Source organism: Phasianus colchicus, chromosome 3, assembly GCF_987193195.1.
Source record: "Phasianus colchicus chromosome 3, bPhaCol1.hap1.1, whole genome shotgun sequence".
Lineage (NCBI taxonomy): Eukaryota > Metazoa > Chordata > Aves > Galliformes > Phasianidae > Phasianus > Phasianus colchicus.
The window spans coordinates 18,566,039-18,854,396 of record NC_143438.1 but is presented as its reverse complement, the minus strand read 5'-3'; positions in this window follow the sequence as shown (position 1 = coordinate 18,854,396).

Here is a 288,358-nt window from a genome sequence, read left to right as displayed (position 1 = left end):
ATTCTTCAGGACCATGGCTAAAGTTTCTTCAAGAAGAGTTAACAGGCAGTTGGTCACTGATAAGATATATTTGCATCACCCTTGTTATATGTATTAAAATGTCTGAAGTCTTAATATGAGTTAAACACTTCAACATAAACTGAAGTCCTGTTGATTGTAATACAAAATGTACAAGTTAATTAGAACACAGAAACAAATATAGAATTTGATAAGATTTAGCATGTGCTTTAGTGCTTTTGTAAACAGAAAGAAAATATTCAGTGTCAAAAGTTTACGGGCTGGTTGGGCCCAGTTCCGTGACCAGCAGGGCGGAGGGATCCACAGATCCGCGCCTCCGGAAAAGGGAAACAGGGGACCCAAAATAATTGAAAACAGCAGCAATGATCTGAGGTGAAAAAAACTAATTTACAAAATATAATATCAGCAAAATATAATGAGAGAGAGGGAGCGTGTGCAAAAGGTGGATAGGTCTCACCACAACGATGAGATGAGAAGTGCAGTCCAGTTGAGCCGATGAAGAAAAGCAGACGGAGAAGAACAGATGGAGAAGTGCAGGCGAAGAAGAGCAGGCAAAGAAGAGAACATCAAGTGACCTTGCCAGGAGTTACATCTCCTTGCTGACTGCAAAGCCCCCTGGGGAATGTAGTTGTTCTTCTCCTCCAGACAGGCACCCAAAACTTGAGCATCCACAGTCAAACCCCCAGTGCATTACATGATGTTATGATGTGGAATACTAATAACCAAAAATCATAAAACCATGACATTCAGCAAGTTTGCTAATATACTTTAAAGACCTGCTGCAGCCTTACTGCTATTTTAAAGATGAAAATATTTGTTTTAGTGGGCCCCAGAATAGAACAAATCATTACATCAAAGAGAAGGAAGTGTATGAATATCAGTAATGAAAATTAAATGGCTAAGTAATTTGAAGTACTTATCAAACTAAAAATATATTCAGTTAGTTTGTGGATGTATGAGTTCATGTCAGCTGTTTTCTATTGAACAGAAAATTCACACAAAGAAATATTTTTCTTTTACTATCATCTGAAACAAAATGAAGCAATGACACGAAGATTATTAAACAAAAGCCCTAGAAAATAGAAGACATACATACAGGGATTCAGTGCTTGACTCTGAAGCACTATGACATCAATGCTCCCCTCACTGTCACTCCTCCATCCCTGGCTTTAAAGATTCTGGACTCAAGGAAGCGTAATTTTTTAAAAATAATAATATTGAAAGCTGCACAACAAGCAAATACAATTGGAGTATGACTGATCATCAATCAGCAGTGACTGAGTGAACCCTAAGGAGAAAAGAAAGTGCAGAGCTAACAAACAGTACAAATTGAAAGAATATACCCCTTTTCTCCTCATGGTAGTCGCTGATGTAATGGTGTGCTCTGAATATTGCAAATGAAGCTAGATCAAACCTTTTAAGACTGCTAGCTAAGCCATAAACCATGATTGCAATTCAGTGGTTGGGAACCAATTAAATGTATTGCACTTAAGGCAAAGAATGAAAGAATAAGTTACTACCAAATTTCAATGCATAAAACAGCCTCACAGATCAGCACATTTGCCTTCCAATCTTCCTTACTTCCAAGTAAAACATACAAAAGACAATTAAAAATATTCTGAATGCAACCAGGTGTATATACACTTGAATTCAATTACTGAAGGAAATTATTGTATATTAGCAGAAGTATGAAAGTCATGTAATCTGGGTGATATAATCAACTTCTAGGTCTTCTTGGTGCTAATAAAGTTTAAAGCTGAGTGCCTTTCTCAAAGAAAAAACTTTAGAAATCAAGATCCGATCCTGACAACTTAAACGTACACAAATATTTGGGCAACTACTCCTTGTCCATTTGATCTTTAAAAATTACTGTTAATTACTGTAGTTTAAATGAACTCTATTATAAAACAAGTTATGTGGTACAAAAAAATATAATAATAATAATTATTATAAGATCAGTTTATCTCAAAAGACTCTAGCCAGGAAAACTGAAGAAATGAGAAAATCTGTTAACTATCTGGTAACTATAAAAACAAATTTTATTCTTTGGTAATACGTGAAAGTACTGATCATAGAATAGAATAATAGAATCATAGAATGGCTGAGGGTGCACTCGATTCCATCGTCTATGTCACTGACGAAGATGTTGAACAGAACCAGACCCAAGACCGACTCCTGAGGGACACCGCTTGTGACTGGCCTCCACCCTGACACAGAACCACTGATCACAACTCTTTGGCTGCATCCAGCCAACCAATTCCTAATCCATTGAACAATCCATCCTTCAAATCCACACCTCTCCAATTTAGAGAGAAGGATGTGGTGAGGGACCATGTCAAAGGCTTTGCAGAAGTCCAGGTAGATGACATCCACCACCCTTCCCCCGTCCACCAAAGCCGTTGCTCCATCATAGAAGGCCACCAGATTGGTCAGGCACGATCTGCCCTTGGTGAAGCCATGCTGACTGTTTCGAATCACGTCTTTATCTCATGTGTGTCTTAACATACCTTCTAGGAGGATCTGCTCCATGATCTTCCCAGGCACAGTGGTGAGGCTCACCAGCCTGTAGTTCCCCAGGTCTTCCTTTCTTCTTTTCTTAAAAATGGGAGTAACATTTCCCTGATGCTGCTTATATGCTCAGTAATTGTAATTTTTATTAGAGGTATTGATAGTGATTATAATGTCACTAAAGAAATGGCTTTTTTGTTGCCATTATCAGACACAATCAAATCTCTCGATTTATATGAAGCAGTAACAATTATACTAAAGAAATTTCTTCAACCTTTGTCAACATATCCAGTATAGCTACTGGCATCCAGGTGACGGTTAATAAAAAAGGACTTAAGAAATTAATACAAGATGATGCACATTTGATGAAATCAAAAGTGTATTGTACATCAAGAAAAGCAAAACTTTAAAAATTAATAATGTTATGTACATCACCATCAAAGCTGTGATGAAAGGTGGCCCACATTTGCATTTTTGGTGGATTCAACAGCTCACATAAATTAGATAAATAAATGTCTTCAAGGTGAAAACAAAATCCTGCTGTTTGAAACCATAACAGGAAGCTAAATTTGTGGCATATTATATTATATAATTTGATACATTGGCTTAAATATAGTGCTGTGAGAAGAAATAAATATGTAGCCTTACGTCCCATTTTGATAAAGGAATTTGAGAATAGGTTTCAAGATCGCAGAAAACATCATCAATTTTTCAGTATATTAGTGACAACATTTTCAGGCAACATAAATACTTAACCTGTGAATTTTCAAATTGAATGTGAGTTGAGATTAGATATTCAACTAAAAACTTTGATTATGTCTCTTTATCAGTCTTTTAGAAGAACTTCCTTACCAGAGAAAGATGTCCTTTATTTCACAATCAAGTCTTATACATGCCATCGCTTTTTAGTGGTATGTACACTTTTAAAAAATACATTTTTGAGAATAAAGCACAAGAAAAGTAGAATTTCATCAAAAATCTTTGACAAACTCCTTGAAAAGTCATTAAGAATTGTCTCTTTTTCACCAGACCAGACATTGATACATTAGTTTCACTTATACAATCTCAAATATCCAACTAGTTTTATGTTTTTTCACTCTTTTTTTTTTTTAATGTTTTATATATATATATATATATATATATATATATATATATATATACACACAAATATGAAGATTTGTTAATAGTACACATTAAATGTATTACTCATATTTTATATACAACGCAAGACAATTCCTCGTCATTCTATGGGGCACCGGAAAGGCAAAAGTTTGGACACCCATGTACTAGGCTATGAAGCTGGTTCAAACCATCTTCTTATCTAAAACTCTTGTTTGATACAAAATGAATTCTGTTGTCTAAAATATCTACCTGAAACCCTTAAACAAATCAGTACACTTCCCATTTTCCTCTTCATTTGGGCTATGACAGGATTATTTCTTATCAGCATGAGAATGAACACCCTAGTAGAGAGAGTGCAGTACATCTCGTGTTCTTTTGCATAGTTTTGTTATTTTTCTTCCCTTTCTCCATTATGATTTTTTTTTTTTTTTAAATAAATACTTGTTTAGCACTTCCTAAATAGTTTCCAATCACCCAGTAACTGGATAGCTTCATCTTGTTCTTGCACTTGACAGGTACAAGTTAAAATCTTTACTTAAATCATGAAAGCCGTGTCTGCATCATTAATCCCAAGGTTTCACATACAAATAGGGTAGTTTTTTTTTATTTGTATTTTCTTCTTAAGTTTCAAGTTTATCTTGATATCAGTGAGAACTTAAAATATGTTTTCTTACCATATCACACACACACAAAAGAAAAAAAAGAAAAAAAAGCACCCTAAACACCATAGCGGCAGCCTGAATCCAGGAGTTCTGGCTCAGCTGAAGAAAACGAAAAAGCGTAAACTATTGCGAGGGATAAAATCAAGGGAGCAGGCAATAGTGAATTTTTCAAACGTTATAGGAGATGTTTTGTGAACATGTAATTTAGACCTAAATAGGTACTAAGCATCTGCTAATGACTTCTCAGATTTGAGGCATGCTGGAGGCATTTCAAAGAATATTCAAGCACAGCTTGAGAGAACAGACAGTACAAAGGGAAGGCTTCACATAGATCTAGTTCTCTGTATTTTGTATAAAGCATCAAGAAAAGCTTTAACATTTCTCGACAGAAAACTTCTGATGTATATAAGAGAAAGTGCAAGTGTAGGAGGCTGTTTCATGCTTAAACTACTGCTAAGTGGAAATGTAGCATATAAAGAAGCTTATTTCTTCAAACAGGAATAGGATTACATTCTAGGGCAGAAATTGTGTATTATGGTAATTGTGCCTATATAATTACATGTGTGCTGTATTCTTGTATGTACCACTTCACATTTTGGTCTCAATAAACATTAAGCAAGCATCAATGAATGTCAGTGTGTGCCATTATTTCCACATGGAGAAATTCAATGGCACACCTTTGCTTCATATGCACTTCCATGTCAGATGCCATTCTGTCTAAACTGCCCCTCTGCTGTCATCTGCCACTCAGCAACAAAATGACACGGAATATCAGTGGGAAGCTTCAACCACTACTATTAAATGTTGATCTGTCTCTGATGTTGTGAGCCAACATAATAAAATAGGAGGCATTACTTTCAGGGCAGCCCTCATGCACGTGTATTTATAATAAATATATAAGCTTATTTTATATGTATATATATTTTATATATTATAATAATATATCTATTTATATATTTTAAAAAAGTAGGAGTAGAGATATAGACAGGAAGTTTACTTATCTACAACTGTGTTTTTCAGATGTTTAATATTAGTGCAAAGGAATTATTTCTTCATTTCAATATTTATTGTATGGTCAGCTTTGAATTGTTTGGTAATTGCTAACCTTGTACTGTACACACTTTTTTTTTTTTTTTTTTTTTTTTGTTTTGTTTTGTTTGTTTGTTTGTTTTTTTTTTTTTCTTTCCTAAATCCACTGCTAATCAATAATTGTATTAAAAATGAAAAGATGGTGGGTGAATATGTTCTTTACCCTGCCAGAACCACTGTTCAATCCCTCACTCATTACTATCAAATAAAATCTAATTCTAAGAAAGATATATTTAAATACCTTCTAACTAGATAAACAGAAACAAAGGGAGATGTCTTAGATGTGATCCATTCTGTTCCCGTGTACTTTAATTCTTTCTGCTCTGTATCTGCCACTGTTAAATTGAGTTCGGTTTAGATGTATTGAGTCATGAAGTTTTCAGCCAATTTGTTTTGTTTTTTCTCTATATCTCAAAGTCTTTTATTATATTTTCTACTATGTACATTTTTCAGCAGTCTTAGCAAATCAAATAATAAATAATGATTCTTGTATAGGAAGAATTGACTGAGAATTTGAAACATTTTATAATTTTTAACAGTTTATGACAATTCAATCTTGATTTAAGTCCATATAACTATTTCACCTTACTGTGCTATGATTGTACCTGGTTGGAAAATGTAAGTTTTGTATACTGTTGCTTGATGACTGAAAATGGAAGGTGTGAAACTGAAATGCAATCAGGCAGGAAGGATTAATTACAAAAACTTGCTCACTCAAATAGTTTTCAAAAATCATGAGACTTTTATTGCTTCTGCGACATGAATACTAAATAATGGTGGTTGCAATATTGCAATTTTATACTATTATATTTTGTAAAAGAAACACAAAATAAGAGGTTTATCTAGCATCCTGCTTTCTTTGAATTTGAGCTGAATACTTTTACATTTCTTTTTATTTTCATTTTTAGGTGTAGTAAGAAAAATAACAGTTAATTAAAAATATACAACATCTCTACAAAGGGAGTTGCCCTTGGAAGACAAATTCAGGATGAACATCCCATATATATATGTACATACACACACTCACCTCCAGTTTGCTCTGAAAGTAATGTCTCATATTTATTTCCATGGACTATACAACACATATAAAGAGCACAATAACACTACTTGACAGAGTGAATTATCAATTACAAAATACTGTTTTTCAATACATTCACCATGATTAGCCAATCTGCAAGTGAGATGATGGAAATGCTCTTAATTTCATTTTGTAAGAACTGTGCATGGTCATCTGGAACAGCTTGTCCAAGGAGGTTGTGGATGCCCCATCCCTGGAGGCGTTCAAGGCCAGGCTGGATGTGGCTCTAGTCTGATGGTTGGCAACCCTGCACATAGCAGGGGGGTTGAAACTTGATCATTATGGTCCTTTTCAACCCAGGCCATTCTGTAATTCATTCTATAACTCTACAACTCTTGGTACCACTGAAACATACCACTCACCATCTCAATGTGCTCAAATCCACTGTTTGGTCTCCATGAACATTCAGCAAATACTAAAGAATATCAGTGCGTGCAATTTCTTCTGCACAGAGGAATTCACTTCCATACCTTTGCTTCATAGACACTTTCCTGTCGGATGCCGTATTGTCAGACTACTCCTCCGCTACCATCAGTTGCATGGCTATTAACATGGATATTAGCTGTTTTTATATGAATACACAGGAAGACTGTGAAAGAACCTCTGCATAAATGCCTTATAAACTTTTCAAAAGTACCAACTACAGTTGCAAATTCTGGTAATATCTACAGAACAGTCCAAATTCTCTATAGAGAAGGAGGAGATTATACTACACCCCAGTGTGTATTTTCTAAGTCAGTATCAGGTGGACAGGGATTTTTGGAGAAAACTGTGCCCCAATGAAAAAAAAAAAAAAAAAAAAAAAGACCTCCCATCTTCATGTTCATATCTTTTTGTAAGTCTTCATAATGATGTTTCTTTCCTATTCTGATCTATCCTACTCTTCCTATAGTTCTCTGAACTTTGTGCCAGACAGCATTTATAGAGTGTCCCAACTGTGTCCATCAAGGCTGGCAAGTTTAATTGTGAAATGTGAAGATTCTGTCTCCTGTGGTATGGAGTATTGCTTTAGTAGCAGTAATGTATTTTGTCAACATCAGTGATTTTTTTCTTCCTTTTCATATATACAGATTAAGACATTCAATCATGATCAGTAAATCATTCACTTATGCCAGTTTCTATACAGAAGATCACTGCAATTTGATGTTTCTCTTGTTTTTACTGCTTATCCTCTGTTAACTGAACAAAATTGAACATCATGCTAGGCCTGTTTTGACTCTCAGAGATGAAGTATATAAATTATTTCAGCTAATCTGCCATTCAGTCATTCCAAAAAGTAAGTGAAGCAAGGACTCATTTGTTGATTTTAATATCAAATAGCACCATTTGCTTGATTAGATGTATGGCACAAATGACAATTAGAATTTCCTTTTTATCTATTTACACTACAGAAATTTACGTAGCTCTTTATCAGTTCTTTTCTCCCTGCTTTATGTTTGCAGAGTGGGTGGGTGAAAGGAGTATTCTTTCTTAGCTTCAGTGTATCATGGAAACTAACACCAAGTATCATTTTCTGCTTGAGTAAAGACACGTAGAATTAATTAAATCATGGAAGCATATCGTTATCATCTGCAGAAAACCTTATTGCTCCTCCTTCAGTGCAATGATGACTTTGTGTTTCGGAGCTGCTATCAACTAGAGAAAACCGATGATAGACAATCAAATTCATATTCTGCCAAGAATTTTTTATCAAAGTTATAATTACATGAAAACTCTTGCAGATGTAAACAAAGGTTGGGTATAAACAGAGTGATGACAAATCTAAGGCTAAAGTAACATAGATTATTACTGCAACTGAACACTACGCTGGAGCATATGCAAATTGATTCACTGGCAGCAGTAGATGTCAATGCCATTAAACCCTCCCCAACACTTATCTATAATGCTGACACAAAAGACACAGTTTTGGAAGACCTGATGAAGATGTTGGTTCTTCTGTAGTGAAAAACTGACTATCTAAGTAACGAGAAAAGACATTAAGAAATCTTCCCTGACCTGCACAAGTGGAAGTATATTGGGAACATCTGAAAATTTATTTTTGTCCATCTTGCAAAGTAGTACAGAACAAAAGTGTAGGGCAATAATAATTTGCTCTAATTTGGACTTCAGCAGCAAAATGGCACAACAGATGTGCAGCATCAATGAAACTGAAATACATTTAAGATTTTAACCACACTACCTACTACTGTTACAATGGCACAAAACAACAGAAATTTAGTAAAAATCAAAGGCTTGCTACTGGAAAAAGTACCATTTGTGATAATTACATTGTCAGAATCAGTATAGCTTGAAGTAATGACGCTGCAAAGAATAATGATGAATAACCACTTGAACTTGATCTTCTAAATATATGTAGTGTCTGAGATAAGTCATTCTTTGTTATCTAAGCAGACTATCAACAATTCCTACAGATGCTAGTTTCTCACACTAGGAATGTATGATGTTTAAAAATCTGTACTTTAAATTTAGAAAGCTGAAAGTGGCAAATAAGCTGTAAAAATGATGAAATGAACATCTCACTAAAAGAAAGCATGACATTCTAGTTTACTAAAGAGAAAGTAAAATTGGATTTTATCATGTTTTACAAATGTAGAAATATGAAAGATTTCTGATGATGAAGTATCTTATTTCCAGTTAGATGTAATTTTGATGTAATGAATAATTCAGGGATTATGCTGTAATTAAATGTTGTCTAATGACTCCATGTAGAAGCAATCTTGAAAGAATCAAAAACATAGCTAAGAAAAGAGGTGAATCTTCTTTTAAACTGAGAAGGGAAAAACCAACATAGAGATGAAGGACTAGCAAGCAGATATACAGACGACCACGGTATTCCCCCTTCTTGAGTTATACATGACACACGTTCAGTTTTCCCTTTTGGGATACTGATATGTACAGTATGAAAATGTGCCATTTACTCAACTATTCACTTAAATTCTAAACAGCTTGGCAATGTTTGAGGTGGATAATGAACAATAACGGGTATAGCTGCAAGAGCAAGGCCTCAGTGCGGCTTATTAGCAGAGCTGCATCCTCAGTAGGCTTGCAAAGATTTAGAGAGAATGACAACTGGCGAGTGAAGCCTTCTTGTGGAATGAGCAGTCACTGTAATGAATCCAGAAAGGCTATACTTAGCACTGCCTCTAGTGTGGCTCACGTTGATTGAATTGTAAATTGAGCTGGTGCAAAACTGCAGCACACACATGCAATGTATGCTTTTTATTTAATGCTTTCTGAACAACCACAACAGAAATCTCTACATATACTTCTATTATTAAATACTGGATCTATTGACACCTTACACCCCCTCCCCCCCCTTCCCCCCACCCAGATTTGTTGGAATCTTAAGTCATTGCAGTTGATTTTTAAATATCTTCTTTTGTTTTAATTTAAATTATCAATACCAGAATGATTTTTATTGAAACATTTTAAAGATACCTGAGTTACAGTAGTTTCAAAAATCACAAGCTGATTTATGAAACGTCTCCAGTGAGTTACCTGAATGAGCAAATTCTGGGTATGTAAACGTATTTAGGCTTCTAACTCTCACTGACTTTAAACTAGCAATCTAAAATTGAAAGATGAGACTGCTCCTTCTTGTGCACAGGTGAATTTCATGAATTCTTCATGTATTGTGAAAGCGAAAGAGTCCTTACCTTAGGCTGTAGAAGAATAGCAGAATGAGGTCTGATCTTAGAGTAGTCACTGCAGTAACTCCTCTTTCAGGATAGAAGATAAAAACTCTATGTTTTGCAAAGTTGTTGCAATTCACAACTGACTCTGATCTTCATTTACTAACGTATCACCTTATCTTGCAACAATGTTAACCTGGGAGAAACATTTCCTCCATTCTCCTTTCTTCCTTTCTTGTTTTCTTACTTTTTATGGATAATTCTTCAGCACTATACTACAAATTACTCCATTAAAAAGAATCAGAAAATTTAACCATGTGTGGTCTTTCAATGCTGGGCTGTATAAAAGGCTATTCAGTTACAATCTAATTAGAATTATCATCAAAGTAAGGAGAATAGGAAAGATACAAATGCAAAGGGAATTTTCTTTCAATGTATTCACATGATATTGTTATTTTGAAAATTCACCTATAGTAAGAACTACTTAAAAAGACAAAATCAGTTTTAGCATCCATTAAACGATTTCCTGAATGTAACATACACTTGTACTTATCCTTTTTTAGGAATGTATGAAACTGAAATATTATTTCTCTAATGACTATGTATCCACCCAATTCTTTCACTAGAACTAACTTTTCTGTTCTCTCATCACTCTATCACTCTCATCTGTCTTTCCAACTTCCATAAACATACTGTTTTGCTGTTGCTGCTTGTTTGTCTGTTTGTTGCTTTTTGATTGAAAGGAACCCCAAAGATGATCAAGATCCAACCTCTAGATCAAGTACTAGATCAGATTGCCGAAGGGCCCCATTCAAACTGGCTTTAAACATTACCAGGGACAAGGCATCCACCACTTGTCTGGGCAACCTATTTAGCATCTCATCACTCTCTCTCAGAAAAAAAACTTCCCCCATATATCTAGTCCAAATCTCCCCTTCTTTAGTTTAAAACCATTTCCCCTTGTTCTATCACTACCTGTCTGTGTAAAAAAGTTGATTTCCCTCATCTTTATTAACTCTATTTAAATACTGAATGATTGTAATGAGGTCTCACAACCTTCTCTTTTCCAGGCAGAGCAAGCTCAGTTTCTTCAGTGTATCTACACAGGAGAAGTACTCCAGCCCTTGGACCACAGTCCTGCTCTGGACTCTCTTCAAAAGCTCTTCATCTTTCCTGTGTTGGAGGCCCCAGATTTGGATGCAGTACTCCAGATGTGGCTTCATGAAGGCAGTCTAGAGTGGGACAATCGCCTCCCTCATTCTGCCAACCACTCCTCTTCTGATGGAACACAGGATATCATTGGTATTCCAGGCTGCAAGCTCACACTGCTGGCTCATATTAAGTTTTTCATCAATTAGGACTCCTAAGTTCTTTTGCAGTGTCTTGCAAGTTGGGAGGCTAGGGGACAAAAAATCAACTCTCCTACATTTGCTCTGGACAAAAAGAGTCCCAGTGTTTTAGCCAGAACTGAAACTTTGCACAGATAATAAACCAGTACATATCAACTTATGTATAGTAGCCACGGTGAGCAGACTCAACATCAGTACTTCAGATTACCTAATACATTGTCACTTATTCATTTGGGAAGCCCCATAGGAACCTGAGAGAGTTTGTAGAACCAAATATTCATCTGGGTTTTTGGTAATATCAGCTGAGATTTTGCAGTGTATCTTTCAACTTTTAGTAGATGTAGAGCAGGACTTTAAATTTTGTAATGATGTAAGGAAAAAAAAAAAAAAATCAACTTTGATGGCACCAAATAGGTACCAATATTACTGTGAAAATGGTAACATCTAAATGACACTGTCTCAGTACCTAAGTACAACATGGAAATCATTGTCTTACAAATAAAAAGAGAAATTCATAATTCTCAGTTATATTTTGATTTAAACAAGATATACTAATGAGTTTAATTCCTGTGGTGTAACTTAAAATAACTTAGCATTTTAAAATCTATACAGCAGAACACTATGTAAATCAGTGCAAAACCCTATGGTTGAAAAATAGAGGCAGCTATGTTCAATTATTCATTAATTTAAAAAAAAATAATAATTGTGACATATTAATACATAAAATGCATACATTATACCAAATAATTTAAGACTTATATTTCATAATGAAATTAGAGATCTAATCTTTGGATTTAAAAATAAAAAATAAAAATCCTTCAGCAAAGGTCTGAACTGGTGGTAGTGATAATTAGTATCAGTTGCATCCATGTTCTTTTACCTCAGAATATGATAGTATTAGAGGGACCAGGAAAACTTCATATAATACATTTTAGAAGCTGGAGAGTTAGAAGTGACTAATAGCTAGCCAAAGATCAATAGTTGATATTTTAAATTTAATAAACTGTATTAACATGCTGATGCTTTAAGGTTTCAGATTGAGGGTCTCTTGTAGTCATTTAGCTTAGTCCTAACATTAAATAACCACTATGTGAAGTCTAGTTATCATTCAAAAAAGAAATCTTGTCTTGGTAGATTCTTGACAATCTCAAATCTTTCTCACGAGAATGATGAAGGTCTGCTGGAGGACTCTGTAACTCACATACATCTTATTTTTACTTGCTCTTATTAAACTGCTATTGTTATCCAATTTCATTCATGTAACTGTCAGATTATCTTTCAGGTATCAGCTCAAAACTTCACAGAGATATCTCTAAGCTTTCAGTGGTTTTTGACAAGTCAGTAAACATCATGAGTTGCTGTAAGAAGAATTATACTAAGCAATATATTTTGAGGGAATTATTTAAAAAATAACACTTTACTGGGGAAGTACTTTATACATGGTTTGAGTGTCCTGCAACATTTTGTCTAAAGCAGTTGATTTTATGTGGATGACATTTTTATGATAAGTAGAATGTAATAAGAAGTTGCAGAACTGTAGTATTTATGCCACTGTTGATGTAGACTAATTATATAAAACACAAAAACAGCAGTGTATTTTACTTAATTAATCTTATTATAATTGCCATATTTGAAGGTCTTAACATTTTAAAATTTGATGTGGATTTGTAAATGGTGACAGATGGACTTTCACTATATTTCTTATATACATACTAAAATTTATTGTTTCTCAAATGATAAAGTTAAATTCTTCAAAATATTGTAATGTTCTATATATTATTTGGATGCAGTCTCTATTTTCTTTGGAAAAGTAAATTGAGTTAGGTCTGTTATTAGTTATGTTATTTTGGATCTGCATCATTCTGAATCATGATCAGAAAAAAAAAATAATAATAAAAATAAAAATAAAAAAATCAGAACTTCTGATTTCTTTTCCTGAAATACGAAATCTCTCTATGACCTTATAGAAGTTAAGTTAGTGGGAATTGTAGTCCAAACCCTGCTTGATTCCTTTCTGAAGGAAATTCTCAGCTGGAGTTGTTTCAAGGATGAAGTAAACCTCTTAAGGCACTGAATGATTTTTCATGGTCAGGTAAAGATCACTGTGAATCATAGAATGCACATTTTTCGGTCAGTAAATAGAATTTTTTAAGTTCAAGAATAGCAAAAAAAATGTGTGAAAAAAAAATCTGTACAAAAATCTTATGCATTTATAGCTGTATCTCAATCAATGTTAAATTCAGAAATGTCTATATTTTTATTTTCTTTACAGATTTATGGCATAAGCAAATATAAAACTGTAATCCATTGTGAGATGGAAGATCTAGGTTTGTCTTTCAGCTAGCATTACTCTTAATATTCTGAATTGCTTTCCTACATCTTTTAATCTGTTGAAAGGCTATCAGCACTACTTACTATTTGGAAACTATGCTTTTTTTTTTTTTTTTTTTTTTTTAGCCTCTTCATTTTTACTTCCACAATTGACTAACATAATTTTTATTTTTATCTTTTGCCTTCTGGGAGGGACACTATTTCAGCTGATGAAAATTCATTTTAGCCCACTGATGGAATGGATCAAAGTTAATTTGAAAAATACTGCCCCAAGTAGCTAGGAGATAAATATAGTCTAAATGCAAAACTACAGGAACAGTATAGTAGGGGCATGCAATTTTGCCCACAATATTACAACAATGTTTAAACTGTGGTGTTTCAATATTTGTTAATTCTGCAAAAGAACTTAGATATACATTTCTCTGAAATAAGCTGCTCTAGCTAAACTACAAATTGCAGTATTTTCCCTGACAATACTAGAAATCAAACAGAAATAGTATTGAAAAACAGCTCTTCTGCTTATGAACTTATGTTCTCTGGGAGACTTCTGAATGGAATACTAAAAGCAACAAGAACTACTTCTAGAAAAGATTTTTTTTTTTTTTTTTTTTTTTTCCTGGTAATACAACACCTATTAAAGTAGATTTTTTTGACCAAGTAATTTTCTTTTTTACACTGCTGGATGAGGAAAAACAAAAATGTACATCCAACTCTTATATGTTCCCAGTTCAACATAGCACAATTGGTTAAAAATACAATGCTTCATGTTTTTCAAGTGCTCTGGTAAAAATATAACTTCATGTTGTGCAATACGTCAGGCAAGAGAGAAGGACTTGTTACTGTAATTAAATATTCCCTGCACTAAAATGACTACATATGCTAAGACAGGGAAGATATCTGTTGCACTGTTCCTCTACACTGTTCTACTGCTTCCTGTAGCAAGTTTTGTAAGAGTCAAAATTTGGACCTACTGGTTCTTGTTTTTTGTTGTTTTTGTTTTTGTTTTCCCATTCTTTCTCTTCACTGGACCCAGTGGTACTATCACCCTAACAGACAAAAAGCAAAACTGTGGTAAATGTCTTGAATACACTGTTCTCCTGCTTCCTGTAGCAAGTTTTGTAAGAGTCAAAATTTGGACCTACTGGTTCTTGGTTTGTTTTTTTGTTTTGTTTTGTTTTGTTTTTTGTTTGTTTTTTGTTTTTTTTTTTCCCCATTCTTTCTCTTCACTGGACCTAGTGGTACTATCACCCTAACAGACAAAAAGCAAAACTGTGGCAAATGTCTTGAATATACTTTCTTTCAGAAATTTGCTCTGGTAATGTCATAATCATGTTCTGATATGGAATATACACTGTGATGGATTCATTTAGACCAGATATTAAGAAGAAACTCTTTACTGTGAGGGTGGTGAGGCGCTGGAACAGGTTGCCCAGTAATGTTATGAATGCCCCCACCCCAGAAACATTCAAGGCCAGGCTGGATGGGGCTTTGAGTAACCTGGTCTAGAGAGAGGAGTCCCTGCCTATAGCAGGGGGTTGGAGTTATATGATCCTAAAGATCCCTCCCGACCCAAACCATTCTATGATTCTGAGATCCTATGCTCTTGCAAAAAATTGCTCTTTTTTTTCAGTACAAATACATCTTAATGCTTTTTTGTTTTCCTCAGGTTGAGCAAAACTGTTGCAAATAAGTACACTGCTTGACACTTGAGTTTCTACCTGCAGTTTTATTTTATATATAGAAAGTGAAAGAAAGTAGCTGAAAAATCTGACATATTGATTTAAAAATAATAATAATAATAATAATTTCAGCTACATTTTTCTGAACATATGATGTGTATTACATAGCAAAAATAAATGCTGAAAAAGAGATATCAATATCATCTCCTACTAACTTCACCACTTTCTTGACAGAATTTTTTTCTGTCACTATTTTAATTTCAACTAGGCTGAATAAGAAGAACTAAAAAGAAATGATTTTTTATTGACCATCTAGGAACTGCATCTGAAATTTGGTCTATAAATATTATGCATTATATTTTCTTTCACATAAAGTTCTCAGGTCATGATAAAATGATTAACTCATTCCAGTTTTTATGTTTCTAATTGTTTCTACTATGTTTCTCTATGTTTCTTTATTCTGGAACTTTAAGGAAAAAGTGTGAAGAAATCAAATGTCTTGCTATATAACCCATAGACATGCCTTCTGAGATGAACAAAGCAATACAGATTTGTCCTTAGTTATGTGCAGCAAAGATGAAGGGGAGGTCTGCATTGATTTTTTCTTCAGTATGAGATACATTTCAATACTGAGAACAATATTTAGATCTTAACACTTACGTCATCTTAACATTTACGTCACAGTTGTCTTTTTACTACAGTGTGTCTGGATACAAAAAGGAATGTATGATGGATCAATAAATTAGCATAAACTATGAAAATAGCTTTCCCATGAAGAGACTTGGCTGAAGCATTTGCAAGCAAAGAGAGATGTAGCATTACCAAAGAATATGGGAGCACAGGGAGGTCACCTTTTTCAGACTTCTGCCAGGATGTCAGTGTATGAACATCTGACAGGTGTTGATACTTTCAGTCACTTGGCTAGCACATATAATGAATGTAAGAGGCATTGCTTCTATTTCTCTGTGCTTGCATGACAATTAGGCTGCATGAAATAGGGGAAACGCTCTATGTTGGAAACATTAAAGCATTGTCCTCTTCTTTGTAGATCCCTATGAGAGTGATTCTAAATGGCAATTAGCGCACTAAAGGTTCTGGCTACTTCATTTTGACTTCTCAAATTCATTTTATCCTGGGAATATATGATTTTAAATTAAAGTTTCTTGAACTGCAGAAAATAAGATACCTGATGAGTATTGGCACTGGATTAGCCAGCATTATCACATAGTCTGCCTGATATTTATTGTCAGCATTGTAGCGAGTGATTTTTGTGATGGCTGGAAAAGAATTTCACCACTCTTTAGGTCCACTCTTTATCTCTCCCTATCAGAAGTTTTTCAGGAGTCTGGAAATCCTATCTTTTGTTTATTTGTAAAAAAAAACTAGGGCTTACAGATCTAATTACACATTTGTTGATTCAGAGTCATTTTGAAATGGCCAGGAAGTAGAGTCCACACACAAAGGCTTTGAAACCTTTGTTTTTCAGCTAAGAATATGTCTTTATAGCACCTTCACTGAGATACCATATCAGTCCTAAGAAGCTACTGAAAAGCCTATTTGGTCTTTTTTTTTTAGAGATAGTTCAGGTATTTAATCACTGAAAAATATACTGAATTCCTCTCTGATATGATCTATTCCTGACAAATTCTTCTCTCCCCACATTTTGATATCTGAGATCATTTGCATTTTTTGTACAGCAAATTTTTGTCAAGGTCTTTGAGAAGGAAGATTTGAGGACTATTCGGAAGCTTTGTGTGTATGTGCATGTTAGTCTCATTGTTCCCTTGCTATCCACATGAGTTGAAAACAGCTTTGATTTCTAATTGACATTCAATGACTATTCTTGAGATACTATCTTTGTGGTACATCATCTATAATTAAATCTGCTAATACAGTAGGTGCAAGTGTCTATCTTTCATTAAAGAGAAATTAAAAAAGAAAAAGAGAATCTTTCAAGTATTCCTTAAGCAGTTATACATTTGTTCTGAAATAAGTCACAGATATTTTAGCATTGAGTTATGTGACCCAAAGAGGTTGGAAATCTTCAGAGACCCTCAATAGAGAAATGATGCTTAAAAAAAATAATAATAAAAAATTGGAGAGAAGCTTGACTTGATTAAAGTTTCTCAATATCCTCCAGAGAGTGTAATCAAAGGAACTCTGTCCCTGTCCAAGTAGATGACTTCAGTAGTCTATCTTAAAGTTTTTTTCAGGTTTTAGTGGCACTGCTGACGGCATCAAGGACAGCACTAATCATAGAAACACTCTTTACCAACATGTTTTTCCTGTGCAGCTTTGATGAAATGAATGTAAGATCACAAAATTAGAGAATATTCATAGTATTTAACTTAGATCACATGCCATGGAAGAATTTGTCTACATTAAATTCACTGCCTGAGAGAAATATAGACCAATATTAAAATTCTGCATCTTTACTGTGTGGGTAGCTAAATGAGTTGATAGAATGTGTGAAAAGAGCTACTAAACCAAAATGATAGCATGCAGAATTCAGTATAGTACAATTGTTTAAAGGCAAATCATAGTGTCATATGATTCAGCTTCTTTAGATTTTTTTATTATTATTATTATTATTTTTAACATATATGACATTTAATGTATTCGGATACTGTTACATAGAAAATATAACTTCTGGAAAAAAGCACTTGTTATATTTGTGGAGAGATGTATATATATGCTTAGTAGCAGTAACAGAAATATTAAAAAAAAAAAAAAAAAAAACTATTTAGAAGTGCACACAAATATTGCTTAATTTAAGCTGGGTTTTTTTGTTTGTTTGTTTTTTTTTTTTCCCATTAATGGAGTATGTTTGTTCTATACTTGAATCTTGAACTTGACTAATACTGAGCAACCCAACATCTCACTCAAGGTTGTAAGACCAGAATGTAAACAATCCTCACCATTCTGCTGAATATTTTTTAGAAATACTAGACTGTGCTCAACAGCCTATGACTAACACTAATAGCAAACTTAAAACATTAAATTTGAAATAGGTTATTATGGATTTTTCAGTAAGCATCTTTATAAATTCCAGAATCTCTCTCACCAAACTGAGGTGATGTTTCTCTTTCAATTCTGGCAGTATTGCATACCTATATTTTACCTTTAGCTCTAACTGCTATCCAAAACAAGACTGTACTAATTCTGTTCATTATTTATAATATGTTCTTAGAACATTCATTTTTGAACCCAGGTAGCTTTACAAATGAGGTTTTTTTATCTCATCCATAATGAACACAGAATACTTTAAGAATAAATAAACACAAAGTATGAAGTCCTTTCATATATTCATCAAGCCAGAGATTAAGAAGGATCTACTATTTGAACATATAGACAGTCAAGGAGAATGATGATTTTGTTTTTTCTACCATTCTAATGGATGATAAGAGTGGGGGGGAGAAGGGGAAGTATTGTTGCTAGTAATTGCAACAATATTGATTAAGAAAAACATTATAAAATAAGACACATTAAATATCTTCAAACAGAATGTAATTACGTTAGAATATACAAACATGAAAACGAACTTGCCAGATACAGCACTGAAATAGCAATTGTCTTCGTCAAAGAGGTCATAAGATGTCTTGAAAATGAACCCTCCCTTTTTTTATGAGATTACTAGAATTATATATGTACTTCTTTTACCACCTGACTGTTAGATTTGAATTACTTTCATGACACTTTAAGTGAAGGAAAATTCTGTGTTTGAACAGATAAGAGTGACAGAGCTTTTTTAAATAGATGAAGCCTGCTACTAGTTTTGGATGTACTAACAGAATTTGTTTCTGATTTACCAGTGTAATTAGTGTTTGATGCATCTGCCTATAGGGTGAGAGCAGTCATATCCCACATTATGCTCACAGGAGAGGAAAAAAACAATTACCTTTGCTTCAAGGACACTAAGCAAAGCAGAAAGCTTCTATGTAAAACTGAATAGGAGCATAACCATTATCTTCAGAGTTTGCAAGTTTCATCAGTATTTGTGTGGATGGAGTTTCACGTTTCTAACAGATTTTCTTCCTCTCCTATCATATCTTTGGACTACAGTTAGTTTTTCCATTTCTAGCTATCAAGAAAATGCAGAGGTGGATTCCTCTGTTATCTGCCCACACCTGTTATCAAGCACAGGAATTTCTTCATTAGTTGATTATGGAGATGGCTTATCAAGATTAACTTTATCATTTAAACACCAGCAGCTCTCATATTTTGAAGAATAAGAAAATATGCAGCAGTTTTACCAAGAATGAAAGTTAAACATGTGGCCCCAGTAATATCCTCAATAATATTTTTTGCATCTTCAGACTAACAGTTATTGAATTAAGTTGCTAGTAAATGCACTTCTCTTGTTAATGCTGTGTCCCCAGCTACGTAGTTAAACTTAGCTCAGGTATTTCTGGTCATTTAAATCCAATCTAAGTAATACACTAAGCCTAAAGGAAAGTTAACTATTTACATCCCTGAGACCTCAGACAAGAATCTGTGAAAGTATGGTGGCAAGATGTCAGCATAGGACAATTCTTGTTAAGAAAATTTTGTTTCAGTAGTTCAATTTCTAAAGGTCATTTGCTATTCTAATGATTAATTTCTCATATAGATCCATTGTTTCAAAGATATTTGTGACAGCTGAGCAACACTTGTGTAACTACAAGTTTTACTCAGGTAGTACAGTATAAGTATAGTACAGTACTGTTTATGTATAAGCATCTATACAATACCTTGTTTCTGTATCTTTAGAAGTAGAATCGTGTATAGAAATGTCGCTTCATCCAGCTAGTAGTTTAATGCACAGTATTCTGCATTCTGAACTTCATATTACTAACAAGGTTTAATTTTTTTTTTTTTTTTACTGCTAGGATTCTAATTTTGCAGAGTAGTAGTCAGTCCTTGAGACAGAGGTATATAATAGATGATTCAGCAAAAACTTTTGACCTTGTTATCTATTGCTTATCGCTTTTTTTGCTGCTAACCTCTATTAGTAATTCATCCTGATTCCTTTAAGTCAATGCAAAGAAATACTGTATTTCTTCTGATATGTCAAGTTACCTTCCTTCCATTAACAACAACAGTCCTCTGACTTAACCTTGCTGGCAAAAGATGTGGTGATTCCTTCAATATATTTGAGAGAGAGAAATTATCCAACAGGACTGGGTAGATATAATCTCTGAAATTGGTGTATTAGAAAAAAACTTTTCATCTTAGACTTTATAACTGCACTTTAAATGCATCTTCCAAACCTTTATTTTGATGTCTTAGTATAGAATATAGTAATATTTAACATAGCATCTCTTGATCATTACCAGTACTTTTATAAAAACATGACATGAAAATCCACTTACAATAAATCACAGAATCACACAGAACCACAGAATTATAGGGGATGGAAGGGACCTCCAAAGATCATCAAGTCCAACTTCCCTATCAAAGCTCGCTTTTTACAGGAGGTTGCACAGATTGACATTCAAGCAAGTCTGGAATGTTTCCAGAGAAGGAGACCCCACAACCTCACTGGACAGCATACTCCAGGGCTCCATCACCTTTACTGTGAAGTTCTTATGTACATTTATGCAGAACTTCATCTGCTTTACCGTTGTCCTATCACCACACACAGCTGAGAAGAGTATGGCTTTGTCCCTTTATGTCCTACACCTTAGATATTTATAGACATTGATCAGACACCTTCTGAGTCGTCTTTTCTCAAGGATAAACAGACCCCAGTCTCTTTTCCTCTAAGAGAGGTGCTCCAGGACCTTTATCAATTTTGTGGTCCCCTGCTGGACTCTTTCCAGGAGATCCCTGACTTTTTTTGTACAAGGAAGCCCAGAACTGAACACATTACTCCAGGTGAGGCCTCACAAGGGCAGAGTGGTGGTGGAGGATCACCTACCTTGACCTGCTGGCCACATTTTTTTTAATGCATCCCAGGGTGCCATTGACCTTGGCCACCAGGGCACATTGCAGGCTCCTGGCCAACCTGTTCTCCACCAGAAACCCAGGTATCTCTCCGCAGAGCTCCTCTCCAGAAGATCATCACCCAATCTGTACTGGTACATGTGGTTATTGCTCCTTAGACTCTACAATTGCTCTTGTTAAACCTCATCTGTCTCCTCTCTGCCTAGCTTTCCATCCTGTCCAGGTCTTGATGAATAGCAGCACAGCCTTGTGGTGTGTCAACCATTCCTCCCAGCTTTGTGCTGAGAGTGGATCCCCTCATCAAGATCACTGGTGAAGATATTGAATGAGACCAGACCCAGCACTGACCCCTGAGGAACACCGCTGTGTTTCCAAATGCAGTGAAGAACTTAGGTATCCTTTGAAATTAACTTATTCCACAAACGCTTTCCTCTTGAAATTTATAGATAGAAATTATGTTGATTTTCTGTGCAGTGGTGCCAGTTTCAGTCAAGTTGATGTTGGCTTAGAAGAGTTTTCTTTTATATTTGTAAAATTTCAGCTTTTAAAAAGTTTTAACATGAAATTAAATACTACAAAAAGTACTCATTTAAATTCATGATCATTGTCAGTACACATTTTAAAATTAAGTTGCCTAACCACAGAAAGCATTATATTGTTTCTGAAAGTATTTATTTCTAAATATAGATTTCCAGTATCTTGCGGTTATCTGAACATATGCTGCTACTTAAAGCAAGCAGTTTATAGATAGTACAGAACACTAACAGCTCGCTAAAGCAAATTTTTCAGAGTCAAACTTGTTCTATGTTAGTTCCTGAGCACAGTGCTGAAGTGTGAAAACTAATATTTTTGCAGTGTTGAAGAAATTATGTTTTCACATCTTTACTAATTGCAATAACCTGGAGAAGTTTTTTGCAGATATTTCCATTTTCTCCTGGATTGACACATTGTGGTTTTGGCTTTATTTGTGATTTTACTTGGTGATCACTGTTTTTACCTTGTGAACTTTCTGTCTGAACTTGATTTTCAGGACTGCTGAAATGTACCAGGAGTCAAAGTATAGTATAGTATTAGTATGCTTCCAGAAGAATATTTTAAATTTTTGCTATGGGGATCTCGTGATAGACTACTGTAAGTTAACCCTGATGTAAACAAGTATGTATTTTCTTCAGTTAGGATTTATTTATTTATTTGTTTGTTCATTTATTTATTTATTTGTGTTTGGTCAGTTGCAGAAATTGTATTGTCCTGATGACTGCAGGTGGTTCCTGAATGACTTTCTTTGTATTTTCTTTGTTTTGTTTATCTTTGCTAACTGAACTACTAGACATAGACATTCCCAGTTATATTTACCATGGCATGAAAGATTAAGGCTTGCTTTGTTTGGATAAGCTTTTTCATGATCAGGTAAATTTAAATACTTAGTTTAATACATCTTATAACATAAAACCAGCTTGGAACTGACATTTTTTTACTTAACTGAGAGGCTTTCCTCTGCCCTTCAGTACATCTGATCAAATGCTGAAAATAAAGCATAAGCACAATGATAAAAACAAAATGAACAGAAGATTTTATTAAGGGTGATTCACTAGAGCATAGAATTATTGTAAGCTTTTCCAAACCTGAATGTCCTCACTGTCAACATGAACAAAGTTATGAACAGAGAAGAAATCTGGCTTTTGTTGCCCAAGCTGCAAATGAATTGACTTAATTTTTTAGAAACATCTGCAGACCTTCCGTGTGAGCTGAGGCCACACCTGGATTTAGTTTGCTATATTGCAGTGTTTACATTATTCACATTAAAACATTATTATTCTTAAACATTTCTTATCTATTAAATGTTGGTGTAAATCTGATCTTCTAACAGTTGTCTAATTTAATTAAACCTAAAGCTTCAGATCTCTGCTTAGAGAATCCACTTACACTACAGATAGGGGTGTTCTAGGTGGAACAGAGGCAGAATTCATCTGTTTTAGAATTTCAAAGGGAAAAATCTATAGCAACAAAGGACAAGAAAGTGACAGTTCTTTTCATACATTTTTCCAGTTATTCTTTATTAAATCAGGTGAATGTTTGTTTTCCATATATGTTAGTTTTAGAACATCAGTTTCAGATATAGGGATGTGTCCATACGACTATTCAGTAAACATTTCATTAGGTGCTTCAATTAAAAAGTTGTACGCATTTTTTCTAAGGTTTTTGTTTATGTTGTTCACTTTGGTCCAGAACATCTCTGGAAGAAAATGTAAGGTTTATCTTTAGACCATACAGAATAACTGATGATGCAGAAACATTGCATGATCTTTGTTTATATAGAAAAATGTTTCAACCATACTTGACAATGTCTCACGTTAAACTTTTAGTTCCTATCTATATGTTCTGAATCGAACTGGAGTTGTTGATCAAAGGGAGAAAAAGGTTCTGCAGCTCAAAGGCATAATATTTCTCCCGTTAACCATAAACAATGGGAATAATGAATCCCAAGGACATCCAGGGAATTCCAGGCTGCAAATATAAATAAATAAATAAATAAATAAATAAATAAATAGATAGATAGATAGATAGATAGATAGATAGATAGATAGATAAATGTGGTAAGTGAGTTAGCAAGCTGTTGTGATAGAGTCATGTCCAATGTCATGTATTTTTATGAATAACCTATGGGATATGCTGCCAGCAGCTGAAACTACTTGTAGGCTACTGCTAGCAACTAGTCCACTGTGTCAACACAGACTGTTGAAAGATTGATGTTTCCAAATGTGAGAGAAGCTATAATGACTTGAGGATTCATTTTTCAAATTCTGAGACCAGGTGACACTCCAGCAACAACAGGCATCCTGTCAAATGCTATTTGCTTTGGTTTGGTAGAGGTTATCAATATCTGACAGCTACAGATCAATCAGAAATCCCACACCTGAAATTTCTTCTTTGGTTATATATTCTCAGAGTCAAAGCTGTACAGAAAGAAAAGTTTTCCTATTAAGACAGCTTAAAAAGCAGATCCTCTATCACTGCTGGTCTTTTTCTTCTGCTTCTCTAGCACTTGAGGAATGACACATCCTAGCACATATGGATCAACTGGGTGCCCTATGAGATTATTGCCATCTGACTTCTGGTAACCACCTGTTCCCTTTGGTCAGAAAGAGAATGGTAATGTCTTCCTGGCACTTTGGTACTCTAATCTCGCATCTGGGAGATGACATCCCAGAATAGAGTGATGAGAACACCTGCTATCCAATATGTGCCTCCATAAGAGAAATATAGGATAGCTGTAAGAAGGCAAAGCTGTTCTGTTTCCTTGCAAATCCATCCACTCATTCCTATGAACCCAGGTGCTGTACAAGTTGTGGTGTTTTCTCTGTGCATATTATATTGCTCAGCAAATGTTTTCAGTTGAAATCCTGCTGGATTTCAAACTTTTAGGACTGTGAAAAGTGTTCCTCAGTGAATCAGTAAAAGCAATCTTTCTGGTATTTTTTGTCCTTAGCAATTTCTAAACCACACCTGCACCAGGGGAAGGCAAACCTGTGGGAATTGAAATGTAGAATTTTCCAGCTTTGGAAAAATCTATCCAAAGAAACCACTTTATAACTATGTTCTTGGATTGACAACATATTCAAAAACAATTATTGTTTGAAATATCCCAATGAAAACACATGTAAAATACTAGGAGAGGGTGGAAAGTCTACTTGTATTTATGAACTAGCTTAGGAAAAATAATGTGAATACTAATTTCTCTTCCTGAATGTGCTGTTTATTTGGTGACAAGTCTTTTGATATTCTGTTGATTGCCAAGAAGTCTTTCATACCAAGAGGCTGAACATCCCCAGCTCCTCAGTAGGAGTCTATTAGATCAAACTGTTCTCAAGCATAGTTATCTAGCAGAATATAGCATCCATAGTTATATTCCAAAATTGCCTCTCCAGTTCTAAACCCAGGCATAGAAAACAGCGAACACTCTGACTGCAAACACAGTGTTACAGCCTGTGCTGGTCTGCCTTAGGCAGCAGGTCTCTGCCTTGTATTTATGTTTAATTCATGACATCACTGTAAAGGAGCAGAAAGTTCATGAATTGATTTGTCATTACATAGGCAATCTGCTCCTATTCACTATAGGTACCAAGAGGGAAGGATGTGTTTTTAATTTTCTACGAGGGAAAAAGCACATAGATAAATGAACCTGTTCTGCCAGGCATGCAGAATAGTGTTTCCTGCCTTTATTCAAAATGTTTGCTAGCAGCTCAGCATTAATAAGTGCTAGAAAATATGTCTACAAACTCCAGATGATAGAAGGTCTGTTGTGGGAAGAAGTGGCCAGGAATGGGGCAGTCAGAAAAGGCACTGGAACAATTCTCCTCCTTCTGCTGGCTGTTACTGACAGAAGTGTATGGATGGATGTCAGGTAGGATCAGAGAGGAAGGAAGCAAGATTCATCACCTAAGTGCTAAAGCAGTCTCCCCAAGCAGATAGCAGTAATGCAGAATCACTTAGTGAAATAAATTGGTTTTCATGTGTTACATACACCAAGCATACCTATCTGGGATGAATTCTGTTTTTTTTTGTTTTTTTTTTTTTTTCCCCTGGGGAGAATTACAAGAAGACTGCACAGAATTTGATGGGCCTCACTGTCTGCCTGTGTATAATTCAAGCAAAAAATCCAAAACAAAACAACAAAAGTTCCTTCTTATTCAACTGCCATATACTATACAGAATAGGAAATAACATTAATTTCCACACTGGAGTTTGTCCTCTACCTCCTCTGGCTAGATGCCTTTCAGTAGGATATGTTGTGAACAATACCTTAGGGACCACCTGACTTTCACAGGCTTCATCTGACTTGCTTCTTCATCTTTCTCCATGGAAACACTTCAACACTGTTTTTCTCTACTCTAATGAAACCTGACCCTTTGTAAGATGAGGTCACATCTTCTCAAACTTCTGTTATTGAGGTGTATTACAAGTATTTCTCTTCAACAGGGAATGATAGACCAAGATCTGTGATGGATGCTTCAGCTGCAAATGATGAATGTTGCATGTTTCCAGCTTGTGTAAATACTGTGTGTTGTACACTGCAGTTGAAAAAGGTGTGGTAATACAAAGAGAAGTATCTGCTGTGTTCCCATCTTAGCTTTGGTATTTAAGGTTGAATAGCATTTCACTGTTCCCACAGAACAGTTGGTTGCATTCAGCCTTCAGACCTTCACAAACTAGTTTCTGTAATGAGCAAGCAGAATGAAGTTGCTGGCTAAGAGGACACCTTTTGTCAGCATCCAGGTGAGATTCATAGTCTGATGTAAGGGGCTGATGCAAAATTTGTCGTACTGTAAAGGAAGGCTTATGGGCATGACCTGCCAGAATACAGTAAGACTTTTTTCTTTTCCATATTTTAACTCCTCATACAGGAAATCTGGTTATCTGTGTAGAATGGATATCATTGTATACCTTTATAATTCTGCTATTTTGAAAACCTAATTTTAATGGTCATCAGTATTTTGCAGCTTTGGTATGTTCCTGGAGAAAAGTGAGGAAATACTATCTCCATTGTTAGGCTTCAACTAAAATTCATATTTCATGTGTTCTCTATACTCATGAGTAAGACAGATCTTTCAGTTTAGTCATCCTTCTCTTGTGAAGAACAGCGGACTCCATGCATGAACAAAATTTGCTAAAATGATCGACATCCTTGCTCTTTGGATTCCCAAAGTGTTCAGACACTTAACAAGCCACAGAAATATTGATTCCTTTATATACATTCTTAGAGATCATAGATTTCCTTCTATATTTTTCTCTGCAAAAGTGAAAGCTTAACGTAGGAAAAAATAGATGAAGACAACTCTTTCCAGAGCTTATCTTAATAAATTGAGAGTTACACATTTTTTATTCTGCACTGTAAATTTTGGAAGGGATTCAAAATAAAACTGGGAAAATGACCTTTACTTTCATGCTTTATATTTTTTATTTCTTTTCTTTACTTGTTCTTCCTTTAAGTGCTAGCTTGGATCATGATTTCCTGCACTGATTATAATCCTTATTTTTTATGGGAAATCTGACCTATACAGAATTTGGATGTGGACAGAATGCCAATGTATAATTAGATTATTATTATTATTACTATTTTAACTGATTTGAAGCAATAGGGAAGAAAAATAAACAGATTTAAAAAAAAAAAAGAAACCTCAGGAAATGAACACAAGTTATGCAGCTAATATACATCACGCTGACCAGAAATAAGTATGGAAACAAACTATGACATGACTGTTTTTTTGAATTTTTGTTATAGGATGAAAGAGGAAAAATGCAACTCCAAAGGCAAGAACTGATGTTTCAATGACAATTCCTTATGCAGACCCCTTACATGGTAAAGACTAGTGTACTAATGTCCACTTTCACCAATTAAAAATGAAAACATTTCAAGGTTGAAAATGTGATTTTATATTGTCATAAAGTCTCATGTCCCCCAGTTGGCCAACAGAATGCTTAACACAGTGTTTACCTTCCCTCACCCGAAAAAACATTCAATGTATCAGTTTATAAAACACACATTAGTATACTGAAAAGGACCAGGTTTCACACTGCAGTGAGTATGCCTTGTGATATCCCTATGATAGCCTTTCCAAGGACTGCCTCTAATATTCAGTTTTGGTCTTCTTCTATCTTTATCTAAGTCGCTTTTTTACTTCCCTGATCTGTTGAGATTGGTTGAACTAAATGATAGTAATTTGTTTTGAAATGCAACTTTTAATTATCAGATAGGTTTGATTTGAATCTTATTATCAGCTTCTTTATACAGTCAGTCATCTTATTAGTGCCCTGGAAGGGCTCAGTCTTCCTGCCTGTATTAAAATTTATGCAGAAGTGCATCAAATATGACTTAACAAATATTTGCATATCCAGAAATTATTTTTCTCCAGCCAGTGTGCCTAAGACTGTCCTGTACCATCATATCATGATCAGAATTTGATTTTTGAAAGAGCAGCTTTCAAATATGTAGTTCATATACAATTTGCCTCTTTCTCCATTTGAAAATAGTAGAGAAATTTGCATCCATTTACTATCACTACTGTAAGACTCTTAATACTTTCTTTCATTTTTCATCAAATATGCAGTAGTGTGGCTTCATAAGTGACAGTTTCAGTTGATGAGCCAGTTACTAGGAAGTTCTTTTAATTCAGAGTTATGTTTTAAATGTTCTAAGTACTGAAGTTCTTTGAAACTCTAAAAATATGCGTAATTTATATAACACGATGCATATTCAAAGCACTGTGTAGGCATCACGACATAGGCATTCTCTGTCCCAAAAACAGCAGTGGGAAAATGTTAAGCATATTTTACAGAAGTAAAATCCTGAGGCTCAAAGGTGAAAAAAAACTCAGGCAAGATCACAAGATGAATAACTGGTAGAGACAGTTAGCAACAAGGCTTGGTTAATTTTGGATTTCAGTTCACTTCTCTAAATTATGCAGCTTCTCAAGAATGCTGCTCCTTGACTAGCACCTATATAGCACTGCAACTGTTCTTTTCAACATGTAGTAAGTAAAGTAAAACAGAAGGAGAGTAAATACAGCAGTAATCAGCTGTAAAAAACAGAGAGACAAAAAAAAAAAAAAAAAAAAGGCAAATTACACTTATCCTATTAAGGCTCTGATAATTAAAGAAATGACAAAAATTATTTTTTACTTTTTGAATGAAGAGCCAAACATGTGGGGTGGAAAACAAACAAACAAACAAACAAATAACTAAGGCTACTCTTGCTACTAGGTGTAGTTACTTATAAAGGAAGTTCAGCAAAATATTCAGATGGTTAAGTTTTGAAGAATTTAGTCAAACTATAATTCATTACAATTCATTTTGTTTCTTTGTTTTGAGGGAGGGATGCTTTTAAAATGCAGTTCCCCCTCCATTGTTTCTTTAGAAATATAGAGAGGCACTGGTTCTTTTCCAATGTTACTCGGCATGCTATCTAAGAGAAAATATAGTTCTTTCTAATGTTCAGTAAAACTGGTTATTTTCTGAACAGTGTTGCCTTAGCAGTTTGATTGAAGAGTGGACAAAACATGTTTCTTAGCATGGAAATATTTGATAGTTCTGAAGGAGACTTTGCTTAAAGAATCAAGTAGAACATATAGTATCTGTTTTATTCATAAAATTAGGCAAGGACATAGAACTTCCGAAATACTTTTCTTCAATCCTTTTCTATACTATTGATTCAAAATTATGTAAATAAGTAATTACAGTTTTTCTTTCATTTTGTTTCTAGTGGCAAATAAATGTGTCTGTAGTCATAGGGGCTGCCTAAAATTTTGTGTTCCCTAATACTGTTGCATCCATAAACAAGCATTTTAAAGTAAATGGATAAAAAGTATTGTTACTGCTTTTACTCTGAGAAGACACTCACCAGCATGCTTCTCTCTGTGCTGTCATACAAGAATGAAATAGTTCACGATTCTAAAAGGGTGGTTTTTTTTGTTTGTTTGCTTGTTTGTTTTTCCTATTTTATGATGGCTGCTCCCAAAACAGTGTCTCCTTTTTTATTATATTGGCCCATGACATAAGAGGTGAATGCTGGTGGTATGGCAGCAGATGTTGAAACTTCCCACCAATATTCTATTATGTTTTATTGCCATGTGACAGGGAGCAGCAGAGGGGCAGTCTGACAGGGTGACATCTGACATGGGAATGAGTATGAAGCAAAAGTGTGTCACTGAACTTATCCATGTGGAAAAAATTGTATCCACTGACATTCATCAACACTTGCTGAAGTTTTATGGAGATCAAACAGTGGATGTGAGCATAGTGAGGCAGTGGTGGTACATTTCAGCAATGGTGACAGAGACAGTGAGTTACCTCCAATGATGCAGATTTTAAATGAGTGCACGATGCAGGTTCTTGTTCATCACTGTTGAAAATGCATAGCTAATGGTAGTGACTATTTTGAAAAATAGTATTTTGTAGCTGAGAATTTACTCTATCAAAAAGCATTATTTTACTCTTTGTATCTATTGTAGTTCCCATGGTAATAAATGGAAGGCATTACCTTCAGAGAGATCTACATATGCGATTCTGGGTAAACTATCGCATCCTACTGGAGCAGGAAAGTAGGACAGAGGTTCCTTCAAACTTTCACAGTTATGTGGTTATTTTCCTAGTGCCTAGAAATGCTGTCTGGAATTACCAACAGCCAAGTTCATGTTTCCATGAAATTAAGTGAGCTCAAACAATCCTTTTATTTTTCTTTTCATTCATGGTTTAATTCTTTTAACAATAAGTAATTCTTCCCTCACAATGACAAAAATTTCTTAAATATTTTTGTGATCTGAACTCTGGCAGTTTCCCTTTCATTGTCTCTAATATACCGTTAAATTCACTTAAATTATTGTGTACTCTAAAAATGCAATTACTGTGGACTCAGTAATAAACACAGAAAGATCCTACTGATGAAATGTTGACCTTGAATCTCGAGGACCTTTAAGAGTTCTTGTTTTCAGGAATCTTGAGGGTTTCTATGATGCTAGGTCAGATACTGTGAGAGAAAGTAAGGTACATAGTACACTAGTGTACACCTCTGAAAAAACACAAGAAATTTGTTTGTTGCCCTATGCTACATTTTGATGAGAAAGGAAGCCAGGAATAGACTTTGATGCTGAAGTTGATAACTGTGATCCAAATGCGCTTCACATATCCTGAGTTATCCTTGAAGTGATTCAACTGAAATGAATAAGTTTGAACTTTTCCATTCATTTTCTTCCCTAAAGGACCAATAGAGCTCCTTATTTTCTAAAAGATTCATTAAATTTGGTTTCTACAGTATTTGACAAATCAAGTTGTGCATAATAGCATTCTCCTGTTTTGTTTATTATGAAATGCATCAACAACCTTCTCAAACATAAGGATTTTTTTTCACTGAGTGATTTTACCAGGTCCTAGAACAGTGAAACAAAATTCATTTTCTTCCAGGCTGCTAACAAATGGACTTTGATCACTTTGTTATAAAATGGAATGCCTTCAACCCGTGAATAAAAACATGGAAGGGAAACAGAATTAACTGTATGAATCCACTGATCTCTTTTTGTAGTAACAAACTTGTTTTGTATCATGGCATGTACAATCTTTTTTAATTTAGGAAAGCACCAAAATACTCATGAAACTTTTAACACCACAGGAAGATTGATAGCACTATTAAAAATCTTATGAAGCTCTGTATTGTTCGGCTATGTGGTTGATATCTTCAAAAAGACATAATTGACAGTGATTGTTTAATTGTCAAGAGACATTAAAAAATCGTAGAAACACAGAATCATAAAATGGCTGGGGTTGAAAGGGACCTCAAAGATCATTTAGTTCCATCCCTCTAGACAGCATCCCTTCCTTCTATTGTGTCAAATGAACCACTCAGCTTGTTATCTTCTGCAAATTTCCTGTGGGTGCACTTGATCCCATTGTCCGTGCCACTTATAAATATATTAAGGAGCATTAGTCTCAAAATGTAACCCTGGGGAACACCACTCATGACTCACCTTTACGTGGACATAAAGATCATACTGATCATAATTCTCTGGCGGTGACCATCCAACCCATTCCTTATGTACTAAATAGTCCTTCCTTACAATTTACCTCTCCAGTATAGACATAAGGATGTAATATAGGACCGTGTGAAAGTTCATACAGAATTCCAGGTAGTTTTCATTGTTTTGTTTTCTGTTGTCAGTTGCTGTCACTCTGCTATAGAAGGCTGGGAGACTAGTCAGGCACACTCTGTCCTTGATGAATCTATTCTGGCATTTTGGATCATCTTCTTGTCTTCCATGTGCTTTGATAAGCAGGATCTGTGCCACGATCTTCCAAGGTACAAATGTGAGGCTCACTGGTCTGTAGTTCCGCAGGTCTTCCTTTCTACTCTTCTCAAAAATGGGAGTTATGTTTGCCTTTTAGCAATTACCAGTGACTTTGCCAGATAACTATCAGTTTATGGCTCCCACTGTATTCCTATGCAAAGCAGTGATAGGAAGGCTGATTCATGGCACCATCCTCTATAAATATATGACATATTTCTGCTTAAGAGATTCAAGCAATATTAATGTATAGGAATAAGACACTCTGGATATCTTATATAGTTTACATGGTGTCATTTTGTTACAGGCTTAGGTAAGAAGACTTTTGCCAGCAATGTGTCCTAACACACACAAAGTTATCTGGGGTCTTTTGAGATTAGCTTTATGTTCTCCTCCTTTATGAGAAAGAACGACATGAGTGCCCACAGGTACTGTGTCTTGTCTGCCAGTTTAAGTGGACACTTGAAGTCTCAGAAGATATGTGTGGACAAATACATTTCTCATGAAGGACAGTGTGGCAACCCTGCTGACTTTTCTTCTTGTAAGAGAGAATCTGTCCTGCTGAATGCTAAGAACAAGTGCTTGAATTCAGGTGTATTAAATATGTGTATTTTATGGTCAAGCCATATAAATATCATTCCATTTAGGATGAGTGTTAATGACCTTGTGTCTAATGGTCTGAGGTGGTTTATTACCCCAATCTGAATGCTCACCACCTGTATGCCATGCTGTTTAGTGGATCCCAGATGGTTATATGTGATGGAGCAGCTATAGAAGTAACCCGGAGGTGATGGGTAAAACTGTGACAGAAAATCCCTGCTAGATAAGGATATGAAAAAAAATGTGTCTATCTGTCTGTCTGTCTGAAAACTGAACCTGGGCACCATGCTGAAGGGCTGTGCAGTTGGCCTACAAATTTAAACACTGACTAAACAGCTTCCAGCCATACTTATACTGAAGAATGTCTTGTTAGAAGATGGTACATGTGAAATCTTATTAAACATGAAAAATATCATTTTCTAAAAATAAGAGCTTCAGCATTAATTCTTCTAACGTGCACCTTTTCCAGACTACATTTTCATTTTCATTTTCATTTACTTGAAATGTAGGTATATCTAGTGAAGAAAAATTCAGAGCTTTTATCCTTTAGAACTACCCTGAGACACTTAAGAAACCATTCACACTCCTTTTTTGTATCATGAGATAATTTATGTACTGGATGTTTTAAGTCCTGAGAGATGGTAATTTCTTGGGCTCCTTTTTGCTATTATCCCAGGCCTGCCTACTGAGAGTTGCCTGTACCATTCCTACTGAAAGTACTGCTCAAGGACATTTCACCTGGATTGTCCTTCCATAACACGCAGTTAGTACACAGTTATTACATGTCTACCTGATTTCAGTTCACTCATAATATACATAATACTGTTTCTTCACACAGAGAATTTATAAAGAAAAGACAAAATAGGAATATTTTCGAAGCATAATAATCACTAATAGAAATACACAGAAAAACTGAAACAAAAGCAAATTTCCTTTTGCATAATCTCTGGATCTTGATCTTCTGCCACTGTTCATCTATTTTGAGAACTCTACAGAACAATGAAGATTTTGCAAGTATTCATACATAGAGGATTTTAAAAACTTTTTACTAAAATGTATAAAGAGGATAGGACTTTGTCTTTAATTAATTTTTATTCAGAATGAGCTGAGTAGTTTCATGTATTTATATGTCTTGCTATCAGAACACAAATGAATGGATTATTTGAGGATGGGAGTTGGGAGCAACAGGTAACTGACCTGAAAGGAGATAATTTCTGGATTACTGCGTAGAATCAAATAATTTGAGATATCTGTCTGAAAATGAAAAAGCCAATAATCAAAGAAAATAGGCTTACAAAAATATTACAAATTATATACTCTACAAATATATTTGTTTTGAAGTTATATATTTTGTGAATAAAATCAGAGCTGCTAAGTTATCTTTACGATTTTCTTATGTATAGTAGTTACATAAACAACTACAGTAGGCAAATATACACTTTTGAAATCTTCAGTGAGAGCTCGGGACCTAAAAGCGTCATAGAAATAAGGATGAGCTTCAATAAAATGTGTTCAGGGACACTCAATTCCCAACTCATTCACTGATGTAATAATATCTGAATATTCTCAAATAGCAATTAGGATTATATCTACCTTAGATAGATAGATGGATAGACAGACAGATAGATTGATAGAATATCTGTTGACCTTTTCAACAATGTCTTTTTATATGTAAATTTCAGATTTGCTTGTAGGTCTCCCAAAAGCAATATATTAATAACTGTCAAGATTCTCTTTTCTAAACTAAAGCAACAGTTTGTATGTTGTTTAATAACAATAACAAAACACCTGGGTATGAGCAAATCAAAGCAAAGTAAAAGAAAACAACATCAATAAAAAAGCATATTTGAAAGGTAACATTTTATTTTCATTATAAATGTATACACTGAAGTTACCCAGGTAGACTTTGTCTCTCTTTCATTACAGTGTGTATGAGTAGACCCTAACCAAATTTTTGCATTAAATTTCCTTCACATGTGGAACTCCCCCCCTAATCTCATTATGTCTTAGAGCAGCTTGCCCCATCGTGTTGATTTAGTAGATTAAGCAGGTACCTAGAGTGCTGCAAAAATAATCTGTGAGGACTCATGTTCTTTCCAGTGTATTGTGTCAATCTTTACCTGAATACAGAAATATTTACCCTGAAGATTTTTCAGTAACATTTCTGACTAGAACAAGCATTCTACTCTGTATTATGAGAGGCAGTCATGAATGGAGTTGAAATTCCTGAGCATCCAGGCATTTGAAAAGAGCTGTGAATTTCTTAGGTGATCTCAACATTAATTTTCTGTGCTAAAAATGTAGTTCTCATTTCAGTCACACTTTTAACTTCTATATACATAGTTCCTTAAGCCACTTCTTCATCTGCAAGTGATACCTGCTTCCCAACTCTCTTTGGAAACTACAGCAATAGTTGTGATAAAGTGATGTACTTTCCTTTTTGCCGTTTCAGATACCACTCATCTCTCTCAAAAATGAGCCTGTTTTGCAACCACATTTTTCCTTACTGATTTTCCTCCCTATTCATTTCTTTACAAAATCTAAATTTAATAAAATATACCTCATTTTGAATGAACTTTTTTTAATATAATTTCCCCCTACATCATTTTCCCACCATTGTAGATTTCTTTTCAGTGTAAAAATTGCAACATATCACTTATCCATGAAAAACACACGTCAATCATGAGTAGAGTATATTTGTAAAAACTGGAATAAGTAAAACAGAGTTGAGAGCTGTAACTTTGGGATGCAAATTCTTGTTTTCTAATTCTGTTATCACATGTTATGTTACTACAAAATTCAGATCCAGTTCTGAATCATTCCCCAATATTCAGCTATTTAAATGTTTAAATCAGTTCGTAACTTCTGTACCTTACGTCAGTGCTAACTTAATTATTTTGAAGATTACTGCTTGAAACATTTTCATTCTTGAACACAGAGCATTCTGAAAGTGGAATTACTGATATCTTCTAACCCATTACATAGGGGTTATTCAGATGAGATATGCCTTTCTTCTGAGTATAGCCAAGCTAAACCTATTCTTTGCCTTTCACTACTGAACTGGACTGTTGGAAATAATGTTGCTCTTGAAGACATCTATTCAGATACCTTGCTTAGCCATCTGCACTGTAATGTGTTCTAAAGATTGATTTTCTGGTTTTCTTTATCATTACTTGCATAATAATTGTTGAAGCATTTCACATAGCAGTAAACATTATTTTGTGCAGCTTTTGTGGTTATGAGCCCAGGTGACTTTATTGCCTCTCACATGTTCCACAAATAAGGAGGTTATAGTTTAATTAACCCTGATAATGTCAAAAGGAAATGCATAAATGTCAAGCTATTTCCAAGAACTTTTTATGAGTGAGCCTGAAGAACAAGTAATAGTAAATATTAAGGTGGTGCATGCTGGGAGAAAAAAAAACAAACAAGCGAAAAAACAAACAAAAAAACACCCACAAAATAAAGCCAACTACCAAGACCTCTTTTAATGTGTCTAAAATGTCTTTTTGTTTTGTTTTTATTTTTATTTATTTATTTATTTATTTTGTCTAAACAATCACAGGAAGATAAATTTCATTCAGCATGGCTGAGAACTTGAAAAATGTGAATAATGAAAAAGAAAGAAGCCATATAGACCTAGAATTTGCTTCCAAATTATATTTGTATTTACTTAATTTAAACCACTCAGTCCTGCTATAATGCACTATTCTAGTAATCTAGGGAAAAGGGAGTAATCTAAAGCTATGATGGGTGTTAGCAAAACATAATTTTTACTAAAAATGTTTTAAAATAAGATGTTCGTAACATATATATACATATACGCAACCAGGCATAGCTTCCTAGTTTTCTTAATAAGATCATTAAACTGTTATTTAGATTCCATTGCACTCACCACAGCCACTATTTAGCATGAGAAGTATTTTACTATCTAGCTCTTAATGACAGTGATGGAGCCAACATTAACACATAAAAAGAAACTAACTGTCACCACCTCCTCAGTGTTTCTTGAAACTCCCTACTTTTCTTATTTGCTGAGGTGGCAAATCACGCAGTGGCAATTATAAACATATCAATTTGTTATGTCCATCATTTCCAGGAATGAGACATGCTGTGAAGTAAGTTAAGCTATTTTAGGTCCGGAGACTTATCATAGAGTTTACGTTTTTTTGTTTGTTTGTTTGTTTGTTTTTCATTTCAATAACAAATGTATTAAAATTTTACCTTAAATATTGTAAATTATGTTTTTAAGAAAATAAGATAATATTACATGTGCAGGTACCATTTTATTCTCTGCAGGAACATATCCTTTTTTATATTCCTATGAAGGGGACATGGACAGATTTGGTAGGATTTTGAAATTTCTCATGTGATGTATTAGAACAGTTACCAAAGTCAAATAGTCACCTCTGTGTGAGGGAATGTAAATATAAATACAGTGGAATGTTGCATTAAAACAAAACAAAACAAAACAAAAAACAAAAACAAAAATAATAAAAAACAACAACAACAACAAAAGAACTGCTATGAATTTAGCTTTTCCCTGACTATGTCAAGCTGAGAAATCCTGATCTACAAAACTAAAATTTTCTGAGAATTTTTCATTCCTTTAATACTCTAAGTGACATCATTTTTGTGGTGAAATAGAAAAGTTAGGCCTTCTTCTCCTTCAGATATCATTTTATTTTGAGCTGATTTTCATAGGACATTTATTTATTACCCATATAAGGATAAACAATACAACACATCTTGAATTAATCCATTTTTTGTTTCATCAAGATTTTTGAAAAGAAACCAATGCAAAGCCAAGTGGTTAAAAACCTTTCTTATTTTGGTGAGTGGTAGCTCTTTTGAAATAATCTTTTGGCATAAAAAGTCATGTAAAAATTCAATAATCCTTGTGGATCCATTCCAATCTGGAATATTCTATGATTTTATGATTCAGTGTCAGTAAGTCATTACCAGCTAATTAAGAAAGATAAAAATAACCAGCAAAGGATTTCACTTTTTCTGTAAGCATGTTAGCAAATGTGATTATGTAGATTCTGCCATAGGATTTTTTGTTTAACATTTTCCACATATATTTTTGTGAAGAACATTTAGTACACGAATGCTCTAACCAAAACTCTCAGCATACCAAGTAAAATTACTACTGCACTCTTAGCTGAAAAAATAGCTGAAATTTAGCTGAAATTTCATGATATATGTCAATCTAATCTACCTAGAGCACAGAAACATATCACATGTAATAAATGTCTGATCAAACCAGGTTACTGTCAACATATTCTGTATGATGTACCAGTCAAACAAAGTTAAAAAACATATGTATATACTCTTCAAGTACTGAAAGGCACAAGGCAGGAGAAAAAAAATCTCTCTCCAATTATTTCTCCATTTATGTGTAGACTTATTCCTGCTTTTGTGAGAAGTGATTTTTGAGTGAGACTATGATAAATATTTTGCAGTACACTGTGCTAAATTAAATATCTAGTCTTTAAACTGAAAAAGTTAAAGCTTTTGTTCTTTAAGTTTTAAAACCTTTATTTAAAGTGTACTATTCCATCCTCATCTCAAAACACTAGCGGGAAGTTCTTCTCTTGCACACTGTTCTTCTTCACAGTAATTTACTACAAGATCATTCCAACAAAATATTGCTTTTCTGAAAATCTTCTTTTTTATCTTACCCATACATGTTCCAGGTATATCTAAAGACATGGAAAATGTTACTATTGTTTCTTTCTTTCCCATTCCTCCTATAAAAAACACACACTGCACTCCTGGATATATTTCAAGCATTTGTCCTGCTTTCGCAGCATAGCTTTGAACAAAAAGAGGAATAAATAGCAATTTCAAATGTGAGCACTAGACCAACAAATATTTCTGTTTTGATTTCCTTCTCCTCAGCTCCTAGCTCTTACAAATAAACCTGATTTTCACAGATGATGTCGTGACTGCCTATGTATGTGTTCACATATCACGATGTCATTTATATTTTGATTGTAGTTGCCAGAGGAAAAAAAAAAAAATGAGGCTAGAAGTTCAGCCTGCATTCTGTTGCTCGAAAAACATGAAAGTCAATGCTCTCACATACGTGCCTATAATTAGGTGGCAATCAGTATGACTTCTGTAAATATTGGCACTCGTTCATTTCAGAGGAAGAAAAACTGTTTAAGACCTGTAAAAAAGAGGCCACTGTGTTTTAGATCTGGTCTACGTGATGGGGTTTTGTTTGTTTGCTTCTGTAAAGCCCTGCCTTTGTACATAAAGTGATCCTGTTGATACTTTCATTATATGATTTTAAAAATATATTAATTTGTGGTAAGTCAGTTCTCAAGAGATTGCTTCTAAACTCGTAAGTAATGCTGTAATTCTTGCCCTCTACCTTTACTCAAAACATATTACAAATTATATATGTCTATCAAATATATATCTAAAAGTTTTTATTATATTTCCAAGTAATTGGCTGAGAAGTTAGTATTTTTAAAGAAAATATTATAATATTTATTGCAATGTGAAATTATTTTACACTTTTTTTTTTTTTTATATATGAAAGTACAGCACTTCCTACACTTATTCATAATTTTTTTATAACAGATCAGAGAAAGCTAGAGGTTGATGCAATTGCTTATAATTATGCATGTCATAAGACAAAGGTCCTTTCACTTTGCCATCTTATTCTGTGTAGGGAATTTTGATGTATTACAGCCATGTTTTTTTTTTTTTTTTTTTTCTACTGGGGAAATATTAAGCATCATTTGTAAGACTAATTTATGTAAAATTGAAGAGCTATGTTTTCTAGTTTCTGAGACCTAAGAATGAAATTGAGATATACAAATAAACTTTTTACATCTTTAAAATACTTCTTCATTTTTATGACTGTAATCTCATTATGTAGTAAAGAGTAAAACCATATGCTAAGAACCTTGATTAAAATTTTTACTTCTAAGATGTGTAGGAAGCTGTGAAGGAAACTGCAACACCTACAGTAATGCAAATCATTTAACTAATTCTTCCAAGGATGTTTATAAAAATTAGATTGTATAGACAAAAAAAGAGATCTTTAGAAAGGTGCACTGTCAGTTCATAAGGAAAATCTAGCTTTGTGGTTTAATTGTTGACAGAGTTATCAGTTAAATAAGAGAGGGGGTACAAATAGGAGTTAATTCAAGAAATAATTAAGATATAAAGTGAGAAATAAGCTTGCATATATTTTCCCTGGCTACTTATATATTAAGTTTATCATTATCTATTGCTCTGTTATGGTATTATCTGTATTATATCCTCCTTACTTTCTGCTACTGTAGATTTATAGTAAAATTTGAAATAGTTTACCTCACTCAAATTCAGTGTTTGATTTTCCAGAGTGAAACTGCAGGATCACCAGTGGCTTTTGGGTATAGTGGGGTGCATGTCTCATGAATAGTTCTGCTTCAGCTCAGAACTAGAAAACACAGCTGGTCTAAACAGCCAGGAGCTCGCAGGACTGGACAAAAAACTTTAAGGGAGCTACATGAAGTACAATATTTTTCTTTTCCCAGTGAATATGAAAATTACAATTATTTTCCTCTAGTTTTACTTTTGCAGAGCAGATTTCAGCTTTTAAATCTGGCCTGTCACACTTTTTTTTTAGTTAATATTTTCTTCCCAATAGGATGTAGAATCAGGCGGAATCACAGAATCACAGAATCACAGAAGGGCCAGGCTTGGAAGGGACCTCAAGGATCATGAATCTCCAACTGTCTTGCCACATGCAGGGCCACCAACCTCCACAATTAATACTAGACCAGGCTGCCCAGGGCCCCATCCAATCTGGCCTTGAACACTTCCAGGGATGGGGCATCCACAGTCTCTCTGGGCAGCCTGTTCCAGCACCTCACCACTCTCTCTGTAAAGAATTTCCTCCTGACATCCAACCTAAATCTCCCCTCCTTCAACTTAAAATCATTTCCACTTGTTCTGGCATTATCAACCCTTTCAAAGAGTTGATTCCCTTTCTGTTTGTAGGCTCCCTTTAGGTATTGAAATGCTGCAATGAGGTCACCCTGCAGCCTTCTTTTCTCCAGGCTGAACAAGCCCATCTCCCTCAGCCTTTCCTCATAGGGGAGGTGCTCCAGTCCCCTGATCATCTTCGTGGCCCTCCTCTGGACCCTCTCCAACAGCTCCCTGTCTTTCTTGTATTGGGGGCTCCAGACCTGGATACAGTACTCCAGATGGGGCCTCACAAGAGCAGAATAGAGGGGGACAATCACCTCCCTGTCCCTGCCGGCCACCCCCTGAAGGACAGCCTTCAATTATACAGAAGGATTTCATGCTTAAATTAAAAGCAGTATCAGACATAAAAATCACAGCACCACAATCTGCTTTTGTTGGAAAAAACAACAAAGATTTGGAAAAAAAAAAAAAAAAAGTATATATAGATATATATATTTAATGGCAATGGGCCTATGGTTTAACAAGTGCCTGACAGTTTTACTAATGCTTGATTGCTTGGATGTTAGAAGTAATAGCTGTGCCAGAAAAGCCTAGAGAAGAAACCAAAGCCAACATTAAAGCTTGCTTGTTCTTCCCAGAAAGAATTGCTGTTATTATTAAATGATATAGCAATTACAGCGACCTGAGAGCTTAAATTTTAAGGACGTTTAATGTCTTTCAAAATCAACTAACTAGAAAACTAGTTAGTTGATTATTCTTGCAAATTAACTTTTAAACTTATTAAACAGTTGAGGAGATAAATAATAGCCTGCTAAACAAAAAATAGAACAAAGCGAATACAGTGGAAAATATAGCTGCAAATTTTACAAAGAACTAAAGAAAATGTTTGAGATTTGAAGGTATCTCTGGAGATGAACTCTAGCAGATTGCGTAGTGAAATGTTAAATATCTTCAAGGATGGACTCTATACAGCTTCACTGGGCAACTTGATCCAGTTTAACAATCCACTTGTTAAAAGTGTTTCCTTATAGGTGAATTGAAGGTCATCTTTCAGTTTATCCCCATTGCCTCTTGTTCTGTCACTGCACATCTCTTAGAAGATCTTATACTCATTTTCTTTCCTCATTTCCATCAGATTTATACATTGATAAGATTGATAAGATCATCCACGGCCTTTTCTTTTGCAGGCTTACAATCCCAGCTGTCTCAAATTCTCCTCATAAGACAGATGCTCCATTCACTTTGCTGAATGTCCTCTAGTATGTCTGTAGCTCTTGTACTGGAGAAGCCTAGTCCTGGACACAAAATTCTGGAGGCATCTCCCTCCCTTGACCCGATGTTAGGGCTCTGCCATTGGCATTCTTTGCCACAAAGGCACAACCTGTCTACCAGAAGTCCCAGATATGTCTCTGACAAGTTGTTTACATCTGACCATCTTGTGTATACAGGTGCCTGGGGGTATTCCTCTGCGGGGTGATGACTTGGCATTTCCTTTGTTGAACTTGATGCCCTTTTCATCATCCTCTGAATGGCAACACACATCTGGTATATCAACCACCATTACTCGCTGTGTATTATTGGCAAACTTTCAGAAGGTCCACTTTGTTCCATTTCCAGGACATCAATGAAGACATCAAAAAGTACAAGCCTCAGTATTGGCCACTGGAGTATTCCACAAGTGACATGCCACCAGCTGGACTTGGTGCACTGGTCAGTTTCAGTTCACTGGCTTCTCTGTTAATTTAGCCCTAGTTTCATTATTTTGTCTATTGTGAGGCTACTGGACAGTGTCAAAAGCGTTACCAAAGTCAAGATAAATAACATACATTGACCTTCCCTCATCCACTAGTCAAATCAGTGTAGCCGACTGTTAGGTTGATTAAACTGTTATATTGTATTACTAGTAACAATCAGTATTTCTCTGAAAGATTTTACATCTGTACATTGTATTTGAGAAAATAACTTCCCTTTAAAGGAAAAAGATGAAATCATGGTAGAGCAGCTCAGGGTAGAATGGGCAAAAAAAAAAAAAGAGGAAAAAAAGATCTAAAATCAAATAACAGAGGGATACAGGCAGTGCACATAAGTACAAATAAGGTAAAAAGAGAAAACACTGAAGAATTATACAAGAGCTATAAATTAATTCAAAGCTTGAAAAATATGAAATGAGGATCCTGAACATGACATACCCTGTGTAGAGTGCTGGAGATATAAGAAAGAGCCAAATCTGATCAAAACAGAAGTCAGAAAGTGACTTTGCTAGTAGCATTTTTAATGGCTTGAAAGAAGGGAAGATGTGTATCAGGGAGTTCGACTAGGAAGAGACTGTAGTGATCAGGAGTAAAAAGATAAGAAGTGCTTGGACAGATTTTTGGCTTTGGAGTGGATGAACAAGCAGCTTATGGGGATATCGAAGGAAAAAAGACAAGTTCTAACAAATGGTGGTGAGCTGGGAGGAAGAAAAGAAGATGAAAGCGACAGGAAGGACTGCATGGCTGAAAAGCTTTGTGAGGCTGAAGGTAATGACAGATTTGAAGGCAGAGGAATGCATCATTCTAGTTGTAAAAAACTGATTGCATACAGACATCTTTCAGGAATAATCCATAGAAATAACTAATACATTTACTGTAACATTTTCTTTCAGTTTATAAGCATTCTAAGGCTAACTCCTGATAATTTTTACTTCACAATGCACGCATCATTGTCCAGTTATTACTTTCAAACTGTTGCTTTTCTGTCCGGTATTGCAATATTTAATATTTTCCCTAGACCAAATTAGAAATTATTCTATTTTATCATTTAAAACCTAATAAACACCAAACTGTCTCACATATTATTCAAATAAGCTTTGCAACAGCTATTATATATAATGTCAACTTGTTTTCTAAATTCAACATATTGCTTGTTAAATAGCTTGTGATGTGATTCATGACGCATTTTCATCTCTGGAAATTTTAGAACAAGACCATTTCCTAAATTCAATTTATAAATTCAGATTTGGGAGACAACTAGTGTTTTATAAAGTGTAATGAAATCCCCCCATACTGTTATTATTCCAGATTATATATGTCTGGTAAAATAGAGATAAACAACAGCTCACGAAAAAATAATAAAGATTCTCTGAATGTACATCTTACAGGTATTACAGTGAATGTGCTTTTTGAGTGATTATGCTTTCTGGGTAATGTTAACATTTAAAACTGTTAGTTTTTATTATATTTGGAAGCGATGTCATACTTGTCTTAACAGCTATCATTCTTCTGATGATAACACATTATTGGATATATGTACTTTTCATTTCATATATACTTAATATGTACACATAGAGAAAGAAATTCATGTTCACCTGTCAAAATGTTGTCATGATGAGATAAACCAGAGGCAGTGAACATTTTCCAGCAAATTTGTTTGTGATCTCTGGAAGACAGAGAAAAAGTGGATTGTGATAATACAAGTTTCTTTAGACCTTTCTCATTTAGACTTCTGTACAGATAATTGGATAGAAGGCTGATATTACTGAGGTGAAAATTGACCAGGTTTCTAACTTCAGGAATCTTACTTTGGTATATAAATGACACAAGACAATACATACAGTTAACTTAAAAAAAATATTTCAGTGTTTGTTTCTAAGAGAGATATTCTGACATAACTTGTAGTAACAAGTAGTAACAAGGGCTTTGCTTTTTCCTAAGGTGTTTCTTACTATCATTTTGCTCCTTACTTGGAATGCAATTTTTTTCTTTTACTGAAAAGAGTATTTCCTGAGAACTACTGAAAAACCAAACCAAACCAAACCAAACCAAACCAAAACCCAAATCCTTAATGATGTCCTAACTACTTAGCTATGTACGCTATACCTAGTAGTAGTGTGTACATTTGGTATACACTGCACACATACACTAATGTACTACAGATTTATCTACTAACTGCACCCTCATAATCAAGTAAACAGAATGAATTCCAAATGCTTCTGTGAACTCAGGATATTTTGATTTTGGTAAGTATATTAATGTACATTTTGGCAACTTGTAGAGAATGACGAGTTAAACCACTTTGTTCCTTCATCAGATAGAATTTTTTTTTTTTTTTTTATAACAAGATTTTATAGGGAGCATACACTTGGCTTTGCTAACTATTCTTTGACCAATCTATTTAAAATATGCACAGTGACAAAAAATATTTTTTAAAAATACCAAGAAGTTTATGATCTGATAATAATTTTCATACTTATGAAACAAGTATACACATATCTTTTCTGATGAGTTATGAAAATATGTCACAAAGCAGAAAAAAACATTTTGAAAGCATTCATTTATGTATGCATTCATATGTATAGATATCTCATTTGAAAAACAAGAAAAAATAATAAAGCATTTTCATAGAAAAAATCTTGCTATAAAGTTGGTTAAAATGATTGTTAATTGTTGAATTATTTCAATTTCCAAAATAAAAATGAAAACAAAACCAAAACAATTATGATTTAATGAAAAGGAAGAAACAATATTTTCAAATTTTAATAGAAACTTTTGTCAAAAATATTTTACTGAAAAAGTGATAGAATTTTAGCAAAATGCCTGAGACAATTCAAATGAAAAAAGGAATTATAGTGGATTCGAAAAAGTTTCTAATAGGCATATCAGAGTCATGCCTCTAAGACATTAGATAAAAAAAAAAAATGGAGTCTATACAAAATAGTACTGTGCATTTACAGATGAAAAAAATGAAAGGAAAAAAAAAAAAAAAAGAGGAAACAATTTCTTAAATAAGTGGGAATCATTATAGAGAATTCTTTCCATCAACAGGAGTAGAACTGTATACAGGAATGAATTACAGTATGCTGTAGTAGTCAAATAAGAGAAATGGAAAGAAATTTTTTTTTTCAGTTTTGTTGCTTATGTAAGAATATAATGATTGCCTAGACTGTATCTGAGATGAGGCTATGTCTACATAAACTTTAAAAAGAGCATTATTTTTGATCACCTGAGAAAAATGCTGATGTTGTCGTCTTTCATGTTGCACAGAAGGAAGAAAGAGGCAATGCTTGTTTCTATTGCAGCATGAGGAGACATAAAAGGGGAATGCTTATTGATGGAGTACAATAAGTATGAAAACAGGGCAAACATGATTTTACAAGGAACTGAGGAAACAGTGCAATGAAGGATATTAGCAGTGTTATCATAAGAATGACATCAGTGATTAAGATATTTAGGAGATATGAAAAGACAGGAGTTAGAGAGTCATGGGAACAACCGTAGAAATAGGGCTTTTTAAAGGATATTCATTTTGCTAAGTGTGTGACAATGAATGAAAGACAATGAAATGAAATCACAACATATTTTTCTCTCTGAGGAGGCAATGTAAAACATATCTCATAGATCAATAAAGTCATATAATCTAAAGAATGCTATTAGATTGCATTTGTCAATATTCTGTAGTGGTCTATACAAATATTTACTACTCCCAAATGAGTAGTTACTGCTTATTTTCTTATACAGTATTCATACATGTCTACATTCACATTACTACAAATAACCATCTAGACTTCCTTAGAGCAGCACTGGTTTACAGTCATTTCATGAGTGGTACTGGGGTGAGTTCCGACAAAAATATATTAATATAATCATTATCAGTTTGGAAACATTTTCTGAAAATATTTCTAGAAGGTATGTCCTTATCCTTTTCTTTACTCAGTCTGATGTAAAGATGACACTTCTTTTGTGGGCAGAGGGAGAATTTGTGTGTGAGAAACACTGGGGAGGAAAGAGTTGCAGGTAGATGGAGGTGGGTATTTTCTGTTTTCAAAGTCTCAATTGATATAGGTTGCAGGGACTCTTCTGACTTTGGACATTGGTCATTGCTTAATGAAGTTTTAATTTTATAATGAATGTAAACAGCAATAGACTCAACATTTGAAAAGACAGTAATCAAAAGACAGATCATTCGTTTTATTTACCAGATCCAGAATCACTGACGTTTGGAAATACACTAGGCTGCCAGTTGGTAAAGTCTAGCTTCCTATTAGAAAAGAGCCAAACTTCTTTACCAATACTATGAAAAAGGAGTAAGTGAAGCTCTCCATTTTTCCAGTTTTCCTGTGAGAGTTTACTCTCTATACAGTCTTCCTATCAGATTCTGATTTCCCATGTAGTGGTGTTAAATTCAGTGAAGTTACCTCCAGTGTATGTCAGTACAGGCAAAATCTTGAAGTTGCTCTTTCCTGCATTTCAAGTTTTTTTAGCCTCTTATGTATATCACATTATCAAATATATTTGAAAAAGATTTTTTCTTCAGTATAATGCAGATTTTATGCATATTTCTGAAACAAAATTCAAAATAATTTGAATTAAAATTGCTATCTTGAGAAATGTCTTGCCACATAGTTTTCAGAAAGTGAAAAATGGACAATTATAATCCAAAAAGTTTTAGAACACAATGAAAAAGAATAATTCTTTTAACTGTGAGTAATGTACACAAGTTTTATTTTTTATTTTATTTCAGTTTCATTACTTCAAATAATATGGATTATTTACTAATAATAGAGGATTTGCAACATCCTAGGTTTCTAGATATTTTGAAATTTACCTTTTTATAGAATCTCCATGATTTGGGGACAAATAAAAATAACAGGTGATGTCATGGCTTTATGGCTTTTTCCAATTAATATGCTGAAAAGAAATACTAAAACTTATGACTAGAATCTGACTAAAAAGCATGTATGTTGATCAGCATTCAACAGAAATTATAAAAATGAAATCTACCAAGAATTTAAAAAAGAGAGCACACATCTTCCAAACATAAAAAAATGAAGATAGAAAAATAATTTCAATTTATTTCTTTAAGCTGTGCCTTGTATATCCTTTGAAGCATTATATGAAGGCTTATTACATGTCCAGGTTAGTGGACAGAGTATTATTTACAAACTGTGAAGGCCTACAAATGTGTTTATATTTCTTGTTCTTTTTCTTGTTCAAAACAAGCTGTCAGTGTTCTATAAATAAAATATAATCTGGCATTGTTTTGCTTTTTAATACACCTTCATAGAATTTTGCTTGATAGACACACTAGTGTTGATATTTCTAAGATTGATAGACTGACTAGATTCAAGCAATAGTTACTCTCCCCTAGGGCTATTTAACTTCTGTTGAGGGCTCTCTATTCTCACTTTAAATATTTTATGTGCAGACTGTTTAATGAATACAATTTAAGTGATATGTTGTGTTTCATGTTAAAGCACTGAATACCATGAGGAAAAACAGTCAGTCATACTGATCTATTACACTGGTAGTTTTAAAAATATACATCTTTCTCTGAGTGTATCTTAAGAATTTTACAGTGAAAGCAAGGAAGCCATTACATAAAATAAGAAGTGTATAATGAGTGAGAAAGAAAAAGAAAAAAGAAAAAAAAAAAAAAGAGGAACTTTATGCCTTGGTAGTGACAGTATACTAAATTAACTTGTACTCAATTAAAAACAACAAACAAAAGAAACATATATTTTCTTTACAAACAACCAATCTCCTTTATCAAATAATTAGATATGATATAGTAAATTATATACTATAATACTACAGTAACTAGAAGACATCAGTTTATTATAAGGGGCTATGGTTTTATAGATCCTAGAATTTCTTGGGTAAAATAATTGTACGAATTTTACTTTAGATCACAGTGCATTTTCTTATTTATACACGGAAACCCAGTATTGAAAAGCACACAAATATAAAGTCTGTAAACCTAAGCTTTGCTAATAACAGTTCATATATGGAGTTTGTTGTACAACAGAAATGTGAAAGGATAGAAGCCTATTCATAAACACCAGAGGCACATTCACTAATAAACCCTTAATAAACTGAATATCATGTCAGCTTGCTTGAGCTGGGCAATGAAAACTGCAGTAACGACTTTTCTCTAATTAACCTATGCAAATGAACAGTGAAGTTATATTAATATTCTAGCACAGTCACAGCAAGAATGGACTGATGTTTTTATCCAAACCTCTGACTGGGTAGAATCTGCATACTGTGATTGGGTAAATGTTTATAATCCTCTTAAGAATATTGCAGAAGGTCTTGGACAAACTGCCTGTAAGAAGAATGTAAATCCCTAGGTAATGTTTGCTTCATTCAAGGGGTCTGAGAAAATCCTTTTTATTTTTAAATCCATTATAAGATTTTACATTATGTGAGTCTATAAAGAATGGACAATTTATTTATAAAATAATTTAGATAAATATTAATTTAGAAGTCTTTCTTTTTAAGTAGAACAAGTTAAGTAATTTTATACAATATCCTGATAATACTTGTTATTAAAACTAGGATCTTCTAAGGCAGGCTTTACCACATGATTCTTGAGTTCCTTGATTTATGAAAGAAATGGGACAAAAATTTGATGAGCCAGGAAAAGGTGGTTTATCAAGGGGCTATATCTAACCAAATCACCATGTGTTTTCATAAGTTAATCCTGCGTTATGAACGGGAATCTGGTTCAGTTAAGGTGTTGTCATTAAACATAAACTGATGGAAATGTTTTTCATAAAAAGATGCTTAAAAACAGGTAAAATAAGTATTTGTTGTTGACTACATTAAATAGACATTTGTAAATGAACAGCTTTATTAAGTGAGAATATTAAAGTATGTAATCTCTCAGATATTAGAACATAAAACAGAGAAGAAAATTCAGCTCTTATCTTGATGTTCCTAAGTACAGGTAGTAGGGAACCTCAAATCTGACTATCTTTCTTTGTTAAGAAATACAAAAATACTCAGGGAGCATTTCAAATGCTGTTTGGACAAGACAGTGCTAAAATGTCATAATGATTTCGTAATTATAATTGAGCTTCAAACTTTGAAACTATTTTTTATTAGAAAGGTTAAGTTACCTTATATAGGTGTGTTTCATATCAAAAGGCTTGTAGTCAATATTAGAAATGTCATTCTGTTGTAACTATTCTGTATTAGCCTTCTCATTTCATATACTCTAAATTAGTGATATTGCTAGCAACCAAATAGAAGTATCTACCATTGTATTATAGGACAACACTTTCCAAAAGCCAAGTAAATTCTCCAGTGTGATTAAAATGTAGGCTAATTCTTCCCTTCATAATTTCATACCTTGATTTTCGTAATAATGCTTTAACTAATTAACATACTAGAAATACTCTCATTGCACAGGTAAGACATTGTCTGGACATAATTAGTAGTATAGTACTGACAGTAATACCATTTACAATCATAATAATATTTTAGAAGTTTGATTTTCTCCATTATGCAGTAGAATAATTGCATTTGTAGTCTTAGCAAGTTTGTTTAAAAATCATATTGTGACAAGATATTTAATAGTAGCAAAGATTCACTTAACATATGCTAACTTGTATTTATTCATATCTTGCGCATATTTGCTAAAGGACATGAACTATTTTTTTTCTTCAGTACAGTTAGTTGTTTTCTAAATGTTTTTGGTGTGTATTTAAATATGTTATATGTACGTGATACTCTACTAAGCTGCAGTTTATACATATATATATTTTCCAAAGCCTTGTCAAGCACACTTAAATCAGCCTAATTGCTCAATGAACACAATCTTTTATCCTCATTCATTTTAATGCACTTTTAATAAAGACAGACATTTTATTAAAAAAGAAAAACAAACAACCTCATGGAATATATAATTTGACAGTCTATATGAAATTTTCAGTATAAATACACACACATTTGCAAAAATTGCGTTAGCATCTGTGGGTTCTCAAAATATTAGTTTTGTCATTAAAATGAATTAGAAAATGAGAAAGATGACTGGCAACGTTCCAATGTGACCTATATTTGTATAGTACCATAAATTATAACAGCAGTTCAAGGTCTTTAGTTAAGTCAGTTGCCTACTATTAAAGAGAATGCAACAAATATAGTTTTGAAAAATCTTTTATAACTTTTTAATTTTTATTTATTTATTTATCTAGGAGAGGTCAGACATATTACTCATACATTTCATTATTTCCATTATCTGTTGTTATTTCACTTAATCTTACCAAATTTCTGTGTCTTCGTCAGCAACAAGTGCACCATGTCAAGGCATGTAATCTTCTACACCACCAGGAACAGGATAGGAGGGAAGTGTTTGTTTAGAAAGCTGGGATTCTTACCATGCCAACATTTTAAGTAATACAATAAGGGCTGTGAAGCTACTGAAGAAAAGAATCTTATTTAGGAAATCTATTTAGTAAACAGTTCAAAGGAGTTTATCTTTAAGACTGAAATTATTGATGACAACTTTAACAAATAGACTTTCTATTTCAACTGATCCAATAAAATGAATTGAAAACAGAATATCTAATTATGGCCATATAAGAGTACTCTTGTTCAGTCATAACACTAATGATATAATGACATCTGTAGAAGTCATATGAATTTTGAGTTCTGACAATCATATTCTAATTCAATTTTTATTCCTTTTTATGTATCTCTGTATAAATTGCATGGAATGTGATACTGATTTAAAATGTTAAAAAAAAAAATATTCAGTTGTTTTAAAACTATAAAATGTTATAAATCCCACAATTTTAGCATGTATTCATCATTTGAAACAATGAAAATAAATTAAGAGACTGGGTAAGCAGAAACAAAAGAGAATACTTCAAATATAAGTATTACTCTTAAAAGTTTTTGATTGTTCTCCTTTATGGAAATTATTATAAATAACCTGATGAAAAGGTTTTCACAACATAACAGATCTTCCTTATTCCTAAACAAGGAAATAAAAGACATTAGTTATGAGAGCTCCAATGGTTTAAATGAATTATGAATCATCCCCCTTAAGAGTGTTTTGAGTGTATTGACAATCTTGACAGAGACAGTTAATTAACGAAGTAACAAAATGAAAGAAAATCACCTAAATAATATTTAAAGGGAAGGAATTTAAGACAAAGTAAAAATAATAAATTTTAAGGCACAGTCAGAAAATTTCCGGTACTCTATAAAAAAAAAAGAAAGAAAAGCATAAAAACAGATATGAAGTTTCCTATGTCTTCTCTATTTTTCAGATAAAATGCAAATATGTAAATAAGATCATTGTACTATAGCAATTAAAAGCATCTTTTTTTTTCCATGTTTTTTTAATCTTCTTTCTGTTTTTGTAAAGTTGTAATGAGCATACTTTTTTCCCTCATGGTAAATAACAACTTAAAGTATTGTTCTTTCATATTTGATAGATCTTTCTTGATTTTCACTTTGAAATTAAGCAATTTCATTTCAATGTTTTCAATGAAATGTAGCTGTGGAGGTGGGAGTTTGTTCATCAGATCAAAATGAAGGAGAGATGAGGTCAACAATACCACTACTGAGATAAAGAGGTGACTTTTCTCCAGAGTCAGCTGTGATTACTTGGAGGAGCTCAATATTCTTAAGAAAGTCAGAGTGTTGCAATGTGGTGTAAGACCTGGTGAAGAACTAAAAAAAGGTAGTTATCGTGCTGTATTTGAATATGCAGTGGGACTTCATCAGACAGTTACACGTATTTCAAATTTGTTCTGAATTAAAATGTACCTTGTAGTTCTATCCTAGTATTTGCAACTTCATCCAGATTCCTTTAAGCTTCCCACAAGAGCCTTTAATGGAAACAGGATAGGGCCCTAATAGTAATTCCTAAATTGTAATTCCTAAATAGTAATTCCTAAATTGGAATTACTATAAAGCTGTATACTATGTAAATCAGGTTGCCACTTAGTTTAAAAAAGTCAGAGATAATACTAGCATACTCTTTCCTGAGGCAACAGTATCTGATTTAATATGGTAATGCTCTCAGATCCACCACAGTAGCAGATCTTCATACTTGCATTTCTTGCTTATAAAAAGATTGTTCTGAGGTTATCTTGACTTGCTATTAATTTGTTCGTATATTAAAATAGAAATGCCAATATTGTTCTTAGGCAGGATTTCATTGCTGTTCTTAATAGCATCTTCATCATAAATTTATTTCCAGTAGACATTTTGGAGCTCTTTGTATATAGAAGCTTTTGTGTTAAAAGATTTTCATCATTAATTTACAATAAAGCTTAAAAATTGTCATTTTCACCCTGACTAACCCATGAAATCAGTTGTCTGACTGATTTACTGGGAGCTTCTTTTTTTTTTTTTTTTTTTTTTTTTTTTTTTTTTTAAAGGATAGAGAAAAAAAGGACTTCTGAGAAAAGACTTTCCTCTTCACAGATATAAAATGTCTCATAACAAATCAATTCTGTCATGAAAATTACAAGCGCAAAGCGTACTGTAGATCATAGGATTTTGTCTGAGTGTTTGTAGACTGAATATTTTGCTTTCATTAAATCTTAGCTGAGCAGAAAAGGTCATTTTTATTTATTGATGGTTTTGGTCATGTGGGAGAAAAGTGGTTACTTCGAAGGAAGTACAAGATGAACTTTCTACATCTCAAAGAATATTAAATCATTATGCCAAGTGTATCACAGATGTGGAATGCCTCCTATTTTAGCAACAGAAGATGAAATAATTGAGAGAGATCAAAAAGCCTACAATAAAAGAGAACAAAGAATAAAATATAAGACTAATCATGCATGATCTTTGAGAAATAAAACAATGTCAGAAAAAGCATACAAAGCAGTTGGCAAGATATGGGACTAAAGACTTCTCAGATTTACTCCTACTTATAGTATTTTTTGACAAATATATTTATAAAAATAATCTTGTATTTTTTAAAGCATATTTTTTTTTTAGTGAATGAAAGTAATATTGATATCACAAGGAAAAAATCTAGTTCAAATTTTCATTAGGAAAAAGAAACTCATTAAAAACATGGGAAGAGTACTTCAAGGAGCTCTAAGCAAACAATATGGACATCTAGGTTACTTTCAATATTAAAGATAATTTAAAGGATATATATAATATAACTTCATATAATGTATTCTAATTAATAAAAGTCTAGCTGCACATTTGGTATAAATTCTGTCAGATTTAATTATTGAACAATTTTGTATGAGAGAAATATATTTCTCTAATGATACAGTCTCTTTCTGATTAACTTATTTAAATATATATTTGAGTCCTATCAAGACCTCTGGATTTCAGCACAGAAGTTACATATCTTTCAAGGAACAGTACAGTTTCATTTTACAATGCTACCTAGATAATTCAAATCTCAAATAAGATTTCAGGGACTGCCACTTTCCCAATTCCCCAGTTTTCAAAACTTCACTAACTTGCTTTATCATTATTTCTTGCAACTTTTCTGTAACACAGCTGCATCATCTCCTCAGCTTTCTCAGGCATGGAATAACCTGCTATCTGACTGGTTGAATCTGGCACTCACACCTCTGTCCTTTCTGAAAGAAAAAAAAAATATTTTCAAAGAACACATTTATTTCTTTTGTTCCAGACTTAAGATGAACTTTACTCTCATATTTTTTATATTTCCTAAACATGTAAGATGGAAAAATTCTTCTTAATCTATCATTATAATGATTCTATAAATAATCATCAATAACCATTATAATCTATAGTGGTTGAGAGTCATAGATGGAGAAATAAAAAGTTCTCATATCACTGATTGAATTCTGAGTCCATCAGGGCCAAGGCACGTAATCATAATCAAGGGAGCCACATATTGTGAGTATGCTCCAGCCAACTAAATGACATTGCATTGTGGGACCATACAGCATTTTAAGTGCACATAATTTCTAAGTATGAGGGAATTTACTAAGGAACTTTCTGAGTGCAAAAGCTTTAATGTAATGCTAGGAAGTAAGTGTGATTTATCAAACAGCTAAACAATGGCAGTTGTTCCATATTATTTTGGCAGACTACAAATGTAAACATTCAAAATTTTAATTTGCTTTAACTGTAAGATCATAAAATGCAATTTAAAAAATCAATGAATTAAAAAAAAAAAAAGAAATGTTTAGATTTAAAAAAAAACATCTAGGTTTTTCTATTCCACAAATTGGAAATAATTACTACTACTATTTTTTTCTGAAAAATCAGAAAGTTTTAGCTGCTAGATCATAACATCTTGCTATATTCCAAAGGCCTGACACTATATGTTATCCTGATTCATGGTAGTAATGAAATTAATCTACCTCTGGGAATAAAATTACTCACACATGCTTCTGATTAAATAACATATTTAAAAGAAAAACATTGAACTTCGAAATACTGATCATGGCTCACTGCACAACTAGGAATACAGTAAAGAATAAAATGAAATGAAACGCAGGGAAGATCCATACTTTGCTCTTTGCTTGTCTGCATGACCATTCCTATATTATGTTCTCAGAGTGTTTCAAATAAGAATGGAAGATTAAGACAATTCTAATCTCTATCTAACCTGTGTTATAAATTTTAGAATTCTTCTTGCTGTTTCTATTTATTAGATGGAGTTCAACAAACCCAGTGTATCCTGACAACAACCAGGTTTTGCACTTTGTAGCCTATATGGATGCAATGGCCAGTGTCACAGCAACATAACAGACCCAAACACCTTATCTCCCGTGGTGGTTTAACACTGCAAGAAACAGCCACACCCAAAAACTTACGCCTAGACAGGATCTCAGTGAACGGTATTATATTCCTTTATTGCAATGACAAGTGTTCTGCAAGCAGAATCACCTGCTGTAAGAAAAATGAGCTTTTATATCAGATATTTTTATATCTGTCTTCCTCCCTGTTACCAGGTTCACATTCTTCACACACACATCCTCTAGGCAGTTGACAAAGTCCATCTCTTTTGTTTCTCCGCTGTGTGCCTGGCACTTCTCCTGTCCTCCTGCACTTAAGCTGTGTCTCTCACATATTTCTCATTCTTTTTCTCCCAGCTACTGTTGCACAGCAGTTTTCCCTTTCTTAAGTCTTCTCTCCCAGAGGCACAACCAGTGTCTCTCATGGCTCAGCTCTTGCCAGAAGCAGGTTCCTTTTGGGACCCCCCAGCAGCTCTACTGCTACCAAAAATCTTGACATGTAAGCCCAACACATTCCCATCATGACTAATTTCACAATAAATCAGTACTTGTACTGGCCTGAAAAAGGCCAGCTTTGGGCTTAGTAGTTTTTCTCAGTGTTTATGAATATTGCCAAGGCTGATAACTTAATGAAGATTAAATTGTTTTGGCATAAAATATTATGTTGACATTTTCTTCTCATACTTCTAGATTATGAAAAGCTTATTTTTAAACCTTTGAATAAATAATCAAAATCAATCTGGAGTGTAAAAAAAAAAAAAAAAAAAAAAAAAGGATACACCGAAATGTGTTAAAATCCTTTGATCACAAAAGAGAAAGTGTTATTTGTTTTAATGTTTATGTAGATAAAATTGTGGTCCAGTGGGACTCGAGGACTGTTTCAAAAACAAAAACGAACAAATAAAAAAAAAGGAACGTGGAGCCAGACTTAGTACAGCACAAAAAAGGGAATGACAATAGTTTTTTAATACACAGTATATCACTTTTCCTCTCAGCTAATTTCCTAGTGTGCTGGTACTGTGGTATGCATTTTTTTTTTTTTTGTTCAGAATTGCATTGCTGTTCTGCAGTTTAATTTATTTTACTTTTCATTTGCATATGGAAAAGAACATATTTCTTTTGTGCTGAGGTCAATATAATGCTACTATATGTATCAGATCATTTTATTGTGTGTATTCTGTTAAAATTAATCTACCTATTTAGTGATATGAGTTATGAAAGAGTCTACCACTTTAATCTTTACGATTTCACACTTATACGAATGTTGGGTTTAACTATTAACAGAATTTTAAACAGCTGACTTGCTTATCATTAGAACCATGCCTTACTCTTTATAGGTCAAGAGACCTATAAATTCCTTGAAAATAATATCACTATAGTGGTACATGCTGAAAAAAAATGAGTAAATAATTGTATAAAATCTAATCTTAACTAGAATTTCATTAATCAGGACAAACTTTTTTCTTCTTCTTCCTTTCCTTTCCTTTCCTTTCCTTTCCTTTCCTTTCCTTTCCTTTCCTTTCCTTTCCTTTCCTTTCCTTTCCTTTCCTTTCCTTTCCTTTCCTTTCCTTTCCTTTCCTTTCCTTTCCTTTCCTTTCCTTTCCTTTCCTCCTTTCCTTTCCTTTCCTTTCCTTTCCTTTCCTTTCCTTTCCTTTCCTTTCCTTTCCTTTCCTTTCCTTTCCTTTCCTTTCCTTTCCTTTCCTTTCCTTTCCTTTCCTTTCCTTTCCTTTCCTTTCCTTTCCTTTCCTTTCCTTTCCTTTCCTTCCCTTCCCTTCCCTTCCCTTCCCTTCCCTTCCCTTCCCTTCCCTTCCCTTCCCTTCCCTTCCCTTCCCTTCCCTTCCCTTCCCTTCCCTTCCCTTCCCTTCCCTTCCCTTCCCTTCCCTTCCCTTCCCTTCCCTTCCCTTCCCTTCCCTTCCCTTCCCTTCCCTTCCCTTCCCTTCCCTTCCCTTCCCTTCCCTTCCCTTCCCTTCCCTTCCCTTCCCTTCCCTTCCCTTCCCTTCCCTTCCCTTCCCTTCCCTTCCCTTCCCTTCCCTTCCCTTCCCTTCCCTTCCCTTCCCTTCCCTTCCCTTCCCTTCCCTTCCCTTCCCTTCCCTTCCCTTCCCTTCCCTTCCCTTCCCTTCCCTTCCCTTCCCTTCCCTTCCCTTCCCTTCCCTTCCCTTCCCTTCCCTTCCCTTCCCTTCCCTTCCCTTCCCTTCCCTTCCCTTCCCTTCCCTTCCCTTCCCTTCCCTTCCCTTCCCTTCCCTTCCCTTCCCTTCCCTTCCCTTCCCTTCCCTTCCCTTCCCTCCCCTTCCCTCCCCTTCCCCCTCCCCTTCCCTCCCCTTCCCCCTCCCCTTCCCCCTCCCCTTCCCCCTCCCCTTCCCCCTCCCCTTCCCCCTCCCCTTCCCCCTCCCCTTCCCCCTCCCCTTCCCCCTCCCCTTCCCCCTCCCCTTCCCCCTCCCCTTCCCCCTCCCCTTCCCCCTCCCCTTCCCCTTCCCCTTCCCCTTCCCCTTCCCCTTCCCCTTCCCCTTCCCCTTCCCCTTCCCCTTCCCCTTCCCCTTCCCCTTCCCCTTCCCCTTCCCCTTCCCCTTCCCCTTCCCCTTCCCCTTCCCCTTCCCCTTCCCTTCTCTTCTCTTCTCTTCTCTTCTCTTCTCTTCTCTTCTCTTCTCTTCTCTTCTCTTCTCTTCTCTTCTCTTCTCTTCTCTTCTCTTCTCTTCTCTTCTCTTCTCTTCTCTTCTCTTCTCTTCTCTTCTCTTCTCTTCTCTTCTCTTCTCTTCTCTTCTCTTCTCTTCTCTTCTCTTCTCTTCTCTTCTCTTCCTTTCTTTTTTTACTTATTTATTTATTGGATCAGAAAAAAATTCCATGGCTGCATGTACATATCCTAAGGGAATCTGCCTCTCTGTACATCTGCTAGATTAGGAATGAAGACAAGAAATTAACCGTGCCTTGCGGTTTTGTCCAAATTGCACCTCTAAGATTGTGTATTTAAAGTTATTAAGTTGATTGCCTGATACTTTCAAGTAATGTGTTATATTAATAATACACTAAAATCCTGCTGAGTGTTGTAGGTGTGCAGACCCTCAAAACTTAATGAGCACTGTCAATGTCAATTGAACATACGCTTTCTGGCCAACCAAATCATTCCTTGACATTTTTATAGTTATATCTTGGAAGGGCAGATTCTGTATCTACTCCTGCCAAACAATAGAAACCCTAATTACATTGCTTTGGTTTATGTGAGATGATAATGAGTTTTTACGTCAATGTTAATTGTGATTCTGCAATGATTAGAATTATCCTAGCAAGACTGAAGATAGACTGAAATAAAAGGCTACCTCTTCCAAAACACAGCAAGCTCTTTCTTAGGAGGCATTCATGTTGGTTAAAAATGAAAAAAATATGCTAAAATGTAAGAGGAAAAAAAAAAAAAACGAGAAAATTCCAACATCTTTTCATCAAAGTTTCTCCCTTTGTATTACTGCATACCAGTTGCACTTCTTTAATAACCAAACCATTTGTGCATGACTGCAAAGGAAATAGTTGGATATGTTCTTTTGTTTGGTGAGAATATTTTTGTTGTTACAAATCAAATGCATTTTCAGAATATCAAGTTACTTTTTTCTATTTTTCTGTGTTATGTGCCAGGTTCCATTTAGAAGAGAGGTTAGAGTTCAATAAAAGGTTCACTGGGATCTACTGGCTGTTTAGAATTGTACAAAGTAATCAGCTCAGCAATTTGGTGGAAGCATTAATTCCTAAGATATAAATTTATTTCCAGGAATTATAACTTAACTATCTATCAGTCACTCTATGAGCATCAAAGATTAGAATTATTCAAGCTAGACTTTACAAAGCACTGTTCCTACTGTTCAATCCTTCTTGTCATGTCTAAGAAGAAACTAGCTGTAAATATGCCAAGTGCTGTTTGTGTTCTGTAAGCATAAATCTAAGATAAATTCACACACTTTGACAAAATTACCTCCACAAAGAAGTAACTAAATGTAAGATTTGGCAAACATCACATTGTCATAATTATATCCAGTTCATTCTAATAACAGACTATTTTTCTCAAGGGCTCTAATGTGCTTGCAAATCTCATGCAAAATCATAATATTCATAAGGTGACATATCCTTTATTAAATGGAAGAATTTTCTCAGTAGTTCACTAGGAAACAGCTGAAGATGCAGTTAGTCTAATAGCTGTGAAATCCATGTTATGCTCATTAGAGATGATTTGTAAGCTGTAGCACAGCCAAGACTTACAGGATTTGTGGAGTGAAAGCCATGTACTGCACAGATTATAGTCCTAATTTATGTAGGATAGTCAAACAAAGGATTCAGGGTATTTTTTTTGTTGTTTTTTGTTGTTGTTTTGTTTTGTTTTGTTTTGTTTTGTTTTAATTCTACTGACATTCAGGATAGCAGTTTCTATCTTAGAAATCAAGAATTAAAATGCAGATTGTGACAATTAATACATAAATTTACGATCATTAATATAATGACATGCATGCTGAAGGAGGAAATAATTTCCTTCCATGAAGCTCAAATAATAAATAAATAAATAAATAAATAATCAGATAGATATTTCCTTGCAGTCACAAAGTGAATATGGGGAACGTCTTTTTAGCTTTTTTTCAGGTTAATAAACTCTTAGGAAACTTCTATAGTTGTTGTATATATGGCCACATTTTCATTTATACCATATCTAAATCTAACTTCATTTTAACAGGTCTACTTATCACCTTTGTAGATTCTAAAATTCCATACATTTTCTTGACTGTAGTATCTCAGACAAGGAATTTTTTCAGTCACACCATTCAGTAAGTTTTTCATCTGCTGGGTAATGTACTTGCTCAGACAAATGTATTTTCTTCTTTCCTCGGATACGTGAATGACTTTTTTCAGTGAATCTAAAAGTAGGATGCTTTTTGTCATTCCAGCTATATATATAAATATATATATAGCAATCTAATTTTACATTATTTAGAAGTCTGTGAACTGTAGTACCTACAGCTTTTATGTGCCCATTATTAGAAGGCAGATTACTAACAATGTCAAAGTATTTTGCCTTTTTGGATCAGCTTTTGAAAAAAGAGTGTGCTTTCTGGTAGTTATTATTAACTTCATGTTGCTTGCCTCATGAAAATAACTTCAGTTTTTGCTATACTTTAGTTCAGCAGTTGCTTTGATGTGCTATGGCATTTAAGCTACTTAACAATCCCTTCCCAAGTTTTGACTTGCTCAAATTGTATCACAGTTTGTTTGCCTCTTCTCATAACAAATATACTATTAATGCTGAATAGCAGAAGTGAGAGGAGTAGCATGACACCTTTTTGATACAGTCACTAAGCTTGCACTTTTTAAAATTGTTCTTGCTACATTTTTATATAAAACTATGATCTTATGTGACAGAAGTAATAAAATTCTTATTAGTCTCATGATATATTTCTAATTCAAAGAGAATTTAGCACAGACAAAAAAATAAAAATAAAAAGAGTACAACTGTAAGAAAGGATACACTGCATAAAAAGGCTTTCGTATATAAAAATGTTTACTGCGATTTCAGAAAATTCCTTACAAATTAATTTGCTGTTCTTTTGACTTGATTTTACCTTTAATCTGAGTTTCTGGCAGTTATTCTTTTTGGCCTTATGTGTTGGAAGATAGCTGTTTTAGCACTGCATCATCTCTCAAGTGAGATTTGTCTAAAATGATCTATTTACATGAGTTGTTCTAATAAACATACATATATATATCTGTATATTTAATGTTAACAGTAATATTTACTAAAGATCAGTAAATGCTTAAAAGCTCAAATTTTAACAGAGGGCACAAACCATACAACTGGAAAATGCATCGAGTATAATCTGTAATCTTTTTACTTGCACAAAGTCCAAGACCCCTGAACAATATTGACTCAACTTAGCACCGCTTCACAGTTGCTGCGTATTTCTTCAAGAGCAAGAACATGCAATTTTAAGGAAGAAAAAAATTATTATATGCTTTATGATGCTGATTTATTTGGCATGATAAACTGAACAAAATGCTGTGATCTGTTTCTTGGGTTTGGCTTGAAGCCATTAGCGCTACAGATGTTCAAGTGCAGAAGATGAGATTAAATGTTTTAGACTTTCTCAGAGTCTGAAAGCAGTAAAATGACAAGAGAATGTGTGAATTTGATTGGTTTTACTGTGGTAAACAAGCACATTGTTGGTATAATAACACTCTGATGTGTAGTCCCACAGTAATAATACTCACCTGAGACAGTAATGACTGAAATGACTGTTTTAGGGATCACAAAAATTCTCTAAAATTTTCAAAACATTTTCTGCACAAGTGCTTTTCTTCAGGAGGAAAAAAAAAAAAAAAAAAAAAAGAGAGAGAGAGAGAGAGAGAGAGAAAGAAAAAAGAAGAAAAAAAGTGAAAAGACAAGAAGGAAAGGGAAGGGAAAACCTCCAAATGATTTTTTTAAAAGTATGATCATAAGAGACTAAGATGATAAAGAGGAAAATAAATTGTAATGTTTTCACAAAGCTTTCTCTTTAACACCTTTACAAATACTTATGTCTAGATTGAACTGCATATGCTAAGCACTATTATGCTTGATGTTAAATTAAAAAAAAAAAAAAAAAAAAAAGTGATGAACATATAAGGAGTAAGAATAGGGGTAGCCTACTAAAGAGAAATCAGAAAAGGTTCTGCTACACTGTAGAATGCTTTTTAAGCTCAAACTCCTTTCACAGTACCTACTGATGCAATACATTTTAAACAAAACTATTTAGTAGCCTTGATCCAGGAAAGCACAGCATAATTCAGTGAGTTTGGTTTCATAGAAAAAAAAGTATTTTGTTGAATTGGGATGCAAGTAGAGAACAAATGAAGCAGGGCAGAATATGCCTTATCAGAAGTTCAGTGACTTGGAATGGGAGAACTTATTCAACCACACAATAAAATACATAAATAAATGCTGCTTTCAAACTCTTTCTGTCTGACCATTAAAAGACAGAGCCATTTTTCTAGTCACTGCATGCACTTTAAGGCATGCTATGTGGGTGAATAAATAACTGCAATCCTCTTGTTTTTGGAAAGGTGTTGGGAAATTTTATGCTTTAAGAAAAATATTCTTCTGCCATTTTTACCATTAAGACAAATATGACTTCAGATGATCTCTTCTACTAGTTTGTCGTATTGCTCAACATATCTGCTGGAGGGTACTTCAGTGCTTTGAAGTTAGTCAGTATTAGTGAAAGGTGCCTTAGGAAATAAGTTTAGTTGTTCTTCCAGTGGAAAGACAAGTCTTGATCAGTATTCTTTCTTCCAATAAATATTCCTATAATTTCTCATTTTATCTCCATCTAAACACCCATCAGGCCATCGACAACAAAAATCTAAGAAAACAAAAATTTTAAATGGGACCAACAATTTTAAGATTCTTAAGAAATCTTCCATAATGCTCTTGGCTTCAGAAAGTAGCTAAAGCACTAAAAGAAAAACGACACTTTCTGCTAAGAGTGTATACAGGTTGTCTTCAGTGGAGAAAAGAGGATTTAGAAACAGTACCTGAAGAGATATAATAATAAGAAAACAACCACAGATGTTACAGGTGTTTCTGTTTGATTACAGCTACTTTTAATAAGTTGTTGTGAAGGTAATTGTCTCAAGCATGAGTGAGTCATGCTCAGACATTCTGCCTTGAAAACACATTTTAAATGACAGATTTTTTTCTTTATCATGTTGGTTAATTGTAAAAGTAATAGAATTAATACAGATTACCTGCTAAGATAATTGTGCAGTATGGAGAAATATTGAGGCTTCCAGAATCTTGAATGAAGATGTGTAATGTAGAATGCCATGATGTTAGGATAAGAAAGAGAAATATATTTCTTGTTTCACATTGTAGGAGGAAAAAAATTTCACTGTGAAAAAGAGAATGTTAATTAATGACATGAGATTGTCAAATAAATTAATTGTCTGAATAATAATAATAAACAATTTCTGAATAATTTCTTTTATTGAAAATAAGAAAAATACATGAGATTTTTTTTTTTTTTTTTTTTTTCCTGCTTCCCATCTATATTAAACACTACTAAATACCAATGGACATTACACCTTCAAAATTTTTTTGTGATGCTGTGTGCCATGATTTGGCAAAATCTCTTGTTGGTATTGAAACTGAAGTTTGTTCAGGATGTATGTGAATATCTTCACTGATAAATTGTTCAGGAGACATCTAAGTATGTTCTTTATATCAGATGTAGGGTTGATAAAGTTTCTAATGAAGTTTGAGTTGCAAAAAAAAAGGGTATTACCAGCCCTGAAATTAACAAGTACAAAAACCATCAGCTGTACTCTATCTGGAGCTTCCATGTTAACTTTACTGATCCTTAATATTAGTGACTTCACAATATGAACTGCTCATTTGCTGTTTTCATAACTATTCTTATTTTCCATTTTACTTTTTACTAAGATTTTCTCACAATACTTTTCCATTCTTTGTGCTTCTCCATATTTATTTTTCACAGTTCTGTGTCCTGTAGACAGACTAGAGATGCTGTCTCTAGCTATATTTGGAATCTATTTAACAGAGGATAGACATTCTTACTTAGTTTTTTTTTTTATTTTATTTTATTGAAATAATTTTGTCCTGGATTCATAGAAATTATACTGGCTTGAAACATGTTAACATTGTATTACAGACAATGTTACATTCTGAACTTGTCGAATTCATCTGGTTTAAAGACACATCTTGTGCTTAGTTTGCATACAAGTTAAATGCAAATAAGGCATTAGATTTGTTCCTCAGACACAGATGAGGCACATAACTTGAGCTTTCATCCATCTGAGAAACAGAAAAGCAGTTGTGACAAAGGAGAGGGATTAGGAATAAAATTCTGGTATTGTATTACTAGAACACAAGGATTTTATTACATCTGCAAAGACTTGTTTGAAAATTTATTAATGAGAAGAACGGTGGAAGGGGAGAAGTCACAATAGACAATTAGATTTGGAAGTCATCTATAAAGATTTTTCTTATAGTTGTTTTCTACTATCCTTGAGCAACTGGCTTGAAAAGAAACTTGCCTCTTGAGAAGCAGAATCTGTGAGGAATTGTACAGAATTTTTGTTCTATCTTTTAATGAGGAGAGCTGTACTGCTCTGTCAAATAAATAAATAAATAAATAAATAAATAAATAAATAAATAAATAAATAAATAAATGATGTGTCAGGTTTGCCAGCATTAAAAGTAACAGTGAAATAATTGCTCAATTTGCAGTAGACACTTCACATTATAATTAACTACTAGTGATTTTTATTAAAAATGAATCATATTATGGCTACTGTAATCCAGTCTCCTACTGTTAGTGAGACAGATGGTACGTTTTTTAATATTATAAATATAAATGAGGGTATTAATACCATAAGAATTAGTGCAGTTAATATCAGGTATATTCATGACACGTTTTTTCTGGAATACGTTTTTATATCTTTGTTTTGGATACATTTTCATGATTATCTTCTGGTTTAAAATCTTTATAGAACAAAAGAAAACAGGATTGAAATACATCCTTCTAACTCACATTGCTATTTCTCAAAAGATTGCTTTATAGAGATTTTGAACTTTTCACACAGGCTTAAAGAGGAAGAAAATTATGTGAAGAAAAAGGAAAAATGATCTATACATTGAATTATGGCATTTGAGTACATAAGCAATTTTGGAAACCTACAGGACAGATTAATATTTATTAGCCAATTTAATGTTTTTTTCAAATAAATAGATCAATAGATATGAAGCCTTATCAGTCCATACACGAAACCGAATGTGGTTTTCAACTTTGAATGAAAAATAACGTTGCTGATTTTTTTCCATATATGAAGGATTAAGAAGTATAAATTTATCGGAATTCACAATATTATTTATATTTTGTTTACCTAAAGGTAGTCAAATAGTCTTTAGAAAACACAAATGAGTGTCAGAAAAGATATTTCATATAATTTAATTTTGGTATGAATTAAGTAAGTAAATTAGGTTAAAAGTTATGTGCCTTCATGGGGTGCTGAATTGGCAGCTGCAGATTTGACCTTGCTAAGCCAGATTCTTGCTACTTAAAGAGGCTTTTTCTACAGACTTAGAGAGTTAGTACAGATAGCAGGTCTCCTGTTTTTTTTCCAAATAATGTTGTTAGCTCCCCTATCTCTGGAATGCAAGACAGCAGACTAGGATGGTAAACCACAAATTAACAGGGAAGCAGCAGATTGGTGAACAGAGTTGTGGCCGATGAGATGACCAATTAGAGCCAGCCAAGCATCCTCCAACCTGACCCAGCCTTCATTGGAATGACCACCAAGAGGTACACATGTATAAAAGAACTGAGACTTGGAGTGGGGGGGAATGTCAATCATTCTGGGGACTCATTGTAATAACCCAGCGTTTTCTTGGACATCTAGTGCATGTGTAAGCAGCTTGCTCTTGAAGTATGTGTCTTTCTTCCCCTCTGTTATGCAAGCTAGGTGGGAATACCCCCTCTGCATCTGCAATGTGCATAGCACTGATTAAACATATCTGCTTTATAACTACTCTGTGGTTTTAGAGTTTGATTTCCGCATGTCAGGTAGCAAACACAAAAACTGGGAATTTGCTTCTCCATCTTCTGTCTTAAATTTGACTTAGCTATTGTACCTTGCTAATGAGGTGTACAACTGTGTGTATTGATGAGAGTTTTAATAGCTCCATTTATGAACTTTTCTCTAAACTGGTAAGAGCTTTTTACTGCATATTTGTGCCTGCTGGTGTTAGGCCAGATAAAGGTGTTAGAAGCAGACCCAAGACTGTGTACTAGATCTGGCTGGGAGGTAAGGTTTTTTTGTCGTTTTTGCTTTTCCTTTGATAACAGCCTGTGTGATGCTATGTCTTTGGCTGGAGACTGCAACAGTTCTGATCGCATAACAATGCTTCAGTTATTACTGAACAGGGCTTGAATAGCATCAAGGACTTCTCCATTTCACCATCTCCCCAGTGCATAGTTGGGGGTGGGCAAAAGGTTGGGAGGGGACAAAGCCAGGACTGACCCCAGCTGATCTCAGCAATATTCCATACTACATGACATCTTGTTCAGCAATAAAACTGAGTGTGGAAGATAAGGAGTAGAGTTCTTCCAAAGTAGGCCTTGCTTGGAGATTGGCTGGGCCTCAATCTGTTGGTGGTAAGTGATTTTTGTATTGCTCTTTCGGCTTAATGGATTTTTCTTTTTGCTTTTCTTTCCTTCATTTATTAAGCTGTCTTATACTGACTTGCAATTTTTTGTCCTTTTGTTTATCTGATCCCACTGTGAGGGGGAGTGAGTGAGTGGCTGTATGGTTCTTAGTTTGTTACCAGGGTTAACCCATCAGAGACTGTAAGTCATATTATTGTACTGCTACATCTGAGAAAGTAGCAAGCTATGTTGTGAACCTTTTGAACCTGTGCTAGCATAGCTGTGCTGTACAGCGTACATATAATCAGCTCCAAGCCAAATGTATTGGAAGCAACTCTGTAATCTCCATTACAGTCTATTGCATGCAGGAGATTTGCTGTTTGATACTTCTGTGAATACTCAGTGAATTTTGTCAATAAGATACGACTGAAAACTGTGGAAAGGCATTAAAGTACTTAAGTCCTTATGGAAAATGGGCAGATGAGCAGTGCAACAGAAGCCTTGCTTGGGGTTCAGTTTGTACTTCTGGATGATTTAATTAGCCTTCTTTAAAAAAATCACTGAAGATTTTTGTACATCAACTGTAACTGAATTAAAGGAAACTCTCAAATGTAGATTCAAGGTAGCTCTACAGGGACTACATACATCATATGCTAAGCCTTCTCTTCACTCCAATAAGTAAATACTAGCTGATACAAAACAAGCCATTATGAATGTTAAATTCAGCCTTTATTGACTAATTAGCAGGAAAAAATAATTAGTTTAGGACGTTTAACACTGCGGTGAAAGGTGTAAAGCCAATGTCACATATAAAAAAAAAAAATTATACGCCAAGAGTGAAGGTAGAACTTTTAATTGGAGTTCCTGTTGTGTTTAATTAGATAATATGTGCCAATATCATTGTAAATAATGGATATGTATGCATGCAGTAATGGAGAACAGTTTGAAATTTAACAATGCTATTTTATACCTATGTATTGTTCAAATAATAAGTGCAATACTATGAGATGAAGATGAAGGCTTGGGACTTAAAGTACTAGATAATGGATTAGCCTTTAAAAGGCTGCATTTTTGGTTATCGTAGTCTTAGTAGCATCATACTTCATCAAATGTTCTTTCAGAATATTTTAGGGTCAAGATCATTGGCTCTAAGTCTAGTTGAAGGCATGTAATCAGCAGACTTCTCTAAGGAAGGAACTTAGTGCTGGTCCAATCCCACTCAGTATCTTCATCAGTGATCTGAGTGAAGGGATAGAATCTACCCTCCGCAAATTTGCTGATGGTATGAAGCTTGAAGAAGAAGCTGACACACCAGTAGACTATACTGCCATTCAACAAGACCTGGACAGACTGCTGAGTTGGGCAGAAAGGAACCTGATGAGCTTCATCAAGAGCAAATATTGGGTCCTGCACCTGGGGAGGAATAGTCATACGCACTAGTAAACGCTAGGGGATGACTTGCTGAAGATAAGCTCTGAGGAGGACTTAGGAGTCCTGGTGGACAACAGGTTGACCACGAACCAGCAGTGTATTCTTGTGACCAAGAAGGCTACTGATATATTATGGTGCATTAAGACAAGTGTGATCAGCAAGTCAAGGGAGATTATCCTCCCCTTCTGACCTGGTGAGGGCACATCAGGAATACTGTGTCCAGTTCTGGGATCCTCAGTTCAAAAGAGACTGGGATCTTCTAAAGAGGGTGCAGTGGAGGACCACAAAGATTATTAGGGACCTGGAGAATCTCCCTAATTGGTATGATGCTCAGTAGTTGATAACACACCAGTCTTTCAGTTGTTGCTAAGCAGTGCTGTACAGAGCCAACGGCATTTCAGTTTCTCAGCTTCTTGTACCATCCTGTCAGCATAGGAGCTATGGGTCACAAGGAGCTACGAAAGGACAGAACCAGAACAAGGAATAGCATTAAATTTATACATAAGAAGAGGACATATAAAGGAAAAATGTTATAGTATTGGATTTATATCAACAACTTTCTATCCAAGAAGATGACACTATCTATAACACAATCGGGAAGATTTAAAAGATCATGAAAGCAGGAAATATGACAGTAACAGCAAACTTAACCATTCTAAAAGGCTGGCAAATATCACATTAGTTTGTGATGCGAAGATGACATTTTAAGATTCAGTCAGTGACAGCACAGTGTTGCAGATGGTTTGGGAGTTCACGGTTGGAGAAGCTACCCTTGACTTGGTTCTATATAATTTCAAGGAGGTGATTTTCAATGTTACAAATAGCAACTTCATCGCTTTAAGTAAATCTGTAGCAGTAAAATACCACAAATCCATTGTACTTGTGTAAAAGAGCTAACTGCATGAAAAATAAAAGTGTTGAAAACAAGCATCTTAGAGTGTTAAGTCTTTCAGGTGGCAGAAAAGTTACTTAAAAGTTATATATTATAAGTTCAGAAAAATTAACTGCTATCTCTCAGAAGATATTTAATAAAGGTCGAAAGAGACACCATTTTGAAAGAGTAGAGTAAAAGAGTTGACTGAAAGTAAGAATGCACTCTTCAAGAAACCAAAGGTTTCTAAGTAAAGCAAATAGGATCATGAACTCTGTTATCTCAAATGATCTCTGGATGGCAACATGATGTTTGATAGTTTTATAAATAATCTGAATAGTTAGGTGATAGAGTTTGCTGGTAATTTGGTACAATAAGAAAGAGATTCCACTGTAAATGGTTATAGAAGGTTTGACTGTATAATCATTGGCAGTATATTATATGCAAAATGATGCACATATAGAAAACCTTATGCAAATCTGATGGGTTTTGAACTGACCCTTGTCTTCAGTCTTCAGGAGTGAAATCCTGGTGTAATGGGAGATTTAAAAAACAGACAAACAAACAAACAAACATAACAATGTTGATGCTCAGTAGTGGTCAAAAAGCAAATTAAGTATTATGAGGAAAGAAGTAGAGAACAAAACAGAACACATTGTAATGTTACTGTACAAATACATAGCCCATCTATGTCTTGAGTATGATGTGCAGTTTAGGTGTCCCTGTCTGCAGCTGAGAAAACAAGCAAACAAAATAACATGAAAAGACTCAAAGCAAGGAAAGAAAGGTGCTCAAAATCTTTTGGTTGGGAGTACATTTCTTGAGGATTTAAAAATCCGCAACAAATGTCAGAAGATTCAGGAGGGAGCTAATAGGTTATTTGGTTACTATCTTCTAGTCATATTCAGTGGCCCTTGCTGGGGCAGACGATACCCTAGATCCAGAGCAGTTGTACTTGAGTTTTCTGTTTACCTTTTTCAACCACAGGGATTGTTTTATTTATGTACCTAGATTACAGTAATTAAGAAGTGCTACAGGACCATATTATTTTCTAAATAAATGAAACATTAAATTTGTATTATCTTAGAAAGATATTTTAAAATACTAACTTCAAAATATCCAGAAACAGTAGGAAATGTATTGTTTTTTGTACATATGTCCACATGTTTTGCAAGCATAAGTATGTGAAATTTGCAAGGCTCTGAAGCAACCAGACCTGTATATCCATGGTGATACACTGACATCCCATCCTTTCTTCTGATAATGAAGTCTCAAAACATAGTGGACCTTATATATTCTTGCAAAATATCGTGTCAATATGAACTGCAAGATTCCCTGGAAGTACTTAGGAGATACATAAACATGGCTGTAAGAGACATAATGGGAATGGGTAGGTTAGGTTGCTGATTGAACCTAAAGATCTTGAAAGTCTTTTCTAAGTTAAATGGTTCTATTATTCATATGTAGTACATCTGTGCCTAAGCCAAGGGAAAAGATGTGTAAATTAGAATGAGAAAGATTAGATTTTTGGGGAAAAAATCAGTTTGTGATGGATGACATTGATTAGTTACACTATCTTTGAAATATCAGAAAATGTTTTTAAGAACCCTCTAAATCTGATTTTAGATCCCACCTAGAAAAATGTTTGATACTCCATCTGTTCTCCATCATGTATACCATTAAACTTATTTTTCAGCTTTTGCTTTCTGTAGTAAACTTTTGGTGTCACCTATGTTCTTAAGATGGTCTTTGTTGTCTAACTGCAAGATCAGGTTCCACTCTCACCACTCAGAACTAGTGACGATTTCTAGCTTCTCTAATTGTTCTTCCTTTCAGAAAATACTTCAGTCCTCATAGTCAGTCATTGTTTAAAGTCTGCAGCATGTGTAACCTTCTGAACGTAATTTCCAATTAAGTATTTAAATTCAGAAGAGATCAAGACTGATTCTCTCCAAAAAGAATCTATAATTTCATTCAACAGGAAACACAAATTTAATCAGTCCTTTTGTATTATTGCTTTAGCTGAAGAATTGAATGTAACTCACAGCGGTGCATGCACACTTTCTGCATTTCCAGTTTACTCTTAAATGTACTCTTTTTATAGGCTTCACATTCAGAAATTTTGCAGTTGCAAACTGATAGAAAGATTGGTTATGTATTTCAGAATACATTTGAAAACTTGTGAATTTGATGATTTAGGGAAAATTAAATTATAGTCTACAACATCTGTACCATATGGAGTTTTTGGCTGCATTGTCTGAGCTTGTCACACGTTTTTGTCATCTGTAATTTGTAATTTCTAAGTCCTGAGCAAGGAGTCTAGATGGAAAGGGCCTGATCTCCTACTGATATTTATTTGCTGGCAGTGTATACCCCAAAATAACCAGATCTGGTGCTTTTATGATTACATTAACAATACGGATCTTAATCTGGTGTCTATAAGTTTTCTTTTTCAGAGACAAAAAAAAAAAAAAAAAAAAAAGAAATAATAATAAAAAATCTTATGTCAGTTCAATTCTTGGAGAGAAACTGAAGGAGCCTCATCTCTATTTTGAGTTGTCAGTTGTTAAAGTGTGTAAGATTTTCTAAAGGAAAGAGTAAAAAATACCACAAAGATAAGCATAAAAGTAATCTCACATTGAGGCTGGTACAAAACTCCAACTTGTATTGCACCCCAAGGACCATCATGGGACGTAGCATATTCTGAAATTTAAGATCTGGACATTTTAGTCCGGAATATGAAAGAGCTCTTATTTATCAAAAACAAGTGATTATTACCATCAAACACATTACTGGCTGGATTGGCAGAATTGTAACAGAATTGAATAAACTGCTGTAAATCATAGATATGATGTTTTCATGGGCAATGTGAATTCTGCAACTGGCATACTGCCTCATACGTTGCATCTTGTAGTCGTATTTTTCTATATTTTATCCATTTTGCTATTTGTTTGTTTTTCTGTTTGTTATCTCATAGCTCTGGAAGCATCAATCACCAACCACCACCTGATAGAAAACTGTAAAGCTAAAATTAAGTGAAAGTGCTCAGATCTTTCCACTATTCTCACCCCATCAATACAAGAAAGGTAACACTTTCAGCACTCATCAAGGCTACAGTTTTGATGGACATTTTGTCTATATTAAAGAAATGACTTAGCTATTTAGTCCATTCTTATTCAGGTTTTGACCCAAAACACAGCTCATGCTAAGACCTGGTCTATGCTTGGACTGGAATCACTGGATAAAAGGGGAGGGAAATGTGCACACTGGATAGGACAAGGGCCATCTCCAGCAGCTGTAATCAACTGCAGCCATAATCTCATGCAACACTGAAATGGTCCCTTCTTGGTAGGTTCTGAGTCTTCTAACTGATAAAAATAGTACAGACCAAACTTCCTAGCTGATAATAAAAATTACTCAAAAAGTCTTTGGAAAAGATCCAACAGCAGCTGAGTTTGCTCAGGCTCTTGTGGTTCCTGACATGATAGAGGGGACCTCAAACAATGATGCAGGGAAATGCATCAAGTGTTGTCACCCTTGGCTAAGAAACTGTTTTGCTCATAAGCATGAAAGTTAGTGAATTTGTAAGGTAGTTTGGTCATAATTCAACAAAGGAATGAATTACCAACTTAATGAATTATATTAGTCTGTTAAAAGAGGACTGAGAACTGGTTTTATTTTTACCTGATAATCTCAAGAAATAACATTTGATTCATACAGTGTGTTCAGTAAATTTGAGAAAGTGAAATGAACTGTGACAATATATAGCACATACTACTTTGTATCACAAAAATATTAGAATTACATTTTTCTTTCTCACAATATTACTCACTTCACTTTATACCACCATTAACTAAAAATCTTAGGTAGAAATTAAGGTAGACTACTTGCCATTGAAATTAACAAAACTATTTCTGAAACTATACTGAAAGAATAAGCAGTCAGTAAAAGTCTGAGATGTTATTTTTTGCCGTTAGCTAGAACTGAAATTCGAAGTTACATTAGAAAAAAAAATGCATACCTTGTCACCAACTCCCAGGGACACATAATATTGGGTCAGAAAATGTACAGACAAAAACTACATGAGGACAAATTTTGCAGAAATCTGAACAACTTCTAACAATCAATGAATTTCATTATGTATTGACAAAGCTGAAACAGTGGAGTTCCTGTCAGTAGAGCCATATTCTGTAGATTATGAGGTGAACTGGAGGATATTCTTCAGGTGGGCAGAAAACAAGCTGGCTGTTCTAACAGGACTACTTCATCTTTAAATGTTCCTTTTCTCTGATTAATGTTCATTGATCTGACTTCATGCACACTGTTCTTTTCATATCAATGTTAGAAAAACAACAATTGGATTGCTGTCATGTGTATCATCTCTCCTTGCATTTTTTCTTGCTTGAATATTGCATGTTGTTGGTTGCCTTTTGGGAGTGTATCTTTCAGTCTCTTTTTTTTTTTTTTTTTTTTTTTTTTAATTCCTGAGAAATTACTAAGTGACATTTATTCCCTCAGGACCAGTGTGTTTAAGATAGCAACTGGCCAGAAATTATGTTAATAGAGCTACTTTTCTGCCACTGCCCCAGGATGTAATCACCTCAAAGTACATGAACCTGTGCAATCACATACTTCACATGTGACCTATTTTTCTGTTGACACTATTTTAGAGGTGTTTTTATTAGCCAGTATGTGATAAAGGCAGCTGTGAGACTTGGAAATAAGAAATTCTGTCAAAACAGTTACTGCATGAAGAATTGTGACTCAAAGAGCACATGCATAATATACAAGGTATGTGGCAATGTTGAGGGTACAACATAAGAGGTAGGCTACTTTACTCTTTGGAATTAACATAACAGGATTTTTAATGAAATTTTATTGTTCTCATCTGATAAATATGAATAGAAAATTAGCAGGTGCACTATTTGAACATAGATGCTTTCAAAATATTAATAGAGAAAAACTGAACATGTTTTTGTCCCTAATGTTGGTTCTTGTATGTGGTGCTTTGTTAATGAGATATGGACATATTTTTGACGTTGTTATTGTTTTCTTATTTTAGAAAATAGTCTGTAGGAACATTTTCCCATTCAGCATGTCTCTTCCAGGATATTGTTTTTTCCATGTATGCTAATATTTATACATATCTTACTAATATTACTATAACAATAGCCTTCAGTTTGATTTGAGAATGAAATAATTCAAGGCCTAGTCATAGTCTTAAATATAATAGTAAACCAGCTTAAAATAAATTCTTGAAAACCCATGAGCCAGAGTTGTCCTGTAAAAACACAACAAATGTTGAATAGAATTGAAAGCAACCCCTCAGAATAGTAACTATTAAGATGAACAGTTTTTTTTCATCACAAATCATTTTCAAAGGAAGCAAGGTCTTACAGATATAAAGAGGACTCCACGCAATGTTTAACTTCTTATTTTGAAGAAATAGGATGCAACATCTTTCATCATCATTATTCTTGGTAGAATTATCACTGTACATTAGTTCACTCCTAGAATCTTGTGCCTGAAAAAAAAAAAAAAAAACCAATTATCCTATATATAAAACTTCTAGAAGTCTAAACAGGGAATCCTCCCCAAATTTTATCACTGGATATTTATATTCAAAAGATTAATTCAGGTAGTTTGCTAGTCTTTCTAAATGGATGATTGTTTATTATAGCAATGTTCAGTTTTCTGGCCTGTGTGCTCTTCTAGTCTTTCTGTCATGAGAAACTGTTTTTGTTGTCCAAGGCAACAAAAGACAGATCAACTCCCCTCCAAAAATCAAAACTTTTATTCTAACACGAGAGGAAAATTTGGACAATTATCCCTATAATCTCCACAATTAATATGGAAAAGCAGCATCAAACTCATCCAACTGTATCTTAATTTACACCATAATTTCTCTTTCTGGGTCTGTGTACAAGTAATCTTCTATCTCTAAGCATTCAACAGCTTGATTGCTTAACTTTTCTATTTACCAAAAGGAAATTTTACAATAACGGAATGCCATGAACATTTTCTTTTTTACCTTCTAGTTTGATTAAAAGCTTCCTGATTTGACTAGAGCTTTCTTCCTATCCTTTATCTAGTTCACTCGTTTCCAATTTAAGTACTTAGTGAGTTGTTTCCATAAAGTGTTCAAAACAATATCAAAACAGGCTTTGAATGTTGTTTTGATGCCATATTGCACTGAAGCTGTGATATGTTAAAGTGCATTACTTAAGGAATGCTTTTTTTTTTTTTTTTTTTTTTTTCCTGACAGTTTTGAACAGCCAGCAAATTGCATGGAAAGTTATTCATTTCTTAGGGTATGAGTGGTAATATTAAATAGCAATTAGAGACAAAAAATAACTGAAAGGGAGGGTAAGGGAGGTATTAGGAGTCAGGTGAAGAAAAGGATGTTTTTGTAACTGAGAAGGGATAAAAAAGAAAATAGGTTCTGAACAAGATTCATGCTACAAGATTCTATGATTCTAAGATTAAAAAGAAATTATAAAAATTGTAATCTCTTCTGGAAAATGCCATACACTGGTGTAAATCAGAGGTAAACTTTGAAATTAATATTTTGATCAGTAAAAATAATCTAAAAAGGCTAATCACTGAAGTTAGTAGAGGCAGAAATGTGGATTCTTGTGTAAGTGTTCCCTTCTTACCTGGTTGGTAGCAGAGGGAGAAAAATAAAATGATGTTAGTGATAGGAAAAGGAGGATTTTGTATCAGGTGCTTACAGCTAAATACTGTTGGCCTCTCTGTTCTTTGTATGGCTGCTTTACCTAGCAGCACATCCTCAGAGGATTCTATTATGACAGTTATTGCCTTAAGGCAAGACAAAGTCTTTTTCTGGTGCAGTATCACAGGAAGGAATTATACTTAAAGATAAGGACTCTGGTTTAGATATTAAGACAATTTTGGCAGTTTCTTGACTTAGGAATGAAATTCAGTTTCTTATATTTTATAACCTCTGTAGAACCCTCCTACATCTTACCATAGATAAGTCTATCTTCTTTAATTCTCAGCTTTGTTCTACAGTAGCTTTATAAGAAGAAAATAAATGTTATAGTGAGTCAGTTTCCATGTAATTTCAGAGTGGGGGAGTGGTTTAATAAATCTTTCTTTTTTTGTCCTTTTAATAGCTTCTATATGTGTGCCTTTATCAACTGGAGTCGTGCCATCATGAAAGGGGAAGCTTTGAAATATAAAAAGCAACTGGAAAATTGAAATGAAAATAAATGAATCAACATTAAGTAACATCATGCCTACTTACAGCAACTGGACATCTCATGTCTTTCTGAGCAACATGTATATCTCCTCCTTAAAACCAAGCACAGTCAGTCAAAAAAAAAAAAAAAAAAAAAAAGTGTATCAAAAATAAAACTATATTACGATATATAGATTTTATCAGTACAATTTTTGACTATTGACAATTTTCCTTTTAGCACACCTTTTCCAGTTCAGAGTTAGTTTACCAGTTTCATTTTGCCTGAAAGAAACCACTGTGAGCACATAAAACAAAAACAAACAAACAAACAAAAAAACCCTTGTATGAGGAAGGATCACTCAATGCAGACAGAAACAATAGTAATGATTACTTGTCCTCATTTGCAATATTTCATCATATTCCCCTGTAATGCAAAAGCTAGTCAGGATTTCCAACTACTTCTCCTGTTTAGAGTGTGAGGAGCAGAGAATTGAGATGGGCTTGCTTTCTATAAATCTATCTAGTAGGTTATATTGAAGTTATATAGCTATATAGGATCATTAAAATAAATTGATTTTATTTTTATTCTTAGGTGTATCACATTGGTCCAGTTGTTAAAATGGGATAGTATTACATCTGGACTGTTATTGGTGCCTGATAGTCCTGAAATCACAGTTCAGATGAAAGAAAATAAACACTGATTTTGAAAATGCTTGATTCTCTCAGTGAAGGTCAGTAAAATATTTGCATATTAACTTCATGAGAAAAAGGGTGATACTGAAGTCAAACCTACTATATATTTTAAAAATGCAACAAAAACAATGAGTTCTATAATTTGTGATCTTATAAGTTTATATATTTTAAAGCACCTTGAATAGATTCAGAAATATATATATCTACACCAAAGATGGAATTTCTTTTTCACAGTTCATGCTTTTTAACATATCATGAAAATATACCATAAAGTCTAATATACATTTTTGAGACACTGGGTTGTTAAACTGAAAATGAAAGAAAATGGGGGAAGAAGATTATATGGTAGATAAAATTTAAAAATAAAATGTTAAAATTTTGCATGAGAGTCAAAATTCATTTTAAAAAGACAGAACATATGTGTGAAAGAGATGAAGTGCAGAGTTCTAATGAGATCATGTCTGACTTGTCTGAAATGCTGCCTTTGACTTTTGTTGTACTTTCCTACATATATAAATATTGTTTATATATATATATAAATAATTCTATTAATGAGATATTTTCCATTTTTTCAGAATATTTCCTGAGAAAATCAGTTGGTATGATCATAACTGACTTTAACAATTCAGTCAATTTGCTTGTATTTGTATAAAAATTACTGAATCATTTTCATTAGTTTGCTGTTATCAAGTTGGAAAATGGGAATATTTTCCAATTTATACAACACAATTACATTATTTTTTTGCCCAATCTTTCTCTTCTTTTCATGTCAGCCAAAAAATGTTTAATTCTTAAATGGCATAGCAATTTCCCTAAGTGAAGACAAATGAGGGATTATCTTGATAAGAAATCACTAAGATAATCTGCATTTCCAACTCGTAACAAGCTAGCTTGCCTGAAGAGAAAAAGCTGGGTGAAAAATGTTGGATGAGCACCGACATTATATCTTTAACTAGGTTAAGTAAAATTATTTTCTGACTAAAGATTTAATATATACTTTATTTCATATATGAATCAGTGGTTCTGCTATAACCATCCCTGTTATTTAATAACTGTAGATACTGTGTGGAGGTGGGAGATTTTTTTTTTTTTAACATGTATTGTACCTGAACAAAAATCTAATTGTGTCCATAGTACCTGCAGATATGCACACCTTTTTCAAAAAAAGTTAATATTTCAAAAGTAATTTTAATACATTACCTCATACAGATATAGGCTGTTTGAATCCATAGATGGATGTAGTTAATTCTGTGTTTAAAAATAACCTGTTGCATCAAGAATTCTATAATTTTAATTCTGAAAGATTGCTTGCATTTATTTCCTATTTCCCTTTTTGTTGTTATTATTATTATTATTAGCAGAACAATAGTGAATGCATGGAAATAGAATCTTTGTAAGAGGAGGTCCTTACAGCTGTGACTCATAGAACGTGAGTAAACTGAGGTGTTAATCCCACAAAACAAAACCTCAGTTAATCATCATTATTCTATAATTGTTCTGTAAATAAAATCACCCTTTTTAGATTTTCTACTGAATGAGAAACTGACCAGTACATTCCAAATTGCTGTTATTAAGTAACTTGAATCTCAAACATTTCCAGTTTAAAGGAAATTAAAGGCTGTTACTTTATTTTCTGAAATGAGATTAATTATGTCACAAAAATTCAGAAGTGAACCTCGATAACCTGAATGACAAGTTAGAAAGCTGGAGGATCTGAATTTATTGTCAGGTACCAATTATGCAAAAACCCAGAAAATATGAGTGCTTTAAGCATTTTCTTTAAAGCAATCTTTATTCCAAAAAAACTGTCATCATTAACTTTGACAAAAATTTCCCATAAAAGGCTTATTTGAAAATTCACTAAAACTTAAGTAGAAATGTCAGAACCATCTCTGATAAGATGACTGACTTTTTCTTTTTGAGGAAAAGTTTCCTAAAACTGTCTCCTACAATGGTTATCATATTCCCAGTTATCAAAACCAAACAGGATGCTGAAGCATTGCAAAGGGGAAAACACAGGAGGATAGTGCAATGCAAAGCAACAAGGCTTCTTGCTAGTGATAGAAATCCTAAGATGTTTGGGGTTAGTAATCCTGTCTGAGACATTCATGAGCAGACACGAGTGTAGCTCTGAGCAAGACAGAGAATGAGGTGCTGGAGCTATAGTGTGCAGGTTCAGCTCTGGACCTGCTGAGTGCAAACTCTGGTATTTCCTTATTCTTATGCTTTCCAGTTATCTGAGTACAGCTGGAGATGTAGCATGTCACCTGAACAGCCTTTCCTTTGTTCTACCTGGTAAAATCCAGAATCTTAAACAAGTTTTAAAGCAGAAGAAACTTTTCACAAGGAAATCTTAGCATAGAAAACCTCAGCATATGGTAACCTAAAGTAAAAATAAGGTATAATTCGACTTTTGATTCTCAAAAAATAAAATCAGCTGAATAGTTCAATGTATTCTGCAAAATGCAATATAGCTTTTCTAATTATTTTCACCTTCATGGAAGAAAACTGTGTTTAGTGGTGTAAGTAACAACATCAGATACTGACCCAATCTCTGGAAGTGTTTAAGGCTAGGTTGGATAGGACCATGATCTAATGCCTGATTTAGTGATTCGCAACCCTGCCTGTAGCGGGGGCTTGGAAAAAGGCGACCTTTGAGATCCCTTTCAAACCAAGTATTTTTGTGTTTATGATAATTTATGTTTGTCTTAAAGCTACAGCACTTCTAGTTTTAGCAAATTGCCATAGGAAAAAGTGTTCAGCATCCAGTTTGTTGATAACGTTCAAGAGATGTGACCAAAGCTTAAGTTTAAAAATAAATAAAAATCCTTAAACAATATCTTCAATCATTTAGTTCCTAAAACCTCAGTATTTTAGCTACCTTCAAGGTTGCTTAAATATCTTGTTGAAAATGTTAACATGTTAACTGACTTTTTTATGTTTCATGCAACATCGTCAAACTTCATTTGCAGAATATAATTATTATGAGCATAGTTCTTTGCTAGTAAATAGATGAAATGGCATTTGTTGTTGTTGTCTCTTTGCCATATTTTTCATATTTTGTAATCAATTCTTTTGAAGACCAACGTATTTCTCTTACTCAGATTAATAAAGCAAAATTAATGAAGAAGTCTGTTGAAATAATTGTTTTATTAACTGAGAATTGCATTACAGCATTTATTTCAAGAATATCATTCTTGAGTTATTGTCATCTATGTTTAAATACTGTATTTGCATTATTTAGAAATGGAAATTCTTGTCTGTGGGCATGTGTGATGTCTAAGAATTTTGTAGAACCACGATATCACTTATTTCATTTTCACGATATCACTTATTTCATTTTTCACAGAAGTACTAATTTTGTTGTTGTTTAGAAGGTTATCTATTCCTATTTGTTTTTATACAAGAGGAGAAATAACAGTTCCTCTTACGTACTCCATATGACTGATTATTACTCTAACCTTCCATAAGGCCTAATTCATAAAATAGTGAAGTTGATAAGAGTTTACATTTTCCTTGCACGAGCTTCAGGATAGATCTTACAAAACATTTTTAAAAGTGGATAAGCTTTTCACATTGGTCTCTGTAACAAAACAGTTCATCTCCCTTTATAAGTGAAAATTAATTTGTACTTACTAGTAAGCAGATTTTATGACGTTTGTTAGATACTTAAAGAAGATGGAAGTAAAAGGAGAAAAAAAATAGCATTTCTTTCAAAATATGGTATCATTTTTTCTCTATGGTAGCTCTAGATGCCTGTTACACTTATGGGAGCAAAGGCTTGTGAAGCTGTGTCCCTCAGTCTGTATGAACTAAATATGCATGATGTCTGATACACTTGCAAAGTAAACACATCAGATGAAGTAGGCATGAAGACTAGAACTGAGGAATGTCAGAAAGCGACCTGGAAAATGATCAGACAGAAAATAATCTGCCCCACGCTGTTAAACTTGAAATACTAAAGGCTGCTTTAACTTATCCTTTTTCCACAGCTGCTGAAAAACTATAGTGTTCACGAAGTAGGCTGTTTCAGCAGCTTGTCTTCTGAAAGTTGCAACCCTTGACGTTACATTCTGTGTGTGTCGAGCACTGCCAGCAAGCATCCCTTCAGCTGAAATTCATACCAGCATGAATGATTTGTCAAAGGTCCATTAACCTCTTAAGCCATGCTTCAAAATCTTCAGTGCAACTTAATGATGTGCAGGGTTTCTACTTTGCTTCTGGACAGGGAATGACAATGCAGTGATGGAGAGGAAGATCTGGGCCACAACCACTGCTGCTGATGGGATCTGTGCTGCTGATTTCCATGTATTTGAGATCAGGCACTTTGTGCCATTCTAGCTAACTCTTTCCACAGCTTATTACTTGTGTATGAACAGACATCCTAGGCAAGGGTATGAGTCTTCTGTTACTCTCTGTGGCCTGTACAGTCATTCTATATTGTTTAAAGTATTGTTTAAAGTACATGTTTTTGATCTTTTAAGCCATGTATCAGCTATGGATCCAGCAGAGATACAAAGTAAATAGCCAAATACTTATTTATTTTTTTCTAATAATCTATAACTTTTATTTGGCTTTTCAACCACTTCTGAACAGCACGCTAACATTTCCATGGAACCAACCATAATGACACTAAGCCTGCTATCCTGAATGTTAATAGTTATTTAGAGCTCATTACTGTGTATGTATAGTTGTGATGATTTTACTCTTCTTGTGCATTATAATGCATTTATCAATGCTACATTTCATCTGCTATTTTTATCACTCAGACATTCATAACTATAGGATATCTCTGAGGCTCTTTGTAGTCTGTTTTAATTTCATACTGTCAGCAGATGGTTGTAACCTCCCTATTTCCCCTTTTTCTCATAATTTATAAGTAGTTTGAATAGCACTGTGAGCAGCGCAATGCCTGAAAAGCTCTGTGGAAAATCTCCGTTGTAAAAAAACTTTTCTACACAACTTTGATTTTCTGTTTTTCCTATTTCTTTCGGAAAGTCCTGTTAATAATCTGATACAACTACCCTCTACTGCAATGAAAATTCAGTCTCCTGAAGATCCTTGTAAATTCAAACAGTGTATGTGATCCTGATCAATGTTATACAAAAGATATTTTGGATATCAAGTCATAGATCTTGAGTAGATTCTGAGTCACAACTTCCTTTGGTGAAGGTTGTTGTGAAAGTTTAATCTTTCTCAAACATTGTTTATCAGTTTACTTGGCTCCATTCTTAGCTGTTTTCTACCAACTTGTCCAGCGCAGAAATCAGTGTTGCTGGCTTATAGCCCTTTTTACGATCTTATGTCAACTTGGTCCCTCCAAATAAGGGCAAGCAATTTTTTTTATGCCTTTTTGTTGTTGCTTGTTTACTATTTGCTTATGAGTTGTAATCATGGGTTATAAAGTTTGCAGGGTTTGTATGGCATCCAATAAGTGTAGTTAAAAGCATGAGATTGCTTTTGCATTCTTAACACAATTTTTAAGGTACTCAAGCAATGATGTTCAGAAACATAGGGCAGCTTTAGAGTATGCCTTGCAGAAGACTCCATTCTACATTTTACATAATAAATATTTGTGGCATTAAATTCTTTCTGCCTCTCTTTCTTTCCTTCTGCCAACATTTGTTGATGTTCTTTTTCTTAGAAATTAATTTATCAAAAATATATGCTATTCAAATGATCAGCTTTCTGAAATTAGAGTATATAATGAACTCCTAATGGTAACACCTGAATTTTATCATTATAACTGTCGCACCAGGACCAAATATTACCTTTAGTTTTGAATAAAAAAATTACATATCTGATAAAAGTGCTATTACTAACATTACCCTTGGCCCAGATAACAGCTCTTCAATCTGTATATAAGAGGCAAACAAGAGAATTTCTCTATTCATAGAGGGAGCAACAAAGAAAAGCCAGCTACACTATAGACGGCCTTCCATTTTACACTTTCAGCACTAGCTTTGCTTTATATACAATTACATTATTATCTGTTCCTTATGGCTCTGATCTATCTGTGACTTTCACCTAACAGCAACAACACTTGTCCACGGGGACTTATTCTCCTATATTCACCTGTTTCTCTAGTAGATGCTTAAAGAGAGGTGAAGAATTTAATGTCTCCTATACTCATCTGATTAACTTTACAAACAAAACAAAACAAAACCTTAAAAAAAGAACCCTAGAAGGTAGCAAAAACCATGATATGTATGGTTTAACAGAAGGTTTCTGTCATGACCCATCAGCCCATGGTTACTAGTGCTGCTTGTTATTACTGCACAGATATTCTCTGGCATATGAAAGTGTTTTTTTTTTCCCCATTATTCTTGCTTTCATTGAATTTTAGGTCAAAGACTTGATTGTTTCACATCAGAACTCCAAAAGAAAAGTCCAAAATTCATACTTTTTTTCAAATAATTCAGACAATAAACTTTTTGTTACTGTTCCTATTTTTGTTTGTTACTTAGTTCATTAGATTGTTTTTGGTTGGGGGAGGAGGGAGTGGGGAAATAAACTTGTCGTATAAATTTGGTTATTAACATCCAGAATGATATAACATTACTTTACTTCAGTTGATCATTTTCATCCAACTGCAATATTTCCTACCTCTCAGTACGTTAATGAAGTTTTTGCTGATATGATATTTAGTGATGTGACACAGCTATGCATTTAAATTATGTTTATATACAGTGGTTCTTGTTACTCAAAACACTGAGAAGAAAATCTTCATCATTAGCTTTTTTGTTAGCATCACAGCCATGTGACATTTTTTCTAAGTATTTACCAATAGTATTTTTGACAGTTGTTGCAACATTGTTAGTATAGTCAGTAAATATCTTTTTTTATAATAATCAAAGAATAATGCTGCTGTAGATGACATATGATGATTTACAAACAAATAAATAAATAAATAATCAAAAATATCGAAGCCAATATTTTTAGTTGGAAAAAAATGTTCTATTGCATTTTTCTTTCTGTGTTCTCAGAATGAAAATATGCTCTGAATTAAATTAAGAAACAGCAATCTCTTGTCCATCATAGAAAAGATTTTCATACCAGTATGTTTCCTTTTGTACTTTAAAAGTCCACTGGGTGTACTTTCCATTCTACTTTCCTTGTCTGCTTCCCTGTTAACACAAATACCCTGGAGGAGTTCCTATCCCACTCTCCCTATTACCTTTTTGAGTATATTCTAATTCTTTTTGCTGCCCTCTCCATAGTCTAGACTGATCTCTATTTCCATGACTAAAATGTTTCTCTCTAAATTTAAAAGAAAAAAATAAACATCTACAATTAAAGACTCAAAACACATGCAAAGTAACTCTTTGTGTGAAGACAAAGTAAAGTACATCAGCTGTATGTTTTGTCTTTTAATCTCCATATACTGGCAAATGACAGATTTTGCACTGCTACTATATTGGCCTAGAAAACCCTTCTCTCTGTAATGACATAATTGTCACAGTGTGGGGGTGAGGTGAAGCTGCTATTAAGCTAAACACAGTATACCACTGAACTTCTACTGCCTTGTGATGATTCCTGCCTTACCACTGCAAGTTGTCTGGAACAAGTAGAGAGAAAAGCAATATGGGCCACAAGTGGAAATTAAGCAGAGAGAATTTAACTCTTTCTAAGCAAAATGTTTAACATTTTCTCTGTCTTATGCAGTCCCAGTTACCCAAATGGTTTCACTAAAGTCTTTGAAATTAGCTAGTCCCTAAATGACATCCGTTTAGGGATTCGCTAGTCATGTAAGGATCAGTGTTTAAGTGTGGGCTTGTTCCCTCATCAACCCATCTGTCATTTTTCTGAGATAAAACATTAATTTCCATGGCAACAGCCTGTAGTGTTACCAATAGGATTATTATGACTTTGCTGCAGGATCAAGCAAAGGAAGCTGGACCAGTCTGAAATAAAATCTTATCCAAGCACTGGAAAACTGAAATAATAGGAAAGCTGTTACAAAAGTCATAGTTAAGTCTCTTTTGCTACCTGTCACATTAAAACAGATAGGAAAAATAAGTTAAGTGTAGTGTGAACTGTCACCATTTGTAAATGTTATGTCCACTTGATTGGCCTTATTCCAGGTTTTGTGAGAGTCCAAGAGAAGCACAGCCCTGGCTTAAATCCATTTCTGCTTTTTAAATAATTAAAAAAAATGCAATCTGGTGTCTCAACATCAACACATTGTGTAGTGTTCTAATTATAGCTGTTTTTAATAGTACAACAGAAAAAGAAAAGCATTTTGATTTCAGTGTTATACAAGGTGAAACACATGCATTAACAGCACTTTACAAATGCATATCATAGATTAATAGAATCACAGAATAGCTTGGGTTAGAAGGGACTTTTAGGATCATCTAGTTCCAGCCCGCCTGCCATGGTCAGGGTTGCCAACCACTAGGTCACGCTGCTCAGGATCCCATCCAACCTGACCTTAAATGCCTCCAGGGATAGGACTTCCACAACTTCTTCAAAATCTGTTCCAGTGCCTCATTACCCTCTGAGTAAAAAATTTATTCTTAATATCTGATCTTAATTTCCCATCGTGAAGTTTAAAATTGTTCCCTCTTGTTCTAGCACTATCAATACCTTTATAAAGTTGTTCTCCCTTCTACTTATAAGCTCCCTTCAAATACTGGAAGGCCACAATGAGATCTTCCCCAAGGATTCTCTTCTCCAAGCTGAACAAGCCCAAATCCTTCAGCCATTCTTCATAAGAGAGGTACTCCAGCCCTCTAACCATCCTTGTGGCTCTTCTCTGGACATGCTTCAACAGCTCCATGTCTTCCTTGTGCTGGAGGCCCAGGCCTGGATGCAGTACTCCAGATAGGCCTTTACAAAGACAGAGTAGAGGGAGACAATTACCTCCCTCTCCCTGTTGGCCGCTCCTCTTTAGATGAAGCCCAGCGTGCTGTTGGCCTTCCAGGCTACAAGAACACACTGCTGGCTTATTGCAAGCTTTTCATCTACCAGAACCTCCCAGTCCTTCTCCATAGGGCTGCTCTCAATTAATTCTTTCCTCAGTCTGTATACATATCTGCATATATATTCTAGCCCAAGGGCAATAGCTTGCAATTATTCCTATTGAACCTCATTAGATTCTTATGGGCCCACTTTCCAAACCTTAGGTCCATCTGGATGGTACTCCTTCCTTTAATTGTGTCAACTGCTCTTTGTGTCATCAGCAAGCTTTCTGAGGGTACCCCTAATCCCATTGTCAATGTCATTGATAAAGATGCTGAAAAATACTTCTTCCATGACTGAGCCTTGGGACCAGCTTCCACCTGGATATAGAGCCATATATAGAATTACAATTTCAAGTTATCTGAGTGTCTGACAGATCTGTTGCAGGAATTTCTACTTCAACCTGATCCACTTTGAGTTAGCCTTGTTCTCATTATTCTCTACACCTTGTAACCATTACTGGGTGATTACATTTTTGATGGTTTTGACAATTTTGAAAAAACCTATAACCGGTAGGCAAAAAATTTGTTTCCTTTGCCTTGCCTTGTCTTGTCTTCACATTTCCTTCTCTTCCTTTCCCTTCCCCTTTTCTCTCCCTTTTCCCTCTACTCTCTTCCCTCTTCCCTGTTTCTTTGTCCCTCTTTCCTCTTTCCTTTCCCTTTCTCTTTTTGTGGTGAATTATTTCAATATGGAATTTCTTTTCTCTTTATCTATGCCCTGCATCTCCACAGCTTTAAACTAATTAGTCTCACACACAAAGAAGATAGATTTCTCTCTGCTTTCAGTAGCCAAGTTAAATCAGTCAGAAGTAGGCCAGTGGTCTTTGCAAACTGCTATATCCCTAATGGTATATTTTTAGACATACCACAGTTAGGAGATAGGTGAGTTTCTGACACAATCCATCCTGGTATGATATGACTTTTCTAAATGCATTAATACTGATATAAGAAACCAAAATTTAACATGTATTGGAATGTTTCCTATTATAATATTAACTGCATATATAGTATATTCAAAACATTTTATATATCTCACCAATAGAACAGTGCTGTATATCATCAGCATCAATCAGTATATCACTCAATTTAGTGCGGAAAATAATCATCCTATTAAACTGACAAAGGTAAATTTAGCAACTGTGGGAGTATGGAGCTATATGAGATAAAAAAAAAAAAAAAAACAACGAAAAACTATACATGGACCAAAAAAAAAAGATAACTATAAAGTGAAACTCTTGTCATTTTTTGTTCATCTAATGCTCTAAAACAAAAGTTCTCTGTTGGAAAAGTTACTTAAGTCTGGAAGCACTCTACATCCTACGCTTTGGTAAAGTGCTGTGGGTTAAGTGACAGTGACACAGATTTGAAGGGAAAAAGTAAGTGTTGAGACACTCTTAGAAATTCAAGAACATCTTTTGGAAGCCTTAAATGAAATATTGTTTATGGATAGCTTTCAAATGAAATCCTTTGGTCTACTATGATACTGGCTTATTTGCTGAGTATGCAGATACTTCAATACTGTAATTACAGCTTATTGAAGTCTACCCATTTAGGATATTTTCTAAGTCTTTGTCTTTGACTACTAAGTAAACAAGTTTCACAAATGAACTTCGGGCTGAATGAAATACAGGAGGTAAGTTCTCAGTGGAGAGATTCTTTTTATCTATTTCTACAGGATAAATTTTATTATTGTTGTTGTTAATATATATTTAATGCATGACTAATCTCACTTGTCTTTACATGGGATTTTCATGTGCTAATGCACAAGAACATTGTCAATCTTTCCAAGAGCATATCTAAATACTATATACATTTATTTAAAATTCTCAAGAACTGACCAACATGACATCTGCCTTCAATGAGATGATTGACCTTGTGGATAAGGGGAGAGCAGTGGATGTTTTTTAAATTGATTTTAATAAGGTTTTTTGACTTTGTCTCTAGTAACATCCTGGTAGACAAAGCGATGAAATTAAAACTAGATAAACAGACAAACGGGTGAAATGAAACTGGCAGAAGTACTGTGCTCTGAGGACTGTGATTAGAACTACAAGGTCCAGATGGATGCCAGTTTCTTCTCAAATACTCCAGAGGTCAATATGGAAACTCATCCTGTTCAATGCTTTCATTACTGTCCCAGAAGAAGGGACAGAGTGTACTCTCAGAAACTTTGTGAATACAAACTTGAGGGAGGAATGGGTTGGTAGACCAGTAGTGTGAGTTGCCATTCAGAGGGAACTTGATGGGATGGAGGAAGGGACTGAAATGCATCTCATCAAGTTCAGGAAAGGAAAATGCTAAGTCATGACCTCCTCTTGAGGAGGAATATTCCCAGACACAGAGGGGGATAACCAGGTAGAAAGCAATTTGTCAGAGACAGAATGGAGATCCTGGCAGACATCAAACTGAGGCTGTGCCCTTGTGGCAAAGAAGATCAATGATTGCAGTAGGCAGAGCCCTGACAGCATATTCTCTGCTCAGTGCTGGTGAGATACCTCTTGAGAGTGTTTCAAATTGTCCTCACCATGTCCTTCTTCCTGCTAAGATGTCTAATCGTTTCACTTCATGTCTTGGCTTCTCCAGTACCAGAGAGATAGACTTACTGGAAGAAATTCAGCAAAGGGATACATAGGCTATTAAGTGACTGGAACATCCTAGAGGAGAGTCTGAGAGAGCTGGGACTGTAAGCTTGCAAAAAAAAAAAAAAATCTCAGGGGGATCCCACCGATGTTTATAAATGTCTGGCAAGAGGTGCAAAGAATATGGAGACAGCCATTTCTCACTGAAGTCCACTGACAAGACAAAAGGCAATATGGAATAACTGGAAAAATAAATAAAGAAATAAGCCAACATGAATTACACTTACCCATAAGAAAAAAATTACTGTGAGAGTGATCAAACATTCAAAGAAGTTGCCCAGAGAGTCTATACTGTCTCTGTCGTTGTGATGCTCAAAACCTGGCTGGACAGTCTTAAGCAAATTTCTATAAATGGTCCTCTTTTGAAAAGAGGAGTAGTTGGGCTAAGTGACTTCTAGAAATGCTTTCCATTTTCAGCAATTCTGTGAATCTTTAATAGGTGTTGACTTAGAAAAGCATATAAATATTTCTGAACAGAGTATTAAAAATGATAAACATCAAGTAAACCTTCAAAGATCTACTTTATAAATGGAAAAGCTGAGGCAGCAGAAGAATATTAAGTCAGATAAGCAGTTTACATATGTGTAGGATCCATCCTTCCTCTTTTTTTTGCAACTTTAATTGAAGTAAAGTCTATACATTTTATTCCTGCATTGGATATTTATGCTGGTTTTTGTTTGTTTGTTTAGTTTTTCTATTCAGTAATTCATGTAGAAGAGTAGAATCAATAGAATTTATATATCTAAAAAGTTTATTTATTTATTTTTTTTTCACAGAGTTTATTATCTTTAGCAGTTTGTTATGTATCATTGACCAGAGCAATTTATTCCTATCCTACGTCAATTTCTGTCTGAGGCTCTCAGCTCTCAGTCATGTCAAATGCCAACTAAAATCTTTGTGTGCCCAAGCTCTAATAGAGGAGGCATAGATCTCTAAGAAGAGATAAAAAAAAGTTTCTGGAAGGCACTGAGTTATATAACCTCATTAAATAATAATTTTGTCTTATCCAAGTGACAGTCGATAAACTGGTTGTAGCTTATCAGTCCTCTGAAGTAACTGTCTTGATTCTTCCAAAATTTCTCTTTAAAAATAAATGCAATATTATTTCTAATTTAAAATAATTTACAGCTTGTTTTTTTTCATCTAGTATCAATATAAATAAAAGTTCTTCTCTCTATATAAAACTTAAATGTCAGTAAGAATGAAGACATAAACTGGTATGAATTAACTTTTTCTTTCATCCTTTCTGTTTTAATAGCTGCACACATTAAAAATGAGAAAGATCATAGAATACCATTGCTACCTAATAGAGATTCTGTTTTCCTTGATTTTCAGGAGTAGCTGCAGTCTCCTGAGATACAATAACCAAAACTGTATTTTCATTCAAGGTATGAGCACTCTAAAGTCTTAAGCAATTAGGTAGTACAGGCTCCAATGGAACTCAGATTAGAACAACAATAAATTTTGTAAAAGTTTTTACTCGGAATAACTCTTACTTAGATGAGTAAGTTCTGTCTATAAATTGTGATCATTTTTTTTCCTTGAAAAAATAAAGTGGGAAAAAGAGAGGAATAATTATCTGAATGCAACAAGGAAACAAGATTTTTTTTAACCCCTTTTCCTGAAAAAAAGATTCAGCATCTATTGTCAGTCTAGTCTCATGTATTCTCAATGCTGTTATATAAATAGTGAGATATGAAAATCTTAACTAACTTACAGTCTGATGAGGCTATTCTTAAAAAAAAAAAAAAAAAAAAAAAAAAAAAAAAAAAAACCTGCCTGTTTCCTGTGTGTCCTGTGTGTTATATACAATTTCAGTACTTAATGAGTTCTTCCTAACATCTACTTTTTTTTTTCCAATAAATTTGCTTTCTTTATGAAGCCCAGATTCATAATTACCTATGAATATTTCATGAAACTTATAGCTCATTCTTCTTTGTAACAGCCATGAGCATTTTCTTTGAATTTATTCCACACATTCATATCCTCTTGACTGTGTTTCTGATTGCCTCCACTATGTCCTCCTCTCTGCTGAGATGTGTTATCTCTTCACTTCAGTTTCTAAGATCAAAGTCCCAAAGATCTATAGCTTATTGAAAAAAGCTTGATGTCTAAATACATATGTTTCTTCACGATTCTTCTACATGTTCCTCTCTCAACAGTATTTTCAGTATCGTTTTCCCACCTGTTATTTTTGTTCAGGAGATAAGGGGAGATAAGAGATTATTTCACCTTTTTTCTATCCTCTATTCCACAGCAAACAAGGATTCGCTGTAATAGTAAATCTGTGGGACCAGTTTTACTATCTATGTCATGATATATTGCAACATAGCCTGTTGCCTGAGATTTCATAAAATTATAGAATTACAAAGGTTGAAAAAGACCATTAAGACTATCTAGTCCAAGCATTAACTCACCACCATCATGCCCATTAACCATGGCCTTCAGAGCCACATCCACTCTTTTCTTGAAAAGTTCCAGGGATGGTGACACCACCTTTTCCCTGGGCAGCCTCTTCCAATGCCTGACCATTCTTTGTAAGAAGGAATTTTTCCTATTATCCAGTCTGAATCTACTATCGTGCAACTTAAGTCCATTGCCTCTCATCCAAGAGTATTAAATAGTGTAGGATAGAGATCTTCCAGATTAAATTAAAAGCACTTCTGTAGTAGTACACAAAGGAAGATTTATTGATGTAATTTACAACCCAAATTACCAAAATAGTAGAAAGCAGGTGAACTGGAAGAAAGTAAGACTAAGAGGCTACAGATAAGAATCAATGGATTCAATCTTCAGGTATCACAGGGAAGATTTTCAGTCCCCTATTTGATAATTGCTGTAAAAACTTTATACGGACAGTCTGAAGTGCAACCATCCTTGTTGTTTACTTCATGTTTCTTGAGGAAGCATACTACAAGTACTTTTTCATATATAATTTTAAGTATTGGGAAATATTACATATGGCACATTTTTCTCAGTGGATATTTCTGTAGTGGCCACAGCTCATTCACATTGGATCTGATATGGATTAACTCCCCTGTCCCTTCAGCATTAGTAAGTGGGCATTTTTCTCCTAATTACCAAACAACAATAAGCACGCTTTGTAATTGCATTAGATTCAGCTTGTCAAGCTGCTACTGCTGCCTCTGAAGCGGCTGCTGGACTAAAGAGTATCACTTATCTTTTCCTCATACTCAGTATGTCATCCACTGAACATTTATGTCTAAAACTTCATCCCTGTCAGCTCTTTACTCTGGATTCAGCTGCCCATGTCAGTGTAGCTGCTACCCTGGCTCATGACATCTTTCCATATCATTCACAATAAATGAACCTACAGATGCAAGCCACTGCTACTCAGAGAAGACTACTGCTATCACCACTCAAAACACCACTATCAGGATGCACTGCGATTTCTCTAGTTTTCACACAGCCATCTGGGTGTTTTGGCTTTCACAGTCATGGCAGACATTCCCAGTGGAGACGTCTGCTATTGAGTTCCCTGATGTGTTACCATCTGAAGATGTGGAAGCCAGGATTATCTGTCATTCTGTCCTTGCCAGGAAATCAGCTCCAGGTTCTCTCCAGTACTTCAGATGAAGCTGCAGTCCTCTTCTTCCAGTTGAACAAGAGAAACCTTGGCAATCAGCCCTGGACTACTGCTCCTGTGAATTGCAGTTGTTTTACTTTCATCTTTTCCTTAGGAATGTTCTGTCCATCTTTCTTACTGCATCATATCTTTAGCTCTCTGGAATTACCTCTGTGTTTTGTTTTGTTTTGTTTTGTTTTGTTTTGTTTTTTTTTTAGTTTTCTATTCCATGCTACACAGACCAGGGCTGTATCTTCTTTCAGTTCTTCACAGTGGCCTAAAGATCTTCATATGAATAATCTTCCCTTTCTCAAACATTCATTAATCTGTATTTATGTTCCTTCTGGTTCTCCAGCTCAGTTATCACTGTTCTTTGTTTCCAGATCCAGAACAAAGGAATGCTCATTGCATATACAGTTACTAGAGCAACGTATGATTATCTCTATATCACCTTTGCAAACATTTATGAGATTTATGTAATCTTACAAGAACTGGCTTAAGGTGCTTTGAAATCACAGCAGTTAAAGTAAATATGAAATAAGAAAGTAGTAAATAAAATTGATATAGTAAAATAAAATCTTTATCAAAATATTGGCAATTAGGAATTAACATCTTTTTCACATAGTCTATTTTCAATGATTGACACTTCTAATACTGTCACTCTTTTCAACTAAGTTCTCTGGAAACAACACCAAGGATGTTTGCCACTGGTGGATGTAGCTTTTTTTCTGCACAGTAATTGTGCCATTTTTTCTGACACAGTAATTACTTTACCATTTTAGATTCTACTCTGCAAGAAAGAATTTAAGCTTATTTCTGGATAAATATTTTTTCTAGCATTTTGAATATAGCAAAAAGACAGTTATATATATATATATATATATATATATTCAAAATTTCTTATTTCTACAGAAACTAAGTGGACTGTTACTACTAAACCCTTTAGAGCAAGTCCATTTTTACATAGCAGCTCTTCTGTACAGTTAAATCTTGCATATCCATTTTAAGTTTTGAATTTCACAATATATTTAGTTACATAATATTGCCTAACCACAACTAATCAAACAAGATCATATTAGGAATATAATTTATAAATAAATGAAAAAATATTTTTATCATTTACAATATAAATATTCTTTTTACACTATCTGTGAATGTTTCTGCACAAGGGTGCTTAAGAGATATGATGATAAACATCCATAAAATTGAACAAGGTCAGGATGAATAGTGTGATTTTATTAAACTAAATATGTATAGCTATTTCAGCCACAAATACTTTTCTTTAATATAAGACAATCATAAAAGATAACATGTTCCAGTAATGTATTAGCATTTTTTTCTAATTTTGTTTGTTTCTTCATGTTTTTTGTATTCTGTTGGAAAACTTTGTTCAAACTGGAACATTATTTTAAAACTCAGATAAGATATTTTTATTATTATTTTGGATAAATCTGGTGTGTATCATGGTGACAGTGACAAATATTGATGGCGACATCAAGTGTACCAAAGAGATGAAGAAAAGGCGCTTCTGTGTAGAAAATCTGCTGCTATCTTGTAGGCTACACCAGCAGTACTGTCAGCTCAATCAATGCACAATAGAAAGCATTAGTTCCTGATATTTTTTTTTCTTTTTATGAAAAATACTTAACTATATAACAAGCCTGTCATATAAATAGCAACATCTCTCATCTTTCAGCAGATTATTTTTTTTTCTATGATTAGTTTTTATACTGGATAACATAAGGGAACAGAGGTTCCAATATTGTAGGATAAGTATTAAGCTAAAAAACATCTTAAGAAGCTCAATTCAAGGCTTAAGGCTGTAGCAGAAGAAAGCACAAATGGATTCAGGAAAATGAATTTGTATTTCTTAGGAAAATCACTTCTAATCCTTCATTTATTCTTTAACCCCATGTCTTAAGATCTCACCAAATATCTTTAAAAAATTTCAAAATTGCAAAGCATACTTTACTTTTGTATGCAGATAAATCCTACATAATAGTGACATCCATTATAGGTGCTTAAAATATTCTTCTTCCCCCAGTGACCTTATAATTATATGACAATATATATTGAGCTGTAAGCGAAATTTCATTGTTTGCCATCCACTTTTCTACTCACTACTTTCTAAATGTAATGCTCAAACATTCAATTTTTAATGATACCTTAAAATAAATAATCAAACTTTGTGTTACTATTTGGCATTCTATTTTGCTAAGACTACATAAATCTTCTAGATGGCTATTCAAAACCTTTGAAATAGAAGCTGAAATACTGATTTGAAATAACTGGTTTTGTTCCTTGTTATTAATCTGTGCATGATGTATTTTAAGTTTGGTAACCTTTTTTGTGTTTTTACGTCAGTTAACTCTAAGTGCATTTATAGGATAAGTTCAGTCATACACCCTTTCAAGAAATGCAAATATTTTCATGAGGAACTGACAACTCCTATGTGGTGTACAAATGTGTACACAGATATAGCTACATCTCTTAAGCACTGAAAGCTGCCAATGCCTAATCTGGTAGTAAACTGAAAGTTAGGTACAAGGTAACTACAGTAAGTAGCATGCAGAAAGCTGTACACCATGCCTGCCATACATTATCAGGGAAGAATATCACAAAAGAATGTAAGAATGTAAGAATGTTTTTAATTGAAATTTCTTCTGCATTTCTCCTATATTCTATAATTCATTTATTGTATAGGTGTCAGTGGTTTACGGGCTGGTTCAGAGCGGGGCAGAGGGATCCACAGATCTGTGCCTCTAGAAAAGGGAAACGGGACCCCAAAATAACTGAAAACAGCAGCAATGATCTGAGGAGAAACAAACTAATTTACTAAATATAGTGTCAGAATGCAAGATAATACAATATAATTAGAATTGAAGCTAATAAATCAAAATATAATGAGAGAGAGAATGTCCGAAAGGTGGATAGGCTTCACCACAACGCTGAGGTTAGATGTGCAATCCAGTTGAACAGCAGAGAGACAGGAGCAGAGCTGATGATAAAGAGCAGGCAAAGAAGCATAGACGAAGCGCAGACGAAGAAGAGAGCATCAGGTGACCTTGACAGTAGTTATATCTCCTCTCTAACCACAAAGCCCCTGCATAGTAGAATTCTAAAAGACTTTTTGAATATAAATTAACTTTATTTACACTCTAAATAGCCCAAATATTTCTAAAGCAGGATTTATAAGAACTTTAACATACATCACATGTATTCTGATGGTCAATAATTCTGTTATTACAGTTCCTATTTACTTCTTTGGCTATGGATATCAGACTTAAGAGTACTTTATTTTGCCATGTTTCTCCGAAACTCTTTAAAAATCAACATAACATTTCATAGAATCATAGAATCATAGATCAGTTTGTGTTAGAAAGGACCTATAAAGTTCATCTAATCCAGCTTCCCTGTCTTATGTACAGAAATCTTTCATTAGATGAGATTACTCAAAAATCCCACCAACCTGAATTTGAAGACTTCGAGTAAAGGAACATCACAGCTTCTCTGGGCAACTTGTTTCACCATCATCACTATGAAGAACTTTTTTCATTATTTCTAATACAGACTCAGTCAGGACTTGTCCCTGTAGGTTCTCCATCTTTCTAGTAGGCTACCTTTAAGTACTGTAAGGCTGCTGTAAGATTGTGGGAATACAAGACGCTGCATAAGATCACACCAGAACCTTCTCCTCTCCATGGTAAACAGCTCTCAACTTTTTATTCATATGAGATGCTACAGACATCTGATAATTTTTGCAGTCCTCCACTGTACCAGCTCTATTAAGTTCATGTCTTTCTTGCACTAGAACCCCAGAGTTGAATGCAATACTCCAAGTAAAGCATATTGAGAAATATCCTTTCTATGTCTCCACTTTTGCCCTGGAAATCCCTCAGGAAAACTCATCATTTTTACATAAATTTTGATGTATCACATCTTCTCCATGTATAATGTTAGAAATTTTAATCCTTAACAGTTTCCACATAGTTATTCCTTCTTTTTAAAATTTATTTATCTTATAACCAATTATTTCAAATAAGAATTTTATTTGCTTTCTTTCTTTTCCAAAAGTAAATATCTGGTGGTGTAAATTGTTATATGTAAGAGCTAACTTTTGGAACATTGTTTTAATAACACAATGCAAAATGGATCTGGTGTCTTGCATTACTATTGCAGTGAGTATTTGATAGACATACTTAATTCATTCCATATTAATTTTTTACATTGTGGAAAGAAAATAACTGCAGAATTTTCAAAAAGCCTGGTTTAATAAATGGACTGTAATGGAAAAGAAAAAAAAGAAAGAAAGAAAGAAAGAAAGAAAGAAAGAAAGAAAGAAAGAAAGAAAGAAAGAAAGAAAGAAAGAAAGAAAGAAAGAAAGAAAGAAAGAAAGAAAGAAAAGAACACACTAAACTCATCAGAACATGAACACTCCCATAGGAATTTATTGGAAATGTATGTACAGAAAAGCATTTTTATTATTCTCAGTAACACCCTCATGGAAGACTTTGAATTAGTTGAGATACCATTAGCACTGTTGCTTTGTCATAAGAAAATAATTGCTCGGTAATTTTGTAATCTAGCCTTATGAGAATTCCTTCAAATTACATTGGTCAGGTCACACTCTGAAGACTTTTATTTACATTTTAGTCACCAAGAGGAGATATTTGGATTAACTACATCTAAACCCAAGCTATCCTATGATTCTATTACTTGCTGATCATAAATATTAACATACTATACTCTAGTACCAAGACAATTTTAAGAAAATAATGGCTAAAAATCTATTTATTTCACTTTTGAGATCTGGAACTTCTGGCAGATCTGGTCTGTTTCTAGCAACCTATTACAGTTCACCTTTCGTAGTTTAGTAACATTGCTAAATTTAAACTGAAGTTTATTCAAAGGAAATAGACGCTGATGACAAAGAAAAATACGAGTACTTTCTTTAGAAATGTATTTTCAAAAAGAAGCGATATTCTCCTTCTGTGCTCTCTCTCTCTCTCTCTTTTTTTTTTTTTTTTTTTTTTATAGTGTTTGTTTTCTTTGTTTATTTGTTTCCTTGTTTTACTGATATGTCTTGATCACCTTGGGCATGGGTATCCAATCTTTTGTCTTGCCTGGGCTGCACTTAGTGCATAGAAATTGTCTTGGGCTGAATATACGTAGGTCATTCAAAAAAATAATACCTGCTATTTATTTTGCATGGAAATTACAGCAGATACAAAGAACACAATAATACTATTTGATAGATCCAATCCTCAGCTACACAACAATATTTTTCAGAATAGTCACCACCATTAGCTATGCATTTTCATCACCAGTGAACAAGAGCCTGAATGCTATGCTCATAATAACATGCACCAACTGAGGTGATGCACTGTCACCACTACTGAATCACACCACATGCCACTTCACTGTGCTCACATTCACTATTCAGTCTCTATAAACATTCAGCAAGAATCAGGGAATGTCAGTGTGTACAATTTTTTCTTCATGAGGTGTTCAATGACACACCTTTGCTTCATGTGCACTTCCATGTCAGACTCCATTCAGTCAGATTGTCTCTCTGCTGCCATTTGTCGCATGACAACAAAATGTAACGTGATATTGGTGGGAAGATTCAACAGCTACTGCCATACCACCAATATCTGAGGTATGAGGGGCCTACATCATGAAATAGGAAACACTACTTTCAGAGAAGCCCTCATAACTCAATGCACTAAAACATCATAATGCAGGTAACTATAATATAGGCTCATTCAATGGTAGGAAACCACAAGATACAAACATCAAAGATGCCCTGTATTTCGAAGGAGTTAGTTGGAGGTAGTTTAACTGTTTCAGCATTGTTAACTGTTGCCAGTATTTTAACATGTTGCTCTCATTTTCTAAGTGACATCAAAATAAAGAGTATAAAGGTAATTGAATAAACCACAAGAACTGAAGTAGTCCTTCATCAAATGGTATTATACCTACAAAATAAATAAATAAATAAAATCTAAAAACACTTGGTACAAAGAACACTGGACACAGAGAAAATTCTACCTTTTTTTTTTTTTTTTAAAGAATTAAAGAATCAAGTCAGACACTAAACATCTGAAAATTATTTAGAAGGTAAAAATTCCATTTACACACTGATTTACTCATCGGTACATTGTTACGTCCAGGTTACTTCCAGATTGTACTGCACATTAGATCCATTTCAAAAATACTGACTTTTTGATAGCAACACAAGAAAACAAACTTGTTCTCTTCTTTCATTCTTTCCCCCCTCTTTCTCTCCCAACCCCAAAATGTAATAGCTGCAGATATAGAAAGATCTGTACAGGAGATATTCCTTTGCTAAAATGTCCTGTGGTGAAGAAAATATATTGTAAGCAATTATTTATATTGTTGAGAATGTAATTCTTCCCCTTTGATCTTATGAAATTCCTCTTTTTTTTTTTTTTTTTTTTTTTTTCAGTTCAACAGTAACAATTTTAATTTCAAAATGTTTTTTTCAGCTTGCTGAACTTCCAGTGATTGATTCTTTTATTTTTCTGACTTAAATTATCTAGAAATGTTGTGTGCGTTTAACTATATGTTAATATTATTTTCAACATCAAATTTTGAATCACACTACTAGTAGCTCTGGCTTTCAAAACTTTAATGTAGGAGTACTGTATCAAAATTTATCCATATGCTCTAAAATCAAGTCTGTATATGGTCAGTGAGATAAACTTAAAAATGCCAAAGATAATACAGCTCTTTACTCCTAGGAAATTATTGGCAAAGTTTTATTAGCTGGAATTTATCCATATTTCTCCAAATAATGATTATCACGCTTTTATTTTGTCTGTGCTGAACAGAGAAAATAAAGAATAGAATCAAAATTAGTTTCAAAGGGATCTGTTCCACTCTTCTGGCCACAGCATAAAGATGTCATGGTTAGTTATCGTTTGTAATGAGGTCACAGAACACGGAAGAAATGACAGACTAAAATGAATGAGTAAATGAAAATCTCTCTCAGTCAAATAATTCTAATATCATTAATCCCTAGGAAGCAAATAGATATGCAGGATAAATCTGCTTGGTTAAAACAAACAAACACAAGTACAGACAAACAAACAACAATAAAATAACATCTTAATTCACCTGAATTTAGGCTCATGTGAATCTAAAAAAAAAATAAATAAATAAATAAAAAAAAAATTGAAGACTTAACATTCTCCAGTAGATTTCTGTGATGGATGAATGATAGATTTTGAATTTTTTTTTTCCTGATTCTGTGCTGCTTAACTCATAATTTTATTTATTTAATTTTTTTCCTACAGTACAGTGATATATATGCGCTTATTCACTGTCCTGCTTTCTTCATTATCTAATATCTGGTGAAGCTAGACATTCAGAAGTAAATTGGGAAAAGCCCAGTAATACTGGATGAAAATGATTCCTTTCAAAACATTAACAGTCTGTGGTGACTGCCCATTTTATTATCATGGAGAGCCACTCTGAAAAGCAGTACAGATTTTAAATTCTACCAATAGTTTTTATAGCTGATTAAAGTATAGAAGAAACATGTTCTTGATTGAGTATCTCCAGAATCCTTTGAATGCGGTGTATGGCTTTAAAGATTTAAGTGAATCAGTCTTGAGGACAAATTACAAGGGAAGTTTTTTTTTAATCTTCTCCATTCGTAGTTTCTACGAACATTAAAATGAGTCCATGAGGTAAATCATATATGTGTTTTACATTTATATCTGCATGTGTGTATATATACATGATTTTCATCGAATATATTTATTTAAGAATTTAAGTGCACAATAAGAATATTATGTAAATAAAATATTATAGAATTAAGGAACAGTTCACCAGAATTTTTAACAAGTCTTCAAAAACAACAGGTGCTCTTCTTTCCTGTAAGTATCAAAAGCAATCTATACATATGAAATTGTTTTGTAATAACACGTGCAACTAAGAGCAGGAACGCAGAAACAACTGGCTTTCTGAACAAGGAAACCACCTGGTTCTTAAAATGTTATTAATAAAAAACAGATTCAATGAAGAGTTTTCAACACAAAAACCACATTGAAAGTACTTTCAAACAGTTAAATACTGTTAAATACAATCAGTTAAATACAATCTGGTAAACTGAACAGCAATAGCTCAGACTCTTAGAGCAACTCTAAGTATTGTGAAAATGTGTGTATATATTTGAAAAGTCTATGGCAATCTTTAATATCACCAGTACTACATGCACTGAAAATAGCATTCTAAAATGTAATGCACATTGGCTGCTAGATGTGTGACCAGGGATTCAAATATACAGTATGACTAAGAAGGATCTTTCATCTTGTGAAAATGAACTCTATTTCTAATCAGAACTTCCTCAAGAATATCCTCTTTGGGCACAGAAATGTCCAGAGAGATAAAACTGCTCAGCCTCGAGAAAAGAAGCCTCCAGGGAGACCTGGTAGCAGCTTTCCAGTGTCTAAAGGGGAGTTGTAAGAAAGAAGGGGACAGACTCTTTAGCAGGTCTGTTGTAACAGGACAAAGGGAAACAGTTTCAAACTAAAAGAGGGGAAATTTAGATCGGATATAAGAAAGAAGCTTTTTACAATAAGGATAGTGAAACACTGGAAGAGGTTGCTTAGACAGGTGGTAGATGCCTTATCCCTAGACATACGATTCTGTGATTCTCTATGAATATATATTAATTTAGCAGCCTGCTGAAACAAAATAGAAAGAGTTCATTTATCCAAGACCTTCTCAGGAAATAGGCATTTTTTTTCATTTTTTCCTCATTTATTTTCAAAGAATACAAAGATAATGCAAACTGAAAGGATTAATAAAAAGCCACTTGTGTTAGCATCAACATGTTTTAAAAATATTATATTTCACGATATCATGTTCTATAAACAGGGTTTTTTTAAAAGATGACTCACATTAGGGTTGCAATGTTGTGCAGAAAACATACATGTAACACAAATGCATAGAAAAATCTGTCTGTAGACAGAGGCAAAGTGGGCATGCAAACAATGTCCCTGACCCCGATACGTGATTGATCTATGCTAGCATTCTGGAAAGTGGGCAGACAGCGGCTGCTGGTGTGGAAGCAGTTGCTACTCACAGCTTCCCATCTGCCAGGCAGCAGGAGCAAAAGCAAGCAGCCGAGCTCCCTGCAGCTCCCCTGTGGCTTTGTGTTCCTGCTCCAGACCTTCTCAGCTTCACACCCATGGAGCTACAAAATTTAATTTTGCCTGTGTTGCCGAGAGGCCTTAATCAAGATCCGGGAGTCATTCTGAGTAACTCAAAAAGAAAAAATATCAAGGCAGAAAAGCTACTGGTCATTATAAAAGCTCCTTCTCTATTTCCCTCTCAGTTATATTAAATTGTGAGACTTCTGTCTAAGTCTTGTACATCTATATTTTCTGCACATATGCATATGTATACGCATGCATATACAGATATACTTACACAGAAACATCCCTTCTAAACTTCTATCAGAAAAGTTGTATAAAAGAGACTCATAAAGGGGACCCATAACTATTACTGTTTCTGTGATTCTCCAGGCTGAACAAAATGCTACTATTTCTATTATTTCATGTTGTTTTAATCTTTTTTAGAGTAAAAGCTGGAATTTTCTTGCTTTATTATTGCAGGCTTCAGGATGATTACCAATAGGTCTCTTCAGTTGATGTTGAAAAAGAATACATGATCTAAATCACATCAGATCTCTTGACCTTCTGACAGTCAATCTTTAAATACAAAAATGTTTCTTAATTCATATTCATAAGCTTCTCACCCTCATTAAAAAGTCAGATTATCTCAGCTGCCAGAAAGGGAATATCTGAGTTCTGTTAGAACCATTTTAAAATTAAATGTCATCCAATATAGCTTCATTATAAGTTATTCAGTTTGTCTAGATAGCAAATGAAAAGTTTGAGATATTTCTAAGCTATGTATACCTAAACTGGTGTACAGAATATAGTTACTGGAGTGAAGACAAGATTACACTTTCGACTCCTCCTCTTTTGTCTTCTATGATGCTCTAGAAGGAGTAAAAAATTTCAAACAAATATATAAACACTACAAAATGAAATGGAGATTTACTTGACATAGGAGTAAAAGAGGAGGAAGTGGACAAGCACTTTTTGCTGTTTTTACTAAAAGTTGGATATATTGATGTATGCCAAACTAGGTTAGACGGAGAAAGACCAACTCCCTGAAGAATTTTAGCTGTGCTAGAGAGCTCAGAAAAAGGCAAAGAGCTTCACTAAGAACCAAAGGCCTTACCAAGATCCTACAAGTGGGAGTCTGATGGACAAGTAAGCGAGCAGTGAGATTTTAAAAAATTAAAGAGTTAAGCATGAACATGGAACCCAAACTTCACATTGAAGGAGGCAGTAAGGGCTTCATCTCAATTCTAGAAAAAGGGAGAATCATAGAAACATAGAATCATTGAACAGCTTGGGTTGGAAAGGACCTCAAGGATCATCAAGTTCCAAGCTCCTACCACAGGCAGGTTTGCCAGACGCTAAGTCAAATACTAGATCAGATTGCTCAGGGCCCTATCCAAACTAACTTTGAACACCACAGGCCATCCACCACCTGTCTGGGCAACCTGTTCCAGCATCTCACTCCTCTCTCAGTAAAAAACTTGCCCCTGACATCCAATCTAAATCACCCTTCCTTCAGTTTAAAATTATTCCCCCTTGTCCTATCACTATCTACCTGTGTAAAAAGTTGATTTCCCTCATGTTTATGAGTTCCCTTTAAAAACTGGAAAGCCTCAATGAGGTCTCCCTGCAGCTTTTTCTTTTCCAGGCTGAATAAGCCCTGTTCCTTCTGTCTGTCTTCATAAGAAAGATGGTCAATCCTTGGATCATCTTCATGGCTCTCCTCTGGACACTCTCCAAAAGCTCCCCATCTTTCACATGTTGGAGGTCTCAGACTTATACATAGAGCTCCAGCTAGGGCATCACGGGGGCAGAATAGAGGGGAACAATCACCTCTCTCACCCTGCTGGCCACCTCTCTTCTGATGGAACTCAGGATACCATTGGCCTTACAGACTGCAAGTGAACACTGCTGGCTCATGTTAAGTTTTTCATCTGACAGGATCCCTAAATCCTTCTCAGCAGGGCTAGTCTCAAGAATTACTTCTCCAAGTTTGTATACATATCAGGAATTACCTCAACCCAAGTGCAAAACATTGCCTTTTATTTTCTTGAACCTGAATAGATTTACAAGGGGCCACCTTTCAAATTTATCAAGGTCCTTCTGGATGGTATCCCTCCTGCCATATTGAGGGTGCACTCAATCCCATCATATATGTCACTGATTAAGATGTTAGAGTACCAGATCCAGGACAGGCTCATGAGGGAAACTGCTCATTACTAACCTCCACCTGGACATAGAGCCATTGACCACAACATTCTGGCTGCAACCTTCTAACCAATTCCTTATCCACTGAATAATCCACTCTTCAAATCCTTATCTCTCCAATTTAGAGATAAGCATGTGGTGGGAGGCAATGACATCAGTTGCCTTCTTTCCCTTTGTCAACCAGTGCCACCACTCCATCATAGAAGGCCACTAGATTGGTAAGGCATGCCCTTCCCTTGGTGAACCCACGCTGGCTGTCTCAGATCACCCACTCATTCCTCATGTGCCTTAATGTGTCCTCCAGGAGGCTCTGTTTCATGATCTTCCCAGGCACAGCAGTGAGGGTCCCCAGCCTGGAGATCCCTAAGACTTTCTTCCTCCCAGTCTCGTAAATTGAAGTGATGTTTCCCTTTTTCCAGTCTTCATGGACTTTGCCTGACAGCTGTGACTCTTCAAATTCAATGAACAAAGGCTCAGCAACCACATCAGCCAGCTTCCTTAGGAGACTAGGATGCATGTCATTCAGCTCCATGGACTTGTATGCATTCAGTGAGTTAGTCTCAGACTTGTTCCATCCTTACAGAGGACAGGATGTATGAAGAGCTGCCGGCAGGACTGACACCAGAGAGCGGTTGTCAATGGCTCAATGTCTTGATGGAGGTTGGTGACAAGTGGTGTCCCCCAGGGCTAGGTGCTGGAGCCTACACTCTAATTTCTGCATCTAGATGTGGAATCCTCAGTACAGGAGAGACTTAGACCTATGGTAGCGTGTCCAGAGAAAGGCCACAAAAATGATCCATAGAATGAAACACCTCTCCTATGAGGAGGAAAGCTGAGAGTTGGGGTTCTTCAGCCTGGAGGAGAGAAGGTGAACTGAGAGCAGCCTTTCAATATCTAATGGGGAGGTGTAAGAGATTATTCTTTTACACCATTGTCTCAAAGCTTGCTGAGGACACAGATGAACAAGTTCAGGCAAGTCCTGGGCAAGGGTTGTGAAATCCTTTGTCTGAGGGGCACAGATGGACAAGATCAGGGGCAACAAGAGAGAGATAAGCTGCAGCTTAATGGCTGTGAAACGGTCTTTTGTGTGGGCTTATCTCGAGGAAGATGGCCATCTCAGGGGGTATTCACATGACACTCACTCAAGCATCCAGGGATGTCACCTAGGCAGAAAGAGAAGAAGGATAAAATGGGGACCTACAATCATGAGGTGAGGTTTTCTGGCAACAGATTCCTCATGAAGAAGAAGAGGTTTCTGCTATGAAGAAGCCTCACGACCTGTCTTTCTCTCTCCCGAACTTGCTCTGCATTTTCTCCCTCCTGGGCTTGCTCTGCGCTCTACCACGATGCTGAAGAAGAACAAAGGTGTCTGCCATCAGATTCCTCACTACGGAATGCCTGCATACTGACGGACTCTCCTGGGCCCTCTACCTGAGTCCTGCTGCTTCCTTCCGGATTGGCTCTGCGACTCCTCCTGCTGCCTGCTTGCTGCCCGAGGCCGGCCACGCTGCTGCTCTCCCCCCTGCTGCTTCTGCCTTGGACCTTCGAAACGTCGTGCAACAGGACTGCTCCTGGATCCTGGTGGTGACTATCCCTGCTTTACGCAATTCTTGCTTCTTTCCTATCTTTTCTATCGCCCTCCTTCCCTTCCCCGTCTCCCTAATTAGGATTTATAATAAACTGGTTGGACTAACATATGAACTGTGCAGGACTGAGCATTAAGTCTTAATGAACTTTATCCCATTGGCCTCAGCCCAGCGATCCATCCTGTCCAGAAACCTCTGTAGGGCCTTTTGACCCTGAGGCAGATCAACGTTTCCTCCAAACTTGGTGTCGTCTGCAAACATACTGAAGGTAATCTCAACTCCGTCATCCAGATCAACTCTGAAGATATTAAACAGGGCTGGCCTCATTTCTGACCCCTGGAGAACACCACTTAAGGCTGGTCTTAACGCTGGATTTAAAGCCATTCATACCACTCTTTGGGCTTGACTCTCCATCCAATATTTTACTCAGTCTAGAGTACATCTGTCCAAGACACGGGCTGCCAGCTTCTTCAGTAAATAATGTGAGGAAACAGAAACAAAAGCTTTGCAAATGTCTATGTAGACTAGATACACAGCCTTTCCCTTATCCATTGATAAGTCACCTATTCATAGGAGATGAGGTTGGTTGAGCAGGATCTGCCTTTCATAAAACTGTACTGGCTGGGTCTAATCTCCTATTGTCTTACATAAATGTCATATATTTTTTCTCTCTATAACAAAGCTTAGCTACAGAAAACAAGAAGAACAACACAAAACAAACAACCATGGCTAAGTCCATGTTACTGCTTTTGGTCAGTGTAGTCCTCAAGTCACCACCATTTACAGGTGCCTTAATTTGACACATAAATTGTTTTTGAGCTGCACAAATTAGTAGTGCACTGGGGGGGGGCAGGGGGGGGGAGGGAAACAAAAACAAAACAAACAAACCAACAAACCCAGAATCCTAAATTTTTTGCTTGTGGTGTTCTCTAAATAAGCTCCAATCTGCCAGCAGAATTTAAAGATCCAAACCAAGCAGTTAAACAAAAAAGTAAAGATATGTTCTGATTTTCAAAAGGAATCCTGTTCGTACAAACAGCTATAAGATTCCCAGGTTTGAAACAAGTTTTCTAGCATCCATTTAATCAATGGTTTCAGCCTCAGGTGAATGTATTCTTGTTAGAAAAGTGTTTCTATCAAATACTGCTTGTCCTCTACCACAGTATTTTTCATTAGTCTAATACAGGATATCATAAATCCAAAAAATCATCTTTGCAATCAAAGCAGTAGACCATTTCAAAGGAGGGGCAAAAGCTAATAGATTACAACACATAATTTAAGTTCTATTTTGGGATTGACACTGCTTAAGCCATATGTGGCAATATTTTTCTTTACCAAGTTTTTTTTTTTTTTTTTTTTTTTTTTTTAAATAAAATACTGGTAAATAGTACTGGAAAGGATTTAAGGAGAACTAAGTTATTAAAACAACTCTCTGCAACTCTTTATTTTAGTTTTCTTTACATAAACCTGTTTTAGAAGGTGATCTATTCTGAGTATACAGGAAGATGTGCTTGGAAAGGAAAAAAAAAGAATGCTTTGCCATAAGAAGTAGACAACTTATTTGGTTAGGTTCACCAAGCTTCAAAAGGGTACTCCTTAAAAACATGTCATGAATTGCTGAAACCAGTTTACTGATCTGGTAAGAAGTTGGAATGGAAGGGGACTAACAGGAGTAAAAAAAAGATTGTACAATAAATACATAAAGTTGTATAAGAAAAGTCTACATAAACTTTCAGTGCTGGTTTTCTCTTAGGACTTTATGTTGTAAACATGACAGTTATCATATAGTTGGTTACTTTGGTAACACAGTAATATTATGAACTGGTAGGTAGATAACCATTTGAGAACACACACAAAAAGAACATCAGTGGCAGAAATGTTACTAGTGGGAGTATTTCAGAAGGTTTCCAGCAGCTATATCAATGCTTTTTTCTAGCACACTTTGTTGTGCTAATATTCTTATCTTCATAGCAGAAGTTTCACTTGTTGAAGTTTCTATTGCTTCTTTTGCTGTTGTCTACTACATTCTGTACATGGAGCTTTTTAAATTGTGAAGGGCTAAGCTGGCTCACGCAATATTCTTTTGTTACAAAAAAATAGCTTATTTGTTCATAGATATATCTTTGAATTAAACTTAAAAATACTTCTTTCTTAGGCTTTATAGCTGGTGTTAAAAGGAAAATTTTTTGATGTGCCATGTTAGTACACTGTCTTTGACCCAGTGTGTACTGCAACCATGCTATGCCATGACCTACAAGTTCAATAATAAAGATTGTTAGAGTTTGCTCTGAGGAAATACAGCACCATAATTTTAAACAAAGTGAAAATGTGATTTGAGCACTATTTATTCTTCACTGGTTATCTGAGTTCACCTACAGAAAGTTTTTCAAAGTAGGAAAATCAAACATGACCAGGTGTTTTGGACAGTGGTACTGATGAAGTATGACTTTTCCCAGATGTATCCTTTGTCCAAAGCTTTAAATTCCATATTCTTGGAGATAGAATATATAGCCTCGTTTTCCTTATAAAATTATGTTCAGGCAAATGTTTAACCTGGCAAGCAGCTAAACATCAACCAGCCATTCATTCACTCACACCAACCAGTAGGATGAGGGAGAGAAAAATAGAATTTGTGGATTGAGATCAAAAAATAAGACAGAAAAGGAAAATAGGGAAAAAAAAAAAAAAAAGATAGCTATATATACATATATGTACATATACATCACATAACTCTACACACATTGAAATAATAACATAAAAATTTTTTGCTTTTTTTTTTTTTATGGTCTCATATTCAAAATTAAAGAGAAATGCTAAAGAATTTTTAAAACTGCATATTCTTTAACACTTTCCTATAAAAAAGACATTCATTTTAATAGACAGAGTAATTAATAAGATGTGCCAAGTGGATATTTCAAACCATTAAAAAAACTAAAATTTTCTATTATTGTGTGTTATCTACCCTGTAATAAAAGTTATAAGTTAATTAACTTTTAACGAGGCAAAGGTACACTGAAATGCATTTGTTTGCAAGCCATATTAATTAAGTGAATCATTTTCAGTCTTTACTTTTTCTACTATTGGTAAAAAATAAGTTCAGACATCTTGGCAGAGATATAAGCACATGATATATGTAACTTAAAGAGGAATTAGTGCTTTGCATTTCAACAATGTAGGAAGTCACCAGGCTACCTGTGAATGTAAATAGGCAGAGAATTGTAGCAAGAATGTGATTTAATCTATGCGGTTATCTTGCACCCAGCTTGAACAAAAATGAGTTGAGCAACTTGCTTATGTGACCAAAGCATAGTGCAGACAGGGGACTTATAGGGGGAGTGTGCACAAATGATAATACATATATCACCCTGGCAGTTCCTGAATGAATGGCTGCTGGCAGGATGCACTGCCTTACATTAGTAAGAGCTGGTGGGAGTACATATATAGAAATACCTAATAAATGTATAATTTTAAGTTCATCCTCTTCAAGTCATGCTATTACTCCATCATCTCATCCTGGGAAAGTCTAGACTGACACATTGGGTTTCTACTCTGCCCTACAACAAATCTATTCCCAATAGATGCTTTGGCAGCATCGACCAGTAATTCCTACTACTAAGTCAATTTCTTCTCACCTGGGAATCATAGGGCAATTTTAGGCTTTGGAGCATTCCTATATTATCTAATCAATACCGATGAATTTTACCTTTTGCCAACTGAGTTTCATGTTTAGTAATTCAGCACTTTTCTTGGTCATTATTGATGTTTGAATCTTATCCATGAGGAAATTTGTCAAAAATTCTCCTTGGTCCTACTGCAATGATGATGACATGCTTGGGACACTGATTAGAGACACTGTATAGCTAGCACCTGTTGGGCGGGGTGGCTCATTGCCCTTCCTGGAGATGTAATCTTTTGTCAGGATATCTGCTAAGTCAATTAGATCCCACTATAGGAGAGAAGGCACCAGTCTAACAGGAATCGATTCATTCCTGCTAGCTGATTTCTCACTGTTAAATTGATTCTTGAGTTTAAGATTGTATCAGAAATTGGAGGTTGGCAGTGGATGTGCCATATAGTACCTATCAGGGCAATCCCATCGCTAAGGCTCTATGCCAAAGATCATTACATTTGAACTCTGTCTTATGCTTAATTGTGTGGGTCTGGCAAGCCTATCAGGGAATTCTGGTGGCTGCCCAGAGGTTAATCCTACTCAGCTCAGTATATGTAGTCCTGGACAACAGCTACAAATGTCTTTAGGCTATCTGGAAGGCCATGGATAAGGGGACTTAACCTTGACGGATTGAGATCAAGAAGACATAGGGGGTCTCCTTGAAACATGCTTCTCCTACATTGCCTGTCTGCAAGCTGCATTTTACATGAATGCAATAAATTAGGAGAACCTTGTGGTCTTAATAACAAAAGGATCTCCTTTCCATGTGAGCCTATGCTGCTGGCCCAACAGGCAGCACATGCAGTGAGTAATTGTGATAACTCAGTGTAATGGCTAAAAACACTCCAGGGTCCAATGGTCTCCTGCCCTTTTCTTGCCAAATAGGATTTGCCCCACCCCTGTAAGGGATATTTACTACACATATCCTGCCTTAGATTCTTCCAGATGTCTATAATACTTTTCCTTCATCTGTACAAATTCAGCAGTAGATCACAGGATATTTTGTACAGTATTACAAACATTGTCATCTACCTTGTTCATGATTTGGTTCTGATCAACAGTTGTATAGTTCCAGGTTTTGGAGTAAGATCATAATCAGAATTTTTCACAGGTTCATCAGCATACCATATGTCTCCATCTCATGTCTTGTGATCTGCACAATGTATTAACTTGCAGACTTTTTTTTTTAGCCAAGACAGAGGACAGCATCTTGTTTAGTAAAAAAATTAATTTTTCCTGCCATTGCCTTTCTTGCATCAGCTAAGGTCAATAGCATTTTTCAGTTCCATATACTCTGTTTTCCAGTTTGGGATTTCAATCATAAGGTTATCTACCTCTGTCCCCTGTATCTCTTGGTTCTCCTTTTCAAAGGTCAATGATGTTTTCAGTACTTCATTTTGTGACTTCAGTGCAGCATATTCTAGAATTCTTCCAGGTGGAGGAGACTCTTTAATTTTCCTTTGAGTGTAAAATAAATAAGCATCCAGTATGGCACAAAAAATCCTTTGCCTTTAGCTAATTTTAATCTGCTCTAACATTTTGTTCTCATCTTTCCAACATTTTCGGACCTAGTCTATTCCTGATTGGGATGGTGCATACTTAAATTTTGGCAGCAATTTGTCCATGACAACTACACCAATTTTCTACAGTCACATTAACTGTTAGAGTCTGAGCTCATTAGAGAAGCCCTCCCACTGAGCTTAGAAAGGACCTCCCTGCTCCCTAAACTCTTTCTCAGAGGTCGTCGTCTAAAAGATTGTATGTAGCCTCTTAACAGAGTCACCATGCCCCAGGTCTTTCCTTGAAACATGTTCGTATAGTTGAAAGTAAGTAGTTTATTGAAATGACAAGAAATGTAGAATTGCCCTAATAGAGGCACTTGCTGTGTTAGGGCTACTATCTCAAGCCTACCCAATAATTATATTTAACCCAGAGATCATCTGCAAAGTGAGGGAGATGGCAATATCTGCTGATTTGGACAAGAGAATGAGTTAGACTCATCTAATGGAGTACCTCTTTTCAACAAAGCGTTGGCAGAGGGCCAGAGTCTTAACGAGGTGAGACTGAGTCATCTGTGCTGAGAGGTATTTTAACAAAGTGTTGTGTTGTTAATTAAGGGAAGTACTGAAGCCAGTGTTTGCTATGCAGCCACTTCTGTACCTTTTTACTCCACCACCTTTAGTGAAAAAACACCAGGCTGTGAGGTCTCTGTGCAGCTCACGTGCCGGTCACCTGCCAGCCATGTACCAGCTATTTATCAGCCACGTAGCACGCAGAGTGGCAGGGAACCATCACAGCTCGGACTTGGTCTAGTGAAGATGTCGCTTCGGTAAAGCTGGGATAGCAGTACCAAACACTGGGTTCTGTGCTCCCTCCCACCCCCACGCTTGTAGTTAACCACACAGCAAGCCTTGATGAAATGCCTGTTTCAGTAAGATGGCTCTGACAGGCATAAGTTGACTCTGATAAGTGTCTACCCACAATCCTTTAGACATAAACCATGAAGTCTTTTGGACTAAGACCAAGCCTAGCTGCAGCTATACTCCTCCCACTGAGAAGGAGTTCACGGAAGCAGGGAGGTTCTTTTTGAGCCTTGCAACCCAGTGGGAGGACATTTCCAAGGAGCTGCGCATCAGACTCATATCCTTACCGTGACAAATATTAGAATGGATAATTCTTGCATAGGAACTAACACGAAAGAGATGTGCTAGCAGGCAGAATCTTGGGGTCTGATATACCTGCTATTAAATTTGTCGCATGGGAGACTTTAATTTCATGTCTCTGAAACCACAGATAAACAGCAATTAATTCCATAGAATAAACAAGCAAACAAAACAATACCAGAAAGATACACACTTTGACTATGTTAATAAATAATAACTCATAAAAAACAAACAAACAAACAAAAAAACTGATAATGTTCTGAAAGGTTTAACAAAACCTAGCAAATTATTATTATGTGGCTATTGTTGATGGTGTGTATCACGAGATTTTCTTTCTTTTTTCTTATGTTAAGAAATAAAAACTTGTAACTTTTTTGTTCACTGACATTTATATTTGCTAAGAACCCTTTGGCTGATGAGAAAAAAAGGTTATTATTATTTTTTAAAAGCTCATTAATAATTCAGTATCATCATTGTATTATCTATTTGCTATAATTTTATAATGTAGTTGATTCCACAATTTATTATTCTGTCTAGCCTAAGAATAAATATATATTCTTATGTGTTTGTAGAAATGTATAGAGGAGATGGTAGTATAGATTTCAACATGGGTATTTTAAGCAAGCATTTATCTAATAATCGTGTTATCAAGCTGTTGAAGTCCTTTCCTCTTGCTGGACGAGAAAGAACTGTAAGCCTTTGGATCATGTCAGGCTACGCATAAGCTATTCGATTTTCTGATGTTTACTGTTACAGTATCAACTGTGCTTTTCAATAATCTTGAGCATAATTAGACTTTGCAGGTGAGTATACTAAAAATAGGAGAACACCATTTGATTTTGAAATAAATATATATATGATTTCTTCATCTTAAAATGCTGTAATAGGTCAAAAATCTATTAAGAGAACTATGAAATCAATATTCTATTTTTCGATACTCAGAAAAAAATGTATTTTACACTGAGCAATGGACATGGAGGATTCCTCTCACTGTCATAAACAGACTGAGGCTGATCCAAATATTAATGATCCTGAGAGGGGGCACAAAAGTATAGCTCATAATCTCTTGTAACTACCCACAGTGCCTTCTGAAATTGAAAACTAAACCAACATTTCCAAAAATATAAAAATTTGTAATAATTAAGTTGACTTTTGTGAAAAATTTGAGAGACTTAGATCCTTAAGTACTTCATTCTCTATTATCTTCTATTTCAAAGAATTATACTTTAATTAGAGAAAACTGAACTAATGAACAAAAATTAGGAGCCCGAATTCAGCTTTAAAGCTCAGTTTCAATATGTACTTTTTAAAAAATTTTGTTGTTAATTTAGTTTGCCAAAAAACTCCAGAGAACATCTTTCTATTAGAGTACTCCAACTCTTTTGCCATTACAACAGAGCTATAATGATTAACAAATATATCTCAATCCACTGTTGGCACGTTTCAATGATATTTTAATTGCCTGTTTTTTCACTGATCATAACAGAAAGCAAATTTAAAGTATTTCAGTTTTATGTAAGGCTTTCATTTAAAGAAGATTTCAGTGAAGTTACATTTTTTGATAGATTTCTCATGTAGGCAGTTTTTTACTTCATTTTTAAATGGATCTGATGAAGCAAAGATAGCTGCAAAAGCAACATCTTAATGTGTAATAATGATAAATAAAACTGTTAGTTTATGGCTGCCCTCATACTTCTTCCCTTCTGCAGAAATTAAGCTTACATGGACAATTTGTTACATCTGAAAGCATTGTGTACATATGTTGGATACCTGTCATTAAGGCATTTACCATAGAATGTTATTTAGACAGGATTATATAAATATATTTAATACTGTTAACTCTATATATTTACAACAAGAGAGAGTTCAGCTGGTTAGATATTATTTTGACTACCAGAATGATCTAATATTAAGAAAGAGGTGTTATGGATATAATTGCTACATTGTAGATGTTTAACAATAATTGTATTCTGGGATAAAAGTTCAATTTCTGGTTCTCAGAAGTTTCTTTCTAATCCAGGAGTCTGAGTAGATAAGAGAAATACAAGGAAATATGCAGACACTAGGTAAGACACACAGACACTGGATGAGACTAGCATAAGCATTTGTTAAAGCCTATTGTAAATATTTGTACTGTTACGCAGAAGAATGAGTAGATGGCTTGCACAAACTCGTCTACTGATGACATGTACAGCTCAGTTCTAGAAAATGGAGGATCATCTGAAAGGGCAAGTTTACACATTTCCTTGGGAACTATCTGTAGGCAAATATTCAAATTGATGGGAAACTAAACTAAATGGGCAAAATTTTGCTACCACAGGTCTGCAATTAAGCATGTTTTAGCTCAGTGAAACAACACATTTCCAAACGATGTCCTACTCTGTGCCTGCATTATTGGAATCTTATAACTGATATTTAAGGATACAGCAAATGTATTACATTAGTTTGATTAGATGTCAAGAAGCAGTGAACAAGCTTAAATGAAATGGACATTGTGTTTGTATGCTGGCAGACACATGCACACACATATACATATTGGTCTAAAAAATTGTGTGTCTAACTACATTTCTTGACATCCATATACACTAAAACACCCAATGAGGGGAATTACAGGCAGTTTTACCATACCATCATTTTAGCATATCCAGTTAATTTCAAATTTTACTACTAATATTCATCTATTTTTTATTTTCATACTGCTATTTGGTTTATGAATTGTTAGAAAATCTGTATCTTTGACAAATTAGAAGTGCAGCATGATATCAGTGGTACTTCTGTTTGAAGTCCTAATCTTTCACTTAGACCTGATTTTTCACTAGATCTCAGTATTGCAGGCTCGAGAGCTAAAGTGCTAAAGTACTGCCACTCGTCATCGGGATGCCCCAACTATTTAATTAATATTTTACCAGTATTTCTCCAGTACATTGTCACATTCTGTGATATTCAGTAAACATTAACTGTACTAGAATCTTTCCACATTTGAGACTTACCATACAATAAATGATCAGCTCACTAGAGCACATAAGTTTAGACACTGTTGAAGCTCAGAGTATTTCTGTAGTTAATTGAGATAATTTTCAATTTTCAAAAAGTAGTACTAGACTAGACACAGTTACATCTTGAAACCAAATAAAAAATAGTGTTATATATTGAAAGAAAAATACATCTAAAAACATTTTTAGAAAATGTTATTGGGAGGCACAGTTCAGACATCCAAATAAATAGCCATTCTATTCAAAAAATTAATCTGCCTTTTGGAAATGGAGCAATTTGAGTGCATGAAACAGTATTCACTGAGGACAAACATGGATATAATACTGTTCTGATTTTTTTTTGACCTTTACAAGCAAGACACACACTCCTTTTTATAGAGTGCAATAATTCTAAGCCATATTCAACTAAAATCTCTCCATTGGCTCCACTACAGACATCTGTATTAGGACCAGTGTGAGTTTCCAAGTCAGTGTCTGAATTTTTCTGACCTTAGCCATTTAAACAAGAAAATGTCAGATATCCCAGCTGCTCCCTGAAGGGTGAAAAATAGGTCACTCTGGACCCTTGCAGTCCCAGCTGGCAAGGACAACTCATTTATTCAAAGGAGAACTCTGTGTTACCTGTTCCGTATGGATATCTGGATCTCTGCAAGCTCCCATCAAGTGCTCTGCAATACTTCTCTCTGAACACATTTTTTGTTATAGTTCTTTGTTGTCATTGTTTCTTGTTGAGGATACTTTATAAAATACATTTCACTGTTTATATACATGCATACATGCACATGCCTTGTTTTCTATCTTTTAGACTTGTTTGACTGCAAGTAAGAAATAAATCTTGTGTTAAGATTTCTTTAGTTGAAAGTCTATCCTTCTTTGAGACAAACTGACAAAGAAGCCTTAAGTAAAGGAGTAGAAAAAGCATATTTTGAAATATAGATAACTCGATAGCCTGATCATTGGCCTTCAAAGCACTTACCTTTTTTTTATTTAATTGCTAGGTAGCAATTTAAAAATATTTTCATTATGCAGAATAAAGAAGGAACCAAGATTTTAGCATATAAAATAAGTTTGCTTGTCACCTTTGTTATGAAGCTGTTTTTTAAGAGAGCCGTTTTTTAAATGACCTGTAATCAAGAAAATAACTTGACAGATTTAACTTTTTAATTTGCAGGGACTGTATGCATTTGGATGGCATTCTGTAACAAATTCATTACCACTGCTCAGACTACAATCTGCATGAAGCATACAACCCTTCATAGCTAGGGTTAGGTTTTGCTAATTCCTTCTTTACTTCTCTCCTCTGGCTTTACCTTCTCTATTGCACTCAGTGGAAGTTATTTTCTTATATATTTTATGTTCTAATGGCCTTTCTCCACATAACCTTTCATCTCATATATAGTACACTAAGTCCAACCTACAGTTCTGCTAGCAATGCCCATGTATGTATTTGGCAATATACAGCTGTTTTTTGTCAAACATCTTGCTTTCTTCTCACAAGCCACCTTGTGTAACTGGACAAACCATTCATTCAAATCTGACACCCATGTCTGCGAAATCACTGAACTATCTTCCTTGAAATCCCTTAAACTTTTCTCTGCTTTACAGCATATAATGGTTACGTGAATCCGGTGATGAGATTCAGATGTTACCCTCACATCACTTCACCCATTTTGGATATCTTTAATTCTATTTCAGCTACTACTGTAGTACATAGCTATGCTATTTTTTTCTGACAAATCTCGTTTTTCAATACTTGATTGCCAAAGAGCTATTGACTACTGAAGAGCTAAAATTAGAACTATTTTCCCATTCCTTTTTTTAAAAAAAAATATTAATCTTTCAATATGTGTTTTGGAAAGTTTCAAGTATTTTGAACTTCATTATAGTTTCCAATGTCAGAGTACTTGGAGTTGGTACTAGATTCATGAATAATGACATGTCATTCTAGAGGTTCTCACTTTTCTAACAAAAAATATCTTTCTTACTTGGAAAAATTCCATACTGGAGTATGAGTTACATATTGAAACCATTTATCTTCTTCCCGAAACTTTAAAAATACATTCTCACTTGACAGTTGGCAACCTAAAAAATTCGGGGTACTGATTTATTCTGACCATGGACTCCAAGATGTGATAACTACCCATACCCCTTGTCCTGTTTGTCACCAGGCCTTTTCCTTTACAAATCCTTAGCTTACATCCCATCTTTTTTGAAATTCTGATATGATGTCTCTAAGCATAAGAAATAACATACTTTATTCCATTTTTTTCCTTAAATTAAGATAAAAAATATACATAATAGAAAAAAAAAAGGTAGAATAGGAGTCATCTTCCATGTTGACTTAAGCCAAGATGCTGGAAATCAAACATAAACTTTATGTTGTTCATCTTCCCCATCTTTCTATACAGTAAATTATTTTCAGAATTCTGAACAATCAGCATGGCTGATATTTGGCTGTTTTCACTGGGCAAAAGACACGCAGACATACATCAGGTAAATGTGATGCTGACTTCATGTCAAGTTGGCATGTTGTGCCAATTTAAACCTTCTCAGTATTAAAAAAGTGACGATCTCTGTCTCTCCAGTAAAATGCAATCACATAATTTCTCAGTGACACATCATTAAAGTATAAATTAACTATGCTTTTCCTTGAGGAGAATAAGAGAGAATTGGTCTTCCTGTGATACAGATCTGTTGTGGGGCTAGTAGAAAATGTTAGAAATACTGGCTTCCATTTCTTGAGACTCGTTATTTGTCAACCTCTCAACATAGCAAACTATAAGATGAAATGTTAAAATAATATTTCACAGGAAAAGTTTGAAGTAATAAAAAGTTATATTCATCTGGGAACACTGCCAACAATCCATGCTTCTCTTTGTGGAGAAAAGTTGAATGGGCTTTTATATGAGATTTAGAAATTGAGTTGTATGTTTTATATTTATAATCATTATCATTTAACCAGATCTTAAGAGTGGAATGACAAACATGAATAAAAGATAGAATTAGCCTTTCCTTGGTAGTTACACACAAGTGACAACACAAACGAGTTCCCTGTGTTTTCACTTGTTCAGTGTGATACCATATCTGATGTACAGCAATAAGTAGTATAGAAGAGCTAGACTGTTAATTTATTTAGTTGCTGTATTTGCCTTCCAGGATATAACTGTTACAATGAATACTTAGAGTAGTGTAAATAGTTATGTATATATTTGGATGGAGAAGTTTTTTTTTTATATAATTATATAATACAGGAGGAGGAATAAATGTACCAGAATCTACATCTATGCAGTCAAAATGGATTTTCATTCGTACATTGTAAGGTTTCATAAAAAGTTTTGGGAACAGTCATGGAAAGATGTCTGGACAACATCAACATGCACAAGGAGAATGGTATAATCCTAGAAATAAGTAGTATCTTGCTTTATCTTTTTGAAATTCAAGAAATATTACTAAATTCTTAGTCTTTTCCTCACTGGGAAATCAGTAATCTTGAAATGCTTAATCCTGGATTAATTCTCAAGCTTGTCAACTTTACCAGAGACTATTGCATTTTCCTTGATTAGCACTGCAATTATGTCACTGTGACCAAGGCTGTATTTCCTACTTACTGACATTTTATTACCAAGTATTCATCTACACTGAAAATCCATTGCATATTTTCTTATATGCCTATACTGATTCCCATAGACTATCTATGCTTATATGTACATGCTCTAAGTACAGAAATGGAACTTCAGCAAATCAGCTTCCAGTGAGCCAAGTTTCATCCTCATCAGCATGCATAAATCCCAGATAATCTCAAGAGTACTGGAAAGAGTTGTTTCTTCCCCAGTCTCTTATCTTTGTACTATGAGTCTAGCATTTTTAATCTTCAGATCAGTTCAGAAAGCATGTGTAATTGACTTCATGCTAGGCATTAAAAAAGAAGAGTCTTCAGAGTCTTCAGAAGTAAAAACTACTATCAGTTCCCAGGCACTGAATGTAAGGGATGTATAGGTGAATGTTAGCATTTCTGTATCTAAGCAGAAGTCCTCACAGTTCACTTCCATACAGAAAGACAGAAAGACATGTTTGTTATCATTTTATTTACTTCACTCTTGTTGGGAACTTTCCTATTGCTGATTTTAAATAGCAATTAAATTAATAGCTAAGGAAAAATTTTCCAGCTGTTCTACCAAATGATCTCTAGACTTTATTTATATTTATATCTAGTGTCTTATTATTCAGGCACTGGAATGGGCTGCCCAGAGAGGTGGTGGAGTAATTTATTTATTACTGTAACTAGCCTGGTAAGTTTCCCTTGTTCATTGCAGGGGACAGCCTTTAAGGTCCCTACCAACTCTGAGGATTGTATGATTCTATTCTAAGTGGATTCTAACATATTCAGCTAATTGAAGTAGTAAGTTATCAGTTAGGAATTTAATTTTAGCATCCACGATATCTTATCTTGAACACCTTTTGATTCTCTTCCAGTACGAAAGCCTGCTTTTAAGTTTCTCCTCATTAAAAGAAAATCAAACCAAAATTAACTAAAACAAATCACAAACAGACTAGCAATAACAACATCTAGCAAGAAACTCCACATATGCTAAAGTTATTTTAATTGCATTAACTTGTATCTCATTTAAGATTGACTTCTGACTATATGTTGCTAGTTGTATGTTGTTTATGGTTACTCAAAACTACATGTTTTTTTTTATCTATATAATTTTCTTGATGAAAAGGTATTAGTCACTGATTTATACTGCTTGTACTCAGAGAACATAAATATATGTCAGTGTATTTCATTCTGCATCATGTGAATATAACGTTATGACCTGGCATCTCTTCAATTGTAGGCTCTCTTAATGTGTTGTCTTGGCATGTCTGTTCCATCCAATGTACAAAATAACACCGTGATTCAGCCAACGTTGAAAATTCTTTGCCACTATTTAAGCGATAGAGATCCTCATTTATCAAGGTCAAAAATCCACTGTATGTGATTCAGACCTTTGTTGTCTAGCTGTAGTACTTCAAAATTAGTTTCTCCTATTTAACTGATAATTGTTTTAAAGTTTTCTGAAGGGAAAATGTTTATATGAATATTCATTAATTGGCATGAAAAATTGAAATTGGGGCAGTGTATGGGCACTGCTAAAATATTCTAGAGCAGAGTATCCATACTGCACTTGAATAGGCAATTGTCTATGATAAAAATTAATCTGAAAAATTAATTTGGCAAGGTTCAGATGGGAAATTCCTATACTTAAGGAATCAAAAGCTGGATACAAAGTGTACATCAGGAAAGTTTATCACTAATCATGAAAACAAATGAGAAGCCTTGCAAGAAGCATGGTGAGGAAAATTGGCATAGAAGGCCTCTGAAGGGTATCCTGAATGTCAGCTTTTATCAATGTTGATAAATTTCTTCATTCTGCCCTTTTCTACTATGGCTTAAATGTACTGAAAGGGCCTTGGGGGATATATTTTATGGAAACAGAAATAGAATAGTAATACAAACTGTGAACATTTATCACCTAGCATTGCTCAAAAATTAACTGTCTTACAGATATATTATGAGCAGAAAATGTCAGTTTTCACACTGTTATCAAATTCTTTCAAACTTGGAGATTTGCACCCAAATCTCAGCAGTGAAGCATGTGGAAAAAAAATGAAAAACTAAGAAGTGAGTTGACATAATATCCACGTTGATCAATTTAGATGATTTTTTAATTGGAAATGAAGAAGTTAAACCTTACAATGCTGATCTGTAAAATGAGAATCCACAGAGACTATTACTGGGTGTTTCTTGTTTGTTTGTTTGTTTGTTTGTTTTCAGTTGCCATTTTTAAACTGAAATAATAGCTTTGCTCAGAATTAGAAGAAAACAATTAGTTCTTTAAAGAAGGCAATAGGTTTATTAGTAAATCATATAATCAAAGAATCATTTCAGTTGGAAGGAATTTTTAAGGTTAGTCCAGTCCAACTCTGTTCAACAGACATCTACAGCTAGATCAGGTTGTTCAAGGCCTGGGCCAGACTGACCATGAAAGCTTCCAGAGACAGGGCATTTACTAGATCTTTGGGCAGCCTGTTACAGTACTTTACTACTCTTATCATGAAAAACATTTTCATTATATCCAGTCTAAATCTCCTCTCTTTTAGTAGGAAAATGTTTCCTCTTGACCTATCACAATAGACCTTTCTAAAGAGTCTTTCCTCTTCTTTCTTATAGCCCTCTTTCTGTACTGAAAGATCGCTGTCTCTTTTCCTGTTTGAACAGCTCCTGCTCTCTCAGCCTGTCCTCGTAGAGGTGTTCCATTCCTTCAATCTTTTTATTCTGTGATTTTTGTGACCCTCCTCTGTGCATGTTCATACAGGTCTATGTCTCTCCTGTAGAGGACTCGTCATCTGGATGCAGTGCTCTGGCTGAGGTTTCACCAATGCAGAATAGAGGGGCAGGATCACCTCCCTTGATCTTCTGGCTATGCTTCATCTGATTCAGCCTAGGATATAGTGGCTTTCTGGGCTGCAAAGTCACACTGCTGTCTCATGTCCAGCTTCCAGTACCCTCAACCCTTTTTAAGAGGGGCTACTCTCTGTCTTTTCTTCTCCCAGCTAGCACTGGTAGTGCGAGTTGCCATGATCCAGATGCAACGCCTTGCACTTGGCTTTGTTTAACCTCATGAGCTACACCTGCGCCCACTGCTTGTGTTTGTCTAGGTCTCTGTGGACAGCATCCCACCAGCCATCAAAGCCCAAAGGCCTCCTGTACATCTTCACAAATACATGAGCATGGACAACTGGTTAGAATTTGCTCTATGGTTCTCGTGAACTGCACAGCTCCTGTGTGACTACACACTTGATAAATGGTGCCTGTTTTTATTTGTGCTCCTTCTACCATCATTTCAGAAATGTTGAGTAACCCAGCAAATCTGTAAAAACAAGCCAGTACCTTACAACACCATAAACTTTGTATTGCTGATCACAAACCTCTTCAGAAAGGTACAGTTGGAGGTGATATTTGTTTGCCTTTACTCTAAGCTGTCAAGCACTGGCTCAGTCTGTGTGGAGAAACAGATGCTGTACCCTACCAAAGAAGCTAAATTAGCATGTCCCTCCTGTCTGATTTTACATCAAAAATAATATGATTTCTCTGCATAATATAAACAACTGGTGTTCAGTTATAAGAATTTAGACCCAATTTATGTCATTATTATGCAATGTGCAGAAAAATACATTTGTATTGTATCATTCTAAATATATAGATATATTTTTATATTTTAGACTTTGTGACAGGAAATTTGAAAATCTCCTTTACCTGCGTATCCTTCCTAGGAACCGAGACTGAGATGTTTAAGTGTCTTAATTTCAGCTGGGATGGAATTTTTTTCTTCAGTGTCTGGTATGAGGCTATATTTCTATAGTTTTCTTCTTGGATAAAAACAGAGTACACACCGATTTCTCAGGGGATAGTGAGTAATCACTTGTGCATTACTTGTTTTATATATATATCTCCATAATTATTATCCTTTTCCTTTTCTCTCTTAGTAAATTGTTTCATCTCAACCCACAAGTTCTACATTGTTTTTTTGAGTGTCTCCCCCATCCCACTGGAAAAGGAAGGAATGAGTGTGGTGCTGATCCACCTGCCAGTTTAAACTACAACCACCACCTGCATTGTAGTAAACCACTACAATGGGAATTACATACTAATATGACTGAATTAAAAGGAAAAACCAGTCCTTAACTGGTAGAGTTTATAAAATCTGCAGTATAGTAGAATGGCAAGTCTATACTTACAATAAGGAGGAATAAATTGCAAAAGAAAAATGGAATAATAATAGTAATAATAGTAATAATGATAATAATAATAATAATAAAACAACTAATGAAACTATTCACTTGATCAACATGCAAAGTCTGTAACATAACATGAAGAAAATATAAATTTTCACAGGCCTGAACCCTGTTCTTTTTTTAAGCAATTATGTTTTTCTAACAATCTTCAGTCACAGCTACAGTTTAGTGTTACTGTGATCTCAGCGACATTTTCGCCAGATTATCAACTAAAGAGATTCTGATGCTCCTGACCAAGAGGATGATGATACTGTAGGGTCTTCTTGTGACCCTTGAAGCCTTCCATGAAGCTTTGAAATCTTCTATCAAAGGATACAAAATTTCATACAAAGCCTCAATTAAAAGCAGACTGTGTATGGACAGTATTACAGTATCTACAAGAAAAGATAAAAGAAAAGGATATCAAACACCGTTTCTCCCACAGTTTCGTATTCCAGAGGGACTGTATATATGGAATTCAGAGCTTTATTTTTACATGCCACGAGTTTACATTTAATTACAATAGTTCAAATGTCAAAGATATTCATAAAGGAAGTAATATGGCATTTAGTTTAATTTGTTTCATGCTGAACTCTGAAATGATGAGGTCTGTGTATGTATAAAATAAAGTAGGGTTCCTCACCCTAGTTCAAAGCAAAAGAAGATAAAAGGAAACAAAACAAATAACAATGAAAAAATCAGAAATGTCCATATAAACTCTACATGAATCTACTCTACAAGTCAATCAGTTAGGAGACTATAAGATTCTGGACATATGGCTTTCCACATGTTGTTCATGTTTTAAAATGCAGATTTTAGATTTTCATGTATTATTTCTTATAGCCAAGTAAATAAAAGAAATAAAGAAGATATGATGGTTTGTAAATGTCTTTTAGTGGAAATGGATTTTTAATGTTCTGCCACAGAAGCGCAGTAATAGTGGCAGCTGAACTATAACCACTTTTCAGAAAACCTAAGGTTTTGACCTTTAGACAGCAAAGTTAGCCCAGTTAGAATTAATGTTATATCTTCATCCTTGTTTAACTCTACTGTGCCTGTGTACTGCAGGAATTATGAACAGTGACTGGTGTTAATATATGTCTCCTATTCTGCAGCATTTGGAAATATTCTTTGTGTGTCTGTGAATAAAGGACAGAATCAAAGATTTAAGCAAGTTTCTTTGCCTCTTTCTGATTTTACATAGATGGAGTTCTAACAATTTTGGCTGGAAACCAAAATTACAAATAATATTTTAAAGGGGGAAAGAGAAAGCAAACACAAAGCATTAAAACTTAATCTCGACATGCAGGAAAAGCTATCATTGATTTCAGAATCAGTTTGAACATGTTAAGGAAACAAAGGATTTATTTCTACTTGCTGCCTTACCTACTTCTTTATTAGGATTTTAATGAGCTACGGGTTTAGTGGATCTCCCTTTTTTGTTCTTTCTAGTACCAAGACAGGCCATTCTCTAAAGTTATTTCTTTCTAAATGAAATGTTTAAGCTGTTAGCTACATGAAACTATAAGTTTTTTATTATTATTATTATTTTTTTAAACAAATGGTTCTATACCTAAGCAATTTTTAGAGGATAAGTGTTTGTGCTTATCTAAAATAAAATGTCAGCATGTCATTTACTAGGTGGAAGATGTTATAATAGTTCATTCATCTGTGGAAGAACATAATGCAGGCAAATGTCAAGATAATCTTTATTCCTCCCCAGGAAAAGCATCTATTACTTAAGTCAGGAAACTTAAACTTGCTACAGAAGAAAAGCAATATTCTTCAGTACCTGACTGCATAGAGAATATGCACCAGAGAAAACCTTGAAGAGGATTGATCTTCACTAATCTTAAAGGCGAAAAAGACAAATGATACTTCATTCTTCCCACTAATGTATATACAGAAACTATGAATCATATCAAATGAAGAAACAAATTCAGAACTAAATCTCTTCTACAAACAAGCTGCCAATTTAAAACAAAACAAACAAAAACCATCAAAGAACAACAGTAAAAACAACAGTGCACACACATACACACAAAACACACACAAAAAAAGTTAGAAACTATGTATCTCCTTATTAGGCAGAAGCTGCACCAGGTCAGGGAAAAATAAAAAAAGAAAGAATTTTTTTTTATGTTCCACATCAGTTTTGTTTTGCATATCCTGACATTATTTTAGTTTAACAATGATAATCTTTTTCTGTTGGAACAATTTTTTTTTTTTTATCCCTTTTCAGCATTTCACACATTATTTCCATCTTTTTTATGTTTGTTTCTTCATGGCCATGGCTACTAGTAGAGTGTATTGTCCTCTACTGAATTAATTTAAAGTAATCACAGAATAATATGAATCTTTCTTTATTCAAAAGTCATAAAAGATCAAGTTTAAATAAGTTTAATAGGTTTGTTTCTTGTTAACTTTTGCTTTTTTCTCCTTCTGCACATAGGTCTGAAATTTTAGCAATAACAAATTGCTTTCTCTGGTATATCTGTGGAATTCATAACAGCACAAGGGTCAGAAATCATAGAAATAATAAGAATATTTTGCCAATCTATATTCTGTATTCATACCCCCTAATACTTCCTGACTGACAAATAATTTAATTTACATGGAAATAGTATTTGCTTGTCTTCACATTCTTAGGCAATCAAGAAGAGATGGGCCCTACTTGTGAAAAATCTCTCCCTGAAATCTCTCCCACTACTTGTCATTTTTGAGAAAGAGAAGACATCTGATTATAAACATGATAAATTTCTTTATATTCTTATTTAAATTAAGGAAAAATGAACCTGTTAGCAAGAATATAGTTTCTAACCTTAGTTATATAGTCTATTTGGCACAGCAGACTAAAAGGCATGCTGTTTATCTGTCATGTTATATTCTTACTCATGGAAGAATATAAAGAAGACAACAGTTTCTTTTCATTGAAAGTGTTATGGATAAACTCCCTACAATGCAACTCATGTTAGAGTCCAGCCCTATCAAAACAAAGTTTTTGGCATCAGTGCAAATTGCGTTGACATTACTTGAAGAAATAATGTAGCAAGTTAGAAAAGGCAATACAAGTATGTTTTTGAGATTATACTGGAGCAAAATCTCAAGGTTATGTTTACAATTTTTTTTTTTTTTTTAATCTTAACAGTTTTACCATATCTGTACATTGAATAATTAGCCAGGAAATGATCTTTTATCTGAAAAACTCTTTGAATCATTTTTAGTTGCAGACCTTCTTTATATTATTATTATTATATAACAGCTTATTTATTATAATTATAATAATAATAATAATTATTATTATTATTATTATTATTATTATTATTATATTACTTTCTAGTCCCCTAAACAATTAAGCATACTAATTATCCAGTGGCATTTTACTTTGGTTGCTCTCTAACAAGACTATAAAGATCTGCATAAGTACTTGTGGAAGTTAGCTTCTTTCTATAGTAAATCCAAAACTTGCATAAAGTCTTCAGAGACCTGATCTTTATGATTTTGAAAACTGTTAAGAACTTTGAATTTGAAGGCCATATTTGGTGAGAGCAATTTCAAATAAATCTCTCCAGGAGTATTCTTAAAAACTGCAATCGCCTTAACACTTACTCGGGAGTACAAGATCTAATAAAAACAAGCAAACATAAAATGATGAATAGATATGCCCACTGAATCACTGGGTTAACTCGGTATTTAACTATTATAAAATATTTTCTTCCTAGTATTAAAAGCCTTCTTATATAAAGATTAAATATTAGTCTATGTTCTCTAGGCCAGAAACCTTGACATTTTTTTTTTTTCAGTGTGTTAAGAACCTTGAAAAATCATAGTTTCTGGAACTGTTATTCCTATTTAAAAGTAAAATAAAATAGAACCGTAGCAATGCTTCTTCCAGTCTTGTTTAGTGAATTGCATTTTTTCAATACATTACTACTTCATATGAACATAATGAAAACAATAAAAAGCCAATATTCTGAGGATGAAAATTTAGCAGAATATTACACTCCAAATATATTTCTTTTCAAATTTAACAAGTTTGCTAAAAGATAATAATAGAGAATTTCACTGCAGTAAGGGATAAAATGCTTATTTGTATAAGTTTATAATAGTAAAAGAAAACTTACTATAGGTCAATATTTCAGATTGCTAAAAAAGCAAAAGTAGGCTATTTATTATCTGGGTGATTTGAAAGCTGACTGACAGCATTTTACTGTTTCCATATAAGCTGGAAATGGGCATACTGACAAAGTATTATCCGATGTAGCTTAACTGACACTGCTGTCTAATGTAGACATCCATTTATTTATCACTGTCATGACTTTATTTTTCTGCTTAATTTTCTAGATTTTTTTTAATATATTCAGAGGTGCAAATTGCTAATATTGATGGATAACAAATTAGCAGTACATAGAAAGTGATTCAATCTTGCGAATATTCAGAATTTTTATTAACAAGTCAAATGCATTAAATAGCAGCCCACCTTCCTTTGATCTGTGTCTGCGGAGGAGGCAATCAAAAAAATTCTGTTACTAAGCATTTGAGTTTACTTATATGGATCTCTAAGAAATCAGATTGTATAAATAAAAATCTGAAACTTCACCTGGAAGCATAGGATGCTTAAGTCATATTAATATAACAAAATTATTCATAGCTACTTTCTTAAGATTTCTCATAGAAAAATTGATGAAATATTTCTTGCTTTCCAAGTGTTTCTCAGCATGTTTTCTTACCCAAATAAGTAAAAAAATCTATGAAGGAGTGGACATGCCTTAGTATTAGTATATTACTTATATCACCTTTTCATGAGTAAATGTTGTATTATGCAAATACAGTATGCAAGACTTGTTTTTTATTGTAAACTTCCTAATATCTAAATTATATTTTTATATAAGGTATTTTTTTTCCGTTAGAATGAAATATATTTTTATGGGTAGGGTTGTAGCCCCAACTACAAAATCACAATTAGACCCTAGTCTTTGATTGGGATTCTTGGACTTCTAATAAATAAAGATGGCTGGCAGAAGTTACTATGAAAATTCTTAAGCATTATCATAATTATATTACTTCTAATATATTAACACACTTTTAGTCTTTAGCAGTTAGTATTATCTACATATCCTTTCCTTACCTTCAGTATAACATAACAGTATTTTACCTTTGAATATTATTATATTAACGATAGGAAAGAAAGCTATGAAGAGTACAACAAAATTTATCTTGGGATTCATATCCTACACTGTAGATAATTTACCTTACAAATGAGATCACTTCCAACTCAAAGATGTTGAGGACATGTAGCACCCTGCTTTCAGTATATAGCAGGAAGGTGGTCCCTATAAGATATTTCTGTATCACAAAAATTTATGTTCACCGTAGGAGTATTTTTTTGCCTTGAGTGACAAGGTCAAGAGACTAACATCAGTAAACAATGAAATAAGAGAAGTATGTTGGACTAAGGAATCATATTTCATTTCACTGGCCTTTGTCTATGATGTCCCACACCTCTTTTGCCTCTGCTTGCAAACTCTAACCTGTGTCTGTCAGTCTCCAGTATATCTACCTAACACAAAATGAGTAAAGGAAAAATTTCTTTCTCCATTCCCCATGCACTGCCTATATTTTTCACCACTTTTACAAGCAATAAAATGGAGTTTATCAAGAAGGCCCCTAAACTAACCATTTTCTTCACCTGGGATGAGTTCCAACATGAGATAAGAGAGGTATGGCTCTACCTAACAGTTCACGCATTTACTACAATATTTTCTCACATTCTAACATCCCCTTCTTGGAGCCTCCAAAATTCAGTCATCCCTATTTTTATCCTGCTGCAAAAGATAATTTTCTAAGTCTGTCTCTTTGATTGTGTGATTCCTGTTCACTCCATATATTTGCAAGTGAACCTTTATTCTCTTCACATTTATTTTTTACTGTTTAGAATCAGCATCCATTTTGCCCAAAGGGCCTAAGAAACAACGGTGTTTTGAGCACACTAGAGGTGGATGGTCCCTAGAAATATAAGGGCTTGTAGCACATTTTTAGATATGCTGTGTCATTCTTCTTTATATCCTAAATATTGAAGAGTGGATCAAACCATTGAAGTGTTGCAGTCCATTTGTATTTCCAATAAAATCTTTTTACTCTCTGAAACCTAGTTTATCTTCACAGCAAAGTGTTAATCTCTGTCTTTGGAAGGCTGAACAAATGACTGAAAATGCTCCTCAGCCTTCTGATTAGATTATCTCTTTCTTCTTTACATGTGGAGGCAGAATAGATGACCTCTGGAGGTCCCTTCCAACCATAGTTACACTGTGATACTATGAAATACATCTGACAACTCCATTTTGCTGTGAAATGGCAGCATTTTGTGTACATCTTGAGAGGAAATAAAAGTTTGTGTATTCTACTGTTTGCTGTCACAATGTTGTTAGCACATCTAGATTTTTCTTCACTGTTTTGTAGTGGTTGAAGCTCTGAGTTAAATGAATTAAGAGATAACAGGCACCACTCTACCCCACTCTCTTGATGAATTTATAATTGAATAAGATTATAAAAGGTTATGTTTTTTTCCTTAGACTTTTCAACACTATTACTCTTCTTCAAAGACTTCCAAAAGCAGTTTTTGAGTCTTTCCTCATATTTTGCTTACTTCTCCTAGAAAGCTCTGCAACTGTGTTATTTTATATTCAAATTTCATTTTGCAGGATTTCATCAGACAACACAGAGACTCTTCCCCATTGTTCATCATCAAGATAAATGTCAAACATGCTGCTTCAATACTAATGTGTTCAGCAAAATTTGTGGATTTCTTTCACAAAGGAAGGAAAAAGACGTTAAATTAGAAATGTCATTATTCCATATTTCTATATGTCAAAAATTAAAGCCCTGTCAATTGTCGATAACTAGCAACTGAAATGAACTCTTGCTAACAGTTTTTACTGAAAGCAAACAAAGAAATCCGATAACAACTACAAATTGAGTGTATAAGATGTCAGTGAAGACTGAAAAATGTACCCAGATTTTTTTGGCCATGAAAATGAGGAACCTATCAAGACATCAACACACACTGCTTAATTTTCAAATTTTGGTGATGTTTTCAACTATTGCATTGCTTGAAAGTGTGCTAATATACACTATATATTCTAAGCTACATTCCATGTAACAAACGTTTGTTTGTTTGTTTTGAAAGGGTACTACAAACAAGAATATATGTCACAAGCACAAAATTCCTGTTTATGTTAGAGAACTCATAATTGCATGGCATGTGATTGTTGCATTAACTATGACTACTTTAGCAATATCTAATGTAGGTTATTTTTTTCAAGTATTTAGAAACTCATACAAATTTTATGAGGATATAGAAATACACTGACTTCAGTTTTAAATAAATGTACATCAAAAAGATATTGATTGAAACTTTTGGCAGTATTTGAAATTCTAAGTCTTCACTCATGCTTTTTACAAACTTTTTTTTTTTTTTTAATCAGATCTATGCATTCACCTTGTTTATCTAATTTTTTAAAGTAACAATGTCTTCTTTGAAACCATTATAATGCTAACTTACTGGGTAATTTTTTGAAAGTCTTGAAATTCTAGTAAACATTCTTCTGAGCATTTCATGAAGTTAAACTATAAATCACAAAGTGAATATCTCCCATTCTGTTCTCAGTTGCTCAAAGGCTACCCAGCAACAGAGACATCATGAAAGATTGTGTTTCTTGCTACAGAAAAGAATTAAACTATCAAGTTATCTTTTAACTAGCAGAGGTATTCAGGAAGGCGATCCTATAGGGCATGTGTTTAGGGAATGTGAAATTCAGATCTCTAGGACAGTGCTTAGCAGTTCCTTTCACTGTTATCATTAATTTTCCTTGCCTTTGATAATGTGAAATCACTGGAGCTGACATCAAAGACATTCTTGTCCCCTCAGGAGATTGTACCAAAAACAGGGTATCATACTAGAAGGCAGTGAGCACAGGATCACTGATATATTCTCTGAGACAGCGGAAATATTCTAAATAAATATGTCTAAAGTAAAATACAGTCAATTAAATGAGTGAATTATACATTTGAACATGTACTTTTCTTCACCAAAATAAATATGGCGCTGGTAATTCTCAGGTGAAATTAAAAATGTGTATCTATGATTTTTTCGACTTTTTACTAACAGACATGTTGAAATCATTCTTCCTTTATACAGTTTACTGCAGTTCTATTAGTAGTTTTTTCAGTCTAGACTCTTACATTTCCTTTTGACTTCTTATAGAAAGTTAGAGTGGCAGTTTCATTTATCAGGATATTTGGAATTTATTTTTAATTTTTTTTGTAAGTACCCTTGAGAATTAAGGAGTTAAAAAAAAATAAAAAATAAAAAATAAAAAAAAAAAGAGAGAGAAAGATAAAAATATGTTGAATAATGAATGTTTCATTTAGTTTTATCATTTGTGAGTTCCTACAAGCAGAATATCCCAGGAATCAGTTCTGAGTCCAGTCCTATTTAACATCTTCATTAATGACCTGGATAAAGGGGTAGAGTATATTTACAGATGCCATGAAACTGGGGGGATGAACTGGTTTACCAGAGAGCCATGTTGCAATCCAGAGGGACCTCAGTAGGCTGTAGAGGTTGGCAAACAACAATATCAATACATTAAACAAGGAGTAGTGCAAATTCCTGCATTTAGTCTGTGAAATCCCGGACTGGAAGAAGAACTCATTGAGAGCAGCCCTTCAGTGAAGGACTTGGGTAGATGAAAAAGCTTAACTTGAGCCTGCAGTCCTAAAGGCCAACAGTATCCTGAGCTGCATCTAAAGAAAGATGTCCAATCGAGCAAGGCAGGTTTTTGTGCCTCTCTGCTCTGCTCTTGCAAGGCCACATCTTGAGTACTGTGTCCAAGTCTGGGGCCCCCAGAGCACAAGCTGTGGAGATTTTGGAGCTTGTCCAGAGGAGGGCCACAAAGATGATCAAAGGGCTGGAGCACCTCTGCTACAAAGACAGACTGAGGGAACTTGTTCAGCCTGGAGAAGGCTCTGGGGAGGTTTCATTTGTCCTTCCAATAGTTAAACAAAACTTATAAACAGTAGGGAAATCAGCTTTTTACAGGGGTAGATAATGATAGGACAAGAGGGAGTGATTTTAAACTAAAAGAGATGGGGAGAAAATTTTCACTGAGAGGGTTTTGGGATGCTGGCACAGGCTTCCCAGAGAGGTTTTTCAAGACCAGGTCAGATGGGAGCATGGACAGTCTGATGTGGTGCCTGATCTAGCAGTTGGCAACTCAGCTCATGGCAGGGAGGGTGGGTCTACATAATTTCATGTCCCTTTCAACCCAAGACTTTCTATGATTTTATGATTCCGTTATTCTCTGATTCTATGATTCTATGATACTAAGATGAGATACCATGGTAGTTAAACCCAGCATTTTTACTTCTTAGCTCTATCCCTGCTCTTTTGAGCTTGGAAGAGCTATTCAAACGCAACTGCAGGGCTATAAAATTATAGGCTGTGAAAAAGCATTTGGCAGTCAATAATTGTATTAAAGTATTATAAGGTATAATTTTCCTTCTGTGTGATGGCAGGGGAGCACTGCAAACATGGAAATGACCAGAAGAAAGATCATAAATGAAAGCATTTGTGCACGTTATGGTTTTTAAACAAGGGCAAAAGGCTGAATTAAATAACATCAGAAGTATTTGCGTCCACAAATCAGTATATTAAGGCATGTGGATAAGGGCCAGGGTAAATTTATCAAGGATTTCACTGACAGAAAATAAAAAAGCTACACAATGCAATAGAAATGGGACAATATTATAGATATATACATATATATATATGTATATATGTATTTTTCATATGATGTCTAATTTCTGATTGTAATTGTCAACAATAGCAGGAGTTACTTCTTTCCTCCTTCAGAGGAATTCTTGGAGTTCATGTAACTGCCTATATCCTGAGGGAATAATCTGAATTGTGTCTATGAATGATATGAAAATAAGTGTACTTTACATTTGATTACTCTTCCTGTTATATATTTAGTTTTATCTAGTTAGGTAATTCCCGACTATCCTTTTAAAATCCTTTTGTGTACTTTGGAGTGGGAAAAAAAATCTGTCTTTTCCAATTTTTTTCTGTGCTGAAGGATTTTGAAATGCTGTTCTAAATAGCAGAAGTTTTACTTGTGGTATCAGAAGATTCTTCAGTGCCCTTGACATACCTGTGCAGTGTCAGTTCAAAGAAACTAACACATTTCTATAAGAGCTCTCTAAATGATATGGAGGCTTTTATCATTTATTAGCATGTTTAAGTTTCATCAATGCCATATTACACTTCTAGGAATGCAGTAATATTGCCTCTAACTTGTTTTGAACAAGTCTAAGTTCTTTTTCTCATATCTCCTTACAGTTCCAAGGACTAGGGCTATGATAAATTATTTAAATGTAGTACTTATCAAAGAGCTGAGATTTTTACACAACTACTTGACAAAGAACATTAGTTGTCAGGATTCACTTCTTCTTCAGTGTCAGCTGAATATTATCTTTTAAAATGAAATGTTAGGATAATTAGTCAGGAAAAAGAGAAAAAATCTTGTACTAAGTAAATGAATTAAATAGTGGAATAAATGAAAGAGAAAAACTAGATGTTTACTAGTTTCATTTTCTGTTATTCACTGCTTAACTTGATTATCCGTGTAATTTGTTCTAGGGTATCTCACAAATTGCATTAGAACTATTCATCTCCTCACCTCTTCTCTTAGTTACTACCAGTAATTATGATTTCCTCTGAGTAATGGAGAAATGCTTCTTAGGGTTTTGTTTGTTTGTTTGTTTGTTTGTTTTTTCAGCACTGAACTAAAATATTGAGAAGGTTTTAAAAAAAGGAATAGAGATCTATAGGAATTCATTTATGTGCGTATTTCTTCTTTTCTACAGAATACACTTGTTTATTTAAAAAAATTAGATATATTACCAGTACAAATGAAGATACATGCTGACATGTGCTTCTAAATTTTGGATGTGAGAGCATTACAAGTGTTGTAACTGAGGTTCTGTGTTGAGAAGCTGTACCCTTCTGAAATGTAAAGAAGATTATTGTGCAAGTCTCAGCATTTGGTCTTGCTGAAGTTCATCCCACCGGCCTCAATCAAGCTATCCAGCCTTTCTAGATCCCACTGTTGGGCCTTCTTACCGTCAGGCAGATGGACACTTCCTCCCATTCTTGGTGTCCTCTGCAAACTTACCAAGGATGTACTCAATCCCCTTGTCCAGATCATCAATAAAAATATGAAACAGGACAGACCCCAGTACCAACCCTTGGGGAACACCACTCATGAGTATACTCAGTGAGTTCTATAAGTAAATAACATGACAAATATGTACATTTTATTACATTTAATTTACATTATCATTTAATAAATTTCACTCTACTCATATTGTAATAATAAAAAAGAAGAGCTTTGGCGTGTTTTTTGTCATGTCTTTACCTCTAAATTGGAGAGATATGGATTTGAAGGCTGGTCTACTTGATAGAGAAAGAATTGGCCCTGTTTGTACCTGGAAGGTTGTTGTCAGTGGCTCTAGGTCCAGGTGGAGGCAGATCATATGTGGTGTTCCCCAGGGGTCCATCTTGGGACCAATGCTCTTCAATATATTTATTGATAGCATAGACAGTTGGGATTGAGCGTATCCTCCTCATGTTTGCTGATGACACCAAGCTGAGTGGTGCAGTTCACACAGTAGAAGGGAGAGACAATATGCAGAGGAACCTGGACAGGCTTGAGAAGTGGGCTCAGGAACCTAGTGATATTTAACAAGGCCAAGAGCAAGACATTCCATTTGGATGGAAAATCTGGATACGAATGCAGTTTGTGAGAAGAAAAGCTCTGCGGAGAAGAACTTAAAAGTTGTGATGGACAAAAAGCTGAACATGAGCAGGTATTGTGCTCTTTCAGCCTGGAAGGACAATAGTATCCTGGGCTGCATCAAAAGAGGGATGGCTAGCCTAGTGAGGGAGGTGATTGTCTCCCTCTAGTCTCTCCTTGTGAGGTCCCATCTGGACTACTCTGTCCAAGACTGAAGCCTCCAGTACAGGAATGATGCAGAGCTGTTGGTACAGGTCCAGTAGAAGACTATGAAGATGATCAAAGGCTGGAGCACATCTCTTATGAAGAAAGGTTGAGGGAGTTGGTTTTGTTCAGATTGGAGAAAAGAAGGTTCTGGGGAGACCTTCAATACTTGAAGGGAGAATAGCTTTAAACTAAAAGTGAAGATTTAAGTTAGATGTTAGGAGGAAATCTTTTATTCAGAGGGTGGTGAGACACTGGCACAGTCAGCCCAGAGAAGCTGTGAATGTCCCATCTCTAGAGGCATTTGAGGCCAGATTGGATGTGGCCCTGGGCAGCCTGATCTGATGGGTGTCAACCCTGCCCACAGCAGGGAGGTTGGAACTAGACAATTATTAAGGTCCCTTCCAACCTAAGCCATTCTATGATTCTGTAATACGATAAATATAACTTTAAATTCAAAAATAATGCTGTCTAGATCAGCTATAAACCTATACTTTTAATTGTTAAGAAATGGCATTTAAAAATACAAAATGAATCAGTCTGATCTTAAAAAATATTGTAGACTTTCCAAAAAGTGAATAGATATACAAAAGAAATTAATATTAGAACAATTTACTTGTAGTTCATCTTACCTCTAAACTATTGCTGAAGTGTGTTAAAAGTCAAAAGAGAATATAAGCTTTTGCTATATGCCTTCTATCTACCTTGATATTATATATTTTTCTACAAGGCTACTAAAGCCTATAGGATTTTGCTTTGGGCATTTATCTTCAACTGTAAGGAAGATAACTCTGTTAGTAACTGTTTTCTCAAAAATTGACTTGCTGGAGGTCTTTAAATTTGCTGTTTTGGCTAGCTACCATGTAATATTGTTTTCGTCCACACTCCTGATTTTGTCTTCTTGACATGCAGTTAAGTAATAAAAATATAGTAACAACAAAAAAGGAAAAAACATTAGAGAACATTGGGTATAACACTGTGAGGAGTCCATTACATTGGTGATCTATGTTAGCTATTCAGTTGCAATAGTTTTCAAGTCTCATTATAATCATTTCAGTTTTCTTCCAGTAATCCATGTTTGATTACTTTCTCAGTTATTCTCAATTATTGGAAAGCAGTAATTTAATTCATAGTCACTTGCTTTTGTGATATGAGAATCCAGGTAATTTCAGTTGTATAATGAGACAATTTGACCTTTTCAAGTACAAGCATACTTATCCTATGCTAATATCTGATCCCAATTGCACATCTACAAGCACAGAACTAGCTCCATAAGAGCTTGTAATTTATAATACCGTAAATGGGACTGTCTTCTCCAGTGTTCTTTGTTGGGTGTGTTTACTAACATCCTTGTTAGTGTCAGCTGTACTTTCTTTGTTTCCTCTCTCAATCTCATTGTTCTGAGTCTAGTATTGACTTGTGGTCACTTGGCTTAGATCCCATTGCTCTTAAGTCTTGTCCAGCTGAGCATAACCTCAACATATATTCTGACAGCATTAAACAGAGTTTATACCTTCTAATCATGGCATTTTCTGATCTAGGTAAGGTTTCATTCTCATCATCATATTTTAGATCCCCAAGGAATGTCTAAAGGAATATTTCCTTCCAGAAACAATATTTAATACCACTATTAAGTTAATTTATGAGATTTTCTTTTTATAAGACTCTTCTGTCAGCCTGCTCTCTTCTAGTCTAGTGACTTTGAATTTCATTAACAGTTTGGCAGGATAGATCAGATATTTGAACTTAAATAAAACAAATATGGAAGGAGAAAGCGATAATGTTGGTTTGTTTAGCCACTACTTTTAAAAACTATCTAATATTTAAATATTTTTATTATGCTTGGCTCTTTGCACTGTTCTTCTGTTGTTCACCTATGTAACTCTAAAGAGGCTACTCTTTTCATTTTCATTTCTTCTAAAAGTGCTTATTGTACCTTCAGCTTTCTTCTCTCTTATCTTGTTAGTATCTTGATAAGAGACTGTGTAACTTCAGAGTTGCATTTTTACTATCAGTGATAGTAGAATTCAGTCTCTTCTGCAAAGCTCCTTATACAGTTCACAAGTAACTTAAGAACCTGAACTTCAGGAAACTTTTTAGAAGAAATCAAGTATTCCACCATTTGATTTTCCAAAAATGGTGGAATATTGGATAATAAATAGTTTAAAGAACAGTCCTCTGCATGCGTACATTGTTATAACAACATCTCTTCTGTATGTTGATAGTTTCATAGAGTGATAGGCACACTATTCAGAGGGATGTTGACAGACTGTGGGTTTGGGCCAAGAAAATATGAAGTTGAAGAAAAACACAAATCCCTACATCTAAAATAGGAAAAGGGAAAAAAAAAAAAAAGAAAGAAAGAAAGAAAAAAGAAACAAAACAAAACAGAAGTACAGTTGTACAGTGCAGGACTGCCTAAAGCATAGTTTCGTAGAAAAAGACCCAATGATTCAGCTTGAGTTAGTTTTGTGCCCTTAATACAAAGAAGACCTATCACACGCTGGTTTTTATTAGTAAAAGAGTAACCAGCAAATCAGGAGAATTGATTATTCCTTTTTGTTCTGTGCTTGCAAGACCACATCTGTAGTGCTACAACCAATCTTCATCTATCTACCACAGTGAAGGAAATTGACAAATCAGAGCCCAGTGGAGGGAAATCAAAGTTGTTGGGGGGCTGGAGTATGTAATAGAAAAGGATAATCTGTATTCATGTAGTCTGGGTAAGAGAAGATCAAGGAGTATTTTCTTTGCTCAGCTTCATGGGTGACATAAGGGAGGACAGGTCCAGACTCTCCCTGAAATGAACAGTACATGGACAATGAAAGTGAGCAACAGGTACAAGATAATTTCAAGAGAAATTCAAAGAAGTTTACACCATGTATGTGGCTAAAATATTTCTTCAAAGATAGTTTGGAGTATCATCTTTGGAGAAATTCAAAAATTGAGAGAGCAAGTCCCTGAGCAACTTGACCTGATGTTAACAAGAGGCAAGTAGGACCAGAATTTTCCCTAAAATCCGCTCCTTGTTGATTGTACTATAATTCAGTTTCAGTATTTTTCATCTCCTCTTCTTATGGGCACTGAAGACAATTTGGATACATTATTTTTATTTGACTGTTCAGCATCAGCATCACTATCACAACTAATATTACAGCAATACTAACAGATTTTTCAATTTGCTGTTAACTATTGTCTCTGTTCCCCCTAATCATATTGTTTCACATGACTACATTTAAAAAGTTTGCTGACTTGCTTCTGCTAACTTGTGCTTTCTTATGTCCCCTGAGTGCTAATACCTAAGGATTACTATCTAACATGAAATCCTGGGTGCTTAAATACAATAAAACTGGGCTCAATTATTTCTAGTGCTTGTAGAGAGTTCTGGAAGTATATTTTTGACAAATTTCAGTTGCATATATAGCTGCCATTGTGATAGGGGATTCATGGGTTTGTGCATCACCGAATTCAAAGCTACTTTTTAAACAGTGTCGCTAGAAGGAATAGGAATAGAATTGCTCAGGGAGATTCATCACTGAGAAACTTGCAAGGCCAGCCATCGGCAAATGGCAAGAATTCAAATGCTTTTAGAGACAGGAAAGTGACTGTGAACATAATTGGTGAACTTTATATGTAGAACTGTCCTAATGCTAAAGAGTAATACAACCACCAAAAAAAAAAAAAGACTAAAGAGTAACCAGGGAGTTGCACAAAGACTTCTGAAACAAAGTCAACTTGAAAAAAAAAAAAAAAAAAAAAAAAAGCAAAACACTATAGTATCAGAAGGATTTCTAACAGGGTGGAAAGACCATGGACTGGAAATAGTCCCTGATTTGAGGCTGCCAGCAGTGACCTTATCAGCACTGCCATCACAGCCTGGGAAGCAGTCTCACTCAGCTATGGCAGTGAGTGTGGGATGCAGCAGGTGGGGATCCACACCTCACAGTGCATGTGTGAAAACATCTCATATATGCCGTCTCACCAGAACATGGATTAGTGGTTGGTAGGAAGCAGCAGGTGTCCACATACAGTCAAAGCATCCACGTCTCCTGCAGGAGTGGTATTCAGTTTGGAAACCTGCAGTCAAATTAAGGCATGTGCAGGTAAACCACATGGCCTTTTGATGACCTTTGCCCGTAAACCTCTATGTGAGTGCAGAGATTAGATTGTTTAGATGTCCATTAAGCATAGCAATTGAGTAAGATCATGGTTCATCAGTTTCATTATTGATATTGATCCTCAATATATAGTTCTTGCATTATTTATTACATCAGTTAACCACTTTGTAAGACGGTTTAAACTGAGAAGCTTTTTGCCATTACAGTTAACTAGAGAAAGCTCTCAAATTTGTATACAAAGTTATCTTCATGAATATCATTTATTTATTTATTTATTGTGAGTATTGGACTTTTGGTGAGTACTCTTAATATTTCTTCTGCTTGTGTATTGGCTAATCACATGTTTTGAACCAAACAGTCTGGTTAGGCATTTATTCAAATATAAAATGCATGTAGTACATGAGTAAATATGGGATGAGAAAACCTTCTTATATGTAACATCCCTTTCAAAGTAGACAAGGATAAGATTTTCTTGCAGCTACCTTGTAGCAAACCTATTGGGTTTGTTTTACTGAAGATGATGTTAGTAGCAGTAATATGTGTTTTAATTCCACTGTGCACAAGATCCATATTGCATCCAATGGCCAGATAAAGAAATAAACTAAGAAAGAAGAAAATAAAACAAGGGATGGAGCAAGGGGGAAAGGAAGCAAAACACATCTACGTGAAATTTACTGCTGTTGGTAGTCATACCAGCTATTTCCACCTATGGCTGCATCAGTCTAGAACCTCTGTGAGCCATATCAGTGCTGCCAGATGAGTTCTTGACATTACAGGGGATGGTAAGTATAGTGGTCACAAGGGTACTGTTTTCTTTTCCACTTTTGTTATCTCCACTACTTAACTGTTTCTTTGCATATCTTTCTGAAGGATCCAAAAAGATTAATGAACACTAATATCCAGTTCTATTCTTCTTTGCAAGGAATAGTTATTTATCATAACAGTTTTTGTTTTGGGTTTTTGGTTGGTTTTGTTTGTTGTTTGTTTGTTTGTTTTTTCTTTCTTTCTTTTTTTTTTTGGGGGGGGGGGGGTGATTCCAGTACTTTTTTTTTTTTTTCCTTTTTTTTTTTTTTTTTTTAATGGAAAAATCTCGATTTTCAGCCTTCAATTTCAGAAATCAACTTATGCAAATAATGACATTTTCCAGAGTTTTAAAAGTACAGTGCATAATTAAGATGGTTCCTTCGATGTATTTCAAAACATTATCCAGAGTAATTAAGTTAGAAAAGATCATGCTCATACAGAGTATATTCATTTGCTGCTGCCTTAATTGGTTAAGATATATGGACACAATCTTGTATTTAAAAAGGGAGGTTAGAGTAATGGAATTAAGGAAAATATATTAAGAGTATTGCTAGCTGGTGATTAATGGCCTAATAACACTTTTTTCCTATTTACAAAGAAAGATTTTTCTTATGTGGTTTTCTTTTCTTATTTGCTGATCAAATAATACTAAAAAAATAATAATAAATCAGGCCTTCAAGATTTTTCATGGCCTGGCTCCTATGTCTGATTGTTAGGTGATGTATATTTTTTGAAGAAAAGAAAATGATTTCAGTGTGGTTGTTCTTTAATATTCTGAACATGTGGAATGAATCAGTGAATCAGGTACTGCTAGTTGACAACAAAATCTGGTCTGAAAAATTAGAACCTTGTATGTTGTGAAATTTGATGCAAGTTCTCTTAATTTTTCTCTCTTAGTCACAAATATGATTCTTGCAAATAAGTCTCTCTGATGTAATTTAAATGTAAATTAAAGGAAACAATATCCCAGACTGGCAGATATAGAGGGCAAGTGAGTAAGTTTGTGGTGGTTTTGTTTCTTTCTTTGTTTTTAGATATATATTTTGTAGGAACTTGCGTTAGTCAGATTTTCTTGAAGGAATAACTGTTATGATTAGCATGAGTAGCTCTAAATGCATCAAGGTGATAGAAGTTAGTTGGAGAATTACATTTAGCAAGCATTCGCATGTAATACAGATGTATGAAACTTCTGTATTAAAATTATGATTTTCATAATTTGCAGTTTGGTAATTTGTGAATAAATGAATATTATTTCAATTTGTCTGAAATCAGTCTGTGAAGCTGTAACAAAATTTGTGCCTACCTGAAAAGCAATTACAAGCTATCTATAGTACTTTGCTCTTCTGTTTCAAAATGATTGTATATAAGAACACATACAGATTAGCATTAAAATGACTATCAAGTTGCCCATCTGCAACTCAAATTTCCCTAAAATGCTTAACAGCTTTCAGGCTATGCCTGTATGAAAAACTGAAATGGCACAAAAGGTGTGGATCTGTCAGGTGGAGTGGCTGGCATTAAGAACCAGCTACTTACAGTTTTTTCTGTCTTCATCTGGTTTGCTCTGTGTCTAATCTTTTCTGGTTCAATATGACTCCTTCAATTAGAAACTTAAGTACACCCCTCAATTGCAGAGATTTCTGGAGATTCATTTTAAAAAACAAACAAACAAACAAACAAACCCAAAACAACAACAACAACAAAACCAAAAAAACTAGGATCTGAGCTAGAGCTCAGCACCCACTGGGCTCTTAATAACCCTATCAAATGAGCACTTCACTAGCCAAATACACCTGGGTGCCTGGACACCATCTGCTCAGGTTTTCCCCTGGAAAAAAACTTCTCAGGCTGCACTGGGAAGTCCACAGATACTGGAGAATTAAAAAACCGTCCTGGAGATCCATGAAGGCCTCATGGGTTCTCGTGAAATATGGAGGATTCTGTGCAGTGCACATGAATCTTCTGTCTTCCTCTGCATTTGTAAAATCTACTGTCACCAGGAGTTCGGGGAGTAGTGGAGCTGAAAATAGTGTCAAGTTTTTGTGTTCATTCTGATGTTCTGTCCTCAGCTGTTCAAAATTCTCGGGACATAGTCATATCTTAACAAAGGTTGGCTGATGAACACTAGCCATTAAATATAAGAGGATGCAATTGGAATTTTCTGTGCATCTGCTAGACATATTTTAAAGATCCTTTCTAATTTGGAAATTCAGGTGTTTTAGAATAATTTTGATAGAAATAAAATACAGTGACACTTGTCTGGTTTTACTTATATTTTGATAATTTTTCCAAAACTAATTGTATCAAATCAAACTGTGCTCAAGCTGTTTTAGTAAAAAAGCTAAACTTTCTTTATGATTAATGTGACATATTTTAGCAATCAAACATCTGCTGTTAAGAAATAATTGTTTTTTATTAGACAATAATTTAGATATTTGTATGTGTCTTTTTTGTCTAATAATACAGGATCAGTAGTCTACGGTTGAAATGAATTATTTTTATTAAAAAAAAAAAAAAAAAAAAAAAAGTAAGAGGAAGAAGAACTGTAGCAATACCTAAGCTGCTTTTTTTTTTTTTTTTTTTTCCCCCATCAAAGTAATACATGAGGTACTTTTCTGACTTGAGAATTGAAAGCCACTTTGCATCAGATTGTTCTTAATACAGTTTAAGACAAATCAATGGACTGCAAGAATGAATATTAGTCTAATAAAATATGTATGCATGTACATGTGTGTAAGTAAACTTTCCCACCCTGGAAAAAAAAAAAAAAAAAAAAAAGTCTAAGTTCAAAATACAACTATTGCCAGCAATTATTATTCAGTAGCCTACAGTACTATGTTCTCAAAAAAACTATGCGTGTACTCAGCTCTTCATTGTTTTTCTTAAACCAGCTCATGACAGAATTTTAAATAACTAAAGGCAATTTTCTGAAATCACTCTCTGGGAGGTGAGGTGAGAGGAAGGGCAGTGCACATATAACAAGTTAGCAGATATTTCCAGGATTCCTTTCACAACATAATAATAGTAATTTATACCAGGCAGAATGAGTTTTAATTGAACGTCTTTCAAGCTGCAGTACATGGAACAGTTTGGATTAATGTTAGTAAATGTGGAGAGCTTAATGCTCAGTTTCGGAGCAGGTAATAACTTTCTGTTTTATAAACATGCCAGACTGGAGCTTAAAGTATATCTGGCATATTTACATATTCATACTACACTGTTACTGTGCAAATTCTGCAATGTCATATTGGAACTACATGGCGAGAAAATGTAAGTTAGTGTTATGGTTGTTCAGAATCTCCTTTTTTTTTTTTTTTTTTCCCCAATTGCCTTTATTTACAGATGGTTTCTCAGGCCAACAATTCACCCAGTAGCTTATCAAATGAATTTGTTGCTGCTCAGAATGTAATGTTTTGATTAGAATATTTTAGTTTCAGATCTATGTTTGTCATATGTAAACTAATTTGTGGCATAATTTGTAATTGTTTATTTCTGCATACAGTTCAATTTGGCAGAATTATATATGTATAATATAGAAAAGAGAGAAAATTTAGGTTTAATACTTGCAGATATTCACTCCAGTCATGCTATTGAACATACAGATATCTGAATGGCAAGATGCATGTTCCTGGATGCAGCCTGTCCATGAAGAAACTACCTTCATTCTAGTCCATTTATACATATACTATCATTGAGTCCCCTTTTGCCCAAGAATGTTGACTGTTTCAAGATCCATGTTGTACTTAGAATTTTTTTTTCACCAACTAGAGAATCTTGTGATTTAATTAAATACTGTGCAAATGTCATCCTTTATTTTATTTCCATTAAACAACAAACAAAATGTATCACTGCTGTACTTACACTTATTTAAAGGCACAGAGAAAAGAATATTAGTATAGTACCTTGTCTTCAATCAAAGAAAACATGTTAATTTGAATTGTGCTAAGTAAAACTTAAACCTGAAATGTACAGCACATGGGAAAGAAATATGTTCAGTTGTTCCATTAGTCAAATTCAAATGTATTCTGATCAATGTAACCAGCAGTGCTGAACTGTGGCTTATCTACCCTTTGCTCCGTCAGATAGATTTCTACTTCCTTAATTTGTATAAAACATGCAAGAATATGTCCCTTAGCTACCTGTAGAATAAAATAAGAAGTAGGCCAAAATGTGATTAATCTGTTTTTGAATGGCCAAACAATCCTCTAGTTCTCTCAGTAACTGTATCATTTTTATAGTATTAAACCAATCCTTAAATATCCTTAGTTTATTACTTGATTTAATGTGAACATTTCTTGAAAGAATGAACACCTAGTCTTCATTTTAAAGTTTTAATTCTGTTAGAACCAAATGCCTTTATTTCAGTCTACAGCACTTGATTCTATTTCTTTCAGTTATAAAATATTAGAGCACAAAATGTTACTGTTAAGCCTCTTCTGATTTCAAAATTTACGTGACAGTGAATGCAATTAAACCATTTTTCATTACTTTTCCTTAGAAAATATGCACAGACATGAACAAGTGACAGCTTTCACTTCATAAAATAATATTTTTTTACTCAGTTTATAAAAATTTCAAATGATTATTCATTTAAAGATAGTAATATTAAAAAAATGAGCAGGTATCTTTAGTTTCCATGCTTCTGTAACTTTGATCCTAGTAAAATGTTAAAATATCTCTGTCAAATTAAGAGAGGTAAATGCAGGTGTATGATTAATTCATGTATGCTTTGATCACATCATGCTATCTCAGACCAGAATAACATAATACAAACTGACAAAAATGCAACCTAAGCTGAAACTGTGATTCTCTTATAGTCAGAAGTATGAATTTTTGAATGAAAATCAAACTTGAAGGTTCATCCTCCTTCCCTCTTTCCTTCCCTCTTTCCTTCCCTCCTCTCTCTCTCTCTCTCTCTCTCTCTCTTCCTTCCTCCCCATTCCCTCCCCCCTATCCCCTCTGCCTCCTTTAGTACTTTGAGCTTCCATTTGTCTTGAATTTCTGTAATAAGCGCATCATACTTGGTAGGCAAACTTCTTTTTTCTCCTATACAGTGTAGGCAAAACTTTCCTGTTCCCATCTTCATGTATCATGAACTCTGCAGTGTATGTGTATATATGTGTTATCTCCTGTCCTCAACTTAGCTGCAATCAATAATGTTGATGATAAAATAGGCTACAGATAATTGTTCAGTTTGGTGCTGATAAAAAGCAGAAACCTGAAAGTAATGCATAGCTTTTTGCCAGCACACTGACTAAGATAACACAAGGTGACTATTCTGTGGTGTATGAAAGAGTTTATACAACATACTGTTATTCTGGAGGTCATTTCCCAGTATCAGTGTTTGTGGTTATTCAAGGTAAATAGTTTTCTTCTGAGAGAAATGGCTTGGAATAGTAACTGAAGCAGGTATTTTCTCTTCTCAATTGTGCCTAAGAACAGGTCATAATACATAGTGGCTCATCAATAAAGTTATTATTTCAGTAATGATTTGTTCTTCATTTTGGTGTGTAGCATTTCAAAATACACCCCGTAGTTTCTAGGGAAATACTTTCAAAGCTGGTTTTCAAATCTGCAGCAATTTCTTTTGACTAGTAGGAGTCACAAGACTGAATGTGTGTATTCCTTTGAAAATTTAGGGGCAGATGTCATGCAGCCGGAACCAAACAAAGCTGTCACTGGTCTAAGGAGATTTCCTCAGTGCTGTGGAGTTGGTGACAAATTTAAATATATGAAGAGCTTGGTACAGTACTTTGTTTCCAACACCAACTTGACAAATTTGACCTAATTTTTCACCTTTGTGAGCTGTACCTGTCCTTAATTTGCCACGGATTTTAATACACAGATACCATTCGTAACTGTTGTTTCTTTCCTTTCACAATAGTTGTTTCGAAAGCTATCACACCAAAATATTTTCACAAAGGATTTAGGAGTTATGCAAGCAGACTCTTTAATACTTTTTCATTCATAAATGTGAATTATGTTAATCTATTAAGCATTATTCTTCATCTGTTCCAGGAGTTATTATGTCTGAGTGCAAACTAGTTATATCTTAGATTTCATTAACAACTACTGTGACTTTTTAAGCTGTAATAATCTAGGTTCAGGTCAGTGCTTAAGGATTAATGATTAACTGAATGATGGTGGAGCAGAAGGCATAGTTGAAAACTATAAGCTTCAGGCAGTCTCTGGATGTTCTGCAAAACAAAATAACATCCCTTCTGTCCACACAACAGAAGCATGAGAGACAAAGCTAGTAAATTTGGAAATATTCTTTTAAATAAACCTGATATATTTGAAAAATTATTATAAAGAATGAAAGTGTTGTATGTGAGTTCAATTAACATTCCATGCATCTTAGACAATCTCTCACTAAAATTATTTATTAACTTCCTTTAAAACTATAAATTGACTATATGTTTTATGCATAAATGCCATCTGGAAAAGAGTGAATGGAATTAAAGTAGAAAGCAAGTGTTGGAAAAATAAACATACAAGAAGAAATGTGAGCTGACACTGTTTTCCTTCTTATTTGCTTATTTTGTGTGCTTTTTTATTTTCTTTTCACTTTATACTGGGGAACATCAGAGCATTAAAAAGCCACACTGTGATAACATTTTAATGGGAAAAATAAACAAACAAACACAGGATCTTTAAATTTCACGTTTTTCCCTAATTTCTATGCAAAAGTCAAGTCAACTTATTTCTATATGGCATTCGTGTACCTCATAATTCTCTCTAGTGAAGCAAAAAATAATGAGGTAGCATTTATGGAAAGCGTTTCAGTGAATTTTATAAAGAAAACAGACAAAATAAATGAGATTCATCCCACTGTTTCACAATATGAACTTTTCCAACAACACTGAAGGTAAGCTCTGATTTACAGTGTGAATCCCGTTCCTTTAGCCCTGACTACATAAAGATAAGAGTTCCAGTCCTATTTAAGATTAATTGCATGTAGTGTTTTTGGTTGGTTGGTTGGTTGGTTTTGCCTGGTTTATATGCATATATTCCTATTAACACACTTTTCATTTGTTTTATTTATAATAATAATATCACTAACAAAGGTCTAGCAGAAGATATTTTGTGAAAAGGCTAACTGCAATAGTAGTTAAATTAAATCAGAGGTGAAGATTTATGTCAGGTAAATCTACTAATTTACTTTATCATATTACAAAACAAGCCATTTTATTACACCTAAGTGATTAAAATGAAAATTAAGTCATTTAATGAGACTGTTAGGTTCTACCTTATCTCATAAACAATATGAATGATTAGTAGTGGCATATTTTGTGACTTCTTATATTGTTTCAGTAAATAATTCTGAATATTTTTTTATTGCTCTTACTTCAGATTTTTATTTTTGTGGAAAAATATTGATTTTAATACATGGGCAGATACTTATTTATTGTCAACTATAGATAGGTCCCAACATTACATAGAAAGAGTTCATGTACTTGGTAACTAGATGAAATTTGACTGCTCTCTGTGCAAGATTTTTCTATCATATTTCTTATAATTTTCATTCCTCATTTAGAGTCAAATAGATAGTTTGTAACCAATGCAAACATCTCACAAATTCAAAAGGCATTTCTTACAATTAATTTCTTTGCGTGTATATATTTTGAACTAAATAATCAAAATTTTAAATTGTAAAACATTTCAGACTTTTGGGGGGGGGCAGATTTGAGAAATAAAGGTTTATTTTTGAAAGCAGAACAATATTGTAGTTACATGATTCTTCAATATATGATCATAAAGGAAGATCTTCCAAAATATCCTTCAGGTGAGTTGGATGCACTGCCCAGTCTTCACTGGAGTGCTCTGTTTACACATAAAATTAAATCCTAAGTGACTACGTATTTGCATAAATGGCCAGTTTGTCAATAATCTATTCTGTGCAATTATTTAAGTCAATTAGTCATAAGTTTTGTATAAAGAAGAGCTATAATTTCTTGCAACACAAACAAATAAGCAACCATAAGTACAGCTATTCTAGTGATAATACTTGTCTGTCTTACATGTTATTTATTATCAATGTACTTATGAAAAACTCTCAACTTCTACAAACAAACCTGGTTTTATTTCTAAGTTTTGTTTTTAATGAAGAAAGTCAACAGAAATGCAGAGGTGATACTAGTGGATTACTTGAGAATACGTTATATAATTATAATGGCTCTGATGACTAGAAAAATTAAAAGCTTGGCAACATACGCATTTGTCAGGACAATGAACGAAGACATTATTACAATAGATTGACTCAATATTTTCACAGACTACAGGGTGCAAGGTATTCAAAATATTTACTTTAAAGTAAATATTTAAAGTATTTAAGTATTTACATATACAGTATTTAAAGTAGTTAAGTTTGATGTATTTAAAGTATTAATGTATTCAAAGTATTTTCTTGATAGTAAATCAAATTTAACTAGGTATCAGAGTATTCTATCATGGAAGAATTGTGACACCTATGAAGGTCAAGTTACTGCTTTTACCGTAGTTCATTTTTTTCTTTTTACTATAAAGACAACATTAGGTTTAATTTTGAAAATAAATAATAATAAAAACAATCAATTTCAATAAATGTATATATATATGTAGATTAAATATGATGAATAGATTCCATTGCTGAGTAGTCTGTGCTGTTTTCTGCTGGTAATCTGTACTCAGGCAATATGATTGTTTTGTCACTGTGTCTTGGCTGTTGTCAGGATCACTTTATTCTTTCTCTGTATACAAATGACAAAGAGCAAGCTGGGCAAGGCTGCTGCAGGATAAAAGCAACGTGGAAGAAACCAGAAAAGTTTAATCTTAAATGGGGGACAATGATTATTATGATCCCCTTGAGATAAGCAACAATCAGATACATAGACAGGACTCAAATGTGTGAGAAAGATCTTTGCCATATGCAGCATGTGGAATTTCACAGCCAAGAGTCAAGCTGGAGGAAAGAAACAGTCCTGTAAGTACAGAAAACACTGGAAAAATTCTAAGATCTATTATTACTTTTAACTTTGTTATCCAATTTAGCAGCACTCTTGCACTTTGGAATTTCTTTTTTAATTATTCTGTCTTTTATTAAAACATAAAACTTTGTAAGATTGTCATGTAGCTGCTGTTATGTTTCCTTTAATCAAAGCAGCAAATAGAGAGTTATTAAAAAAAAAAAAAAAAAAAAAAAAAAGAGAAAAAGTGGTCTTTTCAGGTTGGCCAGTTGCTTGATTCCAAATGTAGGTTTTTGGGTTTCAGCTACTGAACCCAGAAATCAGTATTTTAGCTGTTTGGAGTAGATATTCTTATGTTTATACAAAAGTATAGCTCCTTGGAAGTATGTGTTATTATTTAACTTTACTGAAAGTTAGGAGTCTCCCAAGTAACAACATATCAGAAAAAAATGACTTTTTGTCTCCCTCTAACAAGCAAGACTTTTATTAATTTTTATGTATTCCCACTCTGTAAGGCATGCAAGATTCATAATATATCATTTTTCTTTCTCCCTTAACATCATCAGTGTATCTTCTAAGTCTATTATGAAAAAGTCATAATTATGTATTATAGTGCAGTAAAGATTATGATGTTGTTTTTTGGTAACAATTTTGTCCACAATATGGATGGGAGGCTTTGATGAGCAAGTTACCATCCCCCCCATCTTAAAATACAGAAGTAATTTTATTTTTGTGAACAAATATGTATTAGTTCACCAATGTTCTTCTTCATAAAAGATTTCAATGACTTCTGAGCTTCATAAAAGCAAGACATCATTTGCCAATCTTAATGCACCACTCTTCAGTGATTTAGAAAATGAGTATACTCTGTCAATGAAGAATGTTTTAATTGATAGTGGGTTTTGGTTTGCTACAGAAAATGTGAAAAATTGTATTGATACCAAATGCATTGAATTGCTTTGTATTCACTCAATATACCAGAGGACTGCTTATCACAGCAGGAACATGCAAAATGAATGGGGCTGTGGAAGGCTTCAATCACTATAGAATAGTTGCAAGTTATAATGCAGGGTAGTTGAAGAACAGCATTTTATCTAATGTGAAATTTTCTTCTTTGCAGAATACTTTCTGAACAACGTAAGCAGCATTCTCAGAGAAAATCTTCAACTCTTGGTAATGCCTCATCTTTTTGTGAAATATATTTGGTTGTTTATATTCTTTTATAACAAACATCTCACTCCTTGGTGTGTCATAGAAATCCTTGCCTGAGTATCTAAGCAGATTCTTACTGGGTGTTTCTGTTGAACCAGAATTGGGTTAACCTTTGGCTGAATTATCACATGACTTAAATCACAGAATCACAGAATGGCCATGGTTGGAAAGGATCTCAAGGATCATGAAACTCCAATCCCCCTGACACATGCAGGGCCACCAACCTCCTCATTTAATGCTAGACCAGGCTGCCCAGGGCCCCATCCATTCTGGCCTTGAACACGTCAAGGGACAGGGCATCCACAACCTCTCTGGGCAGCCTGTTCCAGTACCTCACCACTCTCTCTGTAAAGAATTTCCCCCTGACATCCAACCTAAATCTCCCTTCCCTCAACTTAAAACCATTTCCCCTCATCCTGCAGTTATCTACCCTTTCAAAGAGTTGATTCCCCTCCCCTCTGTAGGCTCCCTTTAGGTACTGAAATGCTGCAATCAGGCCACCTTGCAGCCTTCTTTTCTCCAGGCTGAACAAGCCCAGCTCCCTCAGCCTGTCTTCAATGAGGAGGTGCTCATCATCTTTGTGGCCCTCCTCTGGACCCTCTCCAACAGCTCCCTGTCTTTTTTGTACTGGGGGCTCCACACTTGGATGCAGTATTCCAGATGGGGCTCTGCTCACAAGAGCAGAGTAGAGGGGAGCAATCACCTCCCTGTTCCTGCTGACCACCCCTCTTTTGAAGGAGCCCAGGATAGCATTTGCTTTCCAAGCCACAAGGGAATCATTTCTCAACCTTCTCAGTTTTTGTGCTTTTCTAACATAAAAAAAAAAAAAAAAAAAAAAAAAGTGTAAATGAGAAGGATTGAAACATGTGTTGATGATGTTTCTTAGAGAAGATTTGAGATCTCTGGGTATCCTGAAATAAGATGCCTAAACTCTGTAAACATAAAGACCTTAGTCCAGTAGTATGTTATTGTCACTGCATATAATAGGCCACAACATAGAGAGGTATGGGGATGAGTCAGAGAGACAAGGCAGGGGATGACCTATCTTGGAGTCTCCAAAACTGTCAACAACTCAGTAATAATTATTACTATTACACTCCATCAAACAGAAGCCACTGACCCCTGGATCTAGAGTGGCAAAGGAAAGGTGATCTTAATGCAAGAAATACAACTAGGTAGCAGGAAGCATGTTTTGTTGTTGTTGTTGTTATAGCTGTTTTTTTTACAACTTCTTTTGTACATATAGAAATGAACATATAATGCATAAATATAATATTATATGAAATAAATAATAAAAGAATTGAACTGAAAGTGATTATATGCATATCTATTTAGGTATTATATTTATACTTATTTTTATTTTCATAAACTTCAGTTTTCTTTTTTTTTTTTTTCTATAATTCTAAGATAGAGTTATAAGTCTTAGGTTAGATCCTTAAATTTTAGTTGTACCCAGTAAGTTACTGGGATTGCATATCAATTTTTTGAGTGTAACAGAAATTATTCAAAGAGATAGTTAGACTACATGTCTCTAGATGCTTTTAAATTCACATTCTAGTTTGCTAATTGTACTAAGTACTGTGAAGTAGAAATAATAACTTGATCTAGCTCACTTAAGTGGAAAAGAGAGCTATGGAACACTGAGACTGTGTTTATCAACGTAACAGAAAAAAAGTGTCACAGAAATGCAGAATCATTGCAGATATTATAGAAAATCAATAACAGAGATTACTTTTCCCCCCCTAATAAACACCAATTAAAAATAGTGATCAGACAAACCTCTAGTTAATGTACAGAGATTGGGATAACCTTGGTTTAGCCTTCAGATCAGTCTTAGAGATCTGAAATAGATCAGATTTGTATCATATCTGTAAACAGGAATATTAAAATAGCATAGTATTTTTAGAGGAATTAATATGAGGTGAAATGAAGGCATGAAAAAAAAACAAAGGGAGATACAGTACACATCTAATTCTTAATTCTGCTTGAAATCGTTGCTGAACTGGGAGAAAAAAAGGAAATAAAGCTGTATTATGAAAACTACCTGAAAATCTCTCATGACAAGTAGTCAGATTTGGGGAACATTCATTGTCTGAAATTCAGACATTGACAAGTCCATCATAACACTCAAACATACACCTTAATTAGTTACATAGGTACATGATTCATTATGTTTAGATCAGAATTGTGTGTTTAGATCAAAGGGTTGTTAAATAGCAACTCATACTGTTGATCTGTATACTGAGATAAATATTCAGTGAAGTTTAATGTTTTCTATTGTATTGTTGTATTGCACAGAGTTTCTCTTACAACATTACAGTTGAACTTGTATTTTCTGCTAGAAAAACAATGCTAATACATATCACTCTTACAGTACATGTCGGAAAGAAAAAAAAAAAAAACAAAAAAAACCTATTCCTATACAGATCATTTCCATCCCAGAATTAGTTCTCTTAAGCATTATTTCCTATGATCATTTCTTGCACTCAATGGAAGACTGAGAATGAATGTGCCTACAACTGTGTTCTGAATAAATTATTTATTTGTATTGATAATGCAAAAAAAAAAAAAAATCAAATAATTACAATTAAAAGAAAAAAAGATTTTATGGCATCAGATGGTAAAAAAACAAAATTTGTTTAGTGTTTGTTTTCACAAGGCTATCTGTGGACTTCATTTTTGGTTGTTTTTGAAACAAACAAAATTTTGGGAATACGTTCCCATATACAAATCATAGCTGAGAACTTGCCAAAGTTGGCAAGTATTAAATGAAGATCTACATCTAAATCTTCATCCAGAATTTTTTAGGCTGTGTAGATAACAGTCATCTCATTTACTCACTGCTAGCAGTACTTGAACAGCAAGCCAACATCTTGTAATAGCTGCAAGTTTCAGGGTTTGAAGGTGATATCACTGAGATAGCTTAGTAGTACTTGGAAATTCATTAGATTCTCATGTGACAATGAATTCTTTCAGTTGTACTAGAAAATGTTTTTTAAAATAAGGAAGTAAGGGGCATAAATCTTTGTACCTCAGGACACCTGCTCACCCTCATTTGATGAGGATTAAAAAAAAAAACAAAAAACTTTTCCATCAAACTGGTTAACACATAGTCAGCTATAGAAACAATTCTTGTTACTTCATCTGATATAAGTAATCCTAATCTATATTGAGAATAAAATGCTGAGCTAGAGGCATCCAAGATCTGATCTTTCATGGCATCCCTAGTGTGTCATTGCAGCACTTCTTAAAGGTCTTTTTCCATTCAGTTCTGAGATAAAATTTCAGAGGATCTTTTTTAAACACTGTCTAAAATCACTTAAGGGCACTTGGAACCAGCTAAGCTTTCATCCAGAAGCAGTAAAACTTAGTAGAGGCTTTTAAAATAATTAATATTCTGAATGAGTTCATTATCATTTAAGATCTATTTTTGCTACATATATTAATATTCTGTTTTTGTTGCAGAGCTATTTAGATACTGCCATTCACTGATAATAAGTCATTTATTCTTCATTAACTGTTAGGATGGATGTAGATATTCATTATAGCAAGACAACAGACTCATTTAACAGCACACAGTACTTGATTATACATCATGGACACTGACTGGAATGCAAATTTCATTCTACATAAATCTCATCATTGTTTCTATCCTCACCATGGGATAAAGTATCTTATCATAATCTACTGTTTTTGTTTTTTGTTTTTTGTTTTTTGTTTTTTGTTTTTTTAATGAGTACCTATCTAACACTAGGAAGAACATAATAAAGACTGGTGATACACTCAGTTGAGGTAACTGGTAACACAAGAAATAAAGGTTTCCTAAGCTAAGCTGCATTGAATTTTAAAAATGTTCCTTGAAATAGTGGGTTCTTGCTTGATAGTTGTGACAGAATTAGTATATTCTTAAAACAGATTCAGATTTAAAGAATGTGAGATCTTAGTGAATACTTATCATAGTGGTGATGGACAAAAGCTTTTATTTTCTTATGAAATACAGATATTCTGTGTCCCAACTATAGAAACTGAAGACCAATTTATACCTGCCAAATGGTGATGGAAGTATATTTTCTGTCATTTTTTTTTCCTATTCCAAGTTTGAAGTCTTCTCTGTATGTTTGTAATTTATTTTTCCATTTTATTTTCCACTTTTACCAGTTTACATATGTAAAAAACCTCTCTGTCTATATGCAGAAGTACTATAATCATAATTCATTTATTAAATAGTGTGACACTGTAATGCTCAGGATGTTGTACAAGACTTCTAGTAATGTAAGAAAATTGCAGCTTTGAGATAAATAGAGGCACTGTGTGATAGACAGGTCAGAGCTTCTGCACTATCTCATTAAAGGAACTATGACGAGTCACACAACTGCATTTATTGTCATAAACAGTTAAGGAGAACCTTGCATTGTTTTTCTACAGCCCTATTCAAGACTTCCTCACTGGAAGTATGTAGTCTAGACTTGGCAAGATGTAGGTTTTTTTCTCAGGGAATGGTTCATAGAATTTTTACAGTACATACACTTTCTGAATTCCGTGACTTTCTTACAAGCTCAATCAGAGTTTCAGTGTATTCCTTATGAACTTACAGAGAATAAGTGGTGGAGGAATCCAAAGTCTGGATTAAAGAGGAAATATAGCTTCATAAGTCAGTTTTATCAGTTACACCAGTTCTGAAGTTCTACTGTTCAATTTGTGGGAAGATTTTGCAGAGGAATGTCAGTTGCCTAGATTGTTCTTCCTTCCCACTTTGAGCAGGGGGAGGATTGCTTCGTCAAGATTGGGCCATTCATCTTTTAAGGGAGAAAAAAAGCATTTTCATATGCAGTGGTTTTTGTTTTGTTTTGTTTTGTTTTCCTTTTAACATTTCAGAATGTTATCTATGTGGTCAAAACATAATGTTCCTCTACAGAAAAACTCTGATGAAAAAACTCCATATAACCTTACTAAAAGTCTTTGAATATGGAGGAGTTAAAACACAGTACTATACAGGACTAAGCTGTTGTAAGTTCAGTGAAAGAAATATGCTGCACACAGGCTGCAACAGCTTAAGCTCCAAAGGCTCTTAGCTTCTTCCAGCTAAAACCAATTACCTGTAGAACATCTCTCAAAACTACATCTCATTAAAGACTCTTTCCATTCACATTTGCAATTTCTATTCTATTCTATTTCCTTTGATCAGAAACACTTAAAAGTTTATGATTTCTTAGGGAAATATATTTTCTAAGTTCTGTAAGTGAAGAAAAAATATCAAATTAATGCATCTGTGAAAGTGCTAAAAGAGCACTTTCTTCCGAAACAGCAATTAAATGGAAGAAAATAATAGGCAACAATTTGACTTGACATAGATTCTATGATCTGAATAGCTTTTACAATTTGACATACTTCCAGAGATCTGCAAATGCATGTTTTATTGATATAATTCCTCAGACCATTTAGATCTAAAAGAACAACAACAAAAACCTTCAAAAATATATGTCACTTTAAAAGTAACAATGATAGTATTACAAAATTAGTGCAATAAATATAACACAAAATGGAATATCTTATCATTCTATGAATCTCACCCCACCAAAAACGTGGAAAAAATTGTTTCATTGTCTGGGTCAACCTTACTGAATTTTGTAACAAAGCAAATACTATTTCTATTTTTCCTTGAAGTACACAGTTTAATTGGCAAAATATGAAGGCTGATTCAGTTAGATTGACAGCATGATCATTGACAAGATTCTTCAAATACTGTGGTTCATGCTGGAAATTGAAGACATACTTTGTGGGAAAAGATGTCTTAAGAATGAAAATATTTTTGATTGGAACAGATTATATTTTTCATTATTTATTTATTTATTTATTTATTTATTTATTTATTTATTTATTTATTTATTTTTAGAAGGGAAATTAGTGACAAGAAAAAATAGTCTCTGAACTGTACAGAATAGGAGATATGTCCACTGTCCACCATGCTTAACGTTTCATGATTCTAATCAGCCCATAGTTCAAAAAGAAAATATTTTGGAATGATTTTCTAATATGGCCCTTCTCTAAAGTATTGGAATTATCTGACATAAGACCTCTATTGCTTCAATATTGCCACAGGAAGCAGAACAAGGACAGAATTTATCCTTGAAAGGTTGAGACCACAGCACAGCAGAGACACTGACCTATTAGAAGAGGGGCTCAAAAATTATCAGAGGGCAGGAACATCTTTCCTGGGGAGAGAGGCTGTGACAGTTGGGATTGTGTAGCCCAGTGAAGAGAACACTCTGGGGATATTTCAGTATGACCTTTCAATAGTTAAAGTGGACCTACAGGAAAGATGAAGAGTGACTATTAATTAGGGTTGGTAGTGATAAGTAGTAATGGTTTTAAACTGAAAGTGGTTAGGTTTAGATTAGATGTTAGGAAGAAATTATTGTTATAAGAGTTGCTAAAAACTGAAACAGGCTCTCAGAAGAGTCATGGATGATCATTCCCTTGTGGTGTTCAAGACGAGGATGGATGGGGCTTTGAGCAACCTGATCTAATGGAAGGTTCCCCTGACCCTGGCAGAAGAATTGGAACAAGGTCATCTTTACGGTCCCTTCCAACCCAAACCATTCCATGACTTTATTATTCTATGAAGTACATGTCTGATCTGCCCAGAAATGAAAATGAGGTTGGTTTTTTTTGTTTGCTTGTTTACAGTTATGAAGCTTAAAAATGAAAATTCTGTTTTCTGAAATCACTTACCTTTGATAGGAAAGACAAACTCAAATTTTAGGAGGAAGTTCACAAGGAGAGAAAAAGGAAGAATTCTAGAGAAAATTGAGTTGTCTTTAACTCTGGAATTTGAAACTGAAGAAAAAAAAAGAAATTTTTATAGCATAGAATTATGATGTTTTCTTATAGTTTTGTCTTCATTCTTTCTATTCTTTTCAAGAGACAATAATTGCTTGGAATGATTAGTGAAAAAAATTGTAATCAGGAAGAAGAGGTCATCAGATATAAAGACTAGATACTTGAGAAAAACAATGAACTCTTTCCCATAAAAACCATTGAAACCTAAATTTCAGTTTTCACACTTAATATTCTATCAAATCTTACAAAGAAAGAAAGAAAAAAAAAAGGAATAAAATTAATGCCGCAAAATCAAAATTTCATTTTTCTATATTTTGTTATTTTTCTAAATTTGTTACTTGATTTTACTTTTTTTAAATTGGATTAGTTAGACTACATTAGATTTTTTTGTTGTTGTTGTTCCTTTATCCAGCCTTTATGATACAACTTTATGAGAAACATTACATTAAAAAAAAAAAAAAAAAAAATCAATGCAAAACATAATAATTTAGTTGGACATTGTGCATTGCATAAATGTTAGTGTCAAGTATGAAAACAAAATAATAGAAGTTTGGAATTATAAAAATAAGTTTCTTCTGTGAAAATGAAATGATTTTTTAAAACATCAATATTTTATTTAATTTAAAAGTGGCTTTGGAAAATTTTATATTGTAAATATGTCAACTTTTTTCTATCCAGATGAAAAATGGAAAATCTGCAGTGATTCTTTTAAGTTCCAAATACTTCATTCACCTTTAATCAATTAAAGCTATCACAGAGAACTTCCTATTGGATATGGTCATATATAAGAATATAGTCCAGAAATATACAAGGATTATAGTCCAGAATTGAAGAATACCTCTTATTTCTGCCCAAGTTAGAGTATGTATGTGAGGAAGTTGAAAAAATCCAAGCTTGGTACAAAGAGCTGAAGTATTTTACAAGGTTATGTATGCTCGCTCTTTTTTGTTTCATCATTAATTGGCTTTAGAAAAAAAAAAAAAAAAAAAAAGTCTGTTTAAGAGTTTGGTGATTGTATATTAAAGGAGCAAGTTCTGGAGCAAGTAAATAACATTAGTGATGAATCTTTGCAATAAGAAAGAGTTGGATGAAGCTCTTTTTCCTTAGTCATTGATTGTACAATATCAATAATTTGAGGTCTTCTTAGAGAATTGTAGTTCTGTGTCTCCTCAATGCTTATATATAGATCTGGATTTATTCATAATATATTTTTCAAAGAAATATTTATGCAGTGTCCAAGGCATTTCTTAGCAAGAAAACCATATAGCAACACCAGTGTTTTCTTGAGTGAGAGGAATATGTATATGTATGTAGTATCTTAGGGTGTTTTTTCTTGTAATTTCACTATCTAGTAATCAAGATTTCAGATTAATTGATTATTATTTTTTTTAATAACCTCGTTAAAGATGAAAATAAAGCTATTAAACTGAATGTTTCATTTTGCATATCAAGGATTCGACCTTTAGAATCAGGAAAATAGTTTACATTTCTGTTTGATACAAAATAAATTATATTCTCTTTTACAGCAATATAACTGTATTTTTCTTAAGAACAGTATCTATGCATGTTTTAATGTTTGTGATAAACTACGGTAGAATAAATTGACTTTCAGGTTTGATTGTCATTTTCAAAGTTCCTCAAATGGCATAAAGTGAGGAAAGCTAATAGTTCTGACTACTAAGTCAAGTTTGTTAAATATTCACAAGAAATTAGCATTAGACATTGTACAGATCTCATGAGGTAAATAGTTTTCATACAAAATCCAAAGGGTACACTCCTTTCTGTCTTACAATTACGCTAAAGAACTTACTGCTAGGTGGACTCATTTTCTTTCTGTCATTTACTATCTTATGCTGTTTTAGATTATTCTCCTCAGAAAGTTGTTTTTTTTGTTGTTTTTTTTTTTAACCAATTTGTGTGAATTAATTTGTAAATATATAGTAAAATAATATATGGTTAGATTTTTCAGCTACGCTTTTAGAAAAAAAGTGCAGTTACTGCATATTTTCTTCCTTCTTGTTGGAAAGTATGATATCTGTAAAATATATTTAGTAAATCTAATTGTGTTAGTCTTTGGAACAGTGGTACTTCCTCTTCCTCATAAAATACCCTCTTCGGTTTATTTTTTCCCACATGGGCCATGTAATGAACCTGTGTTTTTCTATATATATTGCAATCTCACCATTTTAATGATAGATGTTTAAGGTCCCCACATAAATAAGAAATTAATAGAAGCAGAAAAGGAAAACAAATTAGTCTTCTCAACAATTTAGATTATCAAATCCCAATGAAATTTAGATGAATCCAGCATCTTCACATTTATAAAAAAAAAAAAAAAAAAAAAAAAAAAAAATCATTATTTTCAAGAAATCTGGGAACAACTGCTGCTATCTTTTATCTATTTTTATCCTGCAAACAAACATAGTACAATGCCATGTAATCAGAAAACAGAAAGTGTCTGTAGCCTATGCAGCTCCTCACAATACTGAAAATACTAAGCCCACTATGTAAGTAGGGAAATAAAATAAAATAGAACAGTGAGAATTCTGAACAGTTCATTAAATACCTGTATGAAGTTGGAGCCACTATAAATGTAGGGAATGATTATTTGCTGACTTTATTCAAATCAGATTTTTTTTTTTTTAATAATTTCTTTAATCAGAATGCATTTCATTATCTTTAATACAGGTTCACTTATATACTACATTATTCTGAGGAAGTCAGAGAGATAACATACTAATAATTTTTAAAGTTGTGAGCTAAGAAATACTAAAAGATATTTACTAATCAGTAACTTAGTAATCAATAAAAAGAACTGAATGGGAATAGAGAATCAAGTTGATGATTTTTGTTTGTTTCTATGGGCTTAAACAATCTTCTCAATGTTTTTAGTGAGAATTAAGAATACTCAGCAATCTTTTAATTCCAAGTTCATTGACTGGATAGTATATATTTGAAAAATATTCTTCTTCTGCCTGTTCTCTACCCAAATATTAAAAATCAAATACATCAGCTCTTTATTTTCTTTAAAGTATTTTTCATTAGTGCATGAGTTTTGCCAGTTATGAAGGTATATAACACCAAATCCATCCCAAATCTTCAAGATTTTTAAAGAAGGAACACAGCTACTTGCATCACAATATTATGTCACCCAGAGAAACAAATAGAAAAAAATAAAATTAAAATTAAAACTAATACACTCTTTAGTTTCATAGACTAAACACTTCAGAGTTTAATCAATAACCAAGAAGACTAAATTGCAATCCTGTCTTGTATAGAAGTGAAACTTTTCCTAGTTACAGTATTCAACTTAAATGAAGGATCAAGAAGATTCCTATTCCTAAGGAAACTGTTATCCCTACAAAATGAAAACATTTATGAGGAACATCTTGATGATGCAATATTTCTGTCCTGTGTAATGCTAATTAGTCTTATAAAGAAGCCATAAATAGAAAAAAAAAAAAACTCTATCCAGTTTCAGGCATCAAATGCATTATTTTCAGATATTTTTTCATTGGATATGCTAAGTTTATGTGTTTTCATTGCAAAGATCATTACTTCTCAGTGGTTAGGCTGACAAAGGTGATAAAAATGTTAAAATGTATTTCAAGCAGTTTTGGAGCATAGATTGGCAAATTTCAATCACATAAGTATGCAAGTCTACATTTAGTATTTGGTATATTTTAATAAATGCATCAGTGTTACTAACTATCTTGAAACAGAGGTCTTTCATACATTTCTTTAAACAATAAAAAAATCTGTGCCCACGCTTCAGCATGCTTGTGTAGTTCTCAGTGTTTCTACATCTCTTTGTTGCACAAGAAAGTTGCTTATGGATCTGCTTAGTTATTTGAGTAGGGGGGTTGAAGTTTTAAGCACACATTTAAACGCTTTAATTTTAAGATCAACTTATGTCAGCAATCCTGCTGACATAAGTAATAAAAAAAAAGGAGGAAGACTGAGTATAATTTTATTTATACACATTTCTATAAAATCCTTACGTACTATACAGCTTCTAGAAAATCCATTTTGCTTTATCAGCATTATTAGAATTGTTGCAATTCCACTGAGATCTGAACTCTTCAATTAGTCTCAAGCTATGCTATCTATCCAATTCTGTGGCTTAAGAGTTGTTATTAATTTTCTTAATTTTATTGCTCTAATGCCCATGGTTGAATTTAACTGATCCTCAATTAGTGCCAAAAAAAAAGCTCTCAAGTTAACTGTGGGGCAAAAGACAACAGAATGGATATAAGCAAACAGAGAGTTAAAGGAAATCATAAGCTAATATCGTCAGAGTGTTAAGTGGTTGCCTTAGCACAGCAGCATGATAATACTTTTTCATTATGTTGGGTTTCTGTGTGTGGTTTTGTTTTTTTCTTTGTTTGTTTGCTTGGCTGGTATCATGCTCAGAGACAGTAAAGATTACTAGTTCATGTTTGATGCGACAGAAGAACAGGAATAAGAAATAAAAGTGAAAATAAGGACTGAAGTCACTATGGGGCTAATCTAATAGAATAACTAATGCAGCAGCATTCTGGATGATCTTTGGCACTAAGAAGAGCATGAAGTCAAAGTTTATAACCAATCCATCTCTCTACCTTATCTTTATCAAAATCTGAATTAAACAAAGAAACAAACAAAAAAAAATAAGAAAAACATCACAAAAAATAAAGAAGTTTGTGAGATAGTGGACACACAAAATGACATTGGGTCACTTGCTAGTTGTTAAAACAGGATGTTCTGCACTTCCGCTGTAGTGTTGGCATGAGGTCAATAGCCAGTGTTCAGAGGAGTAAATAAGCTGTCCATGTCATAGATAAAAAGAATACTTCATTTTTTAAAAAATTATATTTCTAAAATTTGGGCAAGACAACAAGAAAATGGAAAGGGACAGAATCAAATACTCCATAATATGAGAAGAATTGTGGAAATAGTTAATTCTGATTAAAAAAAAAAAAAAAATCCACACTTGGTTTTCCATGATGCTCTGATAGACAAAATACATTTGCAAAAATGGATTTGGATTAAGCAAAAGTAAACAGAATATTTTGTGAATATTTTGTATACGTAAAATAAAGTGATTTAGTAAATTATGAAACATTCCTGCCCAGCTTGTTTCCATTTAGAAATATCTCATTACTGCCCAACTTGTTTCCATTTAGAAATATCTTAGTATAAGAATCTGTACTATTTGACAACTGAGTTATACTCTGAAGACTATATTTCACAGTTTAACAGAGATGAGAAGACTAGATATTATGGTTTAACCCAGAAAGCATCTAAACACCACATAGACCTTCTCTCACTCCCCCTTCTCCCAGTTGGTTTGAGGAAAAAAAGAAAAGAGAAAAAAAAGTAGGACTCAAGTCGAGATAAAAACTGTTTTCTAAGACAGAAAATAAGGGGAGAAATAACAGCATTCTTAAATTAATATATATAGAGAAAATTGTGGGGCATAAAACAATTGCTCATCACTGGACTGATGCTCAGACAGTCCCAGAGAAGTGGCTCTTCCCCCAGACAAATCTTCTAAGTTTTATAGTTTCTTTGCATGATATCACATGGTATGGCATATCCTTTGGGCAGTTTAGGTCTGTTGTCCTGTCTCTATTTACTCCCAGTTCCTTCTCCTCCCTCTGCCCCCTTACTGGCAGGACAGCACAAGAAGCTGAGAAACTGAAAAGTTCTTGACTCTTTACGCTGTTCAGCAACAATCAAAATATGGGTGTGTTATCAACACTGTTTTTCTCTGACAGCCAAAAACATATCATACTAGAAACTGTGAAGAAAAACAACTCTGTCCCAGTTGAAAATAGGACACTAGAAAAGAAAGCTGCTTAGACTCATTTAAAAGACATACCTGGGTTTCAGTTTTGGTATCTTTTATTTCTACGATCTTCAGCATACTGCTGCAGAATATCTCTGACCTATTTCATGTCATCTTTTATGATCACTAAAGAGCTTATAAAGTCTCTTGAATTTAATGTACAAAAGTTTTCATTAATTTATCAATTGAATGATTCCAGTTGTACAGTTCAATGAATTTGTTTATAACAGAACAAGATAAAAATACACAGAATTTGATCTCTATCCCATGAAGAGTTCAAGTTTAATAGCCATATAATTCATATTATTTCCCATTGAATAATCAGTAGGAAGCCCTCACTTCTCCACTGAATTGTAAGAACATATTTTATATTGTTTTGCTTCTAACAGCTCCTCCCTCCTCTTCTGAAAAGAATTTCCAAACAGCAGGCAAGATGAATATGTAATTATTTCACTTGGACTTCTTGAAGTTACTTGTCTATGGGTGTGTTTTTGTTCAGTATCACAACTGAATAGTTCTTTTCTTGCCTGCACAGATATGTAGGTCTTTCCAAAAGTAATGCCTCCTACTTATTTCCATGGAAACTACAACAGATACAAACAGCATAATAACACTATTTGACAGAGCAATTTCTCAACTATAAAACTCTACTTTCACCAAACATGAACAAGAGCCTTCATGTCACACTTATAAAAATCTGTGGAAGTGAATCAGTGTTTCACTGTTGCTATGACAGCATCATTACTGAAAAACATCACCCCCACCTCACTGGTCTCCATAAACATTCAGCAAGAATCGATGAATGTCAATGGATGCCATTTTTTCTACATGAAGTAATTCATTTGCGTACCTTTTCTTCATAGACACTTCCACATCAGACTATTCTGACAGACTGCCCCAAAATCTGACATTTTCTGACTATTCATCATATTCCTACTAGAAAATACTTTGGTTTTATTTTTCTATATTTCATCATTAGATTAAGACGTACATTTCCCTTCAATTTCTTTGATTAGGTATGAAAAGAAAAAACAATAATGATGAGTGCAGGTGGATAGTTATTTTTTTGTAATTTCAAACACTTAAAGACTACTCATAGTTGTGAAAATATTACAAATTCAACTTCTTTGCTTATCACTGTCTGCGCTATATCTGTTTTTCTTATTCTATTTTCTTCTGCAGTGTTTCCTGTTGGCCAATGGTAAATGAAATTTTACCACAATGCAATGCAAATGTATCTTCATATATGCAGACAAATACAATGGAAGGTAATTCCTTTCTCAGCACTTCCTTCTTTTTCTCCATTTCATTCAATTAATTTCATCTAATTATACTTGATATAAATTAAACAAAAAAAGTTCCAGACTTTCCAGATAATCTTGGAAAGTAGTCTACACCAAATTAAAGATAAAATTGAGTGCACTTCACTTCCTCCTGAGAGAAAATGAAGCTTTTTTAATTAAAATTTCTAAGGAAAGGGATTCCATAAACTCCTGGTTGAAATACTCAAAATTTTAATTGTATAAACCACAAGAAAGGTTTTTTAAACTTTTAACCGGTACCTCCAAAACTATGACTTGGTGTCATGTCCATTAACATATGAACAATAGGGTTTTTCTCTTTGCAAATGCATCTGAATTTCCTTTATTTATTGGCAAATTATCTAATTTGACAAGATTTGCTAAATTATAGTATATAGTATGTTCTGAAGTTTTACAATCATTATTTTTAACTTCATATTTGAGTGGCAAAAGATGCTGGCAGACCAAAAGGGATTATTTGGCACTTAGAAATTGACCATGGATCTTCTATGTCCCAGCTGAAATTCTTGCCCACAAGCTGACTTTCACTCCCCCTATGGTTCTTTCATCTTCAGAATCCTCATTAGTAGTAATAAAATGTGCATGAATAAAGCCTAATGAAGTATCAACTCTATCCTTAAGCAATTCTTTATACTCAGAATGACTTGAGAGCTTTTTCCTAGCAGGCATCGCACTTAGAAGTGGTGTTCTTCAGTCATATCAGTGTTGCTGATAGAAAGATTATGATAGTTTTCTTTCATCATGCAGTCCTGCTGTCATAAATTTTTAAATTTTAAAAATAAAAGTTAATAGGAATTGCTAATAGGCCTCCCCCTTACTTTCACTGTATAAATGCCACACATCACTTTCAAAACTGTACTTTGAGTTGCCTTTTTAAAAACACCTTTAATTATTCTTCTTCCTTGGTCATTCTTCCCTCACTCTCTTTCGGTTTAGTTTTTTTTTTTTTCTTTTGCTTTCTTATTTCTTGCTTTTTTTGTTGTTGCTTTGTTTTCTCCTTTCAGATTTTGTATTTCATATTTCAGTCACTCTGTTCTAGTCAATCAAATACATTCAACATTTTTTAAGTCTAAGTCATGGCTATCTCTATTCATTGATTATCTTCTGTCTCTCTTCCTATGTGTTTTCCATTGTTAATTTATTTGTTTAATGATGACTGTACATTTGTTTGATGAGAAAGTTTGGTCTGCACTGTCTGATAGCTCTTAGCTTGAGGAAATTATTTGCAAATAATGGATATGCTGTATTGACAAATGCAAAGAGATTTCTATCTGCAGGGTACAGATTTTCCAGTGCAAGGAACAGGATTTTCTTCTTTCACTTTCAGCCCATCCAGAGACCAGAATAGAACAGTTATTAAGGAAACATTTGATACATTTTACATTCAATTAATTCTCACTCTGTTTAGAGAAATAGATTGTATATTCTCATTTTCAAAAGTTTGTCAGCTAAATTGTAATAAACTTTATGCAAGTTTCTGATAGACTCCTAGAATACTGTTCACTTATTTTATCTTATCTATCAGTATAGAAATAGAAGAGACGGACAGACTCCTTTTTTCTCAAAACTATTCCTGAGAACAGCAGGACACTGTTACTGGAAAAGGTTTCAGAAAAGTAGAAAAAGTTATTGTCTCCTGTTCAGCAGTTTCTTCTTCTCAGTGTATTGTCTGCTCTAGAGTTCTGTTCCTCAAATAAACAATAAATAACAACCATCTTGAAACAGTGCTTTGTCTACATTAAGAGTTAGAAAATATGAGAAACAGGCAATTTCTTTGACTATGAAGAACTGTCTAATTGATTAATACCAATGTATAATCAATAGGGTAAGAATAAATAAATAAACCCTGCATCCATTTTATAATAACATGTTGCTTGCAAGGAAAAAAAAAGTAAATCAGAGTATATCATTTAAACAGATCTTTCTTTAAATAAAATTCTCAGCAAAATATGCCATGAAAGTTCAGATTTTTGATTCAACATGAATCAAAAACATTTTTACTGAATACAGTCATCATAATTTTTAAAAGCACTCCATTTCATGAATTTCCTTTACAGCTGATTACACATAATCAGAATAAAGTTATTTCTTATAGACATATGGTATGATAAAGTTGAAGATGATGAAGGGAATTATTTGGTTATCTACATTTATTGTAAAGTTAAAAATTGATAATAACATCAATATTTTAACAATGGACAAACACTGGCCTCTTTAGAATCTACTTTGGTCTAAGAGAGCTGTGTAATGTCCCTACAGAGCAAAGTTTAGTTACGATTTTAAGAATATGAGAATAAGCTTTTTGTAAATAATGTATCTCATAAATTTTAACTTTATAGAGGTAATTTGTTACATCAAAAAATAAATGAACAGGATGAATATAATTGCTAAAAGATTTATTAAAATGTAAGAAATACTTGTTATATATTCTACTACTTGAAATATTTTTTTTATAAAGACTAAAGTAAATTGATTTTACAATATCCAAATTGTCTTAAATTTACAAAAAATTCTGGATGACTGCTAAATTTTACATGGTTCTGCTAAACAAAGACAAAGTCATATGTCTAATCTTCTAGATCATACTCAAGATTTAACAAAATCTTTTTAGTCCTTTGACATTTTATTTCACAGTAGCAATTTACCATAAATCCTATGTACTAATGGCTAAAAATGGTCACCCACTTTTTAATACATCATAATCCATAATCCAAGTTTAAACCTAAAACAAGTTCAATAAGGTATTAAAATACTTTCCTATCTTAAAATAAATAAGCTGATAAATAAATTGATTTGGGACTTTCTTATTAGACTCTTCCTTATAATAAATTTCTATTCCATATAAAATTTTTCTTCTCAAATTTTCCACTGATTAATATGGCAACATTGAGAATGGTATTGATTTCCAGTCTTGAGAAACATTTCTATTTATATCTAAGATTTGGTGACTTTGGAATACCAGGGTGTTTGTAAAAAATAGGAAAGTTTTAAGCCTTCCATACTAAGAAAGGATCATCAAGAAATTGATGTTCCTTTCTTCTTCAGATGGAGATATTCTTTCTTACTAAAGAAACCACTCATACGCATTTAATTGCTGATGGTTTTCTGAAGAATGGTACACAGTTTCATTTCATTTACCAGAACAAAGGAAAAAAATATGCAAAAGCCAAAACAAAGCAAAAACACCTCCACAAAAATAAATAAATAAATGTTTGGATTGTTCTGTAATACACTGTAATACACTACAAGAGTAATATATTTTCCACTTTTTTCTAGCTTTTGGTATGAATCAAAGAGAACTTTCTCAAAATTTTATACAAAAGAAATCTCAGGCTGCTTAGAGTAATTCTCGTTGAATTCACCATTATCAATTTACACATCCAAACATTGTTTGCCAGATTGAAAGTTCTTATTCTTGGTATTTATAAGGATTATACATGCATATTTCAAAACAGTGAGACAAAACCATTGACTCTATTTTGTTAATATTTTCACATAATTCTACAACACAAAGAAATAGATAAGTAAATTGGCTTTCTCATTTCCAGACAAACTTAATTTTCATTGTCTACTGTAAACAACATTAGCAATATTGATTGGTAATTAATTACAAATACAAATTTCTAAATAGAATGTAGCACAAGAACTTAAGATGGCTATCAAAAATGATTAGCAGATCACTACATATTTTATCCTGTTTCCTCAACTGCAAAAACTATCTCATCGGTAATTTATTCATCAATGTTTGTGAATGATAAATTTTATTAAAATATGTTTCTAACATATAAAGTAGAAAGTTTATTTTGATATCTGGTATGCAAGTGAATATATTATCATCCATGCAGTAAATTTTTTTGTGATTCATTTTTCCAAGAGAAAGGAGATACATGGTATTGATTCAAAGTGTTCTGAAACAAATGGTAAAAATGCTTTTAATCTCAGTAGATCAGTTTAGAATCCTGCAAAAGGAGAACAAAAAGGAAGGAAACATGTTGAAAAATTTGAAAATATTATTTGACAATAAAAAACATACAACAAGATATACATTTTCAAATATGTATGATGCAGTGAAATTATAACAGAAACTGCAGGTGCACCAACCATATAAATGTGCAAGATTTGCAGTAAGATATGTAGTTATGCATTTCTTAGACACTCCTTTAAAACATCACTTTAAAACATACACTTAAAAAAACCCATGATGATAACATGTATATAATATGCATCTATATATTAAACTACAATCAGTCCATATCAATTTCTTCTTGTATTGTTTATTATATAGATTAAGGTATGATCTAATTACTAGTCTTTGATTTTTTCATTTTATTTTCTTTTTTAATGCCTTTTCTCAGTTCATCTGTTTTTTATTTGTATAGGATATGGATCACTTCCCTAGAGTCACTTCACAAAAGCTTCATCGCTCTTTATGGTCAATAAAGGGGTGAGTTTCCACAGACGAACATAAACTTAAGAAAGATGCAATGAGACATTATCCTTTCACCATTGATTTTAGAAAGAATGTAAACTAGATTAAACTAGATAACACTTTTTTTATATATTTATATTCAGATAAGACCCACTGTAGATGTCTTGTTGAATAGCTATTGTTTATGTAGCTTAGTGACACAAAAATTCCTGTTAATTACTGACACAGCTCCACTGCACATGTATGTGACTTGTCTGAAGCACAAAATGTTCTGTTGTATATTCCTTCTATTTTTTATTATTATTATTATTTTTTTTTTTTAATATATATCATCCACTCACTGTCTAAATTCAGGTAACTTTAAAACCTTGTGTCTATTTCATCTTTCCTCCACATTCACTATTCTTATTTATTCTATGCATAAAAATCTGTCTAGCCTCCAACTGATCTTTTTTTTTTTTTTTTTTAACCATTCTTCATTGCTAAGTATTATAAAGATTATTATTAATGCTGTGTAATATTCTGACTGTTTCATGCTACTTAAGCTAAATGTGAAAATATATTAAATATTCTAGAAGTACACTATGCTTTTTTAAAAATTTCTTTGTGTATTATTCCTGAATTGACAAAGCACATATTCTTAGAGATATTCTTAATGCATAGAACTCTTTTATTTCTTATTCTTAGGAAATTATCAATTTCATTTGAAAAGTTTTAAAATTCAACAAACGTAAAAGCCACAATTCCATTTACAGCAATCACTGTGCTTTGTATTACCACTACAAATATATTTTAATGAATTCTAGAGCTGAAATGTTATGACTGTTATAATGGAACGCTGTCTGAAATGTTATGAGAGAAGAATAACAAAAACAAACAAACAAATCAGTGCTGTCCATACTGTATTCCATAACAGCATTTCTAATAATTTCAATAGTGAAATTAAATGGAATCTAACAGCGAACTTGTGTACTAGGCAAACAACTGATCACCTTCAAAAAGGAACAAACTGAAGTTATTATTCCAGACAGATTACAGTTTCACAATAGGCAGAATAAGAAAGTTGAGAACCGTACTGTCTCTGGAGGCACAGTCTCACTGTATACGCTGAGAGGCTGGGGTAAAAGAAAAATCCAGCTACTCTGTTATACCTCTTGAATCACAATGAAGCACAGTCAATGCTGGCATTCAGACAGATATTCGTGAATCAAGCTAGTGTTTTTCTGGTCCCAGAAGCAAATCACCAGTGTGTGTATGTGGTATGTGTGTGTGTATATATGTGTGTACACAACACTGCACACTTTCCAAACATTTCAGAATGTTTTCATTTGTTTTTCTTCAAAATGATTCCTTTTAAATTTGGTTATAGTGACTGGTATGAATTGGAAGTGTCTTTTTCATCTCCATTTCATGATATTCTCTCTTTGAGAATCAGGCAAGGCAAAGAGGTTGTCTCAAAATAACTTTTAGTATGAGGAAAGAGCAAAATGCAGTCATTCATGATAAAGACATATTTTGTTAAAAGTACCGAGACTGTAATGAATCATAGTCCTGCTTTGCCGTGTATTGCTGAAGAGAAACATATGATTAATTCTTTTGCCATTAGCCAATATTTTTTTAAAACTCTAGGTAGCTGAGATCACTGCAGTACAATCACAAGCTTTATCTTTTTTTTTGATGTAACCATGAGTTCTCAATCCTTGCATATTAGTTAGTTGTTCAGCACCAAGGGAATATTTTTCTCTTGATTAAACTGGTTTAAAAAGAATTTTGACTTGCTTAATTAGCTTCTCTACAACTGCTAATAACCACATATCCTCCACTGTGAACCATGTAATTATTGTGACATTAATTCTCTCCCTAGGATACTTTATTCTTGATGTGATCATTTTTCTTTTTGGATTGCTGGCTGGTGATTTCACTACTGAAAAGTAATGAAGTCCATAAGGTACGTTTTACTATTACTCAGTATTCCCATATGATGCAGAGATTGTATCTGTAAGTCATAGCAGCATGTTGCTGGTTACTCATGATAAAGCATTAAATTAACAATAAATAAATAAATAGTAATTTAAAAGATCACCAAAGCTTTTGGCAGTATTAACACTGTAACATTAGCACATCTTTCTATCTGCTTGTCACTCCATCACATTCATACTTCAGAAAGTTTGCAAAGCGAAGGAAGAAACATAAGAGAAAATGTTATTAACTTTAACAGCCAGAAATAGCAACATTTTCTTGAGGAATCCCCTACAAATCCCTCTACTCCAAGCCATTCTGTTTCTCCCTAGTGTAACCTACTTCTGGGGCAAATCAGAGCAGCTACTGACCTCCACAAACTTTTTCTTTATAGCTGGGGACTAGATCACTGTCTTTGTCAGATACACCAGAACTTACCTTGGGAGCAGAGGTGAAATTATCTATACATTTGCAAAATACTCTGAAAGGCAAAAGATTTTTCAAGTAATGAGATAGACCTCATTTTTCAAGTTATAGCATTGAAAAATAGACCTTAGTGGCTAAATAAGTTGTACATATAAAAGGATTTTGAAGAACAGCAGTCTGAAAATTTCAAAAGTAGTGAACAGTAAAAATCAGGATGAACTCAGCCACTTTGTACTGTCAGGGCTTGAGAAATAGCTTCTTTCCAATCTATGCAAAGAAAATCTTTTACATTTTGGAAACTCCCAATCTACTTATGCTCAATACTGATTTATACATCCCCCCATAATGCCCATCTCTGATGATACTTTTTAGTATTTCATGAGCACAAACATGTAGTTTTAGTTTTTTTCTGTGCTGTTGTGAGCATTGACGCTTTCTGATTTATTTCTTAGACAATTTTACTTGCAAAAGGCAGCTTTAAAAATGGAGACAAGTTTAAAAACAAACAAACAAACAGAAAAAAGCACCTAGAAAGAACAAGATAGCTCTAAGGAGTGCAACCACCAACAGTCTTCTCTCTTGGGTAATTATTTTATCCATTAAAAATAAAAGAGCTCCCCCTGCATGCACCTTTGTATGTATTTGAATAAATACGTGAGTCACAACTTGTACTGGTGGCACAAAGGTGCAAATTTTATTTGTAAATGCAGTTTGCAAATGCACCATATATACTCTTCTCAGTGTGGTAGATCTTTCCTTTATTGAAGATTATGGTAAGATTTTATTGAAAATAATGGTCCTTAATCTCCAGAGGACATTATTTCAATAATCATTATTTCTCATTTATGACTTAATAGTCCCAAGTCATGCAATAGTGTTTGTCCATAAATGATCACAACAAATCTGAATTCACTTCAATACTAAATACCACTAACTATGATTTTAGCAGTAGATGTGATTGGATTTTTTATTATCATTTTTTTAAAATCATTAGAGCTTGTTATACAAATGTATATTGCTTGCATTTGGCCTGTTAAAATCTAATTTACAATTTCTTTGCCTTAAGATAAGAAGAACTGATGTATATCCCTGAGAAACAATTTGCAATTGAACTCAGAATTTTTTTCATGGTAAATTAATTCTAAGATAGAGAAGTAAAAACATTTGTTTTCATGAAAAGCTGTAGGGAAGACAAACAAAGTATTTTTTTGGGACAAGGCGGCTAATGGAATCAATACCTGTATTGGCAGTTGCCATTTTGTGTTGCAGACAGGAAATATGTTGAATTGTTATCCTTAACCACTCTTTCACTATTCGATTTATAGCATGAAAATCAACTTCTGTTAGATAAAATCTGATAATACAAATAATAATAATTTTAGTGTAGGGAAACCCAGGAAACTGCAAACAAAATTCTTGCTCCAAATGGCAATTCTTTGCACCCTCCATCTGCTATTTTAAGTATATTTTCCTTATACTTTTTTTCCCGTTTTATTTTGTTTCTGACTTCTCTATTAAAATCACTGTTGTTGATTATCTTAAAAATACAGCTTTTTTAACTTCAAAAAGGGGACGTTTTAATATTTACATCAATGTAATATCTTCACATCCTTGCCCATTTATAAGGCTACAAGCCAAAAGCCTCCAAGAAGATTAAAATACAGATATAATATAGTACTATCCAGGCAGTACAGACTGACAAGGTCTTTGTTTCAAAAAGTTGAGCTTTTCAAAATAGTAGATATTCTGATCCTGAAATATGAGTTACTTATTTTATTGTTTGCATATGTATTTTTAAAATTATATTCTGAAATTATAAATTAAATAATTTTCTAAAGAAGCACCTTCCTTTTAGAAAGCTTGGTGGCTGTCTATGGCTGCCTTTGCTTTATAGAATCACAGAATGGCCAGGATTGGAAGGCACCTCAAGGATCATGAATCTACAACCCCCCCCTGCCACATGCAGGGCCACCAACCTCCACATTTAATACTAGACCAGGGCTTTAGGCAATCTAATCTGGCAAAAAAAAAGGAATCACAAAATTATAGGGCAAAAATCAAAGCTAAAGACTCTGAGGACAAAAGCAAACACTGTGAGAAATCTATGGGAGTTCAGAGATTCAAGCTGTCTGCAAGAACAAAAGTTACAATCAGCTTGGGTATGGCACACTGCCATTAAGCCAATTATGTTCTTGTCACTGATGTGCATCATTGCTACTACACTGTACCATAAGAAGGTGGTATATTTGGGCTTTGCAATTACTGGACATCGGTTTTTGTTTTATTCCTTTATGCAGTTTTCAAGTGCAAACCCAATTTTACTCCTCCAGAAGAAGCTGTAAGACTTTCCAAGTATGAAAAAAAAAAAAAGGAAAACTCCAAAAAAGATCTGCTCACAAAAAAAGCAAAAGAGAAAGCACTTTTTTTTTTTACTGCAGCTTGTTCTATTAAGTCTTGGAAAGATAAAAATCTCATCTGTACAACTGTATCTAGGACACCATTGATTGGCTGTAGCAGAAGTGCTGCTTTTTTCATGCTGAGTTTTATATAGGTTTGGAGTTAGGAAGCGAGGTCAACCTTGCTATCACTATGAACATGTTTATAGATTTGGAGTGGGGTGCATTAGTCAAATCAAATTAAATGAACAAATAGAAACCTTTGGCAACCCTCGGAGAAAGTGAATAATACTTTGGCATACAGGTTTGCTAAAGTGTGCCAGCTCTACAGAACAAAAGGAAGGCTGTTAAAGCAGTTAATCAGTTTTCTTATTAATTATATATGTCAACAATCTCATTTAACTCTTAAAGGTGTTAATAGCAAGAGAAGTTTTAACTGAAATGGCCACGGGTGTGATGTGTTCAGATGTCACACCTGCATGTCCCTCATGAGACTTTTAAATGGAAGATCCTCCTTTAATCACACATTTTCAGGCTAAACATATTTAAGTAATTAAAGAAAACCTACAGATATTAATTAGAAACAAAGCAAACCCTTTCTGAAACAGATCAAAGTAATTAAAAGTGCATATATGAGAAATAGATTTGACTTTCTTTCTTAATAATGATGAAAATACACGAAAATCAAATAAAATGTACTTTAGGACCACTTTGGTACAGAGTAAAATTATGGAATTTTTTTTTACTCAATGCTCGTATTGGCCTAGATTTATGTTATGCTTCAGTACTTCTCACAGGCACAGTTCTTTAAGAATTTTATTCATCTATGCATTTTCTTCTGTCTTCTTTTTGTCAAGCAACAGTATAGCAATGGAGATGCATCATTATTCTGCAACTACGGTTAAAGAAATATGAATAATGCCTAAGCACTAAATTAGCAATCAGTCTGCTATCTCTTGTCAAGAGCAGCCTGCCATTTTATTATCTAGACACTATTTCAATGGCTTGTAGCAGGTAGGGAGAAAAGGCATCTCTCTTCTCATGTGTGAATACAAACACTGAGTATGCCAGCAGATGGATGGAAAGGGTGAAAAAAACACCAGTGGAATTGCTCCCCCCTGACATCCTCCATCCCTTCTAAATTAGCAGCAATTCTTCACTGCTTTGTTAATTGCATGTAAGTCAGTCATGTAGTGGGGGCATTCTTTTGCATTTCTGTGTGTTCCCCTTGCATTTTTAACTCCCCTGTACCAATCCCATCTTTGACCTGGCATCAGTGCCTACTCTAGGCGTGTTTGTCATGGTCTTTTTTGTTGTTCGGTTTTAGTTTCACACAGTTTTGGTAGTCTAGTTACATGTTCAGAAAATAATTGCCTACATTTCTTTATTTCATTTTTAGATTTTTATTTAATTTCATGTTTTCATTTACGTAGGATGGTAATTTAAAAGACCTATTTAAAATGAGAAGTTCACTCTTAAGTTCTGATGTTAGGAAATATTTCCTTCTGCATGCCTCTTTTTTATTTTCAGATTAATTTGCTATATTTAATACAAGTGAATGAGGTTTTGTTTTGTTTTTTTTGTTTTGTTTTGTTTTTTGTTTTTTTGAGGGGGATGTCATAAACTAAAAGATTTTGTCAACTATTTTCTCATACTTTTCATAAAGGCTAAAAAAAACCCCTTCAGGTTAGCACATGTAGGTATGGGTTGTCATGATAACTTAAACTAAAAAGGTATTGTCAGTTTAAGTAAATGGGTCAGATCCTTCAGTTACTGAAATTCATAACTGATACCAATGTGATCCCACTACACACTTCTCCCAAGAATGGATTTGTAAAGATAGATATCTTCCCCTTGTACAGTGGAAGAAGCATAAGAAGACTGAGGATAAGCATGCATTCATGTGTATTACAACCATGAAAATATGGTTTTACTGAGTAAAATAGAAATGTACAACTTATGTATACTTAATTTACAAGTTCAGAACTGGTTGCCTGTAATCAGGCAACAGACCAGCAAAACAAACATTTAAAGCTCTATTTGCCATGTGGTTTGGGGTGACCCCTTCTTTTTCTTATGGCTATTGCCAGAAAACAAAACCAAACAAAATCATTCCTGTGCAAGTTTTTATCTTTAAGAACTTGAAAATTGATTGTAGACTCATTAGAGCTTTATAACATTTTTTAATGTATATACACATGTATTATTAAGGTGTATTATTTTGTGATGTTTTCCTTAATGCTCCTTAGGTTAGAAGAAAAAGAAAAAAAAAACTAAGTAAAATAATGAAATTTATTTTACATGTATTTTACTTGACATTCCTAATTGGAGAAAGGATTTACTGAAATGGCAGCAAAATATCCACAGAAGGAGAATCAGAATCCAGATTCACACTTTATCATGTCAGAATCTTATCAACAGTTCTCACAGTCATTACTGCTTGTAAAGTAGCACCCAGAAATCCAAAATGATATTGGGAATTCATTTTATTAGGATCTCTACAAACATAATAAGAGAGAATCTCTGCCCCAAGCTATTTGTACTATAAATAGGTAAGACAGAACACATGAAAAATGGAAGTAAGATAAAAGGTGGAAGAAATTAAATAATTCCCAAAGGCTACACAATACAACAATTATTGGCTAGAAAATAGTTCCTGAAGTCCAAGTCACTGTACAACCTCTTGTGCATCTCTTGTGGCACAGATTTCATGAGATAATTACCCTACATAATCTTCTTTTTGTTCAGAGTGTGACTACATTTGACTGAGAGCCAAAATACAGATGCTGAAACTTTGTGCCTTGAGCATATACAAAACCTTGTACCGGACAAAAGCTGTTTATTTCATTCCAGAGTAAAAAAAGGATGGTGAAAGACACTAAAATTTTGCATCATGGATCATAAGCAGAAAAGATACTTACAGTTCTGCTATATCTAAATATGATGATGACTTGTATTATGTCATCTGACAAGGGAAGTGTTTTCCTGTGTTTTTGCCATTAATGATGGTACACTGTGCAAAAAAAAAAAAAAAAAAAAAAAAAAAATCAGACATCAAACATACCTTCTTAGAGCTATTGAAAAACACCTGAAAGACAGTGAAGTTGTTGGTCACAGTGAACAAGCACTTACAAGTGATAAGTCTTGTTTAATGAACTTAATCTCCTTCTATGACAGGATTACTGACCTGGCTAACCAAGGGAACCAAGCTGATGCAATGTTTTAGACTTCAGCAAAGCTTTCACTGCTGTTTTTCACAGTATCCTTCTAAACAAGATAATTATGTATATACATTATGTTTTTAAGAATAGAATATATCATCATGATCTGCATTGTAATGTAGTAAATACTCAAAATCTCTATTAAAAAAGAGTATATGTCGTCCTTGTAGGTGAATTTTCTTACTAGTTTATTTTCCTTTCCTTGAACATACTGGGTATAGTGTTCTGATTCTCTGTGATGTTGCCCTCCCTTAAACTTAAATATTTTGTTGGATCTCAAAAGACTTCTGATGTTTTTTTTTCTCATTTATTTACGTATTTTTCCTCTTTTCCTCTTTAAATGTTATTTTAAGCATCAGATTTGATTTTTACCCAATTTTGCTCTTTGCATAATGCTGCAGCATTGTATTGTACTTCCACAGAGTGGGCCAAATCTGGTTCATTTCTATTCACATAATTTACTTTGATTACCCTTGCCTTTCATTTCTACTCTATTGCCCTCTGTTAAAATGATCTCCTCATAGTGTCATTAGGAATCTTTGGAGAGATCTATCAACAATAGTGGCTTCAAGACATTTTCATAAGAAAACTTACTAGTAAGTGAGCATTCTATTTTTCCTGTGTATTCAATTTAATACAGGCATTGAGGTCAGATGAGTCAAATCTTCTCTATTGATTTTTCATTAGCCTAGTCAGTAAATGTTTTAGCTTTATATATTCTTTCTTACAAGGCATATTATATTTTAGAGACAACTGTTTTTTTCATTACTTTTGATTTTTCCATACCATTCACACCAGTCTATAACAGACTTACAAAAGCTGCTAAAAATCTTCTTGTTTTAAACTCTAAGAATCTGTTCTCCAGACACAGGCACACACTCTTCATCTTTCTTTACCTTTTGTAATCCACTTAGTCTGTGTGACTTTTATCCTTAGAATCCTTGATATGTAATTCATGTCCCTTTGATCTTCCTGGGATCCTTTGTCCATTCACTTTCTCTCAAGGCATTGACTGGAGAGTTGTTTCCCTCTTCTTTCAAAACACAATTTCATCTTTTCAGTGTCATAATTTTCTGTTCCAACAAGTCTCTATTACACTTCCTTAACTTCATCTAGTCTGAACAGTATTTTATTTCTTCCTACCTACGATGTGTCCTCAGGGAACTCCTACTTCTAGTTTGTTCTTTTATCTTGAATCTTGCTTCAAAAATCTTACTTGACACTTTTCTATCATCTCATACAAATAATCAGTCACCTTGTCATTCACCTCACAATCTTATGGTTATCTTTTGCTATCTCCTTTTCTTTCCCTAGGCCTTCCCAGATCTCATTATTTCCTTGGTAACATTTTGAAATCGTATTTCTTACATCAGTTTCACAGTTCAAAAATCCGAGGACATACCTTGGTCTCTCCCATATGCTCTGACTATTTCCTGTTCTGAGTCTGTACCACTCCAATATCCTGGTCATGCAATACTCAATCAAGATTTAACTATTTCAGATTTACTGCTCATCTGTGTAAGCCTCTAATCCAGTTTGTGATATCTTTTCCTCACTCCTCTATTTTGGCATAAAATTCATATTTATTCAACTTTGTATACTCTTTTTTAATTTCATTTCAATTCACATAATACATATAAAATATATGACAGTAATCGGTACATTACTGTAGAATTATTATTCTGCTGAGAAGTCAGAGGGAATGCAAGTACATTGGAGTATTAATGAGTATTTTGTTACCCATATCATGATGGACCTGAGCCTGTGGTTGTGTTCATAGACACAGCAACGGAGCACATCAGAATTCAGTTTGATCACTGTAGACATATCAAATCAAATTTTAAAGAGTGCTTGTTCTTGCTGTTTTAAGAAAATATTTTTATGTTTTATTTGCTTCATGTTCTCAGAATAGAGATTGTAATTAAATATCCAGTGTTTAAGATCATAGATTTTGATCATTTTTAGCTGAATTTAATGTTGCGTAATATGTTATTGCCGAATATGAGATCATCTATCTGAAATGTTGCTGTGTTCTTACAGAAGCTTACATTCGCCTTCCTTTCCTATAGTTTTGAGGGGCACACTAATTTGTAGGTAGCTACACAGGTTATTCCTATTTTAAATCATTGTTTGTAGGTAAACTCAGACTGGATGTGATGCAGGTAAAAAAAAAAACAACACTTGTCAGTTGAAAAAATCCACATGATTGACTCAGTAGCTAATATTGCAGACAAAGTGTATAAAGACAAAAGCAAGTCAGAAAAAAGATCTAAAAGAAACACACTATTGTCTATCAATGAGTAAAAAATATTTCCTACAACAATAAATTCGACAGTCTATTGCTATGTGGGAAATATTCTTTTTCAATAATTGACTTAGTATTCTACTAATAACAACATCTGTGATAATTACAGTGAGATATGTTTAGAACAATCTTTATATGTACATGGGCCAAGGAATTGAGAATTCTGATAGGTGGAGATTATTTGGTTTTTTTCCTCCTCCTTTATAAAGTAACAGTCATTGAAGAGATTCTGATTCAAAAAGAGAAAAGAAAAAATAATAAAGCTTATTAAACATATGGATCTTGAAAAGATGCAGAGGAAATTAAGTAAAAGAAATTAAAATGCTAAGAATGAAATATAAGAAGATTATTAACAGTGAAAATAATTATATCTAATAATAATATATATAATAATATATATAATATATTATATAATTATATAAATAAAATATATAAATTATATATAATATATATTATATTAGATATATAAAATATATCTAATAATATAATAATAATAAAATCACATCATATATTATAATAATATCATTACATATATTAATAATTATATAAAATATAATATTATAAAAAAATGCACAATGGATAGTTAAGAAACAGATGCTTGACAATTTACTTTTTTTCTCTTTAAATGTAACATTGTCTATTCTAGTAAAATATCCTGATTGTGTTCTATTTCACTGATAGTAAAGACAGTAAGACTGGGTAAAACAATAACAATTCTGTAATATTTCTCATTTTGAAGGATTCTCAAATATATTACAAACATAATCCAATACAAAGTGCAGACTCCAATCTTAATGAAGATAGAGTTTAACACTGAAAATAAATGCCATCAAAATGAAATATCAGAGGCAGTTATTGTGGAAACAGAAAGCAACAAAGCAGGTTAGAATTTGTACCAAACACTCAAGTTAACAGTACTGCCTTTCAAGATGGTTGAAGTGCTCTAGTTTTGAGCAAAGTAACCAATTTGCCCTAAGAAGACTAAAAAGATTGTTTGTTTCTGATTATTAGCATATTTTTTATTCTGACAACATTTTTCTTACCAGCTATAATCAACTCAAGCAGCAATAGTCTCTCCTTCACAACTCCAACAGCACGGTTCTTTTAACACAAATATAAAATCATATTGTCAAACGGCTAAAGATTTCACTGCCAGGATATTTTCTTGTTAAAGCTGGTCTGGTATTAAATGTCCTGATCAACAGAATCTTTTCTACTTCCCATACGAAATTTTCAGGTAAATGTTAGAAACATTCCTTGTATGCACATCTTTTTCTGTACTAGAGTTCGCCTATACTACCTCAGAGGGAGCTATACTCATTCACACTTCACCTCACACCAGAAGAATGGAGGAGAGAATAGGAGAATAAAAGTGAGAAAACTCGTGGGTTGAGATGAAGATAATTTAAGTAAGATAAAGAGGAAAATAGTAACAATAATAATAAAATTTAAAAGCAAAGATAATCACTCACCACATTGCACAAATAGACCACTGACTAGTCAGCCTTTGAGCAATGGCAAACTTCCCAAATAAAATCCTCCACTTAATTTTATTGCAAAACATGATTTTTGTAGCTATACAAAAATTATTTATTCATTGTGTTCTTCTTGGGTTGCCCATAGTAGTGGAATATCTGACATGGGTGCAACTGTCCAGTGCAGGCTTATCAAGAAGCCAGGGCTCCTACACACAGCTGAGTTACCCTATTTGGGGTGTAGCCTGGAATATGACAGGCGTCAAGACATTGCCATTATTTTCCTTGTTTTGGACACCCCTGTGTAGGCAGAGATGTCTCCAGTGGTCCACAGACATCTTTGGGACAAAAGAAGTTTTTTTGTGGCATCTCACAGAGGGTTGCTCTGAAAGTAATGCCTCTTATTTTGTTTGTCCACAATATCAGAGGTGAATGTTGGTAGTATGGCAATAAAGATTGAACCTTCCCACCAATATTCTGTTATATTTTGTTGCCATGTGACAGATGGCAGCAGAGGGGCAGCCTGACAAAACGGCATCTGTAGATGAAGCAAAAGCGTGAAACTGAATTCCTTTACGCAGAATATATTGTTCCACTGACATTCATTGATACTTGCTGAACACTTATGGAGACCAAACAGTGGATGTGAGCACAGTGAGGTAGTGGGTGATAAATTTCGGCAGCAGCAACATGAAAAACAAGCCATGTTCCAGATGTCCATGTACAGCTGTCGCACCACAAAATGAAGAGCATATCAACCAGCTCATCTGTGTGAACTGAGGAACTGTGGGCAGGGAACTTTGTACAGAGATGAATATTGGTTTCAGTGCACAGGAAACAGTGGTGTCAATGTTTGAATATCATAAAGGTGTATCCCATAAATGCTCACATAGAAACAGAAAGAACTCTGTCAGGATCTGTTGAATAAACACGAGTGACAGTTTCCTGGATCACATCGTTATGGATAACAAGACATGGTGCAACTACTACAAGACAGAGTCAAGACGGCATTCCATGTAGTGGTGACATGTGGACAACCTATTAAAGAAAAAATTCAGGATTCAGGCCTTGATGGATAAAGTGATATGTTTAAAATGCACTGCTTTTTGTTTGTTTTGTTTTGTTTTGTTTTGTTTTTGTTTTGTTGTTGCTGTAGGAAAGGAGTTCTGGATTTTCAGGCACCCAGACAAACCATTAACTGTGACTGCTGCATTGTGACACTAAACTGAAGTCTCAAACTTACAGAGTAAGTAAAGAGAAGAAGAAAACCTTTCTGTTGCCCCATACCCATTTGAAAGCCATGGAGCACAATTCCAGTCTTGGCTGGACTGTCCTGCCACACTCACCATATAGATTTGACACCTTTCTACTTCCATCATTTTAGGCTGATGAAAGTTGGACTGCATAGGCAACATTTTTCTAAGAATGACGCAGCTATAGCAGCTGTGAAACAGTGGATCACCTCTGCTTGTGCAAATTTTCATGAACTTGTCTCTTGTTCACTGCTGGCAAAAATGCGTAGCTAATGGTGGTGACTAAGCTGAAAAAGCAATGTTTTATAGCTGAGAACTTGCTCTAATAGTGTTATTGTGCTCTTCATATCTGTTGTAGTTTAAATTGGAAATAAATAAGAGGCATTATTTTTGAAGAAAATTACTTAACTTAAATATTGCTGCTCTTGAGATTTGATACCCAAAACGCATCTCTGTCAAAGAAGAATTCTGTGCTGACATCCTCTACAGAAGTGAAGTGCCTAAACGTTCTTCTTGAAAACTGGGCAACAGTTACCTGAGACAATACCTTAGTTAATAGGGCATTCACTTGCAACAGGAGGGAGTTAGTTTTAGAGCAATTGTCAACAGATATTTTATCTGCCAGAGAAGTGTCCTAATCAACTAGACGTTTTTTGTATTATTTTTTTTTTTCCTGGACTACTTTTCTTGAGGAAACCATACTAATTTGCAAACATAATTAATTGAATTCATGGATGCATATTCTTTTACTTTCAAAAACAAAGAAATAATGTCAGTTAGTACTCCTCTCAACATCAGCATAAAACTAGATCTACTTTCATACAAATAGTAAGAATAGTAGTTTAAAGGCTATGCTGATTCTCTTTTTGAATGTTTTTTACTGTTGACAGCCTTTCACGTGAGTGGTTTAGAAATGATTGCACATGCGTGCTTTGGCATTCCTTTTGCTGTGGTTGTATGAGTAGAACCAAAGCCAGCTCCCAGGTTTTTTTGATATGTGGATTAACTCATTTCACCACTGCTGTTTTCTGTGGTTTGAATGAACAGTTTTGCCTACTCATGCCACTCAAAGCTGAGACACAGTCCATTCAGCTGGTAGTGACAACCCTCAAACAACAGGCCTGCACCTGCTCTGATTCTTAACTTAAAGGATGGCTCTGTTTCAGTACATTTTTTTTCCAAGTGTTGCCCTGGAGAGCTGTAGCTTCAATGAATTCGTTGTTTCCACCATTAACTGCTTGAATAATTCATTACTTAGCAGAAAACAACCCTTTTTTCTTTCTGTTTATTCCATTGTGTATCCAATTCAAAATAAGCATATGAGTAATACTTTGACTATTTTGAGAAAAAAACTTTGATTACCCAAGAAGAGACATTTGATACAGCAAGTAGGAGATAAAGAGAAAATAAATCTTGTCTTTTTTGGAACTGTGCACATACCCTGAAATATGTGTTTCAAATAACTGCTTTGACTGCAAATAAATGTAGTTTCCAATAATAATGAGCTGATTATTTAATGCATAATTATAATACTAATTAGTATGTAATTGATTTGTGAATAATAATATAATAATTTCCTTATTAAAAATAGATATAGAAAATTTCGGAACATGAGAAGCTGAAGAAACAGATTAATATCAGAACTAGAATTGTTACAAAAATAAATTGTGGTACTAACTTGCACTAGTAAACAGTAGGAGAGTAATGGTGGAAATCATTTCATCATTTGCTTCATGTATTTCCTGTTAGTTATTGCAGGAATTGATTAGTTTCTAATCAAATATGTATGGAGAGTTTTGTAAATCCATCCTTAGATTATTTCAAGGTTTTCAAACACTACTCTGAAGTGACATTTATATGTCCATTTACTTTATTCCACATAGTTTTGAGCATTTTTGTATAACAAATTTAAATGATAGGAATTCCAACAGTTCAGTAACTTCTCTGGCCTTATGAACACGATAATTCTCAAGATCAAGCTATTGTTAAGACAAGATATAATATAAGAGATGAAAAGTTAATATAAACCTTATTTCATATAATAGTATATTACCCTGACAGTTTAATTATTTTCAACATGTAGCCTCTCTGATGCTTAGTCAGTAAGTACAATTTCCTAAGTCATTTTAGATGCTTGTTAGGAGCCTGTGTAGGCTGAAAAGCTTCCATGCCTCTCTAGAATGCAAACAACATGATGGGATAAAGTTTAATTGCCATGAAAAAAGTCAATGCAGAGTATATAACATAGTAGAATGTACACAATATAATAGCAGATGGTTGGAAATGTATGGAAATGCAGAGTGAATAATGGTGAAAGAATAAAAATAACCAGTATGGACAAATTCTAGCTAGCATAGTTGTATGGAAGGGGAGCACCTGAAGAATACAGTGGCCATCTATAAACCTGTAAAAGGTTAATCTGCCATTCTGAGAATAAAAGACTGCAATACAGGAATCATGGGACAAGATTTTGATTCTTGCTGAAGATGGTAGAATTATAATTTATTTCAGAGGGTCCAGGATTTCATTCAATTCATTTGCAAGTAGATATGTGTACAAATAAACAATATATGCATGCAAGAGAAGATGTAAGATGCTGAATGCAAGGTAATAAACAAGGCATTATTAATACTAATATATTAACAATTCTTGGGCAATGAAAACTAAGATTAACTGTGGGAATGACTTGAGAGAATTTGGGTCCAACACATTTTTGTAAAATTCATTTTAATGGAGTTCTCATATTACTAATGCAAGTAAAAGTGCCAGAGTTTTTAATAGAGTTTTTGCATAAATTGTGCTTGTTTAATATTCATAAAAATCCCTTTCTCTCCATAAATAAGTGAGAATGTCTCCTTTATAGATCCCCAGAGCATTTTTATGCTGGAAAGGGGGGGGAGTAAAGTGAGCCAAAAAAAAAAAAAAAAAAAAAAAAAAAGTGAAAAAACCTTTCAAAAAGATTCAGTTTCAAAGCACTGGAAACTTTCAGAACATTATTCATAAATGTTATGGAAGTTTACATTTTAATTTTTATAAAACTTTTTGGAAAACTACACAGCCTTTCCTGTACTTCAAGTAACATTTTCACAGTGACCAAAGTGATTCAATTCAGACTGAAGGGGATGGATGTATTTTGTTATAGTCACTTGGCATGATCCAACACATTGAAGTAGACTATAATTCCATTTATAGTTTGGAAAAACTGTATTATTCGTGTGTGACAGAGCAAATAACAGGTGTATTAAGTAAATTTTGAAAAAAAAAAAAAATCCTATAGCTTTACAAGAGAAAAATCAGAAAAGGAGAATAAAAAATATTTGTACAAGAGCAGGTATGTGTATATTTTGATATACATATATATGATATGATATATATACATACGTAAGCATAAAACCTTTTTTTTCTAAATGATTCTTATTCTAGAATACTATAAGTTTGTAACAATTTTAAATATACTATATTTCTATAACCTTTTTGCTGAACACCTATAAATATTTATTAAAAAAAAAAAAAATTTTAAGTTTTAAATTTCTCAAGAAATACAATATTTCATTTTCAAAGTCTGTGCAGGCTTTGTTTAATGTACCTTTGTAACTTGAACTTTGAGGTCTACTGGGATTGAAATTAAAGATTAATCACATTAATAACAAACGTGAACACAGTGATGATAGTCAGGCACTAAGATCTGTTCTTAAAGTTATAATTATGGCAGTCATTATCAGATGAACTACAAAACCTGAGGTCATCTTTACTAACAATTCCTTTCTACTTGTGCTCTTAAAATCAATGGTAGTGAGATGTGCTATCCCTGCTGCTTTATGATTCTGCCCTCACACAATTTAATTTTATTTTTAATGTGCTGCTCCTACTTTTCTCAGAGTATGTGCCAATGCATGGAAGTACTGCATTTAAAAAAAAAAAAAAAAAAAAAAAGCGTATGTAAGAGTCACGAGTCACGAAGAAATGGAAATGGAAAGGAAATGATTTGCAGGGCTTTGTTTGCTTATTTAGCTTTAGGAGGCTCTGTCCCTTTCTTGCTTTATCATGACTTGCTTGGTAAAGCTTGGAAAGTTTCTTGGGCCTTTCATTAATGTTTATCTTCACATCAGGTTTCCTTTGATGTGTTTATTTAGATTGGAGTTTCTTTTAAGTGGGGCTTTTAGGTAGGGCCCTTGGATCATGTCTGGTGTTTTCATCCAAGTGTTTAAACATTCTTCAAGGTCCTGCAGTGAAACCAAACCAGAACAGAAACAACAGCACTGCCAAGGAATATCAGCACTGTATTTTTAAGGTCTCATACAAGAAATTGGTTTTGAAAATATTTGGTAAAGGAACAGCGTTATTGATTTGGACAGTGTCTAGGGAACAGGTGAGCATGGCCAGTTTGCCCTCAGCACAGGCAAAACCAATCTCAGCCATTACTGTGTAGCAAACAGTACTTTTTTTTTTTTTTTTTTTTTTTTTTGTACTCATTATTTACTGAAGACAGAGGAAAGCAGAACTTCAAAGAATAGCTAGTAACTGTCAAACTGCAACTGGGAATCAAAAAAAAAAAAAAAAAAAAAAGGAAAACAAAATTAAAAACTGGAAGTGGACTGAATGGAGCCCCTTGTTTCCCAGGGCTGAGGAGAAAGAAGTTGGTGTCCTGGGGCTGCCAGGCAGGGCTCAGGGTGCCTCCTCTGCAATTGGGGGCAGCCTCAGCTCTGTCCGCTGGCCATAGCCTGACCTGATCCATACAGCCTGCCATGGAACTGCCCCATCGCCACCCCAGATGGATATGTGAGTGCTATCAGTCAGCAGTGTCACTGCTGTTTTGTTAGGGATACTGATGTCCTAAGAGCTGCCAGATGTAACAAAAAGTGGCTGTAAGCAGCATCAAAGGGGCCTCCAAAGAGAGATGGGGCCTCTATGCCACAGAGAGCAGCGAAGTGTTCTGAGGAGCTGCTGTGCTTTTCAAGCTCTGGCTCCTCCAGCATGCTTTTGGGGTGAATATGCTATTTCCATTCCTGAGAACATCAAGGCTTTATGACTCAAGCGGAGATTGCTGAGTAAATGGCAGAACAATCTGAGACATGGTTGTCTGTGATTGCAGTTCCTACATGATTGTTTGTTTGGGGCTGGAGTGTTCTGCAGAAGGAAGAAAAAGTGTCCAAACTGCAATGAAACAGTTTCCTGCTGACACTTTTTGTGCAGTTTTTGCTACTTGTTTTCTACTGAAGTTCTGCATGAAGAAAATATACCACTCTGTACTCATTCTCAAGAGTATTTTAGAAAAAGTCAGCAGGATATTATTTAATGCAACAGATTTCTAGGATTGCCTCATTAGAAATAGCAATACTAATTTTATATTAAAAATTAATTTACTTCTGTTTGACTTAAAATTCAATATAAATACACTCTCAGATTTTTCTCTTGAGGCAAGACATAATGTGTGGTATTGGTTTGCGTTCAGTAAATGTTAATCCAAAAGTCTTTGGAGTCATGTATGGAATTGTTCTAGATTCCATATTTTTGCAATGAGATTATAAATGCCCTGGCTTCAATGTGCCTGAAAATGCCTACAACGGCATCTTGCTTACAGAAAATCTCTAACTCCTAGCCATACAGCCTAGCACCTCATTTCAGCTCTCCAGGACTCTTCCATCTTGACCATGTCCTTGTTCCTACTCCAGTCCCAGGGCCATCAGACCCTACTCCAGCCAGGCTACCACAGAACAGGTATCCAGTTCCCCATAGCCCTGCCATGCCCACGCTCTCTGTCCAATCAGACTCTGACTGCCCAGCCCTGCCTTTCCCACTTGGGAACACTCCACATCCCTGTCTCAAGAAAGCTGCCAGACCTTAAAATGCACTAATATATATTTTCTGAACTATCAATATAGTTCTTACATTTGTCTAAAGATAACTTTTTACATAAACAGTTTCATGGTGGATTTTTTTCCTTTTATTTTTATCTTCATATTCTTTTGTGGCTACAGATTCTCCTTTTGTGTTTTTTATTTCCCTATGAAACAGAATCTCTGAAGCAAAAATAAGGCTTAATATGTTTTAAAGTTCAATATCACCTCTTTCTTTCCAATCAGCTATAGCAAATCACACTAATTCCATTTTATCCTAACTTTCAAGATCATACTATTTCTAAATTGGAATAATTACCAGGTCTTTCAAAGCAGGTACGTATTCTGCCATGTCCTCCTTGTATTTTTACAGTTTAATAGACCATGACCTTCTTTTCTCAGGTGTTTTTTTTTTTCTTTTTTTTTTTCTTTTTTTTTTTTCTGCCTTTTTTTTTATTATTATTTTTATTTTTCTACTTCGCAAAGTATTTTGAGTTCCTTGTTTCCATCTTTTCTTCTCTTATGCATCTCTCTAAGTTCAGAAATACAACTTTCAAGCATTTATTTTCAGACCTGGATTGTTTCTGCAGCCTTGTGTAGTCTGGTAGCTTTTTTCATCTAAGTCAATACCTTCCAGCACTGTGGATTTGAATCTTTGAGTCAATAGCTACATGATCTGTGATTATATTTCATTTTCTATATCACATATCTGATTCATTAACTTAACATCAATCACAGATGTTCTTCTGAGATCTTTTCCTACTGTTTCATAGTTTCTTTTGAAACCCTGAATCCTTCAGGAGTTTTACATTTCATTCTCTTCCAAATTCCTAACTGAGGTTTCTCAGTTTACCACTTCATCCAGGTGTAGTTAGTTTTTAAGACATCTCTACCTTCAAGTCTCATAATTCTCAGGAAAACATTTGCTTTTATCAAGTCTCCTTCCCACTGAATAGAGGTCTTTCCATATAGATGTCAAGGATTTACCTAAATCTTTTCCTCAAACTGTAATGAATCGCAGCATTTCAGAAACATACAGCTGACTCTAATATCCTTCTTGCTCCTTTATTTTCTTGCTACGGCCTCACTTCTTGGTCTTCATTTCTTTGAACTCTTACTTTACTAAGAACAACTCATAGCACTCTGCAGTTATCAGCTCTTTAAAGAAATGAAGTTCATCTGGGCTGAAATGAAAAAGCATCCTCCTTTGAATGACCCTCAGCACTACCTAATCCAGTCTGATATCATTTCTTACTCCTTGTAGGAGATAAACTTGTATAGGCTCATCCAGTAGTCAGGCCACTATGCATTAAATTAACAAAAGAATAAAATACTTTGATGCACTTCCAGATATTTCTACAAAGTTAAGTGAGTTAAAATTGAAACATGGGGACAAAGGAAGTTCTGAGAAAGACTGAAGATGCCACAATCAAAAAGGAGAAGATAAGAGTGAGATATATATGGACAGTTGTAAGAGTAAAATAATAATAATAATAATAATGTCATTGAAAAAGTATCATCAATGATACAAGCTAAATAGAGCAAAAGTACCATGAAAGATAGAATGCGATCATACAAATAGGTGTGTTGTGATATATTTGTTAAAGGCTATCTTCATGTCGAATTTACTTGTCTCTGATTACCTTACTTTGAAAATTCAATTTTCTACCAAAGGGTGGCACATGAAGATACGAATAACTGTATATATACATGTGTATATATATATATATATATATATATGTATGTATGTGTGTATATATGTATATATATACATTTATATATATATACATGTATATACAAATAATTGCCCAATATTTGCAATTGCATATTCATGATGGAAACGAGTTACATGATGTTATGACATTATTGTTTGTTTGCTTTGAAATACTTGTTTATTGAAAGGAAAGGGAAGGCTAGGGAAAGGAATAACTATGTGTCAAGAGACAAAACTAGTTTTACACAATTTTATTATTTAAACATGCCTGTGACAATAAAAAAAATTGCAGTTCTGACAAATCTTTAAAATGAAGCTATAAACTGTAGTAGAGATGGGAAAGCTTAGGAAGAGTTCCTCTACATCAAGGTCTCAACTTATATAATGTTTTGCCAACCTGATAGGTACTTTCATTATAAACATAAATTTTCACAAAAATTATGAAATACAATTCATGTATTTTTTTAAAAAAGGCACAGACTGGAATTCAAATTCTTTCTATATTAGTACTATTGTGAACAGTGATTTGCTTACTTGTGGTATCAAACTGAAATCTGTTTAAAAGTCTTATTCAACTTTGGGATTAAGGTGCTCATTACTTAACTCTGTCAGGTACTGATGGATATCACTGGGAGCAGTGCCATTGGTTTCAAATGTTTTAGAATCAGATACTTGATTTTCTGTCACTTCAAACTTTCATCTCACCATAATTAAATTGCTTTCTCATAAATTTTCTCACACATATTTCATTTTGAATTTTCCAGTCTTGTTTTATGGTTTAAAGGGCTCCTTTTGGGATATTTTTGCCTCATGAATATATAAGAATTAAATTATTCTTTATTTGAGATACAAAAGCAGACACAATTTTGTCTTAGTGCATTTTCATGTCTTGCACAAAATAAAACAGCTAGTACTGTAAATTCCAAATTGATTCTTTGATATATTCACATATAGAAAGGAAAAGAAAAAAAAAATCTATTTCAGAAGAAGATAGGATCAATATCTTTGAAGTTCTGGAACTTTTCTACTTATATCATATGCATTTTCTTTTGCATGGATTTTTGCTGCAATCTGAAGAGAGTTTCATTTGCCATGTGCTTCTCCTTGGTAGTGGTTTCAATAACTTAATCTTCCTAAGCTAAATTTGTCTTTTTGAGTCTCTTTGTTTTTTATATTTTTAATCAATTGTCTCTTAATTGTTGAACACTTACAATTTTAAAAGTAAAATAAGAAAAGATGATTAGGGGCCTGGAGCATCTCCCTTATGAGGAAAGGCTGAGAGATCTGAGAATATTCAGCCTGGACAAGAGAAAACTGAAGAGCAATCTTATCACTGTTCATTAACATATAAAGGGCAGGTGTCTGTTGGATGGGACCGTCTTCTTTCTATGGTGCTCACTGGCAGAACAAGGGGTAATGGATGCAAATTGGAACATAGGAACTTTCATCTGGACAAGAACTTTGAGGTTTACAGACCATTGGAACAGGCTGCCCAGAGAGACTGTAGAGTCTCCTTCTCTGGAGATATTCAAAACCCACCTGTGCAACATGCTCTAGGGAACTTCCTTTAGCGAGGGGTTGGACTAGATGATCTCCAGAGGTCCATTCCAAACCCCATGATTCTGCGATTCTAAGATTCTGTGATTCTGTGAAAACCTGAATGCCCAAAGGAAAATAGATCTAAAAAAATTAGAAGCCGTTCATATGATTTTCTAATCTTTTATATGCACTTATAGTATGCCAAGATGAAAAAAAAAAAAAAAAAAAAAAAAAAAAAAAAAGTATATTATACTGCAGATTCCTCAATCAGAAAATTTAAATAACCAACTTAGAACATTCAGGTGTGAATTTTCTTTAATCAATTGCCTCTTCTGCTGGAGAAAGGTACAAACTTGTTGGTAGTCCTAGTATCTGCAGTTAGAAATGCAAAAGCATTTTATAGGTATCCAGTATTGTGGGTTACTCTTGGCACTGGTGGGATTGATCTTGACTCTATAGTTCAATGATTGCTGGTTAATTACATGTTATTAGTAAATCAATAAATGCCTTTGATCCTGATTTGATTTAAACTGCATGAATGAAGCAGTATTTTTACTATGACATCCAACCCTCCACAATTGTTTAATTAGGGTTTCTGCCTATTCTGTTTAGTACTTTTAAATAGAGCAGCTGTGCATGACTTTGTCTTGCTTTTTTAAGTTGATAGTACTATCTATTTCTGCTGTATCCTGCTGCAGCTAGCTGCTAAATCAAAGCTATCTATTGTATAAATAAATACATATATACATACATACATACATAAATACATAAATAAATAAATCCCTTCCTCTTATTTCCTTTAAACCAATTGCTTAGCAGTTTTACTGAGATTCAGTTAGTTTTGCAATCTTTTTAGCCACTGCACTCATCTCCACTTAGCCTTCTCACCCGTAGATAGAAATTTGAATGTACCTTTTCAATGTCTTCCTGCAAGACATTATTCTGTCCCCTTTATCATTTTAATTGTCCCCTGTACCTTCTCCCACTGTATTTGCCGTGTTTACTTAAACACAGTCCCAAAATACAGCTAAACATAAAAGGTTCAGTTGGTAAATGCTTTCCATGCTGCCATTTATACAGTGAATGAAAAGAAACAATATTTCTCTTCTCTATGAAATAAACACTTGTTAACCTCTTCCTTGAGTTAATAAACTCTAAGTGAGTATGGGTTAAGAATAAGAGTCTGAGGCCATAAGAGCTATAAGCTGAGAGGTATAGAGTATGATAAATGTCCAGAATTGCAGTTGTTCAAATAAATGTATTTGCTTTCATCTCTAAGAAGTTTCATAATGGTGTCATTTAATTTAGAATTTCTAAATAAGGTTTTTCTATGTGTAGGTCACTCAGAAATGCCTGTTTACTTCCATGGAAATAGCAGATAAAAAGAACAAAGAAACACTATTTGATAGAGCAAATTTTCAGCTAGAAATCACTATTTATCAACCTAGTCATCACAATTAACTATGCACTTTCATCAGCAATGAACAAGAGCCTGCATGCCATGCTCATAAAAATCTGCATCAGTGGAAGTGACCTGTCAGTGTCACCACTGCTCAAATGCACCACCCACTGCTTCACTGTGCTCATATCCACTGCTTGGTCTCCTGAAACATTCAGCAAGCATTGATGAATGTCAGTGGGTGCCATTTTTTCTACATGGAGGAACTCAGTGACAGACTTTTGCTTCATATAAAGCCCTGAATAAACAGACAGGTGCAGCTTCATGTTGACAAAGCATGGTCCTCATGAGGGACTTCATCCATTTCATAGAAGGGCACCAGCAATTGAAGAGGATCCTGGAATGTGTTGATCACAGAATCACAGAATCACAGAACGGCCAGGGTTGGAAGGGACCTCAAGGATCATGAATCTCCAACCCCCCTGCCACATGCAGGGCCACCAACCTTCCCACCTAATGCTAGACCAGGCTGCCCAGGGCCCCATCCAATCTGGCCTTGAACACCTCCAGGGACGGGGCATCCACAACCTCTCTGGGCAGCCTGTTCCAGTACCTCACCACTCTCTCTGTAAAGAATTTCCCCCTGATGTCCAACCTAAATCTCCCTTCCCTCAACTTAAAACCATTTCCACTTGTCCTGCTGTCAGTCACCCTTTCAAAGAGTTGATTCCCCTCCTGTTTGTAGATGATAACTTCCTCTTCCAAGCGGTACAAGAGCCCATGAGAAAAGGTGGTATGCTGGACCTTGTCCTCACCAAGAAGGGGCTGGTGAGTTATACAAAGCTCAAGGTCTGCCTTGGATACAGTGACCATGAAATTGTGGAGTTCAAAGATCCTCAGGGCTTCAAAGTGGGTGTGCAGCAAGCTTGGTATTCTGAACTTCAGGAGAGCAGACTTTGAACTCTTCAGGGAACTGCTTGGTAGGGTGATGTGGAAGAAAGCACTGGAGGGAGGATGGGCTGGTCAGTATTCAAGGACCATCTCCTCCAAGTCCAGGAGAAGTGCATCCCAAGAAAAAGGAAGGCGGACAAGAATGCTAGGCCTTTATGGATCAACAAGTAGCCGGACTTATTTAAAAGCAAAAAGAAGTCTACAGGGAGTGGAAGCAGGAATAGATTACCTGGGAGAACTATGAAGAAGTTGTCCAAGCAGCCAGGGTTCAGGTTAGGAGAGCTAAAACCCAGATAAATTAAATCTATCTAGGGACATAAAGGGGAAGAAAAATAAATTTTACAGGTATGTCAGTGATAAAAGGAAGACCAGGGAAGATGCGGGCCCTCCCTAGAAGGAAACTGGAGACCTGGTCATGAGAGATATGGAGAAAGCTGTGCTCTACTCTGCTCTCATGGGACCCCACTTGGAGTACTGTGTCCAGTTCTGGGGCCCCCAACACAGGAAGGACATTGAGCTGTTGGAGCGGATCCAGAGGAGGGCCATGAAGATAATCAGAGGTCTCGAATATCTTCTCTATGAGGACAGGCTGAGAGAGCTGGACATCTTCAGGCTAGAGAAGAGAAGGCGCTGGGGAAAAACTTATAGCAGCCTTCAAGTACTTAAAGTGGGTTTACTTGAAAGTTTGGAGGGACTTTATAAGGGCATGTAGCAACAGAATAAGGGAAATGGCTTTAAACTGGAAGGGGGTAGATTTCAACTAGATATTAGGAAGAAATTCTTAACTGTGAAGGTGGTGAGACACTGGAACAAGTTGCCCGGTGAGGTTGGCTGCTCCCTGGAAGCATTTAGGGACAGGCTGGATGATGCTTTGAGCAACCTGGTCTAGAGGAAGATGCCCCTGCCTATAGCAGGAGGGTTGGAACTGGATGATCTTAAAGAACTCTTCCAACCCAAACCATTCTATGATTCTATGATTCATACACACTCCCATGTCAGACACCATTTAATGAGACTGCTCCTCTGCTGCCATCCATTACACAGCAACAAAATGTAACAGATGATTGGTGGGAAGGTTCAGCCTCTAATGCTGTAACACCAACATCCGCCTCTGACACTGTGGGCAAACATAACATAGGAGGCATTACTTTCAAATAAGCTTTTGTGCGCACATGCGCGCGTGTGTGTGTATGCATGTGTGGTTGGAATAGATAAATAAATAGATTGATTGACCCAGATTTGTCTTGCATCAATGCTCTAGATACCCACTCATTATTTTTCATCCATGCCAAATTCTTCTATCATGCTATTTTCTGTTGTTCCTAAATCCAGATTGCTGGCAGATGTATTGGTGTGAATTCTGAATGCTTACTTTTTTGGAAGTGAAGCTCAGCAAATAAAGGATTTCTGTGTTTTAGGAAATTCCAATGATTGAAAATATTTCCACATTTAAACAGATATTTCTTTCAAACAGAAGTATATTTTCATCTTAAAACATGGCAGATTTCGCTTATTTTGTCATATTTCATTATTTAGAAATAAAACCTATGTGATTATGAAATAAATTCTTGATGAATTCAGAACAACCCTCATATTATATTAATTCTGTTTATGAATAAATTTAAGAAGACTACTTAAAAACTGTTATCTTTGGGGATAGTGATCCTTAAAAAAATCAAGCTTGTAACATATGTCCTATCTGTGTTTTCAGATCTTGAAGTGAATCTGTGAGCAGGTTTCTATAAAAGCTGCAAGCAAAGAAAATATATAGAATAATGAGTAACTAGGAAAGTTTCCCAGTAAGAGACAAAATAGTAAGAAGAGTATTTCAGCTACAAGGGTTATGACAGAAAGTGTAACAAACCTGTTTTAAATAAAATTTCTGGATTCAAAGAAGCATTTTACTTAATGCTAATTTGTGCAGACAAGAGAAATAATGTAGATCATTAGAAGGTTGTTGATACTGTTGATTCCCGTAGATGTTATAGTACTGGATGGGCAACAGTATCAAAAACATAAATTAAAATTGATACATTTCTGTTATCGGCAAACAACAATCAGAAAACATGAGAAAAAAAATAGCCCTACTTTCATGCTATGAACTGGAGGCTGAGAGACTTTTTAGATTTAGATTTAGAAGAGCTGCTTCTGAAGATTGCCTCTGTAGTGGACGCCTGAGATTACTTGACTACTGGATGGCAATTCCAGACACAGTTCTCCAGATAGGACTTCTTATATTTGGAAAGCCTATGTAAGATGAATAACAGTCTTTTAATAAGATTCCCAATCATACAAAAACAGCATTGAGGATAAGCAGTGGCTTGTATGCCTTTTCTTGCCATGAAAAAAGTTTTCTTTATCTTGACTTTGACTTAGCTTGTTTATTTATTTATTTATCTTTGAGCATGATCAGTTCTATCTCAACCATTTTGGAAAACCGGAAAGCAAGAATGGTAAATTTTGTGTACTGAGAGTTGCTGTGACATTGAGCTGAGTTGGTGAGGGACAATTCTTTGATGATTTATTAGAAGACCCTGCTAATTCCACTTGGGCTAGTTATCATAAGTGATTAGACAATGTTACAAGCCCAAACTCAATTACAGAAGGAACTAATGTAAAAAAAGCAATTCTCTCCTTTACCAGTGGTGTTGGCCCTTCAGCCAAACATTTGTATCTTCATCTTTACTGCGGAAGTATCATGGCTCTTCTCCTAATCATCATCTCAGCATTGCTTTTGTTTGGCAGAAAGTTCTTTTTTTTTTTTTTTTTTTTTTTTTCCTGAGAATGTCTCCCTAACTCTGCAGTAAGTTAGTTATTTGGAAAACATTCAAGGATATAGCTCTGCTGTATCTGTAACAAAAGATAGAGGCATTTCTTTTCTTCTGAATACAAGAGAAACAACCTTGAATATTCCTTATATTCCTTGAGTTAATGACCATGTTAAATAATAATAATTAAAAAAAATATTCTAACGGATCAAAAACATTTGAGGCCACCATGGTCATTTTATTTATTTATTTATTTATTTATTTATTTATTTATTTATTTATTTAAAATATGTATGTAGTGGATTTGCCCAATTAAATCCAGGCTTAATTAAATATTGGAATATATTTTACAGTGTTTGACACATTACTGGTGCCAGTTTTATAACAGATTTGAACTCAATTAAGTGTAGAATACCTGACATATGATAATGCCCATAAAATTCCTGAGCTTATTTAGATTTTGCTGCTGTCAGTCTGACTTACAATGTCTGCCTAAAGAAAATCTTAGGATCTTTTGAAATTGAAAAGCTGGTTTCATAAAATTCAACATATTAGATCTTCAGAAAAGCTAACATGGTTAAAAAGTAATAAAAAAATAGTATTATCTGGCTCCTTTCATTAAACTGACTGACTTCATGCTAATGACTTAAAAGTCATCTTTCCTTTCGTAATTTGTGTGAATATTGCTATACTTTTAATTTCAACTTTACTTAATATGACTGCAAAGTATGTGGGTGTATTAAAATGAATGCACTGAAAAATACATAATCAATTCAGTTTCTTTTCTTCCTCCTGAAGACAGTGTTGTTTCACTAAGGTACGTATTCTATCATGTTGATTCTTTGTTGATTTAAAACTTGTCTGGATCTTTTCTGCACAGTGATAGCTTCAAAGATTTCTCTTTGTGAGTAAATTTTAGTCACTAAATATTCATGCACATTCCTGATTTATTGAGTGTCGATGGTCAGTATTCATTTCAACAAGCTCACTGTTTATGAAAGTATGTCCTGTGAAAATGTGTGCACTTTAGCTAAAAACACTTTACCCTTCTATGATGATTACAGTGATTTCTCTTCCAGTGACATCAAACTACTTTAAAAACATAAATGAAAGTTCACAAAATCTTTGTAGAGCAGCTATGAATTATTATATGCATCTTCAAAGGGAATACTCTGAAGGACAGAGTGTAAATGATTTGTGTAAGTTCAAACAGGATATCAATACAAAAGACAATCAAATCATCACTCTAGCTTAATTAGTAGATATCAGTCCTTGTGTTCTCTTTAACAAAATGAAATATGGCTTCATTCTGAAAAGTGACTCCATGCAAACAAGTGCCATATTTATTGGTTCTATGAATACTCCTGCAAAAATATTGCTGTATCAAGAATTAATTTGCTTACAATGAAAAAAAAAAACAACAGCAACAACAAAAATACAACAACTTTTTGTACAGGTTCCTGTACAATGAACAAATTAAATATAATGTTAAAACACTTTTGATCCCTTTTGAATCTAAACTGTATGCCACGAAATCCAGGTCCATGCATTTATTTCTGTGCAGAGCTGTTAAACTATTATGAAGCAGTTGTAACATACTACAACAAACTCAAAAGACAATGAAAGATAGTAAGCAAAATATGTTTGTTTGTTTAACGCATCTTCTCTCAAAACAACAGATTAACTACAACTGCTTTTAAAGCAAATAGTAAACGTGCCCTTTACAGGAGCTCATCTCTCAAGCTCTTTAGTATTTTCTAGTCCTTATGAATTCAACCCATTAGCCAGAGTAAATATCTGTGTTAACTGCTTCTGAGAAGAAAAGACAGTTTTATTCCTGTGAGACTTTCAAGAAGAACTCAGAAAAGAGGGTGTTTACCAGATGCCAAGTTTTTAATGCTATAAGAGAAGTAAAATGTGCGTTTTACAGTTAGCCCACTTACCTATTCATGCTGTGTAATGTAGGTTTGTTATGAATATATCTTGGTTTATTTCATTCTGTTTTCTGCAACAGTACAGAAGGCAAGACCTAAAAGTCTCATCTCTAGAAGAGAGGAATTTGTCAGCAGAACATTATTCTATGAACCTGACTAAGTTGTAGGGGAACTTTGAAATCTTACTTTTTGAATTATTGAATCATAGCCACAGAATGGTCTATTCAGTGCAGGAAATATGTACACAAAAATGACAGCTCTTAGAACACATTAGTACTTAAAAATCTCTCCTTTTAAAAAAAAAACAAAATTTTTTCTCCAGACAGACTTTTTTTTTTTTTTTTTACCATATAAGATGATAATGCTACAGACCCCATGAAATGGAGTATAATTCTTCTGAATCATCATCACTATTATGCTGATAAGTGAAACTGAAAACTCATATCTGAAAAGGAATAATTTGTTCCCTATTATCATATAATTTATTTACCAGTGATTATCCATGCTTTCCTTTAACACTTTTTCTACTTTTGATAGGCAATGGCAATATAACAGCAGATGAATATTGGTTTATTTACATAAATATGCTGAATGAATATAGTGCTTGAGTCATGCTAAAAAACCTCTCTATTTAACTTACAAAGAATAATGTCTTTTGCTTGCTATTCACACTACCCATTTTTTCCTGGCTCACATCTGCCAGTGATTCAGTCTAGAAAATACAGCAGTATTTATTGTACTCAATAAAATATCTTAAATTGTTTTAAATACTTGTAACAATTGAAAATCAATATAAACGTTGTTCTGCTTTATGTTAGTATGGCCCAACCCTCAAGAAATCAGAACATAAACCAAAATGAAATGCTCCTTCCCATAAAAGAAACAAAAAAATCTCTTCACCAAGTGATGTTGTATAGGATTTATATCTCCACACTGGGTCATGTGCCACTTTTGCCCCAGGTATAAAGACATCCTAGGAACCTTTTAACAAACCTAGGTAAAGCAAAATCATGGAATCACAGAATCACAGTTTGTAAGGGACCTATGAAGATCATCCAATCCTGCCAAATAAAGTTCCTTAGAGTAGGTTACACAGGAAAGCATCCAGACTGGTTTTAAATATCTCCTGGGAAGAAGACTTCACAGCCGCTCCATGCAGCTTGTTCCAGTACTCTATTAACCTCATAGATAAATAAGTTTTTTTTCAGGTTCATATGGAACTTCCTGCATTCCAGTTTGGGACTATTGCCACTTGATCTGTCGCTGGACACCATTAAAAAGATCCTGGCCTCATCCATGTAACTCCTACCCTTAAGATAACTATAAGCATTGATAAGATCCCTTTTCAGTCTCTTCCAGGCTGAACAGTTCCAGGTCTTTCAGCCTTTCTTCATAAGAGAGATGCTCCAGTCCCCTTATTATCTTTATCATTTTTGTCACTGGACTCCTCTAGAAGTTTCCTGTCTTTCTTGTACTGGGGAGCTCATAACTGGACACAGTATCCCAGATGTGGCCTCAACAGGGCAGAGTGGAGGAAGTGGATCTCCTCTCTTGCCCTGCTGGCTGCACTTTTTTAATGTATCTCAGGATACATTGGTCTTCTTGACAACAAGGGCACACTGCTTGCTCATGGTCAATCTGTTGTTCATGAGATCACCTACTTCTTTCTCCACAGAGCTTCCTTGCTCTGCAGAGCTCAGATCAGTGGCTAGCCTGTAGTGATGCATGCAATTATTGCTCCTCAGGTGTAGGACTCTGCATTTGCCCTTGTTGAACCTTGTTGTTTCTTTCCACATAACTCTCCTTTTTGTCCAGATTTCACTAAATGGCAGCACAGACTTCTGGTGTGTCAGCCATTCCTCTTTGCTTTGTGCCATTAGCAACCTTTCTGAGGGTACATGCTATTCCTTTACCCAGGTTATTGATGAGTATGTTGAACAAGACCAGACCCATTAGCCCTGGGGAACACTAGAGCTACAGGCCTCAAACTAGAGTCTGTGCCTCTGATTATTGCTTTCTGAGCTCTGCCAGTCAGCCAGTTCTCAATTCACTTCACTGTCCACTTATCTACCCCACACTTCCTACACTTAATGTGAGGAAGTATGGGAGGCAATGTCAAAAACCTCACTGAATTCAAGATAGACAACTTCCAATACGGTTGAAAGAAGAAAAAAAAAAAAAAAAGAAAACCTCAAAAAACAATATGCATGTCTTAGCATTTAATCACTTCTCTGAGGTAGTTAAAGAAAGATAGTTAAACAAAATTAACAGAACTCAACACATCTAACAGAGAACAAGAGGAAAAACTCAATTTGGAAAGGTTTTTTTGAGAGAATCCAAACCTTGATAGGATTATTCCCATTAGATGGAAAAGCTAGGCAGATATGAGCTGATCAGGATTCCTCCTGAATTGCTATATCATTTCTTATTATTTCAGACACTTATATTAATAAATAAGGTTATTATGTTGGCCTGCTTCTGACTGAGGCTATGTTTTTTGTCTTTTTGTTTTGTTATGTTTTTCATCAGTTTTCACCTGATAAGGTTTGCCCTCAGGCCTCTCAGGTCCCTGAGCTTACAAGTACAGTGTAGGATAATGAAGCAATACCTTTGCAGTATTTCCTATATAGATGAAGACAGAGTTATGGAGTGTTAAACAAATTAGTATACATATGTCAGTGGTACCAGACAGGATTCACACAGAACTGAACAATGTAATTAGTTGGACACAGTTATTTTCAAAAAGCCATAGTACATGATAGAGGTTTCTAATGACTGGGAATTTGCTACTCCCATCTACAAAAAGTACCAGATGGAGCATCCATGGAACTGCTGGCCAACCATCTGGTCATCAGTCCTTGGGATTATTATGGAAGTAGTCTCCCAGAATTAATTTCTCTCCACATGATGGACATCATAATTGCACACTGGTCTGCCCTCTGAAGGTCATAACCAATAAGCAAAGTGATTTTTTCTCTTCGTAAGTTCCTTGTGAGACAGAATGTGGAACAGTTTCCATGTGGGGGCTTCCTAGTGCAGGATACACACTGAGATACTGGGGTGAATCCCACTGAGGGCCACTGTCCTGTAATGTCAGTGGAAAACATGACATTAATATACTAGAAAACATGACAGAGACTTCTGAGATAGCTGGATTTATTCAGCCTTGATAATATGAGGCCGAGAGGTGACATTATTATTGTCAACAAGTATCTAAAGGGAGATTGTAGAAAGTACAGAACCAAATTCTTCTTGGAGATGCACAGTGACAGGACAAGAGTCAACAGACATGAATTGCAAAGTGGGAAATTCCAGTTAGATATAATGAAACATTTCTCTATTCTGAAGGTAGTTAAACACTGGAGCAGGGACTCCATATTTGAAATTATTGAAATCTGATTGGGCAAAGCTCTGACCAACCTGTTGTTGTTGGTCAGATTTGAGCAAAAACTTGGACTAAAACATCCACAGGGTCTCTAACTTCACAGTTCTGCTGATTGTGAGATTCTATTTATGTACAAAAATGTACTTACAGGTCTGTGTTAGAATACTTGGTCCTTGGATAACATTTTATTCTTTGAAAGATAAAGAATTGTGCATCTACCTAGACTGAACAATGATTACACTTAATTCTGAAGGACTCTGACTTGAAAAATAAAGTTAAATGTTATGGAAAATGTGCAGCTTCTTTTTACAAAAGCCAAAGAAGCCTACTCATAGCTACCATCTAGAAAAACACACTGTAATGAAGATTTAAAATCAGAATCTTGTCATGAATAGTGTGAGTTTTGATAACATAAAAGAAACTGGGAGAGAAAAAGAAGGAAAACATGATAAGGAGTTTTTCCTTGTGCTAGCAACAACAAAAGTATTTTTCTAGTTAGGTAATTCACTGTAGAATGCTTTCGAGAGCTAGCTGTTATCTGCTAATGGAAATTTATTTTCATCACTATTAGAGGTATTTACAAAATGCAGACTTAATATTTAAACAAAACAAAACAAACAAACAAGAAAGAATCCTGTTTACTTTGCAGTGCCTACCTACCAAGGATCTTATAAGTTGTCTGGGGAGAAGAATTGACAAAGGGTTAGGTTGATATTGATCTGAAACATATGATTTTCTGATTTTACAGTAGGCCTCTGAATAATTTTTAAAATCTTGGGTCTAGCCTCATAAATTGTTGTCAGATGACAAACAAGACTTCTGTTTTCAGTCCAGTTTTTTGATAGGTTGTTTCAGCATATTCAAGAACAAGAATTTCCTCTTAGAAACATTGTCCTGGTCATTCCTTTGCTGACACATTTCCAGGAAAAGAGAAGCTAAATTCATTAATGAAAAATACTGGGAGTAATTTCTTAATAGGTCGGGAGGTCAGGAGATAGGTATTATAGTTGCCTTCTTCATGCCTCAGGAAAAGAAAATGAGCAATAAAAGTTTATACTTCTTGGTTTCCACATGAGTCTCCAGACATGCTGTATACACCACCTGTCATCAGCATCTTCTTTGGTACTTTTTTGCTGTTTTCTGCAAGGAGTCACTCCTATGCTGATGATGCTAGAACATATTTCAATAATTCTATGTTCTTAATAAAATAATTTGGGACATGTATATGTATCTCCATATTTTTGTATCCTATGAGGGTGGTAATTCCCTCTTTTATCGCTCTTTTTATCTTAATGTGATATTGTTGATGTCTAACTTTGAAATTTTTATGAAATTGAATTAAGCACTGAAAAAGCAACATACACAACAAGTCTGCTGACAACTGTTACATGCAAACACTGTAAGCTTTAAATTCCTCTGAGCTTTAGTCATTCATATACCAAAACATTTGAAATACCATCTTTTTTTAGATTATAAATCATCTTTCTTATTAATTTGTAAGTGACTCCACATTATGCTTAATTATTTCCCTTTCCTCTTGCATTTGCTTGCTATCTTTGCATGACAGAATAGGCGCAGGTTACTAATCCATATTTCAGAATGCCAATATCATTTAAGTGCATAATAAAAAAAAAAAAAAAAAAAAGTATAATCAGACTACTAATTCTTTTCTGAACAGAGCACTTTGCTTTACAGAAATAGCATTAAAAATAATTGGATGTTAGACAGTTAAAGGATTTCATATAAATATATTAAAAGAAATATTTGTCACTTGTGAACTTTTACATCACTCAAGACAGAAGCTAAGTCATGTTCAGTGCAGTTGGAAGTATGTCTTTATTCTTTGTCAGACTGCCATCTTGCATTCAACTCAGCCTTTTCTCAAAGTCCCAGTACAAAACAGCATCTATGAGATGGCCTTCAGATAAAGATGAGAAGCCATCTCACACAGCAGGGTAGAAAAGGAAGTTTAACTGTTCAATGTATTACTTTTTTCCATTCTTGTACAGAACAAGACATAACATTTTTTTACACATTGATTTTACGGACGGTGCATGAATAGCTCCTTTTAATGGTATTTCCCATGAGTTGCAGCCTAAATTTTCAAAAATGATAATTGGTTTCGGATGCTTTTGTTTCTTGAAGGCTAATTTTGAGGTACCTCTGAAAAAGCCTTGTTTTCAAAAAAAGCCTTTAATATATGCCTACTAAAAATCAAAATGCTTCAAAGACTCTAAGGAAGGACAGGATAGTCCTTCCAGGATAGATTGTAAAGGTGAGGTGGTTAGGAACAATCAACACTTACTCATGCTGTCAAAGAAAATGTAGTTATCTGACACTATACAGTAAAAATGGAAAGCACTTGCTGTAGTAAAAATACTACAGCAAGAACAGTAGGAGAACTGGCTGCAGGATAAGAGAGAAAATTAATATATTAAAATATTTTTTTTCTAATTTATAATCTGTTTTCCTATTATGAAGAAACACAGAAAATAATTCTGTGATAATTCACTAGTTTTGTCCCATCAATGGAAAGCATTATACATTCATTGGGAGATGTAAAATTTACATCCCATCCATCTTGCATTTCTATACTGCTGCCTGCAAGTATGATGTCAGGCACACTTTCAGACCTCTTGGGTTGTCATCCAGAGAGACCTAGACAGGCTCAACAAGTTGGCCCAGGAGAACCTCATGAGGTTCAACAAAGCCAAGTGCAAGATGTTGCATCTGGGTCATGGCAATTCCTGAAGTCAGTACAAGCTGGAGGATGCAAGGCCAGAGCTCAACCCTGTCAAAAAAATTATGGGGTACTAGTGGATAGCAAGCTGGACATGAGTTAGCAATGTGCCCTCATAGCTCAAAAAGCCAATCAAATCACGGGTTGCATAAAAAGAATTGTGGCCAGCAGGTTGAGGTAGGTGATCCTACCCCTCTGCTTTGTGCTGGTGAGACATCACCTGGAGTTCTACATCTATATGTGGAGTCCGGACCTGTTGGAACTCATTCAGAGGAGGCCCACAGAAATGATCAAAGGGATGGAACTTCTCACCTATGAGGACAGGCTGAAAAAGCTGGGGCTATTCAACATGGAGAAGAGAAGGCTCTGGGGAGACCTGATAGTTGCCTACCAGTATCTTAAGGGAGGCTATAAGAAAGAAGAGGGTGGACTATTTAGTGGGGTCTGTTGTGATAGGGCAAGACAAAGTGGTTTCTAACAAAAAGAGGGGAGATTTAGATTGAATATAAGGGATATTTTTTTCATGACAAGAACTGTGAGATACTGGAACAGGTTGTCCAGAGAGGCTGTGGATGTTCTGTCTTTAGAGACATTGTCCCTTTTCATTGCAAGGAAGTTGGACTAGATGACCTTTAAAAATTCCTTCCAATTCACACAATTCTATGATTCTATGTTGTTTGCAAGCCTTCTACAAAGTCAATAACATTAAAGTTCATATTAAGGTTATCCTTTCCTTGGAAACATACTAGTTGTGAATCATGTTTGATGTAATTTAATTTTCTGTCAGCTTTTTTTGAGAACAGGAAAGTGTCAACATATTGAGTACCATTCTGGTAGTGAAAAGTGCAAAAACTGTGGTCTTGCTCAAAGAAATATATGTAATTCTAATCATTTTAATGAAAAGCACTATAAAACAGCACAAGAAAAAAGTGAAGAATTAGCTTATCCAAATTTTGATAACCTCTATACAAAAGCATTCAGCAAAAAATGCAGAGGTTTTTCTGAAAATCTTGAAAATGGAGATGAAAGCAATATTATTTGTCTGGAACACTTACATTACAAATGAGAGCTGAATTGGTCCAAGAAAGGAAAGACAGCAGATGCAATTTCAGCTTCTCAGTACTATAAGAATAGGTCTGTCAGAAACTATGATAGTATCTGGAAGGGATTAATAAGTATAAATTGCTTATCAAAACAAAGGAAATTATAAGAAAGCTTTTAAAGATTACAGTAAAGATTTTTACATTTCAGAGGAAATCAACCCATACTATGACAGCAGGGTACTTAAAGGGACTTGGAAGTAAAATGACATATCAAATAACCAAGTAATTCTGAACAAGAATAGGGTATCTGGTTTATCTCACATTAAATTACTGTTAGTGCTTGATGAATGCTATGTGCCAAACTGATAGGAAATTTAGAAGAGGTGGTGGGGGTAGGAAAAATTCAGAGGAACTGAAGGATGAGATCAAGCCCTTTTCTGGAGCTAGATGTATTTAGAGTCAGCCATGCTACCAAGATTTATGTTATCTGAACATTTGGTCCATGAAGCAAGGTTATTCATTTTCTTAAAAAGAGAGAAAATATGTACAACAATTCCTAATTTAATTATAAATGAGCACGTTAAAAGAAAGAAAAAAAAAAATGTTTCTTTGACTCCCGACACAAGAGAATCATGACCTTGCCTTGATCAAGAGCTGAGAAAATGAGTATAATGATCTGTGACTGACAAGACAATGAAAATAAAAACAGAGTGTAATGGTACAGATCATGAAGCAACAGGAAAACAATACTCAAAATTACTGGAAAGGTTATTCTCTGATACCTTTTTGATTGTATGTAACCTGTCTATTTAACTCTCTGTTAACAAAGATTGGAGAAAGTTACATGGGCATACAATGCCATCTAGAAGCAGAGTATCCAAGACAGAAATTGTTTCATGCTCGTACTGCCCTGTCCTAGACACTGAGGCTACTCTGAGCCAATATTGTGTCCTTGGCTCACTGTCACTCTTTCAGTTGTCCCACTCAATAAACAGAGCACAGCAGTACCATATTTTCAGCATTCCCCCCCTGAAAACTTTTAATAATGGGCTCTTTGTAGGTGGGAAATAGTAGCAGAAAATAGCTACTGGCAGTGGGAAAGGAGGCTTCCACTATAATTTTTCTTTCTCTTCTTTATTCTTACACTCTTTGCTGCTGGTCTGCTAGATTATTTGACCCTGATGGATTACATATAGATCAAAATTTCATAAAGAAAATGAAAACTGTTAAAATAATACTGAGAAAATATTAATATTACTACAGCTTTTAATGGCAGTAAGAGAGTAAAGACACCTGAATCTACTATACACTTTACAATCTCCAAGAGGTATTCAATTTCAGAGTACCAAAGATTTCACTTTTCGCAGAGCAGCTATGGCAGGTGCAGTCTATACATCCTATACATACTATAACAGCCTAGATGGATGCAAGGCAACTCTGTATTGGAGGCTTTGCAGCTACAATCACAAACTCATGAGAGGAAGAACTTTACTGAGAGGAAGGATTTACTAGCCTAGAGATACATCTGTGCTCTCATGACAATAACACCTTGGTGACTGTCTACACTGAGTCATATAAGCATACACTTTTAATGATGTTTTTCACATGTTCTGAGTTTATATCACAGTCTTCTGAGTACAAACATGCAAATTCTCACTATTGGAGGCATGGAGAAGATAACTGCTTTCCTGGGGAGCAAAAATACTGACAAAGAGATGTTTGAGACTAATGTATGTGGCCTGGAGCACTTGAGAGTACTTGCAAGGTTTCATGTATCCCAGAAAGCCACTGACTTGAAACAAAGCCTGTAATCAGTGAACTGCTTGAAAGGACATAGGATAGAAAGAGTTGCTTACAAACATGTTTATTTAGCTACCAGATGATTTTGACTTTTTTTTTTTTTTTTTTTTCTAGCACTTTCTAAGTTAAACATTTTTGTTTGTGCTTCATTATTCTTTTTTTCTTTTTTTCATGTTCCTTTGTTGTTGTTGTTGGTTGGTTGATATGAGGGTTCAAGACAACGTTCAGAATAGAGGCTGAAAAACAGGTTTGACAGGGTATGGAAGAGAAATCTGAGAACAAAAGCTTTCTCCAGGAGACAAGAGCAGAAGTTAAGTGGGCCGCGTAATCTTCCGTGATGACGACCCTGACGGCAGAAGCGTGTGAATAGAAGCAACTTGTGGCCCTGATTGGAGAGGAGCACTTCTATGGCAGTTAGTGTCTAGACGTGAAGGGGACTTGTTAAGTGTTCTGTTGACATGTAGGGAGATAGAAAGTTATAGGAGGGAGTTTGGAGATGTGTACAAGGAATGTTAGAACCTGCAATAAAGGATTTGGGTCGTTCACGCATCTGAGTCAGTGAGTCAGTGCCTTCAGACGCTGCAGGTTGGTTGTTGTTGTTGTTATTGTTGATTTGTTTTTTTTTTTCTCTCTCTTTCCTTCTTTCCTTCTTTCCTTCTTTCCTTCTTTCCTTCTTTCCTTCTTTCCTTCTTTCCTTCTTTCCTTCTTTCCTTCTTTCCTTCTTTCCTTCTTTCTTTCTTTCCTTCTTTCTCTCTCTCTCTTTCTTTCTCTCTCTCTCTCTCTCTTTCTTCCTCTCTCTCTCTCTCTTTCTTCCTCTCTCTCTCTCTCTCTCTCTTTCTTTCTCTCTCTTTCTCTCTCTTTCTTTCTCTCTCTTTCTTTCCCTCTTTCTTTCCCTCTTTCTTTCCCTCTTTCTTTCCCTCTTTCTTTCCCTCTTTCTTTCCCTCTTTCTTTCCCTCTTTCTTTCCCTCTTTCTTTCCCTCTTTCCCTCTTTCCCTCTTTCCCTCTTTCTCTCTTTCCCTCTTTCTCTCTTTCCCTCTTTCTCTCTTTCCCTCTTTCTCTCTTTCCCTCTTTCTCTCTTTCCCTCTTTCTCTCTTTCCCTCTTTCTCTCTTTCTTTCTTTTTCCATTTGTTTATTGTTCCTTTTTAATTTAAGTCTTTCTGAACTCTTTTGGGAACCATATAAGCTGTGGATGAAAGGAGGTTCTGTCACAAATCTCCTTATGAAAAAAAAAAAAAAAAAAAAAATAGGACCAGGATTAAAACACTTCCAATGAATGAATGAGGTGACTTGTGTAAAGCTATGAAGTTTACAAGAAATGGAATGAAAAATCATTCTGTGCATTACTCAGCACTTCTCAGTTCAAGACTGTCAAGTGGACTGTGCTGTACTGTGATGTCCTCTGAAGGACTGGCTTGGGTTTTTGTTTGTTATTGTTGTTTTGTGAAACTTGGAAGCCTGAATATATTCTGGGACTCTGTTAATGAAGAAGAGACAAGGTTTCTGATTTTTGTAATTGCATTCCAGGTCACCTATGTTCTGAAGCCCATTTTTACCCACAAAACAATGCTGTATTTGAGATAGGTCAAAACAAAAGAAAAATAAAAATTGCAACACTGTTCTTTTTTGAGTGTACACAAGGTCAATTCTTGAAAGCGTTAATGTATGAAAGTAACATCATATAACTAGTCAGAAAACTATTTGCTTTATGTTTCCAATCCTTCTAAGTGCTAAAAATGTCATATAAAGAGATGCTTCTCAGCTTCCACTGTATTCAGCAAAGTCAAGAGCGTTCAATACCTCTGAGAAGATGCTGAGAGCCTTTAAGTAGTAGAATCCTTAATAGAAAGCTTTACTGTAACTATTATTATTTGATACTTATTTTCTAGGTGCAATTTTGTTATAAAAAAATAATGATTTTTTAATTGAAATGTATATTAGAAGACATGTTAATGGCATGCTATGATGCCATAACATATGTGTGCATCAGGTGTTTAGTACATTGCCTGTAAGAGATCCTTTGGGAGTTGTTTTCTTCCCAGAAAGAATTCATGTTGTCTCATAGGCATGACATGTGGGAGAATATGACATATGTGCTAATTCTGTCCTGGCTATTTATTCCTCTCCTTTTTAGGACTTTTTTTTAGTGCTTGGAAATCCAAATTATCTCAAGATGTTATAATCATCAATAAATAGCATGACATTATTTGGTAAGAATGGTTAAAAAAATTACAATAATACATTAGAAACTTACAAAGCTGTTACTGTTTCACAATTTAAACTAAGACGGCTATGATTCTGTAGTGCTTTTGTTCAAATAAGATTTGTATCTCATTAATTTTTTTTAAAGCAAAATATAAAGCTTAGAAGAAACCAAGTAAAGTTCTGGTTAAAATTAACCAAATACTAAAAATAAGGTAATAGGATCTGTGATTATTTCCTCTTTTGCTTTGCAATATCCAGAACACCAGGAATAAGGGGATTTAAGGGATTCAGTTTGTTGCCCATATGACTTACAATACACTCTATGCAATATTTTATATTAAAAACAAAACAAAATGAAAAACTACAAACAACAACAACAACAAACTAAATAGTCTTGCTTTGACTGTTGTCTAGGTAGAAATGTCACTTCATGAGATGCAGTTAGCACAGAAACAGAAACCGATAAATGCAAATAAGAAGTAGGCTTAACACTGCTACTTTGAGTTCAGTGCATCATAAACTGAACTGCACAGCTTCCAGCTAATCCTGTGTATGTAGGCGGATCAAGCACACATCTCCTTGCCAAATGGAATGCAAGCAATATTGAAATGGTCTTCTGTAAGGAAATGCTGAGATTCACATAGAATCTGTATAATATTGATGCTTTTAACAGGGAGGGAAGGAGTAAAAACTAATGAAGAATCTCATTGTTTATCTGTAGGGCATACAAGTGTTAACGCCTGTATGTAATGAGTTTCCATAATGAAGAAAGAGATATTACAACATAATAACATATTATGTTATTTGGGCACTTGCATTGGTTTTCGCCCATAACATTTTTAATACTCTAGATTTTGTGAGATAAAAATATACATTAAATGAATAAGTTGAAGTTGTCATAATATTTACACATTTAAGTGGTCCCAAGTTGCATTATTTTGTATGCATTTCACACCAAAGTAAGTAATTAGTAAGTCAAGAAAACATTGAGAATTAATTGCTACTCTGAAGATAGCACCTGACTATCACTTCTGATGTGCTTTCTACAAATTATGCCTTTCTGATGGCATGACATTTTAATTCTGCTTCCCACAAACATGATGGTAGGGGTAATAGATCATCAAGGTTTAAGCCTCAAGAATTTTGAAAATGTCTCTTTTAAGGAAATGGTGTCACAGTGCTCAGATACTGTCACTGAAAAGTCAGTGGACATCTTCTGGATCTACTCAAGTACTGCAAGAGATTTTTTGTCTTTATTTTTTTTTTTTTTTCCAGTAATGGTATATAATACAGCCTTCTCTACTTGTTTTCTTTTTGTGTTTTCTTCTTGTGTTTTCTGATGGATTTATAGGGATCTGATATTTCAACTGGAGAACTTCATTTCAATGAATGTGAAATTCATTTCAAATTGGGTGCTTTCAAGAGCCAACTAGAATTGATAGAACAGAAGAAAAAGTAAATATAGATACATTGGTATCATATATAATATGCAGATGATCGTTACGATACTAATGGAACCTTACATTGAATTTCTTTAATTAATTTCCTTAGTTTCACTTTAAAATATTAATAACCATTCTGCTATAACCAGTGCTACTTATCCATTATGTAAATAAAGTGAGTCAGGAAGAATTTTTTTTATTATTGCCATCAGCAAAATCATGGCAAAACACATTATAATTAGAATATTATGTTTGTTCCACCAACTTAATATGATTAATCACCAACTTTAAAAAACGTCAAAGAAAAGCTTAAGACGAACAGAATGAAAATGAGAGGCTTATGAGAAATACAGCCTGAAGAGATTTGTATTTTCTTCAGGTAGTAGCAATACTAAAGAAGAATTTGAGGACCTTACCTAGTGAGAAGTGGCATGGGATCTTTCCCTTTCAGTCATTATTATTTTCATCCCAAGGAATTTAGATGCTGGATTCCATTCATGTTTGAAAAGATTCTTCATAATAAAGAATTTAGCAAATCTGAGAAGAACTTCTGCAGTATTTTTAAATTCCTCTTGAAGATGTTCTTCTATAATGGCTGTTTAATTTAATTCTAGCTTTAAAATTTTGAATATTATATTTTATTCTTCAGTTAAGTGTTCTGTACCTTAAGGTATTTCTTAAGCACATGACCAAGACAGTGATTTGCTTCTTCGTACCTCCTAGACATCAGATAAAAACATGCATGATATCAAACTGTGTCATGAATATAAAATGAAAAGATGATAAATACAGACTAAAGGGAACATAGTCATTTTGCCACATCCTCATCTGATGGGATACAAGAAAACAAGATTGTCTTCTTTCTGTTTAGCCTTTAAAGTGAAGAAAGAGAAAAAATATATTCTCTACTTCTTGATTGCAGTGTCCTAATTCTCACAGTGTAGAGCTAGTAAACAGTGCTTTCATACTGCAGAAAAAAACACCAAAGGTGTAGGTTTAGAATGTTCATTAAGGATTTGACTAGCATGATGCAGAAACATATCAAATTTTCTTGTACTTGAGAATAAAAATCAGTTAACAGCTGAAAATCTAGAAGACAAAAAAAAAATTAAGCAGTCATTTCTTTTGAACTTATTTGGATGTTATTGAATGTAGAAATGATATTCACCTGAATATTAAAACATATTTTAGATTTCATTTTTTAGTTATGTTAACTTGACATTGATACTGAAACGACTGTTTATATTTTATATTTGTATTGCTTCTGTTCACCTGGATCATTTACTTCTTGTTAGATGGAAGTTCCCTTATGAGTCAAAAAAGTTTGTTGTCACCTTTAAATATGTCTTTCTGTTTTATAGTCCTTAATTTAACGTGTATGAGATGCACAGTATATTGCTACTGACTTGAAGTTGGCTTCATTATACAATTTCTTACTTTTGATGAATCATAAAAGAAAGAAACACTTGTGCATGTGGCCTAGTTAAGCCTTTCTGCATCTCACTAGCTAGTAGTAGTACTTGCACTAGTATACATAGTTCAGGAGCATTCCAACAGTCTGCATTTCTTTATTTGAAGTGTTCCAAATGATTTGTATTCATATCTAACTTAGTGTATTCATTTGTTCTATTTTATATACTATATGATTTTCTCCAGCATCATGAAGGCTCTACAAGGAAGAATCACTTGTCTTTGTAAGTTAGCAGTGAGACAAGGTCTGATCTCACTAAGAGTGTACCTTTCATTTGTCTGCTACTGAAAAATGTGTTCCAGGCAAGCTTACTTTGATATTCGTTAGGCAGTGTGAAAGAACACCTCCTTCTGAGCCATGCTAAATGATCAGAGATGTATATCTTTGCTGTAGTTTCATGTTCCTGCTTTCAGGCCATCATGCATGGTTTTCTCCCAGGGGGTAAGGCTAACCACAAAGAGATAGGTTTCTATAATAAATCTTCTGAGTATTAGTGAAAAAGGGATAGGGGTTCCTCTTCTGTTGATTTCTGAGAAAATTAATTTTGAATCTGAAGAATCAAAATGTGTGACATATTGAATTTTTGAATGTGTCAGAATGAAAAATCAAAATGAGGGACACTACATAAATAGTAGGGAAATCTTAATGTTCTAAGGGATTTAAGGTGACTTACTGTAGCTTCAAAGCCAGTATAAAATGTACAGCCAAGCTACCTTCAATAAAAGTGTCATGTTATTTTTCTCCGTTAAAACATATTTCAGTAATACTACCATTAAAATTTTGACTACGAATATGATTTTCTCTCATCTGTTTTGGAATTACAGATGGATGAACTATTCTTATGGATTTTTACGAACAGTAACAACCCAATTTTCATTACAATTTTTCTACTCATTCTTAATTTTTATGAATGTTCTCATTATTCAGTTTTATTTGCTGGACAGTTTATGGACACAGTACAGCTGTTTTTCACTCATTAAGGCGGGTAGCATTATACTCATACGTTGATATAATATACTTCCCTATTCTTGTTGAGTTACTTTTCCACACCTTAAAGCAAAAGCCACCAAAAGAACTTTCCACTTAGCTCTTGACTATAAAAATTCCTATGAAGTAAATATATTTCAACCATGCATCATTTTTCAAGCAGATGAATTTCAGTAGACCCAATGATGGACTAAGTTAATCTCAAATTTGAGTACCAGTCACTCACCGAGTGTCCCAGTCTCATACAGGAGTCATTATGGCTTGCCTTTTCACGTACTAGTTAATCTTTAGACTTTTCCTCTATTTGTTCTCATTAACAAAAAAGACTAAAATAGAAAACACTGTCCTCCAAGATTTTACTTGCATCTTGCACTGAACTTTGGTACTAATTCTGCTCTCTTGACTCAAAAAATATCATGAATTTGATCCTTAATTTTCTGGCCTGCTCTCATAAGACTGAGGATAGTTTAGAAATAGTCCTTAGTATCCTTCTAGAAATGAGGCAGTCATATGGTCTGTCCTGTAAAAAGTTTTCAATGCATTTATCAATTTCAGCCAAATTTATAGAGGATTAAAGGTCATGAAAATAATTAAAATACAACGAGTTTCATGAGATCAGCAGTTATTAGTTCTGTTTGTCCAGCTGTTAAGACCATCAGCACACATATGCTTTCTGGCTAGAAGGATCACACACAGTCTGCAGTCAGCCACAGCACATGCTGTCTCTTGTCCATCTGGGGCAGCTGCAGAGTAAGCTACAGGAGAGGAACTGAAAGATTTGCAAGGATTTTGGAGGTACAATCAGAAAAGTGTGACTGGAAAGCAACTTAAAAAATGAAGGACATTGAGTATTACAGAACTACTGCCCTCCTGTTCTTAAGTTGTTCTATGTGAGTGTCTTATTTGGCAAGTGTAGATTCTGCTTATGTGAAATGAGATGTAAAAGGTTTGCTAGATTAACTAGAGCTGGAATTTTTATTTTATTTTAATTATTATTTTTTGAAAATAATAGTTTTCTCAGAGAAAATAGCTGCAGAAGTTCTGTTTTATCAGACAAAAATAATAAAAATAGCAAAAATCTTTGCATTGCTCATTGACCATGTTAGTGAAATATTTACTATAAAACAGCATGCTTTTGTTCAGCTGAGACTTCTGCATCTACGGAGTTGGCAAACTACTTAGATCTTCTATTCTTGTAAATTATTACTGCTATTACTTTTAACTGTAGACTAGCTACAAACATATGGTAGGCTAGAAGTTGTTTGATGTGTTCACTTTGAAGCTGTCTTCAGCTGTCCAAAGTTCGTTATTCACAGTTTGTGACAGATCCTCACCATTTCACAGAGTCTCAACTGATCTCTGATTGCATGATTGCAGCTTCACCAAAAACATTTGAAGCTTAGATATCATATCAATATTCATATGCAGACTTAGGTATTCTCCCTAAGGAACTGACACAATGCAACTTTTGGCTTGATTAAAAATCTACTTGCATTAACATTCAAAAATATATCAAAACTTTGCAGATCATCTGTACAACTGTAGTTTTAATGATCTTAAGATGTAAAACAAAAAAGAAGATACCCCTAACCAGAGAAATAGAAAAACTTCATTACAGAATTAGAATACTACTGAGATTAAGAGGGAAAAGCTGAAAAGACTTCAGCATCAGATCATTTTCCATGTTTCCACCAACTGTATTGGCTGATATACAAAAAGGTTATTACCACTAGCAGCAAATCAGAACTAATATGTTATGAAAAAATTATTCTTTTTTCTTTTTTCTCCAGCCTTCATTCTTGACTTTATTTTATTTGCTTTTATGAAGGCTAATCTGACAAACAGAATCTCCAAAATCAGACATATAATTGCTCACAATTTAGTTCTAGTTTCATCTGTTATTTTTGTTTCTGAGATTTAATCTCTGTTAAAACGTACTTTGTGGATCTCAGTTACATATGTCAGCCTGAAATTTGCAGCACTCTAAGTTTCATCAAACTTCATTTACCTCTCAAATTAATTTGCTTTCTACATCTTCCTTGAGCCATTTCTCTGGGCCCTGGGATTTCTCTACTGAAATTCCTGGCAACTACTCTTCTTTTTAAAGCTGCTTTAAACCCAAACATTCTACATTCAGTTTGTAAATAATGCTGTCCACAAGAACAATATATGAGCAATGGGTCTTTATGAAGGGTTGAGTCTGAGGTCTCTCATGAGAGCTGACTATTTTAATTAAGTGCAGAAATAGGTGTTAAGGATCATTTGGCTTTATCCTGATCCTTAAATTGTACTAACTTTCCCTTCAATCCAATGCATTATTACAAGCAATTCACTTGAGGTTATGTCACTCATGAAAATTAAGAACTCAGAGGACAGGCAGCTCAACTATAATCTCTCTGAAAAGATCTGGGGACAGTTGCTGTCATCCCATCGGGAAAAAGTTACTAGCATGGAGTTTGTGATTTACAACATGTTGAAGTGACTTGTTTTCATTTTTATTTTTATTTTTTTATTCTACAAATTCCTACTATGTCATTCATGCAACTGTTTTGGAAGGTGGGAGATAAGGTACAGGCACACGTTTAAGTCTTCTGGAAAATTCTTGAATTATTTATCTATATCAAACAGTTTGGTAGTTGATGATTTCTGAAAAAGTAGACATGGAATAAACAATGCTCAAAAGCACTTGGTTTTAAAGGACATCAAGATAAATGGATTGAGAATTTGTGTATGTAATAAAAAGAAAAAAAAAGAAAAAAAAACTTGTATTTGATGTAGAAAATGTGCTCCATTAGTCTAGTAGTGTTTGAAGAAAAAGTTCATAAGTATATTTCACAGCGAGGACAGATGACTTCTGATTTAGAGAGATAATGGAAGTGTTTGATTTACATGACATTGATTTTTGTATTGAGCCCACATTCAATATGCTTTGAGATACCAGTTCTGCAAGTAAACAAGGTTTATACGGAATTACTATAGGTATGGAGGCATAAATACTAATGATTGTGTGAAGAATGCATAGAAAATTCTGAACGCAAAAATAAAAGTTTTATTTGCTTGAAAAATAAAAAAAAGGAAAGTGAATCTTATATCAGATAATCTTTTCAAGGAATAGTTAAAAACTCACCCATAACAAAACAAAGCTATGAGCGTAGTTTATAACAGACATAATCTTCTGATGTGCAATTGCAATAACAATGATCCTTTGTTTTGTTAAAGTTAATGATCCTTAACTTTGCCTTGGGGCATCTGTCTCACCTGCTAGTCTTTAACTTCAAGTATGAATAGCAGTGTCTTAGTGATGCACTGTTTTAGAATTAAAGAAAATACTGTTACGGTCATAAGGCTGTACTTTTATAGATTTGTGAAGTATATGTCAAGGGTGAGGTGGTTTGTCTGTGATCATAGAAAATCTGTGAAGTGTGGAGGGCACTGGGATTTGTGAATCTTACCTATTTCTTGCAAAAGTTGTCTCTTCAGATTTTAAGGAGGTTAATATCCTCAGTGTTCACATCTTTTGGCTGTGAAAACAGGAATGTATTATTAATGTGCAATGTTCCCTTATGACAGTTTGTTATGCAGTTGCTTTTTATTTTATTTTATTTTTTGAGTTTCCAAAAAGTGCCAATAGATAAAAATTAATGGATTGTAATACATTCAATAAACATACCTCGAGTCAATATTTAGACTGCTTGGTTTTGTTTTGATTTAATTTTGGATGTGACTTTTCAAAGTTTAGCTAAATCTATTAGAATCAGCTGAAAAAAAAAAAGGTAAATTTGACTGAAGACTACCAATTTGCACAGGTGCAAATCGTTTGGATCATATGGTAATTTATTGGGAGCTAAGGGCACAACTCCAAATTGCAAGAACAGATGCTCATCTCCTTTCTCTACATGAGAGAGAGTGAAAGTAATAAAATAGAAAAGCCCTGAATTTTGTGTTCTGGATTCTGTGTTTTTATGATGTTAAAAGCCAACACAAGATATAAGGAATTGGAGATAGTGGCAAGTTCATAGAGGCTAGTGTTTCCTTAAAAAACAAACAAACAAACAACCCTGATTTATCTATACCATTTATTTACAACTTCTTCAGTCTTATTTTATTATTATTTTTCTTTTTCTCCCTATGCTGCTCAATTCCCCCCAGCACAACTCCCTTCTTTTCTCATCTCTCCCCTTTTCTTGATCTCTTGTGGCTTTTGAATCCATTATGGTGCTCTGCATGAAACAAGCTCATGTCAATTCACAGTCTTTCATCTTCTTTTTAATTAAATTCACTTGTTTTGTTAGTGGCAGCATAAAACTATCTGTTGCAGTTTATTAAAATCTTACATTATGAATATGTATTTAACATACAAACTTTCAATATTTTTTGCACATAAACTGCCTCACAGTGAAATATGGAAATGGGAGGTGAAAGGAGAAAAAAAAAAACAAAAAACAAAAAACTTTTTTTTTTTTTTTTTTTACAGAAGAGAAACAGAATATTTAATCTTGTGTAACTTTAAGCCATAATATTAAAAATATTTCAGCTTGTAGTTAACATTCTTGGAAAATAAATAAATAAATAAGTTAATGAACCTCATAGTCAACATTTGAAGTGTGTATAATTAAATGTTCTAGAAGCAATGTATCTACTTTCACTGATGGCTTTGATTTTGTTGAGCACCTTGACATTCATTTTTCCTTTTTTACAGTGTTCATGATTTTTTTTTTTTTTTCCTGTTATTGAAGCCTTCAGGCTATAGCAAAACTACATTCATCGTTTTCCAAATATGACTTTCAAGTAGTAGTGAGAATTTATTCAAATGACTTGAAAATCTGTTCCTCTGTTGAAGATCTATTTTCCTTCCTCTAGACAAGGGCTGCTTTTCATCCAGTTATCATTTAAAATTAATAATGGCCAAAATTAATTAATAAATTAATTAATGGTCTTAACTTTCAGAATATTTAACTTCATTTTCCATCTTCTTTAGCTACAACATATACTGTTCTCCAAATGACTTAAGTGATGTCAAAGCATAAACTCACACTGTCTCTGGCAGAACACATTCACTGTGTCTGTCTTAAACTTTGTCTGCACACAGATAAAAAAAATTGTGTGAACTTTTACTACTGCCTACATTGACTGCAACATCTGTTCTGTGGTCTTGCATACAGAAGCATCTCTCCCATGAAACCATTGCAGGATATTGCTGGTAGAGTCATCCTTAAATCATCTACTGGGCAATGTACTGACCCTATGTATATTCTCTTTGCATTTCTCATGTTTACTTCTTTTCTGATTCCTTCATATCTTTCCAATAATTTGGTCCAACATATTGCAAAATCTGATTGAGCATAAATACAGATTTCAGTCAGTTCTGCTAAGGCTATTATCATTCTAAGAAATCATTGGAGAACCCTTTTCACTGTAATGAATAAGTATTAACTTAAATCCTTTTTCCCAACTCTTTCTTATTCCCAAAATGAAAATTGAAAACACAATGTTTCATAAGCTACTGTCCCTGGTCTATTCCTGCCAATTTTTTTGTTAGTTTTAATTCATTAAAAAGTTGAATCTTCAAATAGAAGATTGTCGTTGTAGAGAGAACTTTAATTTCTTAAGGAAATATGATGAAATTATTTAGTGGGAGATCTATTGTGGCAAGACCCCAGGACATTATAAGCTTTGTATTTGCCCAAAACTTTTCTGTGTAGAGTTCTCCAAAAGCTTTCAGTTTAAAAATAAAGAAAACGAAAAGCTTTTTCATAGCTTTTAAACATAGAAAGCTCTAAGTATGGTCAGATAGAATAGAAATGACAAGAATTAATGTGATATTCTGCTGAGGCCTTGCAGGCAAATTCCTGCTTCCAAGTTTGTTTTTTATCAGTTCAGTAACTTTCAGCTGGAGCAAACTCTGCCAGGCCCTTTTTGACCTCAGCCGCTCTTTCTGTCATTTCTGTGGTCTCCCTCAGAGATGGGCGACTAGTATAGGTACAACTGATATGCAAGATAAGAAGTGACAGCTGCCCTGGGACTGCTTGTTCCCTGATACCTTTCCCTGAGCTACCAATGTAGATGCCTCTGTTGTGACTCATGCTTGGCTGCTCCCAAAGAAACAATCTCTTCCTTCTGCAGGATTACACAGACATTATCATTTTGAAGGAACACAGAAATAATGTATGAACATAATAACGTGTAAACTGAGAATGAGATACCATCCACTGCACAATCAAGTAACTGTCTTGGACTGTTTGGAAAAATAAAATTGATTTGGGAACATAAATAAACCACCTTACTAATAACCAGAGGGAAGATTTATGAAAACTGAATTTGGCAGAAACGTGGTAGATCTGAGGCTTTTTTTTTTAATTGTCCACAACTTCAGCAACTATCCAGGTGAATATTTTGGTTCTGTCTATAATGAGTGAACACTCAACCCATATGGAGGTAATTCACCTCTTCTATTTCAGAGAGCAGTCTCTAGAGGTGCCTTTCTTTTTTTTTTTTCTTTTTTTTTTTTCTTTTTTTTTTTCTTTTTTTTTTTTTCCTGATTGAAGGAGTAGAAGAAACTAGGCACCAAGGTTTTAGTTGTCTATTTGTTGCCTAGTGTTGGTGATATTGTTCGCTTCAAACTTCTTCAAAAGACTTAGAATGTTTTGATCTGGTGTTTTTTAAATGAGGCATCTCAAGACTTCATTTCATAATCACATAGATTTTATTTCTAAATAATGAAATACGACAAAGTAAGAAAACAAACCAGCAAAACCTTCCATGTTTTAAGATCAAAAAAATACTTCTGTTTGAAAGAAATGTCTTTTTAAATTTGGAAATGTTTTCAATCATTGGAATTTCCTAAAACATGGAAATCCCTTATTTGCTGAGCTTCACTGGCAAAAAATAAGCATTGAGAATTCACACAAACATATCTGCCAGCAATCTGGATTCAGGAACAACAGAAAATAGCATGATTGAAGAATTTGGAGTGGGTAAGAAATCATGAGTGGGCATCTATAGCACCAATGCAAGACAAATCTCTATCTACGTATCTAGTCCCACCACATACACACACAGGCTGCTCTGAAATTAATGATGTGTACTGGAGCTGCTTTGAAAGTAATGCCTCCTATTTTATTATGTTTGCCTACAGTGTCAGAGGCAGATGTTGGTGGTATGGCAGTAGAGCTTAAACCTTTCCACAAATATTCTGTTCCATTTTATTGAAATGTGACAGATTGCAGAAGAGGGGCAGTCTGACTAAATGCGGTCTGACATGGAAGTGCATATAAAAGTGTGTCATTGAATTCCTTCATGTAGAAAAAATGGCACTCACTGACATTCATCAATGCTTGCTGAATATTTCTGGAGTGACCAAACTGTAGATATGAGAACAGGGAGGCAGTAGTGGTGCATTTCAGCAGTGACAAGTGACAGTGGGTCATCTCCACTGGTGTAGATTTTTACCACTATGGCATGCAGGCTCTTGTTCATCACCACTGAAAATGCATAGCTAATGGTGGTGACTATTTGAAACAGTGTTTTGTAGGTGACAATTTGCTCTATCAAGTAGTGTTCTTGTGCTAGTTGTAGTAGTTTCCATGAAAATAAATATGATGCATTAATTTTGGAGCAAACTATGCATGTTTAGTTGAATACGGTGCACTGGAAGTGTTTTTACATAACATGTATGAAGAGAATTATTTTTATATTTTAAATATTTATTTATAATAGATTTATCTATAGTGTTTTATTTGTATATGTATTTTATCTAGTCATAGTCAGAAATTTTTTTTTTTTCATTACAGTTGGAATTGAAAAATGAAACTGGATAGTCAAAATATTTTTCAGGATTCATTAACATTATTGTTCCTGTGAAACACGAAAAGTACTTTCAAATGAAATATTTCTAGAAGTAAGAATTGCCTTACTAAGTTAGTTTTTCCCGTAAAACTTTTGGAGAACTATTCCAATAGACAACATGTCCATGAAATTGTGATATTATTAAAATAAATTTCTTGATTTTTTAACTTATTACTAGAATTTCAATTTCAAGTAAGAGTAGATCATTTGTTTAGTTCTTGTTAACTAATATTGTTAACTAATGTTATTGATCACTGCTACTTTTCTTTTCTTCATAATATGCTTTTCTTCAGTTTACTCACCTGCTAAAAATGGATTTTCAAAATATATATAGGTATATTTGGCATTTTATGCTTTTAGAATCTGTTTGTCAAGTACTTGCCTAATTTAAACATCGACAATTACAATTCTTTTTTTTTTTTTTTTCTTCTTTTTTAGTAAAACTCACTTTGACATTTATTTTAAAATGTCACTGTATAACCTATGGAAAAAATATTCCAAGGAACCAAGGAAGGAATTTTCCTCAAATTTCATTAATTTTTCAGAACTTTACTTCAGCTTTAAATAGTCTGCAGAAATAAGTGGGAATAGAGCAAGACAATGAATATCACAAATTTAACTAAAATTATGAAGAATGAATTACCTTCACTGACCACTAAACAAACAGTTTAGATGAACATAATCTGTGGGAAATTTAGTAATGAGAATTAAGTCTCAGTTAGCTTCAGTAGGTTTTACAATGGAATGTTCAGTTTATGCTTGAATGTTGATTTTTCTGTATTGATACTTAATTTCTTTAGTCTTCTGCTACATGCTGCTGAGCTAGGTCATCTTGTCATATATTCTGTAGGAGCTAATGGAACATAATGATATTTCTTGTGGAATCTACCATAATAGATTGTGATGCACACATAAATATAAAACTTTTAAAACCTAAGTTTTGATAAACTGTAGGTTTTACTGAATCTAAAAATCAGCCATGTTTAATAAGGCAAAAATGTACATTATAGTGTGTAGTGAACCAAACCTCAAAATCCTTTTCCCATCACATTTAATTAAAATGTAATTAAAAAGATGAGCTTTGGGAAGGGGCAAAGAAATATGAATGTTTTTCTTTTGAGGTCAGTAATTCAAATCTATCAGACTTGATGAAAATCTATAATTCCATCAACCTTAATGCTGTGAGAAAAGAATTGCTTTGTTAACAGCCTGACTCCAGTTAATAGTAGGCAAGTATCCATGTGGCAAATACAATTTTGTATCTTAGTGGGAAGATTCAGGTTTCAGTTCTGTCCAGGTGCCTACAAAAACAGTATATTCACTCATATGCACAGCAAAATCAAGATCGACTTTAACATTCAATTGGTAATTATGCGTTCCTAGTGGATTTAAGGTTGCAATAAACTGGTGTTGCTTCAGTCAACTTAGTGAACTATCCATATTTATACTTCCCAGTCAGGCTTGAATTTATTGTTAAGAGTAACTCAAAAAAAAAAAAAAAAAAAAAAAAAAAAAAAAAAAAAAAAAAGTGTGTGGATGGCACTACATGGAGGATCTGTGGAACTGGTGAGACAGAATATTCTGACTTTTTTTTTCTTCCAGAAAATGCCAGCTCTCTATAATAAAAATGGTTTGAAGGCATGCATCACCATCAGTAACAACATATTTCTGAAGGTTCTAAAATTCAGTAAAGTTGAATGAGCAGGATACTCAACTGTACTGACTATCAGGATGGGCAGAGCCAGAAACTGGAAAGTCTTACTTCTTAAGTAAGTTCCCTACGGATTTTCTTTTGAGCAATTTCCTACTTGTAAAATGTTATTTTTTTTATAGTATAAAGAAGTCTCTACAGCCAATGTGGTAGCTAAAACCTTCATGTTTTTCAGTAAGAAACTCATAGTATTCCTCAGGTATAAGGAAATCTAGGTACAGTTACCAACTTTATAGTGTACTTCAGAGACCTGGAAAATGCCTTCTCTCATGGTCATGGATGATTTTGAGGTAGTGTATTACATGTCTGTTTGTCCCATATTTCTTTGGTATATTTTTTGAGAAACAAAGATAAATATCAAAATTTTGCAGTACTTTTCAAACTGCATTCCTGGTTCTGGCAAACCTAAGTGATTTCTACATCAAATATAAATAACTGTCTTCTTGCCACAGGGCTAAACTTATTCAAATCTTATTTTACTCTTTATGTACATACAATAGAGATGAGATGTTTGGAAGAGGACTAATACAAGATAGACTTATTCAGTTTTCTGAATAGGAAGAAAAGCAACAGAACATTTCTGTAGTCTTTTAATTGGTAGGGAAAGATCTCTATCTTGCTGAAATAATGTAGCAAAATTTGCTAACTCAGAGATGTAGAAGCGATATGCCTTCTCATAGATGTGCTGCAGTTAACAGTGTCTACTGAAAAACCACTGCAGATAACTTCATTATGGAGCAATCACACAAATCACAGTTGATTATTTAACCCTCATGCCTAATTTTTGTCACTAATTAAAATACCATTTATTGTAACTCATATCTGCAGTAGAGGAGAGAAGAACACCTCTTTCAGTACAAGGTAAATCAAAATAAAAATGAGTTCTTGTACATGCAGTAAAGAAGTTCTCAATCATTTACAAGAATTGAACCTCAAGCAACATCTTCAGAATAAAGGGAAAAAAAGTCAGTCAGCAGACTGTAGGAAGAAGACGAAAAGGGAAAGCAGAGAAACCCTTAACATATTTGTTTTATTCATGTAGCCATGGCCACAGCTTTTAGTCATGATTAATGCATGTCACTGATGCATCACTTTTAACATTTGTTTTTATTTAAAGAAACTAAGTAGGAAGTATTGAAAGCTTCTCAATTCAGGCTTTCAGTAGAAAAGAAGAAAAAAGAGAGGAGAGGAGAGGAGAGGAGAGGAGAGGAGAGGAGAGGAGAGGAGAGGAGAGGAGAGGAGAGGAGAGGAGAGGAGAGGAGAGGAGAGGAGAGGAGAGGAGAGGAGAGGAGAGGAGAGGAGAGGAGAGGAGAGGAGAGGAGAGGAGAGGAGAGGAGAGGAGAGGAGAGGAGAGGAGAGGAGAGGAGAGGAGAGGAGAGGAAAGAGCAGAATGGTCACTGATGGCATAAAAATAAGGCCAGAATTCTGATGCCTTACAAAGAGGAGAGAAATTATAGGCAAGATCTCCACAGCACTCCGGAAAATGCTACTGAGGTACTCATAGTATGGATTTTTGTAACTCCTGCTGAATAGGTAGAGATAATATTAGTGTTTTCTTCCAGTTTAAAGGAAATTGAGGAAAACAGTCTTGAATTATAGAGTAGACATTTTGCATTAAGGAAAGTGGTTTTATTCTTTTTCAGGAAAGGAATAATGGAAAGAATAAAAATACTGAAAAGTGCTGAAGAAAGTGACACAGTGATATTCTCTCCCCAAAGGTCTGAAGGGCTAAAATAAAAACTATTACACTACAGAGAGAAATAAAATGCAGCAATTGCAAAACTGTGGTCAAATTAGCCAAATGAATGTATGAGAAAAATGCCATTTAAATGTTTTCTTGCCCCATCACTTCCCTATGCCAAGTAAAGCTGCGTGACTTCTCAAAGTGATAAATAACTAAACTCTTGTATAATGAGACATTTTTCTTATAAGTACATGAAGTGCAGAGTTGGAGAAAAGTATTCTGATATTTGGAGCACTTGTGAATTTTAACGTATGCTAAAAGAGGCAAAGGAGCAAGAAGGCAGACATGGATCCTTTTTTATCTGCTACTTTGTGTGTGTGTGGTTTCTGAGTGCAAACTCTTCCTTGGTGCTGTTTTGCATCCTCTTTGGTATGAGAGCATATTAATAAGTGTTGACTAAGGAGATAAGAGTTATGAATTTTAACAATTTTTAGACATTAATATTCTAACAATACTAAAGAGGTTATGAGATATTGTAGAAAAGTATTTCTGCCTCTCTCAGACTCCCACCCATAGTCAACACTGAATGTCACAGGGAGTTTTGTATATTTATGTGAGGCTGTTGAAGGGGGAGGAAGGCACTCTTAAAATACATAGACAAGGAAGCAAAATCGGCTGAAATAAAGGATTTGCTCCATCATCAGTAGTTCCTTTTTAAAGAGGTATATTGCTACTTTAATTCAGTCAGTCTCTTTTGTTTTAGGAAGTTCATATTTCCTCAGACAGAAAATGTGTCTCAATTAAAGAGAATATAAATAGATAAGGACTCCTACGTAGATCATTTTAGAAGGTCAAATTATAAATCCATACTAATTTTAAACCAAAGAACTCCTTCTCTTTCCTGCTATATTAATGTCCAAAGATCTTCAGTATTTTCTGTAGAAACACACAGAAAATTGTCTGAAGATACAATAAAAAACTAAAGAGTTCAAAGAAAATATTTTAAGTTAAAAAAAAAAAAAAAAAAAAAGACCAAAAAAAAGGGAAAAAGCATAGGGAAATACAGAAAAGAAAGGAGAATTAAATTGCTGAAGAATTCAAGAGGCTAGTTAGAATTCCAAGCAGCTTAGCACAATTGGGGTTCAAGTCAGAGAAGCAAATCAAAGTGAGATTCAGAAACTAAAGATCATTCCTGTCAGATAAATTTAACATGAAAACAAAAACTTCCTGTTTTAAATTAGGAATGTACAATGGTGCTAAGACTATCAGCAGCAGATTATTTTCAAAGGAAAATTTATGGTCTGATGAAAAAATGTATATTCTACAGAACTATGTGTAAAAATAAGCCTCACATACAGTCATGGAAAATAAAGAATATTCTGGTAGCCTGTGCAGATCTGGTGTAGTATGAAAGCATTGTTTCATTGGGGAATCACAAAGTAAGGAGTTAATTAGAGTAATTTCCATCTTAAAAAGTTACAAACCTCTGAATGAAATGAGAGACAATTCAGCTGACTTTTAAAAATAAATGCTTCTCCTCTTGGTGGAGTTTATAAGGAGAGTGAATACATTATTTATTTATTTATTTATTTGCTTGTTTTATATAGGGAAATAATATTTTCATCAATTAAAAAGAAATGTAATGATAAATGATTACTAATATTATCATACTAATGATTAAATGATAACTAAATTGTCTTAATTCCAAATCTGAATCTCAAGCGATGAGACTAAATATGGCTCTTTTTTCATAATGCTATTAAAAAATAATAATAATAAAATAAATAAAAAAAAACAAGTTTAAAAACTGGATTCTCTACTAAAACAGAGGTGAAGATTTTTGTTAACAGATCAAAGAGAATGGCTTATGTAAAAGACAGGTGGTACAGTATTCAGTAACTGCTTTGCTATTATTTTATCCTAGATGGTTTGCTTTTTTATTTCCGAAGTGGTTAATTTCTTTTCTGTGTTCCTCCTTTCATTTTTTTTCTTCCCTTATTCCTTGTTACCTTTGTGCTTTATTTTTCTTCTTTTTTTTTTTTTTCTTTTTCTATTTCCCTCTCATTTTCCATAGAAGATTCCCTGAATATTCTGCTCCTTTACACAATCTTTTCAGTTATTTCCTCCCTCATCTTCTTTTCTCATGACCTCCCTAGCTGCAGGCAACTTGACCTCACAGGACGTAGCACTTTATTCTTTATTTATTTATTTATTACTAAGATCACAAGTGAAAGACTCATATACTAATATAGGCCACTGTGCAGAAAGAAAGTGTTAACCCTTCTTGTGTCTCAAATGAAAAGTCTCTGCTAATACCTTTAAGCAATTGTAAAGTGGAATAGCACTGGCTGCTCCTAATTGAATGCTGCTCCTAAGCTTTTCTTGAGAACAAATACTTTGAATTAGATTCTGGCTAGCAGCTATTAAGCTTGAAACCAATGCAAACCTTCTCTGATAGCTAGAAAAAGGGCTGCTTCTACTTTGGTCCCTGGTATCCTGCTCAGTGAAACCCTCTGGCTTTTCTGAAGCTGAATGTGAGATAGTCCCTCCTGTAAGTTACTCTTTCAGCACAAAGCAAGTGAAAGAAACAGAAAATAAGCTATTCTCTGTATTAAGTGGTAGAACTACTTTTGCTCCCAATGATCCATGATTGAAGTAGCATTCCAGATATCTGTAGGGGGGAGCAGAATTTGAGGATTCAGACAGCACTCTCTTCTGGCTTTGACTTAGCCACTGCCACAAACTCCTTGCTCTTTGCAGAACAGTCAGTCCTTGAAGAATGAATATCAACACCACACTAGGGAGTTCATGTCCTCACTGTGTATCTGATAGCATACCTGCTTTTGCTGCCAATGAACTTTATCCTATCAGAGAAGCAAAGTTTGCCCCTGGTTGTTTCCTACTCCTGTGAGGACAAAAAAAATGCATGAGTTTGTGTCCCTGAGCAAGAATAATTTTCAAATATTTCTCTTCAACCCATAGACATGGTTATAAGTCCTGTACAACTATTTGTACTACCTGGAGATTTATGAGTCTATACCAGTTATTAAAATCAAATGCATAATCGCTATTCTTGTGGGAGAAGATTCAGAGAGTAGGAGTCATTTAAAATGGCCACAAAAACCAATTACATACATTGAGAAGATAAGAACTAGATCAAGTTTAACAGGATATAGGTACTAAATGGTGGCCCTTTGATACATACAATAATTGAGGATTAAAATAAAAGTTAATAATTGATCATTTACAGTACCTTCTAAAAAATGAAGATACTTCTTCAGCTGCCAAAATGGTAACGGGCTCAAAATAGTGTCAGTGTTACTGCGGTGTCCCTGAAATTAACCCTCCCTGTCACACTTAATTTTCCAAGAATTTTCCTCGATCTATCCAGTAAATTACTCTAAACACTTTGAACAGAGTTTATCTGTGTGGAGAGATAAAAATAAGAAGTCACTGCCATATCTTTTTAAGAACTTGATTACCTTATATTTTAATTATAATTTAGTTTTGCCCTCAATCTTGGCTTTGAAAAACCTTGAGTTTAAAAAAGTTTTGGGTAAAGAACAGAATTTGCAGATCAGAAACATTTTCAACTGGAACTACTCCCATTTTGGTTATGGGAAGTGGCATTGCCAAAAATGAAGTTTTAAATGAAAGGTTTCAGAAAAGTTTTTTTTATAAATACATTAGATAAAAAACTCTGCCAAACCCTTCCTTCCACTTTCTTACTTCATTGCTTTCTCATTAGCTTCTTTCTTCCTTTCATTAATAAAATAACAACCCTACTGAGTGAAGACAGATGCAGGTAAGTGAATTTGAAGTCTTATTTTACTTATCTATACTTACTTGCATGTAAGTGTCCTCATCTGCTTAAGAAACTTAAGGTGATGACTTACGTTTAGTCATTCAACTAATTTACAAGCTGTCTTATTTTCAACTCCGGAAAGAAATTTTTAACAACTGGCATTTAGATTGCTTAAAAATCTAGGGAAGCTCAAATCACCACAGAGAAACACATATTCATCACATCTTCCTAAAGAATGGGAAATCAGAAATCTGGTGTTCATTTAGAGAAGTGACAACGGCGTGCATTTTGTGAAATTTCTAGCTTTGCTTCTCCAGTTGAAGAACTTGATAAAAACAGAATATTAAGACAGTAAGATAGTATTTAGAGTATCTTCTATATTTCTTATACAGTTATGTGATTTGCAAGAGTAGGAATCGAGGTTCTCACAAGCGAGTCATGCAGACTAGTATATGTGGAAAGCCATTCAGCATGCACTCTGTGACTTGGATAATAACAGAAGATTGTCCACATGGTAACTGTTTATGCAGATAACAGGTAGTTCTTCTCTCCTGAAGTTTCTGTTAACCATTAACAGGTGACTTTAGCAATAAATATCATACAAGAGATTATAGCTATGATGTATTGCAAGACTCACATTTTAATTGAATTGTCCAGGTTTTATTATTCAAAGAGGATGAGAATCAAGGATAGATCACTAAGCTACTGTGGGGAAAAAAGAGAGACGAAAAAAAGTTCTATACAGAGTTCAGGGGAAGGAATGTTAATGAGGTGTTTTGATGTTTTGGAGCTACAGGCTTTCAACCGTAGTCACTCACTTTCCCTTTCTTCCTTTCCCTGGTGGTTTCTGGTTTTGCTCGACATAGGATATGCATCTGGCTCTGCACTCTTCTCTGTGGTACAATTAATGCTGGTTTTGCATGCCAACCTTCTTTGTCTCAAAATCACTAGGGAGAAAGAATGGTAGAGTAATCCTTTTATGTCATTTAATACAATAGTCTTCTTCACAGGATTTATTTTGCAAGCAATTATTTTCACTATATGTCATTAGGTTCCAATCAGCTCAACTGCCCACTTTGTAAAATATTATCTTGCCTTTCACTATGTCAAGCCTCGATTAATCCAAGAAGTGTGCTTCTGTAATAGGTCCTGATGCAGTGCAAAATACTTTAATGGTAAGATTCACAGATTTTGCTTCATACTCTTCTTCTCTGTGTCTTTGTGTAAGTGATGCAACAGTTCATGAGGCAGATGTAGATGTCATCTCAGCAGCAGCAAAGCAGGCCCTGAAGACCATGAATAGAAGCAGTACTGCAATGTAATACTAGATCAGTGGGATATTTACTTTTGTTCAGCATGCTTCTGGAATGCTTATACTAAAAATCTTTCTCTACACAAAATGATAACCATGATATATAGTCTTTGCAGGGAGGAAGAAATAGTGAAAGTCTCCCCTCATCCTTCCTGGTTTCCTTCATCTTATTCTAGTTATGATAAGACCAAGGGTGAGAATCAACGATAGAGGAAGAGAGAAGGCTGCATGTCTTCTTCCTAAAACATTTTCTCAGTGTGCTTTTCTCCCTTACATCTCAAAGTGGGAAAGGGCAGTGACACAGTGGGGCAGATTACTACTCCTCCAAAATAAACTGAAATTCCTGCATTTCCTTTCCGCTTCTTCATAGATGCAGTACTGCTACCTTTTTTCCTTGTGGTATAAAAATACAGACTACCTTCTATTATTTGCTGTTTATCAATTACCAATTCCATTTTTTTTTTATTGTGGGAATATTTAAGCATTATTTTTTCCTCTACTTGTTTGCACATCTGGGTAATCTCCATAGCAACTGATGCATGCCAGGTGTCTGTTCAAAAGAATGCTATCCTGCCAGTCTCTCTCACTAAATTCATCACATTAATTGCCAAGCAGATATTAAAGAAAACCCAAGAGTGAATAGCAGATGAAAAAGATATACTTCTTACTTTAACCAGTGTAAGCAATTTCTGTATCATATGCAATGGATGAAATGTATAAATATATCACGAGTGTGATATAGATTGATATGCAAAAGAATAGAACTGCAACATTAATTGGAAAGTGGAGAAACTCATGCTTCAGAAAAAGTCCTGCTAAACTTACTAGCCTAAGATTGCACGCTGACAGCAGCTACTTTATTTGCTTAATTATAATAAGGTAACATTAAGTTGTACAGTTAAGAATTCAAATATCAAGGAAATAAGATAATGAGGTGTTAAAACCCATAATAACTCTGTATTCTTGCATTGAATTTTTACACATGCTGAATTTCAACCATATAATTATATATTATATATAAATATATATTTTCTCAAAACATGGGACTTTGAATGCACCAAATTATTTATTCTTTAGAATTCTAAATGTATGAGGGCTGCACATAAAGTAATGCCTCCTATTTTATTATGTAGGCCCACAACATCAGAGGCAGATGTTGGTGGTATGGCAGTAGAGGTTTAACCTTCCTGCCAATATTGTTACATTTTTTTGTCATGTGATCAGTGGCAGAAGAGAATGGTGTCTGACCTGGAAATGCGTATTAATGAAGGTGTGAAATTGAATTCTTCCATGCAGAAAAAGTGGCAACCATTGACATTCATTGCTTGCTGAATGTTTATGGAGACTAAACAGTGGATGTGAACATGGTGAGGCAGCGAGTGATGTGTTTCAGCAGTGGCAGCAGCAATGTGAAAGACAAGACACATTCTGGATGGCCCTGGATATGCCTACAGACACTGTTCATTGCTCATCAAAATGCATAACTAATAGTGGTGACTGTGTTGAAAAATATGGTTTTGTAGCTGAGAATTTGCTCGGTCAAATAGGATTATTTTGCTTGTTTTATCTGTTACAGTTTCCATGAAAATAAATTAGAGGTATTCCTTTTGAAGCAATTGACATACAAATTAAATTTGCATATTGTATTACAATTCTGATGAATTTTAATCAGTACATCTTATACTTCTTTAGAAAATTTGTGTTCATTGTTCTTTATACTTTAAAAAAAAAAAAAAAAAAAAAACAACTAAACTAATATACTAATCATTTTCTTTACCAATGACAGCAGTTTTCCACAAATTCAGTTCAGACAGTTCAGCAACTTCATGACAGATTTTTACATCTTTCCATTGGCCAATACTGATGTCTTGAGAAAGTTCCACCCACCAAGATGTCATTTTTTTTTTTTTTTCCCCAGGCCCAACATGTTATTTTTTATTGTTTGAGAAACTTATCACAGTAATTTTACTCAAAGATAAGATTATGAAGTGCACAAATTTGTCTACATGGTTACAAAAATAACATTGTTATTTCGTGTCAGGAGTACAGCTTTGCATCTTTAGCATTCTCTTCTTTGCAGCTGTTGATTTTAATAATAGTTTCCTATCAAACTACAGAAATATTGCTTTGTAAAAATCATATGCATTTTGTTATTTTAAGATTGTTCCTAAATTATAGGACAAATATGCACCGTAGTGTACCACACTGAGGGCATCCAGTTATTCAGATGAAGAAGTTACATGGAAAAAGCCATGGACTCACTGGCACACATCTGTTTCCTTTCTGAGGATATGAGATGATATGGGAGGATGACAAAAAGCTGGGTATTTTCTTTGCAGAAACAGGACACAATTTGAGAATTCCCTGGATTTGGGAACACTTTCACCTTGGTATGTTATTTTATGCATTGTAATGATACACAAGATCATTTCATAAATAACGTTGTCATTGATAAATATTATCAAGAAGGACCGATGAGAAGATGAACAAAAAATGACACTCCTGTAGGTGCCTTACCTCAGTGAAACACTGTTTTATTGTTTTTTTTCAACTAAAAGAATAATACATATGGAAGGGTATTGCAGTATCTCTAAAACTTCCAAATTTGGAACACTTCGTTTCTTGGTTACAGACATGAGAAGTCAACTGTAGGTCAGAATTTGCTGAAGATATATTTTTGATACCTAAGCAAAACACATTGCTTAAAAGCATTTTTAATTGAAAATTTCAACCACTAAACATGCTAAGAAGAGGGTTACATTTTGCACTCATCCCCATATTAAACAGCTTTGAAGAATGATTTTATAAAGTAGTTAAATTCTGATGGATTATAGAAAACTACTATTATCAACTAACTATCCAGACATATATATTTAAATTCAGGTGAATACTGTGGAAGAGGATAAATGCTACAAGTTCTTGCTAATACTGACATTATATTAACATCAAATTTTAACTCTAGCAGATCTCATACGAGCTCATATGCAAAAACAAAGGCAAGTGTATTTCCCAGTCCTGTTCAAGATATGAGAAAATAAGACAGTCAAAAAGAAATTATTACACTGGAAGATTGATTCAGTATTGTCAGAACATAAAAAGAACATCTTGGTCCCCTTATGACAGATAATTTATTATTTTTTTCTACCATCTAATATTCAAGAACATCTCACCTGAAACCGATAAAGTACCAGTGCTCACGTTTGCAATTATTCCTATAAGCGTGTATTGTCCAAATATCATCATTTTAGCTGCTTTATGGCATGCTGTTTTTGAGACCAGTCTGTTTTTAAGACTTTTTTCAGTATATTTGAAGATAATAATACAATTGCTAATCTCCAATCTCCTTTTGAAGTATTTGTTGATCTATCAACAAGAATTTACTATGTTTGATTATGAAAAAGTTTTGCTACTAATATCTCAGGAACACTTAGATATGAAATTTTGTTGCAGTAAATAATCACATTTCTGGTCTGAAGCTATTTATTATAGAAACATGGAAGCATGGAATATTTAGAGTTGAAAGAAACTTCTAATATCATCTTGTCCAACTTCCCTGCAATGAACAGGGACATCCACAGCTAGATCAGGTTGCTTAGAGCCTGGTCCAGCAGAGCTTTCTAGTCTGTTATTAGTAAATGAAGTTCATTCTCTCTTTACCCTCCCCTTTATACCTCAATAGTGCTTTCTACTTTTCTCTCCCTCTCTTTTTTATTTTCCCCTTCATATCATGCTAGTGAACTAAGTTGCACAATTACACTTTGAGTTCACATATGAAAAGGTGACTTTGTAAAAGAACTATGCAATTTGATGAAGGATCATAAATGAAATTGAAGTGCTTTTTCTTATGTCCCCTGCTCCTTAAATAAAAATTAATGTAACATGTTACTGTGGATATATAGAATAGCAGCAAACTGCTGCTAATACTCTTGATACATATTCTTGAAAATTAAAATATTATTTTAAGAGTTATGTAATATGCTTCTGATTTTTTTGAGTTTAAAAAATTTATACTTAATTTTGTTGTCAAAAGAACTTTTTTTTTTTTTTTTTTTTTTTTTCCCCTGAGGAGTCATTACATTGAAAAGACTAAATAATCTCATTGGTCACTTGAACATTCTCACCTAAGAGAAAAATGATTTTCTCCCAGTCATAGCTTCTACAATCTGTGCAATCACGTCTTGTTTATCTTCTCTTTGTATAACAGTAAGGGTTTTGTATGACAGTATGAACATGGAGGATCTCTCCTACTGATGAAATCACAGGCCAGATTTTTTCCAAAGTCATGGCAAGCAAGCTACTTGTCATAACATTATTAAACAAAGCTACTCCACACTTATTACAGCATAACAATATTTATATGTGTAGAACTTTGAAATATCCAAGACACTAGCAGGGAGAATCTCTTGAGATTCTGTCGTGAAGTGTTGTGAAGGGTCCAGGAAAACTGGACTCTCTTCCAGAAGGAAGTCTTAAAGGCACAGGAGCAGGCTATCCCCCTGTGTGGTAAGATGAGCCAAAGGGAAGGAGGACTGGTGTGGATGAACTAGGAGCTTTTTCAAAGGGTTCAGGGGAAAAATAATCTACCTCCTGTGTAACAAGGGACAGGCAAATTGGGGGAGTACAAAGAAGTTGTTAGGATATACAGGGAGAAAATCAAAACGGGAAAAACCCAGCTTGAACTCAACCTGGCCACTGTAGCAAAATATAATTTATTTATTTATTTATTTATTTATTTTTAATGAATTAACAATAAGAGGAAGGCTAAGGAGAATCTCCATCCTTTTCTGGATGCAGCAGGGAACATGACCATTGAGGATAAGGAAAAAGCTTAAGGTCTCAATGCCTTCTTTACATCTATCTTTAAAAGACAAGTTATCCTTGAGGTACTCTACCTGTGACCTGGAAGTCACAGATGGGGAGAAGAATAAACCCGCCATGATTCAGGTGGACTCTCCTGATGGGATCCACCTGAGGGGTGCTGAGGGAGTGGTGGAGGTAATCGCCAAGTCACTTCTCTCTATCTCTCTCTCTCCATGAGTATTCCTAGTCAGCTACAGAGGTCTCAGAGGATTGGAGGCTTGCCAGTGTGACTTCCATCTACAAGAAGGATAGTAAGGAGGATCTAGAGAACTACATGCCTGTCAGCCTGACTTTGGTGCCAAGGAATGTTGTGGAACAGGTCATCTTGTGTGAATCACATGGCATGTGTGGGACAATGGGGGATCAAGCCCAGCCAGCATGAGCTCATGAAAGACAGGTCCTGCTTGACCAATCTCATCTCCTTCTATGACCAGGTGACCAGACTGGTGGATGAGGGAAAGGCTTAGACTTCAGCAAATCTCCTGACACTGTCTCCAACAGTACTCTTCTGGAGAAGCTGGTAGTTTGTGGCCTGGACTGGTACACTTTTGCTGGACAATGTACTGGCTGGAGGGTCTTGCCTAGAGAATGGTGGTGAATGGAGTTAAATCCAGCTGGAGATTGGTCAAGAGTGGTGTTCCCCAGGGGCCTGTCTCGTTCAATATCTTTATTGATGACCTGGACAGGAGGATTGAATGCACTTTCACTAAGTTTGCAGATGACACCAAGCTGAGAGGAAGTGCTGATCTTCCAGAGGGTTGGAATGCCCTACAGAGAGGTCTGAACAGACTGGATCACTGGGCTGAGGTCAATGAGATGAAGTTCAACAAGATCAAGTGCAGGGTCCTGCACTTTGGACACAACAACCCCAGGCAATACTATGGGCCTGGGGCAAAGTGTCTGGAAGACTTTGAAGAGGAAAGAGATCGGAGTGTTGGCCAACACTTGGCTGAACATGGACCAGCAGTGTGCACAGGAGGCCTTCACTGTTTTGGCTTATATCAGAAATAGCACTGCCAACAGGAGCAGGGAAGTGATCGCCCCCCTATACTCATTACTGGTGAGGCTGTACCTTAAGTACTGTGTTCAGTTTTGAGCCCCTCACTACAAGACTTTGAGGTCCAGAAGCATGTACAGAGAAGGGAAATGAAGCTGGTGAGAGGACTGGAGCACAAGCCTTATGAAGAGCAGCTGTAGGAACTGGGATTATTTAGTCTGAAGAAAAGGAGGCTTAGGGGAGATAAGATGTAAGGGAACGTCCTCAAGTTGCACCTGGGGAGACTAAGGCTGGATATTGAGAAAAAATTATATGGAAGAGTGGTCAGGCTCTGGAATGGGATGCCCAGGGAGGTGGTTATGCCACCATCCCTGGATTTTTTCAGGAAACACATAGATGTGGTATTAAGCAACATGGTTTAGTAGGCAGTATAGGTGGTAGTTGAACTAGATGATCTTAAAGGTATTTTCCAACCTTAATTATTCTATGATTTTAGATCACACCGAAATAAGGTTTTAATCCTCAAACTGTAACAGAATACAGATTATCAAGTATGGAGGTAGCTCAGATGCACTTTTATTTGTACTACTGCTGCTCCTGATTGCAATGTAAACAGCTTTTATTTGGCCTTTCCTATGTAATGGAAGAAGACTAAATTTTTGTTCTGTATTAACACTAGAAGTGGACAGTATTGCCCATTATACGCTACATAGACCATGCATAAAATGATCTAATGCATTATAAATTTGCTAGATGTAATTTAAATTGTAAGGAAGTGCTCAATACAATTTTAATGAAATTCTAAACATTAAGCTGACTCAGAATAAACCTTAACATTCAACCCAGTTATTCTCTTTAAGTACAGCATTGGAAAGAAGAAATTATTTTTTAGCTTTCATTCCTTATCTCCTTGCATAAATGAGGGAGTCCTGTACAGGATCTGTTATGATACTATGAAAACTATTCATTACCTTCCTGAAGCAAAATACGAATATCCTAAAAAGCTGCTATTGTGTATAACATATCATGTAACATCTAACAAATAGCCTTGAGGGCCTTCATAATTACTGTCAGGGATATTAGAACTGACAGATTTGATGTGTTTGCTACAGAATAAAAAGGAAATATTGATGATTTGGTTAACAATTTCTCATATTTATTTACACATTTGACAAACACAGTGACTTTTGTGTTACAAGAAAGATTAGTTTTGTTACCTTTCAAATGCAGATAGATGGTTCAAACCAATCTGTTTTCTTTACTAACAAGAGAGCACCTGACATGCTGTGGAAAGAGGCTTGTAAGTCTTTAAGCAGCATAGTTATTTCTTAAGAGGTTTTCAGTCATTTGTTGAAATAATGTTGAAGATAAACAATCCAGAGTTCTCAGAACTTTTTTTATGGCAGTGAGCATAAAAAGACTTTTCTGTCCTGTATAGTTTTCTGGATCACAGAGTCATAGAATAATAGAATTGCTTACGTTCGAAAAGGCCTTAAAGATCATCAGGTCCAACCACAACCTAACCATATTACCGTAACTCTAACAACCCTTTGCTAAATCATGTCCCTGAGCACCAAACAGTTTTAAACACATATAGGAATGGTCAATTTTCCTTAGGAAAATATAAAAATATAAAAAAAAATATAAAGCATACCAGCTTGATTTAACTAATATTTTGTGCAACCATTACAGCACTATTTTGACTTACAGATTATTTCCCCCCCCCTTTTTTTTTTTAATATTTCTTTTTGTACTGTTGTCAGATTAAATGAACTCTAACTTTATTGCACTGAAATATTGCAGTGACAATTGGACTAGTCCATATTTCCACAAGATTTAAAACCATTTTATTTTTTGATTTTGGATTTCTGTAGCAATCAGATTTTTGTCTCTTTCCTGTTTAAAAAGATGTTCAAGGGACTAGTAGACTGTTATTTTAAATCAGTGGTTTCTTCAGTACCTCTTGCCCTACTGATATCAGCCAGAATCTGTTTCTAAAACATAACAGAAGTAAAAACATGTAAAGGCAGTCACATCTTGAAGACAATTTAACTGTGACCATGTACAGCCTCTGAGGATATAACCTCTATAGTGCACTTCCCTCTGGTCCAGGTGGCCTGCTTTGAGCTCACTCTGACAGACTGCAGCTCTGACCTCACGGAGACACTCAGTTTCAAGTCTGCAAAGCAGAGACTGTGGGGACAGGAGGGTATATTGGGATGGCAAAAGTAATGAACATAAATTCAGAAAATGAATGTATTCTGCAGATGCTGGATTCTGTGATTCCTGCTTTCATTATCTTATCTCAACATTAGATATTTCATTCAAAATTAACAAAACTAACTGGTCACAGTAGCTGTATGACCACTTGTATATAAGTTTTATAGTGGTTTTCAATGAGGTACTTAAATGTTTTTTTCAGTTTTCAAATGTTTCTTTTCTCACTGCATTCTACTTTCCTTTCTAATATCTTTGTCATTCCATTTCTTTTATATATTTTTCTCCTTTTTATTTGAGCAAAAATAACATGTAAATAATAGAATTTGTCAGGGTTAACCAGATTTTGAGAGCAGTTGATTGCTGCCTATCTTCATGGTCATCAGCTGAATAGAAGAAAATATCAAAAATATTGATGAATCCACAGATCAGAAATCCTAGCTCCTGATGAGTTGTAATCAGTATTCTTCAAATAGTACAGACTACGTTAATCAGCCTTTCCACCATGAAGGGATCTAAATCTGAGACTCAGAAGCATGAACTGGACTTAAGCAAGCAGAGAATAGATATTTTTCATGTACCTAGAGCTTTCTTTTACTTTCAAAAGTATGAAAGTAAAGTTTTACTTTCAAAAGTATGCTATGATTAGTTAAATGTAATGCAAATTATTGTTTCCTTCAGTACGGTAACATTAACTGAGCCCTGACACATGACTTTGATTAGATAGTAAAATAATATTTTGTGGCTCGTGTCATCTTTGCTGTACTTCCAAATGTGTCCGTACTCTGTGGAGAGAGATCTTATTGATTATATTTAAGTTAATAGAAGAAAGGATCACCAAAAAGTCATTATAATGTGATGCAATTTGGCACATTTCTGTGGTTTCCTCTTAGTACATAATTTACATTATAGTATATTCAGACATATTTCAGAAGGTAAAATTGAGGAAATTTAATTGTAATAATGAATTATAGAAATTTAAAGAATAAAGCATGAATGATTGCTAATTCTATTATATGCAGACCTAGAATTGTCTTGTCTAGATTGCTTTTCAGACCTGGATAATCAGGGAAATAAAACCCACAGAAATATTTCTGCTACGGTACTGTTAACAATATACAGAAGCATTGGCAGTAGATGTCAGACTCAGAAACTGTGGCAAAGGCAATTTTGAAATGAAAGTGTAATTTTCCTTTTCAAAATGTGAAGAAATGAGCTAAACAAGTCCTGTCAAAATGTTGAGAATTATGCTATTTTCTACCTTCTCCTAAATTGCTGAGAGCTCAGCCTATACATTAATAAAACACAGAATCACATTATCCAGGCATTTCCCTGTTCTTGAGCTAAACAGAAACTTTACAGTGTGTCAGAAGAGCAAGCAGAGCTCCTTAATATTGTACCACCTCATCCTTCCTTCATAACTTTAGGCCTAAGTCCTGCAGGGACGTGCACAGGGCACAGGTTTAGCTTTATGCATTGTGATTTATTCCTCTGGTTTGATAGGAAACTGAAATTCTATTACATTAAAAAAAAAAAAAAAAAAAAAAAGCAAGCCTTTTTATTCTTTCGGATGGGACTTGACAGTCATAGTAACTTTGCTGATCAAGAATTCATGAGTGAAAATAAGTTTATTTCACAGAAGCCAGGAATGATTTGGTGTAGGATTTAAAACTTCTGAATTCCCCAAACACTTTGATTCAGTAATTTTTACTCTTGGCAACCTTGTATATTGCCCATATGTCCAGTCCTAAAAACCTGAAAAATAATTTGACCTTCTATTTTTCTGAAAGTGGCACAATGGTGCTTGCTTTGTATGTTCAAGAGAACAAAGGTTTTGACCATAAGCTTCAGGTAAGCTAACATTCTTGATACTCAGAAGTAGTACTCCCGTATTGCCAGACCAATCCTCAAAATAAGATGAATCCTGCTCAGCTTCAAGTACAGGCCCAGGATAAAATCGGTAACCATAGGAACCCAGCACAGCTCTTCTGAATAAAAATAGGGAAAAATACATCCTGTCACATCAGGTAGAAAATGAATATGAAGGATAAGGACAGTGGACATTACAGTACAGTGGTTTGTGATTTAAACTTGCAATTACATTTGTCAAAAGTAAAATCTGTGCCTTTTTATTTCCCTTTAAAACTAGCTTGAAATTCTGTAAACATTTTTACCCTTTCCTTTCTTTTCCTTTCTTCATTTTACATTTAGAAATGAAGACTGACATGCTATTAATTTCTCAGGAGAGAAAAGGTAAAAAATCAAATTACAACTAAAATATCTTTTGATGGGTATTATAATAATCACAGAATCATCTAAGTTAGAATAGCCATTCAAGATCATCAAACCCAACTGTGTTTTTATAGTAATGATATGGAATCTTTTCCAAACCCTTTTCAAAGTTTCTGAGCTATTACTCTGTCTTACCTTCTACTTTGCAGAAGGTTGGTTTTCTGTGTAATAGGCAAGCACTTATGATTCCTAAACTGAGAAAGTAAGACAGCTACAAAACAAAAACTTTCAAAGGTCTAGTTTATGCTGATCTAGAGAACTGAAAGGGATATCTACAAAAACTATAACAATGGAACAGGAACCTATAATTCTCAAAATCCTGCAAAGAAGGTCAGGAAAATAAAACAAAAGGAACTGAAGTATTTCTTCAAATCTATTAAAAATAATAATAATAGAAATAAAATAATAACAAATATAACCCAAAAACTAAAAGCCCTGTATACCTGCTGTGAAACAGAAGCCGATTTATAACTAATGCTCACACAAAAAATTGAAAAAAGTATGTGTTTGAAAAATGTCCTTGTTTTATTAAGGTTTGTGGTTTTCACAAGATGGACACAATAAATTGTTTTCTTCTTTGCAATCACCTTATTGTGAAACAAGGCTCACAGAAAAGAAAAAGAAAAAAAAACAGGAATTCTTTGAGGCTCCTCTAAAAACTTTCACCCACACTGAGGGAGGAGTCTCAGAAAATAACACAGCTAAGCAGCAGCACCATGCATCAAAGCAGTATGCAGCTTCAGAGCAAGTGAACAAAGAATCGAAGAGAGCTCAGACGTCAGATTTGGCATTTGGAAGAGAGATTAACACTGGATCACAGTTACGGGGTTTTTTTTCAGCTGATTTTTCTACTTGTGCTCATATTCCTTTAACTGAGAAGGTACCCTTCTCATTTTCAGAGCTGCACAAAATGTGACCAATAATGTGTCCTACAAGAAGAAGAGCTACAAACATGGTTCCTCGCTCTCTCACTGCATGCTAGCTGTTACAGAAGGGGGAGTTGTCTGTAAGGCTGGTTCGTGTCACTTCAGTTTGTTCATACTGCCAAAATACACAGAGGGACATAAGTCTGCTATTGGGACAGAAGAGAACCTCAATGAAGATTTGATGCAGTGCCACCATATGGGCCTATAGCTGGTTTGTTTCTGGACTCTTTCGGGATCTCATACTTTTGGCTCATGTATGCACAGTGCTTCACACAGTGCAGGTTTCCATCACTAGACAACTGCCCCACCCCTTCCCTCCACCCCTGGTGGATTCCTGGGACCAATAAAAGAAGACATAGCCCCAGGAGTGAGCTGTGAAGATCTGCACCTATTAGGTCTGTAAGTAGGGATGACTGCTTGATGGTGTGTGACAGCACCAGCTGTTTTTTAATTTGAGAACCTTTTTTTTTTTTTTTTTTGTAATGCCAGCTGTTTTCTCTGTGAAGCTCGCTCGAGTATTTACTTATTTATATTTTTAAATCTATTTTACATCATGTTTGTTTTTCTCTTGACAGGGAGAACTGCTTAAAAAGAAAGTTTCACAGTCTGCATCTCTAATAAAAAAAAAATCTTTTCACTTCTAACTCTCTTTCAAAATACATTTGCCATATTCTCTTATGTTTACATGCATCTTTTTAAAAGCTCTCTCATTATGTTAAATGTTTCCCCTTGGTTACTTTTATTTTGTATAAGACACTTTCCACATCCTAAAGAACTGCCTCACTAAATAATTATTGTAAAGCCTAGTTAAAAACAAAACAAAACAAAACAAAAAAAAACATATCAGTTAACACTCCTGCAATAGCATAGAGTGTTGGGAAAACACTGCTATCAGTCTTGCTATAACACTGATTTAATTGCGTAAGTAAACAACATCATGAAAAAAAGGTGTTTCTCTCGAAGTAAAATTGATGGTGAGAATTTAACCTCTCTGTATTTTGTGAGCTTAGTCAGTAGAGGGAAAGAATGTTAACTGAGGAAAAACAGATAATCACAACATTTGTTTTGTAGGCAGAGCCACAGCTGCATTTCATTGCAGGGGGTCACTGATAACAGTGCAAATTGTAGTAATCCTTAAATTATTCTACAGAATATGATGAATGTCCATGTATAGAGCATTACTGAAATTGAGTGCTATCATGAAATTTTTACCACAACTGCAGAACAAACTTGACTTATGTACTGAACAGTACATTCATAGTTAAGAAAAGGTGGTGAAGAATTTGCAGATGTGAAGGCTACTGACTAAGAGCAAATAATTGACTGCAAACAGAAAGCTAGATTTAAAAGTACAGCAATTTTGCAGCATGTATTATGACTAACACCACACAATACCTTCCTTGCCTGTATTTCAGATAAAACTATGCATTAAGAGCAGTATTTTAATGAGTTTTCCTCTTATATGTCTGTGAAACTTAAGAAAAAATGAAGTGTGCATACAGTACTTCATTCCCCTTGCTATGTCTAGCATGATTTTAGCAGATGTTTCTGCTTTTAGTTGCAAGACAACTTAATGAACCATTTTTTTCTTTCCCTTTTCATTCTCTTAAGAGCAAATTCACTCATGAGCAAAACTTTGCCATACTTTGGAAATCAATTCTGCATGTTTCACCCAATGTTTTCAACACAGTTATGCAGCAGAATTTGTGGTCTCTCTACATTATTTATGGAAATACTTTAATAATTTAAATAAATGTAAGATTTGAAATAGTATGACCAGCAAGAAGACCCACTTTCTGTGATCTTAATTGCAAGACAAGTCTTTGTCAAAGCTGTTACATGTTGTATCTTATTCTCTGTTATCCAGAGCAGAATAAAGATGGGTGCATGAATTATAGTAGTAATTTTTAAGTGATGCTGAAAGTAACTGAGATCAGTAAGATGAAGACTGAAATGAACAAAAGGGAATCTATCTTATGTGACCTGGACCTCCTCAGATAGTGTAAAATTATTTGTAGTTATTTTTACTTTAGTGGAGTCTCCCTTACTCAGAGAAGTTTCCAAACAAATATTTGTTATGGCTGGAGGCAGAAGTAATACCATCAGAACCAAACCTTGAGGTCTTAACAGAAAATAATGCTGTTGCTTGTCACTGTTCATGTAAAACGTGATGAGGAAAGAAGTTCTTCATCTCTTTTTGAAACATTGCATAGACTTCCAGATAAAATAAAATTGCAAACGTTTTAATTTGCAAATTTACAGATGCTGGTGGACACAATAGGATTTCCTCAAGGTTTCAGAACTCACTGAAAATGAAATTAATGAGAGTTAAATATATGATTTGTTTAGGTATTTTCTGATTATCCTAGTACTTACCTTTCTCAAGAGTTACACACTGACTCCATTTAAAAGCTGGTTCAAGATGTTATCCAACAGAGAACAGATATTTAAATGTGAAGCAGATCCTACAGAAAGTGATCAGAGCACATACAAAAATTTTTAAGCAAACATTTTGCTCCTGATCTGTCATAAATTCTCCCAGTCTAAGGAGCAAATCTACCCGACTGAAAGGAAAGAAGTTTTCTCTAACATTTTAAGAACTAGATAGATGAAGTAAATCCAGTTGGTAGTGGGAACTAATTCTTAGCAGATTAAAATAATTTGTGGAATACAGAAGCCAGACACAGCTGGAAACAGGCTGTTTGATTACTGCAGAATGCCATGCAGATACACACTGTGCTGACTGCATATCAATGGGGAGGGAAGATGGTGAGGTAACCCAGTGCTACCTGCCTGGAAAATAGACAGCTTGATAGTAACCAGAATGAAGGTCCTGTATTCCCCTGACACTCTGTACTGGAAGAAATGAGAAACTCCCCTTCTGTTTCTCCAAGAGACTTGCTGAACAGGTATGTTTTTAACATTCTGCTGAGGAATTTCAAATATGTGACTAACCGTGACTATCTGATAGATAACATATCATGGATTTATTTTAGCCAAATTCAGGCTCAATTAAAGTCTAGGGAAAATCTAGCCTACTGCTTCTGTTGCTACCATTGCTATGACTTATAGTTATAGCAATGGTTATAAGAAATGGTATATAGTTATGAGAATCCATGTGAGTAGCCATGTTTAGTACTTTATTTTTTCATCATTGGCAATATTCACAGTGTAATTCAAAATTATTGCAGATCATGTTAATTTGGTATTCACACAGACATATTCTTCTCATGGTGTGTTAATAATTTAGGCTTTGTTTCAAAGATGCTCCAAAAGTAATGTCTTCTATTTTATTTTGTTGGGCCACAATGTCAGAGGCAGGTGATGGTGGTATGGCACTAGAGGCTGAAACTTCCCACAAGTATTTTGTTAAGTTTTGCTGCCATGTGACTGACTAATGGCAGTAGAGTTGGCAGTCTGACCAAATGGTGTCTGATATGAAAGTGAGTATGAAGCGAAAGTATGCCATTGAATTCCTCCATGCAGAAAAAGAGGCACCCATTGACGTTCGTCAGTGGATGTGAGAACAGTGAAGCAACAGGTGGTGCATTTCAGCAGTGGTGACAGTGATAGTGGGTCACTTATGCTGGTGCAGATTTTTATGAGCACAACATGCAGCACTTGATCATCACTTCCAAAAGATATAGATAATGGTTGTGAACATGTTGAAAAATAGTGTTTTGTAGCTGAGAATTTGCTCTATCAAATTGTTTTACTGTGCCGTTAGTTGTAGCTTCCATGGAAATAAATAGGAGGCACTGCTTTCAGAGCAGTCTGCATATCTAATATTTTGTACATGTTGCAGGAAAAAATAGCTAATCTGTAAAAGCCTTTGAACACCTGCCAACTCAAAATAAGATCAACATATACTCATTATTATTTATTGCTTAGTTTCCAATTTTTAAATCAGTATTCTTGCTCTGCTTGTTTGGCTGAATTCCTTTCTACTTTCCTGCTATCTGTGTAGGGTTCTTAAAATATTTCATTTCTCCATTATAATCTCAGTGGTACTGTTCAAAATTCATAATGTTCATTATTTTCTCTACTAAAACCCCTGATTTTATTTACAATATGTTTCAGATCCTGTGTACTTGTGTATTTAAAAGAAAACATTATTTTTGTTTTTCAATGTTCTGAAAGTTATTGTGACCACTTTTTTTTTTTTTTTTTTTTTTTCTCCTCTGCTGGACGACTAGCCTAATACAATTATCTGGTTATCTGGAGCAGAGAGGTTTTCCTGAGTATGTCCTTGTTTGAGACCATAGTTGTAAGGATGCATCAGAAGACATGGTGTACAAATCCTTGTGTATGTGCTATAAAGAAAACCAAGTGCAAAGATCTTTCAGTGCTAGAGGCAGAAGACTAATTAAAACAATCCTTTATTATTTCTTGACAATATGTTAATGTAAAAAAGGGATTGAAAAGAGTATGTAATTGAATTCTCCATGATATGTGTTTCTTTTACACGTGTAGAACAAGTTGCTTATTTACATCTCTTAAGATGAGATAGAGGATTTTAAATTATTTTCAAAAATATTTAAAAGGTCATATAAATGACTTTTAAGAATGTGACTGATTTACTTGACGAATAACATTCGCTGGAGCTATAACATTAGAATTTTCACAGATACATGTAATGTTTCATTTTTCATTTGAAATTATTCCTACCTCATATCAGTTTGCAGAGTGCATGACAGAGGATTAAGGGTGTGGATAAAGATAATAATCTAGTTTCTAGCTTCTCGGTAACAGTTTGATGAACGTAAAGAAAAAACAACACATTTATTTATTTATTTTATTTATTTATATCATTATTAGTCATGTTGAATATAGCAGCACTTTGGGATTGACAGGAGCAAAACTATCTCCTGCCAGACCATGCGCATGTCAACACTGCACAAAATCAGATTCAGAGGTAGTCCTTGTTCCAAAAGCTTCCACTCCAAATCTGTTTCTTTTGGAATGTTTTCATGATCTGTGCAGTGTGAGAATATACACACATTTTTGCAGGTTACCTTGAATTATTTTATGACCTTTTAATGTGTACCAGACATTGCCTGGCTCCGCAGAAAGCATACAGGAACATGTGCAGTCTTAGTGAGTGATTAGGCAAGAAATGCTGTAGCAGGGTTGGTGGTAATAAAGGAAAACAATTGACACATGCAAGCACCTAAATTAATGGAAAACTTATTTAAACTTTATCGATGAACACTAATGTAGATGCTTTTCTTTTTAACAAGGATATTCTAGAGTTAGTAATGCTCTTCAGTGCAGCAGAGGGTTGTTGCTTGTTTGCAAATTATAAGCAAATGAAGCAACAAAGGGAAAAAAGGTCCTGAGATTTGTGAGGAAAAGGTTAGAGAGGCAGTTTTAAACACTATTTACGCATTACTAACAGAGATCCAAAGGGATATTTTTGTAGAGGAATGCATATAAATTTGGCATAGGAGCAGCCAAATGGGTACTAAATATGTTCTGGTTATGTGTGGTTCCCAAATAAAGAGGAGGAACGAAACTTGATGAAAAGGAAAAGACTTGGGTGATGATTTTCAAACAACTGGTGGAAAATGAGATCAGTATAAAAAAGACCCAAGAGGCAGACCTAGTATATGAAGTAAGAAGAATAATGATTCAGATAATTAGGAGAATTATATTTGCTCCTCTTTCTCTAAAGCAGCAGATGCCAGCTGCTAGAAGATGAATATTAAACTTGGTGTCCCTGTGGTATGATTCAGTACAAAGAAACCTCAGTTCTAATATCATGAAACAATGCTCTTAAGAACATGAACATTCTTATGTTTCTTCTTCAATACTTTGCTAGACTTTTACCACAGCTAGAGGCAAACTACAGGGTCCCAGTTGGGTCAGGCTTTGTTTAGTTTTCAGAAAAGCTAAGACAGACTACATATGGCTTTTTTTCCCTATGAAATTCTGTCATTTTAAAGGTTTTTCTTCTTGCAAACTAAAATACTTTTAAAATTTCTAAAATTTCCGCCAGAATGGAAAATTCAGGGTTTTAATTACTAGTTGTTCACTTTCTAAACTCCACAGTTTTGCTGGCTGATGAAGACAATTTTAAAATCCAGATAGTAATAATTGCCTATTATTTTCATTCTTTGATAAGACCAGTACCTTAGAGATAGAATACTTCTTCAATTCTTGTAGAAAGCTTACCATGCTGAGCCAAAAGGAAATATTAACTTAATTAATTTAATTAGGTATTCAGGGATATCTGGGACCCAAGCAAATTTTGCATGTTCTGAAAACAGAAGCTGAAGTACTGTCATGGGTCTTTAATAAGTAACTGTCTGTTTGAATTAATACATTATTTTCAAATGGAGAGCTTAATCAAACAAAAGCCATGTATTTTATATATATTTATGTATCTGCATAAGCAAAGAGTACATGTGCAATAGGTCTTTCATCCTAAGAGTAGTTATATGTTTTAGACAAGATACATATATACATATATGCAGATGTTATTCACATATATGTGTAGTTCATTTGCCGTACTCTCATTAGCAGCTTCAATTCTCATTAAGAGCCAGCTTCAATTTCAAGATATCATAGTTAAATACTGTCCTGAGTTCATCAAAAAAAAAAAAAAATTGAGATGACAGTGGCAGCACAGTTACCTCTTCACATCCATTCTATCAAATATCTGCATGCAATGGAGTGCAGCAATGGATGGCTACAAGCTCTTAAGGAGGGATACACAAGGAGGGAGAGGCAGTGATGTGCCATGTATTGAAGAGTGTTTCAGTGTTGTTGAGTTCAGGGCTGGCAATTATAATGTTTAGTCTCTGTGGGTAAGGATCAGGGAGAAAGCCAAGGAGACTGACATTCTGTTGGGGATCTGTTATAGATAGCCTTTCCAGGATGATGAGACAAGGCACGCAGTTGTTAGCTCTACTGTGTGTTCCTCCAAAAGAAAGTCTTAAAGGCACAGGAGCAGGCTGTCCCCCTGTGCCATAAGATAAGACAGAGGGGAAGTGTGAATAAAGAGCTTTTTCAGAGGCTCCAGGAGAAAAATAGTCTATGTCCTGTGTAACAAGAGACAGGCAACATGGGGGAGGAGGGGATACAAAGAAGTTATTAGAACATGCAGGGGAAAATCAGAAAGGCAAAAGCCTAGCTGAACTCAACTTGGCCACTGTAGTAAAAGACAAGAAAAACATTTTTTACAAATAGATAAACTGTAAGAGGAAGGCTAAAGAGAATCTCCGTCTCTTACTGGATATAGTGGAATTATTTAGTCTGGAGAAGAGAAGGCTCAGGAGAGACATTATTTCTCTCTAGAAGTACCTGAAAGAATGTTGTGTTGTGGGTGTTTATCTCTTTTTGATAATAAGTAGCAAGAGGACAAGGGGGAATAGTCTCAAGTTGTGCCAAGGAAGGTTCAGGTTGGATATTGGGAAAAATTTATTAAAAAAATGTAGTTAGGCACTGAAATGAGCTCTCCAGGGAAGTGATCAAGTCACCATCCTTGATTACATTCAAGAAATGTTTGGATATTTTACTAAGGTTTATGGTTTAGTGGGGAATTATTGATGGTTGGTGGACAGTTGGACTAAATGATCTTAGAGGTCTTTCCTGACCTTGATGATTCTGTGATTCTAATTGTAACAAAAAAAAAAAAAAAAAAAAAAAAAAAAGACCATTGTCTTCTTTTGTTGTTGAGGGAGAAAGAGAAAGATGAGGGGGAAGAGTGCATCTGTGATGTAATATTTACTACTTCCCCAAATTACATGAATATAATGTTGTTTTTTTGTTGTTGTTGTTTGTTTTTTTAATAGTGAGAAAATGTGAGCAGTGTTCAGGAATTGCTGAAACTTGTAGCCTGGTAGAGGTGAGACTGCTGCAGATCCCTGTCCTGGGTCCAAGCAGTTGCAAAGACAATGAAGGATTCAGAAAAGGCTCATATCCAAACATGAGCATATTTATATACATATATACATCTGATCACATAGATGAACACTGGTACACTCCACCACTCAATATAAGGCACCGATGTCTTTACTTGATTCCATCAATGGCCAGTTAGAAGAAAGGTACATTAGTGGGAAACTCATTCATATGTATGTGTGCATTGGTACTTGTACACGTAGTTTGGATCCCTCCAGCATCTGGGCTCAGACACTCAGCCCTCCTATTAGTTGCCCCTGGCACAAACTAGTCTTTTTTATCCCAATATCCCTTTTGTTTTCCTACAGTTTTTTCCTCCTCAAATCACCATGATCCTCCCCTTCCTTTGCCTTTTTTTTTTATTCTCCCTGCCCTATGCAGTCTTAGAAGGCTTTTCCCCTGCAACCCATAACATGTCTCATACTCCTGGACAGTGATTCCCACCAGATGGAAAGGTAATCTCCAGAGGTGCTCATCACTCATGGTGCTCATCACTCATGGTGCTCTCAGAGGTGCTCATCACTCATGGTGATGAGTGTCACATCTGGGGATGGAGCTTTCCTGGAACAGCTGTGGGAAAAGCCAGAGCTTGTTTCTCTGGCAGGCTTATTTGGGTTCCTCTACCTGATGCTGTTGCTTCTGTGCTGCTCCATGTGTGGGGAAAAGTCCTTAATCACATCACCAAACACCCACATATTCTTTTCCAATCTTACTTTTTTTAGAAAATGAAAATAGGGGGAAAACATTCAAAGTGGTGTGATTCCTGGTTGTTAGTCTTACATTAGTGTTAGGAAAATTTCTGCTCCAATAAGCTTGCTCAAACATCTTTACCTCAAAAAGAGACAGAGGAGAATCTTCAGCATTCTTTGTTCAAACAAAGGAAGAGTCCGCTAGGACATACTCCTGTAAGGTCCCTCAAAGTACTGGAGGACACAGCCCCTCTTTTATCCCCATACCACAATGCTAGTGAGCTCTTTCCGTATTGGCTGAGATACTCATGGTTCACATTCTTCTTGATTCGCCTATTAGCCATCTTCACTAGTAGGTACCGCTCTTTACTTCCTTTGTTTATACATGCTTTGTAATTTGGGTTCAGAGATTGTTGTCTTGCCCAAATAGAACCATCTCTGTATCCTCTAAAGTCTATCACTATTGGTCTACCTAGCAAACAAGATGTGTTAAGCCAGCATCTCCTGCCATACACTTGCAAGATATGTTTGTTTAACCAGACTCTTGTGATGAAATGTGGGGACCCCCACCCCTTCCTTTCTTCCCAAACTTTATTTTTCAAGGACACTTTATCCTTGTTTTTCCTTCAGTTATCAAAGACAGGTGAAGGAGGCTGAGAAAGAGGCTAGAAGTGAAAGTCTTTAATAAGCTAGAATGCTGGGAGAATAAGTTAATTTTTTTTTATTGGAAAAAAACAAGCATTATTTTTAAATGGAAAAAAAATTGTCAGTATTCATTATATAACAAAAAGTTTCAGGAACAGCATTTGTAAGCATACTAAAACCAAGGCTGATGTAGTATTAGTGGAATTCACCAGCTGGGCTGCAACTTCTGGGCTTCAAAATGTCAGTCCATTGGTTTAAGGTCAGTTCTGAAGATGTAGGAAGGTTTTCGTTTTCAGGGGAACAATCCTCCAGGACTATTATGACAATCTACTGCTTTCATTCTATTAGTTACTTCTTTGAGAAAAAAACAGCAAATCTGTGATGAAAATTTTACACAGAATTTATGACAGTTTTTCAAGCTTGAAGAGATTCCTATTAGTGCTTTAGAGGACTTCTGTGGCAATTTGGTCTACCTGTTTTTTTTTGCTTGGGTTATTGTTCTCTTGGTACTGTTATGGTGGTATTTGTTCCATAATGTTAACTTTTGTAATGGAGGTTTCAGGGTGCACTCATGTCAAGGCTTCTTGATTCAGCATTATAATGGTACCTTATGACATTCTAGTGAGGTAGTTCCTCTTAGCTAACCATTAAAGGTGTTCAGTTAAGTATTCAGCTGTTTTGATTAAAGCAAAACTTTTTCTTTTCTTTTCTTTCTTTTTTTTTTTTTTTCTTTTTCTTTTAGCTTGCTATCATTCTGTATCATCTTATTTGCATTTGAATGAAACATTTACGTGACTCCATGCAGTTTCCAGTCCACTGATCTTCAGAAATACAGTATGGCTCCAGAGGTTAGCATAAAAGCCAGACTGCTTTGTGATTAAAATGATTTTTGTGAGCTGACTACATTCAGATGCGTGAATATTTTGGAAGTGGCCATCAACTTAGTAGTGCAATAGAAGGAGACTAGAGCATTGCTCAAAGCTCCAGCATTCCAAATAATGGCACTGTCTTTAAACATTGCCAACTATGGAAGCTGTCTTTAGTCCTCCTGTTCTTGGGGATCAGTAACAATCCCATTTTGTGTATTCCCTGCTGTAGTGTTGTAGAATTTAGTCCTTGCAATTCTTTCATTTTCTGTGTGGAAAAGGATGTGAAGAGCATGAAACATAATGAAGAAACATTGCTTTCCCACTGAATTTTAACTTCAGTGACAATCTGGAATTCTGCTGCAGAGTATGTTTGGCCCTTTGAGCTGCTGGGGCACACTGGCACACTTATGGCACTTATCAAATCTGCTAAGATGTTTGGTATCATTTCTACCACAAACTACGGCTTTTTGTTACTTCTGTACCACCAGAATAATATATAAGGGACATTCTTAAAGACCAGCTTTTTTTAATTTAAAAGCTAGTTGCCTACTGTATTGCTATTAGTGCTGAATACTAACATGCTTGAAATTAAACACAGCTCCATAGATTCTTGACATCAAGATAAAATTGCCTTTGAGAAATGATATCAAAGAATGCTTTTGATGTAATTGCTATAATGCTTATATTACCTCTGCTAATGACTATGCAAATATGTTCCACGACAACAACCCTAGCTTTAGCAAGAACAAATAATCATTCTGGCTCTATTTTCTATATGACTGTAAATCTATCCAGTTATCTATATTTTACCAAATTACAAAATGCTCGAACAAAACATTTTTTGCTAGTACAAATACAGATGGGCATAAATTCTTTGATTTTACTTTACAGAAATTTCCACTCTTAGAATTTCTTAAAAAGTAACATATTTCATTCATGTAGAAACTGGTAACAAATGCATCAAATTCCACTGTTTAGAGAAAACTATGCTTGCCTTCTAAAATACTGAATAATGTTTAAACTGAAACCATATAATTTAAAATCCATTATCTGGGAAACTCTAACAGTTGATTATTGTTGAATCTGAAACAGCAAAATGTGTAGGTTTTTTGTTTGTGTGTGTGTGCTTTTAGGGTTCTTTTTTTTTTTTTTTTTTTTTTTTTTTTTTTTTTGGCGGGGGGTGAGGGGAGAGAAGAAAGATAAGGAAATGAATTACCTCACATTCATATGTTTTCTTAATGTACAATTATTTGATTGTAGTTTGTATCATTCTGATCTACTTCTGGTCTACTTTTATTATGTGTTTTTATCCCCCAGTACATTGGAAACATTTATCAATTACAGCTTTTTGATGTAGTGCATTTAAATCAGGAACATTTCCTAATATGCAAGTTTAAAAAAAGGGTTTTTTGTTTCTTTTTTTATTTATTCTGTCTTGCTGAAATGATTGTTCTTTTGGAATTTTTTCCACTGATTTTTTTTTTTTTTTTTAATATTAATTAAATCTGGTAAAAAGCGTTTACATTCATACCAAACTCTATTTTTAAAACTGCCATGTTGAGAATTTTTCATCCAGTTTTATGTTGATGTACTAAGAGAAGTTTCTTCTTCAACAGTCCAGAACTGTTGAAGATTAATTGAAGATATAATTGCAGGCACTTGCTGACTTTATACAAAAAGTTCTTTAGGAATTAAGAACTCCATTAACTTCTTAAAATCTGTATTCCATTCTACTTTCCTAGATTAAAGTTGCTGATTCTTATGATGTAGTTTCAACATCCCCTACTTGTTCCTTCAAGTTATGTGTACAGGGAAGCTAAAAGTTACAAAGCTTTAAGAAAAATGCAGTATGGTAATGTTATTTAAACAATGAAAAAGACGTTGGAAGTCCAAAACTGAGGGAGATTAATGTCAGGTATATTACTGCGAGTATTAATACTGTTTGTTCATTCAACATTTGGCTGCTAAGTTACTACTTCTTTCTAAAATGGACGTGAAGCCAATCTTTTGCTTCTTACTGATAAAAACTTGGCATACGTGACTGGTGAGATTGATGCAATTCTCACCAAAAAAAAAAAGAAAAAAAGATCACCTTACTTTGTTCCTTTTAGGAAGGGTTGCTCCTAGAGTAAAGCACTTGAGAACTGAGATTAATCAGTGAAGTAGCTTGCTGGCTGTGCTCCTTTGCAAGGAATGAATTAGAGCCCCTTTGCCCACAGGAGCTGACTGCCTTTATCAGATACAGAAGTGGTCCCATGCAGTGAGCTATCTGTGACCATGCTCTGTGGTTCAGGAGTATGTGTGACATCCTTCACATTGCTAAGCAGAAAGCTGTTGCTCTCTCACCAGTGGATATAGGCATTTACGTGCAGTGCTCCTACAGTTCTCGTGTCCCAGCATGGAACAGTTCTGTTTGTCTTGAGATTTTTGTAAATGACTTCTAGGATCATGGAGATTTGCTACTTCTATCCTTTTCTTGACCCGATTTGAACCTTGACTGGTTGAATAGAGAGTTTTAGAGAATCCTTCAGATATTCTTCAAAATACTAGGCATTTGTCATTTTGGGTAGAATATCAATCCGGATTGATAAATTTAATCTGGTGATGTATGTCTCATACCATCGATTGCTGAAGTGGAAATCAAGGCAACTTTAGACTAGAGCAGAACAGAGAAAAAACAGTAACTTTCTAGATCTTTATAAGAATGATTGAAGATAAGAGCATTTTACTTTGAGGTTCATTTTATGAGTAGTTCAAATGACTTTTGTGATCAAAGGCTGTAAAATGTCACCAAATTAAAATTGAATATGTACAAAGGATTTATTTTTATTTCTGTAGTTGATAGAAAATTCCAACTTTTGATACAATAGTTTACCTGTTTGACCTATTTAAAAACTCTGAAATTTTAGTTAATCTATTACATTTTAAACCAACAATCTCCTCTACAATTTCTTCCCTGTTAGCCAGTTCTATACCAGAAGATTAAGCCTCTGTATTTTTTAGAGTAAGCATTTAGTCTAGCAATGCAGACTAATTAATATAATCCAGACTATAAACCATTACTGCAAGCTTGAAAAAAGCAATTTAATGGACTGAGTTTTATGCAGTTTCTAATGAAAGTTGACCCCTTTGGTTAATCAGAATTCAGAGTAATACAGCACTGTCAAAATGTTACATAAAATTCTTTACCTGAAGCCAGCAAATAGGCTGTGGTTAAAGAGGAAGAGGGAGGAAGTAAATAAAAGTGACCTCATGATAATAAAAAAGCCCTTATAAAACTCTGTTTTATGCATTTATTCAGGTTATTTATGTGATAATATTTAATATGCTTTAGTGAAAAAGTTAAAAAAAAAAAAAAAGAATAAGGATATCCACAATCACAAAGATGTGTTGCATTTTAATATAAGAGCTGCAAATCATTAGTTTCTGTTTTATTATATCCAGTATAATTCTTTCACTTAGATTTCAACTAAGAAGTTACTAGTAAAGCAAATTGCCTCAATGGCACTTCACATCCAAGAAGGTATGATAGCCTTTCACTTTCAGAAGTAACAATAATATTGCTAAAAAGAAGCATAAAAACATTGGGGCAATTTTAAAAATGTAGGAAGCTGACCCCAAAAATCATAACATGGATAAAATGACAAAGAGAATGTGCTCCAGTAGGTAAAAGGAAATATTACTAAAGATCTGAATTAATACTAGATTGCATACAGGAAAATCTTAATCCTTTACTACTTATGTAGCTTCATTTAACTATGAATATATCAGATTAATCTTTTAGAATCATAGTATCATAGACCACCAAGGTCATAAAAGTACTCCAGGATCATCCAGTCCAGCTTTCCACCTACCACCAATATCTCCATTCAGAATTGTGTTCCTAAGTACAACATCTAAATGTTTCTTGCGCATCTCCAGGGACAGCGACTCCAGCACTACCCTGGGCAGCCTGTTCCAGTGCCTAACCACTCTTTTGGAGAATAAATATTTCCTAACATCCAACCATAATCTCCCCTGCTGCAACATGAGGCCATTCCTCCTAGTCCTTCTAGTCACTGGTTACACAGCAGAAAAGACCAACTCCCAACCTCATCACAACCTCCTTTCAGATACTTCTTGAGAACAGTAAGGTCCCCCCTGAGCCTCCTCTTCTCCAGACTAAACAATCTCAGTTCCTTCAGCTGCTCCTTATAAGACCTGTGCTACAGACACCTCAGCAGCTTCATTGCCCTTCTGTGGACATGTTCTGGGGCCTCAATGTCGTTCTTGTAGTGAGGGATACAAGACTGAAAGCAGTACTTGTGGTGCGGCCCCACCTGTGTTGATCACAGGGGGATGATCACTTCCCTGCTGCTGCTGGAAACACTGTTTCAGATATAAGCCAAAATGATGCCATTGGCCTTCTTGCTCCCACCTGAATTGTGACTTCCAGATCAATATATAGAGTACTGAGAGGAAAATTGGTCTGACTTTTAAAGGCAGATGTTAGGAAGGCATTGAGATCATCCGCCTTTATCTTTCTTGTTCACATTCTCCACCACATCCAATAAAACATGGAGATTCTCCTTAGCCATCCTCTAGCTGTTAATGTATTTGTAAAACAAAAAAAAAAAATTGTTCTTTTACTGCAGTTTGAATTCAAGCTGAGCTTTTGCCGTTCTAATTTTCTATCTGCATATTCTAAAAAATTCTTCATATTCTCCCCAAGTTCATTCACGTCAGTGTTTTTCCCCACTGCCTCATCTTATGGCATATTTTTTCTTGTCCCTTCTCTCATATAATGGGAATTTGGGAAAGCTTTCTTCAAAGGTTTCTATTTCTTTTTTTTTTTTTTTCTTTCTTTCTTTCTTTCAATTTGAAGTATCATTCTTTCATTGCTTTAGGAAAATGCAAAGGCAAAAATGCAGTCACGAGAATTGTTTTCTATTCTCAAATGAGAAAACAAATGAAAATAAGGGCAGTTCTTTACTTCCTGATCATGGTAAGAAAATTTATGCCTTAAGAACATTATTATAATACCTACGACAAATGCCTGCTTTTATGAGTGAGATTTTACTCGTGAATAATACCATTAGTAGACTGATTCATATGTAATCTGCTTCTGTGTATCTCCACTCTTCAGCATTTCTACTTACCAGGATTTTTTTAAATTGAAAATGTACATTTTTTTCAATCAAAATTATACATTATTTTAGGATTAAATGATCCATTTCTAATGAACTTGATGAATGAAGATGATCATCATGTCTATATTTAATAAAAGCAGGTATGCAAAGAAATAGCCACTGAAAGCCTGTGATAGAGTAACCAGTAATTAAACTTTACATCTTAAGAAAATAAAATGTTAGAGGATGAAAATTCTCAGTGCAGAATTGCTTCAATTTCTGAAACAATTCATAGAATTTACCTCTGTAGTGGCAGCACTGATGCCTCTTCAGAACTATTTCGTTTCAATTTTGATTTTATTTTTCTGATTCTTTTTCTTTCCTAAATGGGAGGCAGTAGGGATGTAGGGAATACAAGCAATGAACTTGCTCCTGAGCTGTAAGGATTTACAATTTTCCTATAAATAGCATTTGCATTTCTGTAAATTGTTTTCTTAAAACATAAAAAATGTTTCACAGCTATGTAAACTTACTGAAATAATTTCAGATCTGAGTCATGAGCAGTCGTAATCCAGCCATAAATGGAATTTACAAATTTTGTAGTCTCTTAATGCACTGCTGTTGGAGGTAGGGTTCTACAGTAAGAAGCTTAAAAGGGCGTTGACAACAATTGGATTTGCAAAGAGCATGGAATCAATAAGATTAAATTCTTAAACAGTAGTGTTCAGAAATGTCATAAGCAAATGGTTCCTCTTACATTTCAAATCATAGTCATCATATTTCTAATGAAGAAATCTCCACAAATGCTCCACACTCATGCTTTCTGGTTAATTTAATCTTTCAAGTGATTTCTACAGGAGAAAATTGAATGCAAGAGGACAAATTCTTCTCTCTTTACCCCACTGGAGATGAAACAAGTCTATTCATTTAATAGACTTCAGTGAAATTAACTTTGTGTGAGATTTTTGAACTCTTTCTTTTTCCATAACTCAGAAATTATGATTAGATAAGAAGACTGTTCAGCAGGTAAAACACTCAGTTTGTATAGATATGGCTTAGAAAATATCATTAGCATCATACAATTCCTTGAGGTTTATAATTGGCAAATGTCTTCCAGTAATTGTCCTGTCCCCTCATCCTATCTTCTGTTTCATAGAGCTAGTCATAGAAAGGGGCTGTATAGACTGAGGATAAATATGCAGATGTAGCAGTGATCATATGTTAGCACTGAGACTTTATCCTAGCTTATTTATTATTATTATTATTATTATTATTATTATTATTATTATTATTGTGAAGGAAAGCCTCTGTTTTTATTTTTACTTATGTTTTAATAGCTTTTTATTTAGGTATGTAACATGTTAACAGGTGAATGTGGTAAAAACTCTTTAAATCTAAGTATTAATTACAATCCTAGAATAAGAGACCTGGAAAACTATACTTTTCAAGGTAAAGGATTCTCCAACAAATTGATAAATTCTCTGGGCTCCAATTCACCTATCACAACCCTTCTATCTGGGCTCCAACCACATCAATGCAATATTTGTTTGCCATTCCACTTTGAAGATATGATTAAGATGACTCCATAATGGTCTTCAAAAGAAAATTGAATGAAATTATTGGGAAAAAAACATTATCAAGGAAAACAAAATAGCACAGTTAGACATTACACTACATGTTTCTTTATCTAAACATAATGTTACTACAGCTGTCTGTGTCTGCCTGTATCTATAAGGAGAGAAAAACTAATAATTATTGCTTGTGATTATCCATGGGTCTTTTTGTATGTTCAGTGTTGGCATTTCTCTACCACTGAGTAGTCAGAGGCAGCTAGAGAAACCCCAAACCAGAGACATCATTGTTGCTTCCTGAGGAATCTAATCAGTCTTTTTTCATTAACAACACATTATTCTTCAGTAGTTTCTTTTCTTTGCTAGACAAAATATTAAGCACTACAGGAGCACATGGCTAAAATACATGTGTATGCTTTTAAAACACATATTCAAACATTTTTTATTCTTCACAGCAAACAGAGTACATTTTTATCCAGAATAGATATTTGTGATATCTGGTGAGAAAATGAAACCAGTGCATGTACTGCAAATGAGAGCAATAGCATAGAGACAGAGGATGCATTTTAAGGAAATGGATATATTTTCTTAAATCTGAAAGGCAAAATTGTGTAGGTGTTCATGCTATCACTTTAAGCAATGCAAAATGAAGGGGAACAAAGCCACATTCTTACAAGAAAATAAATCAATACTAACCTAGTTTGCTACTTGGTGAATTTAAGTGTCCCTTCATGTCTCCCTGCCTCACTTTTCTTACTGAATACTTGATACTGAATCACTAAATCTATTCAGATGAGTATGGAATAACATTGCAAATTGTTTTTTAGGAAAGCCTTTTTCTCCCTGAACTTTCCTAATATACAAAAGACCTTCTAGATGAATGAACTAAAATAGCATGAAATTCTATCATTATATGAATAAAAAAAAATTCTGTATTTAAAGTCTAAGCACTATGGACACATTTTTCAGATGGCAGGGGCATTGTGGAATGCAGGCTTATTTATTTGTTTGCTTATTTAATGATTCAATATTATCAGTCAATGCAACATTACAATATACTCACATAAATATATAGAAATTTCGAATCCAAAATCTGAGATTATGGTGCAAAATGAAAGAATTCACTATACAGAATTTTTTTTTCCTGTCTGCTGTAAAGAAGCTACCATTTCTTTAGACTATATTAATGGTCTAGACAAAAAGTCAGTCCCATTTCTTGCTTCTAGGACTTTTTCCTAGAAAGCTTGGAATATGGTTTGCAGTGGGATATATTTTGATCTTTAACACAGGTTTTAACCTTAAACATAAGCACTAAGATATATATATACATATATATATTGCTGCAACTGAAAGTTTTTAGATCACATCAGAAGGTAAATATTTTATTCAGACACTTCATTATTCCATGTCATGCTATACCATGCTTTCTTCTAACTCTGGTGACATAAATTTTTATATTCATACTTCATTTCCTGGCCTAACTTATCATGCCTTTTGTGGGCTTTCTTGTTTGTCTGTTTTGCTTTGATTTTCACTGTTTGCTTTGGATTGACAGATGTTCATACTAAAAGCATCTCTTTTCTAACATATTCATCTTGGAAATGATTGAATTATCTAGCAGATTATTTGCCAGTATAAGATAAATATATACACCATGAAAGAAAGAACTATTGTACATTTCGTGTCAGCTCAGTACATCATGTTCTATGCATTTAAAATGATGAATTCCTGGTGTTCTTTCAAGTATCAAACAATATCCATCAGTATCAATTTATTTTGCAGGAAAAAAAGGATATCATGAGAATATAATTGGATCAAAATTTATTATGCAACTGGTCTTTTTAACTCCTCAGGACCTAGGAGTAGGGGAAATTCTCAAAAAAATGTGCTGTGAAATATCTCATTTTGAATTCCGATTCTTATGAAGACTTATAAATAAAGCATACTGGTTCTGCTATTATTTTCTATCATCAAGAAAAAAAAAAAGTGCTAATGATCTCCAGGGATTAGATAATCTTCATGTATTTTGCTTGTTGTTGAATTATTGTATTTAATTAGTTTTTTTTTTTTTTTTTTTTTCCCCCTCATTTTGTAGTTCCAAACATATTCTGCTTAAAATAGATGTTAAATATTTTCATTAAACTGAAACGGTTCCCAGTTTGACTGCAATGTTCTGAGAAAATCTCAAAGGAATGAATTTGTCAAGCTTCACAACTAGTGTGGAAGAGGTGAGATTAGCATTTTTTTAAGAAAAAAACATACCCATATTTTATATTCAGCTGATGTACAGAAATTTCTCACCTTTCATATTTTTTTTCAAAAGACTTTGAAACTCTCAGGGTTGCAAAGTAATGATGAAAAATTATCTTTAAAACTGTTAAAAATTGGTAACTAAAAAGAGCCCATAACAGCCTTTATTAAGTTTAGGGAAATTGTTATTGCCATAATTTTCTTTCTGTTTTCTTTTATGAGCTGAACTGAAGACTTCTTCATGTTAAGTGTGCACTACTGCTGTCATATTTCATGTCAGAAGTTACGAAAACATGATACTGATTTTTTATCTACTGTGTCGTGTGCTCTATTTTGTATTTTGTGTGAATTTAACAGAATGTGATTTTGTTGTTGTAATTTTAACAATCGTCTTCGAAATAACTTCAGAAATATTTTAAAATTCCTTTCTTTCAGAATATTGAAGGAGCACATTTCCATGTAATATTCATGGTAATTATGCATTGATAGAGCATGGATTACATTAACAGAATCCACATTTAGCTCAATTTTACAACAAACTTCATTTGATCACATCATGCTGTCTTTCAGTCTGCTTTTCCAAAGTGGAAGGATGTTTCCTTGACTGACTGTTTGAGAAAAGTTGAAAAGGAGAGGGGGGAAAAATGAAAACAAAACAAGAAGACTACTAGTATTAACAACAAAGTCCTCATGCTTTATGGAGATATTATTCTAGACTATTAATATAGAAGCTCTCAAATGATAATTTAAAAGTACTTATAGGTATTATATATAAACTGAAAAATTGTGTGAGTTCAACATAAAAGCAATGCAAGTTTGAGTTTGGAGGTAACTAATATGAGAACGCTGCTCCAAAAGTAATGCCTCTTTTCTTTTTTTTTTTTTTTTGGCCCACAGCGTCAGAGGGGGATGTTGATGGTAAGTAGTAGAGGTGAAATGTTCCCATCAATATTCCATTCCATACCATTGCTGTGCAACTGATGGCAGCAGAGGGGAAGTCTGACAGAGAGGAGTCTGACATGGAAGTACGTATGGAGAAAAGGTGTGTTATTGAATTCCTTCATGAAGAAAAAATGACAACTAATGGCATTCATGGACATTTGCTGAATGTTTATGGAGGCCAGCCAGTGAATGTGAGCACAGTGAGGCAGTGGGTAGTGTGGTTCAGTAGTGGTGAAAGCGACAGTGTGTTACCTCTGCTGGTGCAGATGCTTTTGAGCATGTAGGTTCTTGTTCATAACTGGAGAAAATGCATAGCTAATGAAGGTGACTCTTGAAAAAATAGTGTTTTGTTGCTGAGAATTTGCTATATGAAGTAGTGTTGTTTTGTTCTTTGTTGTAGTTTCCATGGAAATAAATGTCTTTGTCATATTTTTCCCCGTATTCATCCTTTTTTCAAATTCTCTGCCAACCTCTTCTGTTGTTCCTTGCATTCATTCAATGACTCCTTCTGTCTTTATTGTCATTGTTCATATCTTAATCCTTCCATAGATGCTTAATTATTCTCTTTCTAATAGATGGGTGCTTACTCATCCCTAAGACTACAATCACAGACAGTTTTGATAAGATTTTCAAGGGTAACTTATATATCCATCTGAAGATTCAATTCTTCTCTTGTTCTGCCTTTTTGATAGTCATCAATACTGATGAAAGGGGGAAAAACTAGACCAACTAGACCAACATGGACAAAATTTGTAATACTTTGTGTTTCATTTTTGATCTTCATAAGATTTGAGCAATAGTAAGTTATGGGGAGGAAAAAAAAAAGTGTTCTCCTCTTTCCAGCAATTCAGATCTGCCAAGTAAAAACCTAATTCATAATGAATATAATCTTAAAACTAATCTGTAAGAAGCAAATAAACCGAGCTGAGCTTTAGTAACATCCTTCTTCAAAGTAAACACTGGAAAATATCTTAAACTTGTGGTTTCTTTTATATGGTGTTGTGCATTCAATTTTGTAGTGAACAAAGCTCCAAAAAATTAACAAAAGTTGGTGACAAGTTTTTTTAGTGCAAACACAACCTCAAAATGCCTACTTCTCATGTTGCACTGATATATTCTGATGATTACAGCCTGGGTAATGTTTTTGTGCATTCCCTGAATTTCTATATGAAAATAAAAATATCAGATAAATTTAGCGTGATAAATTAGGTGTTGATTATGCGATTTGATTATTTAATATACAACTTCACAAAAAAAAAAAAAAAAATCTTGGTGATAGTAATGTTTGTTTCCCTTAACAGTAACCCATTCTGTTGTCCACGAAAAAGAAGAAATTCATATCTTTGCAAAGCTCACAGTGCCACAAAGTCCATCTAGTAGAGGCCACAAACTTCTATGGCCTATATGCAGTGAGTTCTGGTCTACAGTTCTGAGGTACCTTTAGAAATACTAGATGAAGGCTGTTGTGATACAGTGGGAAAAGGAGTGACTGAAGTTATGGCTGAATAGACACATAGTGGATCATACACATCTGCATCTGGAAGATCTGTTTGTAACATCTTGTAAAGAGGGCACTTCTAATGCTATTTGAGAGGATTTTTATTACTTCAATCCCCCCTGCTTAATATCTATGTAGAAAATGTATTTACTGAATATTGTGTGCTGATAATAAGGGAAAGGGATAAACAATATTCTCTGCTTTAACTGGCAATTTTTTTGCTAGGCTTTCTCAATGCCTGAGCTATAAAAATCAAGATAGATATGTGACATGGTACCCCTTGTAATTATTGCAATTGCAATTGTTGATCTAATAACTGAACAAGATTGATTATGTGTCAAACTGTGGATTTACTTCCTCTGTAAGTCAGCTTGCCTGATTCCAGTATTTAATAGCATGGGCCACTACATATTATCTGGCTGTAAAGTGCTGTCATTTTTATTTGGTCACATTCTGTATAAAGTATAAATGCCTGACACATAGGCCTGAGGGTAAACACTTAAGATATCAGTAAGTTAAGAAGTTTTGAAATATTTTGAGTAAGTTCTCTTTTATCCTGTATGGTCATTTTCATATACTCAAGCTACATACAGTAGGTAGTCTCTGCATGAGTGTTATTTTTGTTGGTTTTTTTAGCCAGCTGGTAATGAATGGAAACAATGCAAGACAGTACAGAACTAGGCTTTTATACATATCTTTGAAGATGTGATAATCTGATCATTCTGGAGCAGTGCAATTCGTGTGGCCTTGCTATGCATCTGGGAAGAATAAAGTTGCAGCTATGTCTTCAAGGGGAATATTATTTTACTTTAAAGCTCAGCTTTTTTTTCATACAGTTGAACAAGGACTCAGTCACAGAACTGGAAATTCGCTTTTTCTCTCCCATTTTTCTTCTGTAGTGCAGACTTAGTTAAATAATAATCAAAAAGATTTTTGTAAAAAGTCATTGAACCTGTGTACTCAAAGGAGATCATTTCAGATATTTTTTTCTGTCTCTCTTTACTCTCCCCCAATCCCAGCTCTCATCACTTTTTTTTCCTCTGAATTTTGAGTTTGAAACAACATTAAAACCTATATAAACAAAGCTCTCTTTCTCTTTTCAGGAATTTATGGAAAATCCCAAAGAAGATTTTCAGTAATTGCTATTAAGAATACACTGTAATTCTTTGTCTAAAAGTCATATAACATTTAAAAGCCAGTTCTCCTTGATGTACACAGTTTTGATTCCTTATCGGTTCTTTTCATTTTGTCAGAACATAGGACTGTAAGAGACTTCCAGGCTTATCAAATTCAGTATTATGCAATCACAGGCAACAACATTATACCAATACTTCTATGAGTCATCATGCTCAACATGCTCAATCTTAAAATTAACTATGTAGGCTTTGGAGAGTTCCTCTCCTCCCTCCCTCCCCCCCCCCTTTTTTTTTTCTTTTTTTTTTTTCCTCACCAGTTAAGATGCAGTAAAGATGTAGTAATAGGAACTGTTTGACAGTTAACTGCTAAATGCTAAAGATTTGTGATTTTGACCTATTCTAGTCTAGCCAACAAGAAGATAGTACAATGTCTCTGTGTATGTAACTACATTTCAGTTTATATGGTTAAAGAAGCTGCAAAATAAAATCTCTGCATGAATAATATAGGAGTAGCAGGTAGCTCAGAAATGATAGTACTGTAATTGTGGCAACACAAAGCTTAAATTTGCTGTTAAAATTAACTGTTACTGTTTCCTCCTGTGTTTTACAATGAACTGACATTGCGTATACTAGGCGCTACACTTTCAGTGGATGTCATATAAGCATATTAAAAGTAAAAAAAGATATTTGCTCATTACATATCTGAATAACAATCGGAATCTGGCACACATTTATTAAATATTAATGGTATTCAGGAAATTGGACATTCATTTTATAGACTCATGTAGAGGAATATTTACTGCACAAAATGCCCTCAAAGCCAGCAGCAATTTTTGTGGTATCAGAAGGTACATAACAGAAACAAGGTCATCAAATCATGTCTATTAATGTAAGCACTCAGAGGAACATGAGTACCTGTTCTATTTGTGTTGGTCATCTCCTTTAGTTTTTTTACCATAAAACATAGCTTGCTTGCAAACAACTTTTCTCTCCCTCTCTGAATCAAGTATCATTTAAATCAAACCACAATATCTGCAAAGAGATCCTCCTTCTGTAGAGTGTACTAGAGGTATATTTATCTCCTGTTTCTCTTTCCTGCCTCAAAAATCTATAAGCTCAAATAAGATATCAAGACACTCTAAATGACACATAACAATAAGAGTGAAAATGAAAACAATAGTATTCTAGGTGAGGAGCTATCAGATATATATCTGGTAGGAGCCTATGTCAGCCAGAGAGTGGAGTTGGATTTACCTGCGCTTGTGTGATTTAAGACTTTTAGACAAAAGATAGCTTTTAGCAGAATATAAACAAGACAACTCTTTAAGGAGAGAGAATTCTTTCACTGGGTCAGACAGAATGCTCCTTCTATTCCCTATGTTGCTTCAGCCTCCTTTGAGACTTGGCTCCCATTTTCCTGCTCCTCTTCTCTTTCTTCCTCTTCCTGTCCTGTTTTTTAAGCCTGTGTCCTGAGGGAAGGTCCACTTTTTTCTATGTGTAGAAGGTTTTTTCTGACCCATTTCAGCAGAATGATGTTTTTACAGAAGAGATAAATAAAAACTGCTTCTGAGAAAGCACAGATCTAGTCCATATCAGTAGTCAATAAAGGGAATATGCTGAGAGATCTACCCTTCATAGATGTTTCGCCTAGTGGCCTGTAACTGTCCACAGGTTATACGCTCCAGCATTTAGACAAGTAAGTATTAGAATTTTTTATCAGAACTCTATATAAAGGAAAAGCAAAGTTCTTGTCTCTTTTCATGCAGTAGTACAACCCAAAGTCACTCAGGTAGAACAGAGCTGAGTTAAATTTTCTTTCTGATTCTGAGATAATTTTAAACTTACTTTTCTTCCAAGGTGAATGCCCTGTCAGAGAGCGAAGTTTTTTCATGGATCAGTACTGTCACATAAAGTTGTTCTATTTTCCAAGATGAGTTTAAGTACTTATTAGGCCAACAAGTACTTGGAAAGTATGACGTGTCATAACTTAATTCACTAAGTGAACAAGTTGGGAGAACCATCCGAATGCATGGTAATAGAGCCTCCTGCTCTGTGAGAAGACGTTTTGCATGTGTGTGATCCATTTTTTTCTCTGAAAAATATTATTAGGATAGGAAGAATACCTAGTCTGCTTATGGCAGTAAACATAGGCAGCTCTGGTCACAGGTTGAAATAGTGGGATTCTTGGAAAGTTTTTGATTGATAGTAGTGTTTCCACTAGGATTGATAATCTCTCTGTTGTTTTAACAGAAGAATCCACAAAGATTATTGGTGATACTTAGGTTTTTGTGTTCTTTTATGAATCTAGACTAGAAATGTTTACCTGAATTATTACAACTTTTCATATCAAACAGGGCTGGGTTTGACTTTGCTTTTATTTTGTTTTATTTTAATCTCACTCATGCAACAATGAATAGACTTAGTAACTTCAAAACTGGTGCATGAATGTTGTGATTCTAGTAACAGTTATAAATATGGAAATAAAACTAACTTTGCCTGTTGTTATACCAAAAAAAAATCAAATCCTATAGCCATTAAGAAGAGTTAGATACAGATGCATGCATGGAGATTTTCAGATCACAGTTATTCTGTAATTAAAAACAAAAAACAAAAAACGAAAAAACCACTGCTGTTAATCTTGCAAGAGAAAATGCTGCTGCATAAATCTTTGATAAGTTAGTGTATAAGAGTGCTGCTGCTATTAATGCTTCTTCTGACTGGCGCTGTCAATGCTGATTTTATCTTAATATGTATGTTACTACCACACTAAGACAAAAAAAAAAAAAAAAAAAGGGAAAAATTGTACCTCTTATCTGTCTTATCTCATGAATCTACCATCTGTGTGCAATGTAGGTGCATATATATATTTCATGAAATTCCAATAAAATTATGGAACTGGCTTCTGCAAAAGATAAAACTGAAAACACTATGAAAAACTCCCACATGACACAGCTCTCCTTCTATTAGATTCCATGTCACTAATAGAATTTCACCTCAAGATCAGTATCTATCACAAATAACCTCCTATTCCTCTGTGAGATTTAGATTAAGATGTAAGAAGTGAATGATTTCTCGGCCAAGACACTTTTCTCTGTCATCTGCAATTTACCAACAGTGCTTGTGCAATGGAAAAAGCTCATTATCTTAGACCAACTATCATAAAAAGCCAGTGATAGTAGCCCTTAGAACAGGCATAACAGGCATATCTTCTAAAAATATTACTAACCACTAATAATGAAGTCATTTCTGAAACTGTCAGTGTTCTGATCATTAGTGTCTTGCTAATACTATTTTCCCTCATCTCCTATTGATGCCAAGAATATCTGATAAAAATAGTTAATCCTTTTTGACGATCAATATTGCAATTAGCCATTATATTTGTGTTCTTATATTGTTTTATTTCACACACACACACGCACACACACGCACACACACACACACACACACAAAGAACGAGGAAAGAAGGAAAGAAAGAAAACAAAAGAAGAAAGAAAGAAAGAAAAGGTAAGAAAGAAAGAAGGAAGACAAGAAAGAAAGAAAGGTCCAGTTCCTGTCTGTGAGTAAACACACACTGGTTCAGAAGATAATTACAGAGATAAAGGAGAATTCTAGTTCCAAACCGTGTGTCCATATGCTTCAGGATTCACGAACTATGGATGTGTAATATGTCCAAGAGCAACAACTCCAACATTCTGAAAAAGAAGGTATGCTTAAGAGGTTGAGATTTTTGTTTCAATATACAAGGCATACTATTAGCAACAACTGCTGCTTGTTCTGATTTTTAGAGTTTTGCTTCAGTGATTCCTGGTGTCATGATTTTATGACTTTTTTGTTATTGGTATTTCACATCATAACATCATGTAGTGCACTGGGAATTAAAGTGTTAATGCTCCAGTTCCAGGTACCTGTCCCCAAAGAGAAGAACAACTACATTCCCCAGAAGACTGTGTGCTGTGTTGCTATCTTTTCTGCTCAGGGGGAACAGATATAAGGCCTTGATAGGTCATCTGATGGCCCTTCTTCATCAGACTCTTCATGCTGCTCAGCCAGACTGCACATCTCACCTCAGTGTTATGGTGAGGCCTATCCACCTTTTTGATACTCACTCTCATTATGTTTGATTTATTAGCTTCAATTCTGATTATATTCTATTATATATAGTGTATTATCTTGCATTTCAATACCATATTTAGTAAATTAGTTTGTTTCTCCTCAGATTGTTGCTGCTGTTTTTAATTATTTTGGGGTGCCCTGTTTCCCTTTTCTGGAGGCGTGGATTTTACAAAATCCTTCTGCTCTGCTAGTCACAGAACCGGGCTGAAACAGCCTGTAAACCATTGAAACCTGGATTCAGCAACAAGTGTTTTCTGCTCAAGTTCTTCTCTGATATACAAACATTTTAGCACAGTATATTACTGTACTATGTGTTGTTTGCAATAAAAGGAAAAGAATAGCAATGTGTGGCTGGTATGCTGTAGTACGGTGTCAACTGAACCTAGATTTTAGACTTCTCAAAAAATCAGGGAGGATAAAAAAAGTATGTTCTCAGTTCCTTAGTTAGACCAGGAAGTTGAATGATAGCTAAATCAGGTTTCCATCAACTCAAAATCAAACTTTTTCCAGAGTTTTCACCAAAATGAACATACTTAGTTTGAATCAAGACATACTTAATTTATTATTATTTTTTTATTAAATCAGTTCCATTTTCAGGTAATTTTTAAGTCAGATAAATTTATAAACAAAGTCTATGTTTCTAAGGAAGACTTCTCAATAAAAAACTATAGAAAACCACCCAACTCCCCCAAAACAATGACTAGGTCAATAATTTAGAGCATAGAAGAGAGCTAAAAATCGAACTTCTGTGGGAATTTTGAACTAAAAACTCCCTGTCACTGAGAAGAGAGTCCCTTATCTAAGAACTGTTGTTTTGATCACCCACCACTATGTTTTCATTCACAATAAATCTGTCCATCTGTGGCCAGCTGTCCAGTGACAGCACTGTCTGTACTTTGCCAAGTAGGAAGCAAATATTACAGCCATTATGGCCAATTACTGTTACTTCGTTTATGAACATGTCATAGCCTTATCAACTCTTTCTAACTAAGTTATATTTCTAGATAAGTGATCTAGGGAAGGCTATTATAAATTACTCATGTTATCATCTGTTAGAGGAAAAAGCTTCCAAGTTTGTCCTGTGCCCAGGGAGCCAAACCCACAAAACCAGGGAAGATGTACTAAGGACCAGCAGCCTCAGTGTCTCTGTGTATCATGCATATTCAGCTCACAACTCTTCTGTGCCCAGGGACAGAGTGGATTTGTGATCCTTGGATCCTCTCAAAAACTGCTGACCTCCTGTTTTTCTAGGCACACACGTGTAAATAAAGTGCCTTAATGAAACATCACAAATATTGTCTCACTGGAAAGAATGGATGATTTTTTCTGGCCACCTAGTACCTTACACGTTGTATATAGGTTTCTTACAAACTAAGATGGGTTTGTCAGAAGCTGTAACTCATTTCTTCATCATTCATTCTTTTCTTCTGGAAGTGAAGGAGGACTAACATCCACTGTGGAATCTCAGTACACAGTGATTTTACGAGTATTTTTCAAGGTATTCGCTCCTACTTTCAACTGTGTGGTCCCAACTTCAGTGTTACATCTTCCATTTTTTATCCTTGGTTCCTGTACTTCTTCAAACAAAGGTAGCACATAGCAAGGGACAGTCCAGAGATGTGATTTTATATGTTATGTTGGTTACAAATTTCATCTTTCAAAAAATTGGTAGTCAGGAATGAAAGCTAAGATGGCATATTTCTCTGCCAGTTCCTCAAGGAGCAGCCTTTATCAACTTTTATAAATTCTTGGTAAGTTTTTAGCTTAATTCTGTATAAAATATATAAGCATTTATTGAAAAGCTTTGGGTTCACTTATACCTAAACACATGATGTCTGCTGATTATTCAAATAGGAATTTGAAGGAATTTTAGGTTTTCTTTTTAACTGCTTCTTGGTTTCAAACCCTTAGAAGTACTAAAATCATCAGGAATGATAAACAAAGCAATTGCATTGAGTACTACAAAGAAGGAAATAATGCTATTTTTTTTTGTTTGTTTGTTTTGTTTTGTTTTTTTTTTAAGAGATTAAGATTGTTCTAAGCTGTAGCAAAATATTTATCTCAGTATCTTTTGTCTATCCTGTCTAGAAGTGCACATACAATGAAGTTTGACTTAACTAATATTGTTGATATTTTGGAGCATTTAGTAATCGTAAGTGCACTTTACTACAGTTTTGAAGTATTTTAATAATTTTCACAAAAGGAAATATAGTTATCCTTATGCATACTGATAAAATTTTTTTCAAATTATTTCACCCCAATACAGTGAACAGTCACCTCTTAACTTACTTAGTTGCAATCACTTTATGTATAGTTAAAGCAGTGTGGATACTATTTTATATAGCTAAAATAATCAAGTGTATGCAGTGGTTAAAAAACAGAACCAACATAATTATTGTTATCAGATATGCAAAATTGTGGAAGTATTGCAAACAATTGAAAAACACATTAATTGTATTGAATGCTGAATATGAAACAAGTGTGGTGCCATTGATCATATGCAATTTGATTTAACCAAGATCTCTTTGTTCACTGCTTATTAGTATGCTAAGTATGAAAAGAGCTAGCTGGGTACATTTGCTTATTTATCAGAAGCCTACACGTGTACAGAACAAAATGGATAGGCTGAGAGAGAGCACCTACCTTGCTGTTTGCTGAAAAGGACAATTAAGAACAAACAAATGCAACAATTTTCTTTAGTACTATCTTTTTTAAGATACAAAATGTGAGTGAGCTATTGTGTTTTTGTTTTTTGGTTTTTTTTTTTTGGTATTTTGATGAAAATGATGAAATTTACATTAAAGTTGAGGTTTTATAAAGGAAAATATATCAGCTTTTTTTTTTTTTTTTTGAAGAAAAATGTCATCATATTTGAGTAGGACACAATTGATTTAATAGTTCTAAGTGTTTCTAATATTTGTGATTGTTTAGTTTTGTAATCTTGATAGCATATTTTAACACAGTCCAAGTTTTAAATTCACACATCTTGTGATACTGTTTTGTTTTGTGAAAGTTTATTTATGCCTCTCCTTAGTCATCATTGTCTACATTTGAACAGTGACTTTCAGTTTTGTAGTATAAATCTCTTCCACAAGAGCTGTAGTGTTTAATTATCGCATATGGCAACAGAAATAAGTGGTTATCATGGTGGACCAGGTGCTCACAGAATGATTCATAGCACAGTGCACCAGTCAGCTACATATTTATGAGCAACCACATCTCACAGAGAACATAGATGACTACTTAATTGAAGGAGTTCCTTTCCTGAAGGCACTATGTCTCAGTGTTGAGAGCTATGTTATGGATCCATCATGTTATGATTTCAGGGGAGGGAGTTCTACCATATAAAGGCAATGAAATGTACAATTGAACAATAACTACCTAGGAAAGGTGGTCATTAATTTTGGTCCTTTAATGCTGCAAGCTTTTAAAGTGCCTGTTGGCTTTTGTTAGTTGATAGATTTGTTCCTTCCCTATTCCCTCCCCCCTGTCTAACTACAACAAAGCATGCGTATGAATGTATCAGATGAGTTTGTAGGGACCCAGGACTTTTCAGAGGGAGTTCCGTCACTTTCTCTTGAAAATAGGTTAGGAAAATAGGCTAGCCACATTCTTAAAGAAATGTGAAATACTTTATTTCCTTTTTATCGTTCCCTTACTCTTGGGGACAGAGTGATATATATGTTATGGTAAATATATGTCTAAAATAACTTTTTTTCTCTCCTTTCTTTTCCCCCTATAAATATTGGAAATCACATGAACAATTTAGCAAAGAAACAGTGTGTAAAATGGTGTTGCTTTGGTCTTGATCTCTGTATATCAGGAGTCAGAGAAAATTAGTATTTAATATAACTCAGACTCAGAAAATGATCACTCACTTGTGCTTTTTCAGTTCTAAAAAAACCTTTAATTAATGTGGAATGCTATCCTTGGTGATTTTCTTCACTATATTTTCAGATCGTAATAACTGGCCTTGAACGTGTTGTGGAGTATTGGGAGGACAAATGTGATAATGGCTGTGTTGCCTTTTTATGATTTCTTGTTCTCACACATTCCCTGATGTCTAGCAACACTTATGGTAGCTCATGGTATCTGCTTCTTGGCAAAGATCTCGCGAGAGCGGCTGACGCAGCGGGGGCGTTGCCAGGGCAACGCCTTGAAAAAACCTCCGGGAGGGCAGCGACGCGTCGCTGCCCACCCGGGCGGAGAGGAGAGGCGTTATCACTGTGAGGTAAGTGGCAGGTGCGGGGTCACCCATTAACGACCTGGTAAGGGGGCGAGGGCAGAGCCAGCACTATCAGCAGCAGGGTGGGGCTTATCGGTCACGCCCTGTTAAGGCTATTCTAGTTGTGCTAATTAGTCTTCAGGTTCTCCATGGCTCCACCCCGGCGGAAGGCTACTGTCTCTAAAAATAATGTGGGGACCCAGACAGAGGCCCCCTGCACATGTAAAAGAAAGACTGCCAAGAAGAATGCAGAGGTGCAGACTGAGGTCCCAAAACAACATGCTAGTGTGCAGGTCACTGGCTGTGATGAGTGCCAGAGCCTGGCCCTTGCAGTGCCAGGCGATGGAGGCAGCACTTGTGTAAGATGTGACCAGCTAAAGGACTTACTTTGCCTTGTGGTCAACCTGAAGGAGGAGGTGGAGAGGCTAAGGACCATAAAGGAATGTGAGAGGGAGATTGATTGGTGGTGCCAGTCCCTATCAGCCCCGAGATCTTGGCACACAGCTGAGGCTCTGCGTGGAGCGTGTCACTCCCTGCCGCCTTGCAAACAGGTAGTAGAGGGGAACCGGCAGGTAGACTGTGTTCCTGCTGCAGTGCAAGGCAATTTGAGAGCAGAGCAAGGCAATCTAAGGGAGGAGGAGGAGTGGAAAAGGATACCAGCTCGGCGAAGTGGGCGTCCTCCATCCCGACCATCCTCGGCTCCCCAGGTGCCTCTGCAAAATAGGTTTGAGGCCCTGAATCTCGAGGGAGAGGTGACTGAGGGGGTGGAGGGAGGTCCACCTGTAAGGTTGCCTCGGGCGAAGCGGTCGACCCCACGCCTCAAGACTGCCTCCGCCCGGAAGGACAGAAGGGTGGTTGTCATAGGTGACTCCCTGCTGAGAGGAACGGAAGGCCCTATATGTCGGCCTGACCCTACCCGTAGGGAGGTGTGCTGCCTCCCTGGGGCAAGGGTCAGGGATATTGCTAGGAAACTTCCTGGTCTGATTGGCCCTTCTGATTATTACCCATTATTGATAGTTCAGGCTGGCAGCGATGAAGTCGCTGAGAGAAGCCTGAGGTCTATCAAGGAAGACTTCAGGGGACTGGGGCGGGTAGTTGAAGGAACGGGTGTGCAGGTGGTTTTTTCTTCCCTACCTTCAGTGGCAGGGAAGGATACCGAGAGCATCCAAAAAACCTGCCTCATAAATAAATGGCTAAGAAGTTGGTGCAAGCACAGGAACTTCGGTTTTTTTGACCACGGGGCAATTTACTCTGCGCCTGGCATGATGGCTGCGGATGGAAGTAGCCTGTCTCCAAGGGGTAAGAGGATCCTAGCCCAGGAACTGGCAGGGCTCATTGAAAGGTGTTTAAACTAGGTATGAAGGGGGAAGGGGACAGAATGAGGGCCACTGGGGTTGAGCGGGTAGTTCGTGGCTCAAAATGGAGTTCGATGGGTGAAAAGGGTGGAGTTCAAAGGGATGGAGAGAGGCAGGGGGGTGCTGCTTCCCTAAAGTGTCTATACACTAATGCGCGCAGCATGGGAAATAAACAGGAAGAGTTGGAGATCTGTGTGCGGTCGCAAGGCCATGATCTCATTGCGATCACGGAGACGTGGTGGGACAGCTCGCATGACTGGAATGTTGTCATGGAGGGCTATGTGCTTTTTAGGAAAGATCGGCTGGCGAGGCGGGGTGGTGGAGTTGCTCTTTATGTGAGAGAGCAGCTAGAATGTATTGAACTCCACCTGGGGGAGGGTGATGTAGCAGTGGAGAGCTTGTGGGTGAGAATCAAGGGGCAGGCTGGTATGGGTGACACCGTTGTGGGTGTGTACTACAGGCCCCCTGATCAGGAGGAGGAGGTTGACGAGGCCTTCCACAAGCAACTGAAAGTAGCGTCGCAATCCCAGGCGCTGGTGCTTATGGGGGACTTCAATTATCCAGATATTTGCTGGAAAAGCAACGTGGCCAGGCATGCGCAGTCCAGACGGTTCCTGCAATGTGTCGAAGACAACTTTCTGATGCAGATGGTGGAGGAACCAACAAGGGGAGGGGTGTTACTGGACCTTATTCTCACAAATAAGGACGGGTTTGTTAAGGAAGTAAAAGTTGGGGGTAGCTTGGGTTGTAGTGACCACGAGATGGTGGAGTTCAAGATCTTGAGTGGAAGGAGCAAAGCAAAAAGTAGGATTGCTACCCTGGACTTTAGGAGAGCCAACTTTGATCTCTTCCGGGACCTACTTGGAGCTATCCCGTGGGCTAGGGTGTTAGAAGGTAAGGGGGCCTGTGAGAGCTGGTTGGCATTTAAACAGCTCTTCTTCCAAGCCCAGGATCGGTGCGTCCCTGTGAGCAAGAAATCAGGAAAGGGTGGCAGGAGACCTGTGTGGATGAGCAAGGAGCTCATGCACAAACTCAAAGGGAAAAAGAAGGTCCATGAAATGTGGAAAAAGGGTCTGACCACTCGGGAAGAATATAGAAATGTTGTCAGGGCCTGCAGGGATGCGACGAGGAAGGCTAAAGCCCACCTGGAATTGAATCTAGCAAAGGTGGTAAAGGATAATAAAAAAGGTTTTTTTAAGTATGTTAACAGTAAAAGGAAGACTAGGGAGAATGTAGGTCCCCTACTAAGTGAGGGGGGTGTTCTGGTAACGGGGGATGCTGAGAAGGCGGAGATACTGAACGCCTTCTTTGCTTCTGTCTTCAATGAAAAAGCTCCCCCTCGGGAATCCCAGGCCCTGGTGGTTAGTGAGAAGGTCTGGGGAATGGAAGACTTCCCTTTAGTCAGGGAAGAGGCGGTCCGAGAGCGCCTAGGCAACACCAATGTTCATAAATCCATGGGACCCGATGGGGTGCATCCACGGGTGCTGAGGGAGCTGGCAGAGGTGATTGCTGAACCGCTCTCTATCATCTTTGAGAGGTCTTGGAGAATGGGGGAGGTGCCTGAAGACTGGAGGATAGCCAATGTCACTCCGGTCTTCAAAAAGGGCAAGAAGGAAGATCCAGGTAATTACAGGCCAGTCAGCCTCACCTCTGTCCCTGGAAAGGTGATGGAACAGATTGTGCTGGATGCCATCTCCAGACAACTGGAAGAAAAGGAGGTTATCAGGAGTAGTCAGCACGGGTTCACCAGGGGGAGGTCGTGCTTGACCAACCTGGTAGCCTTCTATGATGTTGTCACTGGCTGGGTGGATGGGGGGAGAGCAGTGGATGTAGTCTACCTTGATTTCAGCAAGGCATTTGACACTGTCTCCCACGACATCCTTATAACGAAGCTGAGGAAGTGCGGGATAGATGAGTGGACAGTGAGGTGGGTTGAGAACTGGCTGACTGGCAGAGCACAGAGGGTTGTCATTGGCGGTGCAGAGTCTGGTTGGAGACCTGTAACCAGCGGTGTTCCCCAGGGGTCGGTGCTGGGACCGGTCCTGTTCAACATCTTCATCAATGACCTTGATGAGGGGGTAGTGGCCACCCTCAGCAAGTTTGCTGATGATACGAAGTTGGGAGGATTGGCTGACACGCCCGAAGGCTGTGCTGCCATTCAGCGAGACCTGGACAGGCTGGAGAGCTGGGCAGTAAGGAACCAGATGAAGTTTAACAAAAGCAAGTGTAGAGTCTTGCACCTAGGGAGGAATAATTCCATGCACCGGTACAGGTTGGGGGATGACCTGCTGGAGAGGAGCTCTGCAGAGAGGGACCTGGGTGTCCTGGTGGACGACAGGTTGGCCATGAGCCAGCAGTGTGCCCTTGTGGCCAAAAAGGCCAATGGCATTCTGGGGTGCATTAAAAGGAGCGTGGCCAGCAGGTCGAGGGAGGTGATCCTCCCCCTCTACTCTGCCCTGGTAAGGCCTCATCTGGAGTACTGTGTCCAGTTCTGGGCTCCCCAGTACAAAAAAGACAGGGATCTCTTGGAAAGAGTCCAGCGGAGAGCCACAAAGATGGTGAAGGGCCTGGAGCATCTCCCCTATGAGGAAAGGCTAAGTGAGCTGGGTCTGTTTAGCCTTGAGAAGAGAAGACTGAGAGGGGACCTGATCCAGGTCTATAAATATCTAAGGTGTGGGGGGCAAAGTGGCGAGGCCAGACTCTTTTCAGCAGTGTGCGGAGACAGGACAAGGGGAAATGGCCAGAAGCTGGAGCATAGGAAGTTCCGCACCAATGTGCGCAAGAACTTCTTTACAGTGAGGGTGACGGAGCACTGGAACAGGCTGCCCAGGGAGGTTGTGGAGTCTCCTTCTCTGGAGATATTCAAGACCCGCCTGGACGCCTACCTGTGCGACCTGGTGTAGGGATCCTGCTTTGGCAGGGGGGTTGGACTCGATGATCTCTGGAGGTCCCTTCCAACCCCTACGATTCTGTGATTCTGTGATTCTGTGAAAATTATGTAGTAGAAGGCTTGGGGGCTATGGAAGTGTAGTACAAGTTTTGTTCTTTGGTTGTTCCTTTCACGCAAAGGCAGAGAAAGCATGTAGATGCATCATTGGTGATTCTTCACAGGCCTTTTGGGAGACTGCAGAGACAGTCAATGATTAGGCAACAGTGCATTCAGGATTTGAACTTTCATATTTCCATCATACTCACAATAGCTTTATTGTAGTTTAAGAAAGATTTATATTTGTCATTTGGTGTCAGATTTCTGAGTTACTATAAAACACGACACCTACCTGTGTTCAACAGGAAACAAGTGGATCCACTCAAATAAGAAAACTGTTGTGCAAAACACATTGTTCTATTACTCCCTGAAGTAATCCTCCCTGTTTCTATAATGACATTGTGTTTGAATGTACATTTGTCAATTCTCCACTTCTGTTTCTCATAATTGATTATTTTCTTTCTCACAGCAGAAGACTTTCCTATATTCTGCCTTAATTCAGTTCTTCTTAACTCTACAACAGATTACAGGACTAATATTTCACTCTACTGCAGAAACTCTAAACTAGATTAGCATTCCTAATAGAGTATTTGAGAAGAAGCAGCTTTGTCAGTACAAAACTTGAGACTTCAAGCCTGGTCATACACTACTGTAACTAATCCTAGATTTGATGAAGATGACCATAATATATGGTTTTGTATCATAGGAGAATCATGTGTTCTGCTATTTAATTTTCAGACATTTTACTGTGGAGCAGGTATGTCCCTGCACCTTGCAGAGACCACGTGTGACCAGATACACTACAGCCCATTGAGGATCACATTAGAGCAGGTGGATGTGCCATGAGGGAAGCTGCAGCCTCTTGGAATGACTGAAAACCATTCTCCATCCACCTGCATCATACAGGGTGTAGAAGGTAAAGAGTTGAATTGAAGGAAGAGTGAAATTAAAGCTGAGAAAATAGGGATTATGTGTTTCTGCCTGTTTCTCACCATCCACCATTCTATTTTCACAGCAAATTAAATTAATTTTTTCACAGTTGAGCCTGATTTGCTTATAATAGTAAGTGATATGTGATCTTCCTAGCTATCACATGTGCTTTTTCATATTATTTTCTTCCTCTGTGCTTTTGAGGAACAGGACTGGAAGAATGGCTGGGTGGGTGTCTAGCCCTTAGTGAAGGCCAATCCACAGGTTTCCTGTATGCTATTTCTTCTAGACCCCAGTATGTTGTTTCTATGTGTGTTTGAAATTAAGAAAGGTTTTTGTTCAAGGAATACTTAAAAATTAGCAAAATATGGCATATTAACGTCATCATAACTCAATATATCATGTTGCAAATGGTTGCCTGTAACTGGAGAAATATTTGTTCATGTTAAATCTTAAAGAAAAAGTAGCCAAACAGTATTGTTGAGATGCTTACTGTTCATCTAGGAAGAAAGTTGACCTATGTTTTTTTTTGTTTGTTTTAAAAAGGGATTTCAAGACACTGATTGGCATTCAAGAGTCAGTATCTGAAAGGATTGTTTATATACTGCAAGGGAATTTAGGGGCGGGAAATTTAGTCTGCCTTTTAATTGTACTTCAAGGACATCTGCACTCATGACACTGATGAGTATTTTTGTATTGGTCCCTAAATACAAAAGCAAACAGTAATGGCAGCAATGATAAATAGGATCTGGAGGAAACAAAACAGGTATCATGTTGTATGGGGCAAAAATCTGCGAAACGCTATAGCATGTGCTTACATAGATTTTAAATACACAGAAAATGAAAGGCACATAGGCATTCCTGCAGGAGTTAAAAGTACATTGTACTGATCTAATTTTTTATTGATATTATCAGCATAGTAATAAAATTACAGACACAAACTATCTCTATCCAGAGACACTTTTAATCATGTCTTCCAACAGATCATCGCTAACACGATACTTTAATTTACCTTTGCTTATTCCATTCCATTGCCAGTCAAATCAATTTTGGGATTTGCTTTTATTCTAATTTCCCACTAAAAGACATATTTCTTTCATCTTCGCAAGAATACATGGCTACACTGCTGCTATTAAAGCTTATTTTCTTCAAAGAAATGAATAAAATGACCATTACTTAAGTTAAAATGATGGAATATCCACTCAGCCTTTTGAAACAAAACCTTGATGAATGTTGAATGAGCAAGAAAGACACATTTGTGGCTGTGTTTAAAAGAAGTATGATTCAAAGGCATAGGGCCAAATCTGTCTCTAAGGATGTCTTTATAATGAGATAAAGAATCAGAACAATGATTACAGTAATTCAGAATAAAATACTTTTCAGGATTCCAGGAAGTGTACACAATCTACATTACCAGTAGCAATTAGAATTCAGTGCAACCACCCACTATTTGGTCCTATCATAATTGATCTCACCCAAAATTCTTGCAAATCACAGACACTCTGCAAGTGCTTAGCAGCTATCCTGCTCCTCTTAAGCTGACTATGAAAAAAATAGCTTTCTGCTGTCATGTTTTCGCAACACAAACAAGTGCAATATTTTTTAAGTCTGAAAGTCCCAAAATGTTCCACAGCAAGAGTCCATCAATATCTATTAACTTATCAGTATGTGTGCCTGATATGTATAATATCCTCTTTCACTTTCTTTTTCCTTCTCTCCATCTCTGTGTACCATAAGTTAGCCAGTTATGCTTCAGTACAGGAAAACAATACAGAATACATTGTCAAGATTTGGCAGAAACTTTATGCTTCAGAACGTTACTGCAAAGGAAATACAATTATGAAACTGCAATTACATGCAAGTCTCAGCAAATTTCTATTTTCTTATAAGAGATATTTTCCTGCTTCTTCAAAATGCCTTCTGGATGCTGCAGAAAAAAATTTAAAAAAAGTATTCCTGAATAAGAAAATTGCTGACAGTTACAGAAATAGACCACATTCAATGTATGCAAAAAGGTCAGCATTGCTTGCAATTTACTTTTTGCAACAGAATGATATAGCCATTCAAGGAAAAAAAACTACTGATGCGAGAAATATTATTATATGGTTTTTGTTGTTGTGTTTGTTTGTTTGTTTGTTTTTTCTTCAAATGTAAGTCTTTGCATTTAAAAAAAAAATAATAATAAAAACAAAAACAAACAAACAAACAACAGAAAGCTCCCACATTTCAAGGTACATTTTTCCTCCAAGGATAATTTCATTTAAAAAAAAAAAAAAAAAAAAAGAAAGAAAGAAAATCAGATAAATATGTCTGTCAGATTTTTCTTCTCAATTAAAGAATCCTATTGCTGAAGTGCATCAAGTCTTGACATAGATCTTTTTCTGCAATGCAGATGAAACTACTGAAACCAAGTAAGGACTCACAGTTCTGTAAACAGAAACGAAAGAAACAAGCAAGCAAGCAAACAAACCCAAATAAATATAATAAGAAAAAGTCCAGAGGATAGGCTTTATTGATCTATTAGTCTCAGTGTTTTCCATTAAACTGGTGATTTGGTTTCAGGTTTTCAAAAGTGAATTTTGACTCACAGTCTCTGGGAACATTCAGGAAAAGAATGCAAGGAACAAAGGAAGAAAAATAGCTATAGATTTATGTGGATATAAAAAATCTTTGTCTTTTCTATTATCTCTGTGGAGTTTAACCAACCCTTATCTGGTCACCTAGAAGGTATAAATAGACACTGCCTTAAGTTGTCAGTGGACCAATAAAGAATCTACCTTTCATTGTTGTTCATTTTGTATTATGACTGATCTCAGTGTATTGACTCTTTTCCCAGACCAAAATTTGTATATATGTTTTTCTAACTCTGCTTCTTGATGTTTGTATTCTTCTTTGTTTTTTTTTTTTTGTTTGTTTGTTTGTTTGTTTTGTTTTGTTTTGTTTTGTTTTTTCAGGTTAGGAGTCAGGTTACCTTATTATCAAGCCTTACTGATTAGGAATAGTTGGCAAAATATTTTGTCCTTCATTCTTTTATTTCTTACTGGCATATTCTGTCTCCACTGCATGGGAAAGCACAAAGGATGGATACCATCACTTCTCAAGACAGCTTAATCCTAAACCAAGATCTTAAATCATGTTCTTCTTTTTGAAAATGAGAATCTTTTACTAAAAAAAAAAAGGATACAAAATTTTGATTACTTTTCAAAAACAGACTAAACTGTGAGAGTCGCATTAATAACTGTTACATTAATGGTGTTATACTCTGTCCTTGTTCATTCAGTTAAACTACTTAGAATACTAACACAGAAGATAACTGATTGATAACCATGTGGCACAAAAGGCCAAATCATAACTGCCCTTATCTTGTTGTCCATATGCACTTTATTAGTCATACAAAAAAAAAAAAAAAAAAAAAAAAAAAAGTTATTGTTGGCAAAAAACACTGACACAAATCCGTTAAGAACTATGAAGAACATTTTTCAGAGTTTAAAGTACATTGCTTGTTTCAAGCATCACAGAATTGCTTTTCTTTTTATCACATTAAATTCTGACCACATCTTAATATCATCATTCTACCCCTGAGAATACATTTTTTCTTCTGAATGATTCTCAGCTACTAATTTGGTCAAGGTTAGAATCCAACTTGGCTCCTTTGGCACAAATGAAGAATAAATTAAGTCAGAAACCTGAAAAATATTGCCTTTTCTAAAAGAATATTTGATGAGGAAAATACCCATAATTTTATTTTAAGTGAGTTTAATCATGGTTAAACAATCCTGGACCATCAGAATATTTGTTTAATTGAATAGAGACATAGAATGTAGCAGAGGTAATTTGTCAGGCTAAAAAAATTTAGGCGTGATTCAATTTTCTTCATACACAAAAATCTACTCTCCATCCTCTGCAGAGAATGTTAAGCCCATTATTTATCCTCTTGGCATCATTGTTAGCTGTATTATTGTGGGAACTAAATCATTAAAACATGCTGGTTAGATCATTTCACATGGAGAAGTTTTGTGTTGCAAGAATGATGATGATTCTTATTTATACATTTCTTCATTTCACACAGATGCCACACCACTTAAAGATAAAATTTGCTTTCATGTTTTAGATTACTATTGAACTTCTTCAGAGAAAGCCTAACCTTTGTAAAGCATTGAAGACTCAGTAAAAGAATCTAGAGCTACAGAAAAATGAAATGAAATGAAATAAAATAAATAAAATAAAATAAAATAAAATTAGAAATGAATTCAAAACTCAACATTTCTGATAGAATAAAACTCAACCTGGTCTGAGTAAAAAGTGAACACATTTCCAAATTTTAAATGGGTTCTCACTCCCTGTATTTTCTCTGAAAAGATCATAGTACTAACACTTATCTTAATGAACACTAATACTTAATGAAAAGATATCTTTGTCAAGAGAATTAAAAAGAAATATAATTAAAACCTCAGTTCTTCAGATCTAAAAGTAGCTATTACTGGTTATGGCTGAAATATTTGCCTAAAACACAGTGAAGAAGTTTGTACTACAAGAACAACTTCAGACTTTGGTGCTGTCAGTCTTATACCTCGTGAGATTGACACAGCCATCCAAAACAAAATCCAGTGCTGTTTTTTGTTCTCTAAACTCAATGGTAACTGTATTTCTCTTTCTTCATGACTCCTTTACCTTGCAAAAATGTAGCACAAGGTCCTAAACAATGTAGTTTAAGGACTTTTGGTCTCACTTATATATGCACAGAAATGTGTAAGGGAGGAAATCAGAGCAAAAGATTCTTATTATTTCTATATTCTCTTTAATATAGTTTACAAGTGAGGATGCTGATCCAGTAACAGGATAACATTACCCAAACTTCTGCTGACTTTGCAGTCCTCTCAATAGTTCTTCAAAATATGATACATACTGATTTCCATTCCAGAGCGTTCATGCAGATACATTCCTCTTTTGATCAATGCGGACTTTTGAAGTAAGTACAGCTACTCTAAATCTATGTGAACATAATAAAGAATATAATTGGACTCATTGTCTGGATGCATTTTTTGCTTTGTCTAATGTTCAGTGAAAGGAGATTGGCTGCAATGAATAGATTATGAGAGGGATTATCAGAAGAGGAAGTTATTGAAAATGCAGTGAATGTTAGCACTGATCTATTGTATTGTTTTCTTCCTAATTTTATGGCTAAAATAGTTAATGTTTACAGTGGCTAATAAACAGCCGATGTTTATAGTGGTTAATAAACAGCAACAACAAAGAAGACCTGAAAAACACACAGATCAGAAAAAGCTAGAAATCCATGCGCACTTTAAAAATTGATGTTGTATTTAGTGTTTAAAGAGCAGTAAGGATAAGAAGTTCTGTCTGAAAGAGCAGGAGTTGTTGTTACTTTGAGGATGCAGAAGGAAGTCCTGTGTCCTAGATTTTGGGGAAAACCTACAACATGACAGCAAAGTGCTTTTAAGAGGATTTGAATGTTGAAGCATTAACTGGCTGCTACTGGAAACAAGAAGATAAAACCTTCAGAACAGGGAGGTAGAAGTTCACACATGGTGAAAGAAGGTGAATACAGACAGAGGAAGGGAATAGCTGAAGTACTAAGAGAGGAGAAGTACATGATAGACATGTCAGTACCCTTTTTTCTGCCTCAGTTGTTCCCTGAATTACTATTTCTTTCAGGAAATACAAATTAAATGAAAAAGCTAGATTTTGGAGATGTTTTAAAGGAAAGAGTGACAGGATTTAGTAACAGCCTGAATGTAAGAGATAAAGGACAGAAAAGTGTCTAGTATAATAATAAATTACCTGTTTGGTGGATGAGAGGGATTATATAGGCTTATGAAATGATGGAAAAGGATGCCAAGGTGAGGACATGTGAAATAGCTATTTGCTTCTGTCTAAGAGGTTTCTGTTTCTGAAAAATCCTGTGGTTTTCAGAACTGAAATTCAAAATGTTTCAAGTATTAAAGAAATACAAAAATTACTTATAAACATTCAGACAAGAAGTGGTTCATATGAGAATAGGAATGACTAAAATTCTAGATAATAGGTATCCAGACAACTTTGCTTTAAATTACAAACTTGATTACAAGGTGTTGGCTAAACCAAACTGAAGGAGTTTAAAAAAACAAAAAACAAACAAACAAAGAAAACAAAACAAAACAAAACAAAACAACAACAACAAACCCTTAAACAGCAGTGAGATAGCAGAATTAATCTATTAAATAATAATAATAATAAAAAAAATTACATGTATGTTCTTTTGTTTTATCTGGTTCATAAATTTCAATCCTTTGCCTGTAACAGGTATGTCCAAATTGTATTGGTGATCACAGAAAAATCTTAGAAAAGGAAGAAAGTTGTTTTCACAGTGTACCATCTTTGTTTCATGATAAGTCTAATTCTTAAGTACAGTGTATCAAATCAGTTTTCCTAGATAATAGAAAAAAAAAAAAAAAAATCCACTGCTCTTTTTTTCCTTGCTTTCCTTTTTCTTTCTTACTTCTTTTTGAATCTATTATTTTATGGTTCCAATTCCATAATATTAATTGGATCAAGTCAGAATTAATTCCACTGAGACTGCAGCATGTGCCATCATCCTATAAGCTCTTAAATCCCTCTGAAACATCCTTCAAACGTTTTTGTAAGTGGGCAATCCCCTTTATAGAGTCTTTCACTCCATAAAATGTGTTTTGAGTTTTCATCAGTTGTCTTCAGGCCTAGTGTAAATTATAATGCATGTATGGTAGCTGGATAATGTGTAAAAACAGTCTTCCAGGGAGAGGGAGTTTATATCCTTATAGGCACAGAAGATGATTGTGAGTATCATGTTTTTCAGCCTCCTACCAAACAAGAACTTTTGAAACTTTATAAGAATCACTTGTTTTCAAACACTACTAAAGATAATGACCATCTTCCAAGTTAGATTTTGGTTTTGCTTTTGTTTTCAGCTAAGAATTATAAATAAGCAAAATTTTAGTCAAGTACATAACTGATCTTTAAGTAGGAAAACGTATATTTCTGGCCTCAGAGGATTAATCTTTACCATGTGACTTAAAAAATGCTTGAGGCAAAACTTGCATTTTTATTTAGGGAAAAGGGGTCTATGCTTCTTTGCAATTTATCTGTGCTGTTTCTTGCAGCTGCTCCTCCGTTTAAGAATATTGACTCATATACTTGAAGTCTCTACTGGCTAGAAAAAAAAAAAAAAAAAAAAAAAAAAACTTTATTACGGTAGTATTTGTAGGTTCTACTGGAGTATACTATGTGCTTTGTATGCTGAGTCAATTCAAGCCTGCTTTTTCAATTTTCTGCTGTAAATGCTCCCAGTAAAAGAAAAAAGAGCTATAAGAGTCACTAAAAACACAATGTCAGTTTGAAAATAATAGATAAATGGATAGATAGATAGATAGATAGATAGATAGATAGATAGATGGATGGATAGATAGATAGATAGATAGATAGATAGATAGATAGATAGATAGATAAAATTATTCCTCTGGCTTATTTTATGTATGCGGTTCTTGTATAGGAAGAAGTTTCCTGCACTGAAAACACTACAACTGAATAATTTAGCTATAGACTACTCCATGCAAAGTTTTTTATTATTGTTTAGACTATTTCTGGCACCCAAGATAAAGCAAAGATAAATTTGATAGTAGAATGATCGTCTCTTTCTTCTTTGTATGCAAAATATCCTATTTGTTTTTGGTGATGATAGATGTACATAAATCTATGCAGAAGTGAAGGAACTTCACACACGTGTTTGTTTTTATAAACATATTTCCACTGAAGTTGAGTGCTTGTATATCAGTATACATACCTGCATAAAGGAAACTAACATTTGCTCTATCTACATTTGGCAATAATTATAGGTTGTTATTCAAAAGTCTAATTTTTGATTTTCAGAAATAAGAACTTCCATTCTAAACTTGAGTAGAAAGCCATAGTTACCCCCCAAAACAAACAAGTAAACAAACAAGTAAACAAACAAACAAACAAACCAGTTTTCACCATTGAGAGAATCAGAACAACTTACTTTTGTTTTTTCTTGTTATATATTTGCATTTTTAATCACTTGGCATTTAGGCACTACTATGCATATAACCTGAATAGTTATTTCATATTTAAGGAAATGTTAAGGGAAATGGAATACTAATAGATTAGAACTGTCTGACTTCCACGCCATCAAGACGGATTTACCTTTACTATCAATATTAGTCAATATCTCCACTAAATGTTTCAAATGGAAAATTGAATTTACTTAAAAAAACATTGCATTTAATATTTCTGTGAGGTTCTTTTATCTGTCAAGAAATTAAAAAAAAAAAAAAAAGGCTAAGTAGTTTATTAAAATAAAGTGAACTTTAGCAAAATCAGTTTTATGAATATTATAAAGATTATCAGTTGAAGCCACATTATTTTTATGTAAAACTGCAAGGAACTATTATTTTTATCAAGAAGCTCTTGGATTAATTGATTTAAATAAGTGACATGTATGATTCTATATTGTTCTATATGTAAACTGTTTCCTGACTTCTGATTTATGTGTTGATATCACAGCCTCCAATGAGGCTAGATCTATTTCATTTTTTTTTTATTTTGTATTCAAATCTGATTGAATGAGCTCAACTCAGCTCAGTTGTTACAACCATATCACAGATCTCAGTTTAAAAAAAAAAAAAAAAAAAAAAAGCATTAACAGTATTTCTGCCAAAAATTTTGAAGACTTTGGTTGACTTATTTCAAAGAAGACAATACATTGGTATTTTTTACAGAACTCTAATAATTGGATTTACCAAATAATTTTTATTCAAGCTTTGATTTTGACTTGGTATGGAAATTCTTTAGCGTTATTGATAAAAAGAAGCTGGAAAAAATAATGACTTGGGAATGTATTTGGGTTTTTGTTTTTGTTTTTGAGATATATCCTGAACGCAGCATTATAGCTAAAGGAACTTATTTTACTGGATCAGTAATTGTCATTTTCTCTGTGGTCACATGCACGGTACATTTCTACATTTTTTTTCTGCCCTTTTTCCTGTCATTTCTTTGGAGAAGGTGAAAGTTTATATCTCAAATATTCATAAATAAAAATTATTATTCAACAATCTATGCATTGAAAAGTTTTGTTTATTAAGCACCATACAGAGTTGAGAAGGTAAAAATATGAGAGATTTGGTTTTCAGAGTCTGTTTTGTCTAGTGCATGCATCTGTTGCTTCTGTCTATAAAGAAATCTATAATTTTTGAAAGTGAATAGAAAAATTAATGCATGGAAAACTGGTAAGAAATCCAGTAACCACCATTACTGTATCACTGAAAACTGTCAAAGTAGAAACAGATCTGATTTTGTGATGAAGAATGTAAGCACTGTGTGTCTAACTGATAAATATTTCCTAAGATATATGAGTGCCCACATGAAAACTAGCCTGAGACTTGAATAGATAGTATGTTTAAAATCAGTTTATATTCACTTTGAATTTGATCAGGTTTTCTGCTGGTGAGGGAAGTGTGTTTGCTCAATTTATGTCTTTCAATCAAAGGAGTATAGTAAAATTAAAACAAATCAAATAGTTGTTCTTCTACTAAAAACTTCTGGAATTTTTCTTGAAAGAGCTGCCTTCTAGTTCTTTAAGCACAGATTGAAAGGATTTTTCTGGATGATAACACATTAGCAGACAATTAAAGGGAAAACCTTTATTGTCTGCTACCGCTTCTTCCTGCAAATTCCCTTTAAAAGATCTCCTGTGGTAAGCAGTTAAATTTGGTAATTAAAGAGTTAATTGTTGTTGAAATTACTGTTGATGTTAACGTAATAAAGCTTAATGTAATATTTTAGTTTTTACAGACTGTAATACTTGTTTGATTGTTACCATATTGATATATCCTAAGACCAATTGGATAAGTACTATTCTGAATCAAGAACAATTTTGCCCTGCACACTTATAACAGCGAATAAAAGCCTGTCTCCTACTCTCTGTCTCTTTTACCTTTGTGAGTTATCTCATTAATCCAATGTTAACTAGATTAATGTAGCAGAAAAAAAAACATTTTTTTTTTTCTGCACTATAAAATGCTTAAGCTGAGTGATGTGTGTATCCTGCTTAGTATTATGAGTATTGAGAATATAATGAGCTCATATCTTCTTTCTGAAAGGAGGGGAAAAAAAAAAAAAAAAAAAAAGAAGAAGAAGGCTGGCCTAATGATTTCTTTTACAGCCAGTAAAAGCACTTCAGTTAGTATATTGCTGTGTGGGAACTGCTTCTTGCAGCTTTCGCTGCATACATCCATTGTTAAGTACTGGGGAGTAGAGGAACTTACTCTTGATTAACAAGGGGACCAGAGATGGAAAGGCGCAAGTAATGCAAAGGGTGATTTGAAAGAACAGCATTTATCCAAGGAGAAAGTGACTGCACTTTCTCCTAGGATTTTTTAGGCAAAGACTTGGTAGAGATCCTAAAGCTGGGCCAGCTAATGGATCTTTAATTGGTACTGCAGTTCATATCCTTTGTTCTGCCACAATTTTCTTTCTTTTCATTAAATTTGCCTGAAACTTCTCTGAACCCAGTTACATTTCCAGATTGAATGACGATCTTTCCTATAAAGAAACAATGTCTCTGAACTAATTAAATTACTTTCACATACTAATGGATTTGCTTTGTGAAGGTGAAAAACAGCATGGAAGATATACCTAGGTTACACTGAAAGTAATTCCTTCTATTTATTTCCATGGAAACTACAATAGAAAGAACACAATAGCACTGTTTGATAGAGAAAATTCTCAGTTACAAAGCACTATTTTTTCAACATAGTCACTACCGGTAGCCAATTTGCACAGATGAGCTGATTGAAACACTCTTCATTTCATTCTGTGACATCTGTGCATGGCTGTTTGGAATGTGGCTTGTCTTTCATGTTGTTGTTGGCACTGCTGAAATGCACCACTCACCACCTTACTGTGCTCACATCCACTGTTTGGTCTCCATAAATGTTCAGCAAGTATCCATGAATGTCAGTGGTTACTCTTTTTCCCACGTAGAAGAACGCAGTTGTGCACCTTTGCATCATGCACACTCCTGTGTCAAAATCCATTCTGTCGGAGTGTACCTCTGCTGCCATCTGTCACGTGGCAACAAAACATAACAGAATATTGGCAGGAAGGTCTAACCTATACTGCCATACCACCAACATCTGCCTCTGACATCATGGGCCAACATAATAAAATAGGGGCATTACTTTCAAAGCAGATCTAGTGTACATCATAATGTATAGAAGTAGACTATCTGAGTTACTGAAGCTGTTTTCTTCCTACTCAGTAATGCTTATCATAAATCTAGTTTGATATTAACAGAGAGAACTGACAAAAACATTTTATTTTAAACTAACCTAACCTCTTGACCTAGGAAGATCTAGTGCTGCTGCCTCAGGATTCAATGCATACTTCGTTTTCTTGTTCTGTAAGTATTTTTAAAAGACATTACATTCTTCTTTGACAGAAGAATGAACACTAATAGCTTACTCTGATAATATTATTCTATAAATTTCAGAAACCTAATGATGATTGTTCACTGGAGTTTTTGACCTTTGCCTGTGTTGCCAAAAAAAAAAAAAATTGGCACAGAAAGATTAGTGTACTGAGTCACAACTTTTAAGAGTATCAGATGAGCCGTTTAAGAAATCTATTTATATTTATTGTTAAGAAGAACATGTATTTATGCTGTGTGGCTCTTTTTAGAAGAAACACACAAAAAATGCTCCTTAGCTTGACTGCACATATTAGTATAATTCACTACAGCTTGTATCTGCATTCACTTGCACTTCTGCAAGTACATGTATGTCTACAGGAGCCTTATATTTTCATAAATTGCTATCTATAACACTCATTATGATTCACAGGGATGGTTGTGCTATCAAATTATCACATTAAAATAATCCAACTTTGTAATAATAAATGGTCTACAAGCTGTCCAACTGTTGCAGTGGCTACACAGCAACATGGATTCAGTGAATGGACATATGGTTATATTCAATTAATTACTAGAGCATTGGACTGTACTGTATAACTGTAGACAGTTTAGAACATGTTGTCACTGCAGATGCTGTGATAGAAGCCAAAGTAGTGAGTTTACTTTAGGGAAGCATATTGCTGATTTAGGAGTGTAATGGTCCCTGACAAACTCATTCATAAGTGTTATATACTGTTGACATAATAGCACAAGTTCAGGAGCATTTTCCTCAATTGTCTTTTCTTGTTATTGACAGGGTTTGTTTCCTCAAACAAAATCAAGGAAAAAAATGTATTATCCCAAAATAAGGCAAATAGAAAACTTTTCCAAATTTTTTAAACATAATAGTTTTATTCAGACATCCTTGTACTTGTAGGTAAGACATCTGATTTTAGAATTGCTATCAGGGGATTTAGCGGGTTGTCAAGCTCTAGGAGGTTGATGATATAGTCTCTAGAACCGGTTGAATTGTTTCCCTGTGAAAATAAATTATCTAAGCAATTACGCCTTCTGTATTCAGTTAGACAATCATTTATCAAATGAGTTTCATTCCTTAAATGTGATTTTTATGCATAAATGTAATCTGAACAGCTTAGATAGCAACTTGCAGTCTAAGGGGTATATGTAAATTGTCCACTGTGACTATATTTTACCCATTATTTGTGGTGTGTAATTGGTTTCATCAGATGTTTTTTATTGATCATTTGACTGCTTAGGAAAGCTGTGTAACTGACAGTTTTTAAGCAGAAGAGTAACAAATTGAATGTTAAAGTGATGATAGCAGTTTTAGAAATATTCAGTTGTCAGGATT